The 259756-nt window shown below is 41.6% G+C and overlaps 6 protein-coding genes, 2 long non-coding RNA genes and 3 pseudogenes across 17 annotated transcripts; 4 read left to right on the top strand and 7 right to left on the bottom strand.

Annotated features, from left to right (window-relative positions):
* Positions 1–7687: 7687 nt before the first annotated feature.
* Positions 7688–9866, top strand: LOC106591772 (uncharacterized). The gene is made up of 3 exons (XR_001325485.3): positions 7688–8116; positions 8680–8798; positions 8980–9866. It is a non-coding gene; the product is annotated as an uncharacterized LOC106591772 (long non-coding RNA).
* Positions 9705–17612, bottom strand: LOC123735853 (uncharacterized). Of its 8 annotated transcripts, none has more exons than XR_014393014.1 (5): positions 14910–16858; positions 13748–13904; positions 13363–13585; positions 10754–12680; positions 9705–10550 (listed from the first exon to the last, which is right to left on the bottom strand). It is a non-coding gene; the product is annotated as an uncharacterized LOC123735853 (long non-coding RNA). The 8 variants fall into 8 exon arrangements; XR_014393008.1 differs by having other exon boundaries at positions 10754–13585; positions 14910–15041; positions 15671–16017; XR_014393009.1 differs by having other exon boundaries at positions 10754–10993; positions 11074–13585; positions 14910–16012.
* Positions 17613–48277: 30665 nt separating this feature from the next.
* On the bottom strand, positions 48278–109485 carry LOC106594467 (uncharacterized). Its single transcript, XM_082978224.1, has 21 exons — positions 109390–109485; positions 103967–104198; positions 103548–103714; positions 101457–103455; positions 101200–101373; positions 95436–95609; positions 94983–95156; positions 94081–94254; positions 93828–94001; positions 93393–93566; positions 92587–92633; positions 91895–92450; positions 89764–89810; positions 89101–89138; positions 88310–88374; positions 87963–88177; positions 87520–87776; positions 87144–87278; positions 86884–87016; positions 49749–49778; positions 48278–49369 (listed from the first exon to the last, which is right to left on the bottom strand). Exons 2-21 carry the CDS (start codon positions 104170–104172, stop codon positions 49035–49037), a joined length of 5274 nt encoding a protein of 1757 aa, XP_082834350.1. The 5' UTR covers positions 104173–104198; positions 109390–109485; the 3' UTR covers positions 48278–49034.
* Positions 109486–116093: 6608 nt separating this feature from the next.
* On the bottom strand, positions 116094–241422 carry LOC123733061 (NACHT, LRR and PYD domains-containing protein 1 homolog). 2 transcript variants are annotated; one of them, XM_082978251.1, is made up of 7 exons: positions 240760–241422; positions 240413–240627; positions 239968–240224; positions 239682–239810; positions 120940–121072; positions 120834–120854; positions 116094–118288 (listed from the first exon to the last, which is right to left on the bottom strand). In XM_082978251.1, the coding sequence occupies exons 1-7, from the start codon at positions 240906–240908 to the stop codon at positions 117888–117890; spliced, it is 1305 nt and encodes a 434-aa protein (XP_082834377.1). In that variant the 5' UTR covers positions 240909–241422; the 3' UTR covers positions 116094–117887. The 2 variants fall into 2 exon arrangements, with proteins under 2 accessions (XP_082834377.1, XP_082834378.1); XM_082978252.1 differs by lacking the exons at positions 116094–118288; positions 120834–120854; positions 120940–121072 and adding exons at positions 232390–234482; positions 235436–235465; positions 235543–235669.
* On the bottom strand, positions 121173–122316 carry LOC145881482 (NACHT, LRR and PYD domains-containing protein 1 homolog). Its single transcript, XM_082978269.1, has 4 exons — positions 122252–122316; positions 121905–122119; positions 121456–121712; positions 121173–121298 (listed from the first exon to the last, which is right to left on the bottom strand). The coding sequence occupies exons 1-4, from the start codon at positions 122257–122259 to the stop codon at positions 121281–121283; spliced, it is 498 nt and encodes a 165-aa protein (XP_082834395.1). The 5' UTR covers positions 122260–122316; the 3' UTR covers positions 121173–121280.
* LOC145881479 (trace amine-associated receptor 7e-like) lies at positions 136093–138942 on the bottom strand. Its single transcript, XM_082978266.1, has one exon. It carries the CDS (start codon positions 137623–137625, stop codon positions 136663–136665), a length of 963 nt encoding a protein of 320 aa, XP_082834392.1. The 5' UTR covers positions 137626–138942; the 3' UTR covers positions 136093–136662.
* Positions 165061–166024, top strand: LOC145881466 (trace amine-associated receptor 13c-like; annotated as a pseudogene).
* Positions 181609–187750, top strand: LOC145881483 (apoptosis-associated speck-like protein containing a CARD). The gene is made up of 6 exons (XM_082978270.1): positions 181609–181641; positions 182256–182390; positions 182518–182650; positions 182752–182781; positions 184516–184798; positions 185272–187750. Exons 3-6 carry the CDS (start codon positions 182563–182565, stop codon positions 185276–185278), a joined length of 408 nt encoding a protein of 135 aa, XP_082834396.1. The 5' UTR covers positions 181609–181641; positions 182256–182390; positions 182518–182562; the 3' UTR covers positions 185279–187750.
* On the top strand, positions 197958–225166 carry LOC106593304 (uncharacterized). The gene is given in 19 exon segments (XM_082978229.1): positions 197958–198270; positions 212462–212628; positions 212730–213570; positions 213572–214507; positions 214591–214764; positions 214844–215017; positions 215286–215459; positions 215919–215965; positions 216102–216663; positions 217913–218436; positions 218951–218988; positions 219383–219447; positions 219580–219794; positions 219983–220239; positions 220854–220988; positions 221125–221257; positions 221359–221388; positions 223170–223452; positions 224042–225166. Coding segments are annotated over 19 exon segments (5013 nt in total). The 5' UTR covers positions 197958–198019; the 3' UTR covers positions 224049–225166.
* Positions 203336–205090, bottom strand: LOC145881465 (general transcription factor II-I repeat domain-containing protein 2 pseudogene; annotated as a pseudogene).
* Positions 241423–242958: 1536 nt separating the features above from the next.
* Positions 242959–258712, bottom strand: LOC106597580 (NACHT, LRR and PYD domains-containing protein 3-like; annotated as a pseudogene). The gene is made up of 9 exons (XR_014393003.1): positions 258636–258712; positions 248808–249085; positions 248383–248549; positions 246106–248283; positions 245203–245376; positions 244950–245123; positions 244513–244686; positions 243891–243937; positions 242959–243754 (listed from the first exon to the last, which is right to left on the bottom strand). The product of XR_014393003.1 is annotated as an NACHT, LRR and PYD domains-containing protein 3-like (transcript).
* Positions 258713–259756: the final 1044 nt, after the last annotated feature.

Genomic DNA, 259756 nt, shown 5'->3' with positions numbered 1-259756 from the left:
TAGGTTCAGACAATTCAGCTGCTGTCCTGCGCGCCGGGTTGGCAAACTGTTGCCATTTCGTGTGTCTGAATGTAGAAACTGTTTCCTTTTCATGTGTCTGAATGTACAATCTGTTTCCATTTCATGTGTCTGAAGGTACAAACTGTTTCCATTTCATGTGTCTGAAGGTACAAACTGTTTCCATTTCATGTGTCTGAATGTACAAACTGTTTCCATTTCATGTGTCTGAAGGTACAAACTGTTTCCATTTCATGTGTCTGAATGTACAAACTGTTTCCATTTCATGTGTCTGAATGTACAAACTGTTTCCATTTCATGTGTCTGAAGGTACAAACTGTTTCCATTTCATGTGTCTGAATGTACAACCTGTTTCCATTTCATGTGTCTGAAGGTACCAACTGTTTCCATTTCATGTGTCTGAATGTACAAACTGTTTCCATTTCATGTGTCTGAAGGTTCAAACTGTTTCCATTTCATGTGTCTGAAGGTACAAACTGTTTCCATTTCATGTGTCTGAATGTACAAACTGTTTCCATTTCATGTGTCTGAATGTACAAACTGTTTCCATTTCATGTGTCTGAAGGTACAAACTGTTTCCATTTCATGTGTCTGAATGTACATACTGTTTCCATTCCATGTCTCTGAAGGTACAAACTGTTTCCATTTAATGTGTCTGAAGGTACAAACTGTTTCCATTTCATGTGTCTGAAGGTACAAACTGTTTCCATTTCATGTGTCTGAATGTACAACCTGTTTCCATTTCATGTGTCTGAAGGTACCAACTGTTTCCATTTCATGTGTCTGAATGTACAAACTGTTTCCATTTCATGTGTCTGAATGTACAAACTGTTTCCATTCCATGTCTCTGAAGGTACAAACTGTTTCCATTTAATGTGTCTGAAGGTACAAACTGTTTCCATTTCATGTGTCTGAATGTACAAACTGTTTCCATTTCATGTGTCTGAAGGTACAAACTGTTTCCATTTAATGTGTCTGAAGGTACAAACTGTTTCCATTTCATGTGTCTGAATGTACAAACTGTTTCCATTTCATGTGTCTGAAGGTACAAACTGTTTCCATGTCATGTGTCTGAAGGTACAAACTGTTTCCATTTCATGTGTCTGAATGTACAAACTGTTTCCATTTCATGTGTCTGAAGGTACAAACTGTTTCCATTTCATGTGTCTGAATGTACAAACTGTTTCCATTTCATGTGTCTAAATGTACAAACTGTTTCCATTTAATGTGTCTGAAGGTACAAACTGTTTCCATTTCATGTGTCTGAATGTACAAACTGTTTCCATTTCATGTGTCTGAAGGTACAAACTGTTTCCATTTCATGTGTCTGAAGGTACAAACTCTGCTTCCCGGTGGGCCTGGGGAGGAAATCAAGTGCACCATGTGTCCGCTGGCCAATCAGATTGCACAGATGACCGAGTCTACAGTGACGTAGCAGACATAAAATAAAGCTACGGCAAAATTGATATTGTGAGATTCCAAAACGTTTAAAACCATGACTAGAGAGAGACTGTCAACGAATGCAGCAAAGAGCTGCTGTTTTTATGAGTGAGTTCATGTTAAGTTTTTACTCAGCGCTGTCAACACTTTGTATTCAACACTTTTATAAGCCATAAAATGCGCGTTGTTCCTATTTCCACTCAGCGCTACAACAAGCAGTGCAGCAGTAATGAATGAGGAGGAAAGTGGATCTATAGGCCTTGTTATTATTAGCGGCTTGGGTCTTTTTTAATATCAATAAATATTTCACTTTCTCTGTTCATAGGAGTAACAACATGAATTTGTGCATGAAGCAGAAATAATGAGGTGCGACTCGAGTTTCGCCATCAGCTGGAAGACGGTGTCCCTTTTTGGTCAGTGTCAGTGGAGGAAAGGGAGAGCGGAGGGATGTTGAGAGACTGACCCTCAGTCTGCTGCTCTCACCCTCTGCTGAGACAGACCCTCAGTCTGCTGCTCTCTCCCTCTGCTGAGACTGACCCTCATTCTGCTGCTCTCTCCCTCTGCTGAGACTGACCCTAAGTCTGCTGCTCTCTCCCTCTGCTGAGACTGACCCTCAGTCTGCTGCTCTCTCCCTCTGCTGAGACGGACCCTCAGTCTGCTGCTCTCTCCCTTTGCTGAGACGGACCCTCAGTCTGCTGCTCTCTCCCTCTGCTGAGACGGACCCTCAGTCTGCTGCTCTCTCCCTCTGCTGAGACTGACCCTCAGTCTGCTGCTCTCTCCCTCTGCTGAGACTGACCCTCAGTCTGCTGCTCTCTCCCTCTGCTGAGACGGACCCTCAGTCTGCTGCTCTCTCCCTCTGCTGAGACGGACCCTCAGTCTGCTGCTCTCTTCCTCTGCTGAGACTGACCCTCAGTCTGCTGCTCTCTCCCTCTGCTGACGGACCCTCAGTCTGCTGCTCTCTCCCTCTGCTGAGACTGACCCTCAGTCTGCTGCTCTCTCCCTCTGATGAGACTGACCATCAGATGCAGGCACCATCAGCCCAGTAAAATAAAAAGCTAATTATTTAAACGTATGCTCACTCAGCTGTGCCTCAAAAGTAATACAACAATGGATCTATTACCGGTGTGATCATATAGACTACCTCAAATATATATATTTTTAGATGTCCCGAACAACAATGCATTGGCAGGTAAATTCAAGCAAAGCCAGTATGCGGTGATAATGTATTGGGCCTGTAGTTTACTGCACAAACCTCATTGCTACAGAACTGTTTTTAATTGGTTAATGTTGCATGGGCTTACGTTTTATAAGTCATGGTAATAAAATATCAGAGCGGTAGATCTCTGCTTGCATTTTGACTCAGAAAGTGATCTTGACTCAGAAAAGGTTGGTGACCACTGCTCTGTGCGATCCGATCCGAAGTGCATTTTAACGTTGGAACAGACGACTCACCTTTTCCATTGACTTTTGTAGGTACGTCTGAATATTGTAATGTGACATTTCTTGCGTAGACAATTTAATTTATAAACATAAAACATTGTCATAATCATTGCGTAATAAATTCCTCACCTTTTGTGGCCATGATGAGTTCATATTCCCGATGTAGCCATACAACTAATTACCATGCGCATTTCTCATTGAATTGGGCCTATTAGATAGGCTATTATTTAAAGTTTATGCAGATGACATGGTGCGCGGTTTATAACATACAGCAGAATGTAACAGGTGAACAGACAGCTGATCTGGTTTATAACATACAGCAGAATGTAACAGGTGAACAGACAGCTGATCTGGTTTATAACATACAGCAGAATGTAACAGGTGAACAGACAGCTGATCTGGTTTATAACATACAGCAGAATGTAACAGGTGAACAGACAGCTGATCTGGTTTATAACATACAGCAGAATGTAACAGGTGAACAGACAGCTGATCTGGTTTATAACATACAGCAGAATGTAACAGGTGAACAGACAGCTGATCTGGTTTATAACATACAGCAGAATGTAACAGGTGAACAGACAGCTGATCTGGTTTATAACATACAGCAGAATGTAACAGGTGAACAGACAGCTGATCTGGTTTATAACATACAGCAGAATGTAACAGGTGAACAGACAGCTGATCTGGTTTATAACATACAGCAGAATGTAACAGGTGAACAGACAGCTGATCTGGTTTATAACATACAGCAGAATGTAACAGGTGAACAGACAGCTGATCTGGTTTATAACATACAGCAGAATGTAACAGGTGAACAGACAGCTGATCTGGTTTATAACATACAGCAGAATGTAACAGGTGAACAGACAGCTGATGTTTTACATTGAAGTGTCTAGGCTACCTATAAACTGTCGTTGATTTATTTTTTTCAAGTAGACAATGTTTCAGAAATTGTGGGCACTGCAGCATATTTAGGTTCGGGAAAAAGTCAATGCAAAAATTACTGAATTCAAACGATCAGTTTGTAGGTCCACAACAGTTTGCAATTGTTTTTGTCTTTCAGAAACGGTCAGATATGCCTACAGCAAATGTCACTGTAAAAGAAAACATTCTGCCAACACCTCCAAATATCACATCCTGACCAGTAAAGGGGTTATTTGTTATTGTAGTTTGGTCAGGACGTGGCAGGGGGTGTTTGTTTAGAGTGTTTCAGGGTTTGTTGGGCTATGTGTTTATGTAGAGAGGTGTTTGTTTAGAGTGTTCCGGGGTTTTTGTATTATGTTCTATGTTAGTATATTTCTATGTTCTAGTCTAGTCTTTCTATTTCTATGTTTAGGGTTGTTAATTGACCTTCAACTGGAGGCAGCTGTTCCTGACGGGACTGTTTAGTGTCGTTTATTGTTTTTGTATACGTGTTGATTTTGTTTTCCTTCTTCAAACAAAAAAGAAGATGAGTATACATATTCCCGCTGCGTTTTGGTCTACTCCTTACGACGCCCGTGACAGAACTACCCACCACCAAAGGACCAAGCAGCGGAGGAAGGAGCAGCAGAGGGACTATGGGGAATCATGGACATGGGAGGAAATTCTGGACGGGGCTGGACCATGGCACCAGGCTGGTGAATACCGTCGCCCACTGGAGGAAATAGAGGCAGCCAAGGCGGAGCGATGCCGTTATGAGGCATTATACGCGCCGATGGGCAAGTACGAGAGGCACCCCCAAGAAATGTTTTTGGGGGGGCACACGAGGAGATTGGCTATGGCAAGCAGTAGACCTGATCCAACTCCCCGTGCTTATTATGGGGAGCGCGTGGAGACAAGAGCGCCGGTGTATGCGGAAGTGCGCACGATCTCGCCCATGCGCACGTACAGTCCGGTGCGAGAGATCCCAGCCCCTCGCAAGTGCCGTGCTAGAGTGGGCATCCAGCCTGGAAGGAGGATGCCTGCGCAACGCATCTGGCCACCAGTGCGCATCCTAGGCCCAGGCTACCCTACGCCTGCTCTACGCACGGCAACCATCAGCCCTCTGCACATCCCAGTTCGCCCTGTGCCAGCATTCTACTCGTGCAGGGCTACTATTACCATCCATCCAGGACGGGTTGTGCAGGAGGTGCGCTCCAGACCTCCAGTGCTTACCCATGGCCCGGTGTATCCAGTTCCTGCTCCTCGTACTAGCCCTGAGGTGCGTGTCTCTAGTCTGGTGCCTCCTAAGCCAGCACCACGCACCAGGCCTCCAGTGCGTCAGCCCAGTCTAGTACGTCATGTTCCCGCTCCTCGCACTAGCATTGGGGTGCGTGTCTGCAGTCTGGTACCTCCAGTACCAGCTCCATGCACCAGGCCTCCAGTGCGTCAGCCCAGTCCAGCTCCTCCTGCTCCTGCTCCTCGCACTAGCCCTGTGGTGCGTGTTCCTAGTCTGGCGCCTCCGAAGCCAGCCCCACGCATCAGGCCTTCAGTGCGCAGTCCCCATCCAGAGTGTCCGGCAACAGTGCCCCGTCCAGAGTGTCCGGCAACAGTGCCCCGTCCAGAGTGTCTGGCAACAGTGCCCCGTCCAGAGTGTCCGGCAACAGTGCCCCGTCCAGAGTGTCCGGCAACAGTGCCCCATCCAGAGACGGCCCACAGTCCAGAGCCTGCAGAGACGGCCCACAGTCCGGAATCGGCGCAGCCAGAGTCGCCCTCCAGTCCAGAATCGGAGCTCCCAGAGTTGCCCTCCAGTCCGAGGTCTCCAGCGACGCGCATCAGCCCGAGGTCTCCAGCGACGTGCATCAGCCCGAGGTCTCCAGCGACGCGCATTAGCCCGAGGTCTCCAGCGACGCGCATCTTAGCCCTGAGCCTTCAGCGGGGGTGGACAGGTTAGGTCTGAGACCTAGGCCGAAGCCTGAGCCACCTCCATAGTAGGTGGGTTGGGGAGGGGGGGTGTAGCACAAGAACCGTTGGTGAAGGTGGCCACCCTCCCTTTCCCTCCCTTTAGTTGGGGATTATATTTTTTGGTGTGTTTAGAGTTATTGGATTAGGTTTTGTTTTGTTGTTTTAGGTTTTACTGCTTGGTCTATCCGGGGTCTGCACCTTTGGGGGGGGAATGGGGGTACTGTCACGTCCTGACCAGTAAAGGGGTTATTTGTTATTGTAGTTTGGTCAGGACGTGGCAGGGGGTGTTTGTTTAGAGTGTTTCGGGGTTTGTTGGGCTATGTGTTTATGTAGAGGGGTGTTTGTTTAGAGTGTTCCGGGGTTTTTGTATTATGTTCTATGTTAGTATATTTCTATGTTCTAGTCTAGTATTTCTATGTTTAGGGTTGTTGATTGACCTTCAATTGGAGGCAGCTGTTCCTCGTTGCCTCTGATTGAAGGTCCTATGTATAGGGGTGTTTTTGTAATGGGATTTGTGGGTAGTTGTCTCCTGTTTTGTGTTTGTGCACCTGACGGGACTGTTTAGTGTCGTTTATTGTTTTTGTATACGTGTTGATTTTGTTTTCCTTCTTCAAATAAAAAAGATGAGTATACATATTCCCGCTGCGTTTTGGTCTACTCCTTACGACGCCCGTGACACCAAAGACATTTAATCAAGTTCACCATCGATATTTCCTTTAGATATACTGTCTTGGCCTAATTTCAATACGTCCAAAGTATACAGCAAATAAGGGCGTTATTGTCACCATAAAGGGTGAATAACGGGCGTATTTCACCTGAAGTTATAACCGGTGCCCTGGATTTACAATATTTTTGTGAATGCACATTTATCAATGTATAAATATTGTGTAGAAACTATTCAAAAATACTACTTATAAACGCAATATTTAATGTTGGAATGCCTAGAAAGTGTGATTTATCAAACAATCCAATGACGCAAACTTAGGAGATCTCCATTGATAAATACCAATTGTTCTCAGCCTCAGTTCTTGTGTATTACCTTGGCTATTTAGCGTTTAGAAACGCCCCTAACTAACCATATATGGTCAAAACCATGCCTTTAAAGCCCATGTGGAATATACTAAACCTTACAATTATTTTCCTAGATTGAATTATTATTTTTTTTTTAACCAGGCAAGTCAGTTAAGAACAAATTTCTTATTTACAATGACAGCTACCCCCTGCCAAACCCGGACATGTGAGATTTAGACCAACCCCACAAAAAGTTTGTGCAATGTGTGTCCATGCCATCGGGTTAGCTAGAACCAGTTTTGAAAGTTTTAGGAGTAATGGCTAAAGCTATTGAAATTTGACAAATTTGATTTGTCACTATGTTGATGGTCCCTAACTGCTGTTGGTGGACGTAAGGAAAACTACAGGTGAATATCGGTCGAATATCCAACCTGAATCTGTCTTTACCTCGGTCAGAAAACCCTTCTAACCTGTTGCGCGATGGTGGAAATGGTATGTTACACGTGTTGCTGATGATTGCATCCAAAACATCGAGGGATGTGAGATGCCACTGGCCGATCGGCAAGCTCCCGCTGAAAAGTGCCTGTTGACAAAATCCATAGGGTGGATATGGAACGCCGTTTGGGTCTTAAAGCACCTGGTCAAAACGCGATCTTTTTAATGCTACGTGTGTAAAGTAAATAGGTGCACGAGTTAAATTAATGTCTTCACGCACTAAATTAACGCCTACACACGTCAAATAAGCGTGTGCAAATGTGCTTGCAGGCGATTCAACATGTGCTAAATAAACGGCTGCAAGCGGTCCTGCACACATCAAGTTAACGCCTACAGCTGCTAAATATACACCTACACACGCTAACTTAACACGTTCTTTAATATGCTAATTTTACTAGCCAATTTCCCTAGCTCCTCCTTTCAACCAGATTTCACAGATTGAAGGAACTTCCTTTTCCACTGCAAGCAGAGTTTGAACCTTTACAAGGGAACGGTTTTGTCTTTGAAATTTGTTGTTACTGAATCGTAAAGTTTATCAGCTAGTTTACAGTGGAAGGATCTGTTTCTTATCACTGGCTATAAAATTCAGCTAACATTAATCTAGCACCAGGATCAGCAGTGCTTAGCATAAGCTAAGTCAGATATTTTGCTAGCTAATTTAGCTAACGTCGGTAGCCTCGAACCCTGGCCATATTATATCATATAGTTAGCCTCAAACTTTGCCCGGTCATACTGCTAGCCGCAGTGAACGGCACCGTCTTGTGTTTTATTAAAAGCCCTGCTGAAAAAACATGTAAACTATAACAGCCACGGAAACACATTGGACTGTGTTGATACTATCAAGGTAAATTAACTTACATACTAGCAATATTGTTGCTTGCATGCAGGGCCAGGCATACATAGATTAGACAACTGAGATGCTCAAAATCCTGGTAGTTCTCGATTTTTGGACTATTGTCTTTATTTTGCTTTATCATTGACTAAAGGAAGACAAGCTACCTAAATGTGACTTACCGGCTAGTACTGAAGCAGGAAAAGTTTTGAGTTATGTTTTTAGCCCAAAATCTTGTATTTAAGCAAAACAACTTAAGGTAGGCAACTTCTTCAGCCTGACTGGCTTTCGTTTCAATGCTAGCGTTAGCCGCGCTAGCTCGTGATTAGCATGAAGACAGAAGAGCTCACATAAAGCAAATTTGGCTAGTGACAACCTTGTAAAACCTTTGCTAACATCTAACGTTACATGTCAGCTTTCAAACAGAGTAGACTTTAATGTGCACGTTCACTTTTTGAATATATTCCATCAAAGCTTATTAGGGTAAAATAACTTCAGGCATATACCCAGTACTGCTTCAAAGGAATAGGGTTCCCTTTCCTTCCGCTTTATTTTCACACAATTGTGTCTTGCAGAAGGGAACCATGAAGAGGAGCTTGGAGTGGGCAAGATAAAGCAGCAGAGAAGACTTGATTCATCAAGTATCAATTAATTTAGGTGATTCTCACCTGGTCGGCATGCACAACACGACAAGGTATGCAACATTAAGCCCAATCAAATTTACAGTCAAGCAACGTTTGTCAGTTGTGTTAATGTTATGAACTACAATCTATGGTTCTTGGAGTCAACGACTACAATTAGACATTTTAAAACTGTGCCAGTAAAGATGACAAAAAAGTAATCTGCTCTTATGGTTCTGTTTACATTTCTTCCAGACACTTCAATCCGACACTCTTGTTAATGTTTGACGTCAGGCAGAACGTCTTCAGCCACAGTAGGACGGAGAGCCGCTGGTTGGCATGTGACTGCAGTGTCTGTGGGTGAACCAGGAAAGGACGTTAGAAATTAGGTCCCCATGACATCGAAGCTTCTTACCGTCTCCACTGCAGCCCAGTCGATATCGATTAAAAAAAACTGGAACAACAGATTGTGCTACACTATGTACTACTCCACTTTGCCTATTGTCCCAACAAATGTCAATTATACATTTTTAAATACGTCAGAGTGCATTTTCTTTTATAGCTCTGCTTTCAACGCCATCCTTACCCACAAACTGGTTAGCAGGCTCTGGGTGTAAATCCTGTAATAACAAATTCGATTTTTTACATTATAAGAATGTGTATCCCCAGAATGGACCCGACACTACCATGGTACACATGAGTACATGGAGGAGCTGTGGGGTCTGACATAATGGTGATAGGACAACAGTCTCAGCGTAAACAAAACAAAGTCAATGGTGATACTTGACCATTCTCCCATCTACTGTACATTAACATGGAGATGATCAGCAGCTTCAAGTTCCTGGGCACCCTGATATCCTTTTCTGCCCTCAGTTACTTCACTCAAAGTCCCACCAGTGCTTCTCCACTACCCTCAAAACTTGCTGCACCACGACCTATGTACCAACTACAGTGTCTTATTGCCATAACACATGCAAATGAAATGTCCATAATTACTGTAAGATTTATTTATGGTAACATTGCACATATTGTAACATAGTCCCTTGACATACATGACTTAACTACTATGCATAATGCTCAGTTCACCCACTAAGAAATCATACATGTATTTAAATATTAAAGCTGCATTATGTATTACTGTGTCCAATTGATTCTGGTTGGTTGTAATGTTTTTGAAAACTTTCATTACACAACTTTTTTTTGCTGATGGACAATCCTGTCAGAAACTTTCGTAATATCAATTATTTTGGGACACATCAATTAACATTGGCTGCAGTATTCTGAACTCACTAGGTAGTCATGCAATAAACATTTTGGATAATTCCCCTTAAATTAATTATTTAAATCAAATCAAATTGTATTTGTCACATGCGCCAAATACAACAGGTAGACCTTACAGTGAAATGCTTACTTACAAGCCCTTAACCAACAATGCAGTTACAAAAAAAGTAAATAATTAAAGAGCATCAGTAAAATAACAATAGCGAGACTATATAGAGGGGATACCGGTACAGAGAATGTGCAGGGGCACTGGTTAGTCGAGTTAATAAATACATGTAGGTAGAGATATTAAAGTGACTATGCATAGATAGAGTAGCAGCAAATAGTCTGGGTAGCCATTTGATTAGATGTTCAATAGTCTTATGGCTTGTGGGGTAGAATCTGTTTAGAAGCCTCTTGGACCTAGACTTGGCGCTCCGGTACCGCTTGCCGTGCGGTTGCAGAGAACTGTAACTGGCTCCACTGGCAATCCCAGCCTAGGAATGCTGAAGCCCCCGAAGTGAAAATGAAAACCTTCTCCATGGTTAAAGGGTATGTGCTCCTCCCTGAAAAAAGGAAAGGGGGGGGGACATTAAAGTCCATAAGTAACACTTGTTGGAGAACACAATACACTTAAGTGAAAGTAGTTTGGGATTTAATTTTTCTTATTACATTCTTATGGGGGCCCATGGAAGAATAAGGCTACAAAATGCTGTCCCACAGTTGTGAGAGTGATTAGGTGATGTTTTACTGATGTGGGCCGTGTTACCTCAATGATCATGGTTTTGCATCGAACTTTCCACCTCCAGAAGTCAGTCCCTCCAGAAACATATGACTCTTCTCTCTATTGCTCTTTGATTGGTACCAGGTGGGGAGCGCTCTGCTTTGAAGGGAGAAGCTGTCTTTGGCCAAAACAGGTTTCTCAGCGTAGATGAAAACCTCTCTGGAGAGGCTTGAGTGTCTATTCATGTAAGGCAGGAGACCTAGACACTCCAGACCCTCTTTGAATCTATAAAGTAAAACAAGTCAATGAATTTGCCCTGAAGAATTTAACTAAACTTGAGATTCCTTAGATATATGGAAACTCACTGTTCAAGAGCATCCTGTATCCTGCTTTCTAAGTAGAACTTTGTGGCTGACTCCACCAGGGCATCCCTCTCCAATGTACGAATGTATCCCACTGGACCCAACATGACCGCTTCCTGTGCCTTGTCAACAGTTTGTGCTAACTGAATCTTAGATTGTTTATTGAAATGTGTTTTGGGGCAAATTATCAAAACAAAAACTGATTATCACTACCCTTAAAAAAGATTGACTGCCAACAAAAGGAAACCAAATCCATATGGAAAAGTATTCATGAACTACAGCACAACTTTGTGCAAATTAACAGTAATGTAACATCCATCACAGTATACAGTTACTTACCTTCTCCCTGAAGTCATATTCCACAATTTCTTTCATTTCTGGCACAGGAGGTTGTAGGCCAGACACTTGCCTGTATAGCCTCTCTGAAAAAAAATGTGGCTCTACACCCCATGTACCAGACAGTAATCATACGGCCCACCTGCTAGTATACGCCATCATAGAGTGCTGTCACACAGAAGACAAACCGTAAATAAAGGACCCATTACATTCAAAAATAAAATTTCTTACTCAAGTCATTTATATTGCCATAAATAAATGTGTCTTTGTTGGTGTAAAAGTGTTACTCACCTTGAGAGTTGCAAGAAAGGCATTTTTGCCAATCAGGTCCCTCAAATATTGCAGAGGAATGGATGGCACTCATTAGCAGCCGGAGAAATTCTCTTGAGGGACCACCCTCATCAGCTGCCCCTTTTCCGTCAGCATCCCTAAAAACCATGTCTATTTTTGCCTCCGGATTAAAGCGGGCTCTCTTAAAGCCTCTCATTGCACAATCATAAATGTTGTCCCTCATCACTAATTTGGTTGGCATCTCATTAACTTCAGCAGTGTTTGGAGGTCAAAACTAAAAGAGACATTCAGAATAACAAAGCTCAGATACTTCCCACAATTCATCTGTAATAACAAGACATTGAAATATTTACATTGACGACTTAATCATTGTCATCACCAACATCAACAGAAGAGTGTGGTGAAGGTGGACGATAAGCCTCAGGGAATGGTGGAGGGAAGGCCACAAGAAGTGGTATAAGCGGAGGGGGGTCACAAGAAGTGGTATAGGCGGAGGGGGGGCCACAAGAAGTGGTGCAGAAGATGGGGGGGGCACAGGAATAGGTGCTGCCACAAGTGTAGCCTCATTTGTAGAAGTAGTCAGTAAAAGGTCATTTAAAGGATTATACATTTCAAAAACATGGAGAAAGCAATAAAGCTGTCAAACATAATGTGATTGCGTTCTGAAAATGATTTACAGAAAGAAAATGTAGCCGCATGCATCACTCACTATAGAATGTAATCAATGTGTAGGTCCAGAATACATTTTAAGGATGCATGTAGCTCTATTTTTTAATTAATATTTTCAATATGTATTACATTCAACAAGCAGACAGTGCTGTTTTCTCCTCCATGGTCCGTCCTAACTCTGGAGGGAACGCCATATCTGGAGACAGCATTCATGAAGCAATCCATTACAGTACTGCTGTGACTGTTCCTGGAAGCACGGAGAAACAACGAGACGGCTGTACCCATCAATGCCACCATGTATGACTATCCTCCACCTAAATCAGAAAATACAGCACTGGTTGATACAAAAGCTGAAGACACGTGAAATATACAAACATCACCATCCTCCTTTACCACTTAGATGCTGCATCAGGTCCCTGCAGTATATAACAAAGCAGCAGACCAAATATTAAATTAACATCCAAAATGTGGAACAATGTTAATGAACAGTCTACCGTGGATCACAACTATAAGTACTTTCGTTAGCCCTCTAAAGGCTACAACAAGGGTTTGTTCTAGACCGTTTCCTGCAGCGGAAGATGTGTGATTACAATATCTACTTCAATTGGAAAAATAACCACATTTATCTTGATGAGTCAAGAGGACAGACTCTCCTGTTGTTCACACTTAGGCACAAATACTTTGCTCCAACTGTTATTGCCTCCGTATGTCCTCAATATAAGCATGTTTGTTCATTTCATGATGCAGATATTCCATCAATCACAGAAGTAGCAGAAACACAATAAAACAATTATTATCCACATGAGTGACATATGGTATCAGGGGCCATTGCTTACTGAACTGTTAGTTGTTGATGAACAATTTGAGATGTCACAATGTACAACTTCTCACCAGTGATATAGATAATTGTGTCTATCACAAAGATACATCTACCAAATCAGTTTGTGGTTTCCATCAAGGTGCCATAACAAGTTTGGTCCAGCAACATGGTATGACCTTCTATGCAGCCTCTGCCACATGGCTCTGAGGGCAGCCGTCCTCGGGTTAACACGAAGCATGCTGTCCCTCACTCTGCGTCTCTGCACCCAGAGCCCTTAATTGTGATCGAACAGCCTCCGGTCCACGTTTGTCGTTCCCAGCCACCAAGTCCTTCATCTTTTCATCCAGAGCCAAGTCTGACATGTCAGAATATAACGGTGCATGTGACAGGTTGAAGTGTCTGGGGGAAAAAAGTAACAATGGATGAGGTGATGTATATCATTGTAATCATTTTAAAGTCCTGTCTTGATTGTTGTCATTCTAAATTGTTTGATTGGTAAGAAACTGGAAACCATGCATCTAAAGTCTGTAGTTTATAGCATTACTCCCAAGAACAACTGACCTTAGATGACGTTTGACTGTCGATCGGGACACATGTAGAATATCTGCCACACTGAAAGCACAGGACATCAGAAACCTCAGTTGCTCTTGAGTGATGGCATAACAAGGTGCACCTCTAGCTCCTCTCCAAGTCCGACGAGCCCGGAAACTGGAACTGGCTGTAACAATAATACACTGTGTTTAGGCTACTTAATGTATTGTGACACAGCCCACCCCCCTCATTCCAAAACAACTTTTAAATTATAGTAACTGTCACAAATTGCATCCAAGTAATGTTTTTATAATATTGGATTTTAAAGACATAAATAGAAATGTTGACCAAGAACGAATACATTGGGCAGCAGGAGAACGAAGAGTGAAAAAAAAACAACAGTAAACCCAACCACACCCACTACAATGCTGCTTACCTTGTCGTGCATGCCAGCCAGACGAACAACCACACCCACTACAATGCTGCTTACCTTGTTGTGCATGCCAGCCAGACGAACAACCACACCCACTACAATGCTGCTTACCTTGTTGTGCATGCCAGCCAGACGAACAACCACACCCACTACAATGCTGCTTGCCTTGTCGTGCATGCCAGCCAGACGAACAACCACACCCACTACAATGCTGCTTACCTTGTCGTGCATGCCAGCCTGACGAGCAACCACACCCACTACAATGCTGCTTACCTTGTCGTGCATGCCAGCCAGACGAACAACCACACCCACTACAATGCTGCTTACCTTGTCGTGCATGCCAGCCAGACGAACAACCACACCCACTACAATGCTGCTTGCCTTGTCGTGCATGCCAGCCAGACGAACAACCACACCCACTACAATGCTGCTTGCCTTGTCGTGCATGCCAGCCAGACGAACAACCACACCCACTACAATGCTGCTTACCTTGTCGTGCATGCCAGCCAGACATACAACCACACCTACTACAATGCTGCTTACCTTGTCGTGCATGCCAGCCAGACATACAACCACACCTACTACAATGCTGCTTACCTTGTTGTGCATGCCAGCCAGACATACAACCACACCCACTACAATGCTGCTTACCTTGTTGTGCATGCCAGCCAGACATACAACCACACCTACTACAATGCTGCTTACCTTGTTGTGCATGCCAGCCAGACATACAACCACACCTACTACAATGCTGCTTACCTTGTTGTGCATGCCAGCCAGAGGTACGCATCTCCTGAATGAACTGAGATACTTGATCAATTAGATCGTCTGCTGAAGCAACATTTATCAGCCTCCCTAGCCCAGTCAAGGCTCCTCTGTATGGTTTCCATTCTGCAAGACGACAGTTTGGTAAAAATAGAGACCATGGATGGGACTGAGATTCCTGTACCAACAGTGCCATAGTACTTAACGTTAACGTTCCTGGTTTAGGTCTGAAGTTGTTAATTTCTAGGTTTAGATGAAATATTCATTTTTCCAAAGGGTTTCAAAAGTAGTATCTGTTGGAAAGCTGATATGTTGTAGATATTAGCAAAAGTTTTTACAGGATTGTCCTAGGTCAAAGAAGCTTTGTGAGCTTTGTAAATGTTTTTAAGCTAATCGCGAGGTAGTGCGGCTAAGGCTAGGTAGCATTGAAATTATAGCTAGCTAGCCAGCCAGCCTGCCTGAAGTTTTAAACCTTCAGTTGTTGTTTTGCCAATAAATACAAAAACATGTTTGACGTCAGTACTCGTCGATAATAAATCACCTTTATGTAACTAGCAGGGCTGTAAAAATATAACAAGACGGCGCCGTTCACTGCGGCTATGGCCGGGGTGTGCGGCTAAGGAACGTTATCAAGCGAACTACTAACTAATTTAGCAATCCAGCCATTTAAATACCAGCATTCATTACAACAAAATATATATATTCTACATATACTAGCTAAATATAAAATACACCCTTGGCCTAATCAGACTTACAATATTAGCAACACATAGGCCTAAGTTACTTGCACTGCTCTCAGTGTCTGAGCCTCCAACATAGCTGCATAGCCATACACAGACCCGTCCTCTGTGTTAGCTAGCAGATCAACTTTATGATTAAGTAATAATAGTATTTCGTGGACTGAAGGGCATCAAGTCCAGGATTATCGGAGAGCAGAAGCCGAGTACAGCCATTTAGGGCCTGTTTGCAGCGGATAAGGGAGTTCCTTTTCGCCATCTTCAATTGTGGTGTTGTTGCATCAATCTGACTGTACACCAATTTAATGAAAGGAGGAGCTAGGGAAATTGGCTGGTAAAATTAGCATATTAAAGACCTGCAGATAAGTGACACAATAATTCTCTAAAGAGGGTGAATCCTGACTGCAGAAACAATAAATAGTGGGGAGAGCGCGTTATTCTGGTCAAGGCTTTGTAGTGCGTAAAAAACAACAGGTGATCTAATCATTTAATACTAGTTATCCACAAAAAGAAAAACAACTTACTTTTTTGGCAAAAACTTTTGTATTTTCCTAATGTTATGAATTTTAGTGACGTTGCCAATTCTTGTTCCTGAATGTATTTCGTTATTTGGTCCTCAGAACTTGAACTCGAGATTTACCATTTGGAGAACGCAGCGTTTCCCGCAACCATATGATTGGTCGGGTAAGATTACGCGTCATCACACCCCCTCATCTGATTGGTCGGGTAGGCGGACCTTCTGACTTTGTGGCTGTGGTAACTAGTGAGCTAAGCAGATCACCACCTTTCTGAGTTTCTCAACCTAATGTCGCATTCACATCAAACAGGGAACTCGGAAAAAACCAAATCCGACTGAGAAAAATCGATTTGAACTGCCCTCTTTCTCGAGCGTTGACATCGTATTTTTCCGAGTTCCCTGTTGTTATGAACGCGGCATAAACGTTTCACATTATTCCTTCATTTAGTTTCAATACCCATTGCTGCACGTCACTTTTACTTGGCCGAATTGACAAGAAGGATTTTTTTTCAAAGAAACTAGTTGACGTGATACACGTTTTTCTCAGGGAAGTGAAAGAGCGCAAAGACAATAATCACGATCATGTGGAGTCAATCGCCCATACGCTACCTCATAACCCTGTAGACTATAATATAACCCTGTAGACTATAATATAACCCCATACCCTACCTCACAGCCCTGTAGACTATAATATAACCCCATACCCTACCTCATAGCCCTGTAGACTATAATATAACCCCATACCCTACCTCATAACCCTGTAGACTATAATATAACCCCATACCCTACCTCATAGCCCTGTAGACTATAATATAACCCCATACCCTACCTCATTACCCTGTAGACTATAATGTAACCCCATACCCTACCTCATAGCCCTGTAGGCTATAATATAACCCCATACCCTACCTCATAACCCTGTAGACTATAATATAACCCCATACCCTACCTCATAACCCTGTAGCCTATAATATAACCCCATACCCTACCTCATAGCCCTGTAGAGTATAATATAACCCCATACCCTACCTCATAACCCTGTAGCCTATAATATAACCCCATACCCTACCTCATAACCCTGTAGCCTATAATGTAACCCCATACCCTACCTCATAGCCCTGTAGACTATAATATAACCCCATACCCTACCTCATAGCCCTGTAGCCTATAATATAACATTGATAAATATTGACTAGGCTGATCAATATGAATCAGCATCAATGTAAGGAAGCCTAAAATGATCATTATTGAAAGTTGAAATCAGTATTGTAATAACTTAACAATTCTGTGGATGTCTTACCCCCTAAATCACCTCCCTCTGCGATGGCCTAACTTCTCCAAAACACTTTTCTACATAAAATGGTAAAAGAACGCTACAAACCTCAGAAACATTTTTCTTCGACCGACAGTGTCCAGTTCTGCCTCTACTTCCTTATAAATGTACTTCCTTGTTTCAACACAGTGGGCGGGTTCAACAGGTATAGGTTTATGTGAAGACACACAAACACAAAACACACTCGCAGACAGACACATAGATGCACACACACACACTCTCCTTCCCGCTAACTTTAGACCATGTGTATGCACAGTTTCTAGTGGTTGAAGTATTGCATTTCAAGAAGGCAAGTAGATTAGTATTTGGTGTAAATGTGGGATATGATGGACACGCTTATTCATAACAATAACAAGGTCAATAACAAGATGTAATCATTTGCTGTTAGTGAGAAGAGAGAACATCCATTTAGTTTATCTTTGCATTTTAAAATAATTATAAATAGCCATCTATTTCCCAGACTTTTATTTATTTCGTTTCCATGATCATTGCATAATAAATTCCTCACCTTTTCCGTGATGTTTTCATTCTCACGAGGTAGCATATAGGCCTACAACGAGGTTACCATTCGTCCCATCTCTCGTTTAATTGAACCCACTTCACAGTAGTAAATAGATAAGCTATTTCAAGTATTTTGCTCTATGTAAAATACCAGGGCCACATTTGTAAACGTTGTCTACACACAAAATATGCCACAAAACATGCATGTGCCAGTTTTCACGCAAATGTTGTCATTTATAAAAAGTGAACTTGACATGAGAATTTGCTAATCCTCCCGCTAACTTTAGACCAGGCGTCCTTCCAGTTTCTAGTGGTTGAAGTCTTGCATTGTAAGAAGACAAAAGTAGACTAGTAGTAGCCTGGTGCAGATGGGGAATATATGACGAGACTCTTATTCAGAACTAAAGAACAGGTAGACCTGGCTTAATGTAATAACAGGATGCAATCATTGGCTGTTAGTAAGGCGAGCAAAAAACGATGTTTCTTTACATTCTATAATAATTAGAAGTAGGCATACATTTCCTGTTATTGCAGAATAAAGCCTATACTCACCAAATATCATATAGGCCCAGGGGTGCCATATGGGGGAAAAACATAGGACAATTCTAAGGGCCTGTAACTGACAGGGGCGCTAAACAAATATTAGAACGTTTGGTTAAAAAAATGCAATATTAAAATATTAACCTATCATCATTAATTTAAAAAATGTTTTTACAATGTTCTAATAAAACTAACGGTTTATTTTTATTTTCTTGTTTTTGGCAAAAAGTAAACATCCAGAGAGCCTCTGTCTGGTTATTGATGTTCTTCTACATACTGTATATCTATCTACCTCATTTATAACCAATATAACTGATATGGTTATTGATATTGTTCTTCTACATACTGTATATCAATCTACCTCATCTATCACCAGCATAACTGATATGGTTATTGATAATGTTCTTTTACATACTGTATATATATCTACCTCATTTATAACCAGTATAACTGATATGCTTATTGATAATGTTCTTCTAAAATACTGTATATCTATCTACCTCATTTATAACCAGTATAACTGATATGGTTATTGATATTGTTCTTCTACATACTGTATATCTATCTACCTCATTTATAACCAATATAACTGATATGGTTATTGATATTGTTCTTCTACATACTGTATATCAATCTACCTCATCTATCACCAGTGTAACTGATATGGTTATTGATAATGTTCTTCTACATACTGTATATCTATCTACCTCATTTATAACCAGTATCACTGATATGGTTATTGATAATGTTCTTCTACATACTGTATATCAATCTACCTCATCTATCACCAGTATCACTGATATGGTTATTGATAATGTTCTTCTACATCCTGTATATCTATCTACCTCATTTATAACCAGTATAACTGATATGGTTATTGATAATGTTCTTCTACATATTGTATATCAATCTACCTCATTTATCACCAGTATAACTGATATGGTTATTGATATTGTTCTTCTACATACTGTATAGCAATCTACCTCATCTATCACCAGTATAACTGATATGGTTATTGATAATGTTCTTCTACATACTGTATATCTATCTACCTCAATTATAACCAGTATAACTGATATGGTTATTGATAATGTTCTTCTACATACTGTATATCAATCTACCTCATCTATCACCAGTATCACTGATATGGTTATTGATAATGTTCTTCTACATACTGTATATCTATCTACCTCATTTATAACCAGTATAACTGATATGGTTATTGATAATGTTCTTCTACATACTGTATATCTATCTACCTCATTTATAACCAGTATAACTGATATGGTTATTGATATTGTTCTTCTACATACTGTATATCTATCTACCTCATTTATAACCAATATAACTGATATGGTTATTGATATTGTTCTTCTACATAATGTATATCAATCTACCTCATTTATAACCAGTATAACTGATATGGTTATTGATAATGTTCTTCTACATACTGTATATCAGTCTACCTCATTTATAACCAGTATAACTGATATGGTTATTGATAATGTTCTTCTACATACTGTATATCTATCTACCTCATTTATAACCAGTATCACTGATATGGTTATTGATAATGTTCTTCTACATACTGTATATCAATCTACCTCATCTATCACCAGTATCACTGATATGGTTATTGATAATGTTCTTCTACATCCTGTATATCTATCTACCTCATTTATAACCAGTATAACTGATATGGTTATTGATAATGTTCTTCTACATATTGTATATCAATCTACCTCATTTATCACCAGTATAACTGATATGGTTATTGATATTGTTCTTCTACATACTGTATAGCAATCTACCTCATCTATCACCAGTATAACTGATATGGTTATTGATAATGTTCTTCTACATACTGTATATCTATCTACCTCAATTATAACCAGTATAACTGATATGGTTATTGATAATGTTCTTCTACATACTGTATATCAATCTACCTCATCTATCACCAGTATCACTGATATGGTTATTGATAATGTTCTTCTACATACTGTATATCTATCTACCTCATTTATAACCAGTATAACTGATATGGTTATTGATAATGTTCTTCTACATACTGTATATCTATCTACCTCATTTATAACCAGTATAACTGATATGGTTATTGATATTGTTCTTCTACATACTGTATATCTATCTACCTCATTTATAACCAATATAACTGATATGGTTATTGATATTGTTCTTCTACATAATGTATATCAATCTACCTCATTTATAACCAGTATAACTGATATGGTTATTGATAATGTTCTTCTACATACTGTATATCAGTCTACCTCATTTATAACCAGTATAACTGATATGGTTATTGATAATGTTCTTCTACATACTGTATATCTATCTACCTCATGTATCACCAGTATCACTGATATGGTTATTGATAATGTTCTTCTACATACTGTATATCAATCTACCTCATCTATCACCAGTATCACTGATATGGTTATTGATAATGTTCTTCTACATACTGTATATCTATCTACCTCATTTATAACCAGTATAACTGATATGGTTATTGATAATGTTCTTCTACATATTGTATATCAATCTACCTCATTTATCACCAGTATAACTGATATGGTTATTGATAATGTTCTTCTACATATTGTATATCTATCTACCTCATTTATAACCAGTATCACTGATATGGTTATTGATAATGTTCTTCTACATACTGTATATCAATCTACCTCATCTATCACCAGTATAACTGATATGGTTATTGATAATGTTCTTCTACATACTGTATATCAATCTACCTCATTTATAACCAGTATAACTGATATGGTTATTGATAATGTTCTTCTACATACTGTATATCAATCTACCTCATTTATAACCAGTATAACTGATATGGTTATTGATAATGTTCTTCTACATACTGTATATCAATCTACCTCATTTATAACCAGTATAACTGATATGGTTATTGATAATGTTCTTCTACATACTGTATATCTATGTAACTCATTTATAACCAGTATAACTGATATGGTTATTGATAATGTTCTTCTACATACTGTATATCTATCTACCTCATCTATCACCAGTATCACTGATACGGTTATTGATAATGTTCTTCTACATACTGTATATCAATCTACCTCATTTATAACCAGTATAACTGATATGGTTATTGATAATGTTCTTCTACATACTGTATATCTATCTACCTCATTTATAACCAGTATCACTGATATGGTTATTGATAATGTTCTTCTACATACTGCATATCAATCTACCTCATCTGTCACCAGTATCACTGATATGGTTATTGATAATGTTCTTCTACATACTGTATATCAATCTACCTCATCTATCACCAGTATCTCTGATATGGTTATTGATAATGTTCTTCTACATACTGTATATCTATCTACCTCATTTATAACCAGTATCACTGATATGGTTATTGATAATGTTCTTCTACATACTGTATATCAATCTACCTCATCTATCACCAGTATCACTGATATGGTTATTGATATTGTTCTTCTACATACTGTATATCTATCTACCTCATTTATAACCAGTATAACTGATATGGTTATTGATAATGTTCTTCTACATATTGTATATCAATCTACCTCATTTATCACCAGTATAACTGATATGGTTATTGATAATGTTCTTCTACATATTGTATATCTATCTACCTCATTTATAACCAGTATCACTGATATGGTTATTGATAATGTTCTTCTACATACTGTATATCAATCTACCTCATCTATCACCAGTATAACTGATATGGTTATTGATAATGTTCTTCTACATACTGTATATCAATCTACCTCATTTATAACCAATATAACTGATATGGTTATTGATAATGTTCTTCTACATACTGTATATCTATGTAACTCATTTATAACCAGTATAACTGATATGGTTATTGATAATGTTCTTCTACATACTGTATATCAATCTACCTCATTTATAACCAGTATAACTGATATTGTTATTGATAATGTTCTTCTACATACTGTATATCTATGTAACTCATTTATAACCAGTATAACTGATATGGTTATTGATAATGTTCTTCTACATACTGTATATCTATCTACCTCATCTATCACCAGTATCACTGATACGGTTATTGATAATGTTCTTCTACATACTGTATATCAATCTACCTCATTTATAACCAGTATAACTGATATGGTTATTGATAATGTTCTTCTACATACTGTATATCTATCTACCTCATTTATAACCAGTATCACTGATATGGTTATTGATAATGTTCTTCTACATACTGTATATCTATCTACCTCATCTGTCACCAGTATCACTGATATGGTTATTGATAATGTTCTTCTACATACTGTATATCAATCTACCTCATCTATCACCAGTATCTCTGATATGGTTATTGATAATGTTCTTCTACATACTGTATATCTATCTACCTCATTTATAACCAGTATCACTGATATGGTTATTGATAATGTTCTTCTACATACTGTATATCAATCTACCTCATCTATCACCAGTATCACTGATATGGTTATTGATATTGTTCTTCTACATACTGTATATCTATCTACCTCATTTATAACCAGTATAACTGATATGGTTATTGATAATGTTCTTCTACATATTGTATATCAATCTACCTCATTTATCACCAGTATAACTGATATGGTTATTGATAATGTTCTTCTACATATTGTATATCTATCTACCTCATTTATAACCAGTATCACTGATATGGTTATTGATAATGTTCTTCTACATACTGTATATCAATCTACCTCATCTATCACCAGTATAACTGATATGGTTATTGATAATGTTCTTCTACATACTGTATATCAATCTACCTCATTTATAACCAATATAACTGATATGGTTATCGATAATGTTCTTCTACATACTGTATATCAATCTACCTCATTTATAACCAGTATAACTGATATGGTTATTGATAATGTTCTTCTACATACTGTATATCTATCTACCTCATTTATAACCAGTATAACTGATATGGTCATTGATAATGTTCTTCTACATACTGTATATCAATCTACCTCATTTATAACCAGTATAACTGATATGGTTATTGATAATGTTCTTCTACATATTGTATATCAATCTACCTCATTTATCACCAGTATAACTGATATGGTTATTGATATTGTTCTTCTACATACTGTATAGCAATCTACCTCATCTATCACCAGTATAACTGATATGGTTATTGATAATGTTCTTCTACATACTGTATATCTATCTACCTCAATTATAACCAGTATAACTGATATGGTTATTGATAATGTTCTTCTACATACTGTATATCAATCTACCTCATCTATCACCAGTATCACTGATATGGTTATTGATAATGTTCTTCTACATACTGTATATCTATCTACCTCATTTATAACCAGTATAACTGATATGGTTATTGATAATGTTCTTCTACATACTGTATATCTATCTACCTCATTTATAACCAGTATAACTGATATGGTTATTGATATTGTTCTTCTACATACTGTATATCTATCTACCTCATTTATAACCAATATAACTGATATGGTTATTGATATTGTTCTTCTACATAATGTATATCAATCTACCTCATTTATAACCAGTATAACTGATATGGTTATTGATAATGTTCTTCTACATACTGTATATCAGTCTACCTCATTTATAACCAGTATAACTGATATGGTTATTGATAATGTTCTTCTACATACTGTATATCTATCTACCTCATGTATCACCAGTATCACTGATATGGTTATTGATAATGTTCTTCTACATACTGTATATCAATCTACCTCATCTATCACCAGTATCACTGATATGGTTATTGATAATGTTCTTCTACATACTGTATATCTATCTACCTCATTTATAACCAGTATAACTGATATGGTTATTGATAATGTTCTTCTACATATTGTATATCAATCTACCTCATTTATCACCAGTATAACTGATATGGTTATTGATAATGTTCTTCTACATATTGTATATCTATCTACCTCATTTATAACCAGTATCACTGATATGGTTATTGATAATGTTCTTCTACATACTGTATATCAATCTACCTCATCTATCACCAGTATAACTGATATGGTTATTGATAATGTTCTTCTACATACTGTATATCAATCTACCTCATTTATAACCAGTATAACTGATATGGTTATTGATAATGTTCTTCTACATACTGTATATCAATCTACCTCATTTATAACCAGTATAACTGATATGGTTATTGATAATGTTCTTCTACATACTGTATATCAATCTACCTCATTTATAACCAGTATAACTGATATGGTTATTGATAATGTTCTTCTACATACTGTATATCTATGTAACTCATTTATAACCAGTATAACTGATATGGTTATTGATAATGTTCTTCTACATACTGTATATCTATCTACCTCATCTATCACCAGTATCACTGATACGGTTATTGATAATGTTCTTCTACATACTGTATATCAATCTACCTCATTTATAACCAGTATAACTGATATGGTTATTGATAATGTTCTTCTACATACTGTATATCTCTCTACCTCATTTATAACCAGTATCACTGATATGGTTATTGATAATGTTCTTCTACATACTGTATATCTATCTACCTCATCTGTCACCAGTATCACTGATATGGTTATTGATAATGTTCTTCTACATACTGTATATCAATCTACCTCATCTATCACCAGTATCTCTGATATGGTTATTGATAATGTTCTTCTACATACTGTATATCTATCTACCTCATTTATAACCAGTATCACTGATATGGTTATTGATAATGTTCTTCTACATACTGTATATCAATCTACCTCATCTATCACCAGTATCACTGATATGGTTATTGATATTGTTCTTCTACATACTGTATATCTATCTACCTCATTTATAACCAGTATAACTGATATGGTTATTGATAATGTTCTTCTACATATTGTATATCAATCTACCTCATTTATCACCAGTATAACTGATATGGTTATTGATAATGTTCTTCTACATATTGTATATCTATCTACCTCATTTATAACCAGTATCACTGATATGGTTATTGATAATGTTCTTCTACATACTGTATATCAATCTACCTCATCTATCACCAGTATAACAGATATGGTTATTGATAATGTTCTTCTACATACTGTATATCAATCTACCTCATTTATAACCAATATAACTGATATGGTTATTGATAATGTTCTTCTACATACTGTATATCTATGTAACTCATTTATAACCAGTATAACTGATATGGTTATTGATAATGTTCTTCTACATACTGTATATCAATCTACCTCATTTATAACCAGTATAACTGATATGGTTATTGATAATGTTCTTCTACATACTGTATATCTATGTAACTCATTTATAACCAGTATAACTGATATGGTTATTGATAATGTTCTTCTACATACTGTATATCTATCTACCTCATCTATCACCAGTATCACTGATACGGTTATTGATAATGTTCTTCTACATACTGTATATCAATCTACCTCATTTATAACCAGTATAACTGATATGGTTATTGATAATGTTCTTCTACATACTGTATATCTATCTACCTCATTTATAACCAGTATCACTGATATGGTTATTGATAATGTTCTTCTACATACTGTATATCTATCTACCTCATCTGTCACCAGTATCACTGATATGGTTATTGATAATGTTCTTCTACATACTGTATATCAATCTACCTCATCTATCACCAGTATCTCTGATATGGTTATTGATAATGTTCTTCTACATACTGTATATCTATCTACCTCATTTATAACCAGTATCACTGATATGGTTATTGATAATGTTCTTCTACATACTGTATATCAATCTACCTCATCTATCACCAGTATCACTGATATGGTTATTGATATTGTTCTTCTACATACTGTATATCTATCTACCTCATTTATAACCAGTATAACTGATATGGTTATTGATAATGTTCTTCTACATATTGTATATCAATCTACCTCATTTATCACCAGTATAACTGATATGGTTATTGATAATGTTCTTCTACATATTGTATATCTATCTACCTCATTTATAACCAGTATCACTGATATGGTTATTGATAATGTTCTTCTACATACTGTATATCAATCTACCTCATCTATCACCAGTATAACTGATATGGTTATTGATAATGTTCTTCTACATACTGTATATCAATCTACCTCATTTATAACCAATATAACTGATATGGTTATCGATAATGTTCTTCTACATACTGTATATCAATCTACCTCATTTATAACCAGTATAACTGATATGGTTATTGATAATGTTCTTCTACATACTGTATATCTATCTACCTCATTTATAACCAGTATAACTGATATGGTCATTGATAATGTTCTTCTACATACTGTATATCAATCTACCTCATTTATAACCAGTATAACTGATATGGTTATTGATAATGTTCTTCTACATACTGTATATCTATCTACCTCATCTATCACCAGTATCACTGATATGGTTATTGATAATGTTCTTCTACATACTGTATATCAATCTACCTCATTTATAACCAATATAACTGATATGGTTATTGATAATGTTCTTCTACATATTGTATATCAATCTACCTCCTCTATCACCAGTATCACTGATATGGTTATTGATATTGTTATTTTATTTTGTTATTTTGTTATTATATTCTGTAGTTCTTTCTCTACATTGACACTTGTTTTTTTTTATTTATTTATATTATTTATATTGACACAATATATTTCTGATATTGCTACTACGTAAGTAACCATTTGTCTGTACAGTTTCCACCTTCTGTAGAGACCCATCCACTTAGCTAGATGTGGCTGGGGGATACAGCATTTCTGTCACATGACCCATCAGTTTAATGTCTGGATTAGCATCATCTAACATTTCTACAATATTTTTATCTGGACACTTTCTGCTTACCTGGGATTGTTCCTTATTGTAGGCTACTACTTTTAGTCTTAATCTTTACTACACTACTCACTGTTTATCACATGACCTCACATGTGAATCCTTAAACAGATGGGTGGGGCTAAGGCTTAAGAGGGTGTGAACAATGCTGAATGGGTGGAGACAAAGGAGAGCTCTCCAGTAGGCGCACCAAAAACATTCAGGGGCCATTTTCACAAAAGTGGGGTTTCAGGTTTATCAACTTTCAAAGTAGAATTACTTTCCCATTGTTCCTCAAATGCAGTGTATGATATACCATTTTGTATCTCTGTCTCTGCTTTTTTTCCAATGTAAAAAACACAATTTCAAATGTTGCTACGTAAGACCGAATCAAGTCTGTCGGTCACATTTAGTTTCAATGCCCATTACCGCATGTCACTTTTTACCGAATTGACAAGAGGGACAATTATTTTTCTACAAAGAAACTAGATGACGTGACACACGTCTTCCTCCGGGATGTGAAAGAGCGCAAATAAATCAATCGCCCATACCCTACCTCATAACCCTGTAGACTATAATATAACCCCATACCCTACCTCATAGCCCTGTAGACTATAATATAACCCCATACCCTACCTCATAACCCTGTAGACTATAATATAACCCCATACCCTACCTCATAACCCTGTAGACTATAATATAACCCCATACCCTACCTCATAACCCTGTAGACTATAATATAACCCCATACCCTACCTCATAACCCTGTAGACTATAATATAACCCCATACCCTACCTCATAACCCTGTAGACTATAACATAACCCCATACCCTACCTCACAACCCTGTAGACTATAATATAACCCCATACCCTACCTCACAGCCCTGTAGACTATAACATAACCCCATACCCTACCTCACAACCCTGTAGACTATAACATAACCCCATACCCTACCTCATAACCCTGTAGACTATATTATAACCCCATACCCTACCTCATAACCCTGTAGACTATAATATAACCCCATACCCTACCTCATAACCCTGTAGAATATAATATAACCCCATACCCTACCTCATAACCCTGTAGACTATATTATAACCCCATACCCTACCTCATAACCCTGTAGACTATAACATAACCCCATACCCTACCTCATAACCCTGTAGACTATAATATAACCCCATACCCTACCTCATAACCCTGTAGACTATAATATAACCCCATACCCTACCTCACAACCCTGTAGACTATAATATAACCCCATACCCTACCTCATAACCCTGTAGACTATAATATAACCCCATACCCTACCTCATAACCCTGTAGACTATAATATAACCCCATACCCTACCTCACAGCCCTGTAGACTATAATATAACCCCATACCCTACCTCACAACCCTGTAGACTATAATATAACCCCATACCCTACCTCACAGCCCTGTAGACTATAATATAACCCCATACCCTACCTCATAACCCTGTAGACTATAATATAACCCCATACCCTACCTCACAGCCCTGTAGACTATAATATAACCCCATACCCTACCTCACAGCCCTGTAGCCTATATTATAACCCCATACCCTACCTCATAACCCTGTAGACTATAATATAACCCCATACCCTACCTCATAACCCTGTAGACTATAATATAACCCCATACCCTACCTCACAGCCCTGTAGACTATAATATAACCCCATACCCTACCTCACAGCCCTGTAGACTATAATATAACCCCATACCCTACCTCACAGCCCTGTAGCCTATAATATAACCCCATACCCTACCTCACAGCCCTGTAGACTATAATATAACCCCATACCCTACCTCACAGCCCTGTAGACTATAACATAACCCCATACCCTACCTCACAGCCCTGTAGCCTATATTATAACCCCATACCCTACCTCATAACCCTGTGACTATAATATAACCCCATACCCTACCTCATAACCCTGTAGACTATAATATAACCCCATACCCTACCTCATAGCCCTGTAGACTATAATATAACCCCATACCCTACCTCATAGCCCTGTAGACTATAATATAACCCCATACCCTACCTCATAACCCTGTAGACTATAATATAACCCCATACCCTACCTCATAACCCTGTAGACTATAATATAACCCCATACCCTACCTCATAACGCTGTAGCCTATAATATAACCCCATACCCTACCTCATAGCCCTGTAGAGTATAATATAACCCCATACCCTACCTCATAGCCCTGTAGCCTATAATATAACCCCATACCCTACCTCATAACCCTGTAGACTATAATATAACCCCATACCCTACCTCATAACCCTGTAGCCTATAATATAACCCCATACCCTACCTCACAGCCCTGTAGACTATAATATAACCCCATACCCTACCTCATAGCCCTGTAGACTATAATATAACCCCATACCCTACCTCATAACCCTGTAGACTATAATATAACCCCATACCCTACCTCATAACCCTGTAGCCTATAATATAACCCCATACCCTACCTCACAGCCCTGTAGACTATAATATAACCCCATACCCTACCTCATAGCCCTGTAGAGTATAATATAACCCCATACCCTACCTCATAGCCCTGTAGACTATAATATAACCCCATACCCTACCTCATAGCCCTGTAGACTATAATATAACCCCATACCCTACCTCATAGCCCTGTAGACTATAATATAACCCCATACCCTACCTCATAGCCCTGTAGACTATAATATAACCCCATACCCTACCTCATAGCCCTGTAGCCTATAATATAACATTGATACATATTGACTAGGCTGATCAATATGAATCAGCATCAATGTAAGGAAGCCTAAAATGATCATTATTGAAAGTTGAAATCAGTATTGTAATAACTTAACAATTCTGCGGATGTCTTACTGCCTAAATCACCTCTCTCTGCGATGGCCTAACTTCTCCAAAACACTTTTCTACATAAAATGGTAAAAGAACGCTACAAACCTCAGAAACATTTTTCTTCGACCGACAGTGTCCAGTTCTGCCTCTACTTCCTTATAAATGTACTTCCTTGTTTCAACACAGTGGGCGGGTTCAACAGGTATAGGTTTATGTGAAGACACACAAACACAAAACACACTCGCAGACAGACACATAGATGCACACACACACACTCTCCTTCCCGCTAACTTTAGACCATGTGTATGCACAGTTTCTAGTGGTTGAAGTATTGCATTTCAAGAAGGCAAGTAGATTAGTATTTGGTGTAAATGTGGGATATGATGGACACGCTTATTCATAACAATAACAAGGTCAATAACAAGATGTAATCATTTGCTGTTAGTGAGAAGAGAGAACATCCATTTAGTTTATCTTTGCATTTTAAAATAATTATAAATAGCCATCTATTTCCCAGACTTTTATTTATTTCGTTTCCATGATCATTGCATAATAAATTCCTCACCTTTTCCGTGATGTTTTCATTCTCACGAGGTAGCATATAGGCCTACAACGAGGTTACCATTCGTCCCATCTCTCGTTTAATTGAACCCACTTCACAGTAGTAAATAGATAAGCTATTTCAAGTATTTTGCTCTATGTAAAATACCAGGGCCACATTTGTAAACGTTGTCTACACACAAAATATGCCACAAAACATGCATGTGCCAGTTTTCACGCAAATGTTGTCATTTATAAAAAGTGAACTTGACATGAGAATTTGCTAATCCTCCCGCTAACTTTAGACCAGGCGTCCTTCCAGTTTCTAGTGGTTGAAGTCTTGCATTGTAAGAAGACAAAAGTAGACTAGTAGTAGCCTGGTGCAGATGGGGAATATATGACGAGACTCTTATTCAGAACTAAAGAACAGGTAGACCTGGCTTAATGTAATAACAGGATGCAATCATTGGCTGTTAGTAAGGCGAGCAAAAAACGATGTTTCTTTACATTCTATAATAATTAGAAGTAGGCATACATTTCCTGTTATTGCAGAATAAAGCCTATACTCACCAAATATCATATAGGCCCAGGGGTGCCATATGGGGGAAAAACATAGGACAATTCTAAGGGCCTGTAACTGACAGGGGCGCTAAACAAATATTAGAACGTTTGGTTAAAAAAATGCAATATTAAAATATTAACCTATCATCATTAATTTAAAAAATGTTTTTACAATGTTCTAATAAAACTAACGGTTTATTTTTATTTTCTTGTTTTTGGCAAAAAGTAAACATCCAGAGAGCCTCTGTCTGGTTATTGATGTTCTTCTACATACTGTATATCTATCTACCTCATTTATAACCAATATAACTGATATGGTTATTGATATTGTTCTTCTACATACTGTATATCAATCTACCTCATCTATCACCAGTATCACTGATATGGTTATTGATAATGTTCTTCTACATACTGTATATCTATCTACCTCATTTATAACCAGTATAACTGATATGGTTATTGATAATGTTCTTCTACATATTGTATATCAATCTACCTCATTTATCACCAGTATAACTGATATGGTTATTGATATTGTTCTTCTACATACTGTATATCAATCTACCTCATCTATCACCAGTATAACTGATATGGTTATTGATAATGTTCTTCTACATACTGTATATCTATCTACCTCAATTATAACCAGTATAACTGATATGGTTATTGATAATGTTCTTCTACATACTGTATATCAATCTACCTCATCTATCACCAGTATCACTGATATGGTTATTGATAATGTTCTTCTACATACTGTATATCTATCTACCTCATTTATAACCAGTATAACTGATATGGTTATTGATAATGTTCTTCTACATACTGTATATCTATCTACCTCATTTATAACCAGTATAACTGATATGGTTATTGATATTGTTCTTCTACATACTGTATATCTATCTACCTCATTTATAACCAATATAACTGATATGGTTATTGATATTGTTCTTCTACATAATGTATATCAATCTACCTCATTTATAACCAGTATAACTGATATGGTTATTGATAATGTTCTTCTACATACTGTATATCAGTCTACCTCATTTATAACCAGTATAACTGATATGGTTATTGATAATGTTCTTCTACATACTGTATATCTATCTACCTCATGTATCACCAGTATCACTGATATGGTTATTGATAATGTTCTTCTACATACTGTATATCAATCTACCTCATCTATCACCAGTATCACTGATATGGTTATTGATAATGTTCTTCTACATACTGTATATCTATCTACCTCATTTATAACCAGTATAACTGATATGGTTATTGATAATGTTCTTCTACATATTGTATATCAATCTACCTCATTTATCACCAGTATAACTGATATGGTTATTGATAATGTTCTTCTACATATTGTATATCTATCTACCTCATTTATAACCAGTATCACTGATATGGTTATTGATAATGTTCTTCTACATACTGTATATCAATCTACCTCATCTATCACCAGTATAACTGATATGGTTATTGATAATGTTCTTCTACATACTGTATATCAATCTACCTCATTTATAACCAGTATAACTGATATGGTTATTGATAATGTTCTTCTACATACTGTATATCAATCTACCTCATTTATAACCAGTATAACTGATATGGTTATTGATAATGTTCTTCTACATACTGTATATCAATCTACCTCATTTATAACCAGTATAACTGATATGGTTATTGATAATGTTCTTCTACATACTGTATATCTATGTAACTCATTTATAACCAGTATAACTGATATGGTTATTGATAATGTTCTTCTACATACTGTATATCTATCTACCTCATCTATCACCAGTATCACTGATACGGTTATTGATAATGTTCTTCTACATACTGTATATCAATCTACCTCATTTATAACCAGTATAACTGATATGGTTATTGATAATGTTCTTCTACATACTGTATATCTATCTACCTCATTTATAACCAGTATCACTGATATGGTTATTGATAATGTTCTTCTACATACTGTATATCTATCTACCTCATCTGTCACCAGTATCACTGATATGGTTATTGATAATGTTCTTCTACATACTGTATATCAATCTACCTCATCTATCACCAGTATCTCTGATATGGTTATTGATAATGTTCTTCTACATACTGTATATCTATCTACCTCATTTATAACCAGTATCACTGATATGGTTATTGATAATGTTCTTCTACATACTGTATATCAATCTACCTCATCTATCACCAGTATCACTGATATGGTTATTGATATTGTTCTTCTACATACTGTATATCTATCTACCTCATTTATAACCAGTATAACTGATATGGTTATTGATAATGTTCTTCTACATATTGTATATCAATCTACCTCATTTATCACCAGTATAACTGATATGGTTATTGATAATGTTCTTCTACATATTGTATATCTATCTACCTCATTTATAACCAGTATCACTGATATGGTTATTGATAATGTTCTTCTACATACTGTATATCAATCTACCTCATCTATCACCAGTATAACTGATATGGTTATTGATAATGTTCTTCTACATACTGTATATCAATCTACCTCATTTATAACCAGTATAACTGATATGGTTATTGATAATGTTCTTCTACATACTGTATATCAATCTACCTCATTTATAACCAGTATAACTGATATGGTTATTGATAATGTTCTTCTACATACTGTATATCAATCTACCTCATTTATAACCAGTATAACTGATATGGTTATTGATAATGTTCTTCTACATACTGTATATCTATGTAACTCATTTATAACCAGTATAACTGATATGGTTATTGATAATGTTCTTCTACATACTGTATATCTATCTACCTCATCTATCACCAGTATCACTGATACGGTTATTGATAATGTTCTTCTACATACTGTATATCAATCTACCTCATTTATAACCAGTATAACTGATATGGTTATTGATAATGTTCTTCTACATACTGTATATCTATCTACCTCATTTATAACCAGTATCACTGATATGGTTATTGATAATGTTCTTCTACATACTGTATATCTATCTACCTCATCTGTCACCAGTATCACTGATATGGTTATTGATAATGTTCTTCTACATACTGTATATCAATCTACCTCATCTATCACCAGTATCTCTGATATGGTTATTGATAATGTTCTTCTACATACTGTATATCTATCTACCTCATTTATAACCAGTATCACTGATATGGTTATTGATAATGTTCTTCTACATACTGTATATCTATCTACCTCATCTATCACCAGTATCACTGATATGGTTATTGATAATGTTCTTCTACATACTGTATATCAATCTACCTCATTTATAACCAATATAACTGATATGGTTATTGATAATGTTCTTCTACATATTGTATATCAATCTACCTCATCTATCACCAGTATCACTGATATGGTTATTGATAATGTTCTTCTACATACTGTATATCAATCTACCTCCTCTATCACCAGTATCACTGATATGGTTATTGATATTGTTATTTTACATACTGTATATTCTGTAGTTCTTTCTCTACATTGACACTTGTTTTTTTTTATTTATTTATATTATTTATATTGACACAATATATTTCTGATATTGCTACTACGTAAGTAACCATTTGTCTGTACAGTTTCCACCTTCTGTAGAGACCCATCCACTTAGCTAGATGTGGCTGGGGGATACAGCATTTCTGTCACATGACCCATCAGTTTAATGTCTGGATTAGCATCATCTAACATTTCTACAATATTTTTATCTGGACACTTTCTGCTTACCTGGGATTGTTCCTTATTGTAGGCTACTACTTTTAGTCTTAATCTTTACTACACTACTCACTGTTTATCACATGACCTCACATGTGAATCCTTAAACAGATGGGTGGGGCTAAGGCTTAAGAGGGTGTGAACAATGCTGAATGGGTGGAGACAAAGGAGAGCTCTCCAGTAGGCGCACCAAAAACATTCAGGGGCCATTTTCACAAAAGTGGGGTTTCAGGTTTATCAACTTTCAAAGTAGAATTACTTTCCCATTGTTCCTCAAATGCAGTGTATGATATACCATTTTGTATCTCTGTCTCTGCTTTTTTTCCAATGTAAAAAACACAATTTCAAATGTTGCTACGTAAGACCGAATCAAGTCTGTCGGTCACATTTAGTTTCAATGCCCATTACCGCATGTCACTTTTTACCGAATTGACAAGAGGGACAATTATTTTTCTACAAAGAAACTAGATGACGTGACACACGTCTTCCTCCGGGATGTGAAAGAGCGCAAATAAATCAATCGCCCATACCCTACCTCATAACCCTGTAGACTATAATATAACCCCATACCCTACCTCATAGCCCTGTAGACTATAATATAACCCCATACCCTACCTCATAACCCTGTAGACTATAATATAACCCCATACCCTACCTCATAACCCTGTAGACTATAATATAACCCCATACCCTACCTCATAACCCTGTAGACTATAATATAACCCCATACCCTACCTCATAACCCTGTAGACTATAATATAACCCCATACCCTACCTCATAACCCTGTAGACTATAACATAACCCCATACCCTACCTCATAACCCTGTAGACTATAATATAACCCCATACCCTACCTCACAGCCCTGTAGACTATAACATAACCCCATACCCTACCTCACAACCCTGTAGACTATAACATAACCCCATACCCTACCTCATAACCCTGTAGACTATATTATAACCCCATACCCTACCTCATAACCCTGTAGACTATAATATAACCCCATACCCTACCTCATAACCCTGTAGAATATAATATAACCCCATACCCTACCTCATAACCCTGTAGACTATATTATAACCCCATACCCTACCTCATAACCCTGTAGACTATAACATAACCCCATACCCTACCTCATAGCCCTGTAGACTATAATATAACCCCATACCCTACCTCATAACCCTGTAGACTATAATATAACCCCATACCCTACCTCACAACCCTGTAGACTATAATATAACCCCATACCCTACCTCACAGCCCTGTAGACTATAATATAACCCCATACCCTACCTCATAACCCTGTAGACTATAATATAACCCCATACCCTACCTCATAACCCTGTAGACTATAATATAACCCAATACCCTACCTCACAGCCCTGTAGACTATAATATAACCCCATACCCTACCTCACAACCCTGTAGACTATAATATAACCCCATACCCTACCTCACAGCCCTGTAGACTATAATATAACCCCATACCCTACCTCATAACCCTGTAGACTATAATATAACCCCATACCCTACCTCACAGCCCTGTAGACTATAATATAACCCCATACCCTACCTCACAGCCCTGTAGCCTATATTATAACCCCATACCCTACCTCATAACCCTGTAGACTATAATATAACCCCATACCCTACCTCATAACCCTGTAGACTATAATATAACCCCATACCCTACCTCATAACCCTGTAGACTATAACATAACCCCATACCCTACCTCATAACCCTGTAGACTATAATATAACCCCATACCCTACCTCACAGCCCTGTAGACTATAACATAACCCCATACCCTACCTCACAACCCTGTAGACTATAATATAACCCCATACCCTACCTCACAGCCCTGTAGACTATAACATAACCCCATACCCTACCTCACAGCCCTGTAGCCTATATTATAACCCCATACCCTACCTCATAACCCTGTGACTATAATATAACCCCATACCCTACCTCATAACCCTGTAGACTATAATATAACCCCATACCCTACCTCATAGCCCTGTAGACTATAATATAACCCCATACCCTACCTCATAGCCCTGTAGACTATAATATAACCCCATACCCTACCTCATAACCCTGTAGACTATAATATAACCCCATACCCTACCTCATAACCCTGTAGACTATAATATAACCCCATACCCTACCTCATAACGCTGTAGCCTATAATATAACCCCATACCCTACCTCATAGCCCTGTAGAGTATAATATAACCCCATACCCTACCTCATAACCCTGTAGCCTATAATATAACCCCATACCCTACCTCATAGCCCTGTAGCCTATATTATAACCCCATACCCTACCTCACAGCCCTGTAGACTATAATATAACCCCATACCTTACCTCACAGCCCTGTAGCCTATAATATAACATTGATACATATTGACTAGGCTGATCATGTAAGGAAGCCTAAAATGATCATTATTGAAAGTTGAAATCAGTATTGTAATAACTGAACAATTCTGCGGATGTCATACCCCCTAAATCACCTCTCTCTGCGATGGCCTAACTTCTCCAAAACACTTTTTGTCATAAAATGGTAAAAGAACGCTACAAACCTCAGAAACATTTTTCTTCGACCGACAGTGTCCAGTTCTGCCTCTTCTTCCTTATAAATGTACTTCCTTGTTTCAACACACTGGGCGGGTTCAACAGGTATAGGTTTATGTGAAGACACACAAACACAAAACACACGCGCAGACAGACACACACACACACTCTCCTTCCCGCTAACTTTAGACCATGTGTATGCACAGTTTCTAGTGGTTGAAGTATTGCATTTCCAGAAGACCAGTAGATTAGTATTTAGTGTAAATGTGGGATATGATGGACACGCTTATTCATAACAATAACAAGGTCAATAACAAGATGTAATCATTTACCGTTAGTGAGAAAAGAGAACATCCATTTAGTTTATCTTTGCGTTTTAAAATAATTAGAAATAGCCATCTATTTCCTAGGCTATTATTTATTTCGTTTCCATGATCGTTGCATAATAAATTCCTCACCTTTTCTGTGATGGTTTCATACTCACGAGGTAGCATATAGGTCTACAACGAGGTTACCATTCGTCCCATCTCTCGTTTAATTGGACCCAGTTCACAGCAGGAAATAGATAAGCTATTTCAAGTATTTTTCTCTATGGAAAATACCAGGGGCCTCATTTGTAAACGTTGTCTACACACAAAATATGCCACAAAACATCCATTATAGTATTTCAACAATAGTTTCACCTCTAATTTAACTATTTACTGTAATTGAACTATTTACTGTACTTTATATTGACTGTTATCGTAACAAATGCACTGATGTGGTCAAATTATATATAGCCTGTCAAGGCATGTTGCATGAATTCACATTTTCAACATACAGTATATTAGGGGAGGCAGGTAGCCTGGTGGGTAGGAGCATTGGACCAGTAACCGAAAAGTTGCTAAATCGAATCCACAAGCTGACAAGATACAAATCTGTCGTTCTGCCCCTGAGCAAGGCAGTTAACCCACTGTTCCCCGGGCGCAAATGATGTGGATGTTGATTAAGGCAGACTCAGCACCTCTGATTCATGGTTAAATGACGTGGATGTTGATTAAGGCAGACTCAGCCCCTCTGATTCATGGTTAAATGACGTGGATGTTGATTAAGGCAGACTCAGCCCCTCTGATTCATGGTTAAATGACGTGGATGTTGATTAAGGCAGACTCAGCACCTCTGATTCATGGTTAAATGACGTGGATGTTGATTAAGGCAGACTCAGCACCTCTGATTCATGGTTAAATGACGTGGATGTTGATTAAGGCAGACTCAGCACCTCTGATTCATGGTTAAATGACGTGGATGTTGATTAAGGCAGACTCAGCACCTCTGATTCATGGTTAAATGACGTGGATGTTGATTAAGGCAGACTCAGCACCTCTGATTCATGGTTAAATGACGTGGATGTTGATTAAGGCAGACTCAGCACCTCTGATTCATGGTTAAATGACGTGGATGTTGATTAAGTCAGACTCAGCACCTCTGATTCATGGTTAAATGACGTGGATGTTGATTAAGGCAGACTCAGCACCTCTGATTCATGGTTAAATGATCTGGATGTTGATTAAGGCAGACTCAGCACCTCTGATTCATGGTTAAATGATCTGGATGTTGATTAAGGCAGACTCAGCACCTCTGATTCAGGGTTAAACGACGTGGATGTTAATTAAGGCAGACTCAGCACCTCTCTGATTCATGGTTAAATGCGGAAGACACATTTCAGTTCAACTGACTAGGTATCCCCCTTTCCCCATTCTACACTTGACAAGCAGTTCCCTTATTCCACCCCTTGGCACTGTTCGTATGCATGGTAATGGGGCTGCACACTGTCAAGCTAACATTTCTATTGATAAATCTCACACTTTGCGTGGTAATGATCCCTTGCATGGTTTACATACCGATTATCTCTTACGTATGATTAATAAATGAGGCCCCTGGTAATGAATAATAACAAAGTGGATATGAAAACTAGAAAATACCTTTTCTAAGTCTGCTAACATTTCCTCCTAAATTGTTACGAATGTGTAAAAAAAAAAAGAAAAATCACAATCATAGTGGGACTTTTATTTTGAAGGACAATCGCCGGGGTCACGGCCTTATTCTTGCTAGGTCTTGGTTATTCATACTGGTGGAACGGAGGTGAAGTGAAGTAGCAGCACCATCGAGCTATAATAAGAGACCCTTTCCTCTACTTCCTTATAAATGGACTTCCTGTTTCAACACAGAAAGCTGCTGATAGACTGAGGTGGTTGTGTTGATATTCAGTCTCTCTCATGAACCTCTAACAGGAAAGCTGCTGATAGACTGAGGTGGTTGTGTTGATATTCAGCCTCTCTCATGAACCTCTAACAGGCCAACACTGCACAATATATTCATAAAATACATTTATGTGGTTTTAAGTTGAATGCCAAATTCTCAGAGCCAGTTAACCAGACACATTCACAGTGAGTATGCAAATACAGCAAGTACATTCCAATAACATCACAATACATGTTTCCAATACATATACAACACACGTTTCCAATACATATACAATTCACGTTTCCAATACATATACAATACATGCTTACAATACATATACAATACATGTTTCCAATACTTATACAATACATACACAATACATGCTTACAAAACATATACAATACACGTTTATAATACATATACAACACATGTTTACAATACACGTTTCCAATACATACACAATACATATTTCCAATACATATACAATACACGTTTACAACACATATACAATACACGTTTCCAATACATACACAATGCATGTTTCCAATACATATACAATACACATTTACAATACATACACAATACACGTTTCCAATACATAAACAATACATGTTTCCAATACATATACAATACACGTTTACAATACATATACAACACATGTTTACAATTCATATATAATACACGTTTACAATACATACACAATACATGTTTCCAATACATATACAATACATGCTTACAATACATATACAAGTTTACAATACATATACAATACATGCTTACAACACATAAACAATACACGTTTACAATACATATACAACACACGTTTACAATACATATACAATACATGTTTACAATACATATACAATACACGTTTACAATACAATACAATACATGTTTCCAATACATATACAATACACATTTACAATACATATACAATACACATTTACAATACAATACATGCTTACAATACAAGTTAACAGTACATATGCAACACACGTTTACAACACACGTTTACAATACATATACAATACAAGTTTACAATACACGTTTACAATACATATATAATACACATTTCCAAAACATAAACATGTTTACAATACAGATACAATACATGTTTCCAATACATATACAATACACGTTTCCAATACATGGTTACAATACACGTTTCCAATATATATACAATACATGGTTCCAATACAAATACAATACACATTTCCAATACATGTTTAAAATACATGTACAATACATGTTTACAATACACATTTACAATACATATACAATACACGTTTACAATACATATACAATACATGTTTCCAATACATGCTTACAATACATGCTTACAATCTCCTCCAATATGGTGTAATTTCAGATGGTAGTCCTAGACTCTCCTCATCTCCTCCAATAGGGTGTCATTTCAGATGGTAATCCTAGACTCTCCTCATCTCCTCCAATAGGATGTCATTTCAGATGGTAATCCTAGACTCCCCTCATCTCCTCCAATAGGGTGTCATTTCAGATGGTAATCCTAGACTCTCCTCATCTCCTCCAATAGGGTGTCATTTCAGATGGTAATCCTAGACTCTCCTCATCTCCTCCAATAGGATGTCATTTCAGATGGTAATCCTAGACTCTTCTCATCTCCTCCAATAGGGTGTCATTTCAGATGGTAATCCTAGACTGCCCTCATCTCCTCCAATAGGGTCTCATTTCAGATGGTAGTCCGTTTTCTAATACTCATACTAACCACACTAACTGTACTATTTGTGACGTGATTTGAGTATATAGTATGCTTATTGGTCATAGTATGATATCGTTTAGTATGCCAAAAGTTCCCGGATGTCGTACTAAATTCGCCAAAATATTAAGTTTAAACGCAGAGGACACTACTTCCGTACTTTAGGGCCCATAATGCAATTCTTCAGGAAATGGGCGGGGCTTCACGTTTTCAGATTTGAAGAAAATGGCGGAAAATATGTTGCCGAAGTCCAACGAGAGCGGATACAAATTCATTGTTTTAACTAATTATGACAAATGTTAAGAAAATGTTGAGCAATGTAATAAAGTAATGACTTTTCTAATAAGTTACCTTACACGTTATGCTGGCTGACAATTTGCTAGCTACGTTGTCCTTACGAACCACATATCATATCATTACAGCTGTATGTACCGGTATGTTAGCTACCTACCTAACGTTACAGTAGTTGGCTACTTATACATCAAACGTGCCAGTATATTAACTACAGGTTAACTAACTACTCAACGTTTATTGACTTGATTATTCCCGTCATTCTTAGCTAAATGGTATAGTCGTTGTGCTTTAGTAAATTCTCTCTGGCTCTCTACTCCGATTTCAGAGCATCTCGCCTGAGAGACCAGAGCGCAGAATAATGAATTTACGAGCAGCTCAACACCCGTTGAATATGGCCGGTGTCAGTAAACGTCGGCAAAAAAGCGTAATTAAATTGTTTCCAGCAGCACCAGAGTGCTCAATTCAACCCTACTCCTCGGCCTGAGCGTCCAGCACTCCATATTTAATTTAATAACACACCCAAAGTCGAACAATGTCTAACTAGTAATTTGTTACACTGACTAGCTAGCAAGAGTTTGTATAGCAACAGCATCAACTTCCGGTAGAGAAGGCAAAAAGCTGGTCGGTTACAGTATACCAAAACTAATAGTATGTAGTATATACTCATTAAGTATGTAGTATACAGTATACTAAAATGAACTAATAGTATGTACTATATATTCATTAAATATGTAGTATACAGTATACTAAAATGAACTAATAGTATGTAGTATATACTCATTAGATATGTAGTATACAGTATACTAAAATAAACGAATAGTATGTAGTATATACTCATTAAGTATGTAGTATACAGTATACTAAAATGAACTAATAGTATGTAGTATATACTCATTAAGTATGTAGTATACAGTATACTAAAATGAACTAATAGTATGTAGTATATACTCATTAGATATGTAGTATACAGTATACTAAAATAAACGAATAGTATGTAGTATATACTCATTAAGTATGTAGTATACAGTATACTAAAATGAACTAATAGTATGTAGTATATACTCATTAAGTATGTAGTATACAGTATACTAAAATGAACTAATAGTATGTAGTATATACTCATTAAGTATGTAGTATACAGTATGTTAGTATGGGTATTCGAACACAGCTCTAGACTCCCCTCTCCCCCTCATCTCTGCACACTAGACTGTCACCTCTAAACCAGAGACAATCACACAAACTCTGACTGTAGTCTATGGTCACACCCTCAAATGGCACCCTTCTCCTTATATAATGTACTGCTTCCCCCACAGCTCTGGTCTAAAGTAGTGCACTTCATAGGGAACAGGGTGCCAGTTGGGATTAGAGCCTATTTGTATGGGCCTGTATGCTACACCTGGACATGGGCCGGTTTCCTGTATCCATGGTGCTGGGTTGTAGTGTCAGCCTAGTGAACGTTGCTTAGCGACAGGCGGAGGACTGATAATCAGCGATGCAGAATGAACGGAACTGAACTGTTTGTTTTTCTTCACCCTGTTGTTTTGTTTACCTGTTCTGGTTTTTGTTTACCTGTTCAGTGACAAGGGGCAGGAGATGTTTTTGCGTTACTGCTCTCTCTCTCTCTCTGTGTGTGTGTGTGTGTGTGTGTGTGTGTGTGTGTGTGTGTGTGTGTGTGTGTGTGTGTGTGTGTGTGTGTGTGTGTGTGTGTGTGTGTGTGTGTGTGTGTGTGTGTGTGTGTGTGTGGTGTGTGTGTGTGTGTGTGTGTCATTTTTAATGTGTGTGTATTAGATGAATGCTTACAGGCTTCCCAGCCAACCAATGGTGAACAGACAGAAGCGTGGTGGAATACTCACCTGAGTTAAAGGCTGAGTACTAAATGGTACCCTATTCCCTATGTAGTGCACTACCTTTGACCAGTAATGCACTAGATCGTGACTAGGGGGCCATTTGGAAGTCAAACCAAGCTACACTCCTCATGACCCTTGTTGCGCAGTCACTTATGGCTGGGTTTTGGTTAGTCTTTAATCACTGGTATCTCTCTTCTCCACTTGTATCTCTCTCTCCTACACTGGTATCTCTCTCTTTTCTCCGCTGGTATCTCTCTCTCTATTCTCCACTGGTATCTCTCTCTTTCTCCACTGGTATCTCACTCTCTTTTCTCCACTGGCATCTCTCTCTGCATCGATGCTCTCCCTACTTTTAACCTACTTCTCTGTTGTCATTTCTCAATCTCTTTTTACTGTTAAACACTCAGCCTTTAGTCTCTGTCTATACCAAATGGCACCCTATTCCCTATGTAGTGCACTACTTTTGACCAAGGCCCTATTCCCTATGAAGTGCACTACTTTTGACCAGGTCCCTATTCCCTTTGTAGTGCACTACTTTAGACCAGGGCCCTATTCCCTATATAGTGCACTACTTTAGACCAGGGCCCTATTCCCTATATAGTGCACTACTTAAATTATGTATTCAATGTAGACAAGAAAAATACATAATTTGTGTGTTATTAGTTTAAGCAGACTGTGTGTCTATTGTTGACTTAGATGAAGATCAGATCAAATTTGATGACCAATTTATGCAGAAATCCAGGTAATTCAAAAGGGTTCACATACTTTTTCTTGCCACTGTATATACAACAGGTGTGAGTGTGTATTTATATATATACAGTGGGGGAAAAAAGTATTTGATCCCCTGCTGATTTTGTACGTTTGCCCACTGACAAAGAAATGATCAGTCTATAATTTTAATAGTAGGTTTATTTGAACAGTGAGAGACAGAATAACAACAACAAAATCCAGAAAAACGCATGTCAGAAATGTTATAAAATTATTTGCATTTTAATGAGGGAAATAAGTATTTGACCCCTCTGCAAAACATGACTTAGTACTTGGTGGCAAAACCCTTGTTGGCAATGACAGAGGTCAGACGTTTCTTGTAGTTGGCCACCAGGTTTGCACACATCTCAGGAGGGATTTTGTCCTACTCCTCTTTGCAGATCTTCTCCAAGTCATTAAGGTTTCGAGGCTGACGTTTGGCAACTCGAACGTTCAGCTCCCTCCACAGATTTACTATGGGATTAAGATCTGGAGACTGGCTATGCCACTCCAGGACCTTAATGTGCTTCTTCTTGAGCCACTCCTTTGTTGCCTTGCCCGTGTGTTTTGGGTCATTGTCATGCTGGAATACCCATCCACGACCCATTTTCAATGCCCTGGCTGAGGGAAGGAGGTTCTCACCCAAGATTTGACGGCACATGGCCCCATCCATCGTCCCTTTGATGCGGTGAAGTTGTCTTGTCCCCTTAGCAGAAAAACACCCCCAAAGCATAATGTTTCCACCTCCATGTTTGACGGTGGAGATGGTGTTCTTGGGGTTATAGGCAGCATTCCTCCTCCTCCAAACACGGCGAGTTGAGTTGATGTCAAAGAGCTCCATTTTGGTCTCATCTGACCACAACACTTTCACCAGTTGTCCTCTGAGTCATTCAGATGTTCATTGGCAGACTTCAGACGGGCCTGTATATGTATTCTTGAGCAGGGGGACCTTGCGGGCGCTGCAGGATTTCAGTCCTTCACGGCGTAGTGTGTTACCAATTGTTTTCTTGGTGACTATGGTCCCAGCTGCCTTGAGATCATTGACAAGATCCTCCCGTGTAGTTCTGGGCTGATTCCTCACCGTTCTCATGATCATTGCAACTCCACGAGGTGAGATCTTGCATGGAGCCCCAGGCCAAGGGATATTGACAGTTCATTTGTGATTCTTCCATTTGCGAATAATCACATCAAATATTGTCACCTTCTCACCAAGCTGCTTGGCGATGGTCTTGTAGCTCATTTCAGCCTTGTGTAGGTCTACAATCTTGTCCCTGACATCCTTGGAGAGCTCTTTGGTCTTGGCCATGGTGGAGAGTTTGGAATCTGATCAATTGATTGCTTCTGTGGACAGGTGTCTTTTTTACAGGTAACAAACTGAGATTAGGAGCACTCCCTTTAAGAGTGTGCTCCTAATCTCAGCTCGTTACCTGTATAAAAGACACCTGGGAGCCAGAAATCTTTCTGATTGAGAGGGGGTCAAATACTTATTTCACTCATTAAAATGCAAATCAATTTATAACATTTTTGACATGCGTTTTTCTGGATATTTTTGTTGTTATTCTGTCTCTCACAGCTCAAATAAACCTACCATTAAAATTATAGACTGATCCTTTCTTTGTCAGTGGGCAAACATACAAAATCAGCAGGGGATCAAATACTTTTTTCCCCCACTGTATATATGTGTGTGTGTATTTATATATGTGTGTGTATGAGGCGTATGGACATGTGTATGTCCAGTGAACTACCCAGAAACAAAGACTATATTAACTGGCTCTGTAGCCTATTTCTCTCTCTCATGTTAAAACTCCAGTTAAACAAGAGCATTATGGAACCATTTTAGGAACCAAAAACAATATAATTTCATTGCTATTATTAACAAAGAATTACAGCCCAGTTAGATCAGGGGTGTATTTAAGTCACCCCTGTAGCATAATGGGGGGAAGCCTTCAGTGTAATCCTAAATGTTGAGTAGTAGTGTGGATCTAGGATCAGGTCTGTTTCCTAGTGAATACACCCCATGGTGTTGAATAGGAGGGTTGATCTAGGATCAGGTCTGTTTCCTAGTGAATACACCCCATGGTGTTGAGTAGGAGGGTTGATCTAGGATCAGGTCTATTTCCTAGTGAATACACCCCATGGTGTTGAATAGGAGGGTTGATCTAGGATCAGGTCTGTTTCCTAGTGAATACACCCCATGGTGTTGAATAGGAGTGTTGATCTAGGATCAGGTCTGTTTCCTAGTGAATACATCCCATGGTGTTGAATAGGAGGGTTGATCTAGGATCAGGTCTGATTCCTAGTGAATACACCCCATGGTGTTGAATAGGAGTGTTGATCTAGGATCAGGTCTGTTTCCTAGTGAATACACCCCATGGTGTTGAATAGGAGTGTTGATCTAGGATCAGGTCTGTTTCCTAGTGAACACACCCCATGGTGTTGAATAGGAGGGTTGATCTAGGATCAGGTCTGTTTCCTAGTGAACACACCCCATGGTGTTGAATAGGAGTGTGGATCTAGGATCAGGTCTGTTTCCTAGTGAACACACCCCATGGTGTTGAATAGGAGTGTTGATCTAGGATCAGGTCTGTTTCCTGGTGAATACACCCCATGGTGTTGAATAGGAAGGTTGATCTAGGATCAGGTCTGTTTCCTAGTGAATACACCCCATGGTGTTGATTAGGAGGGTTGATCTAGGATCAGGTCTGTTTCCTAGTGAATACACCCCATGGTGTTGAATAGGAGGGTTGATCTAGGATCAGGTCTGTTTCCTAATGAATACATCCCATGGTGTTGAATAGGAGGGTTGATCTAGGATCAGGTCTGTTTCCTAGTGAATACACCCAATGGTGGTGAATAGGAGTGTTGATCTAGGATCAGGTCTGTTTCCTAGTGAATACACCCCATGGTGTTGAATAGGAGTGTTGATCTAGGATCAGGTCTGTTTCCTAGTGAACACACCCCATGGTGTTGAATAGGAGGGTTGATCTAGGATCAGGTCTGTTTCCTAGTGAACACACCCCATGGTGTAAAATAGGAGTGTGGATCTAGGATCAGGTCTGTTTCCTAATGAATACATCCCATGGTGTTGAATAGGAGGGTTGATCTAGGATCAGGTCTGTTTCCTAGTGAATACACCCCATGGTGTTGAATAGGAGTGTTGATCTAGGATCAGGTCTGTTTCCTAGTGAACACACCCCATGGTGTTGAATAGGAGGGTTGATCTAGGATCAGGTCTGTTTCCTAGTGAACACACCCCATGGTGTAAAATAGGAGTGTGGATCTAGGATCAGGTCTGTTTCCTAGTGAACACACCCCATGGTGTTGAATAGGAGTGTTGATCTAGGATCAGGTCTGTTTCCTGGTGAATACACCCCATGGTGTTGAATAGGAAGGTTGATCTAGGATCAGGTCTGTTTCCTAGTGAATACACCCCATGGTGTTGAATAGGAAGGTTGATCTAGGATCAGGTCTGTTTCCTAGTGAATACACCCCATGGTGTTGATTAGGAGGGTTGATCTAGGATCAGTTCTCCCCGGTCCAAATGATTAAGATTATTATTCTCATACACTGTTATGAACCGGCTCATAGCCTGTAACAAAGAGGGAGACAACGTGGAGATAAAGAAAACATATTTATTAAATAAAGTCAACTATATACAAGTTACAATGGGGTGTGTAGTCAGTAGTGGAAGGGAGTGGATGTGTTCACAGATGGTGATAATGAGGGCTGTTGAAAGGTGCCAAAACAAATGAACACAACGAAGCCCCAAAATGCCACAACCAAAAACAACAGTGTGTCTGGGTGGAGAGAGTCTCCTCAATGAATGGGGGAAAGGTGTATTTATCCCCGGGACACAGCCGAGCCCAGGTGTGTCCCATTTCACTGACGACCCTTCCAGCTCTGCCCACCGACATCCTATTAAAGAAAACAAGATCAAAGAGAAAGAATTCTGCAGACAGAGTGGGAGGGTCGTCACAGTGTGACAGAGCGGGAGGGTCGTCACAGTGTGACAGAATGGGAGGGTCGTCACAGTGTGTTTGTGTGTGTGTGTGTGTGTGTGTGTGTATGTGGACTCTGTATTTTCGGCAGACAGAGTGGGAGGGTTGTCACACACACTTTTTCACACAATACTGTAAACTGTGTCTCCATAACATTTGCACAGTTATTTTTGTATTTTGTAATCCAACACTGTTACTATCCATTCTACCATTAGGTTGGTACCCCAACACTGTTACTATCCATTCTATCATTAGGTTGGTACCCCAACACTGTTACTATCCATTCTACCATTAGGGTGGTACCCCAACACTGTTACTATCCATTCTACCATTAGGATGGTACGCCAACACTGTTACTATCCATTCTACCATTAGGTTGGTACCCCAACACTGTTGATCTGAAGCTGTGACCAAAGACAGGGGTCCAGCTCCCCAAGAAGGTTGATCATCCTAGAACTTGACTCAGTTCCTTTTCTCAACACCATGTCGATGATGTCACGTGCCTTCTCTGCCCTCTCAGCTATCACCTTCACTGACTCCATTTCCTCCTGGTTGATGACTGTGTGTTGCAGGAGTCCGTCCAGCAGTTCATTCAGGACAGGTCTTGACACTCGTTTCACAAACTCTGTCCGTAGAGAACGCAGCTGCAGTTTTGTAGAACCAGTCAGACTGCTCTCAGCCGGACGCCCTGCCCCCAACACAGCACCTGAGAGAGTCAGGTTACAAAATAACTACATTTGTACATTTACATTTCAGTCATTTAGAAGCAGACTCCTAAAATAAAAGTATTGAGAAAACATGATCTTTTACAATAACGACCTGAACATATCACATATTCACATTTAGGGACGGTTTCACAGACATAGAAAAACAGGCTGGGTCATTCAGAACCAGGCTAATCTACATTAAGTCCTGGAGGAGATGTCATTGGGGCATTCAGAACCAGGTTAATCTACATCAAGTCCTGGAGGAGATGTCATTGTTCTTGAAGACAGTATTTTATAATCAGGACCTGTCCAGGTCCTACAGTAAACCATGTTGACTGGCCCTCAAGTCATTGGTTTGTATCTCTCATGTTTACTTACTAGTTGAATGGGTTTCAGTGATGTATTCATCTGAAAGAAACAGAAATAGGTTATATCACTCTAAATAGCATCTGTCAGAAATAACAGTTATGATTGACATATTGTCAAAGGAATTTTCTATCCTAATGATAATAATTAACAATCAACAAGCCTTGACTAATCCCCGGGGTTTGTAAGACACTGGGTTAATAATTAGGCATGGACTCAGCTTCCTGCAAAAGGTTCATACGGCTTTATTCAGAGAACGTTCTGAGGTCCAAATAACAAAGATGTTCATTTTATCCTCTCTCTCCGCTTACGCACACACCTCCACACCAACCGTAGATAACCTATGCACACACATACGCACAGACAGTAGGTGAACAGTATCTCTTCCTTGACCTCCCACCACTGTTCCAGCACTGCCTGTTCCTTTCCCCATAGATTAGGAGAACCTTGAAGGCTACTCCCGGTATCTCACACACACATGTCTAGACTTGATGGGACTAACATTCAGTACATTGACTTACAGTTTATTATCCATGCTACATAACTACTAATTCATAATGGATTATTGATTCATTTACCTTCATTAGATAATTCTCTTATCACATATTCTCCTACCTATTGGTACCATATCTCTCCATACAGTCCTCTCATCATCCCCGATTAACTCCATCTCAATGTCAACCCCTGTGTTTCTTATAATCATCTTACAACAGCTTGGTGTGGTGTCTGCAGGTAACAGCTGAATCTTCTGTAGAAGGCCATATGGTGCAACGATTGCGACAACAGAGAGAGAAAGAAATAGTGAAATAGAATGATATTCCAGTTATTCATATACAATATGACAGATTCATGTCCTCAGCCTGCTAAAACTGCACCTCTGGATTGATGGAAGTGGAGTGGGAATTCTTGAGTGCAAACCAACTGTTCAGCTTTAAGGGCCCGTTTGGACTTGACAGGACCAATTCCGAATATCCTTGGGACACCTGATTTTTCTCCCGTTCCTGAATAGCCTACAAAATTAGCAATGTAGTAGTCAGAACAATGTAGTCTCATAATTCACACAACATACAGCTCACTGAGAAACCAATGTTAGTCATAGTTTTTATTGTATTAATTAATGTTACAACAGAAATAGATTTCTCACAGAGCTGCATGTTGTCTTTGTAATCTAGAGATTTTCAACAAACTATCAGCTTTCCTTCAGTAAGTTTCAACATACTGTTGTCACTTCAGTGAAAGTGCCTCACCTCTTTCTGACTGGAGTTTCTGAGGAGCAGGTACAGCCTTGAAATGACTGTTGACCTTTTAACTGCCATATAGAGGACCACGTCACAGTGGACATCTACGTTCCAAGACAGTAATCTTAGTATAACAGAGATAAGTGAGAACTTGGGATGGAGAATTTTAGCATGGAATCTGGTGACCTCATGCACTTCCTCTAAAGACACTCCATGTTCCTCTACATGAAGAATCTTCATCTCATTCCTCAGGGAAGGGTTGGTCCCTGAACAACACAATAAAAAGGAGACAGAAAGACAAATATTGTATTATTCATCCAACTAAAACACAAAGAATATGCAGTACCGGATCACAGTAAACTCAAACTCCCAGAATAGTTCATTCATTCATTCAGGAAGTGAAACTCAGTTACATGGAAATGTCTTTCTGAATACTATTTCTATATGGTTTTACCTAAACAGACAAAGTGTGGCAGATGAACTTCCTCCAATTCACCTAACTCCATAGTGATGTCCAGCAATGGACCACCTTGTGTGTACTGCATGTCTTTCAGAAGGTGACTGTAGGGTTCACAGTTCCTGAAGTGATACTTCAGAATGACATCTCTCTCACACAGCCAGCGGAGCCCAGACACTGTGCACTCATAACTCCCTTTGGGTGTCCTGTGTCTGAGGGCAACAACAAGATATGGTAGAGGGTCAATCGTCAAATGGAGATGTTGGATTAGAAGACAATTCCCAAAGGTAATGGGGAAATACACTAGCAAGTGGAATGAAATGTTAAAAGTAGTTATTTTACCTGAACATTGTCACTCCCTGGACAGTGGAACTAAAGGGTTCAATCTGAAGCCAGTGTGTGGAGTCCTGAACAAGGACAAGCATGTCAGTAATACATATGGGGCCTGTTTCCTGGACACAGATTGAGTCTAGTGCTGGACTAAAAAGCATGCTCAATGGAAGTTTCAATAAGAAAGTTCTTTAACCTGTTTGGGATAGGGGGCAGTATTTTCACGGCCGGATGAAAAAACATACCCGATTTAAACTGGGTACTACTCTTGCCCAGAAACGAGAATATGCATATTATTAGTAGATTTGGATAGAAAACACTCTGAAGTTTCTAAAACTGTTTGAATGGTGTCTGTGAGTATAACAGAACTCATATGGCAGGCAAAAACCTGAGAAAATCCCAAGCAGGAAGTGGCCTGTCTGAGAATTTGTAGTTCTTCTTTTGATTCTCTATCGAAACAACAGTATCTGTGGGGTTACGTAGCACTTTCTAAGGCTTCCATTGGCTATCATAAGCCTTCAAAAAGCGGATTGAGGCGTCTTCTGTCTCTGGGCAGAGTAGAGTAGCTCAGTTTGTCAGTGGTCTGCCTGGTGACAAAGAGATTGGATATGCGCATTCACGTGAGCACGCAGTTTTTTCTTTTCCTCTTTGAATGAATACACTATTGTCCGGTTGGAATATTATCGCTATTTTACGAGAAAAATACCATAAAAATTGATTTTAAACAGCGTTTGACCTGCTTCTAAGTACGGTAATGTAACATTTCGATTTTTTTGGTCTCGAAATGCGCTCGGATAGTTACCTGAACGCACAAACAAAACGGATGTATTTGGACATAACTATGGATTATTTGGAACAAAAATAACATTTATTGTGGAAGTAGCAGTCCTGGGAGTGCATTCTGACGAAGATCAGCAAAGGTAATACAATTTTTCTAATAGTAATTCTGAGTTTAGTGAGCCCCGAACTTGGCGGGTGTCAAAATAGCTAGCCGTGATGGCTGAGCTATGAACTACACACAGCAGTGCAAAAACAACTTCCCACAAATCCCATGACAAAAACACCCCTCTTAAATAAGACCTAACAGAACATTAAAACCTGTTGGGGCTAGGGGGCAGTATTGAGAATTTTGAAAAAAGTATGTGCCCATTTTAACTGCCTCCTACACCAACTCAGAAGCTAGGATATGCATATTATTAACAGATTTGGATAGAAAACACTCTGAATTTTCTAAAACTGTTTGAATGGTGTCTGTAAGTATAACAGAACTCATATGGCATTCAAAACCCTGAGACAAATTCTGACAGGATGTGGATATCTGATGTGTTGAATTACTTTTAAGCCTATGCCATTGAAACACACAGGGACTCATTAATCATTGAGCACTTCCTACGCCATCCACTAGATGTCACCAGTCTTTACAAAGGGGTTTGAGTCTTCTACTGTGAAAACTGACCGAACAAGAGACTTGGAACGTTGGTCATAAGCGGATGGCCAATACTACTCTGGCGCGCGAGTGCATGTTTGGGTACTCTCGTTCCAATACGTTTTAAAAGAGAATGCAATCGTCCGCCTTGAATATTTTTGAAGTTCTGATTGAAAAAGGCCCTAATGATTCATGCTATGCAACGTTTGACATGTTTGAACGAACGTAAATATTTTTTTTCCCCTCTTTGATGAAGGGCGACGTTCATGTTTTTGAGTAGCCTACAGGACGCGCTAACAACACAGAGCTTTTTGGACATCAATTATGAGCTTTTTCGAACAAAACTACATTTGTTATGGACCTGGGATTCCTGGAAGTGCCTTCTGATGAAGATAATCAAAGGTAAGGCAATATTTACATAGTATTTTTGATTTTAGATCTCTCCAACATGGTGCCTAGTCTGTATCGCCAAGCCTATTTTTCTGAGGACAGGACCTCGTTTATTGCAAAGTGTGATTTCCCAGTAAAGTTATTTTTAAATCTGGCAATGCGTTTGCGTTCACGAGATGTTAATCTATAATTCTTTGAATGACAATATAATATTTTACCAATGGTTTCGAATAGTAATTATTTATTTTTTTGTGCTGATTGACTGGCGGTATTGGAGGGAAAATATTTCCTCAACATCAACGCCATTGTAAAATGCTGTTTTTGGATATAAATATGAACTTGATAGAACAGAAAATGCATGTATTGTCTAACATAATGTCCTAGGAGTGTCATCTGATGAAGATTGTCAAAGGTTAGTGCATAATTTTTGCTGGTTTTCGGCTTTTGGTGAGCCTGTCTTTGCATTGACAAAACATTACACACAGCTATTTTCAATGTACTGTCCTAACATAATCTAACTTTATGCTTTCGCCGTAAAGCCTTTTTGAAATCGGACAACGTGGTTAGAATAACCTGTTGTGGCTAGGGGGCAGTATTTTCACGGCTGGATAAAAAACGTACCCGATTTAATCTGATTATTACTCCTGCCCAGAAACTAGAATATGCATATAATTATTATCTTTGGATAGAAAACACTCCAAAGTTTCTAAAACTGTTTGAATGGTGTCTGTGAGTATAACAGAACTCATTTGGCAGGACAAAACCTGAGAAGATTCCTTACAGGAAGTGCCCTCTCTGACCATTTCTTGGCCTTCTACACTCTCTTTATTGAAAACTGAGGATCTCTACTGTAACGTGACACTTCCTACGGCTCCCATAGGCTCTCAGAAGGCGGCAAAACGGTGAATGATGACTCTGCTGTCTCTGGCTGAAAAACAGTAGCGCATTTGGATAGTGGTCGATCTGAGAACAATGAGACTGAGGCGCGTGCACGAGCCGACACCATGTTTTTATTTTTTTGTCTTTGAACGAAAACAGGGTTTCCCGGTCGGAATATTATCGTTTTTTTACGAGAAAAATCGCATAAAAATTGATTTTAAACAGCGATTGACATGCTTCGAATTACGGTAATGGAATATTTAGAATTTTTTTGTCACGAAATGCGTCGTGCTCGTCACCCTTCTTTACCCTTTCGGATAGTGTCTTGAACGCACTAACAAAACGCCGCTGTTTGGATATAACTATGGATTATTTGGGACCAAACCAACATTTGTTATTGAAGTAGAAGTCCTGGGAGTGCATTCTGGGAGTGCATACCTTTGCTGTTCTTCGTCAGAATGCACTCCCAGGACTTCTACTTCAATAACAAATGTTGGTTTGGTTAAAAATAATCCATAGTTATGTTCAAATATCCTCTGTTTTGTTCATGCGTTCAAGACACTATCCGAAAGGTAAAGAAGGGTGATGCGCCTGACGCGTTTCGTGACAAAAAATTCTAAATATTCCATTACCGTACTTCGAAGCATGTCAACCGCTGTTTAAAATCAATTTTTTTGCAATTTTTCTCGTAAAAAAGCGATAATATTCCGACCGGGAAACCCTTTTTTAGTTCAAAGAGAGAGAAAATAAAAACATGGGGTCGCCTCGTGCACACGCCTCAGTCTCATTGTACTCTGATCGACCACTATCCAAAGGCGCCAATGTTTTTCAGCCAGGGGCTCCAAAGACATCATTCAGCTTTTTCCCGCCTTCTGAGAGCCTATGGGAGCCGTAGGAAGTGTCACGTTACAGCAGAGATCCTCAGTTTTGAAAAAAGAGAGTCAAGAAGCCCAAGAAATTGTCAGACAGGCCACTCCCTGTAAGGAATCTTCTCAGGTTTTTGCCTGCCATATGAGTTCTGTTATACTCACAGACACCATTCAAACAGTTTTAGAAACTTTAGGGCATTTTCTATCCAAAGCCAATAATTATATGCATATTCTAGCTTCTGGGCAGTAGTAATAACCAGATTAAATCGGGTATGTTTTTTATCCGGCCGTGCAAATACTGCCCCCTACCCCCAACAGGTTAACTTTTGACTATCGATACCGACAGAATAAGAACAAGTCTTTGATATTAATTATTAGTCTGCAGCTAAGTACTCGATATCATCAAACGCGAAGACCGACGAAACATCCATTCTATAACGACATTAACCTCTTACATCTAGACGTTCTGCTAGCGGAACACCTGCTCCAATATCCAATGATGGGCGTGGCGCGAAATACAAAGTCCTCGAAAATCCGAAAACTTCAATTTTTCAAACATATGACTATTTTACACCATTTTAAAGACAACACTCTCCTTTATCTAACCACACTGTCCGATTTCAAAAAGGCTTCACAGCGAAAGCAAAACATTAGATTATGTCAGCAGAGTACCCAGCCAGAAATAATCAGACACCCATTTTTCAAGCTAGCATATAATGTCACAAAAAACAAAACCACAGCTAAATGCAGCACTAACCTTTGATGATCTTCATCAGATGACACTCCTATGACATTATGTTATACAATCCATGCATGTTTTGTTCAATCAAGTTCATATTTATATCAAAAAACAGCTTTTTACATTAGCATGTGACGTTCAGAACTAGCATTCCCACCGAACACTTCCGGTGAATTTACTAAATTACTCCCGATAAACGTTCACAAAAAACATAACAATTATTTTAAGAATTATAGATACAGAACTCCTTTATACAATCGCGGTGTCCGATTTTAAAATTGCTTTTCGGTGAAAGCACATTTTGCAATATTCTGAGTAGATAGCCCGGCCATCATGGCTACCTATTTTGACACCCACCAAGTTTGGTACTCACCAAACTCAGATTTACTATAAGAAAAATTGGATTACCTTTGCTGTTCTTCGTCAGAATGCACTCCCAGGACTTCTACTTCAATAACAAATGTTGGTTTGGTTCCAAATAATCCATAGTTATATCCAAATAGCGGCGTTTTGTTGTGCGTTCAAGACACTATCCGAAGGGTGACGCGCCCGGCGCGTTTCGTGACAAAAAATGTCAAAATATTCCATTACCGTACTTCGAAGCATGTCAAACGCTGTTTAAAATCAATTTTTATGCGATTTTTCTCGTAAAAAAGCGATAATATTCCGACCGGGAGTCGTTGTTTTCGTTCAAAGACTGAAAATGAAAACATGGAGTCTTCTCGTGCACGCGCCCCCAGTCTCATTGTTCTCAGATCGACCACTATCCAAATGCACTACTGTTTTTCATTCATGGCCTGCAAAGTCATCATTCAACGTTCTGGCGCCTTCTGAGAGCCTATGGGAGCGTCAGAAAATGTCACGTTATGCCAGAGATCCCCTGTTTTGGATAGAGATGATCAAGAAGGCCAATAAATGGTCAGAGAGGGCGCTTCCTGTTTGGAATCTTCTCAGGTTTTGGCCTGCCAAATGAGTTCTGTTATACTCACAGACACCATTCAAACAGTTTTAGAAACTTTGGAGTGTTTTCTATCCAAAGCTAATAATTATATGCATATTCTAGTTTCTGGGCAGGAGTAATAATCAGATTAAATCGGTACGTTTTTTATCCGGCCGTGAAAATACTGCCTCCTATCCATAACAAATTAATGAATGTCGCTTTGAAAGACCCTTTCTAACGAAGATCGACGACACACTGAGCGTAAATATATATATTGACTGAAATTGTTTCCGAATGAGTGAGCGTTCATGTGCAAAGGATTAGCATATCAATGGTTAATATTTATCAGCTCTGTAGGGTCTTGTCCTCTGCCCCCACCCCCCTTGTTTGTTTAACAGGCCTCCATGCCTGTTTAGCCCACTAGGGCACATTACTCCACCAATTCTTTGTGACGATAACCAACTGTTTGTATGCTTTCTGTGAATTACTTAGTTTAGTAAATAAATGATTTTAAGACAATTGATGTATGGATGACTTTTAGTAAAGGCTGGATTCGTGCAGATACAACAATTTACGAAGTTTGGAATGAGACTGGAAGCGAGGTAAAATACACCATTTAAACCAGAAGATAATCGGCCTATACTATAGTACAATATTTTTACATTTACGTCATTTAGCAGACGCTCTTATCCAGAGCGACTTACAAATTGGTGCATTCACCTTATGATATCCAGTGGAACAACCACTTTACAATAGTACATCTATATCTTTTTTTTTTTTTTGGGGGGGGGGGATTAGAAGGATTACTATATCCTATCCCAGGTATTCCTTAAAGAGGTGGGGTTTCAGGTGACTCCGGAAGGTGGTGATTGACTCCGCTGTCCTGGCGTCGTGAAGGAGCTTGTTCCACCATTGGGGTGCCAGAGCAGCGAACAGTTTTGACTGGCCTGAGCGGGAACTGTGCTTCCGCAGCGGTAGGGGGCCCAGCAGGCCAGAGGTGGATGAACGCAGTGCCCTTGTTTGGGTGTAGGGCCTGATCAGAGCCTGAAGGTACGGAGGTGCCGTTCCCCTCACAGCTCCGTAGGCAATGTTATAATATAGGAAAGTTATATTAGGAAAATTATAACTTTGTAATCTGAATATTTTCCTTGGTGCCCTGATCTCCTAGTTAATTACAGTTTAACAATTAATCAGTTTAATCGCGTGATAATAATTACAGGGAGTTATTTTGATAAACATGTCTTCAGTTAATGGTGCCCAAAGACACGACACTGTCTAATGACAAAATATGACAACAGCTAAAATCCTGCATGCCTACAAGCAGAACACAGGACTGTCTATATCCCAGTATGAATGGTTGGTCAGTACACACCTGGCTTTGAGACTGTGTTTATATTACTAAAGCAGAACACAGGACTGTTTATATCCCAGTATGAATTGTTGGTGAATACACACCTGGCTTTGAGACTGTGCCTGACTCCTGCAGGTATGTAAAAGTAAGAATTTAAATTATGACTTACCTCAACATGGACACAAGTCTTACAGCTCTGAGGAATCCCTGAAGCCAAAAGTAGTTATTTAAAACTGACAATCTCATGTAATAATGAATTAATAATTATTAAATAGACTTGTAATAAAAATGAATATAAGTGATCAACAGTCTCAGAAAGTACACTCATTAGCCTACCATAATCTGACATTAGCATTATATTAATTAATGTTTGTGGAAGCAGGAAACAACATCGTTCTGGTCCATGTTTTGTAGATGTTGGGGGCCTGATTTCTGGTAGATCCTAGGATGAGAGCTTAAAGGTAGAGTCAGCTAAATGATGATGTACGAGCATCACCACAGATATTGTGATGAGCAAGATGCCTGACTTCTCTCTCACACAGTCACACACAGTATCTGCCCATGTGGAAGGGTTCTCTTCACTCTCTTACAGAGTGTTAGCCACGGGACCAAAACAGGTTTAGCCTTGCGCTCCAACATTCTTAGTTGTTGTAGAAATTGACCCACTATGCTGTTTACTTTGTGCATCTATTTCATATCGCTGACTCTACCTTTAAGTTTGTTTTGACCAAATAGATCATGATTGTGTTCCTTGCCTGGGACTCAAGTATAATGAACGCTTTAAAACTATTTTGATTAAAAAACAATTATCAGTTAACTCACATTTATCAGTTCCAGGCTTGATACAACTCTCTCCACCATGGTCTCTGGTGTCCTCAGGTCCAGGCTTGATCCAACTCTCTCCACCATGGTCTCTACTGTTGGTAAAGCAGAAGGATAGACTGTGATTAAACTAAATACAACTTATAAAGGCTTTATATATCATGCATACAGTCTTCATAAGACATACAACAAGTTTATATGGGGTGAGAGAACAACTCTCTATGTAGGGCGCATTGCCTAAATGTGACATAACCAACTATGTCAACTTTCATATCTTGAGGAAAGCCCTTAGAGATGTGAAGTCACCAGGTATCATGAGTTACATACCCCCAGGTAGTGATTAGAGAGAGAATGACATTACAGAGAGGCTGTTCTATTCAACAGGTTCTGATGCCCTCTAGTGGTTAGAGAGAGAATGATACAGAGAGGCTGTTCTATTTAACAGGTTCTGATGCCCTCTAGTGGTTACAGAGAGAATGACATTACAGAGAGGCTGTTCTATTTAAAAGGTTCTGATGCCCTCTAGTGGTTAGAGAGAGAATGACATTACAGAGAGGCTGTTCTATTTAACAGACTGAAATTAAATAGAGGACAGGAATCTACTAACACATTAAAACACACCACTACTACTAATCTAACTGTCTGTAGGTCCAACAGAACACATTAAAACACACCACTACTACTAATCTAACTGTCTGTAGGTCCAACAGAACACATTAAAACACACCACTACTACTAATCTAACTGTCTGTAGGTCCAACAGAACACATTAAAACACACCACTACTACTAATCTAACTGTCTGTAGGTCCAACAGAACACATTAAAACACACCACCACTACTACTAATCTAACTGTCTGTAGGTCCAACAGAACACATTAAAACACACCACTACTACTAATCTAACTGTCTGTAGGTCCAACAGAACACATTAAAACACACCACTACTACTAATCTAACTGTCTGTAGGTCCAACAGAACACATTAAAACACACCACTACTAATGTAATTATAGAAATGATGAAACAAATGATGAAATATTGCTATGACTCACCTCTGAATGTGTTGGTCATCTATCTGACACAGGGTCACTGAGGAGGAGGAGGAGCAAACCCCAAACCCAGGATAGAGGGGTTCAGTAAATGTGGTGTGTTCTGTGTAAAGGTGTGTCAGTGTACCAGAGGAGGACACACTATAGAAGGACAAAGTACCAGCTGGCCAGTCCAGATAGACTCCAACTCTGTTAGAATCAGGACCAGAGATGGATCTACTGACTCCAGGATGGTTAAAGTGATAACCACAGTGAGAGCAGACTAAACTCCAGGACTTCCTATTGCCTCCAATCTTACTGTCGTCCTCCCATCCATTCCTATTCATTCCTTTGTACACCACACCAATGTCAGCCTTGCCACCATCCTTCTCCACCTCCCAGTAATAACGACATCCAGATAAGCCTTCTCTGCAGAGAACTTGGGGACTACAGTCAAATCTGTCTGGATGGTCTTCATAATGCTGATCCTCCACCACACATGTCACCTTCCTGTTCCCCTCAGACAGTATCAGGTTTGGGTTTGCTGTATTTGGGTCCAGGGTGAGATGACAGGCATCTGTAGACAAAAGGAGAGTTTAATCAAACCACATCTTCATATAAAATGTTGTTTTGTAGGTACAGAACAAGTATTGATTAGTTACTCTGTTACTATAGTTCTAAAAATACAGTTAATTAGGATTGAAGAGACGTACATTTCCTCAGCCCTGATTTCAGCCTGCACTCTCCACCATGATCCACACTGTAGGAGAAACAGGTTATTGACTGACAAAGACCTAATAAAGCAGTCAACATTTAAACCATATTGTTGTGTTCTGGTGCACTATCCAAGTTCAATACTAGAGACATACAGGTATTCTATCCTACCTACTGCATACAGAACAGAGTACAATTCATTACTAGAGACATACAGGTATTCTATCCTACATACTGCATACAGAACGGAGTACAATTCATTACTAGAGACATACAGGTATTCTATCCTACCTACTACATACAGAATGGAGTACAATTCCAACAGGATATCAGAGATGCAGAAGAAGAGAATTCATGTGGTTATGATGTATGCTGTGTTGGAGTGCTCAGCCTGCTGAGTAAACTTCCCCTTAATTCTTCCATCATGTCCTCATGTTACTGACCCTACCACACTACATATGACACAACCACTGCTCACACTATTAGGACATCTATTCTGACTTACTTCAGCTTCATCAGTTTATATGTGGGATCCACCAGAGCAGCTGAAAGCAGTCCTCCTGCAGAGTCTCCTGGGTAATTGTAGCTCAGGTCCAGCTCTTTCAGGATGGAGGGGTTTGACCTCAGAGCTGAAGACAGAGCAGCACAGCCCTCCTCTGTGACCAGACAGCCAGACAGCCTACAGAGAGACACACAACAGCTGTCTAGGTTGGTGTACTGGTGTCAATCATCTTGTAGGACACCAATACATTTGTCCATGACACAAACATTGTGATGAAACATTAGATTTTCACAGTACTTGTTTTACTAAGCTCAGTACTGACCTGACTGAAACAGCTGTACTTACCCCAGTGTGTGTAGTTTACAGTCTGGATCCTCCAGTCCAGCAGACAGCAGTGTAACTCAGCTCAGTACAGACCTGACTGAAACAGCTATACTTACCCCAGTGTGTGTAGTTTACAGTCTGGATCCTCCAGTCCAGCAGACAGCAGTGTAACTCCTGAGTCCTGCAGGTCATTGTCTCTCAGCTCCAGTTGTTTCAGTTGTGAGTTGGGTGAACTCAGGACTGAGGCCAGATCTGAACAGCAACCCTCTGTCAGACCACACTGACCTAGACTAGAGGGCAGAAGAGCACATGATTAACACATGTTTAAAACATCCACATAATAGCTCATACTGAAGATATTTAACTCACACTAGTGTCTGTATGTTGCAGAGTGGACTGGTTAATCCAACACAGAGCAGCTCCACTCCTCTGTCTTCCAGGTCATTGTAGCTGAGGTCCAGTTCTCTCAGGGGGGAGTTTGGTGTCTGCAGAGCTGAGGTCAGAGTCTCACAGGATTCATATGTGATTTTACAGCCATCCAGTCTGGAGAGAGGAGATATATCAATACACTGTTAAATATGCAAAGGTTTAAGAATAATGAGATGCATTAAGACAATAACAGAAGGACATGATTAACCAATGTTAAAAACATACTTTTTACAACCCTTTTAATTTTTTTTATATATATTTATTTATTTATATATTTTTAGTATACTTTTTTACAAGATGAGTGATGAGAAGAGAATCATCCAGCTCATTGGGAATCTCTCTACACTACCATATGCCATGTCATGAAATATGCAGACAGACGGATTAAAAGTGTGTTTACATTGTAATACTTCTGACAGACAACTTCTAACTCCGCCCATAACTTTTGGAATTATAGCATTCCCAGAAAGCATGAATTATTGACTCATTGTTAGTTTTACATTTAAGACATTTTTTGTTTATTTATTTTCATTTAGGCAGGAGTGTCACGTCCTGACCATAGTAAGATGTTATTTTTTATGGTAGAGTAGGTCAGGGCGTGACAGGGGGTGTTTTTTTTGTTTGTTTATTCTATGTGTTCTATTTCTGTGTTGGTTTGTTTGGGATGATCTCCAATTAGATGCAGCTGGTCCTCGTTGTCTCTAATTGGAGATCACACTTAAGTAGGGGTTTTTCTTCCTGGGTTTTATGGGTGATTATTTAGAGTATTGTTTGTTTCTCCTCTGCATCACGGTTTGTTGTTTTTTCAGTTTATTTATGTATTGCAAAGTTTCACAGAGTAAATAAAATGTGGAACGACACACACGCTGCACCTTGGTCCTCTCCTTTTGACAGCCGTGACAAGGAGGGAACAAACTGAACAGTACAGCCATATGTAAGGATGGCAGGAGGGGATATATTGAACAGAACAGCCCTATATAGGGATGGCAGGAGGGGACAAACTGAACAGAACAGCCCTATATAGGGATGGCAGGAGGGCACAAAGTGAACAGAACAGCCATATGTAGGGATGGCAGGAGGGGACAAAATGAAAAGAACAGCCCTATATAGGGATGGCAGGAGGGGACAAACTGAACAGAACAGCCCTATATAGGGATGGCAGGAGGGGACAAACTGAACAGAACTTTTTATTTCACCTTTATTGAACTTGGCAAAGTCAGTTAAGAACAAATTCTTATTTACAATGATGGCCTAACAAAATGTAAAAGGCCTCCTGCGGAGACAGGGGCTGGGATAAAAAAAATATAGAAGACAAAACATACATCACGACAAGAGAGACAACACAACACCACATAAAGAGAGACCTAAGACAACATCATAGCAAGGCAGCAACACATGGCTACACAGCATGGTAGCAACACAACATAACAACAACATGGTAGCAACACAACATGACAACAACATGGTAGCAACACAACATGACAACAACATGATAGCAACACAACATTGTAGCAGCACAAAACATGGTACAAACATTATTGGGCACAGACAACAGCACAAAGGGCAAGAAGGTAGAGACAACAATACATCACACAAAGCAGCCACAACTGTCAGTAAGAGTCTCCATGATTGAGTCTTTGACTGAAGAGACTGAGATAAAACTGTCCAGTTTGAGTGTTTGTTGAAGCTCGTTCCAGTCGCTAGCTGCAGCGAACTGAAAAGAGGAGCGAACCAGGGAGGTGTGTGTTTTGGGGACATTTAACAGAATGTGACTGGCAGAACGGGTGTTGTATGTGGAGGATGAGGGCTGCAGTAGATATCTCAGATAGGGAGGAGTGAGGCCTAAGAGGGTTTTATAAATAAGCATCAACCAGTGGGTCTTGCGGTGGGTATACAGAGATTACCAGTTTACAGAGGTGTATAGAGTGCAGTGATGTGTCCTATAAGGAGCATTGGTGGCAAATCTGATGGCCGAATGGTAAAGAACATCTAGCCACTCGAAAGCACCCTTACCTGCCGATCTATAAATTATATCTCCGTAATCTAGCATGGGTAGGATGGTCATCTGAATCAGGGTTAGTTTGGCAGCTGGGGTGAAAGAGGAGCGATTACGATAGAGGAAACCAGGTCTAGATTTAACAGGCCTGATAGAGGAAACCAGGTCTAGATTTAACAGGCCGGTGCTGAAGGAGGACGAGCACCCAGCAACAGTCAACAAAGAGCTATTTTAAAGTTTAATGCTTAAAACCAGCAAATCAAATTGTTTGGGGACAGACTTGGTGGAGACAACCGAGCACTGAAGGTGTTCCTTGGTAAAGATTTCCACTTCACCACCTTTGGAAGATGACTGTCGTTCTGCTGTAGAATTTGTTAATTTTGTCTGGTGTAATAAACTCTATACATTATTTTATACTGGATTAATCATATATTTTTGCTAACTTTAATTTTGTTAGTTATATTCCAACATTCCCTCCATCTTGTGACCAATATCAGTTATTTTTAAGTCTTGGTTCCTATAGAATGTGTTTAGAAGAAAATATAAACTAACTCACTCAAGATATTTAACCTTAGTTTGATATATTTATCACATTTGATGAATGTTTCTGCATAGTTACCAAGATGTTCAAATAATAACTACAAATATATAAACTCTATAAAGACAGTGGCTACTGAAGAAAGTTAACTCACACAAGTGTCTGTATGTTGCAGAGTGGACTGGTTAGTCCAACACAGAGCAGCTCCACTCCTCTGTCTCCCAGGTCATTGTAGCTGAGGTCCAGGTCTCTCAGGGGGGAGTTTGGTGTCTGCAGAGCTGAGGCCAGAGTCTCACAGGATTCATATGTGAGTTCACAGCGATCCAGTCTGGAGAGAGGAGATATGTCGATACACTGTTAAATATGCAAAGCTTTAAGAATAATGAGATGCATTAAGACAATAACAGAAGGACATGATTAGACTATGTTAAAAACACACTAACTCACTCAAGATATTTAACATTAGTCACATATAATTATCACATCGTATGTATGTTTCTGCATATTTAACAAGATGTTCCAAAAAAATGTAAAAGATAATAACAAATAATTACTACAAATATATAAACACTATAAAGACAGTGGATACTGAAGATATTTAACTCACACTAGTGTCTGTATGTTGCAGAGTGGACTGGTTAGTCCAACACAGAGCAGCTTCACTCCTCTGTCTCCCAAGTCATTGTTGCTGAGGTCCAGTTCTCTCAGGGGGGAGTTTGGTGTCTGCAGAGCTGAGGCCAGAGATTCGCAAGATTCATATGTGAGGGTACAGCCATCCAGTCTGGAGAGAGGAGATAATCTGTTAGATATAAAAATCCTTCATTATAATGATACTGTAAACATCAACTCAATAACAGAACTTACAGTGCTCTCTTGCAGGTTTTCACTACCGGCAGCAACCTCTGATAACCTTTCTCTGATGTGTTGTATGTCTTCAGGTCAAACTCCTCCAGCACCTCCTCTGACATCAGTAACAGGTAGGCCAGGGCTGAACATTGGTCAGGTTTTAGTCTTGTTTCTGAAAGAGTTCCTGATCGCAGGGAGGTCTGCATGTCTTCAACTAGAGAGTTGGCACCAAGTTCATTCAGACAGTGGAACAAGTTGATGATCCTTTCTGGTGAGGATTCCCTTTCGATGTTGTTTGAAAGGTACCTGACTGTTCTCTCAACTGTTTCCTCATTGGTCTGTGTGGTACTTCCTGTCTGTGTCAGAAGGCCTCGTAACAGATTCTGATTGGACTCCAGTGAGAGACCCAGAAGGAAGCGGAGGAACAGGTCCAGGTGTCCATTCTCACTCTTCATGGCCTGGTCCACCGCTCTCCTGTGTAAGTCAGACAACTGGATTGACTCCTTCTCTTTATCATCACTAGTGGGGGAGAAAACATTTTCCTTCTTGTCCAGACATGATTCTAAAGCATGCACTGCTGCTAGAAACTCCTGAATGCTCAGATGCACAAAGCTGTAGACCTTGTCTTGGTACAGCCCAGATTCTTCCTTAAAGATCTCTGTACACAATGCTGAGTACTCTGATGCCTCTGTGACATCAAGGCCACACTCTCTCAGGCCGTCCTCATAGAAGATCAGGTTGCCCTTCTGCAGCTGTTGGAAAGCCAGCTTTGCCAGTTTCAGGATCATCTCTTTGTCTGACTGAGACAGTTCCCTTGGGTTTGTCTCTGTTGCTTTGTTGTACTTCTTGTTCTTCACAATGGTTTGGATGAGCATGAAGTGTGAATACATCTGGGTCAGAGTTTTGGGGACTTCATCCTTCTCTGCCTCTTTTAGTATCATCTCAAGGACAGTGGCTGATATCCAACAGAAGACTGGCATGTGGCACATGATGTGGAGGCTCCTTGATGTCTTCATGTGTTTGATGATATCATTGGCCAGATTCTGATCTGGGATTTTCTTCCTGAAATACTCCTCCTTCTGTGGATCATTGAACCCTCGTACCTCTGTCACCTGGTCAACACACTCAGGAGGGATCTGATTGGCTGCTGCAGGCCGTGAGGTTATCCAGACGAGAGCAGAGGGAAGCAGATTCCCCTCGATGAGGTTTGTCAGCAGCACGTCCACTGAGGTTGGCTTCGTGACATCACAGCACTTCTCATTGTTTTTTAAGTCTAGAGGAAGTCGACACTCATCCAGACCATCAAAAATGAAAACAGTTTTGGTTTCACCATCTTCAATGCTGTCAATCTCTTTCAGCTCTGGGAAGTAGTGGGAAAGAAGTTGCATCAGACTGTATTGGTCCTTTTTCAGGTTCAGATCACGGAAAGGAAGAGGCAACATGAAATGAACGTCCTGATTTGCTTTTCCCTCTGCCCAGTCAAGGATGAACTTCTGCACAGAGACTGTTTTTCCAATGCCAGCGATTCCTTTTGTCAGCACAGTTCTGCTAGGTTTGTCTTGTTGAGGTAAAGGCTTGAAGATGTCGTTGCATTTGATTGGTGTCTCTTGTGTGGTTTGTTTCTTGGATGCCATCTCTATCTGTCTAACCTCATGTTCATTATTGAGCCCTCCACTTCCACCCTCTGTGATGTAGAGCTCTGTGTAGATGTCCTTTAACAGAATTTGGTTTCCATGGTGTCCAATTCCTTCAGATACGTGTTGATACTTGTGTTTCAGTTTAGCCTTAATGTCTTGTTGGACTGTCAGCAGAGTTTGACCTGTAGGAAAACAATGAGAGTTGGGACTCATAACTTTGTGTGTGTGTTTTATATATGCCTTTGTACCGTTCTTTGTAATATTGTATGAAATACAGTCTTACTTCTTCCGTCCAGAAGGTTGTGTGTGATATTTAATGGATCCTCACTGTCCAAACTCTCCACTTCCTTATTGTCATCTGGTAATGGTTCCTGGCTGAAAGCAGGTGGCTGATCACTCTTCATTGATAGCAGGCTGGTTGTAGGGGACTCTGCTCTGGGCTTCTGGACACTGAACAAAACAGGGAGACAGATCACCTCATCAATATCTCATCAACTTCATTTTAACAACTGTATAATGGACCTTCTACTGTATAAATCCAGATGTTTCTTTTTAAATGAATCCACAATTGGGAAAACAGCAGCACTGAGTGGTATCTACTCTGTCTTTTATAAAGCTAGCCATCTTCAGTTAGCTAGCCATCTTCAGTTAGCTAGCCATCTTCAGTTAGCTAGCCATCTTCAGTTAGCTAGCCATCTTCAGTTAGCTATCCATCTTCAGTTAGCTAGCCATCTTCAGTTAGCTATCCATCTTCAGTTAGCTAGCCAGCTTCAGTTAGCTAGCTATCTTCAGTTAGCTTCACATTCCAGGTCCGGCTTCATCCATACTATGATAGTGTATACGTCCGCTGCTAAGTCTAGTAGGCTTATAACTGTATGTCGCACATGGCTAGTCGAACCCCAAACTGTTCATTTAGGCAGGTTAAACTCAGAGCTAACTCCACTTATCCTGAATGAAGTGTCTGAGCCACTAGTTGAGGACCTATGAAATCAGATACCATTCCTCTCACACAGATTGGGTCATCCTCCCCTTCATTTGAGGAAGATGACCGATTTAAAGATTGGATTAATCATATAGCTCTGCATTGACATGATTGGTTGACGGTAGGTGGGGGCGGGATGTCCTGTTTAAACACAAAATCACTTCCTTGACAACAGCTCTGCACTGCTCCTCAAAGAACAGGAAGTATGAACGCCCTGACTTCTACAAAGGCCGTATCACCGTAAAATGCTGCATGGCAAATGCAGACGTCAGATTGACCATGCAGAGCCTTTATTTTTCTATTTAACCTTTATTTAGCTAGACAAGTCAGGCAAGTCAGCGGTGCTGCAATCTACTGCAGAGATAGCCTGCTGAGTTCTGTCTTACTATCCAGGTCTGTACCCAAACAATTTGAGTTCCTACTTTTAAAAATCCACCTTTCCAGAAACAAGTCTCTCACGGTTGCCGCTTGCTATAGACCACCCTCTGCCCCCAGCTGTGCTCTGGACACCATATGTGAACTAATTGCCCCCCATCTATCTTCAGAGCTCGTGCTGCTAGGTGACCTAAACTGGGACATGCTTAACACCCCAGCCATCATACAATCTAAGCTTGATGCCCTCAAACTCACACAAATTATCAATGAACCTACCAGGTAAAACCCCAAAGCTGTAAACACGGGCACCCTCATAGATATTATCCTAACCAAATTGCCCTCCAAATACACCTCTGCTGTTTTCAACCAAGATCTCAGCGATCACTGCCTCATTGCCTGCATCAAATTGGGTCTGTGGTCAAACGACCACCCCTCATCACTGTCAAACGCTCCCTAAAACACTTCAGCAAGCAGGCCTTTCTAATCGACCTGGCCCGGGTATCCTGGAATGATATTGACCTCATCCCGTCAGTAGAGGATGCCTGGTTATTCTTCAAAAGTGCCTTCCTCACCATCTTAAATAAGCATGCCCCATTCAAAAAATGTAGAACTAGGAACAGATATAGCCCTTTGTTCACTCCAGACCTGACTGCCCTTGACCAGCACAAAAACATCCTGTGCATTAGCCCCCATGATATGCAACTTTTCAGGGAAGTTAGGAACCAATATACACAGGCAGTTAGGAAAGCTAAGGCTAGCTTTTCAAGCAGAAATGTGCATCCTGTAGCACAAACTGAAAAAAGTTCAGGGACACTGTAAAGTCCATGGAGAATAAGAGCACCTCCTCCCAGCTGCCCACTGCACTGAGGCTAGGAAACACTGTCACCACCGATAAATCCACTGTAATTGAGAGTTTCAATAAGATTTTTTCTACTGCTGGCCATGCTTTCCACCTGGCTACCCCTACCCCGGCCAACTGCCTTGCACCCCCCCACAGCAACTCGCGCAAGCCTCCCCCATTTCTCCTTCACCCAAATCCAGACAGCTGATGTTCTGAAAGAGCTGCAAAATCTGGACCCCTACAAATCAGCCGAGCTAGACAATCTGGACCCTCTCTTTCTAAAATTATCTGCTGGAATTGTTGCAACCCCTATTACTAGCCTGTTCAACCTCTCTTTCATATCATCTGAGATTCCCAAAGATTGGAAAGCTGCCGCGAACATCGCCCTCTTCAAAGGGGGTGACACTCTAGACCCAAACTGCTACAGACCTATATCTTTAATATCCTACCCTGCCTTTCTAAGGTCTTCGAAAGCCAAGTTAACAAACAGATTACCGACCATTTTGAATCCCACTATACCTTCTCCGCTATGCAATCTGGTCATGGGTGCTGGTCATGGGTGCACCTCAGCCACGCTCGAGGTCCTAAACGATATCATAACTGCCATCGATAAGAGACATTAATGTGCAGCCGTATTCATCGACCTGGCCAAGGCTTTCGACTCTGTCAATCACCACATTCTTATCGGCAGACTCAACAGCCTTGGTTTCTCAAATGACTGCCTTGCCTGGTTCACCAACTACTTCTCTGATAGAGTTCAGTGTGTCAAATCGGAGGGCCTGTTGTCCGGACCTCTGACAGTCTCTATGGGGATGCCACAGGGTTCAATTCTCGGGCCGACTCTCTTCTCTGTATACATCAATGATGTCGCTCTTGCTGCTGGTGATTCTCTGATCCACCTCTATGCAGATGACACCATTCTGTATACCTCTGGCCCCTCATTGGACCCTGTGTTAACAAACCTCCAGACGAGATTCAATGCCATTACAACACTCCTTCCGTGGCCTCCAACTGCTCTTAAATGCAAGTAAAACTAAATGCATGCTCTTCAACCAATCGCTGCCCGCACCTGCCCACCCATCCAGCATCACTACTCTGGACGGTTCTGACTTAGAATATGTGGACAACTACAAATACCTAGGTGTCTGGTTAGACTGTAAACTCTCCTTCCAGACTCACATTAAGCATCTCCAATCCAAAATTAAATCTAGAATCGGCTTCCTATTTCGCAACAAAGCATCCTTCACTCATGCTGCCAAACATACCCTCATAAAACTGACCATCCTACCGATCCTCGACTTTGGCGATGTCATTGACAAAATAGCCTCCAACACTCTACTCAACAAATTGGATGCAGTCTATCACAGTGCCATCCGTTTTGTCACCAAAGCCCCATATACTACCCACCACTGCGACCTGTACGCTCTCGTTGGCTGGCCCTCACTTCATACTCGTCGCCAAACCCACTGGCTCCAGGTCATCTATAAGTCTTTGCTAGGTAAAGCCCTGCCTTATCTTAGCTCACTGGTCACAATAGTAGCACCCACCCATAGCACACGCTCCAGCAAGTATATCTCACTGGTCACCCTCAAAGCCAATTCCTCCTTTGGCCGCCTTTCCTTCCAGCTCTCTGCTGCCAATGACTGGAACGAACTGCAAAAATCACTGAAGCTGGAGACACATATCTCCCTCACTAGCTTTAAGCACCAGCTGTCAGAGCAGCTCACATTTCACTGCACCTGCACATAGCCCATCTGTAAATAGCCCATCCAACTACCTCATCCCCATACTGTATTTATTTATTTATCTTGCTCCTTTGCACCCCAGTATCTCTACTTGCACGTTCATCTTCTGCAAATCTACCATTCCAGTGTTTAATTGCTATATTTTAATTACTTCGCCACCATGGCCTATTTATTGCCTTAACTCCGTTATCCTACCTCATTTGCACACACTATATAGCCTTTTTCTACTGTATGTTTGTTTATTCCATGTGTAACTGTGTTGTTGTATGTGTCGATCTGCTTTGCTTTATCTTGGCCAGGTCGCAGTTGTAAATGAGAACTTGTTCTCAACTAGCCTACCTGGTTAAATATAGGTGAAATAAATAAATAAATAAATAAATAACAAATTCTTATTTATAATGACAGCCTACCAAAACCTTCTATGGATGATATGTCTACAGCCACAATGCAACAAGCTGTTAAACAGATTGGTGTGCTTATGAAAGCAAAGCATCCTAAGTCGGCATTAACGCTAAGTAATAAAATAAAGGAGGAACTTCTAAAAACCTATTTCACAACATAGTCTGCTGAACTTGCAAGATAACTTTTCTTTGATTGTGATTTCGGCCCAAATGAACATTTGTTACTGCCTCATTGTAACGCCCTGGCCATAGAGAGGGGTTTTTGTTCTTTATTTTGGTTAGGCCAGGGTGTTACATTGGGTGGGCGTTCTATGTTCATTTTTCTATGTTTTTGTATTTCTTTGTTTTGGGCCGTGTGTGGCTCCCAATCAGGCACAGCTGTAGTTTGTTGTTGCTGATTGGGAGTCACACATAAGTAGCCTGTTTTTCCTTTGGGTTTTAGTGGGTGATTGTATTCTGTAAGTGTGTTTTCCTGACAGAACTGTTTCTGGTCGTTTTTGTTTAGTTTTGTATGGTGTTCGTTCAGTCAATTAAAATTCTAATGATGAACACATCCTCCGCTGCACCTTGGTCTAATTCTGACGACGGCCGTTACACTCATGGATTTGATATTTCAGCATTATCTCAACGAAGTGTTCGGTGTTCGACTAGCAATGTGCCTCATTCACGAGCAGTTAAAAGCCTGCTAGAGTGAAAAGGCTCTGCATGGTCAATCTGCCGTCTGCATTGACCAGAAGTCAGGGCATTCATACTTCTTCACTTTGCTGAGTAGAGCAGAGCTGTTGATCAGGAAGTTTAAACCTCCCGCCCTCACCTACCATCAACCAATCATGTCAATGCGAAGCTATACGGAGCCCGCCACATTGTTGCAAAATTTGGGAGGTGCATGGCATCGCCGTACAAAGCTCAATTTGGCCTCCAAGCCTCTGGAGGCTCCACAATTGCTTAACTGATCAAATCAAATGTATTTATAAAGCCATTCTTACATCTGCTGATATCTCAAAGTGCTGTACAAAAACCCAGCCTAAAACCCCAAACAGCAAGCAATGCAGGTGTAGAAGCACGGTGGCTAGGAAAAACTCCCTAGAAAGGCCAGAACCTAGGAAGAAACCTAGAGAGGAACCAGGCTGTGAGGGGTGGCCAGTCCTCTTCTGGCTGAACCTCCGAACCGTATACCACATTGCCAGATCAAGCAGAAATTGGCTTTAATAGCGGCAGGCGGGTGAGCAATTTCCACCGTCATAGTATGGATGAAGCCTGACCTGGAATGTGACGCTAACTGAAGCTGGCTAACTGAAGCTGGCTAAGTGAAGCTGGCTAACGGCAGCTGGCTAACGGCAGCTGGCTAACGGCAGCTGGCTAACTGAGGCTGGCTAACTGAAGCTGGCTAGCTTTATAAATGCCTGAGTAGATGTAGCTGTAGCTTGCTTCGTAGTGTAACACTTAGGTTAATTCTGAAGGATTCGTTGCCATAGAGATGTACCTGGATAAAAGATGAGACACTCGTGGTACTGGGTATCTCGAGTTGAACTCAGAGCAGTGGCATGTATTCATGGATGCCAGGCTTCCCAAAAAAATTGACCAATAGAAAAAAAATACAAACAATAAAACCATTCATCTTACGTCTCTCTGCATTTCATAATGTTCCTTCAATTCACAAGAGGCTGAATGTATCTCAGAGGAGAAAGCATCTCAGTGAGTGAAACAGCGCCCCCTCTGTCTCTAAACATGTAGGACATCTATTCTATTCAATTCAAGGGGCTTTATTGGCATGGGAAACATATGTTTACATTGCCAAAGCAAGTGAAAAAGATAATAAACAAAAGTGAAATAATCAATAAAAAATTTACAGTAAACATTACACTCACACGTTTCAAAGGAATGGACATTTTAAATGTCATATTATGGCTATGTACAGTGTTATAACGATGTACAAATGGTTAATGTACAAAAGGGAAAATAAATAAACATGAATATGGGTGTCATGGGCGTCGTAAGGATTGGACCAAGGCGCAGCGGGTAAAGTGCTCTTCTTCTTAATTTATTTAAAGAAAACACTTAAACAAAAGACGAAAACAGTTCCATAAGGCTCCCAGGCTATACAGAAAATAACCACCCACAAAACACAAGTGAAACAAACACAACTAAATATGGCCTCCAATTAGAGACAACGACAACCAGCTGTCTCTAATTGGAGGTCATTGCCAAAAACCAACATAGAAATAGAAAACTAGATTTAAACATAGAAATAGAAAACATAGAACCTAAACCAAAAACACCAAAACACACAAAACAAACACCCCCTGCCACGCCCTGACCAAACTACAATGACAAATAACCCCTTTTACTGGTCAGGGTGTGACAATGGGTTGTATTTACAATGGTGTTTGTTCTTCACTGGTTGCCCTTTTCTTGTAGCAACAGGTCACAAATCGTGCTGCTGTGATGGCACACTGGTATTTCACCCAGTAGATATGGAAGTTCATCAAAATTGGATTTGTTTTGGAATTCTTTGTGGGTCTTTGTAATCTGAGGGAAATATGTGTCTCTAATATGGTTATACATTTGACAGGTTAGGAAGGGCAGCTCAGTTTCCACCTCATTTTGTGGGCAGTGTGCACAAAGCCTGTTTTCACTTGAGAGCCAGGTCTGCCTATGGCAGCCTCTCAATAGCAAGGCCATGCTCACTGACTCTGTACATAGTCAAAGCTTTCCTTAATTTTGGGTCAGTCGCGGTGGTCAGGTATTCTGCCACTGTGTACTCTGTAGCATTGAAGACAAGGGAAGCCAGAGAGCATCTGGCATTCCTTGACAAAAAGAGTATACAAAAATTAGCCAATCAGCGTTGAGCTAAACTGAGTGAGCTTAACTGTGAATGGTCCTGGCACACAAAAAAACAGTGTCAAGGGAAGCCAGTTTGGATTTGGCTTCACTCCAATCAAATCCCACTGAGAGCATATTTCATTGACAGAAGAACTTGAATTGTTGCACCTCGTTGTGGCTTGCTTTCCAGCTAGGTAAATCTTGCCCTTTCCTAAATTAGCCATGGATGGAGAGAGGGATTTGGACTTGTGGTTTTACTTAATTCTCCGTAATGGCTAATGATTATAACGGCAATTCTGATCCAACCATTCATTCATTAAAGTGGGTACTGTGTGACAGAGTGACAGACTGTTTTGTCAACATGAAAGACAGGAGGATGGCATTTGTGTTTCTTTACAACTAGGGCGAGTCAACATTATCTTTCTACTTGCACACACACAGCCACATCATATTTAGCTTATGTTGATTGGACTTATTTTTGGTTGAACTGGTGTTGGAACAGTGGAAGCAGCTCCTGTTTTCTTTGTGACTTGCTGTAACTCTCTGTGGTTCTAAATCAATAGTTGTTCAGTGGTCAGAAAATGTCAGAAACATTAACTTGACCATGCTGTAGGTCATGTAACTGTTTGTTACATGCAATATGCTTTGTGGACTTCACTGGACAGAGGTTTCTATCCGGTTTTGTGATAAAACAAAGTTGTGGTTGAATTTATTCTGCCACAGTGTCTTATTGTCTCAGCCTTTAGTCCTATATATAACTGTGTCTTATTGTCTAGACCTTTAGTCCTATATATCACGGTGTATTATTGTCTCAGCCTTTAGTCCTATATATCACGGTGTATTATTGTCTAGGCCTTTAGTCCTATATATATCCCTTCTTTCCTTTCTCTCCAAAACTCTTGAACGCGCCGTGCTTGGCCAGCTCTCTTGCTATCTCTCTCAGAATGACCTTCTTGATCCTAATCAGTCAGGTTTCAAGACTGGGCATTCAACTGAGACTGCTCTTCTCTGTGTCACGGAGGCTCTCCGCACTGCTAAAGCTAACTCTCTCTCCTCTGCTCTCATCCTTCTAGACCTATCTGCTGCCTTTGATACCGTGAACCATCAGATCCTCCTCTCCACCCTCTCCGAGCTGGGCATCTCTGGCACCGCGCACGCTTGGATTGCGTCCTACCTGACAGGTCGCTCCTACCAGGTGGCGTGGCGAGAATCTGTCTCCGCACCACGTGCTCTCACCACTGGTGTCCCCCAGGGCTCTGTTCTTGGCCCACTCCTATTCTCGCTATACACCAAGTCACTTGGCTCTGTCATATCCTCACATGGTCTCTCATATCATTGCTATGCAGATGACACACAATTAATCTTCTCCTTTCCCCCTTCTGACAACCAGGTGGCGAATCGCATCTCTGCATGTCTGGCAGACATATCAGTGTGGATGACGGATCACCACCTCAAGCTGAACCTCAGCAAGACGGAGCTGCTCTTCCTCCCGGGGAAGGACTGCCCGTTCCATGATCTCGCCATCACGGTTGACAACTCCCTTGTGTCCTCCTCCCAGAGTGCTAAGAGCCTTGGCGTGACCCTGGACAACACCCTGTCGTTCTCCACCAACATCAAGGCGGTGACCCGATCCTGTAGGTTCATGCTCTACAACATTCGCAGAGTACGACCCTGCCTCACACAGGAAGCGGCGCAGGTCCTAATCCAGGCACTTGTCATCTCCCGTCTGGATTACTGCAACTCGCTGTTGGCTGGGCTCCCTGCCTGTGCCATTAAACCCCTACAACTCATCCAGAACGCCGCAGCCCGTCTGGTGTTCAACCTTCCCAAGTTCTCTCACGTCACCCCGCTCCTCCGCTCTCTCCACTGGCTTCCAGTCGAAGCTCGCATCCGCTACAAGACCATGGTGCTTGCCTACGGAGCTGTGAGGGGAACGGCACCTCCGTACCTTCAGGCTCTGATCAGGCCCTACACCCAAACAAGGGCACTCCGTTCATCCACCTCTGGCCTGCTCGCCTCCCTACCTCTGAGGAAGCACAGTTCCCGCTCAGCCCAGTCAAAACTGTTCGCTGCTCTGGCACCCCAATGGTGGAACAAGCTCCCTCACGACGCCAGGACAGCGGAGTCAATCACCACCTTCCGGAGACACCTGAAACCCCACCTCTTCAAGGAATACCTGGGATAGGATAAGGTAATCCTTCTAACCCCCCCCCTTATAAGATTTAGATGCACTATTGTAAAGTGGTTGTTCAACTGGATATTATAGGTGAATGCACCAATTTGTAAGTCGCTCTGGATAAGAGCGTCTGCTAAATGACTAAAATGTAAATGTAAAATGTATATATCACGGTGTCAAGGCATATGAATTAACAGGTTATAGAGCACACAATGAAATGATCACAACACATGGGTTTTAATATGGCTGCCTCCCCCAGTGATTTTACCCACGCACCGCTACTGATTCAGAGTTGACCACATTTGACTCTCTAACTCCTCATATCTGATGAACAGTGATTTGTTGACACCGGAGGGAGAAGAGCATCCGGCAGCGTGTGCAACGATGTCCGAGAGGTTAAGAAAACTGTGTTCGTTGTTTGTAGTAACATCTTTGTTGTTGTAACATCCCAAACGGATGGTTTCACCGTTAAGGAATCTAGCTTTAAGAGAACTGTATATATTTACAATTAATCGCTTACCTCTTAGAACTGGTGTCTTGAGTCATTTTAGAGGCAGTGGTCCCCTCCTCTCTCTCCCCAGAGAGACTTATTTTAGAGGCAGTGGTCTCCTCCTCTCTCTCCCCAGAGAGACTCATTTTAGAGGCAGTGGTCTCCTCCTCTCTCTCCCCAGAGAGACTCATTTTAGAGGCAGTGGTCTCCTCCTCTCTCTCCCCAGAGAGACTCGTTTTAGAGGCAGTGGTCTCCTCCTCTCTCTCCCCAGAGAGACTCATTTTAGAGGCAGTGGTCCCCTCCTCTCTCTCCCCAGAGAGACTCATTTTAGAGGCAGTGGTCCCCTCCTCTCTCTCCCCAGAGAGACTCATTTTAGATGTAAGTCACAGCTCACTCAGCTACAATAAGAAATAACAGAACAGTCAATATTTCTGAACATTGAAGAACCAATAACAATGACAACACTTTTACGGTCTGTGGTCAGAGTTTAAACAGAGACTTCATGTTGCATTTAAACATTTACAGTCCAATCTGTTATTACTTTGACCTGGATCTCCATTAGCTAGTCTACCTGGTTGGATCCCCTGACTCCATAACAACAGCTGTCTACATGGGCTCCACACACAACTAAAATACATTATAGACATCTACTTTACATTGAAAGATGGTAGTAGACATTATAATGTGCAATCAATCGCCTATAACAACTCTATACCTCATAGCCTATAACATAAAATATTAATTAGGCTAATCAATATAAATCAACATAAAAGCCTAAAATTATTATTCTTGAAAGTTGAAATCAGTATTGTAATAACTTTACAATTCTGCGGATGTTTATCCCCCTAAATCACCTCTCTCTACAATAGTCTAAGTTCTGGTTTAATAGTAGCCTACAAGGTGACACGCATTGCTTTGTTATGCAAGAAAATGTCCAAAAATGGACACATTGGTTTGTCTGGCAAGTCCGTTTGATTGTGCATGAGCTGGGGTGTACTACTTAGTGCACACCGTACCAAACCGTTGCGTTTTGGAACGACAACGACTTTCAAATTAGTCTAAGTTCTCAAACACTTTTCTATAATAAATTGTAAAAGGCTACAAACCTCAAACATGTTTCTTCGGCTGTTATTTCTCTACTTCCTTATACAATGTTGGCTACTTCCCATTTCAACACAGTCGACGCGTTCAACACGTATAGTTTTATATTATATGTTCATATTTATGAAACATTAAGTCCCCAAACCCAGACGACGCTGGGCCAAATTGTGCGCCGCCCTATGGGTCTCCGGATCACGGACAGTTACAGCCCGCGATCGAACCCGGCTATGTATTGATGCAGTGTCTTAGACCGCTGCGCTACTCGGGAGCTTAAGTTAAAACAGCTGACAGATATTTCTTCCTAACCCTTTAAGAGAATACAGCCTACACACCATCGTTTCTTGTTCTGGTTTAGTAGTAGCCTACAAGGTGACACGCATTGCTTTGTTATGCAAGAAAATGTCCAAAAATTGACACATTGGTTTGTCTGGCAAGTACGTTTGATTGTGCAATAATAATAATAATTCAGAGCTGAACTGACTTTTGGAAACCCTGATTTAGTCAACATTTACATCGTTTATGTGCCATTTGTTGCATGTCACTTTTACTTGACCGACTTGACGAGACGGACTAGTTTCTTTAGCGACAGATTTACAAAATTCCGACGCACGTCGTCTTTCAGGAATTGAAACAACGCAAAGTGTCGACTGTGTTGGGGATCATCGGATAGCAAATCACGATAATGTGCAATCAATCACCTATAACAACAACTCACTACCTCATAGCCTATAACATCACATATTAATTAGGCTAATCAATATAAATCAACATAAAAGCCTAAAATGATTATTCTTGAAAGTTGAAATCAGTATTGTAATAACTTTACAATTCTGCGGATGTTTAACCCCCTAAATCACCTCTCTCTACAATAGTCTAACTTCTCAAACACTTTTCTATTTTAAATTGTAAAAGGCTACAAACCTCAAACATGTTTCTTCGGCCGTTATTTCTCTACTTCCTTATAAAATGTTGGCTACTTCCCATTTCAACACAGTCGACGCGTTCAACACGTATAGGTTTTTTATATTATATGTTGATATTTATGTCATATAAAGTCTTCATACACTTCATGCAGGTGTTCAGCCCATAAATTCATATTGTATCTGGTAAAAGTGGATTTGTATTAATGTGATGTGATTGAGTGATGTTTTGCAGTGCTACCAGCAGAGGGCAGTGGGACAACAACCAGGTTCGGCAGAAGGACGCTGGACGGGTCATATCTGTGTTGTTATGGTAACATGATAGGATGGGTAACCAATGATAGACAATGATTCTGCAGAACCCAAAACAGACTGATTATAATGTATAGTATATGATGTTACATTGAACTAATCACATTTATTAAAGACCAACTCACAGAGACACATAAATACATTCCATAACTTTTCATTTTATTTATTGAAAATGTATTTGACAGGGATTCTGCACATCAATCAACATTTCTGTAAATGTGACAGATTTAGCCAGCTAGCTAGTTTTCAACTGTAGTCCCTGGGCTGGTAGATAAACATTTTAATAAAAACTAAATAAATGTTTTTGCACTAACAACAACTGATTCTACTAATCAAAGGCTTGATGATAATTAGTTAATTAGTTTAATCTAAGGTGTTCGTTCTCGGGTAAAAACTAAAACATGCAGCCCTTTGGGGTCCCAGAGGAGAGGTTTGGAATAAACTGACCTACAATGTTATACAAATTAACTCATTATTTATTCATTATCTCACCAATTCACACACACACTGACACACACACACACTGACACACACACACACACACACACACACACACACACACACACACACACACACACACACACACACACACACACACACACACACACACACACACACACACACACACACACACACACACCACACACACACTCTCCTTCCCGCTAACTTTAGACCATGTGTATGCACAGTTTCTAGTGGTTGAAGTATTGCATTTCAAGAAGGCCAGTAGATTAGTATTTAGTGTAAATGTGGGATATGATGGACACGTGTATTCATAAGAATAAAAAGGTTGATAACAAGATGCAATCATTTACCGTTACTGAGAAGAGAGAACATCCATTCTGTTTATCTTTACATTTTAAAATAATTAGAAATAGCCATCTATTTCCTAGGCTTTTATTTATTTCGTTTCCATGATCGTTGCATAATAAATTCCTCACCTTTTCTGTGATGTTTTCATACTCACGAGGTAGCATATAGGCCTACAACGAGGTTACCATTCCTCCCATCTCTCGTTTAATTGGACCCACTTCACAGCAGTAAATAGATAAGCTATTTCAAGTATTTTGCTCTATGTAAAATACCAGGGGCCACATTTGTAAACGTTGTCTACACACAAAATATGCCACAAAACATCCATGTGCCAGTTTTCACGCAAATGTTGTCATTTATAAAAAGTGAACTTGACATGAGAATATGCTAATTCTCCCGCTAACTTTAGACCAGGCGTCCTTACAGTTTCTAGTGGTTGAAGTCTTGCATTGCAAGAAGACAAAAGTAGACTAGTAGTAGCCTGGTGCAGATGGGGAATATATGACGCGACTCTTATTCAGAACTAAAGAACAGGTAGGCCTGGCTAAATATAATAAAAAGATGCAATCATTGGCTGTTAGTGAGAAGAGCGAAAATTGATGTATCTTTACTTTCTATAATAATTAGAAGTAGGCATATATTTCCTGTTATTTATTTCATTTCCATGATCATTGCAGAATAAAATCCTATACTCGCCAAATATCCTATAGGCCTATAACAAGTTAGGATTGGCTACCATTCGTCCCATCTCTCATTTAATTGGACCCGACTTCACAGTAGTAAATAGATAAGCTACGGTATTTCAAGCAGACTATTTTGCTCTATGCGATCCGATCCGAAGCGCAGTTTAACGTTAGAACAGACGATTCACCTTTTCTATTGACGTTTGTAGGCTACGTCTGAATATGGTAATGTGACATTTCTTGCCTAGACAATATTTCATTTATAAACATAAAACATTATCATAATCATTGAGTAATAAATTCTTCACCTTTTCTGCCATGATGAGTTCATATTCCTGATGTAGTCTACAACAAATTACCATGCGCATTTCTCATTTAATTGGGCCTATTAGTAGCGTCTTTTGAACATAACATAACCTATCACCTTCACATTAAGAGTAGAAGTCTTCTCTGTTCACATAGTCTATCACCTTCACATTAAGAGTAGAAGTCTTCTCTGTTCACATAGTCTATCACCGTCACATTAAGAGTAGAAGTCTTCTCTGTTCACATAGTCTATCACCTTCACATTAAGAGTAGAAGTCTTCTCTGTTCACATAGTCTATCACCTTCACATTAAGTGTAGAAGTCTTCTCTGTTCACATAGTCTATCACCTTCACATTAAGAGTAGAAGTCTTCTCTGTTCACATAGTCTATCACCTTCACATTAAGAGTAGAAGTCTTCTCTGTTCACATAGTCTATCACCTTCACATTAAGAGTAGAAGTCTTCTCTGTTCACATAGTCTATCACCTTCACATTAAGAGTAGAAGTCTTCTCTGTTCACATAGTCTATCACCTTCACATTAAGAGTAGAAGTCTTCTCTGTTCACATAGTCTATCACCTTCACATTAAGAGTAGAAGTCTTCTCTGTTCACATAGTCTATCACCTTCACATTAAGAGTAGAAGTCTTCTCTGTTCACATAGTCTATCACCTTCACATTAAGAGTAGAAGTCTTCTCTGTTCACATAGTCTATCACCGTCACATTAAGAGTAGAAGCCTAGTTTAACTCGTTTTGGGATGGTGATTTCATGGTGATGTGGGTACCGTCTATTTCTCCATTCGTATTTGGGAACCCATTGATGGCAAAGAAACCCTTCAACCAGTTGTGCGATGGTATAAATTGTATGTTACACATTTTGCTGATGATTGCATCCAAAACACTGGCTCATCGAGTGATGTGTGATGTCGCTGGCCGATCAGAAAGCTTCCTCTGAAAAGTGCCCGTTGCCAAAAACCCAAGGGTAGATAGCACTTTGACGTGCACCAGAATGACATGGGTTGCCTTTCTATGGTAGGTCTTAAATCCTCGCAAAGATGCTATAAGATTGATTTTGCCAAGGGATATCTGATAAGCCAATCTGTACTTTCTGCTAAAAAGTCCCACCTGTCTGTAAAAACGTGCTCTCTGTGAAATGCAACGGTGCCAAATCTTCCAACAGAGCAGATCAGACATCTCATTAGATTTCCATTATCTCAGTCTGTTATAGGATTTACACAATAGTTTACCTTTCACACGTACCTCTAATTTAATACATTACTGTACTTTATATGGATTATTATCGTAACAAATGCACTGATGTGGTCAAATGATATATAGCCTGTCAAGACGTGTTGCATGAATTCACAATGTAAATACAATTAAATAAAACAATAATGTCATTATTACTCACAATTTCAGACATTTTCAACATTCAGTATATTTTCCCCATTCTGCACTTGACAAGCAGTTCCCTTATTCCACCACTTGGCGCTGTTCTGTTCGTATGCATGGTAATGGGGCTGAACACTGTCAAGCTAACATTTATATTGATAAATCTCACACTTTGCGTGGTAAGGATCCCTTGCATGGTTTACATACAGATTATCTCCTACGTATGATTGATAAATGAGGCCCCTGGTAATGAATAATAATCATTATTTTGATTAGAAGAATAATCTCAAAGTGCATAAAATAAACTAGAAAATAAAGTTTAACAAACAACACATTTGTATGTTTGGGGGGTTTGAACCAGAATTGTATTTTAGAACACAACAGGAGAGAATCAAAACTATGATGAGACGGGAGAAACATTCAAACTAAATGAAACCATAGCTGGTTTGTTGTTACTGATGGCCACCATTGATCACTTCCTCATTTACCCTAGCCGCACCCTCCATGGATCACTCCTTCATTTACCCTAGCCACACCCACCATGGATCACTTCCTCATTTACCCTAGCCGCACCCTCCATGGATCACTTCCTCATTTACCCTAGCCACACACCCCATGGATCACTTGGATCACTTCCTCATTTACCCTAGCCACACCCCCCAATGGACATGTATCATTGTTACAGAGTAAATATCTAGATATTATTACTTTATTACTGTTTCATTCACTTCTCACTTCCTGCTGACAGACTCTTATCCTGCCCCTCCTGCTGCTCCCCCTATGGACATTCCACAACAGACTCTTACCCTGCCCCCATCATCCAACAGACTCTTACCCTGCCCCCCAACAGATTCTTACCCTGCCCCCACCACCTGACAGACTCTTACCCTGCCCCCCAACAGACTCTTACCCTGCCCCCACCACCCAACAGACTCTTACCTTGTCCCCACCACCCAACAGACTCTTACCCTGCACCCACAACCCAACAGACTCTTACCTTGTCCCCACCACCCAACAGACTCTTACCCTACCCTCCCCACCCAACAGACGTATATCCTGCCCCCACCACCCAACAGAGTCTTACCCTGCCCCCACCACCCAACAGACTCTTACCCTGCCCCACCACCCAACAGACTCTTACCCTGCCCCACCACCACCCAACAGACTCTTACCCTGCCCCCACCACCCAACAGACTCTTACCCTGCCCACCACCCAACAGACTCTTACCCTTCCCTCCCCACCCAACAGAATCTTACCCTGCCCCCACCACCCAACAGACTCTTACCCTGCCCCCACCACCCAACAGACTCTTACCCTTCCCTCCCCACCCAACAGACTCTTACCCTGCCCCCACCACCCAACACTCTTACCCTGCCCCCACCACCCAACAGACTCTTACCCTGCCCACCACCCAACAGACTCTCATCCTGCCCCCAACAGACTCTTACCCTGCCCTTGTCCATGTGACTAATAAACTCTAAATGTATTATTATTATAATAATACTATTAATAGTTATTATTATTGTTATTATGAATAGAAGCATTATAAATAATGTTTTGTTATTTGTATTACTGCTGTTACCATGACAGCTATCTAGTTATCATTACTATTAATGCTGTTAATAAATGTCAACGTATAATAAGAAAGAAACCCTTTCCTCAACTACTTCCTTATAAATGGACTTCCTGTTTCAACACAGTGGGCGGATTCAACACCTACAGGTTTATTTGTTGATATTTATGTCATGTAAAGTCTTCAAACACTTAATACCAGTATTCAGCCTATAAGTTAACATTCTAACTAGTAAAAGTGCTGTTATTTTTTTATTTCCTTTGTTTTAATTAGGTGATGTTTTGCAGTGTAACCAGGAGGGGGCAGTGTGACACAACAACCAGGTTTGGCAGAAGGACTCTAGACAAGTGGTTCACAACCTGTGGTCCCTGGGGGTGGTGCAGCTGGTCCACAATTATTTTTAGATTGTAGTATTTTATTATTCAAAAATAATAACAGTTAGGAGTATTAATGGTATTATAAGCAATTTTACATTCCTTTTCATAATGCAAATAGTTTGATAATAATAGACCATTACAGGCCTTGTTACATTCACATGTATTGACAGAATTTGAACGGCAATATATTTGATGTGGAAAAATATCAGCGACTCCGTGAATGGTGGTCCTCAAGAGCTTTTAACAGTGATTTGATGGTCTCCAGAATGGAAAAGGTTGGGAACTGCTGAGCTAGACAGTCACATCTGTGTGGTAACATGATAGGATGGGTAACCAATGATATACAATGATTCTGCAGAACCCAAAACAGACTGATTATAATGTATAGTATATGATGTTACATTGAACTAACAGTAATCAGAGACCTACTAACATACATAGATATACACACACAGAATGTATTACATGTATTTGACTGGGATACTGCACATCAATCGACATTTCTTTAAATGTGCCAGATTTAGCCAGCTAGTTAGTTTTCAACTGTAGTCCCTGGGCAGGTAGATAAACATAAAAAATACAACATTAAAAAACATTTAGTAAATCATTGTGTATAGATGGGGTCTGATTGTCCTTCAGCCACTTTCAAGATATTGGTAAAGGAGTGACAGGTTACACAGCTCCTTATATGTCCTTCAGACACTCTCAAGTCATTGGTAAAGAGGTGACAGGTTACACAGCTCCTTATATGTCCTTCAGCCACTCTCAAGTCATTGGTAAAGGAGTGACAGGTTACACAGCTCCGTATATGTCCTTCAGCCACTCTCAAGTCATTGGTAAAGGAGTGACAGGTTACACAGCTCCTTATATGTTCTTCAATGGTCAATGTGTTCCAGACGTGAGGCTCTCACTGAGAAAACTGCTGATAGACTGAGGTGGTTGTGTTGATTTTCAGTCTCTCTCATGAACCTCTAACAGGAAAGCTGCTGATAGACTGAGGTGGTTGTGTTGATATTCAGCCTCTCTCATGAAACTCTAACAGGTCAACACTGTACAATATATTCATCAAATACATTTATGTTGAATGTGTGTAGGACTGACTGACCTTCCTGCTAGATAGTAGTCCAGCTAGGTACCTAGTGGAGGACTGACTGACCCTCCTGCTAGATAGGGGTCCAGCTAGGTACCTAGTGGAGGACTGACTGACCCTCCTGCTAGATAGGGGTCCAGCTAGGTACCTAGTGGAGGACTGACTGACCCTCCTGCTAGAAGATCCACACTTCCAGGAGGCTGCAGAAGGAGAGAGGCTGTGTGGTTGGTCCTTCTGTAAGTTTATTGCTATTATAGTGGTCATGTTTGATTGACATTTTCTGTACATTTTTGGGAGCCTGAATTAAAGCAACAGACAGCAAGAACATGTTGAACCATCCTGCCTGTCTATTCTGCCTTGTCTCCCCACACCCAGGGGTTGACTACAACTGTTGATCTGAGGCTGTGACCAAAGACAGGGGTCCAGCTCCCCAAGAAGGTTGATCATCCTGGAACTTGACTCATTTCCTTTTCTCAACACCATGTCGATGATGACTCGTGCCTTCTCTGCCCTCTCAGCTATCACCCTCACTGACTCCATTTCCTCCTGGTTGATGACTGTTTGTTGCAGGAGTCCATCCAGCAGACCATCCAGGACAGGTCCTGATACTCGTTTCACAAACTCTGTCCTTACAGAACGCAGCTGCTGCTCTGGAGAACCAGTCAGACTGCTCTCAGTCGGACCTCCTGCCCACAACACAACACCTGAGAGAGTCAGGTTACAAAATAACTACATTTGTTCATTCACATTTCAGACATTTAGAAACAGACTTCTTTCAAAGTGACCTACAATAAAAGTCTAAATTGTATTATTGAATCTTTGCACTAAGAACATATTCTATAACAATAACGACCTGCATCAATGAACACATCACACCACTACTGTTTCATTCATATTCAGTTTCACAGAAAAACAGTCTGGAGCATTCAGAACCAGGCTAATCTACATCAAGTCCTGGAGGAGATGTCATTGGGTCATTCAGAACCAGGCTCATCTACATCAAGTCCTGGAGGAGATGTCATTGGGTCATTCAGAACCAGGCTAATCTACATCAAGTCCTGGAGGAGATGTCATTGTTCTTGAAGACAGTCTTTTATAATCAGGACTTGTCCAGGTCCTACAGTAAACCATGTTGACTGACCCTCAAGTCATTGGTTTGTATCTCTCATGTTTACTTACTGGTTGAATGGGTTTCAGTGATGAATTCATCTGAAAGAAACAAAAATAGGTTATACCACTCTAAATAGCATCGGTCAGAAAATAACAGTTATGATTGACATATTCTCCTACCTATTGGTACCATCTCTCTCCATACAGTCCTCTCATCATCACCGATTAACTCCATCTCAATGTCAACCCCTGTGTTTCTCATAATCATCTTACAACAGCTTGGTGTGGTGTCTGCAGGTAACAGCTGAATCTTCTGTAGAAGGCCATATGGTGCAACGATTGAGACAACAGAGAGAGAGAGAAATAGTGAAATAGAATGATATTCCAGTTATTCATATACAATATGACAGATTCATGTCCTCAGCCTGATAAAACTGCACCTCTGGATTAATGGAAGTGGAGTGGGGATTCTTGAGTGCAAACCAACTGTTCAGCTTTAAGGACCCGTTTGGACTTGACAGGACGAATTCTGAAAATCCTTTGGACACCTGATTTTTCTCCCGTTCCTGAACAGCCTACAAAATGAGCAGCGTAGTAGTCAGTCAGAACAATGTGGTCTCGTAATTCACACAACTTGCAGCTCACTGAGAAACCAATGTTAGTCATAGTTTTTATTGTATTAATGAATGTTACAACAGAAATAGATTTCTCACAGAGCTGCATGTTGTCTTTGTAATCTAGAGATTTTCAACAAACTATCAGATTTCCTTCAGTAAGTTTCAACATACTGTTGTCACTTCAATGAAAGTGCCTCACCTCTTTCTGACTGGAGTTTCTGAGGAGCAGGTACAGCCTTGAAATGACTGTTGACCTTTTTACTGCCATATAGAGAACCACGTCACAGTGGACATCTACGTTCAAAGAAAGTAATCTCAGTATAACAGAGATAAGTGAGAACTTGGGATGGAGAATCTTAGCATGGAATCTGGTGACCTCATGCACTTCCTCTAAAGACACTCCATGTTCCTCAACATGAAGAATCTTCATCTCATTCCTCAGGGAAGGGTTGGTTCCTGAACAACACAATAAAAAGGAGACAGAGACAAATATTGTATTATTCATCCAACTAAAACACAAAGAATATGCAGTACCAGATCACAGTAAACTCAAACTCCCAGAATAGTTAATTAATTAATTCAGGAAGTGAAACTCAGTTACATGGAAATGTCTTTCTGAATACTATTTCTATATGGTTTTACCTAAACAGACACAGTGTGGCAGATGAACTTCCTCCAGTTCACCTAACTCCATAGTGATGTCCAGCAATGGACCACCTTGTGTGTACAGCATGTCTTTCAGAAGGTGACTGTAGGGTTCCCAGTTCCTGAAGTGATACTTCAGAATGACATCTCTCTCACACAGCCAGCGGAGCCCAGACACTGTGCACTCATAACTCCCTTTGGGTGTCCTGTGTCTGAGGGCAACAACAAGATATGGTAGAGAGGGTCAATGGTCAAATGGAGAGGTTGGATTAGAAGACTATTCCCAAAGGTAATGGGGAAATACACTAGCAAGTGGAATGAAATGTTAAAAGTAGCTATTTTACCTGAACATTGTCACTCCCTGGACAGTGGAAGTCAAGGGTTCAATCTGAAGCCAGTGTGTGGAGTCCTGAACAAGGACAAGCATGTCAGTAATACATATGGGGCCTGTTTCCAGGACACAGATTGAGTCTAGTGCTGGACTAAAAAGCATGCTCAATGGAAGTTTCAATAGAAAGTTCTATAAGGTCCAGGACTAGACTTAATCTGTGTCTGGGAAACTGGCCCATTAACCAAAGTAACTAATCTAATGTATTTATTCAATGTTACATGGAATGCTGGTGATTTATCAATTAAACTGTCTAATGACAAAATATGACAACAGCTAAAATCCTGCATGACTACAAGCAGAACACAGGACTGTCTATATCCCAGTATGAATGGTTGGTCAGTACACACCTGGCTTTGAGACTGTGTTTATATTACTAAAGCAGAACACAGGACTGTCTATATCCCAGTATGAATGGTTGGTCAGTACACACCTGGCTTTGAGACTGTGTTTATATTACTAAAGCAGAACACAGGACTGTCTATATCCCAGTATGAATGGTTGGTCAGTACACACCTGGCTTTGAGACTGTGTTTATATTACTAAAGCAGAACACAGGACTGTCTATAACCCAGTATGAATGGTTGGTCAGTACACACCTGGCTTTGAGACTGTGTTTATATTACTAAAGCAGAACACAGGACTGTCTATATCCCAGTATGAATGGTTGGTCAGTACACAACTGGCTTTGAGACTGTGCCTGACTCCTGCAGGTATGTAAAAGTAAGAATTTACATTATGACTTACCTCAACATGGTCACAAGTCTTACAGCTCTGAGGAATCCCTGAAGTCAAAAGTAGTTGTTATTTAAAATGGACAATCTCATGCAATAATGAATTAATAATGATTAATTAGACTTGTAATAAAAATGAATATAAGTGATCAACAGTCTCAGAATGTACACTCATTAGCATACCATAATCTGACATTAGTGTTATATTAATTAATGTTTGTGGAAGCAGGAAACAACATCGTTCTGGTCCATGTTTTGTAGATGTTGGGGGCCTGATTTCTGGTAGATCCTAGGATGAGAGCTTAAAGGTAGAGTCAGCTAAATGATGATGTACGAGCAGCACCACAGATATTGTGATGAGCAAGATGCCTGACTTCTCTCTCACACAGTCACACACAGTATCTGCCCATGTGCAAGGGTTCTCTTCACTCTCTTACAGAGTGGTAGCCACGGGACCAAAACAGTGGAGAAGTTTAGCCTTGCGCTACAATGCTCTTAGTTGTTGTAGAAATTGACCCACTATGCTGTTTACTTTGTGCATCAACGTCATATCGCTGACTCTACCTTTAAGTTTGTTTTGACCAAATAGATGATGATTGTGTTCCTTGCCTGGGAATCAAGAATAATGAACACTTTAATCATATTGATTTAAAAACAATTATCAGTTAACACTCACATGTCTCAGGTCCAGGCTTGATACAACTCTCTCCACCATGGTCTCTGCTGTTGGTAAAGCAGAAGAATAGTCAGTGATTAAACTAAATACAACTTATAAAGGCTTTATTTAGCATACATACAGTCTGTCTGTAGGTCCAACAGAACACATTAAAACACACCACTACTACTAATCTAACTGTCTGTAGGTCCAACAGAACACACTACTAATCAAAACACATTGAATAACACATTCCTAGAATACAGTCATGTAAAGTTTTGAAGTGTATGAGATATAAGAAAGTTTAGGAAATATTTTTTACACATCCAGTATTTAACCTCTTTTGGGGGTTAGTGACAATACTAGCTTCACATGGAGAACTGTCACGTTCTCTATCTTCAAACTCCCTGTCATATATGAGCCAAGGCGCAGCGTGCCGGTAATTCCACATCTTTATTTGAAGAAAACCGAAACAAAACAATTAACAATTAGGTAAACAGCAAGAAACGTAACGCAACTGTGGCGTACACACACGGAAAGAATAATAACCCACAAACACAGGTGGGGAAAAGGCTGCCTAAGTATGATTCCCAATCAGAGACAACGAAAGACAGCTGCCTCTGATTGGAAACCATACTCGGCCAATAAAGAAAAAACAACATAGACATACAACACATAGAATGCCCACCCCATGTCACACCCTGACCTAACCAAACAGAGAAAAATGACTCTCTCAGGTCAGGGCGTGACAAGAACACCATTGTGTTCGTGAGAATCTCCCCTTTCCATTGTGGGGTCAGATGATTTTGTAGCCAAACCGGTTCGGACGCTACAAACAGAAGTTGGCACATCGATGGTTCTGACTTCAGATGAGTCCCCTGACAAAACACCCTACTAATCTAACTACTACTAATCTAACTGACTAGCTCTGCCACCTTTCACCTCTACTACTAATCTAACTACTACTAATCTAAGTACTACTAATTTAACTACTACTAATCTAACTGACTAGCTATGCCACCTTCCATTTCTACTACTAATCTAACTACTACTAATCTAACTACTACTAATCTAACTGACTAGCTCTGCCACTTTTCACTGTGGATGCAGTGGATTAAAACACAGATGTACTTTTTACCCATTTCTCTCCCCAATTTCATAATATCCAATTGGTAGTTACAGTACGGAATCGCGAGTGGCGAAGGTCGAGAGCTAGCCAGCCGCACCACTGCTTCTTGACACACTGCCTGTTTAACCCGGAAGCCAGCCGCACTACTGCTTCTGTCACGTCCTGACCATAGTAAGTTGTTATTTTCTATGGTAGAGTAGGTCAGGGCGTGACAGGGGGTGTTTGTCTGTTTTTGTATTTCTATGTTTAGTTTCTAGTTTTTTGTATTTCTAGATTAGTTTTGGTTGGCATGACCTCCAATTAGAGGAAGCCGGTTGTCGTTGTCTCTAATTGGAGGCCATATTTAAGTTGATGTTTGTGTCACTGGTGTTTGTGGGTGATTATATTTTGTGAGTAGTGTACGCCTGCTCTGCGTCACGGCTTTCTTATTTTGTATTCCAAGTTTATTGTTTATAGCATTACTTTCACTATTTAATAAAAGATGTGGAACTACGATCACGCTGCGTATTGGTCCGATCCTTCCGAAAGCCTTGACAGCTTCTTGACACAATGCCTGCTTAACCCGGAAGCCAGCCGTACCACTGCTTCTCGACACACTGCCTGTTTAACCCGGAAGCCAGCCGCCCCAATTTGTCAGAGGAAACACCGTACAGCTGGCGACCGAAGTCAGCGTTCATGCGCTCAGCCACCACAAGGAGTCGCTAGAGCGTGATGGGACAAGGACATCCCAGCCAGCCAAACCCTCCCCTAACCCAGACAACGCTGGGACAATTATGGCCGCCTCACGGGTCTACTGGTCCGCCCGGCTTCGGCACAGCCCGGGATCGAACCCGGATCTGTAGTGATGCCTCAAGCACTCGGGAGCCCGATGGGGATTATTTTATTATGTTACTTAGATTGACACACCACTGGGCCAATCGACTTCAGGGGGTTAATAAAACACATCAACAATAATCAAATTATAGTAATGATTCCAGAGGAATATAAAACACTGCTATGATATAAAACACTGCTATGACTCACCTTTGAATGTGTTGGTCATCAATCTGACACAGGGTCACTGAGGTCACTGAGGAGGAGTAAACCCCAAACCCAGGATAGAGGGGTTCAGTAAACGTGGTGTGTTCTGTGTAAAGGTGTGTCAGTGTACCAGAGGAGGACACACAATAGAAGGACAAAGTACCAGCTGGCCAGTCCAGATACACTCCAACTCTGTTAGGAACAGGACCAGAGATGGATCTCCAGACTTCATCATGGTAAAATGTGGAACCACTATAAGAGCACACTAAACACCAGGACTTCCTATTGGCTCCAATCAAACTGTCTCTCCCCCGTCCCTTCCTCTTCATTCCTTTGTACACCACACCAATGTCAATCATGCCATCATCCATCTCCACCTCCCAGTAATAAGGACACCCAGATAAGCCTTCTCTGCAGAGAACATGGGGGCTACAGTCAAATCTGTCTGGATGGTCTTCATAATGCTGCATCTCTTCCACCCGTGTCACCTTACTGTTCCCCTCAGACAGTATCAGGTTTGGGTTTACTGTATTTGGGTCCAGGGTGAGATGACAGGCATCTGTAGACAAAAGGAGAGTTTAATCAAACCACATCTTCATATAAAATGTTGTTTTGTAGTTACAGAACAAGTATTGATTAGTTACTATGATACTATAGTTCTGAATATGCAGTTAATTAGGATTGAAGAGACGTACATTTCCTCAGCCCTGATTTGAGCCTGCACTCTCCACCATGATCCACACTGTAGGAGAAACAGGTTATTGACTGACAAAGACCTAATAAAGCAGTCAACATTTAAACCATATTGTTGTGTTCTGGTGCACTATCCAAGTTCATTACTAGAGACATACAGGTATTCTATCCTACCTACTGCATACAGAACGGAGTACAATTCATTACTAGAGACATACAGGTATTCTATCCTACCTACTGCATACAGAACGGAGTACAATTCATTACTAGAGACATACAGGTACTCTATCCTACCTACTGCATACAGAACAGAGTACAATTCATTACTAGAGACATACAGGTATTTTATCCTACCTACTGCATACAGAACAGAGTACAATTCATTACTAGAGACATACAGGTATTCTATCCTACCTACTGCATACAGAACGGAGTACAATTCATTACTAGAGACATACAGGTATTCTATCCTACCTACTGCATACAGAACAGACTACAATTCATTACTAGAGACATACAGGTATTATATCCTACCTACTGCATACAGAACAGAGTACAATTCATTACTAGAGACAAACAGGTATTCTATCCTACCTACTGCATACAGAGCGGAGTACAATTCCAACAGGATATCAGAGATGCAGAAGAAGAGTATTCATGTAGTGATGATGTATGCTGTGTTGGAGTGCTCAGCCTGCTGAGTAAACTTCCCCTTAATTCTACCATCATGTCCTCATGTTACTGAACCTACTACACTACATATGACACAACCACTGCTCACACTATTAGGACATCTATTCTGACTTACTTCAGCTTCATCAGTTTATATGTGGGATCCACCAGAGCAGCTGAAAGCAGTCCCCCTGCAGAGTCTCCTGGGTGATTGTAGCTCAGGTCCAGCTCTTTCAGGTGGGAGGGGTTTGACCTCAGAGCTGAAGACAGAGCAGCACAGCCCTCCTCTGTGACCAGACAGCCAGACAGCCTACAGAGAGACACAACAGCTGTCTAGGTTGGTGTACTGGTGTCAATCATCTTGTAGGACACCCATACATTTGTCCATGACACAAACATTGTGAAGAAACGTCAGATTTTCAGAGTATTTGTTTTACTAAGCTCAGTACTGACCTGACTGAAACAGCTGTACTTACCCCAGTGTGTGTAGTTTACAGTCTGGATCCTCCAGTCCAGCAGACAGCAGTGTAACTCAGCTCAGTACAGACCTGACTGAAACAGCTGTACTTACCCCAGTGTGTGTAGTTTACAGTCTGGATCCTCCAGTCCAGCAGACAGCAGTGTAACTCCTGAGTCCTGCAGGTCATTGTCTCTCAGCTCCAGTTGTTTCAGTTGTGAGTTGGGTGAACTCAGGACTGAGGCCAGAACTGAACAGCAACCCTCTGTCAAACCACACTGACCTAGACTAGAGGGCAGAAGAGCACATGATTAACACATGTTTAAAACATCCACATAATAACTCATACTGAAGATATTTAACTCACACTAGTGTCTGTATGTTGCGGAGTGGACTGGTTAGGCCAACACAGAGCAGCTCCACTCCTCTGTCTTCCAGGTCATTGTAGCTGAGGTCCAGTTCTCTCAGGGGGGAGTTTGGTGTCTGCAGAGCTGAGGCCAGAGCCTCACAGGATTCATATGTGAGGTTACAGTGATCCAGTCTGGAGAGAGGAGATATATCGACACTGTTAAATATGCAAAACATTAAGAATAATGAGATGCATTAAGACAATAACAGAAGGACACATTATTAACAAATGTTAACTTTTTACAACCATTTTCATATTTTCATATATTTGTAGTATATGTTTTTACAAGATGAGTGATGAGAAGAGAATCATCCAGCTCATTGGGTCTCTACACCCCCCATATGCCATGTCATGAAATATGCAGACAGACGGATTAAAAGTGTGTTTCCATTGTAATACTTCTGACAGACAACTTCTAACTCCGCCCATAACTTTTGGAATTATAGCATTCCCAGAAAGCATAAATTATTGACTCATTGTTAGTTCTACACTTAAGACATGACTCTGTTGTTCTGCTGTAGCATTTGTTAATTTTGTCTCGTGTAATAAACTCTATACATTAGTTTATACTGGATTAATCATATATTTTTGCTAACTTTAATTTTGTTAGTTATGTTCCAACATTCCCTCCATCTTGTGACCAATATCAGTTCTTTTTAAGTCTTGGTCCCAATAGTTTATATATTTTACTAAAAACACACTAACTAACTCACTCAATATATTTAACCTTAGTTTGATATATTTATCACATTTGATGAATGTTTCTGCATATTTACCAAGATTTTAAAATAATGTTAACATAATAACTACAAATATATAAACACTATAAAGACAGTGGATACTGAAGTTATTTAACTCACATTAGTGTCTGTATGTTGCGGAGTGGACTGGTTAGTCCAACACAGAGCAGCTCCACTCCTCTGTCTCCCAGGTCATTGTAGCTGAGGTCCAGTTCTCTCAGGGGGGAGTTTGGTGTCTGCAGAGCTGAGGCCAGAGTCTCACAGGATTCATATGTGAGTTTACAGCCAGCCAGTCTGGAGAGAGGAGATATGTCGACACACTGTTAAATATGCAAAGCTTTAAGAATAATGAGATGCATTAAGACAATAACAGAAGGACATGACTAGACTATGTTAAAAACATACTAACTCACTCAAGATATTTAACCTTAGTTTCATATATTTATCACATTTCATGTATCTTTCTGCATATTTACCAAGATGTTCAAATAATGTTAAAAACATAATAACACCTAATTACTATAAATATATAAACACTATAAAGACAGTGGATACTGAAGATATTTAACTCACACTAGTGTCTGTATGTTGCAGAGTGGACTGGTTAGTCCAACACAAAGCAGCTCCACTCCTCTGTCTTCCAGGTCATTGTAGCTGAGGTCCAGTTCTCTCAGGGGGGAGTTTGGTGTCTGCAGAGCTGAGGCCAGAGCCTCACAGGATTTATATGTGAGTTTACAGCCATCCAGTCTGGAGAGAGGAGACAACTTGCAGACCTGTTTACGCTGCTGTGCGTTTTTGTTGCCGATCTTACTTTGATACCTGACGGTTTTTTACTTTTTCATTACCGTATATTTTTACTTTTTCCCTCACTCAACTTTTTTCATTCAACTTTTTCACCCCGGAGGTTTTATCTGGACATGGTTCGTCAGGACTTCAAACAGCCGAAGCTAAGTAACATTAACATGATGCCTTCTAATTGCAGTCGTTGTACTTATAATATACAGGAGAACGATCGCCTTACGGCAAGGATAGCTGTGCTGCAAGCCCAGCTTCAGACGCGATCGTTAGGCAAGGGTAATTTCAGTGTAGGAAAGGATGAAACAGCGTCTGTGCCACCAGTAAGTACAGATAGTAACGTTAGTATAAACCCCCTCGCACGGTCCCCGCAGCCGGACATCTTTCTCATGGCTTCTGGAGGGAAACGCTGTAGGAATGCTCAACCGGTGTCGCTTATTCAGCCGACAGAAACTTTCAACCGGTTCTCCCCATTAAGCGAGTCGGAGTCGGAGGCCGAGACTTCTCTGGTCTCTACTCCTCCCGTTGTGGGGTCTGAGACGCCGACGGCTCCCACCATTAGCTCTGACAAATTGAAAACCCTAGTCATTGGCGACTCCATTACCCGCAGTATTAGACTTAAAACTAATCATCCAGCGATCATACACTGTTTACCAGGGGGCAGGGCTACCGACGTTAAGGCTAATCTAAAGACGGTGCTGGCTAAAGCTAAAACTGGCGAGTGTAGAGAGTATAGAGATATTGTTATCCACGTCGGCACCAACGATGTTAGGATGAAACAGTCAGAGGTCACCAAGCGCAACATAGCTTCAGCGTGTAAATCAGCTAGAAAGATGTGTCGGCATCGATTAATTGTCTCTGGCCCCCTCCCAGTTAGGGGGAGTGATGAGCTCTACAGCAGAGTCTCACAACTCAATCGCTGGTTGAAAACTGTTTTCTGCCCCTCCCAAAAGATAGAATTTGTAGATAATTGGCCCTCTTTCTGGGACTCACCCACAAACAGGACCAAGCCTGGCCTGTTGAGGAGTGACGGACTCCATCCTAGCTGGAGGGGTGCTCTCATCTTATCTACGAACATAGACAGGGCTCTAACTCCTCTAGCTCCACAATGAAATAGGGTGCAGGCCAGGCAGCAGGCTGTTAGCCAGCCTGCCAGCTTAGTGGAGTCTGCCACTAGCACAGTCAGTGTAGTCAGCTCAGCTTTCCCCATTGAGACCGTGTCTGTGCCTCGATCTAGGTTGGGCAAAATTAAAAATGGCGGTGTTCGCTTTAGCAATCTCACTAGTATAAAGACCTCCTCCATTCCTGCCATTATTGAAAGAGATTGTGATACCTCACATCTCAAAATTGGGTTACTTAATGTTAGATCCCTCACTTCCAAGGCAGTTATAGTCAATGAACTAATCACTGATCATAATCTTGATGTGATTTGCCTGACTGAAACATGGCTTAAGCCTGATGAATTTACTGTGTTAAATGAGGCCTCACCCCCTGGTTACACTAGTGACCATACCCCCCGTGCATCCGGCAAAGGCGGAGGTGTTGCTAACATTTACGATAGCAAATTTCAATTTACAAAAAAAAAAACAACAATGACGTTTTCGTCTTTTGAGCTTCTAGTCATGAAATCTATGCAGCCTACTCACTCACTTTTTATAGCTACTGTTTATAGGCCTCCTGGGCCAAATGCAGTGTTCCTCACTGAGTTCCCTGAATTCCTATCGGATCTTGTAGTCATAGCAGATAATATTCTAATTTTTGGTGACTTTAACATTCACATGGAAAAGTCCACAGACCCACTCCAAAAGGCTTTCGGAGCCATCATCGACTCAGTGGGTTTTGTCCAACATGTCTCTGGACCTACTCACTGCCACAGTCATACTCTGGACCTAGTTTTGTCCCATGGAATAAATGTTGTGGATCTAAATGTTTTTCCTCATAATCCTGGACTATCGGACCACCATTTTATTACGTTTGCAATTGCAACAAATAATCTGCTCAGACCCCAACCAAGGAGCATTAAAAGTCGTGCTATAAATTCTCAGACAACCCAAAGATTCCTTGATGCCCTTCCAGACTGCCTCTGCCTACCCAAGGACGTCAGAGGACAAAAATCAGTTAACCACCTAACCGAGGAACTCAATTTAACCTTGCGCAATACCCTAGATGCAGTTGCACCCCTAAAAACTAAAAACATCTGTCATAAGAAACTAGCTCCCTGGTATACAGAAAATACACGAGCTCTGAAGCAAGCTTCCAGAAAATTGGAACGGAAATGGCGCCACACCAAACTGGAAGTCTTCCGACTAGCTTGGAAAGACAGTACCGTGCAGTATCGAAGAGCCCTTACTGCTGCTCGATCATCCTATTTTTCCAACTTAATTGAGGAAAATAAGAACAATCCGAAATTTATTTTTGATACTGTCGCAAAGCTAACTAAAAAGCAGCCTTCGCAAATGGAGGATGGCTTTCACTTCAGCAGTAATAAATTTATGAACTTCTTTGAGGAAAAGATCATGATCATTAGAAAGCAAATTACAGACTCCTCTTTAAATCTGGGTATTCCTCCAAAGCTCCATTGTCCTGAGTCTGCACAACTCTGCCAGGACCTAGGATCAAGGGAGATACTAAAGTGTTTTAGTACTATATCTCTTGACGCAATGATGAAAATAATCATGGCCTCCAAACCCTCAAGCTGCATACTGGACCCTATTCCAACTAAACTACTGAAAGAGCTGCTTCCTGTGCTTGGCCCTCCTATGTTGAACATAATAAACGGCTCTCTATCCACCGGATGTGTACCAAGCTCACTAAAAGTGGCAGTAATAAAGCCTCTCTTGAAAAAGCCGAATCTTGATCCAGAAATTATAAAAAACTATCGGCCTATATCGAATCTTCCATTCCTCTCCAAAATTTTAGAAAAAGCTGTTGCACAGCAACTGACTGCCTTCCTGAAGACAAACAATGTATACGAAACGCTTCAGTCTGGTTTTAGACCCCATCATAGCACTGAGACTGCACTTGTGAAGGTGGTAAATGACCTTTTAATGACGTCAGACCGAGGCTCTGCATCTGTCCTCGTGCTCCTAGATCTTAGTGCCGCTTTTGATACCATCGATCACCACATTCTTTTGGAGAGATTGGAAACCCAAATTGGTCTACATGGACAAGTTCTGGCCTGGTTTAGATCTTATCTGTCGGAAAGATATCAGTTTGTCTCTGTGAATGGTTTGTCCTCTGACAAATCAATTGTAAATTTCGGTGTTCCTCAAGGTTCCGTTTTAGGACCACTATTGTTTTCACTATATATTTTACCTCTTGGGGATGTCATTCGAAAACATAATGTTAAATTTCACTGCTATGCAGACGACACACAGCTGTACATTTCAATGAAACATGGTGAAGCCCCAAAATTGCCCTCGCTAGAAGCCTGTGTTTCAGACATAAAGAAGTGGATGGCTGCAAACTTTCTACTTTTAAACTCGGACAAAACAGAGATGCTTGTTCTAGGTCCCAAGAAACAAAGAGATCTTCTGTTGAATCTGACAATTAATCTGGATGGTTGTACAGTCGTCTCAAATAAAACTGTGAAGGACCTCGGCGTTACTCTGGACCCTGATCTCTCTTTTGAAGAACATATCAAGACTGTTTCAAGGACAGCTTTTTTCCATCTACGTAACATTGCAAAAATCAGAAATTTTCTGTCCAAAAATGACGCAGAAAAATTAATCCATGCTTTTGTTACTTCTAGGCTGGACTACTGCAATGCTCTACTTTCCGGCTACCCGGATAAAGCACTAAATAAACTTCAGTTAGTGCTAAATACGGCTGCTAGAATCCTGACTAGAACCAAAAAATTTGATCATATTACTCCAGTGTTAGCCTCCCTACACTGGCTTCCTGTTAAGGCAAGGGCTGATTTCAAGGTTTTACTGCTAACCTACAAAGCATTACATGGGCTTGCTCCTACCTATCTTTCCGATTTGGTCCTGCCGTACATACCTACACGTACGCTACGGTCACAAGACGCAGGCCTCCTAATTGTCCCTAGAATTTCTAAGCAAACGGCTGGAGGTAGGGCTTTCTCCTATAGAGCTCCATTTTTATGGAATGGTCTGCCTACCAATGTGAGAGACGCAGACTCAGTCTCAACCTTTAAGTCTTTACTGAAGACTTATCTCTTCAGTAGGTCCTATGATTAAGTATAGTCTGGCCCAGGAGTGTGAAGGTGAACGGAAAGGCTGGAGCAACGAACCGCCCTTGCTGTCTCTGCCTTGCCGGTTCCCCTCTTTCCACTGGGATTCTCTGCCTCTAACCCTTTTACAGAGGCTGAGTCACTGGCCTACTGGTGTTCTTCCATGCCGTCCATGGGAGGGGTGCGTCACTTGAGTGGGTTGAGTCACTGACGTGGTCTTCCTGTCTGGGTTGGCGCCCCCCCCCCCCCCCCTTGGGTTGTGCCATGGCGGAGATCGTTGTGGGCTATACTCGGCCTTGTCTTAGGACGGTAAGTTGGTGGTTGGAGACATCCCTCTAGTGGTGTGGGGGCTGTGCTTTGGCAAAGTGGGTGGGGTTATATCCTGCCTGTTTGGCCCTGTCCGGGGGTATCATCGGATGGGGCCACAGTGTCTTCTGATCCCTCCTGTCTCAGCCTCCAGTATTTATGCTGCAGTAGTTTATGTGTCGGGGGGCTAGGGTCAGTCTGTTACATCTGGAGTATTTCTCTTGTCTTATCCGGTGTCCTGTGTGTATTTAAATATGCTCTCTCTAATTCTCTCTTTCTCTCTTTCTGTCTTTCTCTCGGAGGACCTGAGCCCTAGGACCATGCCTCAGGACTACCTGGTATGATGACTCCTTGCTGTCCCCAGTCCACCTGGCCGTGCTGCTGCTCCAGTTTCAACTGTTCTGCCTGCGGCTATGGAACCCTGACCTGTTCACCGGACGTGCTTGTTGCACCCTCGACAACTACTATGATTATTATTATTTGACCATGCTGGTCATTTATGAACATTTTAACATTTTAACATTTTGACCATGTTCTGTTATAATATCCACCCTGCACAGCCAGAAGAGGACTGGCCACCCCTCATAGCCTGGTTCCTCTCTAGGTTTCTTCCTAGGTTTTTGGCCTTTCTAGGGAGTTTTTCCTAGGGAGTTTTTCCTAGCCACCGTGCTTCTTTCACATGCTTTGCTTGCTGTTTGGGGTTTTAGGCTGGGTTTCTGTACAGCACTTTGAGAATATCAGCTGATGTACGAAGGGCTATATAAAAATAAATTTGATATGTCAATAAAATGTTAAATTTGCAAAGCTTTAAGAATAATGAGATGCATTAAGACAATAACAGAAGGACATGACTAGACTATGTTAAAAACATACTAACTCACTCAAGATATTTAACCTTAGTTTCATATATTTATCACATTTCATGTATGTTTCTGCATATTTACCAAGATGTTCAAATAATGTTAAAAACATAATAACACATAATTACTATAAATATATAAACACTATAAAGACAGTGGATACTGAAGATATTTAACTCACACTAGTGTCTGTATGTTGCAGAGTGGACTGGTTAGTCCAACACAGAGCCGCTTCACTCCTCTGTCTTCCAGGTCATTGTAGCTGAGGTTCAGTTCTCTCAGGGGGGAGTTTGGTGTCTGCAGAGCTGAGGTCAGAGTCTCACAGGATTCATACGTGAGTTTACAGTGATCCAGTCTTGAGAGAGGAGATAATCTGTTAGATATACAAATCCTTCATTATAATGATACTGTATACATAAACTCAATAACAGAACTTACAGTGCTCTCTTGCAGGTTTTCACTACCGGCAGCAACCTCTGATAACCTTCCTCTGATGTGTTGTATGGCTTCAGGTCAAACTCCTCCAGCACCTCCTCTGACATCAGTAACAGGTAGGCCAGGGCTGAACATTGGTCAGGTTTTAGCTTTGTTTCTGAAAGAGTTCCTGATCGCAGGGAGGTCTGCATGTCTTCAACTAGAGAGTTGGCACCAAGTTCATTCAGACAGTGGAACAAGTTGATGATCCTTTCTGGTGTGGATTCTCTTTTGATCTTGACTGAAAGGTACCCAACTGTTCTCTTAACTGTTTTCTCATTGGTCTCTGTCGTACATCCTGTCTGTGTCAGAAGGCCTCGTAACAGATTCTGATTGGACTCCAGTGAGAGACCCAGAAGGAAGCGGAGGAACAGGTCCAGGTGTCCATTCTCACTCTTCAAGGCCTCGTCCACTGCTCTCCTGTGTAAGTCAGACAACTGGAATGACTCCTCTTCATCATTGTCGTCATCATCATCCTCATCTTCGTCATTGTTCTCCTCCTCCTCGTCCTGCTTATCATCAATCTCCTCCTCCTCCTCCTCCTCCTCCTCCTCATCATCATCATCATCATCCTTGTTCTCCTCCTCCTCGTCCTGCTTATCATCAATCTCCTCCTCCTCCTCCTCCTCCTCATCATCATCATCATCATCATCACTAGTGACTGCTTTGGGGGGGAAAACATTTTCCTTCTTGTCCAGACATGATTCTAAAGCATGCATTGCTGCTAGAAACTCCTGAATGCTCAGATGCACAAAGCTGTAGACCTTCTCTTGGTACAGCCCAGATTCTTCTTTAAAGATCTCTGTACACAATGCTGAGTACACTGATGCCTCTGTGACATCAAGGCCACACTCTCTCAGGTCCTCCTCATAGAAGATCAGGTTGCCCTTCTGCAGCTGTTGGAAAGCCAGCTTTGCCAGTTTCAGGATCATCTCTTTGTCTGACTGAGACAGTTCCTTTGGGTTTGTCTCTGTGGCTTTGTTGTACTTCCTGTTCTTCACAATGATTTGGATGAATATGAAGTGTGAGTACATCTGGGTCAGAGTTTTGGGGACTTCATCCTTCTCTGCCTCTTTCAGTATCATCTCAAGGACAGTGGCTGATATCCAACAGAAGACTGGCATGTGGCACATGATGTGGAGGCTCCTTGATGTCTTCATGTGTTTGATGATATCATTGGCCAGATTCTGATCTGGGATTTTCTTCCTGAAATACTCCTCCTTCTGTGGATCATTGAACCCTCGTACCTCTGTCACCTGGTCAACACACTCAGGAGGGATCTGATTGGCTGCTGCAGGCCGTGAGGTTATCCAGACGAGAGCAGAGGGAAGCAGATTCCCCTCGATGAGGTTTGTCAGCAGCACGTCCACTGAGGTTGGCTTCGTGACATCACAGCACTTCTCATTGTTTTTGAAGTCTAGAGGAAGTCGACACTCATCCAGACCATCAAAAATGAAAACAGTTTTGGTTTCACCATCTTCAATGCTGTCAATCTCTTTCAGCTCTGGGAAGTAGTGGGAAAGAAGTTGCATCAGACTGTATTGGTCCTTTTTCAGGTTCAGATCACGGAAAGGAAGAGGAAACATGAAATGAACGTCCTGATTTGCTTTTCCCTCTGCCCAGTCAAGGATGACCTTCTGCACAGAGACTGTTTTTCCAATGCCAGCGATTCCTTTTGTCAGCACAGTTCTGATAGGTTTGTCTTGTCCAGGTAAAGGCTTGAAGATGTCGTTGCATTTGATTGGTGTCTCTTGTGTGGTTTGTTTCTTGGATGCCATCTCTATGTGTCTAACCTCATGTTCATTATTGAGCCCTCCACTTCCACCCTCTGTGATGTAGAGCTCTGTGTAGATGTCCTTTAACAGACTTTGGTTTCCATGGTGTCCAATTCCTTCAGATATGTGTTGATACTTGTGTTTCAGTTTAGCCTTAATGTCTTGTTGGACTGTCAGCAGAGTTTGACCTGTAGGAAAACATTGAGAGTTGGGACTTTGTGTGTGTTTTATAAGGGTCTTTGTACCGTTCTTTGTAATATTGTATGAAACACAGTCTTACTTCTTCTGTCCAGAAGGTTGTGTGTGATCTTTAATGCATCCTCACTGTCCAAGCTCTCCACTTCCTTATTGTCATCTGGTAATGGTTCCTGGCTGAAAGCAGGTGGCTGATCACTCTTCATTGATAGCAGGCTGGTTGTAGGGGACTCTGCTCTGGGCTTCTGGACACTGAACAAAACAGGGAGACAGATCACCTCATCAATATCTCATCAATACCTCATCTACTTCCTTTTAACAACTGTATAATGGAACTTCTAGAAGTCCTGATGTTTCTTTATAAAGATACAGTCTGCAATTGGTAAATCCATTTCTGGCCTTTTAAGTGAATGATATGACCTACATTTTATGTAATTTGGGAACACTTTTCTCTTTAGTTTTATATCTTTAAGAGAACTGTATATTTTACATGTCATCTCTTACCTCTTAGAACTGGTGTCTTGAGTCATTTTGGAGGCAGTGGTCTCCTCCTCTCTCTCCCCAGAGAGGCTCATTTTAGAGGCAGTGGTCTCCTCCTCTCTCTCCCCAGAAAGACTCATTTTAGAGGCAGTGGTCCCCTCCTCTCTCTCCCCAGAGAGACGCATTTTAGAGGCAGTGGTCTCCTCGTCTCTCTCCCCAGAGAGACTCATTTTGATGTAAGTTACAGCTCACTCAGCTACAATAAGAAATAACAGAACAGTCAATATTTATATTAACAACACATTTACTGTCTGAGGTCAAAGACTTAAATCAGACTTCATATTGTATTCAAACATACACAGTCCAATATGTTATTCATTTGATTTGACTTGGATCCCCATTAGCTGACATTTGTCACCATCTGTTGTCCCCATCTCAACCACTAGATGGAGCTGTAGGCCTACAGCTCTACTCCATCTAACCACAACCGTAGAAACATAAACAAACCATCTATGGAGACAAATCATCAGTATCATATCACCGGAATGCAACATCCATCCACTTATATCAGTACATCTGTAACAGCCTAAACATTACAAACCTTCTATTAGATCAAATAAGCCTCACGTAACTCCACACTCTCATAGAACTTGTTCTCAACTGGCCTACCTGGTTTAATAAAGGTGAAATAAAATAACAGACAGATTTTAGGCAGAGTAAATCCTCTCACTTCGCCTCTTCCTCTCTGTCCACTCTGACCTCAGAAACTTCTACAGACATGTATCAGAGAGGAAGAGGCGAAGCGAGAGGTTTTATTCAGCGAAAACTCTGTCAATGAAAATAAGCCCACGATGTGAGGAGGTTTTGTATGGAGGTCAGTGAGAGTTTGTCGAATTTGGTCAACAAAAAATGGAATTACTAATTTGCTACGTGAGGCTTATTTGATCTAATAGAAGTTCCATAATGGTTAGGTTGTTACGAGGGAAAATACTTTATATTGGAGTTGTGCCTGTTGTCATAGAGATGGAGGATTCATCATGGATATAATCTGTTTTAGAACGGACATTGTGCTTGAGGCCTTCCACCATTTTAAAGTAGTCAACTGGGTGGGAATTCCTATGAGTTGGGAGCAATCAGCCAATGAATAAGAAAATGTACTACTTTGAAATGGAGATATCGTCAATGGCACTGCCCATGCTGTCACAGAGGCTATAATGGCTCAGATATAAAAATCAGTCCCTTTATCTCTATGGCCTGTTGTTCACACGCATATCTGCCCTCTCATTGGCTAGATGGTCCCACCAGATCTCACCTCCTCCCGCCTGCCTTCCCTCTTTGAGGACATGCATTTCCATTGTTAGAGCGGTCACTTGAGTATCTTCTCAATATAATGGACAATCTTTGCTTGCATGCAGGAACATTGGTACATTGTGGGAGGCAACCTGTCTGTCTAGGGAGACTAGTGATGAACAAGTTAGGCCTATTTGAAACATCACCATTTCCTGGCAGCATTTACCAGACAACGTATAGAAGGGAGAAAAAAATCCTGAACACAATTTATGATGGTTTTTATTTAATTTTTGTTTTGGAATCAATGATTATAGTTTTAGTTTTTCAAATGAGTTTCTTAATTATTTTAGTTTCAGATTTGGTAACATAATTACTAGTTTTAATCATTTAATAATCAATAAATAAAAATGTATATCAGTTTCTCCTGCACATGTTACCATGGGGCCATGTTGCCATGGGGCCAGGTTGCCATGGGGCCATGTTGCCATGTTGCCATGGGGGCGTAGTGAAAATGATATAGAAATGTTCTAACTAATTTCCTGCAATTCAAAGAAAACATTTTCAGTTTTACAGCTAATTCTACTCATGTTGCCACAGAGTGGAGGCAAATGTTAGCAGTTTGTAATGTGATAACTGATGATCAATGGGCCCCACCCCGGTAGGTAATTCAACCATGTTTACTACAAGTTTAGCCACTTGACTAATTTACCATCTAAAAACATGTAGCTAACATGGGCTAATAGACTGACTGCTGATGCACAACCACATTTACACACTGCACCTTGTGTTTTCTATTATTCTAACGGTCAACAGTAAGTTGAGACCCAGACTGAGTTCCAAAACAATGTTTTATTACTGGTCCCGGGCCGCCAGTTGTCCATCCCTGGTTTAGTGAATAGACACATGCTGCAGTGCACTGCTTGAGTTCACTTGAGGTGCGATCAGTTTATCTCGCCCGGCGCACCGGGGTTTGTATTCTGAGAAAAGGTGTGCTGACGATTCAACCCGGGGTTCACAATGCGCATAGATGAGCCGGTGACGTTATATCGAGCGCACCGGAGTTTACATTCTGAGAAAAGGTGTGCTGACGATTCAACCCGGGGTTCACAATGCGCATAGATGAGCCGGTGACGTTATATCGAGCGCACCGGAGTTTACATTCTGAGAAAAGGTATGCTGACGATTCAACCCGGGGTTCACAATGCGCATAGATGAGCCGGTGACGTTATATCGAGCGCACCTGCAGTTCACCAAACGGACCACCGCCTTCCTGATCTGTCACCAGAAAGCTTTAAACTTAACATGTGATTTGGCCCCACATTTAAATAGTTTCTATGCACATTGTTGAACGTCACATTTACTTGAAGAGACAGACTATTTTATTTAATGACAGCTATACATAATTCCAATGCACGTCTTCTTTCAGGAAGTGAAAGTGAGTCAGTTTCCACAGATAATAATCACCTTAATGTGCTGTCAATCACATAACAATAATACCATACCTCATAGCCCTGTAGCCTATAACAATAATACCATACCTCATAGCCCTGTAGCCTATAACAATAATACCATACCTCATAGCCCTGTAGCCTATAACAATAATACCATACCTCATAGCCCTGTAGCCTATAACAATAATACCATACCTCATAGCCCTGTAGCCTATAACAATAATACCATACCTCATAGCCCTGTAGCCTATAACAATAATACCATACCTCATAGCCCTGTAGCCTATAACAATAATACCATACCTCATAGCCCTGTAGCCTATAACAATAATACCATACCTCATAGCCCTGTAGCCTATAACAATAATACCATACCTCATAGCCCTGTAGCCTATAACAATAATACCATACCTCATAGCCCTGTAGCCTATAACAATAATACCATACCTCATAGCCCTGTAGCCTATAACAATAATACCATACCTCATAGCCCTGTAGCCTATAACAATAATACCATACCTCATAGCCCTGTAGCCTATAACAATAATACCATACCTCATAGCCCTGTAGCCTATAACAATAATACCATACCTCATAGCCCTGTAGCCTATAACAATAATACCATACCTCATAGCCCTGTAGCCTATAACAATAATACCATACCTCATAGCCCTGTAGCCTATAACAATAATACCATACCTCATAGCCCTGTAGCCTATAACAATAATACCCTACCTCATAGCCCTGTAGCCTATAACAATAATACCATACCTCATAGCCCTGTAGCCTATAACAATAATACCCTACCTCATAGCCCTGTAGCCTATAACAATAATACCATACCTCATAGCCCTGTAGCCTATAACAATAATACCATACCTCATAGCCCTGTAGCCTATAACAATAATACCATACCTCATAGCCCTGTAGCCTATAACAATAATACCATACCTCATAGCCCTGTAGCCTATAACAATAATACCATACCTCATAGCCCTGTAGCCTATAACAATAATACCCTACCTCATAGCCCTGTAGCCTATAACAATAATACCATACCTCATAGCCCTGTAGCCTATAACAATAATACCATACCTCATAGCCCTGTAGCCTATAACAATAATACCATACCTCATAGCCCTGTAGCCTATAACAATAATACCATACCTCATAGCCCTGTAGCCTATAACAATAATACCATACCTCATAGCCCTGTAGCCTATAACAATAATACCATACCTCATAGCCCTGTAGCCTATAACAATAATACCATACCTCATAGCCCTGTAGCCTATAATATAACCCCATACCCTACCTCATAGCCCTGTAGACTATAATATAACCCCATACCCTACCTCACAACCCTGTAGACTATAATATAACCCCATACCCTACCCCATAGCCCTGTAGACTATAATATAACCCCATACCCTACCTCATAGCCCTGTAGACTATAATATAACCCCATACCCTACCTCATAGCCCTGTAGACTATAATATAACCCCATACCCTACCTCATAACCCTGTAGACTATAATATAACCCCATACCCTACCTCATAACCCTGTAGACTATAATATAACCCCATACCCTATCTCATAGCCCTGTAGACTATAATATAACCCCATACCCTACCTCATTACCCTGTAGACTATAATATAACCCCATACCCTACCTCATAACCCTGTAGACTATAATATAACCCCATACCCTACCTCATAACCCTGTAGACTATAATATAACCCCATACCCTACCTCATAACCCTGTAGACTATAATATAACCCCATACCCTACCTCACAGCCCTGTAGACTATAATATAACCCCATACCCTACCTCATAGCCCTGTAGACTATAATATAACCCCATACCCTACCTCATAACCCTGTAGACTATAATATAACCCCATACCCTACCTCATAGCCCTGTAGACTATAATATAACCCCATACCCTACCTCACAGCCCTGTAGACTATAATATAACCCCATACCCTACCTCATAGCCCTGTAGCCTATAATATAACCCCATACCCTACCTCATAGCCCTGTAGACTATAATATAACCCCATACCCTACCTCATAGCCCTGTAGACTATAATATAACCCCATACCCTACCTCATAGCCCTGTAGACTACAATATAACCCCATACCCTACCTCATAACGCTGTAGACTATAATATAACCCCATACCCTACCTCATAGCCCTGTAGACTATAATATAACCCCATACCCTACCTCATAGCCCTGTAGACTATAATATAACCCCATACCCTACCTCATAGCCCTGTAGACTATAATATAACCCCATACCCTACCTCATAGCCCTGTAGACTACAATATAACCCCATACCCTACCTCATAACGCTGTAGACTATAATATAACCCCATACCCTACCTCATAACCCTGTAGAGTATAATATAACCCCATACCCTACCTCATAGCCCTGTAGACTATAATATAACCCCATACCCTACCTCATACCCTGTAGACAAGAATATAACATTGATTCATATTGACTAGGCTGGTCAATATGAATCAGCATCAATGTAAGGAAGCCTAAAATGATCATTATTGAAAGTTGAAATCAGTATTGTAATAACTTAACAATTCTGCGGATGTCTTACCCCCTAAATCACCTCTCTCTGCGATGGCCTAACTTCTCCAAAACACTTTTTGTCATAAAATGGTAAAAGAACGCTACAAACCTCAGAAACATTTTTCTTCGACCGACAGTGTCCAGTTCTGCCTCTACTTCCTTATAAATGTACTTCCTTGTTTCAACACAGTGGGCGGGTTCAACAGGTATAGGTTTATGTGAAGACACACAAACACAAAACACACGCGCAGACAGACACACACACACACACACACACACACACCTCACACACACCTTTCCGCTAACTTTAGACCATGTGTATGCACAGTTTCTAGTGGTTGAAGTATTGCATTTCAAGAAGGCCAGTAGATTAGTATTTAGTGTAAATGTGGGATATGATGGACACGCTTATTCATAACAATAAAAAGTTTAATAACAAGATGCAACAATTTGCCGTTACTGAGACATCCATTCCGTTTATCTTTGCATTTTAAAATAATTAGAAATAGCCATCTATTTCCTAGGCTTCTATTTATTTCGTTTCCATGATCGTTGCATAATACATTTCTCACCTTTTCTGTGATGTTTTCATACTCACGAGGTAGAATATAGGCCTACAACAAGGTTACCATTCGTCCCATCTCTCGTTTAATTGGACCGACTTCACAACAGTAAATAGATAAGCTATTTCAAGTATTTTGCTCTATGTAAAATACCAGGGACCACATTTGTAAACGTTGTCTACACACAAAATATGCCACAAAACATGCATGTGCCAGTTTTCACGCAAATGTTGTCATTTATAAAAAGTGAACTTGACATGAGAATTTGCTAATCCTCCTGCTAACTTTAGACCAGGCGTCCTTACAGTTTCTAGTGGTTGAAGTCTTGCATTGCAAGAAGACAAAAGTAGACTAGTAGTAGCCTGGTGCAGATGGGGAATATATGACGAGACTCTTATTCAGAACTAAAGAACAGGTAGACCTGGCTAAATATAATAACAAGATGCAATCATTAGCTGTTAGTGAGAAGAGCGTTAATCGATGTGTCTTTACATTCTATAATAATTAGAAGTAGGCATATATTTCCTGTTATTTATTTCATTTCCATGATCATTGCAGAATAATTCCTATACTCGCCAAATATCCTATAGGCCTATAACAAGTTAGGATTGGCTACCATTCCTCCCATCTCTCATTTAATTGGATCCACTTCACAGTAGTAACTAGATAAACTACGGTATTTCAAGCAGACTATTTTGCTCTGTGCCAGTGGCCACCAACCGGTTTATCGCGATCGACTTGTCGATCTCCAAGGCATTTCTAGTTGATCGCCAAACGTTTCTGTAAAAACCCAACGATAAATCCTTGTGTTTCTATTCTTTGTTATTAGTCTCGGGCTGTTGGTGGTAGGTTCAGACAATTCAGCTGCTGTCCTGCGCGCCGGGTTGGCAAACTGTTGCCATTTCGTGTGTCTGAATGTAGAAACTGTTTCCTTTTCATGTGTCTGAATGTACAATCTGTTTCCATTTCATGTGTCTGAAGGTACAAACTGTTTCCATTTCATGTGTCTGAAGGTACAAACTGTTTCCATTTCATGTGTCTGAATGTACAAACTGTTTCCATTTCATGTGTCTGAAGGTACAAACTGTTTCCATTTCATGTGTCTGAATGTACAAACTGTTTCCATTTCATGTGTCTGAATGTACAAACTGTTTCCATTTCATGTGTCTGAAGGTACAAACTGTTTCCATTTCATGTGTCTGAATGTACAACCTGTTTCCATTTCATGTGTCTGAAGGTACCAACTGTTTCCATTTCATGTGTCTGAATGTACAAACTGTTTCCATTTCATGTGTCTGAAGGTCACGCCACAGGCGAAGGCCTGTTTCCATTTCATGTGTCTGAATGTACAAACTGTTTCCATTTCATGTGTCTGAATGTACAAACTGTTTCCATTTCATGTGTCTGAAGGTACAAACTGTTTCCATTTCATGTGTCTGAATGTACATACTGTTTCCATTCCATGTCTCTGAAGGTACAAACTGTTTCCATTTAATGTGTCTGAAGGTACAAACTGTTTCCATTCATGTGTCTGAAGGTACAAACTGTTTCCATTTCATGTGTCTGAATGTACAACCTGTTTCCATTTCATGTGTCTGAAGGTACCAACTGTTTCCATTTCATGTGTCTGAAGTACAAACTGTTTCCATTTCATGTGTCTGAATGTACAAACTGTTTCCATTCCATGTCTCTGAAGGTACAACTGTTTCCATTTAATGTGTCTGAAGGTACAAACTGTTTCCATTTCATGTGTCTGAATGTACAAACTGTTTCCATTTCATGTGTCTGAAGGTACAAACTGTTTCCATTTAATGTGTCTGAAGGTACAAACTGTTTCCATTTCATGTGTCTGAATGTACAAACTGTTTCCATTTCATGTGTCTGAAGGTACAAACTGTTTCCATGTCATGTGTCTGAAGGTACAAACTGTTTCCATTTCATGTGTCTGAATGTACAAACTGTTTCCATTTCATGTGTCTGAAGGTACAAACTGTTTCCATTTCATGTGTCTGAATGTACAAACTGTTTCCATTTCATGTGTCTAAATGTACAAACTGTTTCCATTTAATGTGTCTGAAGGTACAAACTGTTTCCATTTCATGTGTCTGAATGTACAAACTGTTTCCATTTCATGTGTCTGAAGGTACAAACTGTTTCCATTTCATGTGTCTGAAGGTACAAACTCTGCTTCCCGGTGGGCCTGGGGAGGAAATCAAGTGCACCATGTGTCCGCTGGCCAATCAGATTGCTCAGATGACCGAGTCTACAGTGACGTAGCAGACATAAAATAAAGCTACGGCAAAATTGATATTGTGAGATTTCAAAACGTTTAAAACCATGACTAGAGAGAGACTGTCAACGAATGCAGCAAAGAGCTGCTGTTTTTATGAGTGAGTTCATGTTAAGTTTTTACTCAGCGCTGTCAACACTTTGTATTCAACACTTTTATAAGCCATAAAATGCGCGTTGTTCCTATTTCCACTCAGCGCTACAACAAGCAGTGCAGCAGTAATGAATGAGGAGGAAAGTGGATCTATAGGCCTTGTTATTATTAGCGGCTTGGGTCTTTTTTAATATCAATAAATATTTCACTTTCTCTGTTCATAGGAGTAACAACATGAATTTGTGCATGAAGCAGAAATAATGAGGTGCGACTCGAGTTTCGCCATCAGCTGGAAGACGGTGTCCCTTTTTGGTCAGTGTCAGTGGAGGAAAGGGAGAGCGGAGGGATGTTGAGAGACTGACCCTCAGTCTGCTGCTCTCTCCCTCTGCTGAGACTGACCCTCAGTCTGCTGCTCTCTCCCTCTGCTGAGACGGACCCTCAGTCTGCTGCTCTCTCCCTCTGCTGAGACTGACCCTCAGTCTGCTGCTCTCTCCCTCTGATGAGACTGACCATCAGATGCAGGCACCATCAGCCCAGTAAAATAAAAAGCTAATTATTTAAACGTATGCTCACTCAGCTGTGCCTCACAAGTAATACAACAATGGATCTATTACCGGTGTGATCATATAGACTACCTCAAATATATATATTTTTAGATGTCCCGAACAACAATGCATTGGCAGGTAAATTCAAGCAAAGCCAGTATGCGGTGATAATGTATTGGGCCTGTAGCTTACTGCACAAACCTCATTGCTACATAACTGTTTTTAATTGGTTAATGTTGCATGGGCTTACGTTTTATAAGTCATGGTAATAAAATATCAGAGCGGTAGATCTCTGCTTGCATTTTGACTCAGAAAGTGATCTTGACTCAGAAAAGGTTGGTGACCACTGCTCTGTGCGATCCGATCCGAAGTGCATTTTAACGTTGGAACAGACCTTTTCCATTGACTTTTGTAGGTACGTCTGAATATTGTAATGTGACATTTCTTGCGTAGACAATTTAATTTATAAACATAAAACATTGTCATAATCATTGCGTAATAAATTCCTCACCTTTTGTGGCCATGATGAGTTCATATTCCCGATGTAGCCATACAACTAATTACCATGCGCATTTCTCATTGAATTGGGCCTATTAGATAGGCTATTATTTAAAGTTTATGCAGATGACATGGTGCGCGGTTTATAACATACAGCAGAATGTAACAGGTAAACAGACAGCTGATCTGGTTTATAACATACAGCAGAATGTAACAGGTGAACAGACAGCTGATCTGGTTTATAACATACAGCAGAATGTAACAGGTGAACAGACAGCTGATCTGGTTTATAACATACAGCAGAATGTAACAGGTGAACAGACAGCTGATCTGGTTTATAACATACAGCAGAATGTAACAGGTGAACAGACAGCTGATCTGGTTTATAACATACAGCAGAATGTAACAGGTGAACAGACAGCTGATCTGGTTTATAACATACAGCAGAATGTAACAGGTGAACAGACAGCTGATCTGGTTTATAACATACAGCAGAATGTAACAGGTGAACAGACAGCTGATCTGGTTTATAACATACAGCAGAATGTAACAGGTGAACAGACAGCTGATCTGGTTTATAACATACAGCAGAATGTAACAGGTGAACAGACAGCTGATCTGGTTTATAACATACAGCAGAATGTAACAGGTGAACAGACAGCTGATCTGGTTTATAACACACAGCAGAATGTAACAGGTGAACAGACAGCTGATCTGGTTTATAACATACAGCAGAATGTAACAGGTGAACAGACAGCTGATCTGGTTTATAACACACAGCAGAATGTAACAGGTGAACAGACAGCTGATCTGGTTTATAACATACAGCAGAATGTAACAGGTGAACAGACAGCTGTTCTTCAGAATGAACAAGTCTACCTGGCCACCACATTCAGTAGCGTCTTTTACACATAACATTACCTATAATCACATTAAGAATAGAAACATTCTCTGTTCACATAGTCTATCACCTTCACATTAAGAGTAGAAGTCTTCTCTGTTCACATAGTCTATCACCTTCACATTAAGAGTAGAAGTCTTCTCTGTTCACATAGTCTATCACCTTCACATTAAGAGTAGAAGTCTTCTCTGTTCACATAGTCTATCACCTTCACATTAAGAGTAGAAGTCTTCTCTGTTCACATAGTCTATCACCGTCACATTAAGAGTAGAAGTCTTCTCTGTTCACATAGTCTATCACCTTCACATTAAGAGTAGAAGTCTTCTCTGTTCACATAGCCTATCACCTTCACATTAAGAGTAGAAGTCTTCTCTGTTCACATAGTCTATCAGCTTCACATTAAGAGTAGAAGTCTTCTCTGTTCACATAGTCTATCACCTTCACATTAAGAGTAGAAGTCTTCTCTGTTCACATAGTCTATCACCTTCACATTAAGAGTAGAAGTCTTCTCTGTTCACATAGTCTATCACCTTCACATTAAGAGTAGAAGTCTTCTCTGTTCACATAGTCTATCACCTTCACATTAAGAGTAGAAGTCTTCTCTGTTCACATAGTCTATCACCTTCACATTAAGAGTAGAAGTCTTCTCTGTTCACATAGTCTATCAGCTTCACATTAAGAGTAGAAGTCTTCTCTGTTCACATAGTCTATCACCTTCACATTAAGAGTAGAAGTCTTCTCTGTTCACATAGTCTATCACCTTCACATTAAGAGTAGAAGTCTTCTCTGTTCACATAGTCTATCACCTTCACATTAAGAGTAGAAGTCTTCTCTGTTCACATAGTCTATCACCTTCACATTAAGAGTAGAAGTCTTCTCTGTTCACATAGTCTATCACCTTCACATTAAGAGTAGAAGCCTTCTCTGTTCACATAGTCTATCACCTTCACATTAAGAGTAGAAGTCTTCTCTGTTCACATAGTCTATCACCTTCACATTAAGAGTAGAAGTCTTCTCTGTTCACATAGTCTATCACCTTCACATTAAGAGTAGAAGTCTTCTCTGTTCACATAGTCTATCACCTTCACATTAAGAGTAGAAGTCTTCTCTGTTCACATAGTCTATCACCTTCACATTAAGAGTAGAAGCCTAGTTGAACTTGTTTTGTTGATTTCATGGTGATGTGGGTATCGTCTATTTCTCCATTCGTATTTGGCAACCCTTTGATGGCAAAGAAACCCCTCTTAACCTGTTGCGCGTGTGAGATGCCTCTGATTGAAATGTGCCCGTTGCCAAAAACCCAAGGATGGAAACTTTGGATTTCCATTACAGAGGTGACAAATCTTCCAACAGAGCAGATCAGACATCTCTCATTGGATTTCTATTATCTCAGTCTGTTATAGGATTTACACAATAGTTTACCTTTCACATGTACCTCTAATTTAATACGTTTCTGTACTTTATATGGATTATTATCGTAACAAATGCACTGATGTGGTCAAATGATATATAGCCTGTCAAGACGTGTTGCATGAATTCACAATGTAAATACAATACAATTTAAAAATAATGTAATTATTACTCACAATTTCAGACATTTTCAACATTCAGTATATTTTCCCCATTCTGCACTTGACAAGCAGTTCCCTTATTCCACCACTTGGCGCTGTTCTGTTCGTATGCATGGTAATGGGGCTGCACACTGTCAAGCTAACATTTATATTGATAAATCTCACACTTTGCGTGGTAATGATCCCTTGCATGGTTTACATACAGATTATCTCCTACGTATGATTGATAAATGAGGCCCCTGGTAATGAATAATTATAATAATAACAGTAATAATAATCACTCTTTTGATTAGAAGAATAATCTCAAAGTGCATAAAATAAACTAGAAAATAAAGGTTAACAAACACATTAGTATATTTGGAGGTTTGAACCAGAATTTTATTGTAGAATGCAAATGCATTCACAATGCAAATAGTTTATGATTATAATAGACCTTTACAGGCCTTGTTACATTCACATGTATTGACAGAATTTGACCGGCAATATATTTGATGTGGAAAAATATCAGCGACTCTGTGAATGGTGGTCCTCAAGAGCTTTTGACGGTGATTTGATGGTCTCCAGAATGGGAAATGTTGGGAACTGCTGAGCTAGACAGTCACATCTGTGTGGTAACATGATAGGATGGGTAACCAATGATATACAATGATTCTGCAGAACCCAAAACAGACTGATTATAATGTATAGTATATGATGTTACATTGAACTAATCACAGTAATCAGAGACCTACTGACATACATAGAAATACACACACAGACACAGATATACACACACAGAATATATTACATGTATTTGACAGGGATTCTGCACATCAATCAACATTTCTGTAAATGTGCCAGATTTAACCAGCTAGCTAGTTTTCAACTGTAGTCCCTGGGCAGGTAGATAAACATAAAAAATTTTTTTTTCAACATTACAACAAACAAAACATTGAGTAAAACATGTGTATAAATGGGGGCTGATTGTCCTTCAGCCACTCTCAAGTCATTGGTAAAGGAGTGACAGGTTACACAGCTCCTTATATGTCCTTCAGACACTCTCAAGTCATTGGTAAAGGAGTGACAGGTTACACAGCTCCTTATATGTCCTTCAGACACTCTCCAGTCATTGGTAAAGGAGTGACAGGTTACACAGCTCCTTATATGTCCTTCAGACACTCTCCAGTCATTGGTAAAGGAGTGACAGGTTACACAGCTGTAACGGTCATCATATGGAGTAGACCAAGGCTCATATTTACTTTTATTGAGACACGTAACAAAACAAGAAAACGAACGAGCGACAAACAGTCTTGCAGGCTAAACACACAGCAATGCAAAAACAACTTCCCACAAACCACAGGTGAAAAAAGGGCTACCTAAGTATGACTCCCAATCAGCAACAACGATGTACAGCTGTTCCTGATTGAGAGCCATACCAGGCCAACAAAGAAATACACAACCTAGAAAATCATAGAAATACAAAACCTGAACAATACCCAAAAACCCCGGAACACATAAAACAAACACCACTCTTACATAAGAACATATCCCAACAAACCCCAAACCACATAAAACAAACACCCCCTGCCACGTCCTGACCAAACTACAATAACAAATAACCCCTTTTCTGGTCAGGACGTGACAACAGCTCCTTATGTCTTTCAATGGTCAATGTGTTCCAGACGTGAGGCTCTCACTGAGAAAGCTGCTGATACACTGAGATGGTTGTGTTGATATTCAGTCTCTCTCATGAACCTCTAACAGGCACACACTGTACAATATATAATTTAAAATACATTTCTGTAGAATGTGTGTAGGACTGACTGACCCTCCTGCTAGATAGGGGTCCAGCTAGGTACCAAGTGTAGGACTGACTGACCCTCCTGCTAGATAGGGGTCCAGCTAGGTACCTAGTGGAGGACTGACTGACCCTCCTGCTAGATAGGGGTCCAGCTAGGTACCTAGTGGAGGACTGACTGACCCTCCTGCTAGATAGGGGTCCAGCTAGGTACCTAGTGTAGGACTGACTGACACTCCTGCTAGAAGATCCACACTTCCAGGAGGCTGCAGAAGGAGAGATGCTGTGTGGTTGGTCCTTCAGTAAGTTTATTGCTATTATAGTGGTCATGTTTGATTGACATTTTCTGTACATTTTTGTGACTCTGAATTAAAGCAACAGACAGCAAGAACATGTTGAAACATCCTGCCTGTCTATTCTGCCTGGTCTCCCCACACCCAGGGGTTGACTACAACTGTTGGTCTGAAGCAGTGAACAAAGACAGGGGTCCAGCTCCCCAAGAAGGTTGATCATCCTGGAACATGACTCATTTCCTTTTCTCAACACCATGTCGATGATGTCACGTGCCTTCTCTGCCCTCTCAGCTATCACCTTCACTGACTCCATTTCCTCCTGGTTGATGACTGTTTGTTGCAGGAGTCCGTCCAGCAGTTCATTCAGGACAGGTCTTGACACTCGTTTCACAAACTCTGTCCGTACAGAACGCAGCTGCTGCTCTGGAGAACCAGTCAAACTGCTCTCAGCCGGACACCCTGCTCCCAACACAACACCTGAGAGAGTCCGGTTACAAAATAACTACATTTGTACATTTACATTTCAGACATTTAGAAACAGACTTATTTCCAAGTGATAAAAGTCTGAATTGTATTATTGAATCTTAGCACTGAGAACACATTCTGTAACAATAACGACCTGCATCAATGAACACATCACACCACTAAGGTTTCAGTCATATTCAGTTTCACAGAAAAGGAGTCTGGAACATTCAGAACCAGGCTAATCTACATCAAGTCCTGGAGGAGATGTCATTGGGTCATTCAGAACCAGGCTAATCTACATCAAGTCCTGGAAGAGATGTCATTGGGCCATTCAGAACCAGGCTAATCTACATCAAGTCCTGGAGGAGATGTCATTGGGACATTCAGAACCAGGTTAATCTACATCAAGTCCTGGAGGAGATGACATTGGGTCATTCAGAACCAGGTTAATCTACATCAAGTCCTGGAGGAGATGTCATTGGGGCATTCAGAACCAGGTTAATCTACATCAAGTCCTGGAGGAGATGTCATTGTTCTTGAAGACAGTATTTTATAATCAGGACTAGTCCAGGTCCTACAGTAAACCATGTTGACTGGCCCTCAAGTCATTGGTTTGTATTTCTCATGTTTACTTACTAGTTGAATGGGTTTCAGTGATGAATTCAGTAGGTAGGTTTGTAGGGTTGTTCGAAAGTATTCAGACCCCTTGACTTTTTCCACATTTTGTTACGTTACAGCCTTATTCTAAAATTCCTCCACAAAGTGAAAACAGGTTTTTGCAAATGTTTACACATTTATTAAAGATAAAAAAAACAGAAATATCTTATTTACATAAGTATTCAGACGCTTTGCTATGAGACTTGAAATTGAGCTTAGGTGCATCCTTGAGATGTTTCTACAACTTGATTGAAGTCCACCTGTGGTAAATTCAATTGATTGGACATGATTTGGAAAGGTCTATAAAAAGTCCCTCAGTTGACTGTGCATGTCAGAGCAAAAACCAAGCCATGAGGTCTCAGGAATTGTCCGTAGAGCTCTGAGTTTGGATTGTGTCGAGGCACAGATCTGGGGAAGGGTACCAAAAAATGTCTGCAGCATTAACGGTCCCCAAGAACACAGTGGCCTCCATCATTCTTAAATGGAATAAGTTTGGAACCACCAAGACTCTTCCTAGAGCTGGCCACCCGGCCAAACTGAGCAATCGGGGGAGAAGAGCCTTGGTCAGGGAGGTGACCAAGAACCTGATGGTCACTCTGACAGAGCTACAGAGTTCCTCTGTGGAGATGGGAGAACCTTCCAGAAGGACAACCATCTCTGCAGCACTCCACCAACAAGGCCTTTATGGTAGAGTGGCCACACGGAAGCCACTCCTCAGTAAACGGCACATGACAGCCTGCTTGGAGTTTGCCAAAAGCCACAAAGAGACTTTCAGATCATTAGAAACAAAATTCTCTGGTCTGATGAAACCAAGATTGAACTCTTTGGCCTGAATGCCAATCGTCTGGAAGAAACCTGGCACCATCCCTACGGTGAAGCATGGTGGTGGCAGCGTCATGCTGTGGGGATGTTTTTCAGCGGCAGGGACTGGGAGACTAGTCAGGTTCAAGGGAAAGATGAACGTACAAAGAGATCCTTGATGAAAACCTGCTCCAGAGTGCTCAGGACCTCAGACTGGGGTGAAGGTTCACCTTCCAACAGCACAACTACCCTTAGCACACAGTCAAGACAACGCAGGAGTGGCTTCGAGACAAGTCTCTGAATGTCTATGAGAGGCCCAGCCAGAGCCCGGACTTGAACCCGATCTAACATCTCTGGAGAGACCTGAAAATAGCTGTGCAGTGACGCTCCCCATCCAACCTGACAGAGCTTGAGAGGATCTGCAGAGAAGAATTGGAGAAACTCCCCAAATACAGGTGTGCCAAGCTTGTAGCGTCATACCCTAGAATATTCTAGGCTGTAATTTCTGCCAAAGGTGCTTCATCAAAGTACTGAGTAAAGGGTCTGAATACTTATGTAAATGTAATATTTAATTTAAGAAAATTAGGAAAAGTCAAGGGATCTGAATACTTTCCGAATGCACTGTAACTCTCATGTTTACATACTTGTTGAATGGGTGTCTGTGACGTATTCTGTCACACCCTGTTCTGCTTCACCTGTCTTTGTGATTGTCTCCACCCCCCTCCAGGTGTCGCCCATCTCCCCATTACCCCTGTGTACTTATTCCTGTGTTCTCTGTTTGTCTGTTGCCAGTTCGTCTTGTTTGTTCAAGTCAACCAGCGTTGTGTCTCAGCTCCTGTTTTTTCCCCAGTCTCTCTTTTCCTGTCCTCCCGGTTTTGACCCTTGCCTGTCCTGCCTCTGAGCCAGCCTGCCTGACCACTCTACCTGTCCTGCCTCTGAGCCCGCCTGCCTGAGCACTCTGCCTGTCTCTGACCCTGAATGCCGATCGGTACCTTTTGCACCCTCTCTGGATTACTGACCTCTGCCTGCCTTGACCTGTCTTTGCCTGCCCCTGTTACAATAAACACTGTTAATTGGACAGTCTGCATCTGGGTCTTACCTTGGTTCTGATAGTACTCATCTGAAAGATAAACAACATGAGGTTATATCACTATAAATAGCATCTGGTACAAAAGTACAAAGTGATGATTGACATGTGCTCCTACCTCGTAATACAATTTCTTTCCATACTGTCCTCTCATCATCACTGAATAACTCCATCTCAATGTCAATCCCTGTCATTTTCACAACCGCCCTGAAAAAGCTTGGTGTGGTGTCTCTATGTATGAGATGAATCCTCTGGAGGGAGAGAGAGAGATTTAGAGAGAGAGAGAGAGATCAATGCATAGAAATGTGACTTAAATGTCAGATTCATGTTCTTAGTCTACTGAAACTGTACCTGTGGATTGATGGAGGTAGAACAGGGAATGTTCAGTCTGAAGGAACTATTCAGTTTGAAGGACTGCTCTGGTCTTGAGATGAGAATCCTTGAAGACCCTTGAGACTTTTACTGTTGTTCCACAGCCTGTGAAACGAGGCACGGAATACATAGCCAGTCAATGTATAGTCTAATTCAAACATTATTCAGAAAACTAGCAACACACTTATCTTCATTTAATGAGGGTCAACATAAACTGCACCACTGGTTAGTTAAGGTCATCTCTATAATAATGGTCCCTCACCTGTATTTGGCCGGGGTTACTGGGGAACAGGTATAGGCGTGGAATTAGTGATTCCTTCATCACTGTCAGATAGAGCATCAGCTCACAGTGGACATCTACTTTCCAAGACAGTAATCTCAGTATAACAGAGAAAGCAGAGAATTTGGGATGGAGAATCTTAGCATGGAATCTGGTGACCTCATGCACTTCCTCTAAAGACACTCCATGTTCCTCTACATGAAGAATCTTCATCTCATTCCTCAAGGAAGGGTTGGTCCCTGAACAACACAATAAAAAGGAGACAGAAAGACAAATATTGTATTATTCATCCAACTAAAACACAAAGAATATGCAGTACCAGATCACAGTAAACTCAAACTCCCAGAATAGTTCATTCATTCATTAATTCAGGAAGTGAAAGTCAGTTACATGGAAATGTCTTTCTGAATACTATTTCTATATGGTTTTACCTAAACAGACAAAGTGTGGCAGATGAACTTCCTCCAGTTCACCTAACTCCATAGTGATGTCCAGCAATGGACCACCTTGTGTGTACTGCATGTCTTTCAGAAGTTGACTGTAGGGTTCCCAGTTCCTGAAGTGATACTTCAGAATGACATCTCTCTCACATAGCCAGCGGAGCCCAGACACTGTGCACTCATAACTCCCTTTGGGTGTCCTGTGCCTGAGTGCAACAACAAGATATGGTAGAGAGGGTCAATGGTCAAATGGAGAGGTTGGATTAGAAGACTATTCCCAAAGGTAATGGGGAAATACTCTAGCAAGTGGAATGAAATGTTAAAAGTAGTTATTTTACCTGAACATTGTCACTCCCTTGACAGTGGAAGTCAAGGGTTCAATCTGAAGCCAGTGTGTGGAGTCCTGAACAAGGACAAGCATGTCAGTAATACATATGGGGCCTGTTTCCTGGACAAAGATTGAGTCTAGTGCAGGACTAAAAAGCATGCTCAATGGAAGTTTCAATGGAAAGTTCTTTAAAGTCCAGGACTAGACTTAATCTGTGTCTGGGAAACTGGCCCATTAAAAAACAATCATGTATCTAATGTATTTATTCAATGTTACATAGAATGCTGGTGATATATTGATTAAACTGTCTAATGAACAAAGGTGACAACAGCTAAAATCCTGCATGCCTACAAGCAGAACACAGGACTGTCTATATCCCAGTATGAATGGTTGGTCAGTACACACCTGGCTTTGAGACTGTGTTTATATTACTAAAGCAGAACACAGGACTGTCTATATCCCAGTATGAATGGTTGGTCAGTACACACCTGGCTTTGAGACAGTGTTTATATTACTAAAGCAGAACACAGGACTGTCTATAACCCAGTATGAATGGTTGGTCAGTACACACCTGGCTTTGAGACTGTGTTTATATTACTAAAGCAGAACACAGGACTGTCTATATCCCAGTATGAATGGTTGGTCAGTACACACCTGGCTTTGAGACTGTACCTGACTCCTGCAGGTATGTAAAAGTAAGAATTGACATTATGACTTACCTCAACATGGTCACAAGTCTTACAGCTCTGAGGAATCCCTGAAGTCAAAAGTAGCTGTTCTATAAAACAGATATTTAAATACCGGTAATTAGACTGTCAAGCAACCAGACGCATTTATGAAATTGCTTATTTCAGTTACTAATAACCATGCACCCATTAATAACTGACTGTAAACGCTGTTAAATTACCATGGATTGATGAGGAATTAAATTGTATGGTTGAGAGGGAAAAGGAATGACAGACTACTGAGGGCAGTGGGGGCTGCTGCTACCCCCTGAAAAATCAGAATAAAAATAAATAAATAAATAAATATATAGACACACATATATATATATATATACATATATATACACACACATATATATATATACATATATATATATACACACATACATATTTACACATACATATATACACATACACACTGCTCAAAAAAATAAAGGGAACACTTAAACAACACAATGTAACTCCAAGTCAATCACACTTATATGAAATCAAACTGTCCACTTAGGAAGCAACACTGATTGACAATAAATTTCACATGCTGTTGTGCAAATGGAATAGACAACAGGTGGAAATTATAGGCAATTAGCAAGACACCCCCAATAAAGGAGTGGTTATTCACGTGGGGACCACAGACAACTTCTCAGTTCCTATGCTTCCTGGCTGATGTTTTGGTCACTTTTGAATGCTGGCGGTGCTTTCACTCTAGTGGTAGCATGAGACGGAGTCTACAACCCACACAAGTGGCTCAGGTAGTGCAGCTCATCCAGGATGGCACATCAATGCGAGCTGTGGCAAGAACGGTTTGCTGTGTCTGTCAGCGTAGTGTCCAGAGCATGGAGGCGCTACCAGGAGACAGGCCAGTACATCAGGAGACGTGGAGGAGGCCGTAGGAGGGCAACAACCCAGCAGCAGGACAGCTACCTCCACCTTTGTGCAAGGAGGAGCAGGAGAAGCACTGCCAGAGCCCTGCAAAATGACCTCCAGCAGGCCACAAATGTGCATGTGTCTGCTCAAACGGTCAGAAACAGACTCCATGAGGGTGCTATGAGGGCCCAACATCCACAGGTGGGGGTTGTGCTTACAGCCCAACACCGTGCAGGACGTTTGGCATTTGCCAGAGAACACCAAGATTGGCAAATTCGCCACTGGCGTCCTGTGCTCTTCACAGATGAAAGCAGGTTCACACTGAGCACGTGACAGACGTGACAGAGTCTGTAGACGCCGTGGAGAACGTTCTGCTGCCTGCAACATCCTCCAGCATGACCGGTTTGGCGGTGGGTCAGTCATGGTGTGGGGTGGCATTTCTTTGGGGGGCCGCACAGCCCTCCATGTGCTCGCCCTAGATAGCCTGACTGCCATTAGGTACCGAGATGAGATCCTCAGACCCCTTGTGAGACCATATGCTGGTGCGGTTGGCCCTGGGTTTCTCCTAATGCAAGACAATGCTAGACCTCATGTGGCTGGAGTGTGTCAGCAGTTCCTGCAAGAGGAAGGCATTGATGCTATGGACTGGCCCGCCCGTTCCCCAGACCTGAATCCAATTGAGCACATCTGGGACATCACAGACTGTCCAGGAGTTGGCGGATGCTTTAGTCCAGGTCTGGGAGGAGATCCCTCAGGAGACCATCCGCCACCTCATCAGGAGCATGCCCAGGCATTGTAGGGAGGTCATACAGGCACGTGGAGGCCACACACACACTACTGAGCCTCATTTTGACTTGTTTTAAGGACATTACATCAAAGTTGGATCAGCCTGTAGTGTGGTTTTCCACTTTAATTTTGTGTGACTCCAAATCCAGACCTTCATGGGTTGATAAATTGGATTTCCATTGATTATTTTTGTGTGATTTTGTTGTCAGCACATTCAACTATGTAAAGAAAAAAGTATTTAATAAGATTATTTATTTCATTCAGATCTAGGATGTGTTGTTTAAGTGTTCCCTTTATTTTTTTGAGCAGTAATATATATATATATATATATACACACACACTGTCACGTTCTGACCAGTAGGGGGTTATTTGTTATTGTAGTTTGGTCAGGACGTGGCAGGGGGGTGTTTGTTTTATGTGGTTCGGGGTGTGTGTCTATGTAGAGGGGTGTTTGATTTATGTATTCCGGGGTTTTTTGGGAACTGACATTGTTAGTGTATTTCTATGTTCTGCCTAGTTTAGTCTATTTCTATGTTTAGTTAATTGGGGGTTGGACCTTCAATTGGAGGCAGGTGTTCTCGTTGCCTCTGATTGATGGTCCTATAAATAGGTATGTGTTGGTTAGGGCAATTGTCGGAGGTTGTTCTTTGTACTGCTATGTTTAGCCTGCAAGACTGTTTGTCGGTCGTTTACGTTTGTATACGTGTTCTTTTTGTTTTCACCTTTTACTCAATAAAGAAGATGAGTATACACATCTCCGCTGCACCTTGGTCCATTCCTCACGACGACCGTTACACACACACACTACCGGTCAAAAGTGTTTGAACACCTACTCATTCAAGGCTTTTTTCTTTATTTTTTACTATTTTCTACATTGTAGAAAAGTAGTGAAGACATCAAAACCATGACATAACACATGGAATCATGTAGTAACCAAAAAGTGTTAAACAAATCCAAATGTATTTTATGTTTGAGATTCTTCAAATAGCCACCCTTTGCCTTGATGACAGCTTTGAACACTCTTGGCATTGGTTGGGCTGGTTGAGAGAATGCCAAGAGTGTGCAAAGCTGTAATCATGGCAAAGGGTGGCTATTTGAAGAATCTCAAATATGAAATATATTTTGATTTGTTTAACACTTTTTTTGCTTCCTACATGATTCCATATGTGTTGATTCATAGTTTAGGGTCGTTGTTCTATTGGAAGGTGATCCTTCACCCCAGTCTGAGGTCCTGAGCACTCTGGAGCAGGTTTTCATCAAGGATCTCTGTACTTTGCTCCGTTCATCCTTCCCCTCGATCCTGACTAGTCTCCCAGTCTCTGCTGCTGAAAAACATCCCCGCAGCATGCCACCACCATGCTTCACCGTAGGGATGGTATTGACCAGGTAATGAGCTGTGCCTGGTTTCCTCCAGACCAAAGAGTTCAAGCTTGGTTTCATCAGACCAGAGAATCTTGTTTCTCATGTTCTGAGAGTCCTTTCGGTGCCTTTTGGCAAACTCCAAGCAGGCTGTCAGGTGCCTTTTACTGAGGAGTGGCTGATTAGTGGAGTGCTGCAGAGAAGGTTGTCCTTCTTGAATGTTATTCCATGTCCACAGAGGGCCTCTCAAGCTCTGTCATAGTGACCATTGGGTTCTTGGTCAACTTCCTGACCGAGGCACTTCTCCCCGATTGCTCAGTTTGGCCGGGCGGCCAGCTCTAGGAAGAGTTACAATCCTGTTTCGGAGCTCTATGGACAATTACTTCGAACCTCATAGCTTGGTTTTTGCTCTGACATGTACTGTCAACTGTGGGACCTTATATAGACAGGTGTGTGCCTTTTCAAAATCATGTCCAATCAATTGAGTTTATCACAGGTGGACTCCAATTAAGTTGTAGAAACATCTCAAAGATGATCAACGAAAACAGGATGTACATGAGCTCAATTACGAGTCTCATAGCAAAAGGTCTGAATACTTACGTAAATAAGGTATTAATTTTCTAATTTTGCTAACATTTCTAAAAACCTGTTTTCAGTTTGTCGTTATAGAGTATTGTGTGTAGATTGAAAAAAAGTAATTTAATCCATTTTAGAATAAGGCTGTAATGTAACAAAATGTGGAAGTAGTAAAGAGGTCTGAATACTTTCCGAATGCACTGTACACACAAACATGATAACATACAGACCATACACTCACATACATGGATTTTGTGTTGTAGATATGTGGTAGTGGAGTAGTAGCCTGATGGCACACAGTTAATGTGTTGTGAAATGTAATGTCATGCTGTTTTTTTTTTAGATATCAGTGGAGGCTGGTGGGAGGAGATATAGGAGGACGGGCTCATTGTAATGGCTGGAATGAAATAAATGGAACGATATTAAACACTTCAAGCATATGGAAACCACGTTTGACTCCATTCCATTTTCAACCCTCCAATCAGAAATTGGGAGAACACTCATAAAACTCCTGAAGTGTGTGTGTGTGTACGCGCAAGTGTCAAACTTCAAGAACATTGATAAGCAGGGCTACTTAAAGAACTGTATGTTACAGAGACTTGGTGTTGTTTATGGTGAAAAAACATTCTGATACAGATTATTTTGTGTTTTTTCCCTTACAATCAAAGCATTGCATGCTTATAACTCAATGCACTGCTTTTTAAAAATGGACAATGTTTTATTTAGGGACAAATTTGAACAAATTCTAAAATTGAACTAATGCCATTAACTCGATGAATTGTTTTAATCGTTTGACTTAGACTTGTAATAACAAGGAATATAAGTGAGCAACAGGCTTAGAATGTTGTGTGGATATTGAAGTCATACATGATTTATACACTCATTACCATAATCTGACGTGAAAAGTATTAAGGATACAATTACATTGTTCTATTAATTCATGTTTGTGGAAGCAGGAAACATCACTCTGGTCCATGTTTTGTAGACGTTAGGGGCCTGATTTCTGGTTCCCTAGTTTCTAAAATGAAAGCTTAAGTTTGTTTTGACCAAATGTGACTCACCACCTAGATTTGGTGTTATTCATTCTCAATTTTAAATTGTGTTTTTTACACTGGATAAAAGTAGAGACTCAGAGCTACAAAATGGTATATCATACACTGCATTTTGAGGAACAATGGGAACATAATTCTGCTTTGAAAGTTGATCAACTTGTAAACTCACTTTTGAGAAAATTGCCTTTGAATGTTTTGGTATTTAGTGAATAGCATCGTTCACACCCACTTAAGCTTTAGCCCCACCCATCTCGTTTCACTCTTGGAGTGTTCAGAGCACACCTGACACTCTGGCCGATTTGTTTACCTCTGTTGTTTATCTCATGAAAACAGCCTTACCAGCTCTGCTGACTTTTTGTCGACATTTACTGACACTGGCCATATTCAATGGGTGTTGTACACTTTAGCTTAAGACATGTAGCTAGATAGCTAGGTAAACAACGTGTAAGATCAACCACGTCACATAACGTTAGTTAACGTTAGCTAACATTATCTGGCTGGCTCGTTAACTAGTTACCCACCAGGTACAACCCTAAATCCGTAAACATGGGCACCCTCATAGATATTATCCTGACCAACTTGCCCTCCAAATACACCTCTGCTGTTTTCAACCAGGATCTCAACGATCACTGCCTCATTGCCTGCATCTGCTATGGGTCCGCGGTCAAACGACCACCCCTCATCACTGTCAAACGCTCCCTAAAACACTTCAGCGAGCAGGCCTTTCTAATCAACCTGGCCCGGGTATCCTGGAAGGATATTGACCTCATCCCGTCAGTCGAGGATGCCTGGTTGTTCTTTAAAAGTAATTTCCTCACCATCTTAAATAAGCATGCCCCTTTCAAAAAATGTAGAACTAAGAACAGATATAGCCATTGGTTCACTCCAGACCTGACTGCCCTCGACCAGCACAAAAACATCCTGTGGCGGACTGCACTAGCATCGAATAGTCCCCGCGATATGCAACTTTTCAGGGAAGTCAGGAACCAATACACAGGCAGGAAAGCAAAGACTAGCTTTTTCAAACAGAAATTTGCATCCTGTAGCTCTAACTCCAAAAAGTTCTGGGACACTGTAAAGTCCATGGAGAATAAGAGCACCTCCTCCCAGCTGCCCACTGCACTGAGGCTAGGTAACACTGTCACCACTGATAAATCCACGATAATCGAGAATTTCAATAAGCATTTCTCTACGGCTGGCCATGCTTTCCTCCTGGCTACCCTAACCCCGGGCAACAGCTCCGCACCCCCCACAGCTACTTGCCCAAGCCTCCACAGCTTCTCCTTCACCCAAATCCAGAGAGCAGATGTTATGAAAGACCTGCAAAACCTGGACCGGTACAAATCAGCTAGGCTACACAATCTGGACCCTCTTTCTAAAATTATCCGCCGCCATTGTTGCAACCCCTATTACCAGTCTGTTCAACCTCTCGTATCGTCCGAGATCCCTAAAGATTGGAAAGCTGCCGCGGTCATCCCCCTCTTCAAAGGGGGTGACACTCTAGACCCAAACTGTTATAGATCGATATCCATCCTGCTCTGCCTTTCTAAAGTCTTCGAAAGCCAAGTCAATAAACAGATCACTGATCATTTCGAATCCCACCATACCCGTACCTTCTCCGCTGTGCAATCCGGTTTCCGAAATGGTCAAGGGTGCACCTCGGCCACGCTCAAGGTACTAAACGATATCATAACCGCCATCAATAAAAGACAGTACTGTGCAGCCGTCTTCATCGACCTGGCCAAGGCTTTCGACTCTGTCAATCACTGTATTCTTATCGGCAGACTCAATAGCCTTGGTTTCTCAAATGACTGCCTCGCCTGGTTCACCAACTACTTCTCAGACATAGTTCAGTGTGTCAAATCGGAGGGCCTGTTGTCCGGACCTCTGGCAGTCTATGGGGGTACCACCGGGTTCAATTCTCGGACCGACTCTTTTCTCTGCATATATCAACAATGTCGCTCTGGATTCCCTGATCCACCTCTACGCAGACGACACCATTCTGTATACATCTAGCCCTTCCTTGGACACTGTTAACTAACCTCCAAACGAGCTTCAATGCCATACAACACTCCGTCCGTGGTCTCCAACTACTCTTAAACGCAAGTAAAACTAAATGCATGCTTTTCAAACGTTCGCTGCCCACACCTGCCCGCCCGTCCAGCATCACTACTCTGGACCGTTCTAACTTAGAATATGTGGACAACTACAAATACCTAGGTGTCTGGCTAGACTGTAAACTCTCCTTCTAGACTCATATTAAACATCTCCAATCCAAAATGAAATCTAGAATCGGCTTCCTATTTCGCAACAAAGCCTCCTTCACTCAGGCCGCCAAACATACCCTCGTAAAACTGACTATTGGCTAATAGCAGTAAAAACTGCTGTTCCATGAAATATATATATTTTTAACAACAATGAACATAGTGCCAAATCATGTCGTTACTACCCTGCATGAATCTGCTGGGAGCTAAGCAACCAGGTTCAATGTTAGCTAGCTAACATTAGGCTCTAACTAGCAAAGCAAACGGTTCTGGGATACGAATAATAACGTCATACACGTAACTTTAGCTAGGGAGCCAGCCAGCTAACGTTAACTAGCTAGCTAACAGTACACTTTAGCTTGAAATGAAACCCCTTTGTCAAAATTAGAAATATCTGAAAATGTAGTTAGCTAGACTATCCTACCCGTATACATCATCATGCATGATGGACGCGTCTCCCTTTCACAGATGCCATGCCACGGTTGCCCTTAGTTTGAAGATGTAATCCGGAGACAGGTGTTTCTTCCATCTCTTTAGCTATCATACTCTAATTCCACAGATTTCAAAACTCGATCCTCCAGAAAGTGGAGAGCAACTCTACTAAACAATACATTTTTAAAAAAGCAGCATTCAACAGGATTACCAACAGACTGACCAGGTCAAATAGACAGAAGCCTTCTATGGCAAACCAATCCGAACTCCTCTCTTTGCATGTCCAGCCCACTCATTATCTCAGCCAATTATGGCTAGTGGGAAGGTTTCTGACTTTTTCTGTAGCTTAACCAACAAGGCTCGTAATTTAACAGTCTTATTCATATTTACAGATGGCATACAAGTTATTAAGGCACATGAAAGTTCACATGTTCCATATGGCATTTCTGCCCCAAAAATGCATTTTGATAGAAGGCTCTCCTGTGAAGTCGTGACTTGCGACATATGCCTAGTTTCCTGAAACGGGTCACAAATACATAATTATTGTGTTCCTTGCCTGGGACTCAAGTATAAGCTATAATCATATTTTGATTGGAAAACAAGTAAATCATTTAACACTCACTTTTCTCAGGTCCAGGCTTGATCCAACTCTCTCCACCATGGTCTCTGGTGTTGGGATAGCAGACAGATTGACCGTGATTAAACAACTACAACTTTATACTGTATAGCATACATGGATCTTTCTATAAATTAGGGTACCAGTGAGGGTTTCCTGCAGTGGACAACTTGTTACAGCTGTTGATAAGTCATTGATAATAATCAGGGGTGGATCAGCTTTAATATTGAAGATAGATTGTTGCTTCACACACACACTTACAGTTGAAGTCGGAAGTTTACATACAGTTAGGTTGGAGTCATTAAAACTCATTTTTCAACCACTCCACAAGTTTCTTGTTAACAAACTATAGTTTTGGCAAGTCAGTTAGGACATCTACTTTGTGCATGACACAAGTAATTTTTCCAACAACAGTTAACAGATAGATTATTTCACTGTATCACAATTCCAGTGGGCCAGAAGTTTACATACACAAAATTGACTGCCTATAAACAGCTAAGGAAAATTCCAAGAAATGATGTCATGGCTTTAGAAGCTTCTGATAGGCGAATTGACATCATTTGAGTCAATTGGAGGTGTACCTGTGGATGTATTTCAAGGTCTACCTTCAAACTGTGCCTCTTTGCTTGACATCATGGGAAAATCAAAAGAAAATCAGCCAAGACCTCAGAAAAATTGTAGACCTCCACAAGTCTAGTTCATCCTTGGGAGCAATTTCCAAACTCCTGAAGGTACCACGTTCAGCTGTACAAACAATAGTACGCAAGTCTAAAAACCATGGGACCACGCAGCCATAATACCGCTCAGGAAGGAGACGCGTTCTGTCTCCTAGAGATCAATGTACTTTGGTGAGAAAAATGCAAATCATCCCAGAACAACAGCAAAGGACCTTGTGAAGATGTTTTAGGAAACAGGTACAAAAGCATCTATATCCACAGTCCTATATTGACATAACCTGAAAGGCTGCTCAGCCATAAAAAAGCCAGACTATGGTTTGCAACTTCACATGGGGACAAAGATCGTACTTTTTGGAGAAATGTCCTCTGGTCTGATGAAATAAAAATAGAACTGTTTGGCCATAATGACCATCGTTATGTTTGGAGGAAAAAGGGGGAGGCTTGCAAGCCGAAGAACACCATCCCAACCATGAAGCACAGGGGTGGCAGGATCATGTTGTGGGGGACCTTTGCTGCAGGAGGGACTGGTGCACTTCACAAAATAGATGGCGTCATGAGGATGGAAAATTATGTGGATATATTGAAACAACATCTCAAGACATCAGTCAGGAAGTTAAAGCTTGGTTCCAAATGAGTCTTCTAAATGGAAAATGACCCCAAGCATACTTCCAAAGTTGTGGCAAAATGGCTTAAGGACAACAAAGTCATGGTATTGGAGTGGCCGTCACAAAGCCCTGACCTCAATCCCATAGAAAATTTGTGGGCAGAACTGAAAAAGTGTGTGCGAGCAAGGAGGCCTACAAACTTGACTCAGTTACACCAGTTCTGTCAGAAGGAATGGACCAAAATTCACCCAACTTATTATGGGAAGCTTGTGGAAGGCTACCCAAAACATTTGACCCAAGTTAAATAATTCAAAGGCAATGCTACCAAATACTAATTGAGTGTATGTAAACTTCAGACCCACTGGGAATGTGATGAAAGAATTAAAAGCTGAAATAAATCATTCTCTCTACTATTATTCTGACATTTCACATTCTTAAAATAAAGTGATGATCCTAGCTGACATATGACAGGGAATTTTTACTAGGATTAAATGTCAGGAATTGTGAAAAACTGAGTTGAAATGTATTTGGCTAAGGTTAACTTCCGACTTCAAGGATTTACCCTTTGTCAACTATGACTCACCTTTGAATGTATTGGTCATTGATCTGATACAGGGTCACTGATGAGGTTTTCAACAAAAGAAACCCAAATCCAGGATGGAGGGGTTCAGTGAATGTGGTGTAGAATGTGTAAAGGTATGTCAGCGTACCAGAGGAGGACACACTATAGAAGGACAAAGTACCAGCTGGCCAGTCCAGATACACTCCAACTCTGTTAGATACAGGGCCAAGGATGGACCTACTATGGACTCCAGCATTGTAAAAGTCATAAACGCTCTCAGAGCCATACATACACCAGGAATTGCTGGTGAGTCCAATACATGCCTTTCCCATCATTCCTTTGTACACCACACCAATGGCAGGCCAACCACCATCCCAGTCCATCTCCCAGTAATAACGAGATCCAGATAAGCCTTCTCTGCAGAGAACTTGGCGATAACAGTCAAATCTGTCTGATTCAAGTCGTGAAATTAGTGCTGCGTTTGTGAAACAAGCATTTAGCATGTAAGATGTGTCTATATGGATCCTGGATCATATTATATCTGTGTCGATCCTTGATCATTATTTAGTTGTATTGACACTGGATCATATCATATCTGTTTTGATCCTGGATCTTCATATATCTGTTGATCCAGGGTCATCATATATCAGTGTTGATTCTGGACCGACATATGTGACGAACCGCCTTGATTCGGTCTTACGTAGCAAAATTTGAAATTTAGTTTTTTACATTGGATAAAAGCAGAGACACAAAGCTACAAAATGGTATATCATGCATTGCATTTGAGGAACAATGAGAAAGAAATTCTGCTTTGAAATTTGATATACTTGTAATCTCACTTTTGAGAAGAATATTTGGGACCTACTGGAGAGCTGTTCTTTGTCGACTCCCATTCAGCATTGTTCACACCCTCTAATCTTTAGCCCCCACCCAAACTCTGACAGCTGTTTACATGTTATCCAGAGCGTTGGTGACTGTAACTGTGCTGCTGGCAACAATTCAATTATGCTTTTTTTGCGGACGTTTACTGACACCGGCCATATTCAACGGTTGTTGAATTCATTAGTTATTCTGCGCACTGGCACACTCAGACAAGAGTGCTCTGAAATCGGAGTAGATGGCCAGACTGAATTTACAAACTCACCTGAAATGGTTACTTGCATAGTGGAGTCTTTTATTAAAACAGCTAACAATGAACCATAATCCAAAATCATGACATTACTATCCTGCATGAATCTGCAGGTAGCTAATTAACCAGGTTCAATTTTAGTCAGCTAGCATTAGTCTATAACTAGCCAAGCAAATGGATCTGAGGGAGAAACTCCCCAAATACAGGTGTGCTGAGCTTGTATCGTCATACCCTGTAATCACTGGCAAAGGTGCTTCAGCAAGTTACTGAGTCAAGGGTCTGAATACTTAGGGCTCTCCAGAGGGTGGTGTAGTCTTCCCAACGTATCACTGGGGGCACACTGCCTGCCCTCCAGGACATCTACTGTACCCGATGTCACAGGAAGGCCAAAAAGATCATCAAGACCATCAACCACCAGGGTCCACGGACTGTTCACCCCGCTATGATCCAGAAGGCGAGGTCAGTACAGGTGCATCAATGCTGGGAGCGAGAGACTGAAATACATCTCAAATCCATCAGACTGTGAAATAGCCATCACTGGCCGACTACCACCCGGTTACTCTACCCTGCACCTTAGAGGATGCTGCCCTATGTACATAGACATTAAACTTTTTTCTACCTTTATTTAACTAGGCAAGTCAGTTAACAACAAATTCTTATTTTCAATGACAGCCAAGGAACAGTGGGTTAACTGCCTTGTTCAGGGAGAGAACGAAAGGTTTTTACCTTGTCAGCTTGGGGACTTGATCTTGCAACCTTTCGGTTACTAGTCCAACGCTCTAACCACTAGGCTAGCTGCCGCCCAAATCCCTGGTCTGTCACTTTAAATGGAACACTAGTCACTTTAATACTGTTTATATGCTATTTTACCCATGTCATATGTATATACTGTATTCTGCTGTATTTTCTGTCAATACCACTCAGACATTGCTTGTCCTAAAATATGTATATATTTTTTAATTCCATTCTTTTACTTTTAGATTTGTGTGTATTATTGTGAATTGTTAGATACTACTGCACTGTTGGAGCTAGGAAGAAAAGCATTTCACTACACCTGCAATAACATCTGCTAAACATGTGTATGTGACATATAAAATGTGATTTTGATTTGATTTTGTAGTGTATTAAAGGTAGCAACCCTTTAAATGTAATGCTCAATTAAGTTATGTATTTAGATATTGGTTCCCTTACCCAGTAAGCAGTCAATGAACTGCTCTTAGTCTATGCCGCTTTGACATTGCTCATCCATATATTATTATGTTCATTCCTTTACTTAGATTTGTGTGTATTAGGTATTTGTTGTGGAATTGTTAGATATTACTTGTTAGATATTGCTGCACTGTCGGAACTAGATGCATAAATATTTCGCTATACTCGCAATAACATCTGCTAAACACGTTTTTGATAAATACAATTTGATTTGATTTCTAACGAGTGACTGCAATCAGTCAGTGCCTGGAAACAAGAATGTTATCATTTACAGACAAAACACGTTACTTCCTTCAGCACACTACTACAAGTGTGACTGTTTTGGAATAAAATGTTCAATATATTTCCTTTAACATCCTCTGTGTTGTGTGCTTATTGTTTAACCATTGATATGTTCTCGGTCATTTTGAGACCTTAAGGAGCATCAGGTACTGCTGGAATATCTACCAATAGAATGTCCATCTTTTTGTGATAAATTACACTGGTCACTGTTCGAAACATTTATGAAGTATTAAGAAAGTATGAATAGTCCTCACTTTATATTAGGGACTGCAAAACTACTTTACTAATGATCAGTAAATGGTTTATAAGAATATTTATTAAACATCTCATGAGTAATCTTCTGAATCATTATTGCAGACTATACCAGTTGTTTGTAAATGTATGAATAACTAGCTTACTAAAATAAATATGGGAGTAATGACAAATTATGGATGAACTATTTACTAATCCATGATAAACTATTTAGTGTGTTACCCAATCTCTATATTAATTCACACTAAACAGCGTCTGAGAGGGCTGCTCTGGCGTGACCCCTGACCTGGCAGCATTGATGTAGTGAGAGTAGTGGTAGTGTTCATACCCAGTATGTTGAGGTTGAAGTGTCTACTGTGGTCTCCTGCTCTGTTGTGTTGAATAATTAATGTATATACTGTAGCAGTTATTTATAAATGTCAGAATACCTAGCTGAATAACATTTCACAAATGTGGCCTTAATATGAAATGGTGAGCAAACTGTAAATGCCTTACAAATGGTTTATTACTGAATGTTATTATAAAGTGTTACCCATAATTGCATATTCTTACATTTACCTTCATCTACTTACACAATACACCATTGAGATAGACTTGGATGTTATCTGATATCATGCAGTATTGTACATTTCAGCTTTACTACACTTGATGAAGACGTTGGGTAAACATTTTGCCACTAGAGGGAGATGTTAAACCACATATAGAACGACTCATGACGTCCTCAGAATGTACTATTATAATACTTACAATTTATCATTAAGTAACACAGAACAACCACAGCCTTAGGTATTTGGAGTACACAATCCACAATGACTACAATGTCCTTTATAAAACAAGCTTATGCCTTCTCTAAGTTATTCCAATCCAACCCAGACAAAATCATTCTGAATCAACACAACATGTATCTATGATGACAACACTGAGATAAGCAATGTCAGTGTATTGTTACATGAAATAAATAATTATAAGAATTGTAGAACAAAATGATATCAAACCTATGTTTGCCAACCTAGGGAATAAAATTATAGGATCTATAAACGTCTTATCTTCAAAGTTAAAATAAGTTTAGCTGTCACTTTGAACCATGGATAAAAGAAAGCATAAATTATTGGATTTATTAAGGAATTAACAAGTGGCAGAAAACTGATGAAAAATGATACGAAATTGTCAACTAAAATAGAAAACGTGAAGAAAATAAATAGAAATGGAATCCAACAAATGAAATAGTTGATAACAACAATTGAAAGAGTTTTTGCAGCTTTTTTTTCAGACTTTTTAGCCTGTAGAGTTTTAACACCAGACACACTGGCAGCCTCTTTTGAAAATACCTTTCTGGCCTGTGATCTGGCCACCACAAAGATTTTCATATAAAGTGTTATAATAATAGAGCATGGGACAGCCATTGTAATTACAAGGTCAATGATATTACCCCAGGTTATTCCTTCAACAATGAAACATTCTTTCAAACACCTACCAGGTACCTGTAAATATAGAAAGTGTTTTATAATAGCAGCACGGTATATGATACAACAACACCAGGTAATGGATATGCAACACATCATTCTTGTTGTTGTTATTTTAGAGTGGTACAATAAGGGATCAGACACAGCAACATAGCGGTCAATAGATATCAAGACCAAATTACCCAGAGATAAAGAAGTACATAAAAAAGAGATGTAGAATTGAAACACACAGAAATATTTCCCAAACCCCCAGCAACGTTCCATTTTTGCTACAGTCGTTACTGGTATCACAATCAGTCCCACCAGCAGATCTGACACAGCCAGAGAGAGGATGAGCAGGTTGGTTGGAGTGTGGAGCTGCTTGAAGTGAGAGATGGAGATGATCACCAGTATGTTCAAAAATACTGTAACTGCTGAAATCAATGACAAGAAGATGTACAGTGTAATGTAGATAGATGTCGATAGCAAAGCCTTTCTGCAAGAAGAGTTTCTGTCTTGAAAACAGTATTGAACATCTTTGTTTTCCTCCATTTGTAATAAAAGGTAAAAATGCTGAGGTCCTTCTCCTGCTTGGTCCTGTGTGTGACCCTGTCAGGTCCGCCTTCTGACAAACTCTGAGCTCTGCCTCTCTATTTATCCCTAAGTGGCAAACAGATACTCTCCTCCCCAGCGTCTCTCTGCACACACACACACACGCACACACACACACACACACCACCAACAAAACATACACAAGTGAGCACAGAAATGAACAAACGGTTGGTTAAACAAATCATTGGTGAAAGGATGATATAATGAATGACAGGATTGGATGGTGCTGTGCCCACCTAGCCTGTCCTTCAGCCTTACTGATAGTTAGAGATGACAGATATGGTACATTTAATCAACTAAGCATTTTAATGGGGAAAATATAGCATGGGTGATGTTTTGGTCCATCAAAGGCTATTTTACATGGGAAATAGGATAACTGTGCAGACTAACTGGTTTGGGTGATGTCAGTGCTTAGTTTGGAACATAATCCACAACCTCAGGACACATGATGGCACGACACATGTCAGCTGGCAACTGTGTAGGAAAGTTGACAGTAGGGAAGTTGATGAGATAGCATAAGTTCATGGTGTACGCTTATAGCAAATGCAATCAAAATTGTCTCATTCCATAGGAACATAGACTTTAAAAATGTCCATCTGATCTGAATTATACACTACAAAATCAAATCAAAATCAAATGTTATTGGTCACATACACATATTTAGCAGATGTTTTTGCGGGTTTAGTGAAATTCTTTGTTCCTAGCTCCAACAGCGCAGTAGTATCTAGCAATTCACAACAATACACACAAATCAAAAGTAAATGAAGGGAATAAAGAAATATATAAATAATAGGAAAAGCAATGTCTGCATTGATGCACCTGTACTGACCTTCCCTTCTGGATGATAGCGGGGTGAAAAGGCCGTAGCTCGGGTGGTTGATATCCTTGACGATCTTTTTGGCCTTCCTGTGACATCGGGTACTGTAGGTGTCCTGGAGTGCAGGCAGTCTGCCCCCGGTGATGCATTGGGCAGACCGTACCACCCTCTGGAGAGCCCTGTGGTTGTGGGCGGTGCAGTTGCTGTACCAGGTGGTGACACAGCCGGACAGGATGCCTCCAGTTGTCCCCAAAGCACACACATCCCTGGGTCGAGCTGCAAGAAACATTCAAACTGAACAGTTTTATCTTAATCTCTTCATTCAAAGACTCAATCATGGACACTCTTACTGACAGTTGTGGCTGCTTTGCGTGATGTATTGTTGTCTCTACCTTCTTGCCCTTTGTGCTGTTGTCTGTGCCCAATAATGTTTGTACCATGTTTTGCGCTGCTACAGTGTTGTGCTGCTGCCATGTTGTGTTTCTACCATGTTGTTGTCATTTTGTGTTGCTACCATGCTGTGTTGTCATCTTAGGTCTCGCTTTATTTGGTGTTGTGTTGTCTGTCTTGCCGTGATGTGTGTTTTGTCCTATATATATATATATATATATATATATATATATATATATAATATATACTACCGTTCAAAAGTTTGGGGATACTTAGAAATGTACTTGTTTTTGAAAGAAAAACATATTTCTTGTCCATTAAAATAACATAATATTGATCAGAAATACATTGTAGACATTGTTAATGTTGTAAATGACTATTGTAGCTGGAAAGTTCCTCTGTCCAGTTTCTGTGTTCTTTTGCCCATCTTAATCTTTTATTTTAATTGGCCAGTCTGAGATATGACTTTTTCTTTGCAACTCTGCCTAGAAGCCCAGCATCTCGGAGTTGCCTCTTCACTGTTGACGTTGAGACTTGTGTTTTGCGGGTACTATTTAATGAAGCTGACAATTGATGACTTGTGAGGCGTCTGTTTCTCAAACTAGACACTCTAATGTACTTGTCCTCTTGCTCAGTTGTATATTAATACAACTTAATAGCGGAGAAGGTAAAGTGGGATTCGAAATGGTCGGTGATCTGTTTGTTCACTTGGCTTTCGAAGACTTTAGAAAGGCAGGGCAGGATGGATTTAAGTCTGTAAAAGTTTTGGTCAAAAGTGTCTCCCCCTTTGAAGAGGGGGATGACCGTGGCCGCTTTTCAATCTTTAGGAATCTCAGACGATACGAAAGAGAGGTTGAACAGACTAGTAATAGGGGTTGCAACAATGGCGGCGGCTAATTTTAGGAAGAGGGGGTCCAGATTGTCTATCCCAGCTTATTTTTTGGGATCCTGAGTTTGCAGCTCTTTCAGGACATCAGCTGTCTGGATTTTGGTGAAGAAGAAGCGGGGGGGGCGTGCAGTTGCTGGCGGGGGGTGCAGAGCTGTTGACCGGAGTAGAGGTAGCCAGGTGGAAAGAATGGCCAGCTGTAGAGCAATGCTCATTGAAATTCTTGATTATCATGGATTTATCAGTGGTGACAGTGTTTCCTAGTCTCAGTGCAGTGGGCAGCTGGGAGGAGGTGCTCTTATTCTCCATGGACTTTACTGTGTCCCAAAACTTTTTGGAATTACTGCTGCAGGATGCAAATTTCTGTTTGAAAAAGCTAGCCTTTGCTTTCCTAACTGACTATGTGTATTGGTTCCTGACTTCCCTGAAAAGTTGCATAACACGGGGACTATTCGGAGCTAGTGCAGTACGCCACAGGATGTTTTTTGTGCTGGTCAAGGGCAGTCAAAGTCTGGAGTGAACCAAGAACTATATCTGTTATTAGCTCTACAGTTTTTGAAAGGGGCATGCTTATTTAAGATTGTGAAGAAAGCACTTTTAAAGAACAACCAGGCATCCTCTACCGACGGGATGAGGTCAATATCCTTCCAGGATACCGGGGCCAGGTCGATTAGAAAGGCCTGCTTGCAGAATTGTTTTAGGGATAGTTTGACAGTGATGAGGGGTGGTCGTTTGACAGCGGACCCATAACGGACTCATGCAATGAGGCAGTGATCGCTGAGATCCTGGTTGAAAACAGCAGAGGTGTATTTAGAGGGCAAGTTGGTCAGGATGATATCTATGAGGGTGCCCATGTTTACGGATTTGGGGTTGTACCTGGTAGCTTCCTTGATAATTTGTGTGAGATTAAGGGCATCTAGTTTAGATTGTAGGTCACCTAGCAGTACAAACTCTGACGATAGATGGGGGGCAATCATTTCACATATGGTGTCCAAGGCACAGCTGTGAGCTGAGGAGGGTCTATAACAAGCGGCAACAGTGAGGGACTTATTTCTGGAGAGATGGATCTTTAAAAGTAGAAGATAGATTGCAATTCCGCCCCCTTTAGCAGTTCTGTCTTGACAGAAAATGTTGCAATTGGGGATGGAAATGTAAGACATTTTGGTGGACTTCCTAAGCCAGGATTCAGACATGTTTAGGACATCAGGGTTGGCGGAGTGTGCTAAAGCAGTGAATAAAGCAAACTTAGTGAGGAGGCTTCTGATGAACCAAGACTTTTACAGTTGCAGAAGTCATGAGAGTGCCTGGGGACACACAGGGCCTGGGTTAACCTCGACATCACCAGAGGAACAGAGGAGGAGTAGGATGAGGGTACGGCCAAAGGCTATAAGAACTGGTTGTCTTCTGACCCCTCCTGTCTCAGCCTCCAGTATTTATGCTCCAGTAGTTTATGTCGGGGGGCTAGGGTCAGTCTGTCACATCTGGAGTATTTCTCTTGTCTTTTCCGGTGTCCTGTGTGAATTTAAATATGCTCTCTCTAATTCTCTCTTTCTCTCTTTCCCTCTCTCGGAGGACCTGAGCCCTAGGACCATGCCTCAGGACTACCTTGCTTGATGACTCCTTGCTGTCCCCAGTTCACCTGGTCGTGCTGCTGCTCCAGTTCCAACTGTTCTGCCTGCAGCTATGGAACCCTGACTTGTTCACTGGACGTGCTACCTGTCCCAGACCTGCTGTCCCAGACCTGCTGGAACCCTGACCTATTCACCGGACGTGCTACCTGTCCCAGACCTGCTGTTTTCAACTCTCTAGAGACAGCAGGAGCGGTAGAGTTACTCTCAAAGATCGGCTATGAAAAAGCCAACTGACACTTACTCTTGTGTTACTGACTTGTTGCACCCTCGACAACTACTATGATTATTATTATTTGACCATGCTGGTCATTTATGAACATTTCAACATCTAGGCCATGTGCTGTTATAATCTCCACCCGGCCCAGCCAGAAGAGGACTGGCCACCCCTCATAGCCTGGTTCCTCTCTAGGTTTCTTCCTAGGTTTTGGCCTTTCTAGGGAGTTTTTCCTAGCCACCGTGCTTCTACACCTGCATTGCTAGCTGTTTGGGGTTTTAGGCTGGGTTTCTGTACAGCACTTTGAGATATCAGCTGATGTAAAAAGGGCTGTATAAATACATTTGATTTGATTTGATTGTCTAGTGTTTTGGGAACAGAGAATAAAAGGAGCAGTTTTCTGGGCGTGGTAGGATAGATTCGAGGCATAGTGTACAGACAAGGGTATGGTAGGGTGCGAGTACAGTGGGGGTAAACCTAGGCATTGAGTGACGATGAGAGAGGTTGCATCTCTGGAGGCGCCAGTTAAGCTAGGTGCAGTCTCCGCATTTGTGGGGGGTTGGACAAGGGGGCTATCTGAGGCATATTGAGCAGCACTAGGGGCTCTGCAGTAAAATAAAACAATGAGAGCTGCAGTAAAATAAAACAATGAGAGCATCCCTAAACAACAGTACATAAGGCATATTGATATTAGAGAAAGGCATAAAGTAATCACAGGTGTTGATTGGGAGAGTTAAGACAACAACAGTTGAGACAACAACAGCTAGGACAACAACAATGGGTAAATGGCTATGAATGGGCAGAGAGGGTCAGTTAGCTATACACAGGGCCTGAGTTCGAGGCTGGGGCCGACAGCTAAACAAAATGAAGTACCGTGTTAATGAACAGTCCAGCAGGCATCAGCTGTGTAGTCGAGTGATCATAGGGTCCAATGACCGGCAATAGATGAAACTGGGAGCCGTTCAGTAGTCGATTACTCCACTAGGCGAGCGGGAGACACGGCGTTCAGGAAGCTAGCAGGCCAGGGCAGCAGAAAGATCATCACTAACATCCACGACGCAGAGACCGGTTGAGAGCACATCGGTCGAATTACGTCAGACCAGTAGTGATGGATCGGTGGGGCTCCGTGTCGACAAAGGGTCCAGGCCAATTGGCAAGAGAGGTATTGTAGCTGGTGTACTTCGTTTGCTATCAGGAGAGGGGCCTAGCTCGAGGCAAGCTCGAGGCTAACTGGTGCATGCTTCTGGACAAGGGCATTAGCCACAATAGCAACTAGCTAACTGCGAAGATCCGGTGTAATGGTCCAGAGCTTGCGACAGGAATCCGGTGATGTAGTGGGGGGAAAAAGCAGACCGATATGCTCAGGGCTGATATCGTGCCAGATATAAGTTCCAGATATAAGGTTAAAAAAAATAGCAGATCCATACCACATTGGGTGAGGCGGGTTGCAAGAAGGTATATTTAATTTGAAAATGGAAAAAAAGATATTGAAATATAATGAAATATATACCAAAAAAACGAAAAAGATCATATTTACATGGGACGAAAACAAACACCTCTTACTGCTGCGCCATCTTGGAAAACAAAGTGCAGGAGCAAGACGTCGGTATCCGTGACGTGGCTGGTTTTTCCTTTGTAATCCCTGGTGGTCTATAGACCCTGGCACATAAATCTTGTGTCTAAACCTTTGAATTGCGACTCCAGTTTTTCTCTCTACTGACCTTTTGCCTGTTTGATTGCCGAAGTTGTCCAAATACTTATAAATTCTTTACTTGGGGGGAATAGATACATAAGGTGTTTCTAAACTGTAAAACAGATACTTACGTTAAAGCCCTATTCTAAAAAATGTTGAATATATCTTTTTTTACCCCTAATCAATCTACTCACAATACACCATAAGAATATTTTAAGATAATACACAACGCAGAGGACTAACGGTCAAGAGGGAATTAACGATCAATGGAAATAGTGTTTTTTCTGTAATAGGGAAGTAATGATGAATGGGTCAGAGACATGTAAGGAATTTGTCTAGGCATTGAGCCTGAAACAGGATACTTATTTGGCCATTGGCCCAGTTTTTTTGCAAGGAATTCTAATTGGTCAACCACAGGCTAGGGTTGGGTTATAAAACTACATCATGTCTATTTGTTCTGTGGAGAGAATCACTGAGGAGAGGGGAGAATGAACATCTACCTCTCAGCATAAAATCTATGATATGTCCTCTTTGAATAAACCGATTATTCTCCCTTGATCTGTTTTGGGGTCTGTGTTATTGAAGAGTAACATCAAGTGCTAACCTGATGAAAAAAAAACTGGTTTTATTTTTTTGGCAAATGTATAACACATTTCAAACTGAAATGTACATAAGTATTCAGACCCTTTACTCAGTAGCTTGTTGAAGCACATTTGGCAGCGATCACAGGATATGACGCTACAAGCTTGGCACATCTGTGTTAGGGGAGCTTGTCCCATTTTTCTCTGCAGATACTCCCGAGCTCTGTCAGGTTTTCCTCCTAACGTGACACCTGGCATTCAGGCCAAAGAGTTCAATCATGGTTTCATCAGACCCGAGAATCTTGTTTCTCATGGTCTGAGAGTACTTAAGTTGCCATTTGGCAAACTCCAAGGCTGTCATGTGCCTTTTATTGAGGTGTGGCTTCTGTCTTGCCACTCTACAATAAAGAGCTGATTGTTGGAGTGCTGCAGAAATGGTTGTCCTCCCATCTCCAAAGAGGAACTTTGTAGCTCTCTCAGAGTGACCATCAGGTTCTTGGTCACCCCCCTGACCAAGGCCCTTCTCTCCCGAGTGCTCAGTTTAGCCGGGCGGCCAGCTCTAGGATGAGTCTTGGTGGTTTAAAACTTCTTCCATTTAAGAATGATGGAGGACACTGAGGTCTTGGGACCTTCAATGGTGCTGACATTTTTCCCCAGATCTGTGCCTCAACACAATCAGATCTCTACGGACAATTGTCGCCTGATATTAAACATTTGATCTCATATCCAAAGTGCTGGAGTAAAGAGCTAGATTTTTTAAAACGTTTTCTTGCAGAGTGAAACAGAGGACAGGGATTACTTTCAGTACGTACATTGGCCAGAGTAAAACAGTATAGATCACAATCTGTGACAGAGGGATAACTTGACTTATTCTATACTGAACAAAAAAATAAACGCAAGAGTTACAGTCATATGGAAATCAGTCAATTGAAATGAATTCATTAGGCCTATGGATTTCACGTGATTTGGAATACAAATATATATATATGTTGGTCAAAGACATACAAAAGTATGGGGACACCCCTTCAAATGAGTGGATCTGGCTATTTCAGCCACACCCGTTGCTAAGAGTTGTATGAACTTGATCACACAGCCATGCAATCTCCATAGACAAACACTGGCAGTAGAATAGGCTTACTGAAGAGCTTAGTGACTTTCAACGTGGCACCGTCATAGGATGCTACCTTTTCAACAAGTCAGTTCGGCAAATTGCAGCCCTGCTAGAGCTGCCCCGTTCTACTGTAAGTGCTGTTACTGTTCAATGGAAACATCTAGGAGCAATAATGTCTCAGTCACAAAGTGGTAGGCCACACAAGCTCACAGAACGGGAAGGTGTGAATCTTTTGTACTCGGTTGCAACACTCACAACCGAGTTCCAAACTGCCTCTGGAAGCAACGTCAGCACAAGAACTGTTCGTCAGGAGCTTCATGAAATGGGTTTCCATGGCCGAGCAGCCGCACACAGGCCTAAAATTACCATGCGCAGTGCCTAGTGTTGTCTCAAGAGGTGTAAAGCAATGGAAGTTCCAACAGCAATTATCCAACATCTAGTGGAAAGCCTTCACAGCAGAGTGGGGGCTATGATAGCGGCTAAGGCCGGATTAACTCCATATTAACAGAACTAGAGAAACAGGAAGGCGGGAAAGAACGCTGGTAAGACCTGACAAGACAAGACGAACTGGCAACAGACAAACAGAGAATATAGGTATAAATACACAGGGGATAATGGGAAGATGGACGACACCTGGAGGGGGGTGGAGACAAGCACAACGACAGGTGTAATATCGCAAACGGACATGGCAGTTTCACCGATACGAATTACAGCTTTAAAAGGAAATGTCACTCAAAAACAAGAATCAAAGTGTCGACAGCCACATCATCATGATGATGCAAAATATTGCATGATGCAAATGGCATCGTCATACTCTATGATGATGTGGCCGGTGACTCTTTGATTCTTGAAAGTCCAATTTATTAAAAAGTTGACATCAGACATACAAATCATTGTGGGACTGTATCAACATTGGACTAGTAAAAAAAATAACTAAGGATAGTTTTTCAGTGTAATGTGTAGCAGAGGTGAGTAAGACTCATGCTCTTGTGATGAGGTAGCCCTGCATGGTACTTCAAAATCAGTGTCACCCTCGGTCCAAGAGGGTCTTTCCTCTTGGACTTTTGGTTAAGATGTTGGTTTTCCACTCAGGATACCACGGTTCAGATCCCAACTGTGACAGAGTCATGACTCAGAAGTGGGATTGTTGACCTGTGCAGGGAAGACTAGTTTAGGGGTGAGGGTTGTAATGAGGCCTAATGGAAGTTGTACTCACACAAATGACAATAGAGCTGTACTTAGGTTCACTTTGAATGTTTATGCTGTATTGGGGCCTTATTAGGGCCCTGGAGTAAAGCGTTTGTGTCTCCAACACCTTTAATTGGTAGAATTCCTTAGAGTTTTGGACATCATTGTTCCAGAGCCTTGCATACAGGTAATAACAGGACCCTCTGGTGTCAGAAACTTAAGTCAAACTAACATCATTAAAGAGTTGTCCACTTACCCGGTAGAGACAATATAGTCCCAGTGACATCAGTCACAGAGCACAGGTCGACTTTTGCTGATGTAATATGCTCAATATGCTAAGAATCATTCTAGGTTTACCTAGGTTTACCTACAATGTACTCACATCCTACCTTACCTTTGTCTGTACACTATGCCTTGAATCTATGCTATCATGCCCAGAAACCTGCTCCCTTTACTCTCTGTTCCGAACGTTCTAGACGGCCAGTTCGTATAGCCTTTAGCCGTACCCTTATCCTACTTCTCCTCTGTTCCTCAGGTGATGTAGAGGTTAATCCAGGTCCTGCAGTGCCTAGCTCCACTCCCACTCCCCAGATGTTCTCATTTGTTGACTTCTGTAATAGTAAAAGCCTTGGTTTCCTGCATGTTAACATTAGAAGCCTACTCCCTAAGTTTGTTTTACTCACTGCTTTAGAACACTCTGCCAACCCGGATGCCTTAGCCGTGTCTGAATCCTGGCTTAGGAAAACCACCAAAAACCCTGAAATCTACATCCCTAACTATAACATTTCCCGCCAAGATAGAACTGCCAAAGGGGGCGGTGTTGCAATCTACTACAAAGATAGCCTGCAGAGTTCTGTATTACTATCCAAGTCTGTACCCAAACAATTCGAGCTTCTACTTCTAAAAATTAACCTTTCCAGAAACAAGTCTCTCACTGTTGCCGCTTGCTATAGACCACCCTCTGCCCTCAGCTGTGCCCATCGACACCATATGTGAATTGATTGCCCCCCATCTATCTTCTGAGCTAGTGCTACTAGGTGACCTAAACTACCAACACCCCGGCCATCCTACAATCTAAGCTTGATGCCCTCAATCTCACACAAATTATCAATGAACCTACCAGGTACAACCCCAAATCCGTAAACACGGGCACCCTCATAGATATCATCCTAACTAACTCGCCCTCCAAATACACCTCTGCTGTTTTCAATCAAGATCTCAGCGGTCACTGCCTCAATGCCTGCATCCGTAATGGGTCTGCGACCAAACGACCACCCCTCATCACTGTCAAACGCTCCCTATAACACTTCTGTGAGCAGGCCATTCTAATCGACCTGGCCGGGGTATCCTGGAATGACATTGACCTCATCCCGTCAGTAGATGATGCCTGGTTATTCTTTAAAAGTGCCTTCCTCACCATCTTAAATAAGCATGACCCATTCAAAAAAATTGGAACTAGGAATAGATATAGTCCTTGGTTCACTCCAGACCTGTCTGCCCTTGACCAGCACAAAAACAACCTGTGGCATTCTGCATTAGCATCGAATAGCCCCCGAGATATGCAACTTTTCAGGGAAGTTAGGAACAAATATACACAGGCAGTTAGGAAAGCTAAGGCTAGCTTTTTCAAACAGAAATTTGCATCCTGTAGTACAAACTGAAAAAAGTTCTGGGACACCGTAAAGTCCATGGAGAATAAGAGCACCTCCTCCCAGCTGCCCACTGCTCTGAGGCTAGGAAACACTGTTACCACCGATACATCCACTATATTTGAGAATTTCAAGAAGCATTTCTCTACGGCTGGCCCTGGTCAACTGCCCTGCACCCTCCACAGCAACCCGCCAAATCCCCCACCATTTCTCCTTCACCCAAATCCAGATAGCTGATGTTCTGAAAGAGCTGCAAAAGCTGGACCCCTACAAATCAGCCGGGCTAGACAATCTGGACCCTCTCTTTCTAAAATTATCTGCCGAAATTGTTCCAACCCCTATTACTAGCCTGTTCAACCTTTCTTTCGTAACGTCTGACATTCCCAAAGATTGGAAAGCTGTCACAATCATCCCCCTCTTCAAAGGGAGTGACACTCTAGACCCAAACTGCTACAGATCTATATCTACCCTACCCTGTCTTTCTAAGGTCTTCGAAAGCCAAGTTAACAAACAGATTACAGACCATTTAGAATCCCACCGTACCTTCTCCGCTAGTCATGGGTGCACCTCAGCCACGCTCAAGGTCCTACACGATATCATAACTGCCATCAATAAGAGACATTACTGTGCAGCCGTATTCATTGACCTGGCCAAGGTTTTTGACTGTCAATCACCACATTCTTATTGGCAGACTCGACAGCCTTGGTTTCTCAAATGATTGCCTCACCTGGTTTACCAACTACTTCTCTGATAGAGTTCAGTGTGTCAAATCGGAGGGCCTGTTGTCTGGACCTCTGGCAGTCTCTATGGGGGTGCCACAGGGTTCAATTCTCGGGCCGACTCTCTTCTCTGTATACATCAATGATGTCGCTCTTGCTGCTGGTGATTCTCTGATCCACCTCTACGCAGACGACACCATTCTGTATACTTCTGGCCGCTCTTTGGACACTGTGTTAAGGGAAATAGGCAATGGATTCCTATGGGGAGAGAAGTCAATGCAAACTGTTTGATGTAAACAACTTATTTTCACTGTTAACCTCTTGGGGCTAGGTGGGACGCTAGCGTGCCACCCGTGGTGCACTCCATCAACAGCAGGTGCATTTCAAGAGCGGCAAATTTGAATCCAAATAAATGTCAAAATTCAAATTTTTCAAAAATACAACTATGTTACACCATTTGAAAGATAAACATCTCCTTAATCTAACCACGTTTTACGATTTCAAAAAGGTTTTACGGCGAAAGCATAAATTTAGAGTATGTTAGGACAGTACATTTACAAGAGTTGTGTGTAATGTTTTGTCAAGTCAAAGACAGGGTCACCAAAACCATAAAACCAGCTAAAATGATACACTAACCTTTTACAATCTCCATCAGATGACACTCCTAGGACATTATGTTAGACAATGCATGCATTTTTAGTTCTATCAAGTTGATATTTATATCCAAAAACAGCGTTTTACTATGGCATTGATGTTGAGGAAATCGTTTCCCTCCAATAACCGGCAGTCAAGTCAGCGTCACAAATTAAATAATTAAAATTAGAAAACATTGGTAAAATATTATATTGTCATTTAAAGAATTATAGATTTACATCTTTTGAACGCAATCAACTTGCCAGATTTAAAAATAACCTTACTGGGAAATCACACTTTGCAATAATCTGAGCACTGTGCCCAGAAAAATACGCGTTGCGATACAGACTAGACGTCATGTTGGGGAGATCTAAAATCGAAAATACTATGTAAATAATCCATTACCTTTGATTCTCTTCATCAGATGTCACTTCCAGGTATCACAGGTCCATAACGAATGTAGTTTTGTTCAAAAAAGCTCATCATTTATGTCCAAAAATCTCCGTCTCGTTAGCACATGATGTAAGCCAGCCGGACTTCTCGTCATGAACGAGGGGAAAAAATATATTTCCGTTCGTTCAAACATGTCAAACGTTGTATAGCATAAATCATTAGGGCCTTTTTTAACCAGAACATGAATAATATTCAAGGTGGACGAATGCATAGTCTTTTATAACGTATTGGAACGAGGGTACCCAACATGAAGTAGCGCGCCAGGTGTCTAATGGGACATCACCGTTCCATGGCTCTTGTTCGGTCAGATCTCCCTCCAGAAGACTCAAAACACTTTGTAAAGGCTGGTGACATCTAGTGGAAGCAATAGGAAGTGCCAAAATATTCCTAAACCCCTGTGTTTTTCAATGGGATAGGTTTAAAGTCAATACAACACATCAGGTATCCACTTCCTGTCAGAAAATGTCTCAGGGTTTTGCCTGCCAAATGAGTTCTGTTATACTCACAGACACCATTCAAACAGTTTTGGAAACTTTAGAGTGTTTTCTATCCATATATAATAAGTATATGCATATTCTAGTTACTGGGTAGGATTAGTAACCAGATTAAATCGGGTACATTTTTTTTATCCAGACGTGCAAATGCTGCCCCCTAGACCCAACAGGTTAAGGGTTAATGCCACACGGTCAAGGTTAGGCTTGCACAAATTGGGAGGACCTTAGGAACATTCCTGTGGTTGAATTGTCCTTCTAACCCTAACGGTTCCGCCACTGTCCCCCAAAAGCACCTGAATTTTAGGGCCAGGCTTCATTTTGGGCCTACTTTTTGAACGGTCGCTGCGCTCAGACCGAGTGAGCTACAGTCAAGGGGGGCATCTCTTTGAACTCGGCATGGCCTAGAGACTATGGTGATGCCATTATTAGTGTTGATTTCAGTCTGTCATTTTAAACATATTGCAAATGTACAAAAGTCAACCAGCAAGTCAGCGTCCATCAGTGAATTAGATGTCATTCTGACACCATCTGACACCAATCCCACTTTTTCCAACTCGTTTAGAAGCCAACTATCACATATTTCAGAGCAGGCCCATTATTCCCAGCGCCACCAGATCAAACAAAATAAAAACGTAAAACATGTAGTTACGTTTTAGCTGTGGGTCCAGCTCTGACTTTATGTGTAGGCCTATGTGAGGCGACCCCGAATCCCAAGTTTCGGCTTGATAGGTCATTCGGTGCCCGAGCAACGACCTTAATTGATGCTGAAAATCCACCTTTTCCGGGCATTGCTACGGGGTCCTTGAATGAGCTATCGGACAGAAACATTGGGGTCCATCTCTATGGGCCGAGGCGGTTTCAATGCACCTCTAGTCTTGTCACTCTGGGACTTTTCTAAATGTTGTCATTTTCGCGATGGTCAAAATGAATTGAGATCATTGCAAATGTACTTGGCTGTTTCTCGGCCTGAGAACGTTCCAGAGCCACATAACTCACCATGCACGACCGACTTAAGCTCTAGAACAGGTTTCTAAAGTTTCAGAGCTCTAGGTCTGATGGTTCTTTGATAGTTCAAACGCAGGTAACTATTGCAGTCTCTGTGTGTCTCTCAGCCCCACACTGTGTCACTGCCCATTGACTGTGTGTGTGTGATTTCAGAAAATCACAGAATATCACAGAAATCACATAGAGCTCCAAAACCCACCTTAACGGATTCGTCTGAACACGTCACAACTGGATCTTTAACTTTTTGAAGAAAAAAATACTTTAACCATCAGCAATTGTACATTGTACTAATTCTCATAAATTACGATAGATAAATGTCTGGTTCTTTTTTTCCTGACACCGTAGCTTCATGTACTTTGACGTGAAGCGGTCAAATGAGCGCTCTATGAACGTTTTTGACATTTAATCTCACAAAATGGGCCTTAACTTAAAAAGCATTGAGGCCTCGACGCCATCTTGTTTCTGAGCTAACAGCCCAGATGGCCAAACTCATGCTCATGCAATCTCCATAGACAAACATTGGCAGTAGAATGGGCTTACTGAAGAGCTCAGTGACTTTTAATGTGGCACCGTCACAGGATGCCACTTTTCAAACAAGTCAATTTGTCAAATTTCTGCCCTGCTAGAGCTGCCCCGGTCAATTGTAAGTGCTGTTATTGTTCAATGGAAACATCTAGGAGCAACAATGTCTCAGCCGCGAAGTGGTAGGCCACACAAGCTCACACAACAGGAAGGCAGAATCCTCTGTCCTCAATTTCAACACTCACTACCAAGTTCCAAACTGCCTCTGGAAGCAACGTCAGCACAAGAACTGTTTGTCAGGAGCTTCCTGAAACGGGTTTCCATGGCCGTGTAGCCGCACACAGGCCTACAATCACAATGTGCAATGCCAACTGTTGGCTCGAGTGGTGTAAAGCACACCACCGTTGGACTCTGAAACAGTGAAAAACGCCTTCTCTGGAGTGACAAATCTGGATTTGGCGGATGCCATGAGAACGCTACCTGCCCCAATGCATAGTGCCAACTGTAAATTTTGGTGGTGAGGAATAATGGTCTGGGGCTCTTTTTCATAGTTTGAGCTAGACCCCTTAGTTCCAGTGAAGGGAAATCTTAACACTACAGCATACAATGACTTTCTAGACTTTGTGACAACAGTTTGGGGAAAGCCCTTTCCTGTTCCAGCATGAAAATGCTTCCATGCAGAAAGTGTGGTCCATTCAGAAATAGGTATGTTGGGATCTGTGTGGAAGAACCTGTCTGGCCTGCACAGGGCCCTGACCTCGAGCCCATTGAACACCTTTTGGGATGAATTGGAACGCCGACTGCGAGCCAGGCCTAATCACCCAACATCAATGACCAACTTCACTAGTGGAAAGCCTTCCCAGAAGAGTGGGGTCTATTATAGTGGAAAAGGGCTGACCAACTCCATATTAATGCCCATGATTTTGGAATGAGATGTTCAATGAGCAGCTGTCCACATACTTTTGGCAATTTAGTGTCTAAGAAATTTCTGGAAAAACTAGGAAACAGAACTAGAGAAACAGGAAGGTGGAAAAGAATGCTGCTAAGACCTGACAAGACGAACTGGCAACAGAAAAACAGAGAATACAGGTATAAATATGCAGGGGATAACGGGAATATGGGCGACACCTGGAGGGGGGTGGAGACAAGCACAATGACAGGTGAAACAGATCAGGGTGTGACAAAATCGCATGTGTAATATCGCAAACAGACATGGCAGTTTCACCGATACGAATTCCATCTTTAAAGGGAAACGTCACTCAAAAACAAGAATCAAAGTGTCGACGGCCACAACATCAAGATGATGCGAAGTATCGTATGATGCAAAAGTCATTGTCATACTGTATGATGATGTGGCCGGTGACACAAAAGTTGACATCAGACATATAAAACATTTTGGGACTGTATCAACAGTGGACCAGTAAAAAAAATAACTTAAGATGGTTTTTGAGTGTAATTTCCCTTTAAGGGCATAATTGCTAACCTCTTGGCAACTCCACACTATTAGCCACAACCCAAGGTCAGCGATGGAGCGCCACACGGCCACCCGGGCTCTAATCGATTTGACACATTGCTGCAAAACTCGCACTGCCGTCAGCAACGCAGCCAAGGAGTACAGCCTGGAGGTATATGGTACGTAAACAACAACCCCAAAATGCTACAAATGTAGGTGTACAGTATGTGTGTGTGTGTGTGTGTGTGTGTGTGTGTGTGTGTGTGTGTGTGTGTGTGTGTGTGTGTGTGTGTGTGTGTGTGTGTGTGTTTTGTCCCTCCAGTCTCCCCCATTATCTGTGGTCAGAACCAGGTCCAGGACATGTGAGTGTGGTGATGAACAACCCTGCGTCTCTAACCTGTGACATCCCTCTTCCTGCTATCACCTGGCTGAACGATGGAAACACAACAGAGCAGGAGACCACAGCAGACACTTCAACCTCAACATACTGGTTATGAACACTACTACTACTCTCACTACTACTATTCTCACTACCACTACTCTCACTACCACTACTCTCACTACCACTACTCTCACTACCACTACTCTCACTACTACTACTCTCACTACTACTACTACTCTCACTACTACTACTACTCTCATTACTACTACACTCACTACCACTACTCTCACTACCACTACTCTCACTACTACTACTCTCACTACTACTATTCTCACTACCACTACTCTCACTACCACTACCACTACAGTCACTACCACTACTCTCACTACCACTACTCTCACTACTACTACTCTCACTACGTCACTGCTGCCAGGTCAGGGGTCACACCAGAGTCTTTTGGCATGTTAGATATGTCTATATTGACCCTGGATCATATTATATATGTGTTGATCCTGGATCATGGCCCATGAAATCAGGATGTGCCAACTCAGAAAGGCCAGGTAAAAAAAAGGAAATATCAGTTCTGTACTTGTGAAAATGTCTTGTTATTTGTCAAAAACACTACAGAGAGGGTGTAGGATTGAGAGTGAGGTTAGGGGGAGGTTTAGTCTGAAAACCTACCTCTTAATGAGTATCTTTACCAATGCCACACCCCCCCCCCCCCCCCCCCATGTGCTAAATGACTAAAATGTAAAATGTGTTGCAGAGGTGAGTCAGACTCATGGTCTCGTAATGAGACCTGTTTAGGGGTGAGGGTTGTACTGAGGCTGAGGCCTAATGGAATCGGTGACGTCACTCTATTTGAGACCTTAAAGTAGTTGTTGCTTGCTCTGCAATGGTCGCGGCTTTTGTGGAGCGATAGGTAACGATGCTTCGAGGCTGACTTTTGTCGATGTGTGCAGAGGGTCCCTGGTTCGAGCCCAGGTAGGGGCGAGGAGAGGTACAGAAGAAACATTGTTACACTCACACATATGACAATAGAGCTTTACTTAGGTTCACGTTGAATGTTTATGCCTTATTAGGGCCCTGGAGTAAAGCATTTGTGTGTCTCCAACACCTTTAATTGGTAGAATTCCTTAGAGTTTTGGACCTCATTGTTCCAGAGCCTTGCATACAGGTGATAACAGGACCCTCTGGTGTCAGAAACTTAAAAATGCCAAACTAACATCATTAAAGAGTTCCACAGTAGAGACAATATAGTCCCAGTGACATCAGCCACAGACGTTTGCTTGCTTGTGTGTGTGTGTGTGTGTGTGTGTGTGTGTGTGTGTGTGTGTGTGTGTGTGTGTGTGTGTGTGTGTGTGTGTGTGTGTGTGTGTGTGTGTGTGTGTGTGTGTGTGTGTGTCTATGTGTGTGTGTGTGTGTGTGTGTGTGTGTGTGTGTGTGTGTGTGTGTGTGTGTGTGTGTGTGTGTGTTCTTGTTTGACACCTTAAATAAATAAAAATATTGGGTCAGAATACTGCAGGGTGATGACTGGTAAATATTATGTGTCCCAATGATGTAACTGTCTCCCTCAACTTGAATCATTGTTTCATACTTCAGTTCAGGTGGACATTTTTACAAGTCTATGGAATGTTCCTATGAAATGCAATTAGAACATACACCATAAAGATGTAGCGTCTTATCAACTGCTTGACTGTTATTTTCTTATGCACTGACCAAATGACACATGTCATGATGTGTCCTGTAGTTTCGCAACGCCATCCTTCCAAATCTCCTTTTGTTGTCTTGAATATTGGAACTCTAAAGAACTTCAGTTTCACATTTTGCATTTCAATGGCAGGGCTGGCTTCTAACGCTCACCGTTAGTTTTGTATCTTATGACAGCTTGCTTGTTGCTGAACATATTTCAGAAACACACCCTCTGTTTGAAGCTCCATCTATGCAAAATAGTTGATTGGTTTGATAAGTGACAACCTGTCACCAGTCCACAGAACCTTTATAGAACCTTAGGAAAGAGTTCTTTATGGCACCATGAAGGTTTCAATTAGAACCTTACGATCATGGTTCTTTACACGTTTAACTGTCTCTTCTTGAAATTGAATTTCCAATAGTTTATTTTTTTCAACTTGATGTTTATTTTGGAAATAACCAAACTCTACCAGAAAGTTGAGAAGTCAAGGGGGTCATACCAACGATGCCGTTATGGAATGGCAATTTGCATAGCATTTATCCAAATCTCAACAATATTACAAAATCACTTTAGGTCTTCTTCTAATGGCTTTTTTTCTGAATGTAGTTAAGTATTGTTCAAAATGAATTTGGACTGATGTCAAATGTGTATAAATTATGTTAATTGCACATGTGTGTATGAAATGAATACATTTTCAGATGGTGTTGGTTTTCTTACATTTCAATTAATCCAGGTCCTTCCACCATGTTTCCAACATGTTCAGACTACATTTTGAGATAATATATGACGAAGTGCAGTTTATATTATGTTTTGGGATGCTGGAAAACAGTGTTGGGGCACTGTGTTGTAAACAATTCAATCATATTGTTAGGCGGAGCAGCACAGGGGAACCCAAGATGAGACTTAGACAAGGAAACTGGGATGAATGAACCAAGGTATTTATTACAACAGGGAGAGATGGAGTGCAGATCTGGGGAAGCTCGGATGAGTTGTAGGAAACCAGATGTGTAGGCTGAGGTTGGAGTAAGCTTGGTTGGGACAGGGTAAACAGGTCCAGAGGGGAATCCAAGGGAGTGGTGGTGTGTTGAATCCAGAACAGGGTAGCAGGGTGGTGAGATGTGGAACAGGAGACAGGAACCAGAGTCAGAGCGGCAAAACTGCAGTGAGAGGATAAACAGTGTCAGGCAGGGAAACGGGCACAGCAGGATACAGGATCTTAAATAACAACAAATAGCTAGAAGCATGACTGACTGAACAGAGATTACAATCTGTCAGATTGGAAGTGGCAGGACTGAGTATTTGTAGAGGTCTTGATTATGGAATGGGTTGCAGCTGGTGGGGATCTGCTCTGACTCCAGCACACCTGTCTCCAACCACACACACACACACACACACACAGAGGGAGAAGGAGGGGGAGAGTGAGAGTGTACTGGGGGAATGGCTGCAGGTCAAGGAGACACCGGATGTCCACTAGGGGGTGTGGCAGGAGCAGGCATACGACCCGGCTAGTCAGGGTGTGAGGTATGAAAATCCTGTACGAGGGTTCAGAATGTGATGGGGCACCCAGCAACGCTTCTCAGGCCTGTATCCCTCCCAGTCCACCAGATACTGCCAACTGGGACCCTGACGGCACACATCAAAAAGCCGCCGGACGGTATAGGCAGGATGGTCATCGATGAGCCGAGGGGGTGGAAAAGCAGCTGCAGGGGGGGACAGAGGTCTGGAGCAGACTGGTTTAATCAAAGACACATGGAAGGTGGGGTGGATTTTGAGAGAGTCTGGAAGTTTCAGATGCACAGCAGATGGGTTAATGACACTATCAATCTCAAATGGACCAATGAATCGGGGGGCTAGTTTTTTGGAAGCCACTTTCAAGGGCAAGTCCTTAGACGAGAACCATACCTTTTGGCCTGGAGTGTAGACTGGAGTTGAAGCACAGCAATGGTTAGCTTGGGATTGGGTCCTGGTGGAGGCACGGTGAATAGCAGCCCGGGCCCTCCTCCAGGTGCGATGACAACTTTGCCTGTGGTCCTGGACTGAGGGCACTGCTACCTCGATCTCTTGGGCAGGGAACAAAGGGGGTTGGTAACCCAAAGCACACTCAAAGGGTGACATACCGGACGAGGTGTTGATGAGCATGTTGTGGGCATATTCCACCCAGGGTAGCTGAGCACTCCAGGAGGTAGGGTATCCCGTCAGTTGTGAACTGATGGAATAGGGTGTCAGGATTGGTATTCTTAGATCCGGGGCGATGAGTGTGATGTTGAATCTTCCGAAAAACAATTCCCAGCTGGCCTGCCAAGGGTTCAGACGTTTGGCGGTCTGGAGGTAGGATAGGATTTTGTGATCCGTCTACACAATGAAGGGAGAACCGAACCCTCTAACCAGTGACGCCACTCCTCAAGAACCAGCTTCACGCCCAGAAGTTCCCAGGTTACCAATGTCAAAATGTCTCTCTGCAGGTGAGAGCTTGCAGGAAAAGAAGGCACATGATGGAGCTTCTGAGCAGAGGGTGAACGTTGAGACAGAAAAGCACCTACCCCGGTGTCGGCAGCGTCCATTTCGAGGATGAACTTGAGTTCTGGTTCTGGCTGGGTAAAGATTGGAGAGGAAGTGAAGCGGTGCTTGACTTTCCGGAACACTGCCTCATGGGACCAGTGGAAAGGAGTGGAGGTGGTGGTGAGAGTGGTGAGAGGAGCTGCCAAATGACAGTAGTCACGGATGAAACGTCTGTAAAAATGGGCAAACCCCAGGAAACACTGTAGCTGCTTCAGATTAGCAGGCACAGGCCACTGTGACTGCCCTAACATACATACAGTGCATTTGGAAAGTATTCATACCACTTTACTTTTTCCACATTTTGGGGCTAGGGGGCAGTATTGCGAATTTTGAAAAAAATCTGTGCCCCTTTTTAACTGCCTCCGACACCAACTCAGAAGCTAGGTTATGCATATTATTAACCTGTTAGGGCTAGGGGGCAGTATTTACACGGCCGGATAAAAAAACGTACCCGATTTAATCTGGTTACTACTCCTGCCCAGTAACTAGAATATGCATATAATTATTGGCTTTGGATAGAAAACACCCTAAAGTTTCTAAAACTGTTTGAATGGTGTCTGTGAGTATAACAGAACTCATATGGCAGGCAAAAACCTGAGAAGATTCCATGCAGGAAGTGGCCTGTCTGACAAGTTGTTGTTCTTCTTGCCTCTGTTTATTGAAGACTGAGGATCTTTGCTGTAACGTGACACTTCCTACGGCTCCCGTAGGCTCTCAGAGCCCGGGAAAAAGCTGAACGATGTCGAGGCAGCCCCAGGCTGAAACACATTATCGCCTTTGACAAGTGGCCGATCAGAGGACAATGGGCTTAGGCGCGTGCCCGAGTCGACCCCATGCTTTATTATTTTTCGTCTGTTTACCTATTTGCAGATTCCCGGTCGGAATATTATCGCTTTTTTACGAGAAAAATGGCATAAAAATTGATTTTAAACAGCGGTTGACATGCTTCGAAGTACGGTAATGAAATATTTAGAAATCTTTTGTCACGAAATGCGCCATGCTCGTAACCCTTATTTAGCATTCGGATAGTGTCTTGAACGCACGAACAAAACGCCGCTGTTTGAACATAACTATGGATTATTTGGGACCAAACCAACATTTGTTATTGAAGTAGAAGTCCTGGGAGTGCAGTCTGACGAAGAACACCTAAGGTAATCAAACTTTTCTAATAGTAAATCGGAGTTTGGTGAAGGCTAAACTTGCTGGGTGTCTAAATAGCTAGCCCTGTGATGCCGGGCTATCTACTTAGAATATTGCAAAATGTGCTTTCACCAAAAAGCTATTTTAAAATCGGACATATCGAGTGCATAGAGGAGTTCTGTATCTATAATTCTTAAAATAATTGTTATGCTTTTTGTGAACGTTTATCGTGAGTAATTTAGTAAATTGTTAGTAAATTCGCCGGAAGTTTGCGGGGGGTATGCTAGTTCTGAACGTCACATGCTAATGTAAAAAGCTGTTTTTTTATATAAATATGAACTTGATTGAACAAAACATGCATGTATTGTATAACATAATGTCCTAGGTGTGTCATCTGATAAAGATCATCAAAGGTTAGTGCTGCATTTAGCTGTCTTCTGGGTTTTTGTGACATTATATGCTAGCTTGAAAAATGGGTGTCTGATTATTTCTGGCTGGGTACTCTGCTGACATAATCTAATGTTTTGCTCTCGTTGTAAAGCCTTTTTGAAATCGGACAGTGTGGTTAGATTAACGAGAGTCTTGTCTTTAAATAGCTGTAAAATAGTCATATGTTTAAGAAATTGAAGTAATAGCATTTCTAAGGTATTTGAATAACGCGCCACAGGATTCCACTGGCTGTTACGTAGGTGGGACGATTTGGTGCCACCTACCCTAGAGAGGTTAACAGATTTGGATAGAAAACACTCTGAATTTTCTAAAACTGTTTGAATGGTGTCTGTAAGTATAACAAAACTCTTATGGCAGGCAAAAACCTGAGAGAAATACAAGCAGGAAATGAAAATGAAAATGTTGTGGCTGTACTATTTTCGAGTGCTAAAAGAACACACAGTGACAAAGGATTCATTTTGCACTTCATACGACTTCCACTAGATGTCAACGATCTTTATAAAGTTGTTTGAAGCATCTATGATGAACAGAGACCGGATGACAAGGAAGGGAAGTTGACGTCCCTGGGATGTCGTCACTTCATTATTGCGCGCACATGCGCATTCATGTGAGATGAGACTTTGTATTTCAAACGTTTATCAAGACACAGGAGAGGTCCTGTTGAAATATTTATCCGTTTCACGTTCTCAAGGCCCTAAAGATTGATGCTAAACAACGTTTGACATGTTTGAACAAACGTAAATAGATTTTTTTAAACTTTTCGTCGTGACTTCCTCCCCCCCGCCCTACATTTTGAGTAGCCTACTGAACGTGCTAACAACGTGGAACAACTTGGAGTTCTTTGGACATAAATTATGAACTTTGTCGAAAGAAACAACATTTGTTGTGGACCTGGGTATCCTGGAAGTGCCTTCTGATGAAGATAATCAAAGGTAAGGTAATGTTTACAATAGTATTATTGATATTAGATGGTTCCAAGATGGTGCTAACCTGTATAGCCTAGCCTATTGTTCTTAGCATAGCACCCCGTTTATTGCAAAGTGTGATTTCCCAGTAAAGTTATTTTGAAATCTGGCAATGCGGTAGCATTTACGAGATGTTAATCTATAATTCATTGAATGACAATATTATAATTTACCAATGTTTTCGAATAGTAATTTTGTAAATTTTAACGCTGATCACCGGAAGCATTTGAGGGAAAAAATAATCTGAATTTCACCGCCACTGTAAAATGCTGTTTTTGGATATAAATATGAACTTGATGGAACAAAAAATGCATGTATTGTCTAACATAAGGTCCCAGGAGTGTCATCTGATGAAGATTGTCAAAGGTTAGTGCATAATTTTAGCTGGTTTTCTGCTTTTGGTGACGCCTGTCTTTGAATTGACAAAACATTACACACAGCTATTTTCAATGTACTCTCTTAAAACCTGTTAGGGCTAGGGGGCAGTATTTGCACGGCTGGATAAAAAAATTTACCCGATTTAATCTGGTTACTAATCCTACCCAGTAACTAGAATATGCATATACTTATTATATATGGATAGAAAACACTCTAAAGTTTCTAAAACTGTTTGAATGGTGTCTGTGAGTATAACAGAACTCATTTGGCAGGCAAAACCCTGAGACATTTTCTGACAGGAAGTGGATACCTGATGTGTTGTATTACCTTTAAACCTATGCCATTGAAAAACACAGGGGCTGAGGAATATTTTGGCACTTCCTATTGCTTCCACTAGATGTCACCAGCCTTTACAAAGTGTTTTGAGTCTTCTGGAGGGAGATCTGACCGAACAAGAGCCATGGAACGATGATGGCCCATTAGACACCTGGCGCGCGAGTTCATGTTGGGTACCCTCGTTCCAATACGTTATAAAAGAGAATGCATTCGTCCACCTTGAATATTATTCATGTTCTGGTTAAAAAAGGCCCTAATGATTTATGCTATACAACGTTTGACATGTTTGAACGAACGTAAATATATTTTTTCCCCTCGTTCATGAAGTGAAGTCCGGCGGGTTTAGATCATGTGCTAACAAGACGGAGATTTTTGGACATAAATGATGAGCTTTTTTGAACAAAACTACATTTGTTATGGACCTGTGATACCTGGAAGTGACATCTGATGAAGAGAATCAAAGGTAATGGATTATTTACATAGTATTTTCAATTTTAGATCTCCCCAACATGACGGCTAGTCTGTATCGCAACGCGTATTTTTCTGGGCGCAGTGCTCAGATTATTGCAAAGTGTGATTTCCCAGTAAGGTTATTTTTAAATCTGGCAAGTTGATTGCGTTCAAGAGATGTAAATCTATAATTCTTTAAATGACAATATAATATTTTACCAATGTTTTCTAATTTTAATTATTTAATTTGTGGTGCTGACTTGACTGCCGGTTATTGGAGGGAAACGATTTCCTCAACATCAATGCCATAGTAAAACGCTGTTTTTGGATATAAATATGAACTTGATAGAACTAAAAATGCATGCATTGTCTAACATAATGTCCTAGGAGTGTCATCTGATGGAGATTGTAAAAGGTTAGTGCATCATTTTAGCTGGTTTTATGGTTTTGGTGACCCTGTCTTTGAATTGACAAAACATTACACACAACTCTTGTAAATGTACTGTCCTAACATACTCTAAATTTATGCTTTCGCCGTAAAACCTTTTTGAAATCGTAAAACGTGGTTAGATTAAGGAGATGTTTATCTTTCAAAGGGTGTAAAATAGTTGTATGTTTGAAAAATTTGAATTTTGACATTTATTTGGATTCAAATTTGCCGCTCTTGAAATGCACCTGCTGTTGATGGAGTGCACCACGGGTGGGACGCTTGCGTCCCACCTAGCCCATAGAGGCTAACATAACCTAACTTTATGCTTTCGCCGTAAAGCCTCTTTGAAATCGGACAACGTGGTTGGATTTAGGAGATGTTTATCTTTCAAATGGTGAAAAATAGTAGATTTTTTGAGAAATTGAAATTATTAGATTCTTGCAGTTTTGAATTTCCCGCTATGGTATCTTGTCAATAAATCCCGGTACCGGGATCAGAGCGGGAAGGGGTCCTCTAGAGGTTAACCTGTTGGGGATAGGGGGCAGTATTTGCACGGCTGGATAAAAAACGTACCCGATTTAATCTGGTTACTACTCCTGCCCAGAAACTAGAATATGCATATAATTATTAGCTTTGGATAGAAAACACCCTAAAGTTTCTAAAACTGTTTGAATGGTGTCTGTGAGTATAACAGAACTCATATGGCAGGCATAACTGAGCTCCTATTATCTGCCCAGTGACAGGAGAATGCTCAAACTACTTTCTGAAGGCTTTAGACAGCCAATGGAAGCCTTGGGAAGTGCAACGTCATCCCACAGACACTGTAGCTTCGATAGAGAATCAAATGAAGACCTACAATTCTCAGACTTTCCACTTCCTGCTTGGATTTTTCTCAGGTTTTTGCCTGCCATATGAGTTATGTTATACTCACAGACACCATTCAAACAGCTTTAGAAACGTCAGAGTGTTTTCTATCCAAATATAATAATAATAATATGCAATTTCTAGTTTCTGGGCCAGAGTAGTAACCTGTTTAAATTGGGTACGTTTAAACTGCTGGAGACCTCGGGCTGAAGGGCGACTCTGGCTGCGCCGATTCCGGACTGTAGGGCGACTCTCGCTGCACCGATTCCGGACTGTAGGCCGTCTCTCTCGGCTCCGGACTGTGGGCCGTCTCTCTCGGCTCCGGACTGTGGGCCGTCTCTCTCGGCTCCGGAGTGTGGGCCGTCTCTCTCGGCTCCGGAGTGTGGGCCGTCTCTCTCGGCTCCGGCCTGTGGGCCGTCTCTCTCGGCTTCGGACTGTGGGCCGTGTCTGCTGGCTCCGGACTGTGGGCCGTCTCTCTTCGGGGCATTGTCGCCCGAAGCTCTGGACGAGGCACTGTTGCCGGAAGCTCTGGATGGGGACTGCGCACTGAAGGCCTGATTCGTGGGGCTGGCTTAGGACGCGCCAGACTAAGGACATGCACCACAGGGCTAGTGCGAGGAGCAGGAGCAGGATGAGCTGGACTGGGCTGACGCATTGGAGGCTTGCAAGCCGAAGAACACCATCCCAACCATGAAGCACAGGGGTGGCAGCATCATGTTGTGGGGGATCTTTGCTGCAGGAGGGACTGGACTCCCTGTACACTCATGACTGCACGACCGCATGACAGGCACAACTCCAACACCATCATTAAATTTGCCGATGACACAACAGTGTTAGGCCTGATCACCTACAACGATGAGACAGCCTATAGGGAGGAGGTCAGAGACCTGAACGTGTGGTGCAAGGGTAACAACCTCTCCCTCAATGTGATCAAGACAAAGGAGATGATTGTGGACTACAGGAAAAGGAGGACAGAGCATGCCCCCATTCTCATCGACGTGACTGTAGTCGCGGTTGAGAGCTTCAAGTTCCTTGGTGTCCATATCACCAACAAACTATCATGGTCCAAGCACACTAAGACAGTCACGAAGAGAGCACGACAAAGCCTATTCCCACTCAGGGGACTGAAAAGATTTAGCATGGGTCCTCAGATCCTCAAAAAGTTCTACAGCTGCACCATCGAGTGCATCATGACTTGTTGCATCACTGCCTGGTATTTGTAACTCCTCGGCCTCCGACCGCAAGGCATTACAGAGGCTAGTCAGTACGACCCAGTACATCACTGGGGCCAAGATTCCTGCCATCCAGTCCCTCTATACCAGGTTATGTTAGAGGAAGGCCCTAAAAATTGTCAAAGACTCCAGCCATCCTAGACATAGACTGTTACCTCTGCTACCGCACGGCAAGCGGTACCGGACTGCCAAGTCTTGGTCCAAAAGACTGCTTAACAGCTTCTACCCCCAAGCCATAAGACTTCTGAACAGCTAATCAAATTGCTACCCAGACTATTTGCATTGCCCCTCGCCTCTTTTACGCTGCTGCTACTCTCTGTTTATTATCTATGCGTAGTCACTTTAATTCGACCTACATGTACATATTTTCTCAGTTACCTCGACTAACCGGTGCCCCCTCACATTGACTCTGTACCGGTACACACTGTATAAAGCCTTGCTATTGTTATTTTACTGCTGCTCAAATTATTTGTTACTGTTATTTTTTGCTTCTCTATTTTTCACTTAACATTAATTTTTTCTTAAAACTGCATTGTTGGTTAACAGCTTGTAAGTAAGCAGTTCACTGTAATATCCACACCTGATCGGCGCTTGTGACAAATACAATTTGATTTGAATTGGAGAAAATGTACCTTTTCTCTCATCTCTAACTATCAGTAAGGCTGAAGGACAGGCTAGGTGGGCACAGCAACATCCAATCCTGTATTACATTACATCATGCTTTCGTTAATTATTTGTTTATCCAACCGTGTGTGTGTGTGTGTATGTGTATGTGTGTGTGTGTGTGTGTGTGTGTGTGTGTGTGTGTGTGTGTGTGTGTGTGTGTGTGTGTGTGTGTGTGTGTGTGTGTGTGTGTGTGTGTGTGTGTGTGTGTGTGTGTGTGTGTGTGTGTGTGTGTGTGTGTGTAGATCAAAGATGCTGGGGAAGGGAGTTTCTGTCAGTAACTCAGGGATAAATAGAGAGGCAGAGCTCAGAGTTTGTCAGAAGGCGGACCTGACAGGGTCACACACAGGACCAAGCAGGAGAAGGACCTCAGCATTTTTACCTTTTATTACAAATGGAGAAAAAGGAAGATATTCAGTACTGTTTTCAAGACAGAAACTCTTCTTGCAGAAAGGCTTTGCTATCGACATCTATCTACATTACACTGTACATCTTCTTCTCATTGATTTCAGCAGTAACAGTATTTTTGAACATACTGGTGATCATCTCCATCTCTCACTTCAAGCAGCTCCACACTCCAACCAACCTGCTCATCCTCTCTCTGGCTGTGTCAGATCTGCTGGTGGGACTGATTGTGATACCAGTAACGACTGTAGCAAAAATGGAACGTTGCTGGGGGTTTGGGAAATATTTCTGTGTGTTTCAATTCTACATCTCTTTTTTATGTACTTCTTTATCTCTGGGCAATTTGGTCTTGATATCTATTGAGCGCTATGTTGCTGTGTGTGATCCCTTATTATACCACTCTAGAATAACAATAACAAGAATAATGTATTTTATATCCATTACCTGGTGTTGTTGTATCATATACGATGCTGCTGTTATAAAAAACTTAGTAAATGTGCAGGTACCCAGTAGGTGTTTGAAAGAATGTTTTATTTTTTGAAGGAATAACCTGGGGTAATATCATTGACCTGGTAATTACAATGGTTGTCCCGTGCTCTATTATTATAACACTTTATATGAAAATCTTTGTGGTGGCCAGATCACAGGCCAGAAAGGTATTTTCAAAAGAGGCTGCCAGTGTGTCTGGTGTTAAAACTGTACGGGCTAATAATTCTGAGAGAAAAGCAGCAAAAACTCTAGGTATTGTTGTTATCAACTATTTCATTTGTTGGATTCCATTTCTATTTATGTTCCATTTTTTTCCTATTTTAAGTGACAATTTCTTACCATATTTCATCAGTTTTCTGCCACTTGTTAATTCCTTAATTAATCCAATAATTTATGCTTTCTTTTATCCATGGTTCAAAGTGACAGCTAAACTTATTTTAACTTTGAAGATAAGAGGTTCATAGTTCCCATAAATGTTTTCCCTCGGTTGGCAAACATAGGTTTGATATAGTTTTGTTCTACAATTGTTATAATTATTTATTTCATGTAACAATACACTGACATTACTTATCTCAGTATTGTCATCATAGATACACGTGGTGTTGATAGAGATTGATTTGTCTGGATTGGATTGGAATGACTTAGAGAAGGCATAAGCTTGTTTTATAAAAGACATCATAGTCATTGTGGATTGTGTACTCTAAATCCTAAGGCTGTGGTTGTTCTGTGTTACTTAATGATAAAAAGTAAGTATTCTAAAAGTACATTCCGAGGACGTCATGAGTCTTTCAATATGTGGTTTAACATCTCCCTCTAGTGGCTCAATTGTGACACAACGTCTTCATCAAGTGTAGTAAAGCGGAAATGTACAATACTGCATGTCAGATGACATCCAAGTCTATCTCAATGGTGTATTGTGTAAGTAGATGAAGGTAAATGTAAGAATATGCAATTATGGGTAACACTTTATAATAACATTCAGTAATAAACCATTTGTAAGGCATTTACAGTTTGCTCACCATTTAATATTAAGGCCACATTTGTGAAATGTTATTCAGCTAGGTATTCTGACATTTATAAATAACTGCTACAGTATATACATTAATTATTCAACACATCAGTGCAGGAGACCACAGTAGACACTTCAACCTCAACATACTGGTTATGAACACTACCACTACTCTCACTACATCACTGCTGCCAGGTCAGGGGTCACACCAGAGCAGCTCTCTCAGAAGCTGTTTAGTGTGAATTAATATAGAGATTGGGTAACACACTAAATAGTTTATAATGGATTAGTAAATAGTTCATTCAAAATGTTTCATTACTTCCATATTTATTTTGTAAGCTAGTTATTCACACCTTTATAAACAACTTTTATAGTCTGTAATAATGATTCAGAAGATCACTCATAAGATCTTTAATAAATGTATTTATAAACCATTTACTGGTCATTAGGGGTGGCAGGGCAGCCTAGTGGTTAGAGCGTTGGACTAGAAACCGCAAGGTTGCAAGTTTGAATCCTTGAGCTGTTAAGGTACAAATCTGACATTCTGCCCCTGAACAAGGCAGTTAACCCACTGTTCCTAGGCTGTCATTGAAAATAAGAATTTGTTCTTAACTGACTTGCATAGTTAAATAAAGGTTAAATAAAAAAATTGTAAAGGAGTTTTGCAGTCCTTCATCTGAAGTGAGGACTATTCATACTTTCTTAATACTTTATAGATGCTTTGAACAGTGCGCCTGTTCACTACACTCTGCTCTCCTGCACCTGACTTCTCCTCCCGTACACACCCTTGACAATGTTAAAGGAAATATATTGGTCATTTTATTCCAAAACAGTCACACTGTTGTAATAGTGTGCTGAAGGAAGTAACGTGTTTTGTCTGTAAATGATAACATTCTTGTTTCTAGGCTGTGACTGATTGCAGTCACTCATTAGAAATCAAAACAAATTGTATTGGTCAAAAACATGTGTTTAGCAGATGTTATTGCAGGTGTAGCGAAATGCCTATGCATCTAGTTCCGACAGTGCAGCAATATCTAACAAGTAATATCTAACAATTTCACAACAAATACCCAATGCACACACATCTAAGTAAAGGAATGGAATTAATAATATATGAATATATGGATGAGCAATGTCAGAGTGGCATAGACTAGGAGCAGTTTACAGACTGGTTACAGGGTAAGGGAACAAATATATAAATACATCATTTAAATGAACATTACGTTTCAAGGCTTACTACCTTTAATACACAACAAAATGATTTCATAATCACATTTTATTGGTCACATACACACATTTACCAGACGTTATTGCGGGTGTAGTGAAATGCTTTTGTTCCTATCTCCAACAGTGCAGTAGTATCTAACAATTCACAATAATACACACAAATCTAAAAGTAAAAGAATGGAATTGAAAAATATATACACATTTTAGGACAAGCAATGTCTGAGTGGTACATATGAGATGAAAGGGTAAAATAGCATATAAACATTATTAAAGTGACTAGTGTTCCATTATTAAAGTGACCAGGGATTCCATGTCTATGTACATAGGGAAGCATCCTCTAAGTTGCAGGGTTGCGTAACCGGGTGGTAGTCTGCCAGTGATGGCTATTTAACAGTCTGATGGCTTTGAGATGTATTTCAGTCTCTCGGTCCCATCATTGATGCACCTGTACTGACCTCGCCTTCTGGATCATAGCGGGGTGAACAGTCCGTGGATTGGGTGGTTGATGGTCTTGATGATCTTTTTGGCCTTCCTGTGACATCGGGTACAGTAGATGTCCTGGAGGGCAGGCAGTGTGCCCCCGGTGATACGTTGGGAAGACTACACCACCCTCTGGAGAGCCCTAAGTATTCAGACCCTTGACTCAGTAACTTGCTGAAGCACCTTTGCCAGTGATTACAGGGTATGACGATACAAGCTCAGCACACCTGTATTTGGGGAGTTTCTCCCTCAGATCCATTTGCTTGGCTAGTTATAGACTAATGCTAGCTGACTAACATTGAACCTGGTTAATTAGCTACCTGCAGATTCATGCAGGATAGTAATGTCATGACTTTGGATTATGGTTCATTGTTAGCTGTTTTAATAAAAGACTCCACTATGCAAGTAACCATTTCAGGTGAGTTTGTAAATTCAGTCTGGCCATCTACTCCGATTTCAGAGCACTCTTGTCTGAGTGTGCCAGTGCGCAGAATAACTAATGAATTCAACAACCGTTGAATATGGCCGGTGTCAGTAAACGTCCGCAAAAAAAGCATAATTTAATTGTTGCCAGCAGCACAGTTACAGTCACCAACGCTCTGGATAACATGTAAACAGCTGTCAGAGTTTGGGTGGGGGCTAAAGATTAGAGGGTGTGAACAATGCTGAATGGGAGTCGACAAAGAACAGCTCTCCAGTAGGTCCCAAATATTCTTCTCAAAAGTGAGATTACAAGTATATCAAATTTCAAAGCAGAATTTCTTTCTCATTGTTCCTCAAATGCAATGCATGATATACCATTTTGTAGCTTTGTGTCTCTACTTTTATCCAATGTAAAAAACTAAATTTCAAATTTTGCTACGTAAGACCGAATCAAGGCGGTTCGTCACATATGTCGGTCCAGAATCAACACTGATATATGATGACCCTGGATCAACACAGATATATGAAGATCCAGGATCAACACAGATATGATATGATCCAGTGTCAATACAACTAAATAATGATCAAGGATCGACACAGATATAATATGATCCAGGATCCATATAGACACATCTTACATGCTAAATGCTTGTTTCACAAACGCAGCACTAATTTCACGACTTGAATCAGACAGATTTGACCGTTATCGCCAAGTTCTCTGCAGAGAAGGCTTATCTGGATCTCGATATTACTGGGAGATGGACTGGGATGGTGGTTGGCCTGCCATTGGTGTGGTGTACAAAGGAATGATGGGAAAGGCATGTATTGGACTCACCAGCAATTCCTGGTGTATGTATGGCTCTGAGAGCGTTTATGACTTTTACAATGCTGGAGTCCATAGTAGGTCCATCCTTGGCCCTGTATCTAACAGAGTTGGAGTGTATCTGGACTGGCCAGCTGGTACTTTGTCCTTCTATAGTGTGTCCTCCTCTGGTACGCTGACACACCTTTACACATTCTACACCACATTCACTGAACCCCTCCATCCTGGATTTGGGTTTCTTTTGTTGAAAACCTCATCAGTGACCCTGTATCAGATCAATGACCAATACATTCAAAGGTGAGTCATAGTTGACAAAGGGTAAATCCTTGAAGTCGGAAGTTAACCTTAGCCAAATACATTTCAACTCAGTTTTTCACAATTCCTGACATTTAATCCTAGTAAAAATTCCCTGTCATATGTCAGCTAGGATCATCACTTTATTTTAAGAATGTGAAATGTCAGAATAATAGTAGAGAGAATGATTTATTTCAGCTTTTAATTCTTTCATCACATTCCCAGTGGGTCTGAAGTTTACATACACTCAATTAGTATTTGGTAGCATTGCCTTTAAATTATTTAACTTGGGTCAAATGTTTTGGGTAGCCTTCCACAAGCTTCTCACAATAAGTTGGGTGAATTTTGGTCCATTCCTTCTGACAGAACTGGTGTAACTGAGTCAAGTTTGTAGGCCTCCTTGCTCGCACACACTTTTTCAGTTCTGCCCACAAATTTTCTATGGGATTGAGGTCAGGGCTTTGTGACGGCCACTCCAATACCATGACTTTGTTGTCCTTAAGCCATTTTGCCACAACTTTGGAAGTATGCTTGGGGTCATTTTCCATTTAGAAGACTCATTTGGAACCAAGCTTTAACTTCCTGACTGATGTCTTGAGATGTTGTTTCAATATATCCACATGATTTTCCATCCTCATGACGCCATCTATTTTGTGAAGTGCACCAGTCCCTCCTGCAGCAAAGATCCCCCACAACATGATGCTGCCACCCCTGTGCTTCATGGTTGGGATGGTGTTCTTCGGCTTGCAAGCCTCCCCCTTTTTCCTCCAAACATAACGATGGTCATTATGGCCAAACAGTTCTATTTTTATTTCATCAGACCAGAGGACATTTCTCCAAATAGTACGATCTTTGTCCCCATGTGAAGTTGCAAACCATAGTCTGGCTTTTTTATGGCAGTTTTGGAGCAGTGGCTTCTTCCTTGCTGAGCAGCCTTTCAGGTTATGTCAATATAGGACTGTGGATATAGATGCTTTTGTACCCGTTTCCTACAACATCTTCACAAGGTCCTTTGCTGTTGTTCTGGGATGATTTGCATTTTTCTCACCAAAGTACATTGATCTCTAGGAGACAGAACGCGTCTCCTTCCTGAGCGGTATTATGGCTGCGTGGTCCCATGGTGTTTAGACTTGCGTACTATTGTTTGTACAGCTGAACGTGGTACCTTCAGGAGTTTGGAAATTGCTCCCAACAATTTTTCTGAGGTCTTGGCTGATTTTCTTTTGATTTTCCCATGATGTCAAGCAAAGAGGCACAGTTTGAAGGTAGACCTTGAAATACATCCACAGGTACACCTCCAATTGACTCAAATGATGTCAATTCGCCTATCAGAAGCTTCTAAAGCCATGACATCATTTCTTGGAATTTTCCTTAGCTGTTTAAAGGCAGTCAATTTTGTGTATGTAAACTTCTGGCCCACTGGAATTGTGATACAGTGAAATAATCTATCTGTTAACTGTTGTTGGAAAAATTACTTGTGTCATGCACAAAGTAGATGTCCTAACTGACTTGCCAAAACTATAGTTTGTTAACAAGAAATTTGTGGAGTGGTTGAAAAATGAGTTTTAATGACTCCAACCTAACTGTATGTAAACTTCCGACTTCAACTGTAAGTGTGTGTGTGAAGCAACAATCTATCTTCAATATTAAAGCTGATCCACCCCTGATTATTATCAATGACTTATCAACAGCTGTAACAAGTTGTCCACTGCAGGAAACCCTCACTGGTACCCTAATTTATAGAAAGATCCATGTATGCTATACAGTATAAGGTTGTAGTTTGTTTAATCACGGTCAATCTGTCTGCTATCCCAACACCAGAGACCATGGTGGAGAGAGTTGGATCAAGCCTGGACCTGAGAAAAGTGAGTGTTAAATGATTTACTTGTTTTCCAATCAAAATATGATTACAGCTTATACTTGAGTCCCAGGCAAGGAACACAATAATTATGTATTTGTGACCCGTTTCAGGAAACTAGGCATATGTCGCAAGTCACGACTTCACAGGAGAGCCTTCTATCAAAATGCATTTTTGGGGCAGAAATGCCATATGGAACATGTGAACTTTCATGTGCCTTAATAACTTGTATGCCATCTGTAAATATGAATAAGACTGTTAAATTACGAGCCTTGTTGGTTAAGCTACAGAAAAAGTCAGAAACCTTCCCACTAGCCATAATTGGCTGAGATAATGAGTGGGCTGAACATGCAAAGAGAGGAGTTCGGATTGGTTTGCCATAGAAGGCTTCTGTCTATTTGACCTGGTCAGTCTGTTGGTAATCCTGTTGAATGCTGCTTTTTTAAAAATGTATTGTTTAGTAGAGTTGCTCTCCACTTTCTGGAGGATCGAGTTTTGAAATCTGTGGAATTAGAGTATGATAGCTAAAGAGATGGAAGAAACACCTGTCTCCGGATTACATCTTCAAACTAAGGGCAACCGTGGCATGGCATCTGTGAAAGGGAGACGCGTCCATCATGCATGATGATGTATACGGGTAGGATAGTCTAGCTAACTACATTTTCAGATATTTCTAATTTTGACAAAGGGGTTTCATTTCAAGCTAAGGTGTACTGTTAGCTAGCTAGTTAACGTTAGCTGGCTGGCTCCCTAGCTAAAGTTACGTGTATGACGTTATTATTCGTATCCCAGAACCGTTTGCTTTGCTAGTTAGAGCCTAATGTTAGCTAGCTAACATTGAACCTGGTTGGTTAGCTCCCAGCAGATTCATGCAGGGTAGTAACGACATGATTTGGCACTATGTTCATTGTTGTTAAAAATATATATATTTCATGGAACAGCAGTCTTTACTGCTATTAGCCAATAGTCAGTTTTACGAGGGTATGTTTGGCGGCCTGAGTGAAGGAGGCTTTGTTGCGAAATAGGAAGCCGATTCTAGATTTCATTTTGGATTGGAGATGTTTAATATGAGTCTAGAAGGAGAGTTTACAGTCTAGCCAGACACCTAGGTATTTGTAGTTGTCCACATATTCTAAGTTAGAACGGTCCAGAGTAGTGATGCTGGACGGGCGGGCAGGTGTGGGCAGCGAACGTTTGAAAAGCATGCATTTAGTTTTACTTGCGTTTAAGAGTAGTTGGAGACCACGGACGGAGTGTTGTATGGCATTGAAGCTCGTTTGGAGGTTAGTTAACACTGTCCAAGGAAGGGCTAGATGTATACAGAATGGTGTCGTCTGCGTAGAGGTGGATCAGGGAATCCAGAGCGACATTGTTGATATATGCAGAGAAAAGAGTCGGTCCGAGAATTGAACCCGGTGGTACCCCCATAGACTGCCAGAGGTCCGGACAACAGGCCCTCCGATTTGACACACTGAACTATGTCTGAGAAGTAGTTGGTGAACCAGGCGAGGCAGTCATTTGAGAAACCAAGGCTATTGAGTCTGCCGATAAGAATACAGTGATTGACAGAGTCGAAAGCCTTGGCCAGGTCGATGAAGACGGCTGCACAGTACTGTCTTTTATTGATGGCGGTTATGATATCGTTTAGTACCTTGAGCGTGGCCGAGGTGCACCCTTGACCATTTCGGAAACCGGATTGCACAGCGGAGAAGGTACGGGTATGGTGGGATTCGAAATGATCAGTGATCTGTTTATTGACTTGGCTTTCGAAGACTTTAGAAAGGCAGAGCAGGATGGATATCGATCTATAACAGTTTGGGTCTAGAGTGTCACCCCCTTTGAAGAGGGGGATGACCGCGGCAGCTTTCCAATCTTTAGGGATCTCGGACAATACGAGAGGTTGAACAGACTGATTTGTACCGGTCCAGGTTTTGCAGGTCTTTCATAACATCTGCTATCTGGATTTGGGTGAAGGAGAAGCTGTGGAGGCTTGGGCAAGTAGCTGTGGGGGGTGCGGAGCTGTTGGCCGGGGTTAGGGTAGCCAGGAGGAAAGCATGGCCAGCCGTAGAGAAATGCTTATTGAAATTCTCGATTATCGTGGATTTATCGGTGGTGACAGTGTTACCTAGCCTCAGTGCAGTGGGCAGCTGGGAGGAGGTGCTCTTATTCTCTATGGACTTTACAGTGTCCCAGAACTTTTTGGAGTTAGAGCTACAGGATGCAAATTTCTGTTTGAAAAAGCTAGTCTTTGCTGTCCTGCCTGTGTATTGGTTCCTGACTTCCCTGAAAAGTTGCATATCGCGGGGACTATTCGATGCTAGTGCAGTCCGCCACAGGATGTTTTTGTGCTGGTCGAGGGCAGTCAGGTCTGGAGTGAACCAATGGCTATATCTGTTCTTAGTTCTACATTTTTTGAAAGGGGCATGCTTATTTAAGATGGTGAGGAAATTACTTTTAAAGAACAACCAGGCATCCTCGACTGACGGGATGAGGTCAATATCCTTCCAGGATACCCGGGCCAGGTTGATTAGAAAGGCCTGCTCGCTGAAGTGTTTTAGGGAGCGTTTGACAGTGATGAGGGGTGGTCGTTTGACCGCGGACCCATAGCGGATGCAGGCAATGAGGCAGTGATCGCTGAGATCCTGGTTGAAAACAGCAGAGGTGTATTTGGAGGGCAAGTTGGTCAGGATAATATCTATGAGGGTGCCCATGTTTACGGATTTAGGGTTGTACCTGGTGGGTAACTAGTTAACGAGCCAGCCAGATAATGTTAGCTAACGTTAACTAACGTTATGTGACGTGGTTGATCTTACACGTTGTTTACCTAGCTATCTAGCTACATGTCTTAAGCTAAAGTGTACAACACCCATTGAATATGGCCAGTGTCAGTAAATGTCGACAAAAAGTCAGCAGAGCTGGTAAGGCTGTTTTCATGAGATAAACAACAGAGGTAAACAAATCGGCCAGAGTGTCAGGTGTGCTCTGAACACTCCAAGAGTGAAACGAGATGGGTGGGGCTAAAGCTTAAGTGGGTGTGAACGATGCTATTCACTAAATACCAAAACATTCAAAGGCAATTTTCTCAAAAGTGAGTTTACAAGTTGATCAACTTTCAAAGCAGAATTATGTTCCCATTGTTCCTCAAAATGCAGTGTATGATATACCATTTTGTAGCTCTGAGTCTCTACTTTTATCCAGTGTAAAAAACACAATTTAAAATTGAGAATGAATAACACCAAATCTAGGTGGTGAGTCACATTTGGTCAAAACAAACTTAAGCTTTCATTTTAGAAACTAGGGAACCAGAAATCAGGCCCCTAACGTCTACAAAACATGGACCAGAGTGATGTTTCCTGCTTCCACAAACATGAATTAATAGAACAATGTAATTGTATCCTTAATACTTTTCACGTCAGATTATGGTAATGAGTGTATAAATCATGTATGACTTCAATATCCACACAACATTCTAAGCCTGTTGCTCACTTATATTCCTTGTTATTACAAGTCTAAGTCAAACGATTAAAACAATTCATCGAGTTAATGGCATTAGTTCAATTTTAGAATTTGTTCAAATTTGTCCCTAAATAAAACATTGTCCATTTTTAAAAAGCAGTGCATTGAGTTATAAGCATGCAATGCTTTGATTGTAAGGGAAAAAACACAAAATAATCTGTATCAGAATGTTTTTTCACCATAAACAACACCAAGTCTCTGTAACATACAGTTCTTTAAGTAGCCCTGCTTATCAATGTTCTTGAAGTTTGACACTTGCGCGTACACACACACACACTTCAGGAGTTTTATGAGTGTTCTCCCAATTTCTGATTGGAGGGTTGAAAATGGAATGGAGTCAAACGTGGTTTCCATATGCTTGAAGTGTTTAATATCGTTCCATTTATTTCATTCCAGCCATTACAATGAGCCCGTCCTCCTATATCTCCTCCCACCAGCCTCCACTGATATCTAAAAAAAAAACAGCATGACATTACATTTCACAACACATTAACTGTGTGCCATCAGGCTACTACTCCACTACCACATATCTACAACACAAAATCCATGTATGTGAGTGTATGGTCTGTATGTTATCATGTTTGTGTGTACAGTGCATTCGGAAAGTATTCAGACCTCTTTACTACTTCCACATTTTGTTACATTACAGCCTTATTCTAAAATGGATTAAATTACTTTTTTTCAATCTACACACAATACTCTATAACGACAAACTGAAAACAGGTTTTTAGAAATGTTAGCAAAATTAGAAAATTAATACCTTATTTACGTAAGTATTCAGACCTTTTGCTATGAGACTCGTAATTGAGCTCATGTACATCCTGTTTTCGTTGATCATCTTTGAGATGTTTCTACAACTTAATTGGAGTCCACCTGTGATAAACTCAATTGATTGGACATGATTTTGAAAAGGCACACACCTGTCTATATAAGGTCCCACAGTTGACAGTACATGTCAGAGCAAAAACCAAGCTATGAGGTTCGAAGTAATTGTCCATAGAGCTCCGAAACAGGATTGTAACTCTTCCTAGAGCTGGCCGCCCGGCCAAACTGAGCAATCGGGGGAGAAGTGCCTCGGTCAGGAAGTTGACCAAGAACCCAATGGTCACTATGACAGAGCTTGAGAGGCCCTCTGTGGACATGGAATAACATTCAAGAAGGACAACCTTCTCTGCAGCACTCCACTAATCAGCCACTCCTCAGTAAAAGGCACCTGACAGCCTGCTTGGAGTTTGCCAAAAGGCACCGAAAGGACTCTCAGAACATGAGAAACAAGATTCTCTGGTCTGATGAAACCAAGCTTGAACTCTTTGGTCTGGAGGAAACCAGGCACAGCTCATTACCTGGTCAATACCATCCCTACGGTGAAGCATGGTGGTGGCATGCTGCGGGGATGTTTTTCAGCAGCAGAGACTGGAAGACTAGTCAGGATCGAGGGGAAGGATGAACGGAGCAAAGTACAGAGATCCTTGATGAAAACCTGCTCCAGAGCGCTCAGGACCTCAGACTGGGGTGAAGGATCACCTTCCAATAAGACAACGACCCTAAACTATGAATCAACACATATGGAATGACAGCTTTGCACACTCTTGGCATTGGTTGGGCTGGTTGAGAGAATGCCAAGAGTGTGCAAAGCTGTAATCATGGCAAAGGGTTGCTATTTGAAGAATCTCAAACATAAAATACATTTTGAGTAACACTTTTTTGGTTACTACATGATTCCATGTGTTATTTCATGGTTTTGATGTCTTCACTATTATTCTACAATGTAGAAAATAGTAAAAAATAAAGAGAAAAGCCTTGAATGAGTAGGTGTTCAAACACTTTTGACCGGTAGTGTGTGTGTGTATATACACTGCTCAAAAAAATAAAGGGAACACTTAAACAACACAATGTAACTCCAAGTCAATCACACTTCTGTGAAATCAAACTGTCCACTTAGAAAGCAACACTGATTGACAATACATTTCACATGCTGTTGTGCAAATGGAATAGACAACAGCTGGAAATTATAGGCAATTAGCAAGACACCCCCAATAAAGGAGTGGTTCTGCAGGTGGGGACCACAGACCACTTCTCAGTTCCTATGCTTCCTGGCTGATGTTTTGGTCACTTTTGAATGCTGGTGGTGCTTTCACTCTAGTGGTAGCATGAGACGGAGTCTACAACCCACATAAGTGGCTCAGGTAGTGCAGCTCATCCAGGATGGCACATCAATGCGAGCTGTGGCAAGAAGGTTTGCTGTGTCTGTCAGCGTAGTGTCCAGAGCATGGAGGCGCTACCAGGAGACAGGCCAGTACATCAGGAGATGTGGAGGAGGCCGTAGGAGGGCAACAACCCAGCAGCAGGACCACTACCTCCGCCTTTGTGCAAGGAGGAGCAGGAGAATCACTGCCAGAGCCCTGCAAAATGACCTCCAGCAGGCCACAAATGTGCATGTGTCTGCTCAAACGGTCAGAAACAGACTCCATGAGAGTGGTATGAGGGCCCGACGTCCACAGGTGGGGGTTGTGCTTACAGCCCAACACCGTGCAGGACGTTTGGCATTTGCCAGACAACACCAAGATTGGCAAATTCGCCACTGGCGCCCTGTGCTCTTCACAGATGAAAGCAGGTTCACACTGAGCACATGTGACAGACGTGACAGAGTCTGGAGACGCCGTGGAGAACGTTCTGCTGCCTGCAACATCCTCCAGCATGACCGGTTTGGCGGTGGGTCAGTCATGGTGTGGGGTGGCATTTCTTTGGGGGGCCGCACAGCCCTCCATGTGCTCGCCAGAGGTAGCCTGACTGCCATTAGGTACCGAGATGAGATCCTCAGACCCCTTGTGAGACCATATGCTGGTGCGGTTGGCCCTGGGTTCCTCCTAATGCAAGACAATGCTAGACCTCATGTGGCTGGAGTGTGTCAGCAGTTCCTGCAAGAGGGAGGCATTGATGCTATGGACTGGCCCGCCGTTCCCCAGACCTGAATCCAATTGAGCACATCTGGGACATGTCTCGCTCCATCCACCAACGCCACGTTGCACCACAGACTGTCCAGGAGTTGGCGGATGCTTTAGTCCAGGTCTGGGAGGAGATCCCTCAGGAGACCATCCGCCACCTCATCAGGAGCATGCCCAGGCGTTGTAGGGAGGTCATACAGGCACGTGGAGGCCACACACACTACTGAGCCTCATTTTGACTTGTTTTAAAGACATTACATCAAAGTTGGATCAGCATGTAGTGTGGTTTTCCACTTTAATTTTGAGTGTGACTCCAAATCCAGACCTCCATGGGTTGATAAATTGGATTTGCATTGATTACTTTTGTGTGATTTTGTTGTCAGCACATTCAACTATGTAAAGAAAAAAGTATTTAATAAGATTATTTCATTCCTTCAGATCTAGGATGTGTTATTTTAGTGTTCCCTTTATTTTTTTGAGCCGTGTATATACAGTGGGGGGAAAAAGTATTTGATCCCCTGCTGATTTTGTAAGTTTGCCCACTGACAAAGAAATGATCAGTCTATAATTTTAATGGTAGGTTTATTTGAACAGTGAGACAGAATAACAACAAAAATGTCCAGAAAAGCGCACGTCAAAAATGTTATAAATTGATTTGCATTTTAATGAGGGAAATAAGTATTTGACCCCCTCTCAATCAGAAAGATTTCTGTCTCCCAGGTGTCTTTTATACAGGTAACGAGCTGAGATTAGGAGCACACTCTTAAAGGGAGTGCTCCTAACCGCAGCTTGTTACCTGTAAAAAAGACACCTGTCCACAGAAGCAATCAATCAATCAGATTCCAAACTCTCCACCATGGCCAAGACCAAAGAGCTCTCCAAGGATGTCAGGGACAAGATTGTAGACCTACACAAGGCTGGAATGGGCTACAAGACCATCGCCAAGCAGCTTTGTGAGAAGGTAACAACATTTGGTGCGATTATTCGCAAATGGAAGAAACACAAAAGAACTGTCAATATCTCTCAGCCTGGGGCTCCATGCAAGATCTCACTTCGTGGGGTTGCAATGATCATGAGAACGGTGAGGAATCAGCACAGAACTACACGGGAGAATCTTGTCAATGATCTCAAGGCAGCTGGGACCATAGTCGCCAAGAAAACAATTGGTAACACACTACGCCGTGAAGGACTGAAATCCTGCAGCGCCCGCAAGGTCCCCCTGCTAAAGAATACATATACATGCCCGTCTGAAGTTTGCCAATGAACATCTGAATGATTCAGAATACAACTGGTGAAAGTGTTGTGGTCAGATGAGACCAAAATGGAGCTCTTTGGCATCAACTCAACTCGCCGTGTTTGGAGGAGGAGGAATGCTGCCTATGACCCCAAGAACACCATCTCCACCGTCAAACATGGAGGTGGAAACATTATGCTTTGGGTTTGTTTTTCTGGTAAGGGGACAGGACAACTTCACCGCATCAAGGGACGATGGACGGGGCCATGTACCGTCAAATCTTGGGTGAGAACCTCCTTCCCTCAGCCAGGGCATTGAAAATGGGTCGTGGATGGGTATTCCAGCATGATAATTACCCAAAACACACAGCCAAGGCAACAAAGGAGTGGCTCAACAAGAAGCACATTAAGGTCCTGGAGTGGCCTAGCCAGTCTCCAGACCTTAATCCCATAGAAAATCTGTGGAGGGAGCTGAAGGTTCGAGTTGCCAAACGTCAGCCTCGAAACCTTAATGACTTGGAGAAGATCTGCAAATGGGAGTGGGACAAAATCCCTCCTGAGATGTGTGCAAACCTGGTGAGCAACTACAAGAAATGTCTGACCTCTGATTGCCAACAAGGGTTTTGCCACCAAGTACTAAGTCATGTTTTGCAGAGGGATCAAATACTTATTTCCTTCATTAAAATGCAAATCATTTTATAACATTTTTGACATGCGTTTTTCTGGATTTTTTGGGGGATTTTTGTTGTTATTCTGTCTCTCACTGTTCAAATGAACCTACCATTAAAATTATAGACTGATCATTTCTTTGTCAGTGGGCAAACGTACAAAATCAGCAGGGGATCAAATACTTTTTTCCCCCACTGTATGTATATATATATTTATTTCATTCTGATTTTTCAGGGGGTAGCGCAGCCCCTACTGCCCTCAGTAGTCTGTCATTCCTTTTCCCTCTCAACCATATCATTTTTAATTCCTCATCAATCCATGGTAATTTAACAGCGTTTACAGTCAGTTATTAATGGGTGCATGGTTATTAGTAACTGAAATAAGCAATTTCATAAATGCGTCTGGTTGCTTGACAGTCTAATTACTTGTATTTAAATATGTTTTATAGAACAGCTACTTTTGACTTCAGGGATTCCTCAGAGCTGTAAGACTTGTGACCATGTTCAGGTAAGTCATAATGTCAATTCTTACTTTTACATACCTGCAGGAGTCAGGCACAGTCTCAAAGCCAGGTGTGTACTGACCAACCATTCATACTGGGATATAGACAGTCCTGTGTTCTGCTTTAGTAATATAAACACAGTCTCAAAGCCAGGTGTGTACTGACCAACCATTCATACTGGGATATAGACAGTCCTGTGTTCTGCTTTAGTAATATAAACACAGTCTCAAAGCCAGGTGTGTACTGACCAACCATTCATACTGGGATATAGACAGTCCTGTGTTCTGCTTTAGTAATATAAACACAGTCTCAAAGCCAGGTGTGTACTGACTAACCATTCATACTGGGATATAGACAGTCCTGTGTTCTGCTTTAGTAATATAAACACAGTCTCAAAGCCAGGTGTGTACTGACCAACCATTCATACTGGGATATAGACAGTCCTGTGTTCTGCTTTAGTAATATAAACACAGTCTCAAAGCCAGGTGTGTACTGACCAACCATTCATACTGGGATATAGACAGTCCTGTGTTCTGCTTGTAGTCATGCAGGATTTTAGCTATTGTCATATTTTTTAATTTGACAGTTCAATTGATAAATCACCAGCATTCCATGTAACTGTCACGCCCTGACCTGAGAAGAGGGTTTGTTTCTCTATGTGGTTATGTCAGGGTGTGGGGTGGGCTTTCTATGATGTCTATTTCTTTGTTTTGAGCCGAGTATGGTTCCTAATCAGATGCAGCTGTCTATCGTTGTCTCTGATTAGGAATCATACTTAGGCAGCCTTTTCCCAACCTGTTTGTGGATTATTATTCTTTCTATGAGTGTTTTGTGTGTACTGCAGTTGTGTCACGTTCATTTCTGTTTATCCTGTTAATTGTTTTTGTTCGGTTTCACTTCTATTAAAGTATGTGGAATTACCGGCACGCTGCGCCTTGGCTCCTATATGACAGGAAATTTGAAGACAGTACTCGTGACAGTAACATTGAATAAATACATTAGATTAGTTACTTTGGTTAATGGGCCAGTTTCCCAGACACAGATTAAGTCTAGTCCTGGACCGAGGCTGTACCTGCTCCTCAGAAACTCCAGTCAGAAAGAGGTGAGGCACTTTCACTGAAGTGACAACAGTATGTTGAAACTTACTGAAGGAAAGCTGATAGTTTGTTGAAAATCTCTAGATTACAAAGACAACATGCAGCTTTGTGAGAAATCTATTTTTGTCTCATTCATTTGAAGAGCCAGTAGACAGCACTCCTCCCTCTGGTCGAAGGAGAACCCAATGCCCCTGGGCAGTGATGGGGACATTGCCCTGTGTAGGGTGCTGTCTTTCAGATGGGATGTTAAATGGGTGTCCTCTCCATGGTCACTAAAGATCCCATGGCACTTATCATAAGAGTAGGGGTGTTAACCCGGTGTCCTGGCTCAACTCCCAATTTGGCCCTCATACTATCATGGCTACCTAATCATCCCCAGCTTCCAATTGGCTCATTTATCCCCTCTCCTCTTCCCTGTAACTTTTCCCCAGGTTGTTGCTGTAAAAGAGAATCTCTTCCCAGTCAACTTACCTGGTACACCTTTAAAATATTATCCTGGTAAAATTGGGATAGTAGAACAATAGTCTACACATTTTTTTGTTGACAAAAATGGATTGCATGTTGTGTGAATTACGAGACTACATTGTTCTGACTGACTACTACATTGCTCATTTTGTAGGCTGTTCAGGAACGGGAGAAAGATCAGGTGTCCAAAGGATTTTCAGAATTCGTCCTGTCAAGTCCAAACGGGCCCTTAAAGCTGAACAGTTTGTTTGCATTCAAGAATCCCCACTCCACTTCCATCAATCCAGAGGTGCAGTTTTAGCAGGCTGAGGACATGAATCTGTCATATTGTATATGAATAACTGGAATATCATTCTACTTCACTATTTCTCTCTCTGTCTGTTGTCGCAATCGTTGCACCATATGGCCTTCTACAGAAGATTCAGCTGTTACCTGCAGACACCACACCAAGCTGTTGTCAGATGATTATGAGAAACACAGGGGTTGACATTGAGATGGAATTAATCGGGGAAGATGAGAGGACAGTATGGAAATCAGTGGTATCAAAAGGTAAGAAATACTAGACATAAACAGTATGTCAATCATCAATGTCCTTTTCTAACAGATGCTTTTAAAATGTTTTATGATATTTTCTATTGTTTGTCTTTCAGATGTATACAGCAAAGACTCTCATCCAACATGTAAGCTTGTTTTTGTGGATGAGGTTTATAAAACGGGTTACAGAGCTAACATCTCTTCAAGTTGTGATGAAGGACACTGAAGGTCTTCATGAGTCATGTTCAGTGGGGTGATGAAGGTCTTCATGAGTCATGTTCAGTGGGGTGTAATGATATAAAACATTCAGACAGAAATACAGAGCCTTATCTGCGTCACATTTTGTTTAACAGTGGGATTAAAAGGGATTTCATTGTCATTTCTTGACGACAATCTACACAAAATACTCTAATGTCAAAGAATATATATATTTAGATTGATAGAAATGAAATGCCTAAAATAGTCGTTCCATAAGTATTCAGCCCCCCGAGTCAATACTTAGAAACACCTTTGGCAGCGATTACAGCTGGGAGTCTTTCTGGGTGAGTCTCTAAGGGCTTTCCACACCTGGATTGTACAATATTAGCCCATTATTATTTTCATAATTCTTCAAGCTCTGTCAAGATGTTGGAGATCATGGCTAGACAGCCATTTAAGTCTTTCCATAGATTTACAAGCAGATTTAAGTCAGAACTGTAACTTGGCCACTCAGGAACATTCAATGTCTTCTTGGTAAGCAGCTCAAGTGTAGATTTGGCCTTGTTATGTAGGTTATTGTTCTGTTGAAAGGTGAATTCCTCTCCCAGTGTCTTGGTTTTCCTCTAGGATTTTGCCTATTCTTAGCTCCATTCCATTTATTTTTTATCCTGAAAAACTCCCCAGTATTTGCTGATGACAAACATACCCATACTATGATGCAGCCACCAACATGCTTGAAAATAAGGAGGCAGTTACTCAGTGATGTGTTGGATTTGCCCCAAACATGAGGCTTTGCATTTAGGCCAAAAAGTGTCTTCCTTTGTAGATGTTTTTTACAGTATTACTTTAGTACCTTGTTGCATATAAGATGCATGTTTTGGAATATTTGTATTCTGTATATTTGTATTCTTCTTTTCACTCTGTCATTTAAGTCGTTATTATGGAGTCACTACAATGTTGTTGATCCATCCTCAGTTTTCTCCCATCACAGACATTTAACTCTGGAACTGTTTTAAATTCACCAATGTCCTGATGGTGACGTCCCTGAGCAGTTTCCTTCCTGTCCTGCAACTCAGTTCAGAAGGACCACTATCTTTGATGTGTCTGGGTGGTTTAATATGTAATCCACAGCATAATTATTAAATGTCTGATTTTGTTATTGTTACCCATCTACCAATCACTGCCCTTCTTCACGAGGCTTTCAAAAACATCCCTGGTCTTTGTATATAGTTGAATCTGTGCTTGAAATGTAATACTTCCAGATATTGTATGTATGGGGAACATGTCCACTTTGACATTACAGACTATTTTCAGTAGATTGATGACAAAACATTACAACTAAATCAATTTTAATCCCACTATGTAACACAATAAAGAAATCCAAGGGGTATGAACACTTTTGCAAGGCTCTGTATGTTATGTAGAATAGACAATCGTGTCAGCCAGGGTAGGTGTCAATTCCAAATAAGTCAGTCAATTCAGGAAGTGAACTGAAATTCCAATTCAATAACTGGAAAAGGGCATCTACTTTCAATGACTTCAATTGGAATTGACCACAACCCTGGAGTCAGCTCTATACAAGAAATGACTATCAGGGGAATGATAACTGGAGAGACTGCATGATGTAGAAACAGCTGCTGTTCACCCTAAAGACATATTCATTTAATTGATCCCCCCTTCAGCATTAATACTCATTGGGATTCCTGCTGAGGAGTTTCTTCAGAATCACAGGGCTATACTCATTCAGGGAGTCAAAAACCCAATGCCAATAGCAGATGTTCTGCGGTCAAAGGGCATGATTGGTGATGAAGAGTACTCCAGAATAAAAGCTGAAACAACTGAACAGGACCGAATGAGAGAACTACTGAATGCAGTCCTCCCTAAAGGACCAGAAGTGACGGGAGCTTGTCTCAAAGCTCTCATTGAACATGAACACCATCTTGTTAAGTACTTGAGTGAATCTAGGTAAGACCGTTTTCTTTTCTCCCTCCCTTGAATATGTGGAATGATTAAATATAGGTCAAATAAAAACATAGCTACCCAGATCAATGAGAAAGTATTTTTCAGAATGGAAGCATGTTTTTGTGTTGCTGTCTGTAATAAATGTCTCTTGTTATAGTTCTATCATAGGACCATCATCACATCATTATCTCAGGTGTATCATAGGACCATCATCACATCATTATCTCAGGTGTATCATAGGACCATCATCACATCATTATCTCAGGTGTATCATAGGATCATCATCACATCATTATCTCAGGTGTATCATAGGACCATCATCACATCATTATCTCAGGTGTATCATAGGACCATCATTATCTCAGGTGTATCATAGGACCATCATCACATCATTATCTCAGGTGTATCTCACTCCTCATTCTTCTCCATACTTTCTGATCTCTCTCTTCCCTTCTCCTCCATCCTCTGTCTTGTAGCACCTAATCTGAAGATGCTGAGGCCTGTCTCCTAGTCTGTGGACAAAGACACTTCTTCACCTAATCTGAAGATGCTGAGGCCTGTCTCCTAGTCTGTGGACAAAGACACTTAAATGATTGTAAGGGAAATGTTTATGTTTGTGCTATTCTTTTAACAAATGTCTGTGTTTTATTAATGTGCTGTTCTATAAACTAATTTGTGTGTTCATCAAGTGGCTGACTGTACAAATCCTCACTATCAGTAGCTGTAATTTGGCAGTAAGCCCAGATGTTGTTTTGAGAAGGAGATATCTCAGTTTCAAGGTCTCAGCTTAGAGAGAAGAAGACTGGTGAGGTGTCGGTCTGTCAAATGTTATGAACCAGTATTGGTCTGTTAAATGTTATGAACCAGTATTGGTCTGTTAAATGTTATGAACCAGTATTGGTCTGTTAAATGTTATGAACCAGTATTGGTCTGTTAAATGTAATGAACCAGTATTGGTCTGTTAAATGTAATGAACCAGTATTGGTCTGTTAAATGTTATGAACCAGTATTGGTCTGTTAAATGTTATGAACCAGTATTGGTTTGTTAAATGTTATGAACCAGTATTGGTCTGTTAAATGTAATGAACCAGTGTTGGTCTGTTAAATGTTATGAACCAGTGTTGGTCTGTTAAATGTTATGAACCAGTATTGGTCGGTCACATGAATGGAACAAAACGGTAATGATTTATTAATTATGCTAAATCATGCAAATATAACTTGTCTGTGTATAGCCGTTTATAAGACAACTGCTGGGTCTGACCAGGGAGAGATCCTGATTGACATGTGTACTATGGTACATTGAGTTGGGTCTGACCAGGGAGAGATCCTGATTGACATGTGTACTATGGTACATTGAGTTGGGTCTGACCAGGGAGAGATCCTGATTGACATGTGTACTATGGTACATTGAGTTGGGTCTGACCAGGGAGAGATCCTGATTGACATGTGTACTATGGTACATTGAGTTGGGTCTGACCAGGGAGAGATCCTGATTGACATGTGTACTATGGTACATTGAGTTGGGTCTGACCAGGGAGAGATCCTGATTGACATGTGTACTATGGTACATTGAGTTGGGTCTGACCAGGGAGAGCTCCTGATTGGTTGGAACCTCTCCAGCTCGCTGACAATAAACAATGATTCATTTCAGATTGACTTCGAGTGTCTCTGTGTGAAAGAATTTCCACAACGATTTTGAAAACACAATTAAGGGAATGAACTGGAATGATCTCTTGTTCTATACAGATGGGGAGGCTGATAGTCAGGCTAGTCAAAGATACACACCACCATGTTGACATCTTGACCAAAGACCTTCCTTAGATTCTGTCATGACGTTGGCCTCTTTGAGTACAGGGAGGACAGTTGACCCCCTCCCCCCCTTTGCACCATCCCCCAACCTACCTCCCTCCACCCAGGCCCTGTGTGAAAGGGTTGTAAAAACTCTAACATTCCAGGAGAATCTCTTGCCACATGGCCCATAGAGAGACACAGTAAATTCTTCCAACTCACAGAATTGGGGAGCCAAGCGACATTTGTGTTCTGGAGAAGGTATGAAAGATTGGTGCAGAATCCAGCTACGAACTGGTCCGCTTGGTACAATTTTGTGATACTCAGAAGAGACAATATAGCCATATTACCATAAAACTGTTTATATAATAGCCTCAGCCTTGAGACTTGAATCCACATGGTTGTATAAAATGTATTAATAAGGATAAAGCTATTTGTAATACATTGAGATGCTATGTACTGATGTTAATGTGATAGAATTGTATTTCTGTACCAAGCTTAACTCAGTCATCGGCACACCCCCCAGGGACACAGACAGGACCAGGCGTCATTTGACAAGCCTGTTCTAGGGTCACCTATAAAACCCACCCTGATTTACATTTCTCCAGACCAGGCCTCCACTCCATTGCGAGTTGGCCCATAGGTTTGACCATCCAAGTACTCTACTGAAAGTGAACCATACCACGTGGTTAACTTTTAGACTATTGATACCGACAGAATAAGAACTGTCTTTGATATTAATTATTAGTCTGCAGCTAAGTAAATTATATCATTGAACGCGAAGACCAACGAAACATCCATTCTATGACGACATTAATGAATGTCGCTTTGAAAGATCCATTCTAACCGAGAGAGAGAGAGAGAGAGAGAGAGAGAGAGAACTCTCCATCAGAACGACGCTCCAACAAGGATCCCGACGACACACTGATCGTAAATATATATTGATTGCAATTGTTCCCGAATGAGTGAGCGTTCAATTGTCAATTGTTAATATTAATGAACTCTGTGTACCTCCTCAGCTGACCGTTTATGACCCATTGTCTAACAGACCAGCCATGCCTGTTAGCCATTAGGGCACATTACTCTACCAATCCTTTGTGACGATAATTACTGTTTGTATGTTTTCTGTTAATTACTTAGTGTAGTAAATAAATGATTTTAAGACAATTGATGTATGGATGATTTTAGTAAAGACTGGGTTCGTGCAGATACAACAATTTACGACGTTTGGAATGAGACTGGACGCGAGGTAAAATACACCATTTAAACCAGAAGATAATCGGCCTATATTATAATATAGGAAAGTTATATTAGGAAAATTATAACTTTGTAATCTGAATATTTTCCTTGGTGCCCCGATCTCCTAGTTAATTACAATTAAACGATTAATCAGTTTAATCGCGTGATAATAATTACAGGGAGTTAATTGATAAACATGTCTTCAGTTTAATGGTACCCCAAAGACACGACAATTCTTTATGGGATTACAACTCACTCTGTCTGAAGGAAGTGAGGAAAAGGACTCACTAAAGGGGATAGCTGAGAGGGCAGAGAAGGCACGTGACCTCATCGACATGGTGTTGAGAAAAGGAAATGAGTCTAGTTCCAGGATGATCAACCTTCTTGTGGAGCTGGACCCCTGTCTTTGGTCACTGCTTCAGATCAACAGTTGTAATCAACCCCTGGGTGTGGGGAGACCAGGCAGAATAGACAGACAGGATGGTTCAACATGTTCTTGCTGTCTGTTGCTTTAATTCAGGCTCCCAAAAATGTACAGAAAATGTCAATCAAACATGACCACTATAATACCAATAAACTTACTGAAGGACCAACCACACAGCCTCTCTCCTTCTGCAGCCTCCTGGAAGTATGGATCTTCTAGCAGGAGGGTCAGTCAGTCCTCCACTAGGTACCTAGCTGGACCCCTATCTAGCAGGAGGGTCAGTCAGTCCTCCACTAGGTACCTAGCTGGACCCCTATCTAGCAGGAGGGTCAGTCAGTCCTCCACTAGGTTCCTAGCTGGACCACTATCTAGCAGGAGGGTCAGTCAGTCCTACACACATTCAACATAGATGTATTTGATGAATATATTGTACAGTGTTGGCCGGTAAGAGGTTCATGAGAGAGACTGAATATCAACACAACCACCTCAGTCTATCAGCAGCTTTCCTGTTAGAGGTTCATGAGAGAGACTGAATATCAACACAACCACCTCAGTCTATCAGCAGTTTTCTCAGTGAGAGCCTCACGTCTGGAACACATTGACCATTGAAGGACATTTAAGGAGCTGTGTAACCTGTCACCCCTTTACCAATGACTTGAGAGTGGCTGAAGGACATTTAACCTGTTTGGGATGGGGGCAGTATTTTCAGGTCCGGATGAAATGCGTGCCCAAATTAAACTGCCTGCCACTCAGGCCCAGAAGCTAGGATATGCATATAATTGGTAGATTTCGATAGAAAACTCTAAAGGTTCTAAAACTGTTCAAATAATGTCTGTGAGTAGAACAGAACTTTTTTGGTAGGCGAAAACCTGAGGACAAACCATCCAGGAAAAAAACAATTGAGTTCACTCTTTTCAATAGATTTTCTATGGGAATCTAGATTTTTGAGGCATCTGGTTGCAGTTCTTATGCCATCCACTAGATGTCAACAGTCTTTAGAAATTGGTTGTTGTTTTTCTTTTGAGTAATGAAGAAGTAGCCCTTTCCTTTCTGAGTGTCGAGCCGAGTTGACTGTTTTGTTTGGGGCCCGCCCAGGAGCTCGCTCCACTTTCATTTTATCCGCTATTGAACACAGTATATTCCGTCTTAAATTTGATCGATTATTTACGTTTTAAAATACCTAAAATTGGATTATGAAAGTTGTTTGAAATGTTTGGATCAAGTTTACAGGTAACTTATTAGATCATTTGTAGTCATGTTGGGCGAGTTGGAACCGGTGTTTTTCTGATTCAAACGCGCCAAATAAATGGACATTTTGGGGATATAACAATGGAATTTATCGAACAGAAGGACCATTTGTGATGTTTATGGGGTTAGGGTTAGGGCCAACAGAAGATCTTCAAAGGTAAGGCATGAATTATATCATTATTTCTGAATTTTGTGTCGCGCCTGGCGGGTTGAAATATGATTGTCATGTGTTTGTATGATGGGGTGCTGTCCTCAGATAATCGCATGGTTTGCTTTTGCCGTAAAGCCTTTTTGAAATCTGACACAGCGGCTGGATTAACAAGAAGTTAATCTTTATTTTGGTGCATTGCACCTGTGATTTTATGAAAGTTAAATATATCTAATAATGTAATTTGAATTTCGCACTCCGCAATTTCACCGGATGTTGTCGAAACGTTCCGCTAGCGGAACCCCCAGCCGTAACAGGTTTTAAGGAGCTGTGTAACCTGTCACTCCTTTACCAATGACTTGAGAGTGGCTGAAGGACATATAAGGAGCTGTGTAACCTGTCACTCCTTTACCAATGACTTGAGAGTGTCTGAAGGACATATAAGGAGCTGTGTAACCTGTCACTCCTTTACGTATTCCTCTATCTCCATAGTAACCCCCTGAGCATGACCCTGGACCTTTACTGATCAGCCAAAGATGACGCAAATGGCATCATATTCCTGATGTGCAGAATCTCTGCAAATACATGTAGTACATGTAAATTAAAAGGAATGTATTTTGTGTGTCTTTGTATATACTGTGTGTGTGAGTTGGTCTGTGATTACTGTGATTAGTTCATGTCACGGCTTTCTGAAGGATCGGACCATAACGCAGCGTGTTCGTAGTTCCACATCTTTTTATTAATCGTGAAACTAAATGCAATACACCAACCACTTTAAATAACAAAACAACAAAAGCTGTAACGCAGAGCAGGCAAACACTACTCAAGAATTAACAACCCACAAAATACAAAAGGAAAACCCCCTACATAAATAAGACCTCCAATAAGAGACAACTAGAACCGGCTGCCTCTAATTGGAGATCATCCCAATAACCCCAACATAGAAATAGAAATCTAGAACACCCACATAGAAACAGAAAGCAAGAAAAACACCCCCTGTCACGCCCTGACCACTCTACTATAGAATATGACCCCTTACAAGGTTCAGGACGTGACAGTTCAATGTAACATCATATACTATACATTCTAATCAGTCTGTTTTGGGGCTGCAGAATCATTGTATATCATTGGTTACCCATCCTATCATGTTACCACACAGATGTGACTGACTAGCTCAGCAGTTCCCAACCTTTTCCATTCTGGAGACCATCAAATCACCGTCAAAAGCAGAAATAATATTATAACACTGATATTTGTTAACAGCATTAAAAGTAATGATTACTAGATAGATAGTTGTCATGGTAACAGCAGTAATACAAATAACAAAACATATATAATGCTACTATTAATAATAATAACAATAATAATAACTATTAACAGTATTATTGTAATAATAATACATTTTAGAAAACACTTTTAAATAACGTTGTTAATTAGATTAGATGAGTGTATTAATCACATGGACAGGGACTCAGATGTAATTGGTCACATGGACAGGGACTCAGATGTAATTGGTCACATGGACAGGGACTCAGATGTAATTGGTCACATGGACAGGGACTCAGATGTAATTGGTCACATGGACAGGGACTCAGATGTAATTGGTCACATGGGCAGGGACTCAGATGTAATTGGTCACATGGACAGGGACTCAGATGTAATTCCAGGGTACAGTGAAAATCTCTCTCTTGTTATGGGCTCCAACAATGCAGCTCAAAATTAATAAAAAATAAAAAGAGAAGTGAATGAGACGATAAAGATGATAATAATATATACACATTTACAACTGTAGCAATGACACATTACATCTGGGTGGTGGGGCAGGGTAAGAATCTGTTGGGTGGTGGGGACAGGGTAAGAATCTGTTGGGTGGTGGGGGGGCAGGGTAAGAGTGTTGGGTGGTGGGGACAGGGTAAGAATCTGTTGGGTGGTGGGGGGGCAGGGTAAGAATCTGTTGGGTGGTGGGGTGGTCAGGGTAAGAGTCTGTTGGGAGGTGGGGGCAGGGTAAGAGTCTGTTGGGTGGGGAGGGCAGGGTAAGAGTCTGTTGGGTGGGGAGGGCAGGGTAAGAGTCTGTTGGGTGGTGGGGGCAGGGTAAGAGTCTGTTGGGTGGTGGGGACAGGGTAAGAGTCTGTTGGGTGGTGGGGACAGGGTAAGAGTCTATTGAGTGGTGGGGACAGGGTAAGAGTCTGTTGAGTGGTGGGGGCAGGGTAAGAGTCTGTTGAGTGGTGGGGGCAGGGTAATAATCTGTTGGGTGGTGGGGGGGCAGGGTAAGAATCTGTTGGGTGGTGGGGGCAGGGTAAGAATCTGTTGGCTGGTGGGGGGGCAGGGTAAGAGTCTATTGAGTGGTGGGGGCAGGGTAAGAGTCTGTTGGGTGGTGGGGGGCAGGGTAAGAGTGTTGGGTGGTGGGGACAGGGCAAGAGTCTGTTGGGTGGTGGGGGGCAGGGAAAGAGTCTGTTGGGTGATGGGGGCAGGGTAAGTGTCTGTTGGGTGGTGGGGACAGGGTAAGAATCTGTTGGGTGGTGGGGGGGCAGGGTAAGAATCTGTTGGGTGGTGGGGGCAGGGTAAGAATCTGTTTGGTGGTGGGGGGGCAGGGTAAGAGTGTTGGGTGGTGGTGGGGCAGGGCAAGAGTCTGTTGGGTGGTGGGGACAGGGTAAGTTTCTGTTGGGTGGTGGGGGGGCAGGGTAAGAGTATGTTGGGTGGTGGGGGCAGGGTAAGAGTCTGTTGGGTGGTGGGGGGGCAGGGTAAGAGTGTTGGGTGGTTGGGGCAGGGTAAGAATCTGTTGGGTGGTGAGGCAGGGTAAGATTCTGTTGGGTGGTGGGGACAGGGTAAGAATCTGTTGGGTGGTGGGGACAGGGTAAGAGTCTGCTGAGTGGTGGGGGCATGGTAAGAATCTGTTGGGTGGTGGGGGGGCAGGGTAAGAGTGTTGGGTGGTTGGGGCAGGGTAAGAATCTATTGGGTGGTGAGGCAGGGTAAGATTCTGTTGGGTGGTGGGGACAGGGTAAGAATCTGTTGGGTGGTGGGGGGGCAGGGTAAGAGTATGTTGAGTGGTGGGGGCAGGGTAAGAGTCTGTTGGATGGAGGGGACAGGGTAAGAGTCTGTTGGATGGTGGGGGACAGGGTAAGAGTCTGTTGGATGGTAGGGTCTGGGTAAGACTCTGTTGGGTGGTGGGGGTCAGGGTAAGTGTGTGTTGGATGTTGGGGAAGGGTAAGAGTCTGTTGGGTGGGGGGACAGGGTAGGAGTGTGTTGGATGTTTGGAGCACGGTAAGAGTCTGTTGGGTGGTGGGGACAGGGTAAGAGTCTGTTGGGTGGTTGGGGCAGGGTAAGAGTCTGTTGGGTGGTTGGGGCAGGATAAGAGTGTTAGGTGGTGGGGGGGCATGGTAAGAGTCTGTTGGGTGGGGAGGGCAGGGTAATAGTCTGTTGGGTGGTGGTGGGGGCAGGGTAAGTGTCTGTTGGGGTAGCGGTGGGGGCAGGGTAAGTGTCTGTTGGGGTAGCAGCAGCAGGATAAGAGTCTGTTGGGTGGTGGGGGCAGGGTAAGAGTCTGTTGGGGCAGGATAAGAGTCTGTTGGGTGGTGGGGGCAGGATAAGAGTCTGTTGGGTGGTGGGGGCAGGGTAAGAGTCTGTTGGGTGGTGGGGACAGGGTAAGAGTCTGTTGGGGCAGGATAAGAGTCTGTTGGGTGGTGGGGGCAGGGTAAGAGTCTGTTGGGGCAGGATAAGAGTCTTTTGGGTGGTGGGGGCAGGGTAAGAATCTGTTGGGTGGTGGTGGGGGCAGGGTAAGAGTCTGTTGGGTGGTGGGGGCAGGATAAGAGTCTGTTGGGTGGTGGGGGCAGGGTAAGAGTCTGTTGGGGGAGCAGCAGCAGGATAAGAGTCTGTTGGGTGGTGGGGGCAGGGTAAGAATCTGTTGGGTGGTGGTGGGGGCAGGGTAAGAGTCTGTTGGGTGGTGGGGGCAGGATAAGAGACTGTTGGGTGGTGGTGGGCAGGGTAAGAGTCTGTTGGGGGCAGGATAAGAGTGTTGGGTGGTGGGGGCAGGGTAAGAGTCTGTTGGGTGGTGGGGGCAGGTGGTGGGGGCAGGGTAAAAGTCTGTTAGGTGGGGGGCAGGGTAAGTGTCTGTTAGGTGGGGGACAGGGTAAGAGTCTGTTAGGTGGTGGGGGCAGGTGGTGGGGGCAAGCTAAGAGTATATTAGGTGGGGGCAGGGTACGAGTCTGTTGGGTGGTGGGGACAGGGTAAGAGTCTGTTGGGTGGTGGGGTCAGGGTAAGAGTCTGTTGGGTGGTGGGGGGCAGGGTACGAGTCTGTTGGGTGGTGGGGACAGGGTAAGAGTCTGTTAGGTGGGGGCAGAGTAAGAGTCTTTTAGGTGGGGGCAGGGTAAGAGTCTGTTAGGTGGTGGGGGCAGGGTAAGAGTCTGTTGGGTGGTGGGGGCAGGGTAAGAGTCTGTTGGGTGGTGGGGGCAGGGTAAGAGTCTGTTGGGTGTTGGGGCAGGGTAGGTGTCTGTTAGGTGGGGGGACAGGGTAAGAGTCTGTTGGGTGGTCGGGGCAGGGTAAGAGTCTTTTAGGTGGGGGCAGAGTAAGAGTCTTTTAGGTGGGGGCAGGGTAAGAGTCTGTTGGGTGGGGGACAGGGTAAGAGTCTGTTGGGTGGTGGGGTCAGGGTACGAGTCTGTTGGGTGGTGGGGACAGGGTAATAGTCTGTTGGGTGGGGGACAGGGTAAGAGGCTGTTGGGTGGTGGGGGCAGGGTAAGAGTCTGTTGGGTGGTGGGGGCAGGGTAATGGTCTGTTGGGTGGGTGACAGGGTAAGGGTCTGTTGGGTGGGGGGCAGGGTAAGAGTATTTTAGGTGGGGGCAGGGTAAGAGTCTGTTGGGTGGTGGGGGCAGGGTAAGAGTCTGTTAGGTGGGGGCAGAGTAAGAGTCTTTTAGGTGGGGGCAGGGTAAGAGTCTGTTAGGTGGTGGGGGCAGGGTAAGAGTCTGTTGGGTGGTGGGGGCAGGGTAAGAGTCTGTTGGGTGGTGGGGGCAGGGTAAGAGTCTGTTGGGTGGTGGGGGCAGGGTAAGAGTCTGTTGGGTGGTGGGGGCAGGGTAAGAGTCTGTTGGGTGGTGGGGGCAGGGTAAGAGTCTGTTGGGTGGTGGGGGCAGGGTAAGAGTCTGTTGGGTGGTGGGGGCAGGGTAAGAGTCTGTTAGGTGGGGGCAGAGTAAGAGTCTTTTAGGTGGGGTCAGGGTAAGAGTCTGTTAGGTGGTGGGGCAGGGTAAGAGTCTGTTGGGTGGTGGGGGCAGGGTAAGAGTCTGTTGGGTGGTGGGGGGGCAGGGTAAGTGTCTGTTAGGTGGGGGGACAGGGTAAGAGTCTGTTGGGTGGTGGGGGCAGGGTAAGAGTCTGTTGGGTGGTAGGGGCAGGGTAAAAGTCTGTTGGGTGGTGGGGGCAGGGTAAATTTGTATCACATTACTTTCGGTGTGTGTCTGTGTCTATTTCTGTGTGTGTGTGTGTGTGTGTGTGTGTGTGTGTGTGTGTGTGAATTGGTGAGATAATTAATAAATCATGAGTTAATTTGTGTAACATTGTAGGTCAGTTTATTCCAAACCTCTCCTCTGGGACCCCAAAGGGCTGCATGTTTTAGTTTTTACCCGAGAACGAACACCTTAGATTAAACTAATTAACTAATTATCATCAAGCCTTTGATTAGTAGAATCAGTTGTGTTAGGGCAAAAACATTTATTTTGTTTTTATTAAAATGTTTATCTACCAGCCCAGGGACTACAGTTGAAAACTAGCTAGCTGGCTAAATCTGTCACATTTACAGAAATGTTGATTGATGTGCAGTATCCCTGTCAAATACATTTTCAATAAATACAATTAAAAGGCATGAATGTATTTATGTGTCTCTGTGAGTTGGTCTTTAATAAATGTGATTAGTTCAATGTAACATCATATACTATACATTATAATCAGTCTGTTTTGGGTTCTGCAGAATCAGAATCAGAATCAGAATCAGAAACATCCTATCATGTTACCATAATAACACAGATATGACCCGTCCAGCGTCCTTCTGCCGAACCTGGTTGTTGTCCCACTGCCCTCTGCTGGTAGCACTGCAAAACATCACTCAATCACATCACATTAATACAAATCCACTTTTACCAGATACAATATGAATTTATGGGCTGAACACCTGCATGAAGTGTATGAAGACTTTATATGACATCAATATCAACATATAATATAAAAAAAACCTATACGTGTTGAACGCGTCGACTGTGTTGAAATGGGAAGTAGCCAACATTTTATAAGGAAGTAGAGAAATAACGGTCGAAGAAACATGTTTGAGGTTTGTAGCCTTTTACAATTTAATATAGAAAAGTGTTTGAGAAGTTAGACTATTGTAGAGAGAGGTGATTTAGGGGGTTAAACATCCGCAGAATTGTAAAGTTATTACAATATTGATTTCAACTTTCAAGAATAATAATTGTAGATAAATGTTGATTTACATTGATTAGCCTAATTAATATGATGTGATGTTATAGGCTATGAGGTAGTGAGTTGTTGTTATAGGTGATTGATTGCACATTATCGTGATTTTCTATCCGATGATCCCCAACACAGTCGACACTTTGCGTTGTTTCAATTCCTGAAAGACGACGTGCGTCGGAATTTTGTAAATCTGTCGCTAAAGAAACTAGTCCGTCTCGTCAAGTCGGTCAAGTAAAAGTGACATGCAACAATTGTTACATAAACGATGTAAATGTTGACTAAATCAGGGTTTCCAAAAGTCGGTCTGGCTCTGAATTACCTGAATTTGAAACTCGTTGTCGTTCCAAAACGTTTTGCAACGGTTTGGTACGGTGTGCACTAGGTAGTACACCCCAGCTCATGCACAATCAAACGGACTTGCCAGACAAACCAATTGTTCAATTTTTGGACATTTTCTTGCATAACAAAGCAATGCGTGTCACCTTGTAGGCTACTACTAAACCAGAACAAGAAATGATGGTGTGTAGGCTGTATTCTCTTAAAGGGTTAGGAATAAATATCTGTCAGCTATTTTAACTTAAGCTCCCGAGTAGCGCAGCGGTCTAAGACACTGCATCAATACATACCCGGGTTCGATCGCGGGCTGTAACCGTCCGTGATCAGGAGACCCATAGGGCAGCGCACAATTTGGCCCAGCGTCGTCCGGGTTTGGGGACTTAATGTTACATAAATATGAACATATAATATAAACCTATACGTGTTGAACCCGACCACTGTGTTGAAATGGGAAGTAGCCAACATTTTATAAGGAAGTAGAGAAATAACGGTCGAAGAAACATGTTTGAGGTTTGTAGCCTTTTACAATTTATTATAGAAAAGTGTTTGAGAACTTAGACTATTGTAGAGAGAGGTGATTTAGGAGGTTAAACATCCGCAGAATTGTAAAGTTATTACAATACTGATTTCAACTTTCAAGAATAATAATTGTAGGCTTAAATGTCGATTTATATTGATTATCCTAATTAATATGATGTGATGTTATAGGCTATGAGGTAGTGAGTTGTTGTTATAGGTGATTGATTGCACATTATCGTGATTTTCTATCCGATGATCCCCAACACAGTCGACACTTTGCGTTGTTTCAATTCCTGAAAGAAAACGTGCGTCGGAATTTTGTAAATCTGTCGCTAAAGAAACTAGTCCGTCTCGTCAAGTCGCTCAAGTAAAAGTGACATGCAACAATTGGCACATAAACGATGTAAATGGTGACTAAATCAGGGTTTCCAAAAGTCGGTCCAGCTCTGATTTATTATTATTATTGCACAATCAAACGGACTTGCCAGACAAACCAATGTGTCCATTTTTGGACATTTTCTTGCATAACAAAGCAATGCGTGTCACCTTGTAGGCTACTACTAAACCAGAACTTAGACTATTGTAGAGAGAGGTGATTTAGGGGGTTAAACTTCCGCAGAATTGTAAAGTTATTACAATACTGATTTCAACTTTCAAGAATAATAATTGTAGGCTTTTATGTTGATTTATATTGATTAGCCTAATTAATATTTGATGTTATAGGCTATGAGGTATAGAGTTGTTGTTATAGGCGATTGATTGCACATTATAATGTCTACTACCATCTTTCAATGTAAAGTAGATGTCTATAATGTATTTTAGTTGTGTGTGGAGCCCTTGTAGACAGCTGTTGTTATGGAGTCAGGGGATCCAACAAGGGAGACTAGCTAATGGAGATCCAGGTCAAAGTAATAACAGATTGGACTGTAAATGTTTAAATGCAACATGAAGTCTCTGTTTAAACTCTGACCACAGACCGTAAAAGTGTTGTCATTGTTATTGGTTCTTCAATGTTCAGAAATATTGACTGTTCTGTTATTTCTTATTGTAGCTGAGTGAGCTGTGACTTACATCTAAAATGAGTCTCTCTGGGGAGAGAGAGGAGGAGACCACTGCCTCTAAAATGAGTCTCTCTGGGGAGAGAGAGGAGGGGACCACTGCCTCTAAAATGACTCTCTCTGGGGAGAGAGAGGAGGAGGCCACTGCCTCTAAAACGAGTCTCTCTGGGGAGAGAGAGGAGGAGACCACTGCCTCTAAAATGAGTCTCTCTGGGGAGAGAGAGGAGGGGACCACTGCCTCTAAAATGACTCAAGACACCAGTTCTAAGAGGTAAGCGATTAATTGTAAATATATACAGTTCTCTTAAAGCTAGATTCCTTAACGGTGAAACCATCCGTTTGGGATGTTACAACAACAAAGATGTTACTACAAACAACAAACACAGTTTTCTTTCCCTCTCGGACATCGTTGCACACGCTGCCGGATGCTCTTCTCCCTCCGGTGTCAACAAATCACTGTTCATCAGATATGAGGAGTCAGAGAGTCAAATGTGGTCAACTCTGAATCAGTAGCGGTGCGTGGGTAAAATCACTGGGGGAGGCAGCCATATTAAAACCCATGTGTTGTGATCATTTCATTGTGTGCTCTATAACCTGTTAATTCATATGCCTTGACACAGTGATATATAGGACTAAAGGTCTAGACAATAAGACACTGTGATATATAGGACTAAAGGCTGAGACAATAAGACACAGTGATATATAGGACTAAAGGCTGAGACAATAAGACACAGTGATATATAGGACTAAAGGCCTAGACAATAAGACACTGTGATATATAGGACTAAAAGCTGAGACAATAAGACACTGTGATATATAGGACTAAAGGCCTAGACAATAAGACACTGTGATATATAGGACTAAAGGCTGAGACAATAAGACACAGTGATATACAGGACTAAAGGCCTAGACAATAAGACACCGTGATATATAGGACTAAAGGCTGAGACAATAAGACACTGTGATATATAGGACTAAACGCCTACACATTAAGACACAGTGATATATAGGACTAAAGGTCTAGACAATAAGACACAGTGATATATAGGACTAAAGCCTGAGACAATAAGACACAGTGATATATAGGACTAAAGGCTGAGACAATAAGACACTGTGATATATAGGACTAAAGCCTGAGACAATAAGAAACAGTGATATATAGGACTAAAGGCCTAGACAATAAGACACTGTGATATATAGGACTAAAGGCCTAGACAATAAGACACAGTGATATATAGGACTAAAGGCCTAGACAATAAGACACAGTGATATATAGGACTAAAGGCTGAGACAATAAGACACTGTGGCAGAAAAAATTCAACCACACCTTTGTTTTATCACAAAACCGGATAGAAACCTCTGTCCAGTGAAGTCCACAAAGCATATTGCATGTAACAAACAGGTACATGACCTACAGCATGGTCAAGGTAATGTTTCTGACATTTTCTGACCACTGAACAACTATTGATTTAGAACCACAGAGAGTTACAGCAAGTCACAAAGAAAACAGGAGCTGCTTCCACTGTTCCAACACCAGTTCAACCAAAAATAATTTAGTCCAATCAACATAAGCTAAATATGATGTGGCTGTGTGTGTGGAAGTAGAAAGATAATGTTGACTCACCCTACTTGTAAAGAAACACAAATGCCATCCTCCTGTCTTTCATGTTGACAAAACAGTCTATCACTCTGTCACACAGTACCCACTTTAATGAATGAATGGTTGGATCAGAATCGCCGTTATAATCATTAGCCATTACGGAGATTTAAGTAAAACCACAAGTCCAAATCCCTATCTCCATCCATGGCTAATTTAGGAAAGGGCAAGATTTACCTAGCTGGCAAGCAAGCCACAACGAGGTGCAACAATTAAAGTTCTTCTGTCAATGAAATATGCTCTCAATGGGATTTGATAGGAGTGAAGCCAAATCCAAACTGGCTTCCCTTGACACTGTTTTTTTGTGAGCCAGGACCATTCACAGTTAAGCTCACTCAGTTTAGCTCAGGGGTGTCAAACTCAAATACCCAGTGGGCCAAAATGTAAAACCTGAACAAAGTTGCGGGCCAACATTGAACAAATTAACCTTTTAATATGGACCCAAACAAGTTTTGCTTTAACATTGAATATGGAACAAGCATCGCTTATTACCATACAATATATAATTTAATAGTGGAGACATGCAAAATCGAATTTCAAATGAAAAAACACATCAATGGCATTCATTTATTAAATAAATAAAATTTAAATAAAAATCGTATGCCTCTTTTCTATTTGCAGCCTTCTGATTTAAATACCAAAATAAACTTTTTCCACTGGCTAATAATTTTACAAATAAAATGATAATAAATCAATCAACCATTCAAGCCCATGCCTTGTAGCAAGAAAAAGTGCACAAAGAAAACGTTAATTATTGCACACTGATCTAATCTGATGTGCCCAAGCCAGATACCTGGCATCTCTTCTTGGATGCTAGTTCATCAATGTCTGGGCTCAGGCTCTGAGCTGAAGAAATCCTCAGTATCGAGCGAAGGTGTTCATCAGTCAGACGTCTCCTGTGAGTTGTTTTGGTCATCTTCATCGAGGAGAAAAGTTGCTCGCTGTCACGTCCTGACCAGCAGATGGAGCTGTTGTTGTAGTTTTGGGGTCAGGACGTGGCAGTCTTGTGTGTGTGATTGTTCTGTGTTGGTCTTGTGACTCCTGATCAGGAACAGCTGGGGATCGTTGTTCCTGATTGGGAGTCATATATGTAGGAGTATGTTTGTCACTTGGTTTTGTGGGTAGTTGTTTTTGCACTGCGTGTTGTGTGCCTGCAAAACTGTTCCTGTCTGATATATTGTTTGAATTGTTAAGTGGATGCTCTACTCCTTTATTTTAACTAAAGATGAGTATTCACATACCTGCTGCGCCTTGGTCCATTTTTACAGAAGACAGCCGTTACAGAACTACCCACCACCAAAGGACCATGCAGCGGAGAAGAGGAGAGAGGCAAGTGAGGGAGGAATGTTGGAGGCAGCCCCAAGAATTTTTTAGGGGGGGGCACAAGGGCTATTTGGCGGGGCGAGATTACAGCCCCAGGCCAGCTCCCCGTACCCTTGTAGGGCAGACTGGACAGGTCCCGTGCTTTGGGGTTGGGGCTGTGGTGAGGCCTGGGATTTTCAGGCCGGTAGGCAAGGTACCAGCGCCCCGCATGTGTCAGGGCGAAGTAGGCATCGAGCCGGAACGGGTGATGCCAACCCTGCGCTCAAGACCGCCAGTGCGCCCTTTCGGTCCGGTGTTTCCCGCCAGACGCACTAGCATGGAGGTGCGTGTCTCCAGGCTGGTACGTCCAATACCTGCCCCACGCATCAGGAGTCAACAGTCGTGATCAGAGCTGCCCGCCAGTCAACAGTCACCAGAGCTGCCCGCCAGTCAACAGTCACCAGAGCTGCCCGCCAGTCAACAGTCACCAGAGTTGCCCGCCAGTCAACAGTCGTCAGAGTTGCCCGCCAGTCAACAGTCGTCGGAGCTGCCCGCCAGTCAACAGTCGTCGGAGCTGCCCGCCAGTCAACAGTCGTCGGAGCTGCCCGCCAGTCAACAGTCGTCGGAGCTGCCCGCCAGTCAACAGTTGTCGGAGCTGCCCGCCAGTCAACAGTCGTCGGAGCTGCCCGCCAGTCAACAGTCGTCGGAGCTGCCCGCCAGTCAACAGTCGCCGGAGTGGCCGGACTGCGCTGAACTGCCGGAGTGGCCGGACTGCCCTGAACTGCCGGAGTGGCCGGACTGCCCTGAACTGCCGGAGTGGCCGGACTGCCCTGAACTGCCGGAGTGGCCGGACTGCCCTGAACTGCCGGAGTGGCCGGACTGCCCTGTTCTGCCGGAGTGGCCGGACTGCCCTGTTCTGCCGGAGTGGCCGGACTGCCCTGTTCTGCCGGAGTGGCCGGACTGCCCTGTTCTGCCGGAGTGGCCGGACTGCCCTGTTCTGCCGGAGTGGCCGGACTGCCCTGTTCTGCCAGAGTGGCCGGACTGCCCTGTTCTGCCAGAGTGGCCGGACTGCCCTGTTCTGCCAGAGTGGCCGGACTGCCCTGTTCTGCCAGAGTGGCCGGACTGCCCTGTTCTGCCAGAGTGGCCGGACTGCCCTGTTCTGCCAGAGTGGCCGGACTGCCCTGTTCTGCCAGAGTGGCCAGACTGCCCGGTTCTGCCAGAGGTGCCCGCCTGCCCTGATCTGCCAGGGTGCCCGGCCTGTCAGGATCAGCCCGAGTGGTCCTCCTGCCCTCCGGTCCAGCCCGAGTGGTCCTCCTGCCCTCCGGTCCAGCCCGAGTGGTCCTCCTGCCCTCCGGTCCAGCCCGAGTGGTCCTCCTGCCCTCCGGCCCAGCCCGAGTGGCCCGCATGCCTTCCGGCCCAGCCCGAGTGGCCCGCATGCCTTCCGGCCCAGCCCGAGTGGCCCGCATGCCTTCCGACCCAGCCCGAGTGGCCCGCATGCCTTCCGGCCCAGCCCGAGTGGCCCGCATGCCCCCCGGCCCAGCCCGAGGGGCCCTCCTGCTCTCCGGCCCAGCCCGAGGGGCCCTCCTGCTCTCCGGCCCAGCCCGAGGGGCCCTCCTGCTCCCCGGCCCAGCCCGAGGGGCCCTCCTGCTCCCCGGCCCAGCCCGAGGGGCCCTCCTGCCCCCCGGCCCAGCCCGAGGGGCCCTCCTGCCCCCCGGCCCAGCCCGAGGGGCCCTCCTGTCCCCCGGCCCAGCCCGAGGGGCCCTCCTGTCCTCCGGCCCGGCTCGAGGGGTCCGTCTGCCTGGCGCAGCTATCGGCTCCACCGAAGTGGGCGACGCCGAGGGTGGAGCAGGGTCCACGTCCTGCACCGGAGCCACCTCCAGGATAGGTGGGTTGGGGAGGGAGGGTGTAGCACAGTGCCGTCGTTGACGGCAGCCACCCTCCCTTCCCTCCCTTATTGTTTAGGGGTTATTGTTTATGGGTTTTGTTGGGGATTTTGTTTGTTGGTGTTTTTTCGTTGTTAGGTGCATTCCGGGGTCTGCACCTTGAGGGGGGGGTACTGTCACGTCCTGACCAGCAGATGGAGCTGTTGTTGTAGTTTTGGGGTCAGGACGTGGCAGTCTTGTGTGTGTGATTGTTCTGTGTTGGTCTTGTGACTCCTGATCAGGAACAGCTGGGTATCGTTGTTCCTGATTGGGAGTCATATATGTAGGAGTATGTTTGTCACTTGGTTTTGTGGGTAGTTGTTTTTGCACTGCGTGTTGTGTGCCTGCAAAACTGTTCCTGTCTGATATATTGTTTGAATTGTTAAGTGGATGCTCTACTCCTTTATTTTAACTAAAGATGAGTATTCACATACCTGCTGCGCCTTGGTCCATTTTTACAGAAGACAGCCGTTACACTCGCATAGATAAGTGCTGCCGAACATGGAGAGCATCTGAGCAGCTTGGGTGCGGAGCTGAGGCATTGTGTCAGGGATGAACCGTGGAAACTGTGCGGCGCCCACAGCATCATACTTTGACTTCAGCGTGTCGTTGCACTGGAGTTCAATCAGCTCCATTTGGATGTTGGTTGGTGCATTTTCCACATCAACTGCGAAAGGATTACTAAGCAGTTCAAACCTACATTTCTGGACATCGAAGTCGGCAAATCGCCGGCTAAACTCAGCGGAGAGAACACTGAGTTTTTCAGCAAACTGTGCGCATGGGAACACGGCGGTAGAGATCTGCGCTTTTATGGTTTGGCAGCAGGGAAAATGGCAAGGGTTTCCTTGCAGCATCTGATTCTCCCACAGGCACAGTTTAGTTTTAAAGGCCCTCACTGCAGCGTACATGTCTGTGATGATGCGCCCCCGCCCCTGAAGCTGCAGGTTCAGCGCATCGAGATGGCTCGAGATGTCACAGAGAAAGGCCAGCTCACACAGAAACTTTTGCTCCCGGAGCTCTGCTGTATCCTTCCCTTTGGTTTCCAGGAATTGACATATTTCCTCACGCAGCTCGAAACATCTGTTCAGTACTTTTCCTCTGCTTAGCCATCTCACCTCTGTGTGATACGGCACGTCTGCGTATTCCGAACCACACTCCTCTAGAATTTTTTTTAACTGGCGGTGATTCAGACCTTTGGCTCTTATAAAGTTAACTACCTGTGTTACTGTGGTCATAACATGTTCCATCTTTAGGGCTTTGGCACACAGTGATTCCTGATGTATGATGCAGTGGTAAACAGTTAGCTCACCTGCACAGTTCTCTTCCCGCATCTTCTCCCAAACCATGCCCACCAGTCCACTCTTTTTACCGCACATCGCTGGCACACCATCTGTCGTTAATCCAACGAGTTTATCCCACGGCAGCTTTATTTCAGTTACACATTTGGAAACCTCCTCAAAGATTTCCTTTCCTGTGGTTGTGCCATGCATTGATTTGAATCCCAATAGCTCCTCCGTAACACACAGATTTGAGTCCACTCCACGGATGAAGACTGACAGCTGAGCAGTATCAGATGCGTCGCAGCTCTCATCCACAGCGAGGGAGAACGCAACGAAATCTTTTCCCTTTTCCATCAGCTGGTCATACAGATTGGTGGCAAGATCACATGTGCGATCAGCTACTGTGTTCCTGCTCAGGCTCACGTTTGAAAATGCTTGCTTTTTCTCTGGGCATACGAGGTCACAAACTTTCATCATGCACTTTTTCACGAACTCTCCCTCATTAAAGGGCCGGGCTGATTTTGCGATCTCTGCTGCCACTATATAACTAGCCTTTACAGCAGCCCCACTTTGTGATGTGGCTTTTTTTAACATATTCTGTTGTGAAACCAAACTTCTTTTCATCTCCTCTACTTTCTGGCTCCTTTGAGTCATGTCCAGGTCCTTGTATTTGTCATGGTGTTTCGTTTCATAGTGTCGTCTAATGTTGTACTCCTTACTTACAGCCACGTTGACTCCACAAACAAGACAAACAGGTTTGTCTTTTACATATGTAAACAGATATTCTGCCTCCCAATTGTCCAGAAAGCTCCTGTTTTCTGCCTTTCTTTTCGCCATTTTTGGGAAGGGATAGCGCGCTGACAGTTGTAGCGTCTATGTTGCTATGACTACTGTCACAGAGGAGAGGGCGTTTCTGGGTCCTGTCCTGATTGGCGCGCGAAAACAACAGCAGAGCATTATGGGATTCGTAGTATTAGCGGTGAATGCGCTGTATAATACAGGCGGGCCAGCTCTAGTAGTAATTTGGTATTGTCTCGCGGGCCAAATATAATTACCCCGTGGGCCAAATTTGGCCCGCGGGCCAGAGTTTGACACCCATGGTTTAGCTCAACGCTGATTGGCTAATTTTTTTATACTTTTTTTGTCAAGGAATGCCAGATGCTCTCTGGCTTCCCTTGTCTTCAATGCTACAGAGTACACAGTGGCAGAATACCTGACCACCGCGACTGACCCAAAATTAAGAAAAGCTTTGACTATGTACAGACTCAGTGAGCATGGCCTTGCTATTGAGAGGCTGCAATAGGCAGACCTGGCTCTCAAGTGAAAACAGGCTTTGTGCACACTGCCCCCAAAATGAGGTGGAAACTGAGCTGCCCTTCCTAACCTGCCAAATGTATGACCATATTAGAGACACATATTTCCCTCAGATTACAAAAACCCACAAAGAATTCCAAAACAAATCCAATTTTGATGAACTTCCATATCTACTGGGTGAAATACCACAGTGTGCCATCACAGCAGCAATATTTGTGACCTGTTGCCACAAGAAAAGGTCAACCAGTGAAGAACAAACACCATTGTAAATACAACCCATATTCATGTTTATTTATTTTCTCTTTTGTACATTAACCATTTGTACATTGTTATAACACTGTACATAGCCATAATATGACATTTAAAATGTCTATTCCTTTGAAACGTGTGAGTGTAATGTTTACTGTTCATTTTTTATTGATTATTTCACTTTTGTTTATTATCTATTTCACTTGCTTTGGCAATGTAAACATATGTTTCCCATGCCAATAAAGCCCCTTGAATTGAATTGAATAGATGTCCTACATGTATAGAGACAGAGGGGGCGCTGTTTCACTCACTCAGATGCTTTCTCCTCTGAGATACATTCAGCCTCTTGTGAATTGAAGGAACATTATGAAACGCAGAGAGACGAAAGATGAATGGTTTTATGTTTTGTATTTTTTTTGGCATCCATAAATACCTGCCACTGCTCTGAGTTCAACTCGAGATACCCAGTACCACGAGTGGCTCATCTTTTAGCCAGGTACATCTCTATGGCAACGAATCCTTCAGAACTAACCTAAGTGTTACACTACGAAGCAAGCTACAGCTACATCTACTCAGGCATTTATAAATCTAGCCAGCTTCAGTTAGCCAGTTTCAGTTAGCCAGCTTCCATTAGCCAGCTTCCGTTAGCCCGCTTCAGTTAGACCGCTTCAGTTAGCCAGCTTCAGTTAGCGTCACATTCCAGGTCAGGCTTCATCCATAATACGACGGTGGAAATTGCTCACCCGCCTGCCACTATTAAAGCCAATTTCTGCTTGATCTGGCAATGTGGTATACGGTTCAGAGGATCAGCCAGAAGAGGACTGGCCACCCCTCACAGCCTGGTTCCTCTCTAGGTTTCTTCCTAGGTTCTGGCCTTTCTAGGGAGTTTTTCCTAGCCACCGGGCTTCTACACCTGCATTACTTGCTGTTTGGGGTTTTAGGCTGGGTTTTTGTACAGCACTTTGAGATATCAGCTGATGTAAGAAGGGCTTTATAAATACATTTGATTTGATCAGTTAAGCAATTGTGGAACCTCCATAGGCTTGGAGGCCAAATTGAGCTTTGTACGGCGATGCCATGCGCCTCCCAAATGTTGCAACAAATGCGGAGGGCTCCGTATAGCTCCGCATTGACATGATTGGTTGATGGTAGGTGGGGGCGGGAGGTTTAAACTTCCTGATCAACAGCTCTGCTCTACTCAGCAAAGTGAAGAAGTATGAATGCCCTGACTTCTGGTCAATGCAGACTGCGGATTGACCATGCAGAGCCTTTTCACTCTAGCAGGCTTTTAACTGCTCGTGAATGAGGCACATTGCTAGTCCAACACCGAACACTTCGTTGAGATAATGCTGAAATATCAAATCCATGAGTCAGTAACACATTTTCATTTGTGCCGAAATTACAATCAAAGAAAAGTTATCTTGCAAGTTCAGCAGACTATGTTGTGAAATAGGTTTTTAGAAGTTCCTCCTTTATTTTATTACTTAGCGTTAATACCGACTTCGGATGCTTTGCATTCATAAGCACACCAATCTGTTTAACAGCTTGTTGCATTGTGGCTGTAAACATATCATCCATAGAAGGTTTTGGTAGGCTGTCATTATAAATAAGAATTTGTTATTTTTTTATTAATTTTTTATTTCACCTTTATTTAACCAGGTAGGCAAGTTGAGAACAAGTTCTCATTTACAACGGCGACCTGGCCAAGACAATGCAAAGCAGATCGACACATACAACAACACAGAGTTACACATGGAATAAACAAACATACAGTCAATAATACAGTAGAAAAAGGCTATATACAGTGTGCAAAAGAGATAGGATAACGGGGTTAAGGCAATAAATAGGCCATGGTGGCGAAGTAATTACAATATAGCAATTAAACACTGGAATGGTAGTTTGCAGAAGATGAATGTGCAAGTAGAGATACTGGGGTGCAAAAGGAGCAAGATAAATAAATAAATACAGTATGGGGATGAGGTAGTTGGATGGGCTATTTACAGATGGGCTATGTACAGGTGCAGTGATCTGTGAGCTGCTCTGACAGCTGGTGCTTATTAAAGCTAGTGAGGGAGATATGTCTCCAGCTTCAGTGATCTTTGCAGTTCGTTCCAGTCATTGGCAGCAGAGAACTGGAAGGAAAGGCTGCCAAAGGAGGAATTGGCTTTGAGGGTGACCAGTGAGATATACTTGCTGGAGCGCGTGCTACGGTTGGGTGCTGCTATGGTGACCAGTGAGCTGAGATAAGGCGGGGCTTTACCTAGCAAAGACTTGTAGATGACCTGGAGCCAGTGGGTTTGGCGACGAGTATGAAGCGAGGGCCAGCCAACGAGAGCGTACAGGTCGCAATGGTAAAATCAAATCAAATCAAATTTATTTGTCACATACACATGGTTAGCAGGTGTTAATGCAAGTGTAGCGAAATGCTTGTGCTTCTAGTTCCGACCATGGTGGGTAGTATATGGGTCTTTGGTGACAAAACGGATGGCACTGTGATAGACTGTATCCAATTTGTTGAGTAGAGTGTTGGAGGCTATTTTGTAAATGACATCGCCGAAGTCGAGGATCGGTAGGATGTTCAGTTTTACGAGGGTATGTTTGGCAGCATGAGTGAAGGATGCTTTGTTGTGAAATAGGAAGCCGATTCTAGATTTAATTTTGGATTGGAGATGCTTAATGTGAGTCTGGAAGGAGAGTTTACAGTCTAACCAGACACCTAGGTATTTGTAGTTGTCCACATATTCTAAGTCAGAACCGTCCAGAGTACTGATGCTGGATGGGCGGGCAGGTGCGGGCAGCGATTGGTTGAAGAGCATGCATTTAGTTTTACTTGCATTTAAGAGCAGTTGGAGGCCACGGAAGGAGAGTTGTATGACATTGAAGCTCGTCTGGAGGTTTGTTAACTTCTCTAGGGCCAGTGCGACGATTTCGTCCCACCTACGTAACAGCCAGTGGAATCCCGTGGCACGTTATTCAAATACCTTAGAAATGCTATTACTTCAATTTCTCAAACATATGACTATTTTACACCATTTCAAAGACAAGACTCTCGTTAATCTAACCACACTGTCCGATTTCAAAAAGGCTTTACAACGAAAGCAAAACATTAGATTATGTCAGCAGAGTACCCAGCCAGAAATAATCAGACACCCATTTTTCAAGCTAGCATATAATGTCACATAAACCCAAACCACAGCTAAATGCAGCACTAACTTTTGATGATCTTCATCAGATGACAATCTTAGGACATTATGTTATACAATACATGCATGTTTTGTTCAATCAAGTTCATATTTATATCAAAAACCAGCTTTTTACATTAGCATGTGATGTTCAGAACTAGCATACCCCCCGCAAACTTCTGGTGAATTTACTAAATTACTCACGATAAACGTTCACAAAAAACATAACAATTATTTTAAGAATTATAGATACAGAACTCCTCTATGCACTCGCTATGTCCGATTTTAAAATAGCTTTTCGGTGAAAGCACATTTTGCAATATTCTAAGTAGATAGCCCGGCATCACAGGGCTAGCTATTGAGACACCCACCAAGTTTAGCCCTCACCAAAGTCAGATTTACTATAAGAAAAATGTTATTACCTTTGCTGTTCTTCGTCAGAATGCACTCCCAGGACTTCTACTTCAATAACAAATGTTGGTTTGGTTCAAAATAATCCATAGTTATATCCAAATAGCGGCGTTTTGTTCGTGCGTTCAAGACACTATCCGAAAGGGTAAAGAAGGGTGACGCGCCCGACGCGTTTCGTGACAAAAAAAATCTAAATATCCCATTACCGTACTTCGAAGCATGTCAACCGCTGTTTAAAATCAATTTTTATGCCATTTTTCTCGTAAAAAAGCGATAATATTCCGACCGGGAATCTGTGTTTTAGTACAAAGAGAGAGAAAATAAAAACATGGGGTCGCCTCGTGCACGCGCCTCAGTCTGATTGTCCTCTGATAGACCACTTACCAAAGGCGCTAATGTTTTTCAGCCAGGGGCTGGAATTACATCATTCAGCTTTTTCCCGGGTTCTGAGAGCCTATGGGAGCCGTAGGAAGTGTCACGTTACAGCAAAGATCCTCAGTTTTCAATAAAGAGAGTCAAGAAGAACAAGAACTTGTCAGACAGGCCACTTCCTGTAAGGAATCTTCTCAGGTTTTTGCCTGCCATATGAGTTCTGTTATACTCACAGACACCATTCAAACAGTTTTAGAAACTTTAGGGTGTTTTCTATCCAAAGCCAATAATTATATGCATATTCTAGTTTCTGGGCAGTAGTAATAACCAGATTAAATCGGGTACGTTTTTTATCCGGCCGTGTAAATACTGCCCCCTAGCCCTAACAGGTTAACACAGTGTCCAAGGAAGGGCCAGAAGTATATAGAATGGTGTCGTCTGCGTAGAGGTGGATCAGGGAATCACCAGCAGCAAGAGCGACATCATTGATGTATACAGAGAAGAGAGTTGGCCCGAGAATTAAACCCTGTGGCACCCCCATAGAGATTGCCAGAGGTCCGGACAACAGGCCCTCCGATTTGACACATTGAACTCTATCAGAGAAGTAGTTGGTGAGCCAGGCGAGGCAGTCATTTGAGAAACCAAGGCTGTTGAGTCTGCCGATAAGAATGTGGTGATTGACAGAGTCGAAAGCCTTGGCCAGGTCGATGAATACGGCTGCACAGTAATGTCTCTTATCGATGGCGGTTATGATATCGTTTAGGACCTTGAGCGTGGCTGAGGTGCACCCATGACCAGCTCTGAAACCAGATTGCATAGCGGAGAAGGTATAGTGGTGTTCGAAATGGTTGGTAATCTGTTTGTTAACTTGGCTTTCGAAGACGTTAGAAAGGCAGGGTAGGATAGGATAGATATAGGTCTGTAGCAGTTTGGGTCTAGAGTGTCACCCCCTTTGAAGAGGGCAATGTTCGCGGAAGCTTTCCAATCTTTGGGAATCTCAGATGATTTGAAAGAGAGGTTGAACAGGCTAGTAATAGGGGTTGCAACAATTTCGGCAGATAGTTTTAGAGAGGGTCCAGATTGTCTAGCTCGGCTGATTTGTAGGGGTCCAGATTTTGCAGCTCATTCAGAACATCAGCTATCTGGATTTGGGTGAAGGAGAAATGGGGGAGGCTTGGGCGAGTTGCTGTGGGGGGGTGCAGTGCAGTTGGCCGGGGTAGCGGTAGCCAGGTGGAAAGCATGGCCATTGACCGCAGACCCATTACCGATGCAGGCAATAAGGCAGTGATCGCTGAGATCTTGGTTGAAAACAGCAGAGGTGTATTTGGAGGGCAAGTTGTTTAGGATGATATCTATGAGGGTGCCCGTGTTTACAGATTTGGGGTTGCAACTGGTAGGTTCATTGATAATTTGTGTGAGATTGAGGGCATCAAGCTTAGATTGTAGGATGGCCGGGGTGTTAAGCATGTCCCAGTTTGGTCACCTAGCAGCACGAGCTCTGAAGATAGATGGGGGGCAATCAGTTCACATATGGTGTCCAGAGCACAGCTGGGGGCAGAGGGTGGTCTATAGCAAGCGGCAACAGTGAGAGACTTGTTTCTGGAAAGGTGGATTTTTAAAAGTAGGAACTCGAATTGTTTGGGTACAGACCTGGATAGTAAGACAGAACTCTGCAGGCTATCTCTGCAGTAGATTGCAACACCGCTGACTTGCCTGACTTGCCTAGTTAAATAAAGGTTAAATACAAAAATAAAGGCTCTGCATGGTCAATCTGACGTCTGCATTTGCCGTGCAGCATTTTACGGTGATACGGCCTCTGCAGAAGTCAGGGCGTTCATACTTCCTGTTCTTCGAGGAGCAGTGCAGAGCTGTTTTCAAGGAAGTGAGTTTGTGTTTATACAGTACCTCCCGCCCCCACCTACCTTCAACCAATCATGTCAATGTATTAATCATATAGCTCTGCAATCTTTAAATCGGTTATCTTCCTCAAATGAAGGGGAGGATGACCAAATCTGTGTGAGAGGAAGGGTATCTGATTTCATTGGTCCTCAACTAGTGGCTCAGACACTTCATTCAGGATAAGTGGACTTAGCTCTGAGTTAACCGGCCTAAATGAAGAGTTTGGGGTTCGACTAGCCATGTGCAACACACAGTTATAAGACTACTACACTTAGCAGCGGGAGTATACACCATCATAGTATGGATGAAGCCGGACCTGGAATGTGAAGCTAACTGAAGCTGGCTAGCTAACTGAAGATGGATAGCTAACTGAAGATGGCTAGCTAACTGAAGATGGATAGCTAACTGAAGATGGCTAGCTAACTGAAGCTGGCTAGCTAACTGAAGATGGCTAGCTAACTGAAGATGGATAGCTAACTGAAGATGGCTAGCTAACTGAAGCTGGCTAGCTAACTGAAGATGGCTAGCTAACTGAAGATGGCTAGCTAACTGAAGATGGCTAGCTAACTGAAGATGGATAGCTAACAGGAAGCTGGATAGCTAACTGAAGCTGGATAGCTAACTGAAGCTGGATAGCTAACTGAAGATGGCTAGCTAACTGAAAATGGCTAGGTAACTGAAGATGGCTAGCTAACTGAAGATGGCTAGCTTTATAAAAGACAGAGTAGAAACCACTCAGTGCTGCTGTTTTCCCAATTGTGGATTCATTTAAAAAGAAACATCAGTAATTATACAGTAGAAGGTCCATTATACAGTTGTTAAAATGAAGTTGATGAGATATTGATGAGGTGATCTGTCTCCCTGTTTTGTTCAGTGTCCAGAAGCCCAAAGCAGAGTTACCTACAACCAGCCTGCTATCAATGAAGAGTGATCAGCCACCTGCTTTCAGCCAGGAACCATTACCAGATGACAATAAGGAAGTGGAGAGTTTGGACAGTGAAGATGCATTAAAGATCACACACAACCTTCTGGACAGAAGAAGTAAGACTGTGTTTCATACAATATTACAAAGAACAGTACAAAGGCCTATATAAAACACACACACAAAGTTATGAGTCCCAACTCTCATTGTTTTCCTACAGGTCAAACTCTGCTGACAGTCCAACAAGACATTAAGGCTAAACTGAAACACAAGTATCAACACATATCTGAAGGAATTGGACACCATGGAAACCAAAGTCTGTTCAAGGACATCTACACAGAGCTCTACATCACAGAGGGTGGAAGTGGAGGGCTCAATAATGAACATGAGGTTAGACAGATAGAGATGGCATCCAAGAAACAAACCACACAAGAGACACCAATCAAATGCAATGACATCTTCAAGCCTTTACCTGGACAAGACAAACCTATCAGAACTGTGCTGACAAAAGGAATCGCTGGTGTTGGAAAAACAGTCTCTGTGCAGAAGGTCCTCCTTGACTGGGCAGAGGGAAAAGCAAATCAGGACGTTCATTTCATGTTTCCTCTTCCTTTCCGTGATCTGAACCTGAAAAAGGACCAATACAGTCTGATGCAACTTCTTTCCCACTACTTCCCAGAGCTGAAAGAGATTGACAGCATTGAAGATGGTGAAACCAAAACTGTTTTCATTTTTGATGGTCTGGATGAGTGTCGACTTCCTCTAGAATTCAAAAACAATGAGAAGTGCTGTGATGTCATGAAGCCAACCTCAGTGGACGTGCTGCTGACAAACCTCCTCGAGGGGAATCTGCTTCCCTCTGCTCTCGTCTGGATAACCTCACGGCCTGCAGCAGCCAATCAGATCCCTGCTGAGTGTATTGACCAGGTGACAGAGGTACGAGGGTTCAATGATCCACAGAAGGACAAGTACTTCAGGAAGAAAATCCCAGATCAGAATCTGGCCAATGAAATCATCAAACACATGAAGACATCAAGGAGCCTCCACATCATGTGCCACATGCTTCTGTTGGATATCAGCCACTGTCCTTGAGATGATACTGAAAGAGGCAGAGAAGGATGAAGTCCCCAAAACTCTGACCCAGATGTACTCACACTTCATTCTCATCCAAATCATTGTGAAGAATAAGAAGTACAACAAAGCAACAGAGACAAACCCAAAGGAACTGTCTCAGTCAGACAAAGAGATGATCCTGAAACTGGGAAAGCTGGCTTTCCAACAGCTGCAGAAGGGCAACCTGATCTTCTATGAGGAGGACCTGAGAGAGTGTGGCCTTGATGTCACAGAGGCATCAGTGTACTCAGCATTGTGTACAGAGATCTTTAAAGAAGAATCTGGGCTGTACCAAGACAAGGTCTACAGCTTTGTGCATCTGAGCATTCAGGAGTTTCTAGCAGCAGTGCATGCTTTAGAATCATGTCTGGACAAGAAGGAAAATGTTTTCTCCCCCACTAGTGATGAAGAGAAGCAGTCAATACAGTTGTCTGACTTACACAGGAGAGCAGTGGACCAGGCCTTGAAGAGTGAGAATGGACACCTGGACCTGTTCCTCCGCTTCCTTCTGGGTCTCTCACTGGAGTCCAATCAGAATCTAACACAGACAGGAAGTACAACACAGACCAATGAGGAAACAGTTAACAGAACAGTCAGGTACCTTTCAGACAAGATCAAAAGGGAATCTTCACCAGAAAGGATCATCAACTTGTTCCACTGTCTGAATGAACTTGGTTCTAACTCTCTAGTTGAAGACATGCAGACCTCCCTGCGATCAGGAACTCTTTCAGAAACAAGACTAAAACCTGACCAATGTTCAGCCCTGGCCTACCTGTTACTGATGTCAGAGGAGGTGCTGGAGGAGTTTGACCTGAAGACATACAACACAACAAAGGAAGGTTATCAGAGGTTGCTGCCGGTAGTGAAAACCTGCAAAAGAGCACTGTAAGTTATGTTATTGAGTTGATGTTTACAGTATCATTATAATGAAGGATTTGTATATCTAACAGATTATCTACTCTCTCTAGCTTGGATCGCTGTAAACTCACATATGAATCCTGTGAGACTCTGACCTCAGCTCTGCAGACACCAAACTCCCCCCTGAGAGAACTGGACCTCAGCAACAATGACCTGGGAGACAGAGGAGTGGAGCTGCTCTGTGTTGGACTAACCAGTCCACTCCGCAACATACAGACACTAGTGTGAGTTAAATATCTTCAGTATGAGTTATTATGTGGATGTTTTAAACATGTGTTAATCATGTGCTCTTCTGCCCTCTAGTCTAGGTCAGTGTGGTCTGACAGAGGGTTGCTGTTCAGATCTGGCCTCAGTCCTGAGTTCACCCAACTCACAACTGAAACAACTGGAGCTGAGAGACAATGACCTGCAGGACTCAGGAGTTACACTGCTGTCTGCTGGACTGGAGGATCCAGACTGTAAACTACACACACTGGGGTAAGTACAGCTGTTTCAGTCAGGTCTTTACTGAGCTGAGTTACACTGCTGTCTGCTGGACTGGAGGATCCAGACTGTAAACTACACACACTGGGGTAAGTACAGCTGTTTCAGTCAGGTCTGTACTGAACTGAGCTTAGTAAAACAAATACTCTGAAAATCTGATGTTTCATGACAATGTTTGTGTCATGGACAAATGTATGGGTGTCCTACAAGATGATTGACACCAGTACACCAACCTAGACAGCTGTTGTGTGTCTCTCTGTAGGCTGTCTGGCTGTCTGGTCACAGAGGAGGGCTGTGCTGCTCTGTCTTCAGCTCTGAGGTCCAACCCCTCCCACCTGAAAGAGCTTGACCTGAGCTACAATCACCCAGGAGACTCTGCAGGGGGACTGCTTTCAGCTGCTCTGGTGGATCCCACATATAAACTGATGAAGCTGAAGTAAGTCAGAATAGATGTCCTAATAGTGTGAGCAGTGGTTGTGTCATATGTAGTGTAGTAGGGTCAGTAACATGAGGACATGATGGTAGAATTAAGGGGAAATTTACTCAGCAGGCTGAGCACTCCAACACAGCATACATCATCACCACATGAATACTCTTCTTCTGCATCTCTGATATCCTGGTGGAATTGTACTCTGTTCTGTATGCAGTAGGTAGGATAGAATACCTGTATGTCTCTAGTAATGAATTGTACTCTGTTCTGTATGCAGTAGGTAGGATAGAATACCTGTATGTCTCTAGTAATGAATTGTACTCCGTTCTGTATGCAGTAGGTAGGATAGAATACCTGTATGTCTCTAGTAATGAACTTGGATAGTGCACCAGAACACAACAATATGGTTTAAATGTTGACTGCTTTATTAGGTCTTTGTCAGTCAATAACCTGTTTCTCCTACAGTGTGGATCATGGTGGAGAGTGCAGACTGAAATCAGGGCTGAGGAAGTGTAAGTCTCTTCAATCCTAATTAACTACATATTCAGAACTATAGTAACATAGTAACTAATCAATACTTGTTCTGTTCCTACAAAACAACATTTTATATGAAGATGTGGTTTGATTAAACTCTCCTTTTGTCTACAGATGCCTGTCATCTCACCCTGGACCCAAATACAGTAAACCCAAACCTGATACTGTCTGAGGGGAACAGGAAGGTGACATGGGTGAAAGAGAATCAGCATTATGAAGACCATCCAGACAGATTTGACTATCATCCCCAAGTTCTCTGCAGAGAAGGCTTATCTGGATCTCGTTGTTACTGGGAGGTGGAGAGGGATGGTACCGAGGCTATCATTGGTGTGGTGTACAGAGGACTGAAGAGGAAGGGAAAGGAGGATGACTGTAGGATTGGAGCCAATAAGAAGTCCTTGAGTTTATTCTGCTATGATAGAGGTTATGAATTGAAAGTATTTTTCCATGCTAGAGTCTGGAGATCCATCTCTGGTCCTGTTTCTAAGAGAGTTGGAGTGTATCTGGACTGGCCAGCTGGTACTTTGTCCTTCTATAGTGTGTCCTCCTCTGGTACACTGACACACCTTTACACAGAACACACCACATTCACTGAACCCCTCTATCCTGGGTTTGGGTTTAGGTTTTACTCCTCCTCAGTGACCCAGTGTCAGATAGATGGCCAAGACATTCAGAGGTGAGTCATAGCAATGTTTTATCATTTGTTTTCCTCTGGAATCATTCCTACAATTAGATTAGTAGTGGTGCTGTGTTTTAATGTGTTCTGTTGGACCTACAGACAGTTAGATTAGTAGTGGTGGTGTGTTTTAATGTGTTCTGTTGGACCTACAGACAGTTAGATTAGTAGTAGTGGTGTGTTTTAATGTGTTCTGTTGGACCTACAGACAGTTAGATTAGTAGTAGTGGTGTGTTTTAATGTGTTCTGTTGGACCTACAGACAGTTAGATTAGTAGTTGTGGTGTGTTTTAATGTGTTCTGTTGGACCTACAGACAGTTAGATTAGTAGTAGTGGTGTGTTTTAATGTGTTCTGTTGGACCTATAGACAGATTAGTCGTAGTGGTGTGTTTTAATGTGTTCTGTTGGATGTACCGATGTCCAGTTATCTCTCCTCTCTGTAATGTAATTCTCTCTCGAACCACTAGAGGGCATCAGAACCTGTTAAATAGAACGTCCTCTCTGTAATGTCATTCTCTCTCTAACCACTAGAGGGCATCAGAACCTGTTAAATAGAACGTCCTCTCTGTAATGTCATTCTCTCTCGAACCACTAGAGGGCATCAGAACCTGTTAAATAGAACAACCTCTCTGTAGTGTCATTCTCTCTCTAACCACTAGAGGGCATCAGAACCTGGTAAATAGAACAGCCTCTCTGTAATGTCATTCTCTCTCTAACCACTAGAGGGCATCAGAACCTGTTGAATAGAACAGCCTCTCTGTAATGTCATTCTCTCTCTAACCACTAGAGGGCATCAGAACCTGGTAAATAGAACAGCCTCTCTGTAATGTCATTCTCTCTCTAACCACTAGAGGGCATCAGAACCTGTTGAATAGAACAGCCTCTCTGTAATGTCATTCTCTCTCTAACCACTAGAGGGCATCAGAACCTGTTAAATAGAACAGCCTCTCTGTAATGTCATTCTCTCTCTAATCACTACCTGGGGGTATGTAACTCATGATACCTGGTGACTTCACACCTCTAAGGGCTTTCCTCAAGATATGCAATGTCACCTGTCGGTATTGCCTATATGAAAGTTGACATAGTGGGTTATGTCACATTTAGGCAATGCGCCCTACATAGGGAGTTGTTCTCTCACCCCTTATAAACTTGTTGTATGTCTTATGAAGACTGTATGCATGCTATATAAAGCCTTTATAAGTTGTATTTAGTTTAATCACAGTCTATCCTTCTGCTTTACCAACACCAGAGACCATGGTGGAGAGAGTTGTATCAAGCCTGGACCTGAGAACACCAGAGACCATGGTGGAGAGAGTTGTATCAAGCCTGGACCTGAGAACACCAGAGACCATGGTGGAGAGAGTTGTATCAAGCCTGGACCTGAGAACACCAGAGACCATGGTGGAGAGAGTTGGATCAAGCCTGGACCTGAGAACACCAGAGACCATGGTGGAGAGAGTTGTATCAAGCCTGGACCTGAGGACACCAGAGACCATGGTGGAGAGAGTTGTATCAAGCCTGGACCTGAGAACACCAGAGACCATGGTGGAGAGAGTTGGATCAAGCCTGGACCTGAGAACACCAGAGACCATGGTAGAGAGAGTTGTATCAAGCCTGGACCTGAGGACACCAGAGACCATGGTGGAGAGAGTTGGATCAAGCCTGGACCTGAGAACACCAGACACCATGGTGGAGGGAGTTGGATCAAGCCTGGACCTGAGAACACCAGATACCATGGTGGAGAGAGTTGGATCAGGCCTGGACCTGAGAAATGTGAGTTAACTGATAATTGTTTTCTATTTGGTCAAAACAAGCTTAAAGGTAGAGTCAGCAATATGACGTAGATGCACAAAGTAAACAGCATTGTGGGTCAATTTCAATCCCGTGACTACCACTCTGTAAGAGAGTGAAGAGAACCCTTGCACATGGGCAGATACTGTGTGTGACTGTGAGAGAGAGAGAAGTCAGGCATCTTGCTCATCACAATATCTGTGGTGCTGCTCGTACATCATCATTTAGCTGACTCCAACTTTAAGCTCTCATCATAGGATCTACCAGAAATCAGACCCCAACATCTACAAAACATGGACCAGAACGATGTTGTTTCCTGCTTCCACAAACATTAATTAATATAATGCTAATGTCAGATTATGATATGCTAATGAGTGTACATTCTGAGACTGTTGCTCACTTATATATTCATTTTTATTAAAAGTCTAATGAATAATTATTAATTCATTATTCCATGAGATTGTCCATTTTAAGTAACAACTACTTTTGACTTCAGGGATTCCTCAGAGCTGTAAGACTTGTGACCATGTTGAGGTAAGTCATAATGTCAATTGTTACTTTTACATAACTGTAGGAGTCAGGCACAGTCTCAAAGCCAGGTGTGTACTGACCAACCATTCTTACTGGGATATAGACAGTCCTGTGTTCTGCTTGTAGTCATGCAGGATTTTACCTGTTGTCATATTTTGTCATTAGACAGTTTCATTGATAAATCCCCAGCATTCCATGTAACGTTGAATAAATACATTTGATTAGTTACTTTCGTTAATGGGCCAGTTACCCAGACACAGATTAAGTCTAGTCTTGGACCTTAAAGAACTTTCTATTGAAACTTCCATTGAGCATGCTTTTTAGTCCAGCACTAGACTCAATCTGTGTCCAGGAAACAGGCCCCATATGTATTACTGACATGCTTGTCCTTGTTCAGGACTCCACACACTGGCTTCAGATTGAACCCTTGACTTCCACTGTCCAGGGAGTGACAATGTTCAGGTAAAATAACTACTTTTAACATTTCATTCCACTTGCTAGAGTATTTCCCCATTACCTTTGGGAGTAGTCTTCTAATCCAACATCTCCATTTGACCATTGACCCTCTCTACCATATCTTGTTGTTGCCCTCAGACACAGGACACCCAAAGGGAGTTATGAGTGCACAGTGTCTGGGCTCCGCTGGCTGTGTGAGAGAGATGTCATTCTGAAGTATCACTTCAGGAACTGGGAACCCTACAGTCACCTTCTGAAAGACATGCAGTACACACAAGGTGGTCCATTGCTGGACATCACTATGGAGTTAGGTGAACTGGAGGAAGTTCATCTGCCACACTTTGTCTGTTTAGGTAAAACCATATAGAAATAGTATTCAGAAAGACATTTTCATGTAACTGAGTTTCACTTCCTGAATGAATGAATGAACTATTCTGGGAGTTTGAGTTTACTGTGATCTGGTACTGCATATTCTTTGTGTTTTAGTTGGATTAATAATACAATATTTGTCTTTCTGTCTCCTTTTTATTGTGTTGATCAGGGACCAACCCTTCCCTGAGGAATGAGATGAAGATTCTTCATGTAGAGGAACATGGAGTGTCTTTAGAGGAAGTGCATGAGGTTACCAGATTCCATGCTAAAATTCTCCATCCCAAGTTCTCACTTATCTCTGTTATACTGAGATTACTGTCTTTGAACATAGATGTCCACTGTGACGTGGTCCTCTATATGGCAGTAAAAAGGTCAACAGTCATTTCGAGGCTGTACCTGCTCCTCAGAAACTCCAGTCAGAAAGAGGTGAGGCACTTTCACTGAAGTGACAACAGTATGTTGAAACTTACTGAAGGAAAGCTGATAGTTTGTTGAAAATCTCTAGATTACAAAGACAACATGCAGCTCTGTGAGAAATCTATTTTTGTCTCATTCATTTGAAGAGCCAGTAGACAGCACTCCTCCCTCTGGTCGAAGGAGAACCCAATGCCCCTGGGCAGTGATGGGGACATTGCCCTGTGTAGGGTGCTGTCTTTCAGATGGGATGTTAAATGGGTGTCCTCTCCATGGTCACTAAAGATCCCATGGCACTTATCATAAGAGTAGGGGTGTTAACCCGGTGTCCTGGCTCAACTCCCAATTTGGCCCTCATACTATCATGGCTACCTAATCATCCCCAGCTTCCAATTGGCTCATTTATCCCCTCTCCTCTTCCCTGTAACTTTTCCCCAGGTTGTTGCTGTAAAAGAGAATCTCTTCTCAGTCAACTTACCTGGTACACCTTTAAAATATTATCCTGGTAAAATTGGGATAGTAGAACAATAGTCTACACATTTTTTTGTTGACAAAAATGGATTGCATGTTGTGTGAATTACGAGACTACATTGTTCTGACTGACTACTACATTGCTCATTTTGTAGGCTGTTCAGGAACGGGAGAAAGATCAGGTGTCCAAAGGATTTTCAGAATTCGTCCTGTCAAGTCCAAACGGGCCCTTAAAGCTGAACAGTTTGTTTGCATTCAAGAATCCCCACTCCACTTCCATCAATCCAGAGGTGCAGTTTTAGCAGGCTGAGGACATGAATCTGTCATATTGTATATGAATAACTGGAATATCATTCTACTTCACTATTTCTTTCTTTCTATCTCTTGTCTGTTGTCTCAATCGTTGCACCATATGGCCTCCTACAGAAGATTCAGCTGTTACCTGCAGACACCACACCAAGCTGTTGTCAGATGATTATGGGAAACACAGGGGTTGACATTGAGATGGAATTAATCGGGGAAGATGAGAGGACAGTATGGAAATCAGTGGTATCAAAAGGTAAGAAATACTGTACATGAACAGTATGTCAATCATCAATGTCCTTTTCTAACAGATGCTTTTAAAATGTTTTATGATATTTTCTATTGTTTGTCTTTCAGATGTATACAGCAAAGACTCTCATCCAACATGTAAGCTTGTTTTTGTGGATGAGGTTTATAAAACGGGTTACAGAGCTAACATCTCTTCAAGTTGTGATGAAGGACACTGAAGGTCTTCATGAGTCATGTTCAGTGGGGTGATGAAGGTCTTCATGAGTCATGTTCAGTGGGGTGTAATGATATAAAACATTCAGACAGAAATACAGAGCCTTATCTGCGTCACATTTTGTTTAACAGTGGGATTAAAAGGGATTTCATTGTCATTTCTTGACGACAATCTACACAAAATACTCTAATGTCAAAGAATATATACATTTAGATTGATAGAAATGAAATGCCTAAAATAGTCGTTCCATAAGTATTCAGCCCCCCGAGTCAATACTTAGAAACACCTTTGGCAGCGATTACAGCTGGGAGTCTTTCTGGGTGAGTCTCTAAGGGCTTTCCACACCTGGATTGTACAATATTAGCCCATTATTATTTTCATAATTCTTCAAGCTCTGTCAAGATGTTGGAGATCATGGCTAGACAGCCATTTAAGTCTTTCCATAGATTTACAAGCAGATTTAAGTCAGAACTGTAACTTGGCCACTCAGGAACATTCAATGTCTTCTTGGTAAGCAGCTCAAGTGTAGATTTGGCCTTGTTATGTAGGTTATTGTTCTGTTGAAAGGTGAATTCCTCTCCCAGTGTCTTGGTTTTCCTCTAGGATTTTGCCTATTCTTAGCTCCATTCCATTTATTTTTTATCCTGAAAAACTCCCCAGTATTTGCTGATGACAAACATACCCATACTATGATGCAGCCACCAACATGCTTGAAAATAAGGAGGCAGTTACTCAGTGATGTGTTGGATTTGCCCCAAACATGAGGCTTTGCATTTAGGCCAAAAAGTGTCTTCCTTTGTAGATGTTTTTAACAGTATTACTTTAGTACCTTGTTGCATATAAGATGCATGTTTTGGAATATTTATATTCTGTATATTTGTATTCTTCTTTTCACTCTGTCCTTTAAGTCGTTATTATGGAGTCACTACAATGTTGTTGATCCATCCTCAGTTTTCTCCCGTCACAGACGTTGAACTCTGGAACTGTTTTAAATTCACCAGTGTCCTGATGGTGACGTCCCTGAGCAGTTTCCTTCCTGTCCTGCAACTCAGTTCAGAAGGACGACTATCTTTGATGTGTCTGGGTGGTTTAATATGTAATCCACAGCATAATTATTAAATGTCTGATTTTGTTATTGTTACCCATCTACCAATCACTGCCCTTCTTCATGAGGCTTTCAAAAACATCCCTGGTCTTTGTATATAGTTGAATCTGTGCTTGAAATGCAATACTTCCAGATATTGTATGTATGGGGAACATGTCCACTTTGACATTACAGAGTATTTTCAGTAGATTGATGACAAAACATTACAACTAAATCCATTTTAATCCCACTATGTAACACAATAGAGAAATACAAGGGGTATGAACACTTTTGCAAGGCTCTGTATGTTATGTAGAATAGACAATCGTGTCAGCCAGGGTAGGTGTCAATTCCAAATAAGTCAGTCAATTCAGGAAGTGAACTGAAATTCCAATTCAATAACTGGAAAAGGGCATCTACTTTCAATGACTTCTCAATAAACGGAATAGTAATTTTATTTATTTTTTATTGACTGACTTCAATTGGAATTGACCACAACCCTGGAGTCAGCTCTATTCAATAAATGACTATCAGGGGAATGATAACTGGAGAGACTGCATGATGTAGAAACAGCTGCTGTTCACCCTAAAGACATATTCATTTAATTGATCCCCCCTTCAGCATTAATACTCATTGGGATTCCTGCTGAGGAGTTTCTTCAGAATCACAGGGCTATACTCATTCAGGGAGTCAAAAACACAATGCCAATAGCAGATGTTCTGCGGTCAAAGGGCATGATTGGTGATGAAGAGTACTCCAGAATAAAAGCTGAAACAACTGAACAGGACCGAATGAGAGAACTACTGAATGCAGTCCTCCCCAAAGGACCAGAAGTGACGGGAGCTTGTCTCAAAGCTCTCATTGAACATGAACACCATCTTGTTAAGTACTTGAGTGAATCTAGGTAAGACCGTTTTCTTTTCTCCCTCCCTTGAATATGTGGAATGATTAAATATAGGTCAAATAAAAACATAGCTACCCAGATCAAAGAGAAAGTCTTTTTCAGACTGGAAGAATGTTTTTGTGTTGCTGTCTGTAATAAATGACTCTTATTATAGTTCTATCATAGGACCATCATCACATCATTATCTCAGGTGTATCATAGGACCATCATCACATCATTATCTCAGGTGTATCATAGAACCATCATCACATCATTATCTCAGGTGTATCATAGGACCATCATCACATCATTATCTCAGGTGTATCATAGGACCATCATCACATCATTATCTCAGGTGTATCATAGGACCATCATCACATCATTATCTCAGGTGTATCATAGGACCATCATCACATCATTATCTCAGGTGTATCATAGGATCATCATCACATCATTATCTCAGGTGTATCATAGGACTATCATCACATCATTATCTCAGGTGTATCATAGGACCATCATCACATAATTATCTCAGGTGTATCTCACTCCTCATTCTTCTGCATACTTTCTGACCTCTCTCTTCCCTTCTCCTCCATCCTCTGTCTTGTAGCACCTAATCTGAAGATGCTAAGGCTTGTCTCCTAGTCTGTGGACAAAGACACTTCTTCACCTAATCTGAAGATGCTGAGGCCTGTCTCCTAGTCTGTGGACAAAGACACTTCTTCACCTAATCTGAAGATGCTGAGGCCTGTCTCCTAGTCTGTGGACAAAGACACTTCTTCACCTAATCTGAAGATGCTGAGGCCTGTCTCCTAGTCTGTGGACAAAGACACTTCTTCACCTAATCTGAAGATGCTGAGGCCTGTCTCCTAGTCTGTGGACAAAGCCACTTCTTCACCTAATCTGAAGATGCTGAGGCCTGTCTCCTAGTCTGTGGACAAAGACACTTCTTCACCTAATCTGAAGATGCTGAGGCCTGTCTCCTGGTCTGTGGACAAAGACACTTAAATGATTGTAAGGGAAATGTTTATGTTTGTGCTATTCTTTTAACAAATGTCTGTGTTTTATTCATGTGCTGTTCTATAAACTAATTTGTGTATTCATCAAGTGGCTGACTGTACAAATCCTCACTATCAGTAGCTGTAATTTGGCAGTAAGCCCAGACGTTGTTTTGAGAACGAGATATCTCAGTTTCAAGGTCTCAGATTAGAGAGAAGAAGCCTGGTGAGGTGTTGGTCTGTCAAATGTTATGAACCAGTATTGGTCTGTCAAATGTTATGAACCAGTACTGGTCTGTTAAATGTTATGAACCAGTATTGGTCTGTCACATTGTCACGTCCTGGCCAGTATAAGGGTTAATTGTTATTGTAGTTTGGTCAGGACGTGGCAGAGGGTATTTGTTTTATGTGGTCCGGGGTGGTGTTTTGGTAAAAGGGTGTTTGATTTAGTATTTCCGGGTTTTTGGTTTATGGTCTATGTTTATGCATTTCTATGTGTAGTCTAGTAAGTGTGTTTCTATGTAGAGTTAATTGGGGTGGACTTCCAATTGATCTGGGTCTGACCAGGGAGAGATCCTGATTGACATGTGTACTATGGTACATTGAGTTGGGTCTGACCAGGGAGAGATCCTGATTGACATGTGTTCTATGGTGCATTGAGTTGGGTCTGACCAGGGAGAGATCCTGATTGGTTGGAACCTCTCCAGCTCACTGACAATAAACAATGATTCATTTCAGATTGACTTCGAGTGTCTCTGTGTGAAAGAATTTCCACAACATGATTTTGAAAACACAATTAAGGGAATGAACTGGAATGATGTCTTGTTCTATACAGATGGGGAGGCTGGTAGTCAGGCTAGTCAAAGATACACACCACCATGTTGACATCTTGACCAAAGACCTTCCTTAGATTCTTTATGGGATTACAACTCACTCTGTCTGAAGGAAGTGAGGAAATGGACTCACTAAAGGGGATAGCTGAGAGGGCAGAGAAGGCACGTGACATCATCGACATGGTGTTGAGAAAAGGAACTGAGTCAAGTTCCAGGATGATCAACCTTCTTGGGGAGCTGGACCCCTGTCTTTGTTCACTGCTTCAGATCAACAGTGTTGGAGTACCAACCTAATGGTAGAATGGATAGTAACAGTGTTGGAGTACCAACCTAATGGTAGAATGGATAGTATCAGTGTTGGGGTACCAACCTAATGGTAGAATGGATAGTAACAGTGTTGGGGTACCAACCTAACAGTAGAATGGGTAGTAACAGTGTACAAACGTTATGGAGAAAAAACATTGTGTGTGTGTGACGACTCTCCCAGGGATAAATACACCTTTCCCCCATTCATTGAGGAGACTCTCTCCACCCAGACACACTGTTGTTTTTGGTTTTGGCATTTCATTTGTTCATTTGTTTTGGCACCTTTCAACAGCCCTCAATATCACCATCTGTGAACACATCCACTCCCTTCCACTACTGACTACATACCCCATTATAACTTGTATATAGTTGACTTTATTTAATACATGTTTTTCTATATCTCCACGTTGTCTCCCTCTTTGTTATGGACTATGAGCCGGTTCGTAACAGTGGATGAGAATTATAATCTGAATCATTTGGACCGGGGAGAACTGATCCTAGATCAACCCTCCTATTCAACACCATGGGGTGTATTCACTAGGAAACAGACCTGATCCTAGATCAACACTCCTATTCAACACCATGGGGTGTATTCACTAGGAAACAGACCTGATCCTAGATCAACCCTCCTATTCAACACCATGGGGTGTATTCACTAGGAAACAGACCTGATCCTAGATCAACACTCCTATTCAACACCATGGGGTGTATTCACTAGGAAACAGACCGGATCCTAGATCAACCCTCCTATTCAACACCATGGGGTGTATTCACTAGGAAACAGACCTGATCCTAGATCAACACTCCTATTCAACACCATGGGGTGTATTCACTAGGAAACAGACCTGATCCTAGATCAACACTCCTATTCAACACCATGGGGTGTATTCACTAGGAAACAGACCTGATCCTAGATCAACACTCCTATTCAACACCATGGGGTGTATTCACTAGGAAACAGACCTGATCCTAGATCAACACTCCTATTCAACACCATGGGGTGTATTCACTAGGAAACAGACCTGATCCTAGATTATCACTCCTATTCAACACCATGGGGTGTATTCACTAGGAAACAGACTGTCACGTACAGTAGGCCAGAAGGCTAAACTGGAAAACTTAAACTCTATCAAAATAAAAAGATGGCGGAGCCGCAAAAGTTCTTCTGTGCATTTATTTACATAGTGATTCCGGAACAAAAACAACAGTACTGCCATCAAACATATACCTTATGGGACAGCTAAAAACAATGCTGCCCCATCCACAGCTCAATCCAAAATGCCTCTCCATGAACTGAAAGAGAGGCTCCTTTTGTAGGGCTAGCCCCTCCCCTCAGAACAATTAACACTAATTAATTAATTAATTAAGCAATTACCTATTCAAACCTTCCTTTTCCATTTGACTAAACATACTAAAGTATATACATTGCAACACGTTTTTTATGAAACAATATCACAATATAGCATTTACAAAATTACATCACTACTGACAGTGTCTTTCAATATTTCCATTTACTTTAACCTCTTCACTATAGGGGGCAGTATTTTCACGGCTGGATGAATAACGTACCCAAATTAAACTGCCTCCTACTCAGACTCAGAAGGTAGGATATGCATATTATTAGATTTGGATAGAAAACACTCTGAAGTTTCTAAAACTGTTTGAATGATGTCTGTGAGTATAACAGAACTCATATGGCAGGCAAAAACCTGAGAAAAATCCAACCAGGAAGTTTGACCTCAGATGGCTGTAGTCATTTCAAATGAAGTTCTATCTAAAATGCAGTGTCTGTGATGTCATATTGCACTTCCTAAGGCTTCCACTAGATGTCAACAGTCATTAGAACCTCGTTTGATGCTTCTAGAATACGATTTGATTGAATAACACCCGGAAGAGTAACTGGTCGACCTGGGGTCATTTCCTTACCTCGCGCACGCTCACGAAGGATTAGCCATTTTTCTTTTTCTTTTGTAATGAATCTGCTATTGTCCGGTTGGAATATTATTGCAATTCTACAATTATAATACCCTAAAGATTGATTGTGAACATGGTTTGACATGTTACTACAAACGCTGAGGGAACTTTATAACTTTTCGTCGACGGTAGAATGATGCATTTTGGAATGGGGATCTGGACGTGCCATCAAAACGGATTTATTTTGACATAAATTATGGACTTTATCAAACAAATGAACATTTCTTGTGGAAGTGGGAGACCTTCCGAGTGCATTCAGCCGAATATCAGCAAAGGTAAGATAATGAAGGTCAGTAAACCTTTATTTACGAATTTGGGGGAATGATTTAAGAAATCTTGGATTTGATGTTCTAAATACTTGGAATTTATCAATAATAGGAGCTTAGTTATTCTACACAGATTCACTAAGGTGTTTTTACTTTGTGTATTAACAAAATTGATAAGGGAGCAGGTCTGCGAAGACCTGAGGTACATGTGCACTACCATAAATAAAACTAGCTTAAAACTGTTGGGGCTACAGGTTAGCAATGAACCCCGAGTCGGGATTGCTAACAAGGCTGGAAATTCAAAACATCAAAAATCTAATAATATCAATTTCTCAAACAATCAACTATTTTACACAATTTAAAAGATAAACATCTCCTTAATCTAACCACATTGTTCGATTTTCAAAGAGGCTTTACGGCAAAAGCATAAAGTTAGATTATGTTAGGACAGTACATAGCCACAAAAGTACAAACATCCAATTTCAATTCAAGGTCAGGCGTCACCAAAAGCAGAAACCAGCTAAAATTATGCACCAACCTTTGACAATCTCCATCAGATGACACTCCTAGGACATTATGTTATACAATACATGCATTTTTTGTTCCATCAAGTTCATATTTATATCCAAAAACAGCATTTTACAGTAGCGTGAAATTCAGATTTTTTTCTTCTCTGAAATGCTTCCGGTGAACATAACAAAATTACTATTCGAAAACATTGGTAAATTATAATATTGTCATTCAAAGAATAATATATTATCATCTCGTAATTGCTACCGAATGGCCAGATCTCAAAATAACTTTACTGGGAAATCACATTTTGCAATAAACGGGGTGCTATGCTAAGAACAATAAGCTATGCTATACAGTTAGCATCATCTAATATCGATAATAACATTGTAAATATCCCCTTACCTTTGATTATCTCCATCAGAAGGCACTGCCAGGAATCCAAGGTCCAGAACAAATGTGGTTTCTTTTGACAAAGTTCATCATTTATGTCCAAATAACACCAAGTAGTTTGCGTTCATTATGCTCCCACAAAACGTGGTGGGGGGGTGTAAAATCACGGCGAAAAGCTAAAAAAACCTAGTAAATAATCTATTTACGTTCGTTCAAACATGTCAAACGTTGTTTAGCATTAATCTTTTGGTCCATTTTTAACGTTAAACATCAGTAATATTTTCACACAACCTATCCTATGTCTAGATAAACAATTATGACAAACTCACGCTTCTCAGATTTATGCGCAGGCGCAAAAAAATGAAGTGACAACATGTCAACTTCCATGCATTCTAATTTGCTCTCTGTTTATCATAGACGCTTCAAACAACTTTATAAAGATCGTTGACATCTAGTGGATGCCGTAGGAGTTGCGAAATGAATCCTTTCTCACTATGGTATCTATAAAACAATGACACTAAATAGTACAGTCACAAAATTCACATTTTTTTAAATCTATTTTTCACAGGTTTTTGCCTGCAATATGAGTTTTGTTATACTTACAGACACCATTCAAACGGTTTTAGAAAATTCAGAGTGTTTTCTATCCGAATGTGTTAATAATATGCATATCCTAGCTTCTGAGTTGGTGTAGGAGGCAGTTAAAAATGGGCACATATTTTTTTCAAAATTTCTCAATACTGCCCCCTAGCCCCAACAGGTTAATAATTGAGGTCAGTGTTTTTCTTTGTGAAGTGGCCGAGAGGTTATTAAGAAGGGATATAAAATAGGTGCTGTGAGATAGGACGGTAATTTTGTGCAAAGAGGATAACTTAAATGGTTAATTAACGAGTGGTAAATTAACCATAGATCCGAATCAAGAGACATACCTAAATAAGGTCCTAAATTGAGGAGAGGAGAGGCTATAAAATAGGTTTGTGAGATAGAATTACCATCCTATGTGAACAAGATAACTCAACTCAAATGGTCAATTAACAAGAGTGAATTAACCATAGATGCAATTCAAAAGACAACACTGAAATAAAGTCCAAAAAGGAGGAGAGGCAAGAGCATTAAATTAAACAAGACTAGGTAAATTAATTATAGATCCAAATTAACAGATTGGAATTAAACAAAACAAGGTAAGATAATCATAGATCCAAATTAGTAGTCATAATAGAACAAAACCAGGTTAAAGTGAAAAGCAAATACACATAGATCGTCAGCATAGAGTGAGAGCACCCACATAGAGAGGAGTGACACAATTCTAGATTGTGAGAAGAAGACACATAGATTGTGATACACATAGAAGTTTTAAATTTAATTAGAGTTGTAATAATAACGGTAGAAAGCACTCACATAGAGATTAATAGTAAGTACACACAGATTGTGAGAAGAAGCATAATAACAACGATAGTTATTGGATAACCATGGGTGGCAAATCCTCAAAGGAGGTGCAGGAATTAACGGGAGATGAGCGATACATGGAGTTAAATGTTATAAAATAAATATTTATTTCGGTCCAATGTGGAGAAGGAAGTATGAATTTGATGGAAGTTTGGATGTAGAAAAGTTGGGACTAATGATCAGAAAGATACATAAGGTATGTGGGGACAAGACAGGGAAACAGCAGGTCAAGGGTTAGATATAGCCAGAGTGTGGCTGTCTGAAGCCCGGAGAAGAAGGCAAGTATAGAGAAAGAGAGAGAGAAGGTTTGAAGAAGGATATCAGCAGGGGGAAAATAAATAAAAATGATGTGCGTGTGAGATAGGGTTATTGACCAGTTAAAAGTCATAAGTTCAGTAACTCGTATATGTGTGAGACCTAATAACTTATCAAAAGTCACAATAGTAATTATTCCTAAATTCCGAGAAAGAGAAAAAGAGAGAGGCAGAGTAAACGGGAGCAAGGTTAAGGAGAGTAATCGCAGGAGAAAGGCTTAGACATTTACATTAGGGCTATGTTCTGGAAATTGTATTGGTAGTACGTGCCTAATTTTATGACTACAGACATTTAGAAATAGGGTTGTTTGCGAGCAGTCTTCATCATTTCAATAGCACGTTGGTGGTTCAGCGGTAGAATTCTCGACTGCCAGACGGGAGGCTCGGGTTCGTTTCTCAGCCTATGCATCAGTGGATTATAATTTGAGGTGCTGATTGTCATTCAACTGTTGGTATGTTTTGCCTGGAAAGATTCGGTAGTTAGTGGTTGTTTAATTGAAGTTCGGTTTAAGAACATTGATAACTTAATTCCCGTAACAGTTTTATACTCCGTAAAAGAAAGAAAAAATATTACAACAAATGTTATGGTTATACTCAAATATATTGATTAATAAAAAAAACTTCTTTATGGATTTTCTTTTTTTTAAATTGTATTTTATTTATTATGATATTATGAATAGAAATGGAGTTGTCACATATGCAGTTATCGAAAATAAATGGGAATGTCTGCTCAATCCAAATTTACGACCAACTGATTGCAGCACTACCACAAAAATGGATGCGGCAAGTGGAAAAGGTAGGGAACTTGTTTGCCTGCCATATATTAAAAGATACAAATTGGCTGAAAGGAACTGGCATAAATGGAAAAATATACCAGTTTCATCTGAGGACAAAAATGTTGACAGCTGCGCCATACAGGTTGCAAAATAACTGGGAGGAGATTTTCGATGTACCAATTCCATGGCATATGGTTTATGAACTGGTACAAAAAAACTACACTTGACTCAACAGTTTTTCAATTTAAATGATTATATACATTTCTTGCCACCAACAGAATGCAATCTATATATATATATATATATATATATATATATATATAGGGCAACAATACAACAATCTCAGCTCTGTAGATTTTGTTGTGAAGAGACAGAATCAATAGATCATTTATTCTGATATTGCCCCGATGTAGCTAGTTTCTGTTCATAGGTTCAGGAACGGTTAAAAAAATCACATGTGCTTAAAGTTAACCTTACAAATAGCAATGTTGGGCGATTTGGAAAGACACAGTCAGTCAATTAATAACATAATAATAATACCCGCATAATAATACCTGCAGGAAAGGTTTTCATCTTTAGCTCACAATCTGTGGATACCATACAATTAGAAAGGTTCAAACATTTTGTAAAACATCACATCCCAATTAAAAAATATATGGCACATGGAAATGTATGTGTAGCAAAAAAGCTGAAATAAAACTACGATATTTGTCCTCTGAAGAGGGTGGTGGAGGATTGTTGTTGCTTTTTTGACCAAGATTTACAGCCCAGTCAGATCAGGGGTGTATTAATTAGTCACCCACCGTAGCACAACGTTTTGCAACAAAAAAGTAGTTTCTTTTGGACAAATTCAGGTAGTGTTGATTTAGGATCAGGTCTGTTTCCTAGTGAATACACCCCATGGTGTTGAATAGGAGGGTTGATCTAGGATCAGGTCTGTTTCCTAGTGAATACACCCCATGGTGTTGAATAGGAGGGTTGATCTAGGATCCGGTCTGTTTCCTAGTGAATACACCCCATGGTGTTGAATAGGAGTGTTGATCTTGGATCAGTTCTCCCCGGTCCAAATGATTCAGAATTATTCTCATACACTGTTACGAACCGGCTCATAGCCTGTAACAAAGAGGGAGACAACGCGGAGATATAGAATAAAATATATTTATTAAATAAAGTGAACTATATACAAGTAACAATGTGGTGTGTAGTCAGTAGTGGAAGGGAGTGGATGTGTTCACAGATGGTGATAATGAGGGCTGTTGAAAGGTGCCAAAACAAATGAACACAACGAAGCCCCAAAATGCCACAACCAAAAACAACAGTGTGTCTGGGTGGAGAGAGTCTCCTCAATGAATGGGGGAAAGGTGTATTTATCCCCGGGACACAGCCGAGCACAGGTGTGTCCCATTTCACTGACGACCCTTCCAGCTCCTCCCACCAACATCCTATTAAAGAAAACAAGATCAAAGAGAAAGAATTCTGCAGTCTGAGTGGGAGGGTCGTCACAGTGTGACAGAGTGGGAGGGTCGTCACAGTGTGACAGAATGGGAGGGTCGTCACAGTGTGACAGAGTGGGAGGGTCGTCACAGTGTGACAGAATGGGAGGGTCGTCACAGTGTGACAGAGTGGGAGGGTCGTCACAGTGTGACAGAGCGGGAGGGTCGTCACAGTGTGACAGAGTGGGAGGGTCGTCACAGTGTGACAGAATGGGAGGGTCGTCACAGTGTGACAGAGTGGGAGGGTCGTCACAGTGTGACAGAGCGGGAGGGTCGTCACAGTGTGACAGAGTGGGAGGGTCGTCACAGTGTGACAGAGCGGGAGGGTCGTCACACACACACAATATATATATATACAATGTTTTTTTCTCCATAACGTTTGTACTCTGTTACTATCCATTCTAACATTAGGTTGGTACCCCAGCACTGTTACTATCCATTCTACCATTAGGTTGGTACCGCAACAATGTTACTATCCATTCTACCATTAGGTTGGTACCCCAACACTGTTACTATCCATTCTACCATTAGGTTGGTACCCCAACACTGTTACTATCCATTCTACCATTAGGTTGGTACCCCAACACTGTTACTATCCATTCTACCATTAGGATGGTACCCCAACACTGTTACTATCCATTCTACCATTAGGTTGGTACCCCAACACTGTTACTATCCATTCTACCATTAGGGTGGTACCCCAGCACTGTTACTATCCATTCTACCATTAGGTTGGTACCCCAGCACTGTTACTATCCATTCTACCATTAGGTTGGTACCCCAACACTGTTACTATCAGTTCTACCATTAGGTTGGTACCCCAACACTGTTACTATCCATTCTACCATTAGGTTGGTACCCCAACACTGTTACTATCCATTCTACCATTAGGTTGGTACCCCAACACTGTTACTATCAGTTCTACCATTAGGTTGGTACCCCAACACTGTTACTATCCATTCTACCATTAGGGTGGTACCCCAACACTGTTACTATCCATTCTACCATTAGGTTGGTACCCCAACACTGTTACTATCCATTCTACCATTAGGGTGGTACCCCAACACTGTTACTATCCATTCTACCATTAGGTTGGTACCCCAACACTGTTACTATCCATTCTACCATTAGGTTGGTACCCCAACACTGTTACTATCCATTCTACCATTAGGTTGTTACCCCAACACTGTTACTATCCATTCTACCATTAGGTTGGTACTCCAACACTGTTACTATCCATTCTACCATTAAGGTGGTGCCCCAACACTGTTACTATCCATTCTACCATTAGGTTGGTACCCCAACACTGTTACTATCCATTCTACCATTAGGGTGGTACCCCAACACTGTTACTATCCATTCTACCATTAGGTTGGTACTCCAACACTGTTACTATCCATTCTGCCATTAGGTTGGTTCTCCAACACTGTTGATCTGAAGCTGTGACCAAAGACAGGGGTCCAGCTCCCCAAGAAGGTTGATCATCCTGGAACTTGACTCATTTCCTTTTCTCAACACCATGTCGATGATGTCACGTGCCTTCTCTGCCCTCTCAGCTATCACCTTCACTGACTCCATTTCCTCCTGGTTGATGACTGTGTGTTGCAGGAGTCCGTCCAGCAGTTCATTCAGGGCAGGTCTTGACACTCGTTTCACAAACTCTGTCCGTACAGAACGCAGCTGCTGCTCTGCAGAACCAGTCAGACTGCTCTCAGCCGGACCTCCTGCCCCCAACACAGCACCTGAGAGAGTCAGGTTACAAAATAACTACATTTGTACATTTACATTTCAGTAATTTAGAAGCAGACTCCTAAAATAAAAGTATTGAGAAAACATTATCTTTTACAATAACGACCTGAACATATCACATATTCACATTTAGGGACGGTTTCACAGACATAGAAAAACAGTCTGGAGCATTCAGAACCAGGCTACTCTACATCAAGTCCTGGAGGAGATGTCATGGGTCATTCAGAACCAGGTTAATCTACATCAAGTCCTGGAGGAGATGTCATTGGGTCATTCAGAACCAGGTTAATAATCTACATCAAGTCCTGGAGGAGATGTCATTGGGTCATTCAGAACCAGGTTAATCTACATCAAGTCCTGGAGGAGATGTCATTGGGGCACTCAGAACCAGGCTAATATACATCAAGTCCTGGAGGAGACATCATTGGGTCATTCAGAACCAGGCTAATCTACATCAAGTCCTGGAGGAGATGTCATTGGGCCATTCAGAACCAGGCTAATCTACATAAAGTCTTGGAAGAGATGTCATTTGGTCATTCAGAACCAGGCTAATCTACACCAAGTCCTGGAGGAGATGTCATTGGGTCATTCAGAACCCGGCTAATCTACACCAAGTCCTGGAGGAGATGTCATTGGGTCATTCAGAACCAGGTTAATCTACATCAAGTCCTGGAGGAGATGTCATTGGGCCATTCAGAACCAGGCTAATCTACATAAAGTCTTGGAAGAGATGTAATTGGGTCATTCAGAACCAGGTTAATCTACATCAAGTCCTGGAGGAGATGTCATTGGGTCATTCAGAACCAGGCTAATCTACATCAAGTCCTGGAGGAGATGTCATTGTTCTTGAAGACAGTCTTTTATAATCAGGACTAGTCCAGGTCCTACAGTAAACCATGTTGACTGACCCTCAAGTCATTGGTTTGTATCTCTCATGTTTACTTACTAGTTGAATGGGTGTCAGTGATGAATTCATCTGAAAGAAACAAAAATAGGTTATATCACTCTAAATAGCATCTGTCAGAAAAAGTTATGATTGACATATTCTCCTACCTGTTGGTACAATTTCTTTCCATACTATCCTCTCATCATCACCGATTAACTCCATCTCAATCCCTGTAATTTCCATAACCACCTTGAAAAAGCTTGGTGTGGTGTCTCTATGTATGAGACGAATCCTCTGGAGAGAGAGAGGGAGAGAGAGACAGGTTAAACAAAAACATGGTTAAACATCAATTAAAAACACAACACCAAATCTTCCTCCACAGTAACTCAACACAACAGCCTCTGAATACCCCATATACTCAAACAGATCAATGTTAACCATTTTGTAACAGGCAAACTCAACCCTCAGTCTCGCTGCCAACATCCCCTCCAGCATTCCCACCACGTCCACAGACCCCTGTCCTCGAATACTGTTCTTTCATGTTTTTCAAATTGCTAATTTAGCTGCCCCTGACACAAAGTGAAGAGAACTTCACCCCTTCTACTAAACCTGTACTTTGTCCCAAATATAAACATTTGGGAAGAGAAAACCTCTCCCACACCTGAGAATCAGCTAGTGATCAAGTCAATCATCCCCACCAACATGGGACACTGTAAGAACAGTCTTCATCCCAACCGTGGAGTGGACCCTATCTGAAGCTGACCTGCCCACAGCGATTCACTCTTTCCCCAATTAACTCTACCTGAGGAGACCCCCTCACACATCTTTAGAGCGTTTGAGAGAACCTTAACATCCTCACCCCCTGTAATAAAAACTGTCACGTCATCTGCATACGCAGACAGTGCTATCGTGGGATCCTTCATTACCCCTGCCACAGAGAAACCAGTAAGCCTCGCTCTTAGAAAACAAAGCATTGGTTCAATTGCCAGACAATATAACTGCCCTGAAATTGGGCATCCCTGCCTAATACCCCTATGGATAGGGATGGGGCAGCTCAACCCAACCCCCCACCTTCATCATACATGATGCCCCCAGCATACAGTAAACTCATCCAAGACAAAAAAACATCCCCAAACCCAAAGGCTTTCATTGTTTTGAACAAGTACTGGTGGTCCACACGGTCAAAAGCCTTCTCCTGATCCAAAGAAAGTAAACCCACATTCACATCAGACAGTTTACAAATGTCAAAAACATCTCTTATCAGAAACAAGTTCTCAACGATAGAGCGGTCAGGTACACAGTCAGACTGGTCCTTGTGGACCAACAGCCCCAGATATTCTTTGAACCTGTTTGAGAGACACTTAGATATCATTTTATATTCTGCACACAGCAATGCAACAGGTCACCAGTTATTTTAAAGGGCCAAATCCCCCTCTTTTGGCAACAATGAAAGCACAGTACGTTGACAGGATACAGGAAGAGAATCCTCATGAAAAGATGCACACACCACTTCATAAAAATCCCCCCCAATAGACAGCGGGGGTAGCACCCCAGTGTTTATAGAACTCAGATGGTAAAACATCGATGCCAGGGGCTCCGGGGTCCCTCTGAGTGAGCAACTTCAATTCAATAGATTTGATGTCCTGTTCAAGGGCCCTGATAGTCTCTTTAACTTCAATACAAGACAGAGCAGTATACTGTTGACAAGACACACATATTTGGGCCTTCCCAACCTCCCACCATTGTCTCAAGGATTCAAAAATTCTAATTAATAACCCTCAATGTTTTCCAGAACAACAAAAACTTTTCCCAAAACATGGCGTCATGTAAAATCTTCACATTAAAATACCAATAAGATGATGACCTTCATGGACAGGACAAGTGAATATCAACAGTAACAATATGGTGATCAGAAAAACCCTCAGGAGTAATGTCAACCCTACTACAGTAGTGATCAGATACATACAGCCTGTCTAACCTTGCTGCACCGACACCACCTTCATTAACTACTACAGTAGAGCTCAGATACATATAACCTGTCTAACGTTGCTGCACTGACACCACCTTCATTAACTACTACAGTAGAGATCAGATACATATAACCTGTCTAACCTTGCTGCACCGATACCACCTTCATTAACTACTACAGTAGAGATCAGATACATATAACCTGTCTAACCTTGCTGCACCGACACCACCTTCATTAACTACTACAGTAGAGATCAGATACATATAACCTGTCTAACCTTGCTGCACTGACACCACCTTCATTAACTACTACAGTAGAGATCAGATACATATAACCTGTCTAACCTTGCTGCACCGACACCACCTTCATTAACTACTACAGTAGAGATCAGATACATACGACCTGCCTAACCTTGCTGCTCCGACACCACCTTCATTAACTACTACAGTAGAGATCAGATACATACGACCTGTCTAACCTTGCTGCACCGACATCACCTTCATTAACTACTACAGTAGAGATCAGATACATACGACCTGCCTAACCTTGCTGCACCGACACCACCTTCACTAACTACTACAGTAGAGATCAGATACATACGACCTGTCTAACCTTGCTGCACCGACACCACCTTCATTAACTACTACAGTAGAGCTCAGATACATATAACCTGTCTAACCTTGCTGCACAAACACCACCTTCATTAACTACTACAGTAGAGATCAGATACATACAACCTGTCTAACCTTGCTGCACCGACACCACCTTCATTAACTACTACAGTAGTGATCAGATACATATAACCTGTCTAACCTTGCTGCACAAACACCACCTTCATTAACTACTACAGTAGAGATCAGATACATACAACCTGTCTGACCTTGATTGATTGAGTCATCGCCAGCTGCTATCATATCAGAAATATCCATATCCTTCTCCTGATCCTCCTCAACTGAGGACACAGACCCCTGACTCCCCTCTGCCACATCCCTCTCAACACTCCTCACCTGTACCACATTACTCGTACCGGGCATCTCCTCCACTACCTAGGAGACTAGCCCCACCTGAACCCCCTCCTGTACCCCATTACTAGTAGTGGACATCTCCTCCACTACCTGGGAGACTAGCTCCACCTGAACCCCCTCCTGTACCCCATTACACGTACCGGCATCTCCTCCACTGCCTAGGAGACTAGCCCCACCTGAACCCCCTCCTGTACCCCATTACCAGTAGTGGACATCTCCTCCACTACCTGGGAGACTAGCTCCACCTGAACCCCCTCCTGTACCCCATTACTCGTACCGGGCATCTCCTCCACTACCTGGGAAACTAGACCCACCTAAACCCCCTCCTGTACTCCATCACGCGTACTGGGCATCTTCTCACCAGTCTGGGGAAATGGCTCCCCAGATCCATCCTGAGCTCCTACAACAAAAATGTTCTGCTGCACATCAGACGCTATGTTCCCCTCTGTTACAAACTGCAACTCAGTACCCTCAACACAAACAACTTGTTCCTCAGCAACAGGTGCTTGTGGCTGCTCCTACCACTGTCAGCCCACCTCTCCCTACATCAGTGAGTCCAGGCGTTACGAGGACCACCTGCAAGCATGTCACTTATGGCCAACATCCCCACACTCAAATCACTGTTGACTACCCGTACTAGCATAAGCCATATACAGTCTGATGTCATACTTGACTTTAAATGATAACTCCAAAGTCTGCTCCGGTGAATCCAAAAACATAAACACCTGTCGCCGAAACAACAACCTTTTTCAGAGTCGAGTGTTTGAAACCCAATTTCCCAAACCGCAATAACTCGCGTTCCAATCGCTCATTTGCAATAAAAGGCGGTACATTCAAAATCGTAACCCTTGTTGACGGAGAAAAAGCGGCGTAACTTTTTCATAGTCTACCTTCTCTCCTACTGAGACCAGATACTCCTCCACAGTGACAGTAGCTTCAGTAACACACCTCAAGCCGTGCCCAAGTGGCAGGGACAACGACCCCATGTGGGTCGCCATCCCCACCAAAACCAGGACAATTCAACAAGAAATACAATATATCTAATTCTACCACTGAAAAAAACCTGAATCAGCAGAAAAAGGAAAACCACCAAGAAAAGTAAACCAGAAAGAAACCACAGGCGATCTAACTCCAGACAACACTCACACTCGCTCATACGATACCCAGCATGCACCAAACACTGCCAGCATAGAGAGAGAGAGAGAGAGAGAGACAGAGACAGAGACAGAGAGAGACAGAGAGAGAGAGAGAGAGAGAGAGAGAGATGTGACTTAAATGTCAGATTAATGTTCTTAGTCTACTAAAACTGTACCTGTGGATTGATGGCGGTAGAACAGGGAATGTTCAGTCTGAAGGAACTATTCAGTTTGAAGGACTGCTCTGGTCTTGAGATGAGAATCCTTGAAGACCCTTGAAACTTTGATTCCTGTTCTTCCACAGCCTGTGAAACGAGGCATGGAATACACAGCCAGTCAATGTATAGTCTAATTCAAACATTATTCAGAAAACTAGCAACACACTTATCTTCATTTAATGAGTGTCAACATAAACTGCACCACTGGTTAGTTAAGGTCATCTCTATAATAATGGTCCCTCACCTGCATTTGGCCGGGGTTACTGGGGAACAGGTATAGGCGTGGAATTAGTGTTTCCTTCTTCACTGTCAGATAGAGCATCAGCTCACAGTGGACATCTACGTTCCAAGACAGTAATCTCAGTATAACAGAGATAGCTGAGAACTTGGGATGGAGAATCTTAGCATGGAATCTGGTGACCTCATGCACTTCCTCTAAAGACACTCCATGTTCCTCTACATGAAGAATCTTCATCTCATTCCTCAGGGAAGGGTTGGTCCCTGAACAACACAATAAAAAGGAGACAGAAAGACAAATATTGTATTATTCATCCAACTAAAACACAAAGAATATGCAGTACCAGATCACAGTAAACTCAAACTCCCAGAATAGTTCATTCATTCATTCAGGAAGTGAAACTCAGTTACATGGAAATGTCTTTCTGAATACTATTTCTATATGGTTTTACCTAAACAGACAAAGTGTGGCAGATGAACTTCCTCCAGTTCACCTAACTCCATAGTGATGTCCAGCAATGGACCACCTTGTGTGTACTGCATGTCTTTCAGAAGTTGACTGTAGGGTTCCCAGTTCCTGAAGTGATACTTCAGAATGACATCTCTCTCACACAGCCAGCGGAGCCCAGACACTGTGCACTCATAACTCCCTTTGGGTGTCCTGTGCCTGAGGGCAACAACAAGATATGGTAGAGAGGGTCAATGGTCAAATGGAGAGGTTGGATTAGAAGACTATTCCCAAAGGTAATGGGGAAATACACTAGCAAGTGGAATGAAATGTTAAAAGTAGTTATTTTACCTGAACATTGTCACTCCCTGGACAGTGGAAGTCAAGGGTTCAATCTGAAGCCAGTGTGTGGAGTCCTGAACAAGGACAAGCATGTCAGTAATACATATGGGGCCTGTTTCCTGGACACAGATTGAGTCTAGTGCTGGACTAAAAAGCATGCTCAATGGAAGTTTCAATAGAAAGTTCTTTAAGGTCCAGGACTAGACTTAATCTGTGTCTGGGAAACTGGCCCATTAACCAAAGTAACTAATCTAATGTATTTATTCAATGTTACATGGAATGCTGGTGATTTATCAAATAAACTGTCTAATGACAAAATATGACAACAGCTAAAATCCTGCATGACTACAAGCAGAACACAGGACTGTCTATATCCCAGTATGAATGGTTGGTCAGTACACACCTGGCTTTGAGACTGTGTTTATATTACTAAAGCAGAACACAGGACTGTCTATATCCCAGTATGAATGGTTGGTCAGTACACACCTGGCTTTGAGACTGTGTTTATATTACTAAAGCAGAACACAGGACTGTCTATATCCCAGTATGAATGGTTGGTCAGTACACACCTGGCTTTGAGACTGTGTTTATATTACTAAAGCAGAACACAGGACTGTCTATATCCCAGTATGAATGGTTGGTCAGTACACACCTGGCTTTGAGACTGTGTTTATATTAAAAGCAGAACACAGGATGCTATACCCAAAATGGTGGCAGTCACACCTCTTGAGACTGCCTGAATCCTGCAGGTATGTAATAAGTAGAATTGACATTATGACTTATTAAATAGACTTGTAATAAAAATGAATATAAGTGATCAACAGTCTCAGAATGTACACTCATTAGCATACCATAATCTGACATTAGTGTTATATTAATTAATGTTTGTGGAAGCAGGAAACAACATCGTTCTGGTCCATGTTTTGTAGATGTTGGGGGCCTGATTTCTGGTAGATCCTAGGATGAGAGCTTAAAGGTAGAGTCAGCTAAATGATTTTGTACGAGCAGCACCACAGATATTGTGATGAGCAAGATGCCTGACTTCTCTCTCACACAGTCACACACAGTATCTGCCCATGTGCAAGGGTTCTCTTCACTCTCTAACAGAGTGTTAGCCACGGGACCAAAACAGCAGAGAAGTTTAGCCTTGTGCTACAACACTCTTAGTTGTTGTAGAAATTGACCCACTATGCTGTTTACTTTGTGCATCTACGTCATATCGCTGACTCTACCTTTAAGTTTGTTTTGACCAAATAGATCATGATTGTGTTCCTTGACTGGGACTCAACTACAATGAACGCTTAAAACAATTTTGATTTAAAAACAATTATCAGTTACTAACAGTCACATTTCTCAGGTCCAGGCTTGATCAACTCTCTCCACCATGGTCTCTGGTGTCTCAGGTCCAGGCTTGATCCAACTCTCTCCACCATGGTCTCTGGTGTTGGTAAAGCAGAAGGATAGACTGAGATTAAACTAAATACAACTTATAAAGGCTTCATATAGCATACATACAGTCTTCATAAGACATACAACAAGTTTATATGGGGTGAGAGAACAACTCCCTATGTAGGGCACATTGCCTAAATGTGACATAACCCACTATGTCAACTTTCATATAGGCAATACTGACAGGTGACATTGCATATCTTGAGGAAAGCCCTTAGAGGTGTGAAGTCACCAGGTAGTGGTTAGAGAGAGAATGACATTACAGAGAGGCTGTTCTATTTAACAGGTTCTGATGCCCTCTAGTGGTTAGAGAGAGAATGACATTACAGAGAGGCTGTTCTATTTAACAGGTTCTGATGCCCTCTAATGGTTAGAGAGAGAATGACATTACAGAGAGGCTGTTCTATTTACCAGGTTCTGATGCCCTCTAGTGGTTAGAGAGAGAATGACATTACAGAGAGGCTGTTCTATTTAACAGGTTCTGATGCCCTCTAGTGGTTAGAGAGAGAATGACATTACAGAGAGGCTGTTCTATTCAACAGGTTCTGATGCCCTCTAGTGGTTAGAGAGAGAATGACATTACAGAGAGGCTGTTCTATTTAACAGGTTCTGATGCCCTCTAGTGGTTAGAGAGAGAATGACATAACAGAGAGGCTGTTCTATTTAACAGACTGAAATTAAATAGAGGACAGGAATCTACTAACACATTAAAACACACCACTACTACTAATCTAACTGTCTGTAGGTCCAACAGTCTGTAGGTCAAACACATTAAAACACACCACTACTACTAATCAAACTGTCTGTAGGTCCAACAGAATACATTAAAACACACCACTACTACTAATCTAACTGTCTGTAGGTCCAACAGAACACATTAAAACACACCACCACTACTAATCTAACTGTCTGTAGGTACAACAGAACACATTAAAACACACCACTACTAATGTAATTATAGAAATGATGAAACAAATGATAAAACATTGCTATGACTCACCTCTGAATGTGTTGGTCATCTATCTGACACAGGGTCACTGAGGAGGAGGAGGAGCAAACCCCAAACCCAGGATAGAGGGGTTCAGTGAATGTGGTGTGTTCTGTGTAAAGGTGTGTCAGTGTACCAGAGGAGGACACACTATAGAAGGACAAAGTACCAGCTGGCCAGTCCAGATACACTCCAACTCTGTTAGAATCAGGACCAGAGATGATCTCTGCTGACTCCAGCATGGTAAAATGAGTAGAGGCCATCATAGCAGATTAAACACCAGGACTTCCTATTGAGTCCAATCCAACTGTCATCCTCCTCTCCCTTCCTCTTCATTCCTTTGTACACCACACCAATGTCAGCCCATGTCACCATCCCTCTCCACCTCCCAGTAATAACGAGATCCAGATAAGCCTTCTCTGCAGAGAACTTGGGGATGATAGTCAAATCTGTCTGGATGGTCTTCATAATGCTGCATCTCTTCCACCCATGTCACCTTCCTGTTCCCCTCAGACAGTATCAGGTTTGGGTTTGCTGTATTTGGGTCCAGGGTGAGATGACAGGCATCTGTAGACAAAAGGAGAGTTTAATCAAACCACATCTTCATATAAAATGTTGTTTTGTAGGTACAGAACAAGTATTGATTAGTTACTATGTTACTATAGTTCTGAATATGCAGTTAATTAGGATTGAAGAGACTTACATTTCCTCAGCCCTGATTTCAGCCTGCACTCTCCACCATGATCCACACTGTAGGAGAAACAGGTTATTGACTGACAAAGACCTAATAAAGCAGTCAACATTTAAACCATATTGTTGTGTTCTGGTGCACTATCCAATTCATTACTAGAGACATACAGGTATTCTACCTACCTACTGCATACAGAACAGAGTACAATTCATTACTAGAGACATACAGGTATTCTATCCTACCTACTGCATACAGAACAGATAAATTCATTACTAGAGACATACAGGTATTCTATCCTACCTACTGCATACAGAACGAGTACAATTCATTACTAGAGACATACAGGTATTCTATCCTACCTACTGCATACAGAACAGAGTACAATTCATTACTAGAGACATACAGGTATTCTATCCTACCTACTGCATACAGAACAGAGTACAATTCCAACAGGATATCAGAGATGCAGAAGAAGAGTATTCATGTGGTGATGATGTATGCTGTGTTGGAGTGCTCAGCCTGCTGAGTAAACTTCCCCTTAATTCTACCATCATGTCCTCATGTTACTGACCCTACATACACTACATATGACACAACCACTGCTCACACTATTAGGACATCTATTCTGACTTACTTCAGCTTCATCAGTTTATATGTGGGATCCACCAGAGCAGCTGAAAGCAGTCCTCCTGCAGAGTCTCCTGGGTGATTGTAGCTCAGGTCCAGCTCTTTCAGGTGGGAGGGGTTTGACCTCAGAGCTGAAGACAGAGCAGCACAGCCCTCCTCTGTGACCAGACAGCCAGACAGCCTACAGAGAGACACACAACAGCTGTCTAGGTTGGTGTACTGGTGTCAATCATCTTGTAGGACACCCATACATTTGTCCATGACACAAACATTGTGAAGAAACATCAGATTTTCAGAGTATTTGTTTTACTAAGCTCAGTACCGACCTGACTGAAACAGCTGTACTTACCCCAGTGTGTGTAGTTTACAGTCTGGATCCTCCAGTCCAGCAGACAGCAGTGTAACTCAGCTCAGTACAGACCTGACTGAAACAGCTGTACTTACCCCAGTGTGTGTAGTTTACAGTCTGGATCCTCCAGTCCAGCAGACAGCAGTGTAACTCCTGAGTCCTGCAGGTCATTGTCTCTCAGCTCCAGTTGTTTCAGTTGTGAGTTGGGTGAACTCAGGACTGAGGCCAGATCTGAACAGCAACCCTCTGTCAGACCACACTGACCTAGACTAGAGGGCAGAAGAGCACATGATTAACACATGTTTAAAACATCCACATAATAACTCATACTGAAGATATTTAACTCACACTAGTGTCTGTATGTTGCAGAGTGGACTGGTTAGTCCAACACAGAGCAGCTCCACTCCTCTGTCTCCCAGGTCATTGTAGCTGAGGTCCAGTTCTCTCAGGGGGGAGTTTGGTGTCTGCAGAGCTGAGGCCAGAGTCTCACAGGATTCATATGTGAGTTTACAGCCAGCCAGTCTGGAGAGAGGAGATATGTCGATACACTGTTAAATATGCAAAACATTAAGAATAATGAGATGCATTAAGACAATAACAGAAGGACACATTATTAACCAATGTTAACTTTTTACAACCATTTTCATATTTTCATATATTTGTAGTATATGTTTTTACAAGATGAGTGACGAGAAGAGAATCGTCCAGCTCATTGGGTCTCTCTCTACACTCCCATATACCATGTCATGAAATATGCAGACAGACTGATTAAAAGCATGTTTACATTGTAATACTTCTGACAGACAACTTCTAACTCCGCACATAACTTATGGAATTATAGCATTCCCAGAAAGCATGAATTATTGACTCATTGTTAGTTTTACACTTAAGACATGACTGTCGTTGTGCTGTACATTTTGTTAATTTTGTCTCGTGTAATAAACTCTATACATTAGTTTATACTGGATTAATCATATATTTTTGCTAACTTTAATTTTGTTAGTTATGTTCCAACATTCCCTCCATCTTGTGACCAATATCAGTTATTTTTAAGTCTTGGTTCCTATAGTTTACATTTTTTACTAAAAACACAAACTAACTCACTCAATATATTTAACCTTAGTTTGATATATTTATCACATTTGATTAATGTTTCTGCATATTTACCAAGATGTTCAAATAATGTTAAAAACATAACTACAAATATATAAACACTATAAAGACAGTGGATACTGAAGATATTTAACTCACACTAGTGTCTGTATGTTGCAGAGTGGACTGGTTAGTCCAACACAGAGCAGCTTCACTCCTCTGTCTCCCAGGTCATTGTAGCTGAGGTCCAGTTCTCTCAGGGGGGAGTTTGGTGTCTGCAGAGCTGAGGCCAGAGTCTCACAGGATTCATATGTCGAGTTTACAGCCATCCAGTCTGGAGAGAGGAGATAATCTGTTAGATATACAAATCCTTCATTATAATGATACTGTATACATCAACTCAATAACAGAACTTACAGTGCTCTCTTGCAGGTTTTCACTACCGGCAGCAACCTCTGATAACCTTCCTCTGATGTGTTGTATGTCTTCAGGTCAAACTCCTCCAGCACCTCCTCTGACATCAGTAACAGGTAGGCCAGGGCTGAACATTGGTCAGGTTTTAGCTCTGTTTCTGAAAGAGTTCCTGATCGCAGGGAGGTCTGCATGTCTTCAACTAGAGAGTTGGCACCAAGTTCATTCAGACAGTGGAACAAGTTGATGATCCTTTCTGGTGAGGATTCGTACTTGATCTTGTATGAAAGGTACCTGACTGTTCTCTCAACTGTTTCCTCATTGGTCTGTGTTGTACTTCTTGTCTGTGTCAGAAGGCCTCGTAACAGTTTCTGATTGGACTCCAGTGAGAGACCCAGAAGGAAGCGGAGGAACAGGTCCAGGTGTCCATTCTTACTTTTCAAGGCCTGGTCCACCGCTCTCTCGTGTAAGTCAGACAACTGGATTGACTCCTCTTCATCGTCATCATCATCATCCTTCTCGTCTTCATCATGATAATCTCCTCATCAGCATCGTAATCATCATCATCATCATCATCACTATTGACTGCTTTTCTGATTGACTCCTCTTCATCATCACTAGTGACTGCTTTGTGGGGGAAAACATTTTCCTTCTTGTCCAGACATGATTCTAAAGCATGCACTGCTGCTAGAAACTCCTGAATGCTCAGATGCACAAAGCTGTAGACCTTCTCTTGGTACAGCCCAGATTCTTCTTTAAAGATCTCTGTACACAATGCTGAGTACACTGATGCCTCTGTGACATCAAGGCCACACTCTCTCAGGTCTTCCTCATAGAAGATCAGGTTGCCCTTCTGCAGCTGTTGGAAAGCCAGCTTTGCCAGTTTCAGGATCATCTCTTTGTCTGACTGAGACAGTTCCTTTGGGTTTGTCTCTGTGGCTTTGTTGTACTTCTTGTTCTTCACAATGGTTTGGATGAGCATGAAGTGTGAGTACATCTGGGTCAGAGTTTTGGGGACTTCATCCTTCTCTGCCTCTTTCAGTATCATCTCAAGGACAGTGGCTGATATCCAACAGAAGACTGGCATGTGGCACATGATGTGGAGGCTCCTTGATGTCTTCATGTGTTTGATGATTTCATTGGCCAGATTCTGATCTGGGATTTTCTTCCTGAAGTACTCGTCCTTCTGTGGATCATTGAACCCTCGTACCTCTGTCACCTGGTCAACACACTCAGGAGGGATCTGATTGGCTGCTGCAGGCCGTGAGGTTATCCAGACGAGAGCAGAGGGAAGCAGATTCCCCTCGATGAGGTTTGTCAGCAGCACGTCCACTGAGGTTGGCTTCGTGACATCACAGCACTTCTCATTGTTTTTGAAGTCTAGAGGAAGTCGACACTCATCCAGACCATCAAAAATGAAAACAGTTTTGGTTTCACCATCTTCAATGCTGTCAATCTCTTTCAGCTCTGGGAAGTAGTGGGAAAGAAGTTGCATCAGACTGTATTGGTCCTTTTTCAGGTTCAGATCACGGAAAGGAAGAGGAAACATGAAATGAACGTCCTGATTTGCTTTTCCCTCTGCCCAGTCAAGGATGACCTTCTGCACAGAGACGGTTTTTCCAATGCCAGCGATTCCTTTTGTCAGCACAGTTCTGATAGGTTTATCTTGTCCCGGTAAAGGCTTGAAGATGTCGTTGCATTTGATTGGTGTCTCTTGTCTGGTTTGTTTCTTGGATGCCATCTCTATCTGTCTAACCTCATGTTCATTATTGAGCCCTCCACTTCCACCCTCTGTGATGTAGAGCTCTGTGTAGATGTCCTTTAACAGACTTTGGTTTCCATGGTGTCCAATTCCTTCAGATATGTGTTGATACTTGTGTTTCAGTTTAGCCTTAATGTCTTGTTGGACTGTCAGCAGAGTTTGACCTGTAGGAAAACAATGAGAGTTGGGACTCATAAGTTTGTGTGTGTTTTATAAGGGTCTTTGTACCGTTCTTTGTAATATTGTATGAAACACAGTCTTACTTCTTCTGTCCAGAAGGTTGTGTGTGATCTTTAATGCATCCTCACTGTCCAAACTCTCCACTTCCTTATTGTCATCTGGTAATGGTTCCTGGCTGAAAGCAGGTGGCTGATCACTATTCATTGATAGCAGGCTGGTTGTAGGTGACTCTGCTCTGGGCTTCTGGACACTGAACAAAACAGGGAGACAGATCACCTCATCAATATCTCATCAATACCTCATCTACTTCCTTTTAACAACTGTATAATGGAACATCTAGAAGTCCTGATGTTTCTTTATAAAGATACAGTCTGCAATTGGTAAATCCATTTCTGGCCTTTTAAGTGAATGATATAGACCTACATTTTATGTAATTTGTAATTTGGGAACACTTTTCATTAGTTTGATATTTTTAAGAGCAATGTACATTTTGCAAATCATCTCTTACCTCTTAGAACTGGTGTCTTGAGTCATTTTAGAGGCAGTGGTCTCTTCCTCTCTCTCCCCAGAGAGACTCATTTTAGAGGCAGTGGTCTCCTCCTCTCTCTCCCCAGAGAGACTCGTTTTAGAGGCAGTGGTCTCCTCCTCTCTCTCCCCAGAGAGACTCATTTTAGAGGCAGTGGTCTCCTCCTCTCTCTCCCCAGAGAGACTCATTTTAGAGGCAGTGGTCTCCTCATCTCTCTCCCCAGAGAGACTCGTATTAGATGTAAGTCACAGCTCACTCAGCTACAATAACCAATAAGAAATAACAGAACAGTCAATATTTCTAAACATTGAAGATCCATTAACAATGACAACACGTTTACTGTCTGAGGTCAGAGTTCAGATACTTCTTGTTGCATTTAAACATACACAGTCCAATATTATTAATTTGATTTGGATCCCCACTAGCTGACTCCATAACAACAGCTAGTCTACCTGGTTGGATCCCCTGACTCCCTAACAACAGCTAGTCTACCTGGTTGGATCCCCTGACTCCATAACAACAGCTAGTCTACCTGGTTGGATCCCCTGACTCCATAACAACAGCTAGTCTACCTGGTTGGATCCCCTGACTCCATAACAACAGCTAGTCTACCTGGTTGGATCCCCTGACTCCATAACAACAGCTAGTCTACCTGGTTGGATCCCCTGACTCCCTAACAACAGCTAGTCTACCTGGTTGGATCCCCTGACTCCATAACAACAGCTAGTCTACCTGGTTGGATCCCCTGACTCCATAACAACAGCTAGTCTACCTGGTTGGATCCCCTGACTCCATAACAACAGCTAGTCTACCTGGTTGGATCCCCTGACTCCATAACAACAGCTAGTCTACCTGGTTGGATCCCCTGACTCCCTAACAACAGCTAGTCTACCTGGTTGGATCCCCTGACTCCATAACAACAGCTGTCTACATGGGCTCTTTTTGAGAAGATCAGGGAGTTTTGCTACGAACAAGCTATGGACATCACATGCCCTGCACCAAAGTCAAGGGCAGGACAGAAACAGCCTCTCCGAATATAGATTCCCTTGTTCATGCGTGGTTCGGACAGACCAGTTCATCACTGGGGGAGAGTTCCCAGTCATCACCACTATCTACAGTGCCTCTTGTCACATGACTCTCTCCTAACACACACCATACGTTGCTGCTACTATAAAAAAAATGTATCCTGCTGCTCAGCCACTTCACCCCTGATTGTCTACATATAACTACCTCATCTATCACCAGTATCACTGATATGGTTATTGATATTGTACATTTATTTTATTTATTTATTTTATTTCACCTTCATTTAAGGACAACAAGGTCAAGGTATTGGAGTTGCCATCACAAAGCCCTGACCTCAATCCCATAGAAAATTTGTGGGCAGAACTGAAAAAGCGTGTGCGAGCAAGGAAGCCTACAAACCTGACTCAGTTACACCAGCGCTGTCAGGAGGAATGGGCAAAATTCACCCAACTTATTGTGGGAAGCTTGTGGAAGGCTACCCAACACGTTTGACCCAGGTTAAACAATTTAAAGGCAATGCTACCAAATACTAATTGAGTGTATGTAAAATTCGGACCCACTGGGAATGTGATGAAAGAAATAAAAGCTGAAATAAACCATTCTCCCTACTATTATTCTGACATTTCAAATTTTTGTTAATAAAGTGGTGATCCTAACTGACCTAAGACAGAGAATTTTTACTAGGACTAAATGTCAGGAATTGGGAAAAACTGAGTTTAAATGTATTTGGCTAAGGAGTATGTAAACTTCCGACTTCAACTGTATGTATGTATGTATGCATGCATGCATGCATGCATGCATGCATGCATGCATGCATGCATGTATGTATGTATACATTTTTTTATGAGATATCTTGGCATAGGTTATTGGTGTACTGTTGGAATCATGGAAATATAATGATTGTAATTAAATAGTTGGAATATAGTGGGCAGCACATTGAATGCATTGTTGTTTGACATAACAAATGAATAAGCCAGGGAAGATGTGTGTAAGGAATGGAACCAAAGTGTTGGTCAGTGTTTCCCAGGGGTCCCTATACGATGTTCCGTTCCTCTTTATGTGGCTAGCTAGCTAACATATTCATGCTTCGCCTATTCCTCTGATTTAGTAGATACCATTACACAAACATGCAGATCTAGGCCTACACCAGCACTGGTTTCAGGCTGTAATTAGACATTAGGTTTGCGCCAACTCCGATTACATTTAGCTAGCCAGCTAACTAGCAGTTAGCATTAGCTCCAGAGTGAACAGCAAGTGAAGTGCCTGTGACTACACCGCCAAGCAACACCTGCTCTCCTTGAGTGACAGGGGGCAGGGCTTGGTGTGGGAAGTGGAATGCAGGAACAGGAGAGACGACTTGCAAGTAGCAAACGGAGTGAACTCTAAAAATGGACATTACGGACACGCTGGTGTTGCGCGTCACATTCGGCCAACCAAACATTAAAATACTGTTATAGAAGGTGAAGTAAAAACACAAATCGGTCTGTGCATCAATACCAGTATACTGCCCAGCCCAACTGTTTATTACGTATAAAATAATTTATTTACATTACTTTAATAAAATATTTCAGTTCTCTATATAACATTTGATGACTGTAATTTCATTCCAAGTCCTTATCGATAGAGTTGCTGTAAAACTACAAAAAAAATGGATATTGTCAAAGTAAGTAAAGCCTACTTTTGTGACTCCTGAATACCAACTATCACATAGATCATGTATTTTCAAGTAGAGAAGCAACTGCTCTCTAACCCTCTCGATCAGTGTTCTTGTCTCTTCTCTCGGTCTGCCCCACACAGACGGTCTGTGCTATAGACTGAAAAAGTAGTCTCGCAATGGATTATGGTCATTACCATGTATAATATTGGCCTGTAGGAAACTACAACTCCCTACTATATCACCCAGTTCGGACTAGTTCCGATTTCAAGAGAGAAACTGTGCATTGAGCTCACAGAAACACTAAATAGAATTCAAATAGTTAAAACAATTAAAAAATAACAAGTGTTGGTTAATCGCTCAGAACTACTGCCATCGGATGGTGGTGGGTTGGACACCAAAGGGCTTGGCGCAAAAGGCTGCCATTGCCTTTCCGGCTCTGTAGGCCTGGGAATGACGGGGACAGAGTGGGCTAAAATGGTGCTGCTATGTGCTCCTACCACCCACATCAGGTTCCAGAGTCGCCCAAGACCAGAGCACTCCATTAGTCATCCATATCAGACAAGGCCCTTCACATTTCTCCTTCATTCCTCATTGCATTGAAAGTAAAGAGAGCCCTTGTCTTCAACAACAGCCCAGCCCTGATATGGAGAAAATGGGGCAATAAGGTAGACTCCCCACTGTATGAAAATGATTAAACTGAACAGTCGACAGCTTTTTTACTTATTTTTAATAAGTAAAAAATAATAATTTGCCGTATGGGTGAGAGGGAAGTGTCAAGGATAGAAATTTCCGGTAATATCTACAAGGCAGCTCTCGGAATTACAACAACCAATTGCAGCTGATGAAACACCATAAAAAGGCACAATTTGTCAATCAATAACGTTGGTAGCGTAGTATGATAATTCTACTCTAACTTGGGCAGCAGGACTGCACAGGGTGTGATTGTGGGATAACAACGCTCATATCAGGCTCCTGTAATATAATACAGAGAAGTAAAACAGGTCACTGCACAATGAGTGCAAGTGAGCTCCTTCAGCTCTCAGCCTGTTTAAAATATCTACTGATAATATCTCCCTACTTGCCGGCCCGGTTTCTGATCCCTTTAACCAGGTAGGCCAGTTGAGAACAAGTTCTCATTTACAACTGCGACCTGGCCAAGATAAAACAAAGCAGTGCAACACAAACAACAACACAGAGTTACACATGGAATAAACAAACAAAGGCAATAACACAATAGAAAAGTATATATACAGTGTGTGCAAATGAAGTAAGATAAGGGAGGTAAGGCAATAAATAGGCCATAGTGGCGAAATAATTACAAATTAGCAATTAAAACACTGGAGTTGATAGATGTGCAAAAGATGAATGTGCAAGTAGAGATACTGGGGTGCAAAGGAGCAAGATAAATAAAAAAAATACAGTATGGGGATGAGGTAGTTGGATGGGCTATTTACAGATGGGCTATGTTCAGGTGCAGTGATATGTGAGCTGCTCTGACAGCTGTTGCTTAAAGTTAATGAGGGAGATATGAGTCTCCAGCTTCAGTGATTTTTGCAATTCGTTCCAGTCATTGGCAGCAGAGAACTGGAAGGAAAGGCGGCCAAATGAGAAATTGGCTTTGGGGGTAACCAGTGAAATATACCGGCTGGAGCGCGTTCTATGGGTGGGTGCTGCTATGGTGACCAGTGAGCTGAGATAAGGCGGGGCTTTACCTAGCAAAGACTTATAGATGTCCTGGAGCCAGTGGGTTTGGCGACGAATATGAAGCGAGGGCCAGCCAACGAGAGCATACAGGTCGCAGTGGTGGGTAGTATATGGGGCTTTGGTGACAAAACGGATGGCACTGTGATAGACTGCATCCAATTTGCTGCATCCAATCGCCGAAGTTAAGGATCGGTAAGATATCAAATCAAAGTTTATTTGTCACGTGTGCCGAATACAACAGGTGTAGACATTACAGTGAAATGCTTACTTACAGGCTCTAACCAATAGTGCGAAAAAAAGGTATGTGTGTGTGTGTGTAGGTAAGTAAAGAAATAAAACAACAGTAAAAAGACATTTGAAAATAAGAGTAGCAAGGCTATATACAGACACCGGTTAGTCAGGTTTATTGAGGTAGTATGTACATGTAGGTTTGGTTAAAGTGACTATGCATATATGATGAACAGAGAGTAGCAGTAGCGTAAAAAGAGGGGTTGGCGGGTGGTGGGTGGGACACAATGCAGACAGCCCGGTTAGCCAATGTGCGGGAGCACTGGTTGGTCGGGCCAATTGAGGTAGTATGTACATGAATGTATAGTTAAAGTGATTATGCATATTAGATAAACAGAGAGTAGCAGCAGCGTAAAAGAGGGGTTGGGGGGGGGCAAATAGTCCGGGTAACAATTTGGTTACCTGTTCAGGAGTCTTATGGCTTGGGGGTAAAAACTGTTCAGAAGCCTTTTTGTCCAAGACTTGGCACTCCGGTACCGCTTACAATGCGGTAGTAGAGAGAACAGTCTATGACTGGGGTCTTTGACAATTTTTAGGGCCTTCCTCTGACACCGCCTGGTGTAGAGGTCCTGGATGGCAGGCAGCTTTGCCTCAGTGATGTACTGGGCCGTACGCACTACCCTCAGAAGTGCCTTGCGGTCGGAGGCAGAGCAATTGCCGTACCAGGAGGTGACGCAACCGGTCAGGATGCTCTCGATGTTGCAACTGTAGAACCTTCTGAGGATCTCAGATAGTCAGTTTTACAAGGGTATGTTTGGCAGCATGAGTGAAGGATGCTTGGTTGGGAAATAGGAAGCCGATTGTAGATTTAATTTTGGATTGTATATTGGTATTTGTAGATGTCCAAATATTCTAAGTCAGAACCGTCCAGAGTGCTGGACGGGCGGGCAGGTGCGGGTAGCGATTGGTTGAAGAGCATGTATTTAGTTTTACTTGCATTTAAGAGCAGTTGGAGGCCACAGAAGGAGAGTTGTATGGCATTGAGGCTCGTCTGGAGGTTAGTTAACACAGTGTCCAAAGAAGGGCCAGAAGTATACAGAATGGTGTCGTCCGCGTAGAGGTGGATCAGAGAATCACCAGCAGCAATAGCGACATCATTGATGTATACAGAGAAAAGAGTCGGCCCGAGAATTGAACCCTGTGGCACCCCCATAGAGACTGCCCGACATACTGTATAACTACCTCATCTATCACCAGTATCACTGATATGGTTATTGATATTGTTCTTCTACATACTGTATATTATGTAGTTCTTTCTCTATATTGACACTTGTTATTTTTGTATTTATATTATTTATATTGACACTATCTATTTCTGATATTGCTACTACGTAAGTAACCATTTGTCTGTACAGTTTCCACCTTCTGTAGAGACCCATCCACTTAGCTAGACGTGGCTGGGGGATATAGCATTTCTTTCACATGAACCATCAGTTTAGTGTCTGGATTAGCGTCATCTAACATTTATACAATATTTTTATCTGGACACTTTCTGCTTACCTGGGATTGTTCCTTATTGTAGGCTACTACTTTTAGTCTTAATCTTTACTACACTACTCACTGTTTATCACATGACCTCACATGTGAATCCTTCAACAGATGGGTGGGGCTAAGGCTTAAGAGGGTGTGAACAATGCTGAATGGGTGGAGACAAAGGAGAGCTCTCCAGTAGGCGCACCAAAAACATTCAGGGGCCATTTTCACAAAGGTGGGGTTTCAGGTTTATCAACTTTCAAAGCAGAATTACTTTCCCATTGTTCCTCAAATGCAGTGTATGATATACCTTTTTGTGCCTCTGACTCTGCTTTTTTTTCAATGTAAAAAACACAATTTCAAATGTTGCTACGTAAGACCGAATCAAGTCTGTCGGTCACATTTAGTTTCAATGCCCATTACCGCATGTCACTTTTTACCGAATTGACAAGAGCGACAATTATTTTTCTACAAAGAAACTAGATGACGTGACACACGTCTTCCTCCGGGATGTGAAAGAGCGCAAATAAATCAATCGCCCATACCCTACCTCATAACCCTGTAGCCTATATTATAACCCCATACCCTACCTCACAGCCCTGTAGCCTATATTATAACCCCATACCCTACCTCATAACCCTGTAGCCTATAATATAACCCCATACCCTACCTCATAACCCTGTAGACTATATTATAACCCCATACCCTACCTCACAGCCCTGTAGACTATAACATAACCCCATACCCTACCTCACAGCCCTGTAGACTATAACATAACCCCATACCCTACCTCATAACCCTGTAGACTATAATATAACCCCATACCCTACCTCATAACCCTGTAGACTATAACATAACCCCATACCCTACCTCACAGCCCTGTAGACTATAATATAACCCCATACCCTACCTCATAACCCTGTAGCCTATAATATAACCCCATACCCTACCTCACAGCCCTGTAGACTATAATATAACCCCATACCCTACCTCATAACCCTGTAGACTATATTATAACCCCATACCCTACCTCACAGCCCTGTAGACTATAATATAACCCCATACCCTACCTCATAGCCCTGTAGCCTATAATATAACCCCATACCCTACCTCATAACCCTGTAGACTATAATATAACCCCATACCCTACCTCACAGCCCTGTAGACTATAATATAACCCCATACCCTACCTCATAACCCTGTAGAATATAATATAACCCCATACCCTACCTCATAACCCTGTAGACTATAATATAACCCCATACCCTACCTCACAGCCCTGTAGACTATAATATAACCCCATACCCTACCTCATAACCCTGTAGACTATAATATAACCCCATACCCTACCTCACAGCCCTGTAGACTATAATATAACCCCTTACCCTACCTCATAGCCCTGTAGACTATAATATAACCCCATAACCTACCTCATAACCCTGTAGCCTATAATATAACCCCATACCCTACCTCATAACCCTGTAGACTATAATATAACCCCATACCCTACCTCATAGCCCTGTAGCCTATAATATAACCCCATACCCTACCTCATAGCCCTGTAGACTATAATATAACCCCATACCCTACCTCATAGCCCTGTAGACTATAATATAACCCCATACCCTACCTCATAACCCTGTAGACTATAATATAACCCCATACCCTACCTCACAGCCCTGTAGACTATAATATAACCCCATACCCTACCTCATAGCCCTGTAGACTATAATATAACCCCATACCTTACCTCACAGCCCTGTAGCCTATAATATAACCCCATACCCTACCTCATAGCCCTGTAGACTATAATATAACCCCATACCCTACCTCATAACCCTGTAGACTATAATATAACCCCATACCCTACCTCACAGCCCTGTAGACTATAATATAACCCCATACCCTACCTCATAGCCCTGTAGACTATAATATAACCCCATACCTTACCTCACAGCCCTGTAGCCTATAATATAACCCCATACCCTACCTCATAGCCCTGTAGACTATAATATAACCCCATACCCTACCTCATAACCCTGTAGCCTATAATATAACCCCATACCCTACCTCACAGCCCTGTAGACTATAATATAACCCCATACCCTACCTCATAACCCTGTAGACTATATTATAACCCCATACCCTACCTCACAGCCCTGTAGACTATAATATAACCCCATACCCTACCTCATAGCCCTGTAGCCTATAATATAACCCCATACCCTACCTCATAACCCTGTAGACTATAATATAACCCCATACCCTACCTCACAGCCCTGTAGACTATAATATAACCCCATACCCTACCTCATAACCCTGTAGAATATAATATAACCCCATACCCTACCTCATAACCCTGTAGACTATAATATAACCCCACACCCTACCTCATAACCCTGTAGACTATAATATAACCCCATACCCTACCTCACAGCCCTGTAGACTATAATATAACCCCTTACCCTACCTCATAGCCCTGTAGACTATAATATAACCCCATAACCTACCTCATAACCCTGTAGCCTATAATATAACCCCATACCCTACCTCATAACCCTGTAGACTATAATATAACCCCATACCCTACCTCATAGCCCTGTAGCCTATAATATAACCCCATACCCTACCTCATAGCCCTGTAGACTATAATATAACCCCATACCCTACCTCATAGCCCTGTAGACTATAATATAACCCCATACCCTACCTCATAACCCTGTAGACTATAATATAACCCCATACCCTACCTCACAGCCCTGTAGACTATAATATAACCCCATACCCTACCTCATAGCCCTGTAGACTATAATATAACCCCATACCTTACCTCACAGCCCTGTAGCCTATAATATAACCCCATACCCTACCTCATAACCCTGTAGACTATAATATAACCCCATACCCTACCTCATAGCCCTGTAGACTATAATATAACCCCATACCCTACCTCATAGCCCTGTAGACTATAATATAACCCCATACCCTAACTCATAACCCTGTAGACTATAATGTAACCCCATACCCTACCTCATAGCCCTGTAGACTATAATATAACCCCATACCCTACCTTATAGCCCTGTAGACTATAATATAACCCCATACCCTACCTCATAACCCTGTAGACTATAATATAACCCCATACCCTACCTTATAGCCCTGTAGACTATAATATAACCCCATACCCTACCTCATAGCCCTGTAGCCTATAATATAACCCCATACCCTACCTCATAACCCTGTAGACTATAATATAACCCCATACCCTACCTCATAACCCTGTAGACTATAATATAACCCCATACCCTACCTCACAGCCCTGTAGACTATAATATAACCCCATACCCTACCTCATAGCCCTGTAGACTATAATATAACCCCATACCCTACCTCATAACCCTGTAGACTATAATATAACCCCATACCCTACCTCATAGCCCTGTAGCCTATAATATAACATTGATACATATTGACTAGGCTGATCAATATGAATCAGCATCAATGTAAGGATGCCTAAAATGATCATTATTGAAAGTTGAAATCAGTATTGTAATAACTTAACAATTCTGTGGATGTCTTACCCCCTAAATCACCTCTCTCTGCGATGGCCTAACTTCTCCAAAACACTTTTTGTCATAAAATGGTAAAAGAACGCTACAAACCTCAGAAACATTTTTCTTCGACCGACAGTGTCCAGTTCTGCCTCTACTTCCTTATAAATGTACTTCCTTGTTTCAACACAGTGGGCGGGTTCAACAGGTATAGGTTTATGTGAAGACACACAAACACAAAACACACGCGCAGACAGACACACACACACACACACACACACACACACACTCACACACACCTTTCCGCTAACTTTAGACCATGTGTATGCACAGTTTCTAGTGGTTGAAGTATTGCATTTCAAGAAGGCCAGTAGATTAGTATTTAGTGTAAATGTGGGATATGATGGACACGCTTATTCATAACAATAAAAAGTTTAATAACAAGATGCAACAATTTGCCGTTACTGAGACATCCATTCCGTTTATCTTTGCATTTTAAAATAATTAGAAATAGCCATCTATTTCCTAGGCTTCTATTTATTTCGTTTCCATGATCGTTGCATAATACATTTCTCACCTTTTCTGTGATGTTTTCATACTCACGAGGTAGAATATAGGCCTACAACAAGGTTACCATTCGTCCCATCTCTCGTTTAATTGGACCGACTTCACAACAGTAAATAGATAAGCTATTTCAAGTATTTTGCTCTATGTAAAATACCAGGGACCACATTTGTAAACGTTGTCTACACACAAAATATGCCACAAAACATGCATGTGCCAGTTTTCACGCAAATGTTGTCATTTATAAAAAGTGAACTTGACATGAGAATTTGCTAATCCTCCTGCTAACTTTAGACCAGGCGTCCTTACAGTTTCTAGTGGTTGAAGTCTTGCATTGCAAGAAGACAAAAGTAGACTAGTAGTAGCCTGGTGCAGATGGGGAATATATGACGAGACTCTTATTCAGAACTAAAGAACAGGTAGACCTGGCTAAATATAATAACAAGATGCAATCATTAGCTGTTAGTGAGAAGAGCGTTAATCGATGTGTCTTTACATTCTATAATAATTAGAAGTAGGCATATATTTCCTGTTATTTATTTCATTTCCATGATCATTGCAGAATAATTCCTATACTCGCCAAATATCCTATAGGCCTATAACAAGTTAGGATTGGCTACCATTCCTCCCATCTCTCATTTAATTGGATCCACTTCACAGTAGTAACT

Source organism: Salmo salar, chromosome 08, assembly GCF_965601325.2.
Source record: "Salmo salar chromosome 08, fSalSal1, whole genome shotgun sequence".
Taxonomy (NCBI): Eukaryota; Metazoa; Chordata; class Actinopteri; order Salmoniformes; family Salmonidae; genus Salmo; species Salmo salar.
The sequence above is the reverse complement of the archived record's forward strand: the minus strand, read 5'-3'. Positions and strand labels throughout refer to the sequence as shown.

Coding starts and splice junctions, on each gene's coding strand:
- LOC123733061 (XM_082978251.1), bottom strand. CDS start 240,908: ATGCTTTTTAGTCCAGCACTAGACTCAATCTGTGTCCAGGAAACAGGC. Junction 121,073..239,681: donor CTACCGCCATCAATCCACAG/GTACAGTTTTAG, acceptor CTCTCCCTCCAG/AGGATTCATCTCATACATAG. Junction 118,289..120,833: donor TGAGTACTATCAGAACCAAG/GTAAGACCCAGA, acceptor GGACTCTCTCAG/GTGTTGTGTTGGGAGCAGGG.
- LOC106594467 (XM_082978224.1), bottom strand. CDS start 104,172: ATGAGTCTCTCTGGGGAGAGAGACGAGGAGACCACTGCCTCTAAAATG. Junction 101,374..101,456: donor AAAACCTGCAAGAGAGCACT/GTAAGTTCTGTT, acceptor TCCTCTCTCAAG/ACTGGATCACTGTAAACTCA. Junction 95,157..95,435: donor TGCAACATACAGACACTAGT/GTGAGTTAAATA, acceptor TCCTCTCTCCAG/ACTGGCTGGCTGTAAACTCA.
- LOC145881482 (XM_082978269.1), bottom strand. Junction 121,713..121,904: donor GCCACACTTTGTCTGTTTAG/GTAAAACCATAT, acceptor TGTGTTGTTCAG/GGACCAACCCTTCCTTGAGG.
- LOC145881483 (XM_082978270.1), top strand. CDS start 182,563: ATGATTATGAGAAACACAGGGGTTGACATTGAGATGGAATTAATCGGG. Junction 182,651..182,751: donor GAAATCAGTGGTATCAAAAG/GTAAGAAATACT, acceptor TTTGTCTTTCAG/ATGTATACAGCAAAGACTCT. Junction 182,782..184,515: donor CAAAGACTCTCATCCAACAT/GTAAGCTTGTTT, acceptor TCCCCCCTTCAG/CATTAATACTCATTGGGATT.
- LOC145881479 (XM_082978266.1), bottom strand. CDS start 137,625: ATGGAGGAAAACAAAGATGTTCAATACTGTTTTCAAGACAGAAACTCT.